Below are 285,846 nucleotides of genomic sequence, written 5' to 3'. Positions count from 1 at the left end.
CGAGACGGGCGGATCACGAGGTCAGGAGATCGAGACCATCCTGGCTAATACGGTGAAACCCTGTCTCTACTTAAAAATACAAAAATACAAAAAACTAGCCGGGCGACGAGGCGGGCGCCTGTAGTCCCAGCTACTCGGGAGGCTGAGGCAGGAGAATGGCGTAAACCCGGGAGGCGGAGCTTGCAGTGAGCTGAGATCCGGCCACTGCACTCCAGCCTGGGTGGCAGAGCAAGACTCCGTCTCAAAAAAAAAAAACAAAACAAAACAAAACAAAACAAAATCGTATGCTGTATCAGTAAACGTTCATTCAGGTTCCAGAAATACATTTTTTTTTTGTTTTGATACTTGAGGTCAGGAGTTCGAGACCAGCTTGGCCAACATGGTGAAACCCCGTCTCTACCACAAATACAAAAATTAGCTGGGCGTGGTGGTGGGTGCCTATAATCCCAGCCACTTGGGAGGCTGAGGCAGGAGAATCATTTGAACCCAGGAAGCAGAAGTTGCAGTCAGCCAAGATCTCGCCATTACACTTCAGCCTGGGCAACAGGGTGAGACTCTGTCTCAAAAAAAAAAAAAAAAAACATACACACACACACACACGTATATATACACACACACATATATATACACACATATAACTATATATGTATATAGTTAACTACTAAAGGGTAAAAAGAGGACTCTAAAGTGTCATGGGGTAGCAACTAGCAGCTACCTTGAAAAAATCAAAGGGCAAATCTTACAAACCTACAGAAAGCGACCTCTGGAGCTGCAACTGAAACTTCTGAGGAAGGAGCCGGCTGGTGCTGGTGAGGGGGTTAGGGACAACTGGGCTGGTTTTTTAAGTGTTGGAAAAACTGAGTCAGCTGTAGCTACCTAATGAACTGCTCCTGCCAGAGTGAAGTCCTGAATAAGTGATGCTCAGAGAAACAGAAAGCAGACCGGAGGGCGCCTTCAATCTTGCCATCTCCCTCTAGTTCCCCCTATTGGCAAAGCCTAGCAGGGAAGCAAAGGCAAAGCAGAAGTGTGTTTTGCAGAGTCCCAGGCATCACAGCTGAGTATAGAAGGGTGGGTGCATCCTGACTGATTTCATTTAGAATTGCGCAGGTTTGGGCCAGGCGCAGTGGCTCACGCCTGTAATCCCAGCACTTTGGTAGGCTGAGGTGGGCAGACCACGAGGTCAGGAGATCGAGACCATCCTGGCTAACACGGTGAAACCCCGTCTCTACTAAAAATACAAAAAAAAAATTAGCCGGGTGTGGTGGCGGGCACCTGTGTAGTCCCAGCTACTCAGCCTCTCCAGAGGCTGAGGCAGGAGAATGGCATGAACACGGGAGGCGGAGCTTGCAGTGAGCCGAGATCGGGCCACTGCACTCCAGCCTAGGCGACAGAACGAGACTCCATCTCAAAAAAAAAAAAAAAAAACCTGGGCAGGTTCTGGCTCATGTGAGTAGCTGCCTTGCCACTGCAATCTGCCCTAAATCTTTCCAGGTATTTTTACAAAATAATAGTAATAATAATAATACAGTGATGTGCCACATAGGGCATTTATTTGTGGCCCCATAAGATTACAATGAAATTGAAAAATTCCTATTGCCTAGTGACATCATAACCATCCTAGCCATTGTAACTTCTTAGTGACAAGCATTACCCACATTTCTGGCGATGCTTGTGTAAACAAACCTACTGGCTGCCAGTTGTATAAAAGTATAGCATTTGCAATTATGTACAATATATAATTGCTAATGATAATTTTAAAATGTTACTGGTACTTTTTTTTTTTTTTTTTGAGACAGTCTTGTTCTGTGGCCCAGGATAGAGTGCAGTAGTGTGCTCTCAGCTCACTGCAACCTCAGCCTCCCAGGTTCAAGTGATTCTCCTGCCTCAGCCTCCTGAGTAGCTGGGATTACAGATGCATGCCACCACATCCAGCTAATTTTTGTATTTTCAGTAGAGAAGGGGTTTCACCTTGTTGACCAGCTGGTCTCGAACTCCTGGTCTCAGGTGATCTGCCAGCCTCGGCCTCCCAAAGTGCTGGGATGACAGGCTTAAGCCACCGCACCCGGCCATTACTGGTAGTTTTTATCAATATTTTATTTATTTATTTTTATGTTTTTTTTTTTTTTTTTTTTTTGAGACGGAGTCTCTCACTCTGTCGCCCAGGCTGGGGCGCAGTGGCCGGATCTCAGCTCACTGCAAGCTCTGCCTCCTGGATTCACGCCATTCTCCTGCCTCAGCCTCCCAAGTAGCTGGGACTACAGGTGTCTGCCACCTTGCCCGGCTGGTTTTTTGTATTTTTTAGTAGAGACGGGGTTTCACCAGGTTAGACAGGATGGTCTCGATATCCTGACCTCATGATCCACCCGCCTCGGCCTCCCAAAGTGCTGAGATTACAGGCTTGAGCCACCGCACCCGGCTGTTTTATTTCTTTAGACGGAGTCTCGCTCTGTCGCCCAGGCTGGAGTGCAGTGACTCGACTCGGCTCACTGCAACCTCCACCCGAGGTTCAAGCGATTCTCCTGTCTCAGCCTCCCAAGTAGCTGGGACTACAGGCATCTGTCACCACGCCTGGCTAATTTTTGTATTTTTAGTAGAGGCAGGGTTTCACCATGTTGGCCAGGCTGGTCTCAAGCTCCTGACCTCAAGTGATCCAACCACCTTGGCCTCCCAAATGCTGGGATTACAGGCGTGAGCCACCGCGCCTGGCCCTTTATCATTATTTTAGAGTGTACTCCTTCTACTCATAAAAAAAGAACTGTAAAACAGTCTCAGGCAGGTCCTTCAGGAGGTATCCACAAGAAGGCATTGTTATCACAGGACATGACAGCACCATATGTGTTAATGCCCTTGAAGACATTCCAGTATGACAAGATGTGGAGGTAGAAGACAGTGATATTGATGATCCTCACCCTATATAGACCAAGGCTAATATATGTGTTTGTTTCTTCGTTTTTAACATACAAGTTTTTAAAAGTGAAAAAACAATTTTTTAAAATTAAAAATAGACCAGGTGCCATGGCTCATGGGTCTGTAATCCCAGCACTCTGGGAGTCCGAGGGAGGAAAGATCACTTAAGTCCAGGAGATGGAGACCAGCCTGGGCAACATGGAGAAACCCCATCTCTACAAAAGACACAAAAATTTGCCAGGACTGATGATATGTGCCCATAGTCTCAGCTACTCAGGAGGCTGAGGTGAGAGAATCACTTGAGCCCAGGAGGCGAAGGTTGCAGTGAGCTGAGATTGCGCCATTGCACAAAAGCCTGGGTAGCAGAGTAAAATCCCTTCTCAATAAAATAAATAGCAAAAAGCTTACAGAATATGGATATGAAGAAATAAAACATTTTTGTGCAGTCATACAAGGTATGTGTTTTAAGCTAAGTGTTTTACAAAAACTCAAAAAAAAATTTTAATGTAAAGGTTTATAAAGTTAAAAAGTTACAGTAAGCTAAGGTTAACTTATTATTGAAGAAAAAATATTTTTATAAATTTAGTGGGGCCTATGTACAGTGTTCATAGTCTCCAGTAGTATACAGTATAAAGTCCTAGGCCTTCACAGTCATTCACCACCCACTCACTGAATCATTCAAAGCAACTTCCAGTCCTGCAAGCTCCATTTATGGTAACTGCCCTATACAGGTGTACTATTTTGTATCTTTTTGGGGGTTTCTGTTTGTTTTCTGAGACAGAGTTTCGCTCTTGTTGCCCAGGCTGAAGTGCAATGGCACGATCTTGGCTCACTGCAACCTCTGCCTCCTGGTTTCAAGAGATTCTCCTGCCTCAGCCTCCCCAGTAGCTGGGATCACAGGCACGTGCCACCACGCCCAGCTAATTTTTGTATTTTTAGTAGAGACGGGGTTTCACCATATTGGCCAGGCTAATCTCGAACTCCTGACCTCAGGTGATCCACCTGCCTCAGCTTCCCAGTGTTGGGATTACAGGCATGAGCCACCGCGCTCAGTCTTGTATCTTATATACTGTATTTTTACTGTTCCTTTTCTATGTTTAGGTATACAAATACCATTATGTTACACTAGTATTCAGCACTAGTAACATTCTGTATAGATTTGTAGCCTAGGAGCAATAGGCTATGCCATATAGCTAGGTGTCTAGTAGGCTATATATACCATCTAGGTTTGTGTAAGTACACTCTATAATGTGAGCATGATGATGAAATTTCCTAATGACACATTTCTCAGGACATATCCCCATCAGTAAGCAATGCATGACTGTACTTTAAAAAGGAAAATTTGGCTATCCTTTATAAGAGTAGCCAAAAGAAAATTTCTGTCTCTTACAGTCTTTATATTTTGAAGAGCACTGCAGCATTAAAATGGAATTTAAAAGTGAACACAGGAATAAAAGCTCCTGCAAATCTATGTATAGTAATCTTTAAGGCTGAATTCTCTAAATGCTAACACACTTCACTGTATCAGCAACACTGGGTACCTCTGCACAGGTGAAACTGATGGCTAAGGGCAAGGATGGGAGGAGTTTTGTGTGTGTGTGTATGCATCTTGCTCTCACTCAGGCTGGAATGCAGTGGCACAATCACAGCTCACTGCATCCTTACACTCCTGGGCTCAAGTGATCCTTCTCCCTCAGCCTCCTGAGTAGCTGGGACTACATGTGCACGCCACCATGCCTGGCTTATTTTTTTTATTTTTCATAGAGATGTGGGTCTCCCTATGTCACCCACACTGGTCTTCAACTCCTGGGCTCCAGCGATCCTCCTGCCTTAACCTCCCAAAGTGCTGACATTACGGGGATGAGTCACTGCGCCCAGAGGAGTCTTTTCACTGTATGCCCTTTGTACCTTTTGAAATTTTGTACGCGTGAATATCTTGCCCACTCAAAAATTGACTACATTTTTGCAGAGAAAAGTCATTGTCTTAGTTCAGGTTTCCCAGGAAACAAATGGGATTTGCTTTCAAGAGGCAATAGTATGGAATGCTCTTGGGGACATAACTATGAGAAAATGGAGAAAGCAGGATTAAGCAGAAGTTGAACTTCAATGCAGTTAGATCAAGTCAATACTAATCACACAAGAAACTCTGGAACTGGAATGGCCTTCAGTATTGTCTCAAATTAAGGCAAAAGAGCTAGGCACTACATCCTCCATCCACCGGTCACCGGAGGTAGGCCCCCTGGAAAAGAGTGTAAACTTGGGCAATACAGCTTCCTTTGGCCAAGTCCAATTGCTGGGTAGAGATCCCTGAGTAATGATCAGTCAACACTTCCAGGAGCTAAATGAGTGCTCCAGTTTTTTTGTTTTTTTGCAACAGAGTCTTGCTCTGTTGCCCAGGCTGGAGTGCAGTAGCACCATCTTGGCTCACTGCAATCTCCACCTCCTGGGTTCAAATGATTCTCTTGCCTCAGCCTCCCAGAGTAGCTGAGACTACAAGCATGCGCCACCACACCCAGCTTTTTGTTTTAGTAGAGATGGGGTTTCACCATGTCAGCCAAGCTAGTCTGGAACTCCTGACCTCAGGTGATCTGCCCACCTCAGCCTCCCAAAGTGCTGGGATTACAGGGATGAGCTACCGCACCTGGCCAAGTGCTCCAGTTTTATAAGGAATACGTGGCCTCTGGACTGTACACTGCAGCATATACTGTAACAGTGGTTCTTAAATTTCAGTATGCACCAGAATTCCCTGGAGTGCTTGTAGGTCCCACCCTCAGTGTCAGATTCAGCAGGTCTGAGGTGGGGGTAAGAATGCATTTCTAACAATTTCCAAGCGACGCTGATGCTGGTGGTCTAAGGATAACACTTTGAGAACAATTATACTATATATTACTGGGTTAAATCCAGCAACATTGAATAATTTTTTTTTTTTTTTTGAGACGGAGTCTCGCTCTGTTGCCCAGGCTGGAGTGCAGTGGCCGGATTTCAGCTCACTGTAAGCTCCGCCTCCGGGTTTACGCCATTCTCCTGTAGCTGGGACTACAGGCGCCCGCCACCTCGCCCAGCTAGTTTTTTGTATTTTTTAGTAGAGACAGGGTTTCACCGTGTTAGCCAGGATGGTCTCGATCTCCTGACCTTGTGATCTGCCCGTCTCAGCCTCCCAAAGTGCTGGGATTACAGGCTTGAGCCACCGCGCCCGGCCGAATAATTTTTTTTTTAAGAGATACTGTCTGGTTCTGTTGCCTGGCTGGTGAGCAGTGACAGGATCATATATAGCTCACTGCAGCCTTGAACTCGTGAGCTCAAGTTCTCTGCCCACCTCAGCCTCTCAAGTAGCTGAGATCACAGGTATGCACTACACACTCAGCTAATTTTTTTCTTTTTTCTTTTTTGAGACGGAGTCTTGCTCAGTCACCCAGGCTGGAGTGTGGTGGCAAAAAAATTTTTTTGTATTTTTTTTTTTTTTTTTTTTGAGACGGAGTCTCGCTCTGTCGCCCAGGCGGGAGTGCAGTGGCCAGATCTCAGCTCACTGCAAGCTCCGCCTCCCAGGTTTACGCCATTCTCCTGCCTCAGCCTCCCAAGTAGCTGGGACTACAGGCGCCCGCCACCTCGCCCGGCTAGTTTTTTGTATTTTTTTAGTAGAGACGGGGTTTCACCGTGTTAGCCAGGAGGATGGTCTCGATCTCCTGACCTAGTGATCCGCCCGTCTCGGCCTCCCAAAGTGCTGGGATTACAGGCTTGAGCCACCGCGCCCGGCCATTTTTTTGTATTTTTAGTAGAGATAGGGTTTCACCGTGTTAGCCAGGATGGTCTCGATCTCCTGACCTCGTGATCCGCCCATCTCGGCCTCCCAAAGTGCTGGGATTACAGGTGTGAGCCACCGCATCCGACGCAGCTAATTTTTTTCTTTTAATTTTTGTAGAAGTGGAGTCTTGTCATGTTGCCCAGGCTGGTCTCAAACTCCTGCCCTGGTGGCTCATGCCTTGGCCTCCCAAAGCTTTAGAATTACAGGCATGAGCCACCATTCCCAGCCCAAAGTTGAATAATTTGTCCATGTTTGTAGTTTATCATTTATAGATGCTATTACATAAAATTTTCTGGTTAGACTGGTGTTCTTCTTTGAGCTCATCTTTGCCTGTTTTATAACCCTAGTTCACTAGAAACTAGATTTTACTAACACACTTGGTTTATAAAACTGTTAGTAGGCAGACTTTTTTCTGGCATCTGTGTTTACAGTGATGATATATAATTCACAGTGATGATATATAAATCAGTAAAAGGATTACTATTGTCTACAATGAGAACCAGTTTTTTTCAACCTAACTCCACTTTCATCAAAATCTGAATCAGCCGGGCACGGTGGCTCATGCCTGTAATCTCAGCACTTTGGGAGGCCGAGGAGAGCAGATCACGAGGTCAGGAGATTGAGACCATCCTGGCTAACACAGTGAAACCCCGTCTCTACTAAAAAATACAAAAAACTAGTCGGGCGAGGTGGCGGGCGCCTGTAGTCCCAGCTACTCGGGAGGCTGAGGCAGGAGAACGGCGTGAACCTGGGAGGCAGAGCCTGCAGTGAGCTGAGATCGCACCACTGCACTCCAGCCTGGGCGAAACAGCATGACTCCATCTCAAAAAAAAAAATCTGAATCAATGACATGAAGGTTGAGGGGTAGAGAGTGGCAAAAAAAAAAAAAATCTGAATCAATGACATGAAGGTTGAGGGGTAGAGAGTGGCGAGAAAATTATTTTCCTGTTAAGGAAGGAAGTTAACATTTATTGGCTATCATGTGCTAGGTACAGTGCTAGGTGCTTTCTCATCCATTATTGAACACTTCTTTCAATCCCTTCACAAGGGCAAGTTGTTTTTTTTTGTTTTTTTTTTGTAAGATGGAGTGGAGTCTTGCTCTGTTGTCCAGGCTGAAGTACAATGGCGTGATCTTAGCCCACTGCAACCTCCGCTTCCTGGGCTCAGGTGATTTTCCTGGGTCAGCCTCCCGAGTAGCTGGGAATTACAGGCATGCGCCACCATGTCTGGCTAATTTTTGCATTTTTAGTAGAGACAGGGTTTTGCCACGTTGGCCAAGTTGGTGTCGAACTCCTGACCTCAGATGATCCACCCACCTTGGCCTCCCAAATTGCTGGGATTGCAGGCGTGAGCCATCACGCCCAGCCTGCATGCTCTTTCTTTGTGGAACAACACCCACGCCAACTAAACTACATTCCCTGTTGCTCTCTTAAAGCACCTTGTTCTTTTCCTTCAGCACACTTGAACTTATAATTCACATACGGTATTTATTTCTTTAACATCTGACTCCCACTGCAGAGGACCATGAGGGCAAGGACAATGTCTATTTTGCTAATCACCAAATCCTCAGCACCTAGCACAGTGCCTGCAAACAGTAGGCACTGAGTGATTTGTTAAAGGAATAACTCGTAGGCTTATGCCTTAGTAGATTGGTAATGCCATCCACTGAGGCCAGAAACACAGAGGAACAACAATTAACAATGGCTATTGCTACTGAAGTAACTCCACTCTTCTACATAGTTCTGAGACTTCTATTCATCTGGGCACATTGCTCCATTCCTTCCTATTTCACTGGACACCCTTCCTCACAGTTGTCTACAACTTCATCCTTATTTTTCCAAATTCTTACTTAGAAGTTCACCCTCTTCTTCTTCTTGAATTTAAGTTACCTTTTTTTAAAGACTCACTTCCCCAAAGTTGCTTCTCCTGATTCAAACTTTTTTTTTTTTTTTTTTTTTTTTTTTGAGGCGGAGTCTCGCTCTGTCACCGGGACTGGAGTGCAGTGGCCGGATCTCAGCTCACTGCAAGCTCCGCCTCCCGGGTTCACACCATTCTCCTGCCTCAGCCTCCCGAGTAGCTGGGACTACAGGCGCCCGCCACCTCGCCCGGCTAGATTTTGTATTTTTAGTAGAGACGGGGTTTCACCGTGTTAGCCAGGATGGTCTCGATCTCCTGACCTCGTGATCCGCGCGTCTCGGCCTCCCAAAGTGCTGGGATTACAGGCTTGAGCCACCGCGCCCGGCCTGATTCAAACTTTGGAACAGCTATGACCGGCCTGGATACAAATTTCTAAAGTGGCAGCCTGGGAAAATCCTGTGAGAACAGAATCTCCACTAAGGCAGGAACTTGTTTCACTATTAACTCACCAACACCAAGAGCACATTCTAGCACAGTCAATGTATTGTACTGTGAAAAGAATTAAAGAATTTAAAGCTGGAATGAGTTGGAACAAATGTGAGCTGGTATCTTGGTTATCTGCAGGCTATGCGGTCTGAGGCAAATGACTAAGTTCACCTAAGTCCATTTCTTCAGTTAGGAAATGAAGCTGGTTCTCCCAGAAAGCTCATATTGCCCAGACTGTAATAGAGATGATCATGAGAGGGTGATGGGCCTTTTTAAATTGTGGAAACAGGCTCACGCCTGTAATCCCAGCACTTTAGGAGGCTGAGGCGAGAGGATCACCTGCGGTCAGGAGTTCAAGACCAGCCTGGTCAACATGGTGAAACCCCATTTCTACTAAAAATACAAAAATGAGCGGGGAATGGTGGCGGGAGCCTGTAGTCCCAGCTACTCAGGAGGGTGAGGTAGGAGAATCACTTGAACTCAGGAGGCGAAGGTTGTAGTGAGCTGAGATCACACCACTGCACTCCATCCAGCCTGAGCAACAGAGCGAGATTTCATCTCAAAAAGTAAATAAATACATAAATAAATAGTGGAAACACTGTGGAAGAAAAACGATCGCTGGAGAGCCTGTGCACTCACATACATCCTTTAATTTTTACAACAGCTTCCGGGGGAAGGCGATTCCACTTTAGAGTTTTTCTTCCCTTCTAGCTGGGAGTTACCCTCCAAATTTTAACCTAATGATGTAAGCAAAATAAGCACACTGAAGAGGCTGAGAAGAAAAACAGCTTACGACAGTCTGAGCTCTGTGAGGTCTGCAAAATGTATAAGGCCTAGAGGGACATGAGTATGGGACTTCGGTTATGCCCACCCCCTGCCCCCACATACACAATCCCATGCATACCCAATTGTCTAAAGTCATTTTATTCCTGACTATCGGCCTCATCCATTACCTTTTTTTTTTTTTTTAAGACAGGGTATACTCTGTCTCCCAAGCTGGAGTGCAGTGGTGCGATCATGACTCACTGCAGCCTCGACCTCCTGGGCTCAAGAGATCCTCCTGTCTCAGTCTTGACAGTAGCAGAGGCTACAGGTCCGCGCCACCAAGCCGGCCCCATTATCTTCCTATTCTTAGAATTTGTAATACACTGCGGGCGCGGTGGCTCACGCCTGTAATGCCAGCACTTTAGGAGGCTGAGGCGGGCGGATCACCTGAGGTCAGGAGTTCGAGACCAGCCTGACCAACACAGGGAAACCCCATCTCTATTAAACATACAGTACTTAGCTGGGCATTGGGGCGCGCGCCTGTAGTCCCAGGACTCCGTCTCTTAAAAAGGAAAAAGAATTTATCATACAAATAACAATAGGTAGCCAATTGATAGCTTTTTTTTTTTTTTTTTGAGACGATGTGTCGCCCAGCTGGGGTGCAGTGGCGCGATCTCGGCTCACTGCAACCTCCGCCTCCCCGGTTCAAGCGATTCTCCCGCCTCAGTCTGCCGCGGACCTTGCCAGGGTCCGCGCTGAGAGGACGTCAGGGGAGCCAGTTCCCCAGAATAACGGCTGAGCATGAGGGCTGCCTAACCTTGAAACCCAGCGCCCTCCTGATCCACACGTCCTAAGACGAACAAATCCTCACAGTCTTTGTGAAAACCCACCAGGAGAAGCACGTCCAAAAGTCTTTACCTCCCCAAACAAGTCTCAGAAGCGGGAAAACCAACGCCGCGAATGGGCGGGAAAGCCACAGCGCCTGCAATCGCTTCACCTCATTAGCTAATTTTGCTGTCCTTCTCAGTGGCCCGCCTCCCTTGCTCGCGGGCGATATTTTCATTGGCTTTCGTCTGCTAGGCGTCCAATCTCATTGGTTTGCTTTTCTGTTCGTCAGGCTTGGGTGCCTGGTGAAAGGCGGAGAGGGCGTCACTATTGGGGCTGGAAGCCCCGCCTCCGCGTGCCGTGTGCAAAAACAAACAGCCGTTAGGTAGGCGGTGCCGGGGGGCGGGGTCTAGCTAGAAGGAGGCGCGCGATTGAACAGCAGCTGGGGTTCGAACCAGCAAGACAAGCGGGCATTGGCCGCAGCAGCGCGAGGCGGGTACGGGGTATTGTCCGGCTCCGGCGGCGGCGGTCGGTGCTGCGAGAGCGGCGGCTGCGGCGCGGGTCGTCAGCGGGAGGGCTCGCGGCCGAGCGGAGGCAGAGTCGGCGCCGAGAACATGGTAAGGGCGGCCGAGTGGGTCGGGGGCACGGGGCCTAGGACAGGGCCGGGGGAGCAGAGCGCTGAGGCCCCGGCGTCGGCGCCGCTACCTGTGGAGTCGGGAGTTTGCGGGTGTCGGGGCTTCGTCCGGCTGAGCCCCTCGCCACCCGCCGGGGGGCGCCATATCCCGGCTGCGGAGCCCGACACGGGTACCCGGGTGAGAGCTGGGCCTGGCCGGGTAGAGCGCGAAGTCTGTTCCGAGCCGGACAGGTCTGTCCCGACGCTAGTGACGCTGCACCGCCCGTCTTAGAAGGAGCAGGACGCCAGAATCCGGCTTGCAAATGTAGAAACAAGTGCCGGATCTTAATGTGATCGCTCCTCTGTATGAATGAGGTCAAACAGGCTGCCGCTATACAAGTTAGATAAGTCTTTGGCGATGTTTGGTTACGTAATCTCTCTGGCAGTCAATTTGAGGGTTTCTGCGAAAGGGTGCTTGTATTTGTGGTCTTTTGAGCGACAAAGAATGGTTTTATAGACCAGAACCGCACGATTTGTTCTAGGTGATTGCACAGGTTTGAAATGAACGCCGGTTATCTTCTGACCCCCATGCAGTTTGCGGTTTTCATTATAAAACGGTACTTTCCTTTGCTCTTGCTATGAATTTTCAGTCTTAAAGCATTCATCTTTTCATTCTGAAATTCAGATCTAGATAAGAAAAGTGTGGCTTTAAAAAAATTAAAGTGAATAGAACTTCAGCCCCATTTTAAAGTTGAGGGAAAGGAGAAAGTGCTAAAGGATACGCTCTGAGTTGCATCAAAGATTGTGTAAAAATAGTAAGACTGTTATTATGGAATCTTATTTTTGCCGGTATTCGTGCTTTAAGCATTCTGTTGAAAGGTTACTTCAACGGGAGCTACCTGCTTAAAAGTTAACACCAGGCTGTCATTTCTCATACTGCAGATAATATTAGATGATTTGTGCTTGATGTGTCAGATATGGTATTTAATAGACTTAACACCTAACTATAAACAGATTGGCCAGTCGAGAGGACAAAATGTTTGGTTATTGTAAAATACCCAAATCTTATAGCTGGAATAGACTTTAGGGATAATTGCTTCCAACGTCTAAAGTATAGTTTATTGTTATTGTAAAGTACTATACTTTAACAAACTGAGGTACAGCCTATATCTAATCTGTAAAAGAATTTGCTCAAACAGATGATTTTCATGATTCTAGTTTTTTGTTTGTTTGTTTTGAGACGGAGTCTCACTCTGTCGCCAGGCTGGAGTGCAGTGGCGCGATCTTGGCTCACTGCAACCTCCATCTCCCGTGTTCAAGCGATTCTCCTGCCTCAACCTCCCGAGTAGCTGGGACTACAGGTGTGCACCACCACGCCCAGCTAATTTTTTGTATTTTTAGTAGAGATTGGGTTTCACCATGTTGGCCAGGATGGTCTCGATTTCTTGACCTCGTGAACCGCCCGCCTCGGCCTCACAAAGTGCTGGGATTACAGGCGTGAACCACCGCGCCCGGCCGATTCTAGTTTCTTAGATATTTTTCAGTCTCTAGTGATACGCTATATGTTTTATATCCACTTACCATTAGCTAAAAATACATAAGTATTAACACAAGCTAAAAATGCAGGAGACATTGAGTCGTCGTTCTTGATAGATTTTAAACCTGAAAGGAAGTAAGCAGATGTCTGTTAAAACTGACATGAAAGTGTCTTAGTATCCAGTTTGCAAGTTTATCCAAGTGAAATGAACTCCCTCTTCCTCCTGTGTGTGTGTCTGTGTGTGTGTGTGTGTGTGTGTGTAATTTTTAAAAATCAGCAACCTTAACTCGGGTTAATATGATGTCAATTCTTGGAATAAAAAAATTATATTTGGTTTCCCAAGCACCAATTAAAATGAATGTTCAAAGTAGGGAGGCTATATATACAGTTTGAGGGGATATCGGAAAGAAAGTAATTATCCATTTATTATATAATTTTATATTCAGATAAGTTTGATACCATGAAAGTTTTCTTTTGTTAAGTATGAGAATTGTATCGAGAGTCTCTAAATGTTGGAACTAGTCATTTAATGTATTGAGGCTTTTAAAATCTGACTATATATCTACTTCTTTAAAAAGCAAATAGAACAGCAAATAATGACGTATCTGAAACAGTGAGGATAAAATTGCCTAAGCAGAGTAGTTATTACGTGACCTGGGGAACCTGGGGAGTTTTGTAGTTGTTGGCTTTTCATTAGTGACTAGTTCTTATTTTTTCCAATCCAGTCATAGGAAGACAATGATTATAATTTTAGATGCCAGTTGAGAGGTTTTTAAGTGTTATATAACAACATAGTCAAAATTATTGAAATATATGAGGCATTCTGGTAGAAATCAAGAGCATCTCAGTTCTTACTGATAAACTTAAATCAGTCTCTTGCTGAATTACCTAATGTAAGAGAGTGAATATGAATTAGTTCTTAGATTTTTATTTTTCCTGTTTCTAATACCTGCCAAGGTTTTACTGTTTTTCTTCCATATTATCTTGGGTGACGCGCTTAATTCACTTAGACATGCAATTAGAGGAAGTATACAGGGGTAATTTTTAGCTTTAAAAAATCTTTAAGGAAAGGGTTAGCTACAAAGGGGATATGCCATTTCGAAACTTACCATCTATTTTGAAAGTATAGCCCCTCAAACAGCCAATCCTGTAAACTGATTTAACAGTAAAGAAATAATCTATTTAAATGGTAAAAACAAAATATATGAGAGAAAATTAGTTTTCTTCTTAAGTCAGACCCTTAGTATTTCCTCCCTAGAGGCAAATAGCATTTCTAATTTATAGTGTAACCTTCTAGAAATATGTGTGTACACACATACTTTATAATACCCCATATTTACTTAATAGCTCATTACATTTGCACATACTTTACCTTTTTCATGCAGAAATAGGTTTTTTTTTAAGCGTACAGTTCAGTGGCATTAAGTACATTTATAGTGTGCAACCATCACTGCCATCTGTCTCGAACTTTTTCATCTTCCCAAGTGGAAATTCTACCCATTCAACAGTAACTCGGCCAGGTGCGGTGGCTTACGCCTGTAATCCCAGTACTTTGGGAGGGCAAGGCAGGCGGATCGCTTGAGGTCAGGAGTTCAAGACCAGCCTGGCCAACATGCGGAAGCCTTGTTGGTACTAAAAATACAAAAATTAGCAGGGTGTGGTGGCGCACACCTGTACTACCAGCTACTTAGGAGGCTGAGGCAGGAGAATCACTTGAACCCAGGAAGCACCTACCCCTGGCAACCACAAATCTGCTGACTATGAACTTTACTATTTTAGGAATCTCATAAGTAGAATCATACGGTATTTGTCTTTTTTGTAACTGTCTTATTTTCCTTAGCATAATGTCCTCAAGGCCCATTTATGTTGTAGCTTGTGTCAGAATTTCCTTTTCAAAGCTGAATACTATCCCATTATATATATATCATTTTGTTCATCCATCATTGGACACTCAAGATTGTTTCCACCTTTTGGCTATTCTGAATAAAGCTTTTGTGAGCATGTGTGTACAAGTATTTGTTTGAATCCTTGCTTTCAATTTTTGGGTGTATACCTAGAAGTGGAATTGCTAGACTATATGACAATTCTGTGTTTTATTTTTGAAGGTTTTTTTTCTTGGAATATACTTTATTTTTCTGAGAGGTCTAAATAAACATTGACATTGATAAAAATTGTGAAATATTTCATGTATGCGTAAAAGTTATATTGACTTGCAAGATTCTTCAATCTGGAAATTGATAGATATGTTAGTTTTTAGAAATCTCATATTTTTCAGCCTGGCACTGTGGCTCATGCCTGTAATCCCAGCACTTTGGGAGGCCAAGGTGGGTGGATCACTTGAGGTCAGGAGTTCAAGACCAGCCTAGCCAACATGGTGAAACCCCATCTGTACTAAAAATACAAAAATTAGCTGTGTGTGGTGGTGCGCACCTGTAATCTCAGCTACTCAGGAGCCTGAGGCCGGAGAATCACTTGAGCCTGGGAGGCGGAGTTTGCAGTGAGCCAAGATTGCCCCACTGCACTCCAACCTGGGCAACAGAGCTAGACTCCATCTCAAAAAAAAAGAGAAAAGAAAAATCTCATATTTTCAATAAGCGTTTAAGGTTTGACTTCTTTGATAGAAATTATAAAAGGTGATAGAATCCCATGTATATGAGGAAGGGGATCACCTACATATTTTTAACTACCTAAAGTAAAAGTAGAAGAAATTCTGTTTCCAGAATATTTTTGAAGTAGTATTTTCAACTCTTCATCCAAAAATTTTTTTTTGCATTTAGGCTGGAGGCAAAGCTGGAAAGGACAGTGGGAAGGCCAAGGCTAAGGCAGTATCTCGCTCACAGAGAGCTGGGCTACAGGTAATGAATCCATGCTGTCGTTACATTACTATTTTCTTTACTGTTGTAATTTATGACCTATGTTTCATCGATTACAGAAGTCTACTTGTATTACTACAAACTTTTTTTTTTTTTTCGAGACAGAGTCTCGCTCTGTCACCAGGTTGGAGTGCAGTGGCGCAATCTCGGCTCACTGCAACCTCTGCCTCCTGGATTCAAGCGATTCTCCTGCCTCAGCCTCCTGCGTGGCTGGGACTACAGGTGCGCACCACCATGCCCAGCTAGTTTTTGTATTTTTAGTAGAGACGGGGTTTCACCATGTTGGCCAGGATGGTCTCAATCTCTTGACCTCGCGATCCACCCGCCTCAGCCTCCCAGAGTGCTGGGATTACAGGCGTGAGCCACTGTGCCTGGCCGAGAAATACTTTTAATCAGGAAACTTGGAAGGCCAAACTGTAAATTGTTATCCTTTTGGCAGTAGTTAGCCATTGAGAGTTTAAGCAAGAGGACAACATGATCCAGATGATACCAAAAGAAGGGGGATGGGAATTTATATTGATGTGCACATTCTGTATTTTAGGTTTCCATGTATATTCCTAAATTAGAATTTATTTTAAGGCATACTTAATTTGAAGTAGAAAATAGAAGGCCAATGGAGATTATTGCAGTGATTTAGGAATAAAGTAACATACTTGAATGGGAAGCAGTAGAAATCACGTGTGTGCAGAAAATAGGTGAAGCAGTATAAGGTTGAGAGGAAGTCAGAAGTTTCTCTAAGGCTTAGAACCTAAGGAACAGAGGAGTTTGTAATAGGATCAGGTTATGAGTAAATTTAAATGGAATCATTTTGAAGTTTACTAAAACATCCATGTGAAAATGTCCAGAAGTTGGAAACGTGAGTTCAGCTTTCTAAGAGAGGTGATAGAATTAGGAATTTGAGATCATTTATGTAAAATTGATAGTTTATGTTATGGATGAGTTTCCTAACCTAAGAGAATGAGAAAGGAGCACAAGGACATTGGAGGACCCCTCAAAAACTTTTAAGAAAAGGCTGAGGAGTAGTCAGGGTTGGTATGAGAACTCTGAAGTCTAAGAAGAAATGTTTTTGAGGGCCTACTGTATGCCAGACAACATAGTGGTTACTAAGGATACAAAGGAAAAGAAGACATAAATCTTGCTCTTAAGAAGCTTTTGGTCACTTAGAGACGAAGTATAAATGCAAAAAGAAAAAGATTGCTTGTGTTTATTAAGGAAGTAAAATGTCACTGCTGGCCTTCAAAAGTACTGTTTAACAGAAACCAAGTTAGGGTTAGGAAAAAATGGGTGACAAGAAAGTAAGGGTTTCAGGATTTGTTTTTTAAATTCAGTCTTTGGAAAGAGACTTTCTAGACTGTAACTGGAAGCAGTTTTCATGGATTGTGAAGTTTTCAGTAAAGTCTGTAGAAGGAAAGGAACCAGCGGAAAGGAAGTAATTGTAGCTGTTGAAATAATGGAACAGTGAAGGGATGAGGTAGGCCTGTAAGAAAGGGCACAGACAGGCCGGGCGCAGTGGCTCATGCCTGTAATCCCAGGACTTTGGGAGGCCAAGGTGGGCAGATCACGCAAAACCCCATCTCTACTAAAAATACAAAACAGCCAGGCGTCCTGGCGTGCCTATAATCCCACCTACTCAGGAGGCTGAGGCAGGAGAATCGCTTGAAACCCGGGAGGCGGAGGTTGCAGTGAGCCAAGATGGCGCCACTACACTCCAGCCTGGGCGACAGAGTGAGACTCTGTCTCAATAAAAAAAATAATAAAGGGCGCAGACAAGTGGGATTAGGATACTCTGAAATGAGAAAAGTACCCTCTTTTTCAGAAAGTAGAATCACAATGAGATAATAGTATTGATTTTTCTTAACTATCAGATCACCTCTTGAAACTGAAGAAAGAACATTTAATAAGATCTGAGGAAGGTATTGGAGATTCAAAGTTGCATGTGCCTTTTATGTGAAGAGGTTAACTAGACAGGAATTTGATCCATGGGTCATGTTGAATGTATAGTTGATGACAGCCCTGCATGGTTTTTCTTCATTTTAGAGTGATATTCTCCATATTACGCAGAGGTTAAAGATTTTGGACTGATTACCAGAACATAGACACAGGCCCTGGGAACTGTTAATTGCCTAATAGGTTTGACTTCTGATATGTGTGATCAAGTTTTTTATTATTTCATGGTTACTCACATTGTTCAGCCTTTGATTACAGTCAGTGCAATGTTAAGACTCTGCAGTGCTTCCCACTAAGACATTTCTCTTTTAGTTTCCTGTGGGCCGCATCCACAGACACTTGAAGACTCGCACCACAAGCCATGGAAGGGTGGGTGCCACTGCTGCCGTGTACAGTGCTGCGATTCTGGAGTACCTCACTGCAGAGGTTTGTACAGGAATGTCTTGTATATGGCAGTCCAGAAGGTGCACTAGTCTAAGTGACATAAACCCATGGAATATATTTGAAAAAAGACATATTATGCTCATTGTGGCTTTTTTGTTTTTTTGGAGCTAGAGTTTCACTCGTTTCCCAGGCTGGAGTGCAATGGCCAGTCTCGGCTCACTGCAACTTCTGCCTCCCGGATTCAAGCAATTCTGCCACCTCAGCCTCCCAGGTAGCTAGGACTACAGGTGTGCACCACCATGCCCAGCTCATTTTTGTATTCTTAGTTGAGACAGGGTTTCACCATATTGGCCACACTGGTCTCAAACTCCTGACCTCAGGTGATCCACCTGCCTCGGCCTCCCAAAGTGCTGGAATTACAGGCTTGAGCGACCACATCCGGCCTCATTGGTTTCTTTAACAGCACAGTTTGAGATGCATCTTGTCAGCTATTACCCAACACTAATGTAAAAGAACCTTGGTGTACTTGTTTTTAAAGCTAAGCAAGGGACTGGGCGCGGTGATTCACGCCTGTAATGCCAACACTTTGGGAGGCTGAAGCGGGTAGATTGTACACTTGAGTCCTGGAGTTCCAGACTAGGCTGTGTGACAGAGCAAGACCCTATCTCAAAGTAAAAAAATTTTTTTAAGTTAAGCAAAGGCCAGCAATCTCTTATCTTTTATTTTCATTTATTCATATTGAGACTGGGTCTCACTGTGTCACCTAGGCTGGAGTACAGTGGCATGATCATAGCTCATTCCAACCTCAAACCTCCTGGGTTCAAGGGATCCTCCTGCCTCAGCCTCCCTAGTAACTGTAACTTCAGGTTTGTGCCACCACACCTGGCTAATTTTTTTTTTTTTTTTTTTTTGAGACAGGGTCTTGCTCTGTACCCCAGGTGGAGTGCAGTGGCGCAATCTTGACTCACTGCAACCTCCACCTCTTGGGTTCAAGCAATTCTCCTGCCTCAGCCTCCCCAGTAACTGGGATTACAGGTACCCGCCACCACACCCGGCTAATCTTTGTATTGTTAGTGGAGACAGGGTTTCACCATGTTGGCCAGGTCAGTCTTGAATTCCTGACCTCAGGTGATCCACCCACCTCAGCCTCCCAAAGTGCTGAGATTACAGGTGTGAGCCACCACACTAATTTTTTATTTTTATTTTTTGTGGAGTTGGGGGCTCCCTGTGTTGCCCAGACTGGTTTCCAACTCCTAGCCTCAAGTGGTCCTCCCAAGGTGCTGGGATTACAGACATAAGCCATCATACGCTAGTGAACTTTGAAGTATGTATATAATCAGTAGAAGTATTTGTGAAGTTACAGCATAATGTTTTAGTTTATGAAGATTTGCGATGATGTAAAGTTTTTCCAGTGTGATGATACATAAAAATCACAAATATATTAGAAGTAAAAGACTCAATCTGTTCTTCTGGTTCTCTGCAGGATTATACATACAAAATTGCTGTATCTTACTTAGTTTGAAATTTCAGGAAGACAAGTTAATTGGGCAAGAGTTCTTAATTCTTGGGTCGTAGACCACCACTTTCCCCATCCCTATTCCTCCTAAAAAAAAAAAATCCATTGGGAAGTCATGAAACTTCACCTACATTCCAGGCTGGGGAAGTAGTTTGAGTAATAAGTAGGCCAAGTGGTAGACACATTCATTCTGGTAGAAACAGAAGGGTCTTAACTTGGGGAAGATGTGATTGGGAGCTAGGCTGAGGAATTTAGCTTTTAATCTGTATGTCAGTTATCATTGCTGTCATTTTTTCATTAATCTCACCAAGTCATCTGTGTCCCACTGGGGATTTAACATTGAATTATGGATATTATGGATAGTTTCAACTTAGCTATGTCATGATTAAGAGGTGTTTTGTTTTTTGGGGTTTTCTTGTTTGTTTGTTTGTTTGTTTGGAGACAGGGTCTCTCTCTGTCTCCCAGGCTGAAATGCAGTGGCATGATATCTGTGCATTGCAACCTCTGCCTCCTGGGTTCCAGCAATTCTCCCACCTCAGTCTCCGGAGTAGCTAGGGCTAGCGGTATGCATCACCACGCCCGGCTAATTTTTGTTATTTTCTTGTAGAGACAAGGTTTTGCCATGTTAGCCAGGCTGATCTCAAACTCCTGACCTCAAGCGATCTGCCCGCATCAGCCTCCCAAAGTGCTGGGATTACAGACATGAGCCCCTTCTATTAAAAGAGACCACCTGGCCTCTTGTATTTTTTAAAATGTTTAAATTTTAATTTTAATTAAAATACATTTTTAAACTTTTCTAAAAGCGTTAAGAAATTTCATAGCTGGGCACTGTGGCCCACGCCTGTAATCCCAACACTTTGGGAGGCTGAGGTGGGCGGATCATGAGGTCAAGAGATCGAGACCATTCTGGCCAACATGGTGAAACCCCATCTCTACTAAAAATACAAAAACTAGCTGGGCATGGTGGCGGGCACCTGTATATAGTCCCAGCTACTCAGGAGGCTGAGGCAGGAGAATCGCCTGAATCCAGAAGGCAGAGGTTGCAGTGAGCCGAGATCACGCCACTGCACTCCAGCCTGGCGACAGAGCGAGACTCCATCTCAAAAAAAATAAAAATAGGCCGGGCGCGGTGGCTCAAGCCTGTAATCCCAGCACTTTGGGAGGCCGAGACGGGTGGATCACGAGGTCAGGAGATCGAGACCATCCTGGCTAACACGGTAAAACCCCGTCTCTACTAAAAAATACAAAAAATTAGCCGGGCGAGATGGCGGGCGCCTGTAGTCCCAGCTACTCGGGAGGCTGAGGCAGGAGAATGGCGTAAACCCGGGAGGCGGAGCTCGCAGTGAGCCGAGATCGCGCCACTGCACTCCAGCCTGGGAGACAGAGCGAGACTCCGTCTCAAAAAAATAAATAAATAAATAAAATAAAATAAAAATAAAAAAGAAAGAAATTTCAGCTGTTAAGGGTTGTGTAGAAATAGACCACGTGGATATATTAAAATATATGACTTTGGCTGGGTGTGGTGGCTTATATTCAGCATTCTGGTTCACAAGGTTCAAGCCCCTTCTAAGCACCCCGTTTTTTAATCTTTGGGAACTTTGGTGAAAATGTTTAAAGTTAACAGTGGGTCATGCCTGTAATCTCAGCACTTTGGGAGATCAAGGCAGGCAGACCATTTGAGTCCAGGACTTCCAGACCAGCCTGGACAACATGGCAAAACCCTGTCTCTACAAAAAAATACAAAAACTTAACCAGATATGATAGTATGCACCTATAGTCCCAGCTACTGGAGAGGCTGAGGTGGGAGGATTACCTGAGCCCAGGAGGTTGAGGCTGCAGTGAGCCATGTATTGCACCACTGCACTCCAGTCTGCCTGACAGTGAGACCATGTCTTAAAAAAAAAAAAACAGGCTGGGCGCGGTGGCTCACGCCTGTAATGCCAGCACTTTGGGAGGCCAAGGCTGGCGGATCATGAGGTCAGGAGATTGAGACCATCCTGGCTAACGTGGTGAAACCCCATCTCTACTAAAAATACAAAAAAAATTAGCCGGGAGTGGTAGCAGGCGCCTGTAATCCCAGCTTCTCGGGAGGCTGAGGCAGGAGAATGGCATGAACCCGGGAGGCGGAGTTTGCAGTGAGCTGAGATCGCGCCACTGCCCTCCAGCCTGGGTGACAAAGCAAGACTCCGTCTCAAAACAGACAAACAAAAAAAAAAACAATTTAGGTCAAGATTGGACAATGACTGTGTGGGTGCAGTCAACTTTTTTTTTTTATTTTTAAATGGAGTCTTGCTCTGTCGCCCAGGCTGGAGTTCAATGGCACGATCTCAGCTCCTGCAACCTCCACCTCCCGGGTTTAACAACTCTCCTGCCTCAGCCTCCCCAGTAGCTGGGATTATAGGGGTGTGCCACCACACCCGGCTGATTTTTGTATTTTTAAAGTTCAGTTGATTCTCATGTCTACCGAACACTGCTCTATTTAAAACAAAGAGGTGGCCTGGCGCAATGGCTCACGTCTGTAATCCCAACACTTTGGGAGGCCGAGGCAGGCAGATCACAAGGTCAGGAGTTTGAGACCAGCCTAGCTAATATGGTGAAATCCTGTGTCTGGTGTGTTTTTTTTTGAGAAGGAGTCTTTGCTCTGTCGTCCAGGCTGGAGTGCAGTGGCGCCATCTCGGCTCACTGCAAGCTCTGCCTCCTGGGTTCACGCCGTTCTCCTGCTTCAGCCTCCTGAGTAGCTGGGACTACAGGTACCTGCTACCACGCCTGGCTGATTTTTTTGTATTTTTAGTAGAGATGGGGTTTCACTGTGTTAGCCAGGATGGTCTCGATTTCCTGACCTCATGATCTGCCCATCTCAGCCTCCCAAAGTGCGGAGATTACAGGCGTGAGCCACTGCACCCAGCAAAAACCCCATCTCTACTAAAAATACAAAAAATTAGCTGGGCGTGGTGGCGGGCACCTGTGGTCCCAGCTACTCAGGAGGCTAAGGCAGGAGAATGGCATGAACCCGGGAGGCGGAGTTTGCAGTGAGCTGAGATCACGCCATTGCACTCCAGCCTGGGCAACACAGCAAGACTTCATCTCAAAAAAAAGAAATTATTTTAAATTATATTTTAGGCTGAGTGCGATGGCCCACACCTGTATTCCCAGCACTTTGAGAGGCTGAAAAGGAGGATCACTTGAGGCCAAGGGTTTGACACCAGCCCTGGCAACATAGTGAGGTCCCATCTCTTTTATTTTTTAAGAATTTAAAAAATACATTTGAAAACTTCTGAAAGCATTAGGAAATGCTATTAAAGGTTGTACAAAAATGGACTACAAGTATCTATTAAAATATGTGACTTTGGCTGGGTGTGGCAGCTTACAGTTGTAATCCCAGCACATTGGGAGGCTGAGGCGGGTGGATCACGAGGAGTTCAGGAGATCAAGACCATCCTGGCTAACATGGTGAAACCTGCCTCTACTAAAAATACAAAAAATTAGCTGGGCGTGGTGGCGGGCACCTGTGGTCCCAGCTACTCAGGAGGCTAAGGCAGGAGAATGGCGCGAACTCGGGAGGCAGAGCTTGCAGTGAGCCGAGATTGTGCCCCTGGCCCTCCAGCCTGGGTAATAGAGTGAGATTACAGTCTCAAAAAAAAAAAAAGAAAAGAAAAATGTGTTATCAGTTTATGTATTGTTTGTGCGTTTTGTATGTACAAATGCTAAGTGATCCTTCATTTGGAATCCAACGTCCTTCATTTGATATGCTAATCATGGATGCTTTGTAGGTGCTGGAGCTGGCAGGTAATGCTTCTAAGGATCTCAAAGTAAAGCGTATCACTCCGCGTCACTTGCAGCTTGCAATCCGTGGTGATGAAGAGTTGGATTCTCTTATCAAGGCTACCATAGCTGGGGGTGGTATGTATTGCTACTTAAGCCTTGATTCTTACTGGTCTTTCTGACTGATATATCGTTCAGATCAATGATACAGTATATTTGATTGGTTAACTAGAAAGCGTATAAACTTTAATTTCATAAATACTAAATCTATAACAATTCTAAGCTTTTCATAATGATCTGAATATTTCTTCTTATACCCATATGTAATGCTATTTTTATTTTAGCCAGTTCTTTATCTAAATTTCATATGATACTTAAAGCCTGATGTTTAACATATTTCCCATACCTTTTTAACTGTGTTTGAAAAATGAGTTGGAGAAGTCGCATAACATACACTGGGAAGGGTTGAAATAAATACACTTGAAAAGTGGGTCAGGATCAGTGAAAGTGAGAGGTAAGTTGGTGGTTCTTAATCTTATTTGGATAACCCTCAGAGAACATCATGAAAGCGATGGTTACAGCTGGGCGCGGTGGCTCACACCTGTATCTCAGCACTTTGGGAGGCTGATAGGCAGGCGGATCACCCGAGGTCAGGAGTTCAAGACCAGCCTGGCCAATGTGGTGAAACCCTGTCTCTATTAAAAATACAAAAATTAGCTGGGCATGGTGGTGCATGCCTGTAATCCCAGCTACTCAGGAGGCGGAGGCGCAAGAATCACTTGAACCCAGGTCGCAGTGAGCTGAGATTATACCACTGCACCCCAGCGTTGGCGACAAAGCGAGACTATCTCAAAAAAAAAAAAAAAACCGTGGTTACTCTTCTCGAAAAATGCACGGAAAGTCACACAATTTTACCTACAGTTTTAAAGGGTTCACAGACCCGTGGGAGGTAGCTGTCGGTTTAGATAGTTTAACAGTATCAGAATATGAAAAGGGACTTAATTTCATTTTTTGTATAATTAACTTCTTACTTGAGGCAAAAACTTTAAAAGTTTTTAATAACTTTTTTTAATTTCATTCTAGGTGTGATCCCTCACATCCACAAATCTCTGATTGGAAAGAAGGGACAGCAGAAAACTGCTTAGAGGGATGCTTTAACCAACCCTCTTCCTCCCTGTCGTTGTACTGTAACTGGGACAGAGGAAATAATGGGGATATGTGGAATTTTTAACAACAGTTAAATGGAAAAGCATAGACAATTACTGTAGACATGATAAAAGAAACATTTGTACGTTCTTAGACTCGAAGTTTGATAAAAGTACCTTTTCATGTGGTGACAGTTGTGTGTTGATTGGCTAGGTTTCTCCCGCGTGTTTTATACAAAAATGGAATTGATAAACCATTTTTTACAAAATTAATTTGTCTCAAAACTGTTCTGTTCATGATGTATTAGAAATATTTTGCTCAGACTTTAAATATTTTAAATCTCAGATTGGTTATTCAGAGTAACCTTGGAACAGAAATTGGGAATATAGCTTTACAATGATTGATACCGTGGTATATTGACTCTTACATGCTATTGATCTGTAGCACCATTTTTTACAAACCACTAGGAAAAAAACCTGCCAATTAAATCATGATACACCATCAATTATGAGACATCCCAATTTGAGAGATGTTAGATTATGGAAAAGGGTGCATTTATGACTGAAATGGTAATGGAATTATTTGAATTCTATACTGAGCACTTACCATGTGCCAGGCCCTTTGCTGAGTGCTCTACTGACTAAGAAATTTTATTCCCCCCACATTATAGATGTGGAGTCTAAGGGTCACAGAAATTGTGTGCTATGCCAAAAAACATTCAACTAGTAGATAGAAAATGACAGAGCTATGATTCAAACCTAGATCTGACTGACTTCAGAGCCTGATGTTCAGTTTATCAAAGGTTTTTCCTTTTGGTTTAAAATCCCAGTTTTTGGCCAGGCATGGTGGCTCACGCCTGTAATCCCAGCACTTCGGGAGGCTGAGGCTGGTGGATCACTTGAGGTCAGGAGTTCGAGACCAGCCTGACCAACTTGATAAAACGCTATCTGGGCCAGGCACAGTGGCTCATGCCTGTAATCCCAGCGTTTTGGGAGGCCGAGGTGAGCGGATCACAAGATCAGGAGATCGAGACCATCCTGGCTAACACAGTGAAACCCCGTCTCTACTAAAAAAATAAAATAAAATTAGCTGGGTGTGGTGGCACGTGCTTGTAGTCCCAGCTACTTGGGAGGCTGAGGCAGGAGAATGACATGAAGCAGGGAGGTGGAGCTTGCAGTAACCTGAGACGGCACTACTGCACTCCATCCTGGCGACTGAGCAATACTAGGTCTCAAAAAAAAAGTCTCTACTAAAAATACAGAAATTAGCCAGGCATGGTGGTACATGCCTGTAGTCCCAACTACTTGGGACAGTGAGGCACAAAAATCACTTGAACCCAGGAGGCAGAGGTTGCATTGAGCCAAGATCACACCACTGCATTCCAGCCTGGGTGACAGAGTGAGACTCTGTCTCAAAAAAAAAATAAAATCCCAACTTTTAGTAGTCTCTTAGTGATGCAATAACAGTAATTTGTACAATCTTTTAAAAATTATTTTTATCAGTTTCCAAGAAACTTTTTTTTGTTTTGAGACAGGGTGTTGCTCTATTGCCCAGGTTGGAGTGTAGTAGCATGATCCTGGCTCACTGCAGCCTCCACCTCTCAAGCCCAAGCAGTACTCTTACCTCAGCCCTGCAAATAGCTGGGACCGTAGGGACATGCCACCATACCCGGCTAATTTTTTTTATTTATGTAGAGACAGAGGTCTCCCTATGTTGCCCAGGTTGATATTGAACTCCTGGCTCAAGCCATCCTCCCCACTTGGCCTCCGAAGTACTGGGATTACAGGCATAAGCCACCATGCCTTGCCCTAAATAACTGTTAAACTTGAGTTAATGTACTAGTAGACCCTTAGAAAATTATATTTTTCTGCTTGCAAGTCTTCACTAAAGAAGGAAATTTTAAAATGTTTTATAGTATAATGCTCTCCAAACTCATTTTTTTAAACATTTTATTATGGAAATTTTCGCAAATACACAAAAAGAATAGCAGAATGAAGCCCCGTGTACCCATCCTCTAACTTCAACAGCTGTCCTGTGGTCAGTCTTGTTTACCTGCATCCCCACCTGTCCCCTGTCCCAACCCACAGGGATCAGTTTGAGTCCCGTTACAGGCATAGTATTTTCGTGTCTGTATGATCAGAGACAAAATTCAAATATAACTCTAAAGAATAGGGTACTTTTTAGAACATAACCACAATACCATTGTGTAAGACTGCTAAAATATTTTTTGATGGCAAGTACCAGTCAATATTCAGACTTCCTGATTGTCTCATAAGTTTTTTTTTTAACAGTTGGTTTGTTTGAATCAAGATCCAGACACAGATCTAGATCTTGCATTTTGTTAATCTAATCTATAGATTTAACTTTCCTGTTTTTAATTTTTGAAGAAACTAAGTTGTTCATCCTGTAGAATTGTCCCTCAGTGGACTTTACTGAATGTATCCTAATGGGATCATTTACACCTTTTCTGTCCCCTATATGTTCTATAAACTGACAGATCTAGAGGGCTTTTTTTGTTCTGTTTTGCTTTTTCACAAAAACAATTCATAGGTGATATATGCTCCCTGTTGTAGCACATCACGGCACATAATGGCTCTCATCTTGTAACATTAAGATGGATAGTAGGTTTGGATGCTGCCAGCCCACTCCATTCATTATAAAAGTTCTCTATCAGCTTTTCCCCTGATGGATTTAGCCATCATTAATGTTATTTGCCCAGATCTGGGATTCTGTTAGAGGTTGCCAACTGGTGATATCTTGTCATTCCTTCTGCATCTATTAGCTGGAATCCTGTAAAGAACTTTTGCTCATTAATTCACAAGGCAGGATAAAATAGAAATTTCAAATTCTGATTGAATTATCTAGGCACCCATTTTGAAGTTTCTGTATTGAGAGTCAGGCCTACAGTAAAAGTAGCAATAGAAAGCTGATTGTTTAAAAAAAGAAAAACAGGGGGTGCAGTATAATCAACAGACCTTCCTTTGGCTGAATCACTTGATTCAGGGCAATTTTTACTACAGTTTTATAGATAATTGCTTCAAATGTCTAATTCATTTTGGTTGGATAGTTACTTGACTACATAATTTCTTCCCAGGGTTGTACTTGTTTTCTAATAAGAAACTCAGAAATAGAACAACTAGGCCAGGTACTCTGGGTCTAACTCTCACAGTTATCATCAGTCTTGTTTCATTTGTACCCAACCCCATGAGTTATTTTAAAGCATATTCCAGCTATCATATCACTTCATGTATAATATCTTAATACATATCTAAAAGATAGCTTTTATTTTAAAAAAAATTTTTTTTTCAGACAGAATCTTGCTCTGTTGCTCAGGCTGGTGTGCAGTGGCACGATCTCAGCTCACTGCAACCTCCACCTCCCAGGTTCAAGTGATTCTTCTGCCTCAGCCTCCTGAGTAGCTGGGATTACAGGCGCCTGCCACCATGCCTGGCTCATGTTTGTTTGTTCTTTTGTTTTTGCTTCTGAGACAGGATCTCACTCTGTTGCCTAGGCTGGAGTCCAATAGCCTAATCTCAGCTCACTGCAACCTCCGCCTCTCCTGCCTCAGCCTCCCAGGCAACTGGGACTACAGACATGTGCCACCATGCCCAGCTAATTTTTGTGTGTTTTTTGTTTGTTTGTTTGTTTGTTTGTTTAGTAGAGATGGGGTTTCACCATGTTGGCCAGGCTGGTCTCAAACTCCTGACCTCAAGTGATCCACCCACCTCAGCCTCCCAAAGTGCTGGGATTACAGGCATGAGCCACTGTGCCCAGCCTAAAAAGTATTTCTTATCATTAAAAACAACACCCAGTCTAACTAGTGTAACACCTAAGAAATCATCAGATCTGTATTTTAGATAGTACAACACAGTGAAGTGCAGTGGCACTTAAGCAGAGAGAAGAAGGACTTCTTTTTCTTTTTTCAAATAGAAGGTGTGAGAACCTGAACTGGGCCTGGTTTGCATTTGGGAAGAGTGCAGTAGGGAAACAACACAAATAAGGTCTCGAGAATGAAGAATGGCGTTTATATGGGAAGTTGTAACAAATGGCCTGGAGAGTATCTGACTCTTTATGAAACATTTAATGAGACATGTGACTTGCTTTGGTGCCTATGGTTGAATTTATTGCGATGCTTCTGACATTTTATTATGAAAATTTTCAAACATGCAAAAAAGTTACAGTAGTTATCCAGTGAATTTTTATACTCACCACCTATATCTATAATTAACATTTTACTTGTATTTTATCCAGTTATCAGCTCATCTATGAGATGGCCCTTATTTATTTGCCTGCTGTTTTTATTCTCTATTTGTCCTGTTATTTCTTATTAGAGAAGAGAAGGTGTTCTTAGATCAGAAGATGTCATTGTATTAGGTGACTGCAAGGTTTTGGTGATCTAGTGAAACAAGATTCTACTGGGATGTGTGCTGAGCTGAACCAAGGAACCACCCAAATGTGCTGAACAAGGACATTTGCTTCTCAGATACGTGAATTCAATTTTAAGCAAGACTCTTGATCTGCTTCAGAGCAGCTTTGATTTAAAGTAATTTCAGAGCACTTTTTCTTGCATATGAGTAATTTTCTGAATGTATAAAATGTTCTGTTTATGTTTGACCTTTCGGATAAACTGTGTTGCTGCAGTGTTGGTCCACACTACCATCCTGAGTGAAGACTTAGTAAGTCTGGGGATCTCCAGGCACTGGAAAGGGTGAGAACCTGGGAGTGAAAGGGTTATAGTTAGTGTCCGTTTTTCAGGTTTTGTTTCATAGGGAGTCCTGAGTGGGGTAACCTGAAATGTGTAACAGTTGAAGACCATCCCATTCCTATCCTCAGTAAAAATAGGCTTTTCCACAGTCTTCTACCAGTTAACTTAGCTTTTTTTTTTTTCTTCAATAGAGGCTCGCTCTTGTCACCCAGAATGGAGTGCAATGGCGCGATCTTGGCTCACTGCAAGTTCAGCCTCCCGTGTTCCAGCAATTCTCCTGCCTCAGCCTCCCGAGTAGCTGGGATTACAGGCGCATGCCACCATGCCCAGCTAATTTTTGTATTTTTGGTAGAGACGGGGTTTCACCATGTTGGCCAGGCTGGTCTCAAACCCTGACCTCAGGTGATTCGCCCGTCTAAGCGTTCCAAAGTGTTGAGATTACTGGAATGAGCCACCAGGCCCAGCCAACTAGCATTTCTTAAGGTAAAAATACATGGTGTTAATTTATATTTTGAGTGAGGCCCAGTCCAGCTGCTGTAACTGCTTGGACACTTGGCTGAGGACAGAGTACTGCAAAACTTTTGAAGGGAGAGGGCATTTTGCCTTGAGTGCTGTAGATGTACAAGAGAGGTTCCAGGAGGGGGTAATAAGCAGAATTTTGGTCCCCATCACCTTCCATGCCCAGTGTTATGTCTGTGAATGTGTTACATTATGTGGTAAAGGGGACTTTGCAGATGTAACTAAAATTTCTAAAATAGAGATATTATCCTGGATTAGCTGGGGGAACCCAGTATAATTACATGAATCCCTAAAAATGGAAGAGGATGCAGGAGTCAGATTCAAAGGAAGGCCCAGGGTGCTATTGCTGACTTGTAGATAGAGGGGCCATGTGGAAATCAAGAGAAGGAAGTGAATCCTGCCAGTGAGCTTGGAAGAGCACCTTGAGGCACAGATGAGAATCTTGGCCTTACCTGATGCCTTGATTTTAGCCTGGTGAGACCCAGAGCATATAAATTTGTTGTGCTGTGCCACACTTCTCACCTACAGAAACTTGGTTTAAAGCCACTAAGTTTGTGGTAATTTGTTAAAGCAGCAGTAGAAAACAAACAGAGGAATACATACAGGATTTGTGGGCTTTAGGCCCCTGAGGGTAGAGATTTGTGACTTGTTACAAGTAGAGAGCAGTGGAGAGTTGGGCTTTGTAATTCTTTCAAGGGTGATTATAGTTCTGGAGTCATACCCACCTGGGTTCAGATCTTTGTTTACCAGTCCCTGGCTGTGTGACTTCACTGCTTTAAGCCTCTGTCTTCATCCCTAAAGTAGAAATGATAGTACCTACCTCACTCTGATCTCTGAATGAGAACACACATAAGACACTTAGCACAGTTCCTGGTGCTCAAAGACCTCCAACACCTGAAAGCACCATGACCCCGTTTTTCAGTCAAGATTTCTAAGAGCCGTTATTACCAGAGGTTCAGTGAGAACATGGGCAGGGTAATCTCAAAATGGAGAACATAAAAACTGGGACTCCCAGGCCAGTCACTTAGAAGACTGCTGCAGGGAGTACCAAGGTCGTTAAGAATCAGTAATAATAAGTAATGTGTGAATCCATTAGAATGTTGAGAAGTAGACCTGTGACATTTCAAAAAAATGTATATCTCAGACACAGCCATATGTATCGGTATCCCCAAGTTGGAAGAGCATCACAGGGCATAGTTTCATGAAAGCTTCAAAAAATGTACTAATTGCTGGTAATATGTGAACAGAAAAGAATAGCCATGTTAAAATAGGAGTGCCTGACAATTACCTCTGTTCATCTTGTCTCCTAGCTGTAAGCACCCTAGATTCAAATTATGCACCTAGAAAACTAAATTACTGTATATGTTATAGACCTTTGAAATGGATACATGAAAGTTAGTGAAATCGGAATGAATGTTTCGCCTGCCAAAGATGCGTATTTTTGTAAGTGATACAAGGGCCCCATGAGCTCCGTGGCCACATCTGTACAAAACAGGCCCTCCTTTCAGGAACTGGTCTCGGGAGAGCAAAGGGGTCAGCTCCCTAAATGGCAGCTGAGACAGTCCTCCCTGGTGGCATGGCCCTGTTTCCTGTTGATGTGGTGATAGTTGGAGAGTCAAATTTTTTTTTCCAGAATTTTTGAATATCATCTCTGATTAATGATTACACGAAAGCTTTTAAAATTTTTTAAAATTATTTCTTTCTAATTCTATAAATAAACTGTAGTTGTACAGCCACTGTACAGCTAACATTTCAACACTGGAAATGAGGCTGGTTTATTCCAGTTTGGCTCAGATTCTTCAGGGAAGCCCAGTTAAGACAAATAGCTCTCTATACTCAATCCTTACTTCGCTGAGAAGATAGAGGCCTGCCCACTCATTCCCACCTACTCTTCATGAGAAGTCCTTTATTCCTGCGTGTTTCCTGTTCTTTGGGACCTTTAGGAGCTACCCTCTACAGATACTGATAGTCTGTAGAGTCAGGAATACCATGTAACATGTTAAAGTAGACTCTAAAGATTAGTTCTTTGGCAATAGCCCAGTCTGGACTTGGTATGTACTTTTGAAAATAAAACTGCTTATTTTTAAACTCTGTAATTAGGACCTTTTGCTGTTTGAGTTATATTCCTTTCTAACTTCAAATGTCTGCATTCATGTATAATAGCCATTTTATGCACAGATGAGGTGGTTCCCACACTTTTTCACAGATGTTTCATTACCTAGATGAGTGTATTACATAATAAATTTGAATAATGGTAGTCTTCCAAATGACAAAAAGCAAGCTAGTTGATTTGTCAATTTTGAGTTTAAATGTTTTGACTGCTTATCAGCAAAAAATTCAAAGAGTAGCATACTACTATTAATGGAAATGCAGAGTATATTTAATTGGCATGATTTTTCCATGGATATGTGTGCTTCATTTGATCTTCTATTGTATGTAGCTCGTGATCACATTTTCTGTTGGTTAACGTTGTTCCTAGCTTATATGATGGAATTAAATATATTCTGTGTAAAAAGAGGTATGGACTAAATATTTCTGGACAGTGACTTTCAGCTTTAGAAACTCTTGAGAAAGGACCTGGCGTGGTGCCTCACGCCTGTAATCCCAGCACTTTGGGAGGCTGAGGCGGGAGGATCACGAGGTCAGGAGATGAAGACCATCCTGACTAACACGGTGAAACCCCGTCTCTACTAAAAATACAAAAAATTAGCCGGGCGTGGTGGCAGGTGTCTGTAGTCCCAGCTACTCGGGAAGTTGAGGCAGGAGAATGGTGTGAACCCGGGAGGCGGAGCTTGCAGTGAGCCGAGATTGCACCACTGCACTCCAGCCTGGGCGGCAGAGTGAGACTCTTATCTCAAAAAAAAAAAAAAAAAAAAAAAAAAACTCTGAGAAAGGGCTGGGTGTGATGGTGCACACCTGTAGTCCCAGCTACTTGGGAGACTGAGTAGGATTGCTTGAGCTTGGGAGGTCGAGGCTGCAATGAGCTGTGACCATGCAACTGCACTCCAGCCTGAGCAACAGAGTGAAATCCTGTCTTTAAAAAAAAAAGCCGGGCGCGGTGGCTCAAGCCTGTAATCCCAGCACTTTGGGAGGCCGAGACAGGCGGATCACGAGGTCAGGAGATCGAGACCATCCTGGCTAACACGGTGAAACCCCGTCTCTACTAAAAATACAAAAAACTAGCCGGGCGAGGTGGCGGGCGCCTGTGGTCCCAGCTACTCGGGAGGCTGAGGCAGGAGAATGGCGTGAACCCGGGAGGCAGAGCTTGCAGTGAGCTGAGATCCGGCCACTGCACTCCAGACCGGGCGACAGAGCAAGACTCCGTCTCAAAAAAAAAAAAAAAAAAGGAAGAAACTGAAAAAGTGAGTCCTCCCCTCTCTGAAGGTGTTAGAGAGGGTGGACGTAACCAGCCCTGGCCACTCTCAGGCCACACTCTGCTGGAGTGCCTCAGGCTCTTCTCAGTTTTCCATCTCTACAGCAAGAAGTCAATAATACTTCATTTTACAGATGAGGAAATTCAGGCAGAGGAAGATGATTCAACATCCCAGGGTCACATAATCTGAAGTGGAAAAGTGCTGAGAATCTGGTCTGTTTAGCTCCAAAACAAGTTTTTTCCTATGGAAGGGGACGGTCACTAAACATTTCTATGAAAACTTACCAGCCTGTCTTATGTGGATTTATCTCATTTAACCTCCTGAATTAATCTGGGAAATAAATACCAGCCTCATTTTACAAGCAAAGAAATTCAGATTCAGAGATGTTAGATAGAGCCTAGCGCAGTGGCTCACACCTGTAATCCCAGCACTTTCGGAGGCAAGTGGAGCACTTGAGGTCAGGAGTTTGAGACCAGCCTGGCCAACAAGGTGAAACCCTGTCAAAATACAAACCCAAAAAATACAAAAATTAGCCAGGCATGGAGGCACGTACCTGCAGTCTCAGCTGCTCGGGAGGCTGAGGTGGGAGAATTGCTTAAACCCAGGAGGTGGAGGTTGTGGTAAGCCAAGATTGTACCGCTGCACTCCAGCCTGGGTGACGGAGTGAGACTCTCTCTCAAAAAAAAAAAAAAAACCAGAGATGTTAGCCCAAGCCCAGGGTCACATGGCTCCAGTTGGTGACACAGGAATCTGAACCCAGGTCAGTGCAAAAAGTCTCAAGTCTGCTCAAGGGGGTCTGCAGCTGACCTGTGGACATGCGATGGCACTTACATTCTTCTGGTTTGCTTGAGGCCACATATAGAAAAGTATCTATAAAGCCCTGACGTTAATGTCTCACATGTAGAGCCAGGTGGCCTTTTGAGCTTAGGTAGCTTTGTGCCTGTTTATCGTCTGGGCTTTCTTTTTTTTGAGACGGAGTCTCGCACTGTCGCCCAGGCTTGAGTGCAGTGGCCAGATCTCAGCTCACTGCAAGCTCCGCCTCCCGGGTTTACACCATTCTCCTGCCTCAGTCTCCCAGGTAGCTGGGACTACAGGCACCAGCCACCTCGCCCGGCTAGCTTTTTGTATTTTTTAGTAGAGACGGGGTTTCACTGCGTTCGCCAGGATGGTCTCGAACTCCTGACCTCGTGATCCGCCCGTCTCGGCCTCCCAAAGTGCTGGGATTACAGGTTTGAGCCACCGCGCCCGGCCATCGTCTGGGCTTTCAAAAAGAGTTTGTGGAATAGGTATATATGAGATGTACATGTATTTCCTGGATGGACAGAAGCCGTGACTCCCTATTTAGTATGGAACCAGGCAAGCCTGGCACTCAGTATTCAGTTTAGCACTTCCTGCACACAAGCAGGCTCATCTAGTCTCCAGCCCAGCCCTACAAGCCCCTCACATGCCCAGAATGCCCGTGGGGAACTAACACTCTGGGAATTAACGGTAGACTCCATAGCCTTCTGCCACAGCTGAGTGTGAGTGAGGATCTCAGCAGCTGAGGAACTCTGCTCCAAGACTTTGCTTGGTGGAGTTCAGCAGCAAAACCCTATGTGACAGCCTGTCCTGTCAAAAACTTGCTCCTGCTCCCACACATGCCCCAACACAAGCTGCTTTTTTTTTCTCACTTCTTATCAGGGGCATCAATTCCTCAATCCCCGTTCCACTTTGACTACCTCTGCCCACTTCCTGCTATCTTCTTCCCCAACTCTGAGTATAGCCACATACTTCTGGAAACTGTCATGAGAATCTGTTTCAGATATTCTTCCTGGAGCACATTCGTACTGTATTCACATGTTGCAGAGCACACATTCTGACCTTCAGTTCTGACTGTTTCTTCAGATTTACACACATCCTGTCATTTTCCACTCCCTATGCTCTTGTAGTCACCTCCTAATCACCCAGTTTTGCTTGTTTTTTTTAGAGACAAAGTCTCATTGTGTTATCCGGGCTGGTCTCGAACTCCTGGGCTCAAGCAATCCTCCTGCCTCAGCCTCCCAAAGTACTGGGATTACAGGCGTGCACCACCATACCCAGCCTAGTTTTCCAGTTTTAACCCATTCTACATACCACTGGCAGACTGCCCATATACCACATTTTAGACTCTCCCTAAAATGTGGCCCTCTGAGTCTGGCAAACCCTGCTGTAGTCAGTGTCTGTCTCATCCAGAAAGGCAAGGCCTTGTGTCTGCATCTGAGGACACATACTCAAGCTGCTTCCTCTACTGGTCCTCTATCATCAAGTTTGGTTTTCTGCCACCAGTGGGTGTGATTTCCTTTCCAGTTTATCCTCTGGTCCTGATGTATTTAAAGTCTGCCATATGCCACTGCAGGGACTTTGCACACAAACTGCTACTGTCCGGCTGCCACCCTCAAGAAGCTTAAAACCTAAATGAAGGAAGGAGACCTGGGCATATAGACGGATTCCAGGCACAAGGCTGCATATTGTATGACAGGGCGCCAGATGTGCGGTACTGGCCCTTTCCCATTGTCCAGAGATTTTTTTTTTTTTTTTTTTTGAGACCGTGTTTTTGCTCTTGTTGCCCAAGCTGGAGAGCAGTGGCACGACCCAGCTCACTGCAACCTCCGATTCCCAGGTTTGGGAGATTCTCCTGCCTCAGCCTCTTGAGCAGATGGTATTACAGGCACGTGTCACCATACACAGCTAATTTTGTTTGTATTTTTAGTAGAGACGGAGTTTTGCCATGTTGGCCAGGCTGGTCTCATACTCCTGACCTCAGGTGATCCGCCCGTCTTGGCATCCCAAAGTATTGGGATTACAGGCATGAGCCACTGTGCCTGGCCACAGATTGTTTTTTCAAGTAAAAACTATTAAGATTTTTTTTTTTTTTTTTTTTTTTTGTTGAGACGGAGTCTCGCTCTGTCGCCCAGGCTGGAGTGCAGTGGCCGAATCTCAGCTCACTGCAAGCTCCGCCTCCCGGGTTTACGCCATTCTCTCGCCTCAGCCTCCCGAGTAGCTGGGACTACAGGCGCCCGCCATCTCGCCCGGCTAATTTTTTGTATTTTTTTTAGTAGAGACGGGGTTTCACCATGTTAGCCAGGATGGTCTCGATCTCCTGACCTCGTGATCCGCCCGTCTCGGCCTCCCAAAGTGCTGGGATTACAGGCTTGAGCCACCGCGCCCGGCCAAGATTTTTTTTAAAGCTGGATGTAGTGGCTCCTGCCTATAGTCCTAGCTACTTAGGAAGCTGAAAGCAGGAGGAATCCTTGAGCCCAGGAGATCAACACCAGCCTGGGCAGCATAGCGAGACCCCCATCTCCGCACCAAAAAGAATGTTTTTAATTTTAAGGTTCTTTTATAAGGTGTTCTAAGGGAAAAAAAAAAAGGTTTTTAAGTGTTCCAAAGTACCCACATACAAACACCTCAGAGTTCAAAGGCGGAGATTTCCACTCAGTGGCTAGGAGTGTCCTGGGAGTGTGAAAGTGAGAGCCTTGGAGATGGGGACACCAAGCTAAGGGAGGGGAGGGAAGGAGAGAAAAAGGGAGGGAGAGGGAGGAGAGAAGGCGGAAAGAAGAAGGAGGGGAAGGAGGAGACAGAGGGGAAGAAAAAAGAAGTGGAGGGAAGGAGAGATTGAGAGGGAGGCAGCGCAGATAGGTAGGCATTCCACAAGAGAATGAGAGCTGTGGCATGTCAAGTTGCTGAGGGGCAAATTCCCTCCTGGGATCAGTAGATAGTAGAGACTGACTGAAAGGGAATGCCACCCTAGAAGGGGTTAGGTTTTGTAGGGTGATGCTTACTCTCTGCCTCACGCTGTTCACATGTCCACACCACTGGTTGATGAATCTCCTCACACTGCTTTGAGAGTACAAAGACAAGTCCAGTAGCAGGGTGGAGGATGAGTTTGGGGAGGAAGAGAGCTTGGGGTAGACAATCAGAAAATGAAGATCACTGGATCTTAATGAGATGGAGTTGAGTCTGGATTGGCATATTTTATTCTACTCCAAAGACATGTGACAGTCCTGCACCAACACAGCTGAGGAGAAAGAAAAAAAACCTCTTGAAAGCAACAGCATTCGAACCATTTTTCCACACCAGGGAGAGTTACAACCCCAGAGCGCATCAAGGCTTTGAGAGGACCCTGAGCCCTGAGGCTTTGGCCCAAGAGCAAGTCCTCAGAATTATGGCATAGTCTAAATTGCCACTTGCCAGAGAAGAATGGGAGCCCTTTAAAATTCACAAGTAAGTTGTTCTTGGGATAAATCCCAGTTTGTTCCTGTCTGCCGATGCCTTCATCCTTCCTTGGTCAGGAAGAAAAGAAAATAAAACTTCCTGTTTCTCCAGTACAGTCCAGAGATGAGCAATCACATTTACCTACTTTTTTTTTTTTTTTTTTTTTTGAGACAGAGTCTCACTCTGTCACCCAGGCTGGAGTGTAGTGGTGCAATCTCGGCTCACTGCAATCTCTGCCACTTAGGTTCAAGCGATTCTCCTGCCTCAGCCTTCTGAGTAGCTGGGATTACAGGCACCTGCCACCACGCCCGGCTCATTTTTGTATTTTTAGTAGAGACCGGGTTTCACCATATGGTCAGCCTGGTCTCGAACTCCTGACCTCGTGATCCACCTGCCTTGGCCTCCCAAAGTGCTGGGATACAGGCGTGAGCCACCACACCCGGCCTTTTTTTTCTTTTTCTTTTCTTTTTTTTTTTTTTTTTTTTTTTTTTTTTTTTGAGACAGAGTCGAGTTCTTCTGCCCAGGCTGGAGTGCAGTAGCGTGATCTAGGCTCCCAGGTTCAAGTGATTCTCATGTCTCAGCCTCTCGAGTAGCTGGGACTACAAGCACCATGCCTGGCTAATTTGTGTATTTTTAGTAGAGATGGGGTTTCACCACATTGGCCAGGCTGGTCTCGAACTCCTGGGCTCAAGTGATCCATCCACCTCGGCCTCCCAAAGTGCTGGGATTATAAGCGTGAGCCACTGCCCCCAGCCTATCTACTTTTCTACAAGGTCACTGCTGCATCATTATGAGGTCATTGTTCCACTCTTTCTACATTGCAGCTGGCTACTCCGGAACACCTGGTGGTCAGTCTTCTTACCCATCCATGCTGGATTTGGTGCTACTGTAGGATGGTTTCTTTGTTACTCCATGCATAGAGACACACTGGAAAAAAAGATCACAAAATTATTGCCAGAGTAAGAAAGGAAAAAGCTTCAGGGGTGAATGGTACTCAGGAACCACAACCAGAGGGTGCAGAGTGGGGACTGAGAAGGACTCAAGGCCCATTGAGGAAAGGCGGCTGGCTGGGCTCGACTCCCTGACTATGGGACTAGAAAAGACTTTGTAATCCCAACACGTCGGGAGGCCAAGGTGGAAGGATCACTTGTGTCCAGGAGTTTAAGACCAGTCTAGGCCGGGCGCGGTGGCTCACGCCTGTAATCCCAGCACTTTGGGAGGCCGAGGCGGGCGGATCACAAGGTCAGCAGATCGAGACCACGGTGAAACCCCGTCTCTACTAAAAATACAAAAAAAAAAGTGAGCCGGGAGCCGTGGCGGGCGCCTGTAGTCCCAGCTACTCGGGAGGCTGAGGCAGGAGAATGGCCGGAACCCGGGTGGCGGAGCTTGCAGTGAGCCGAGATAGCGCCACCGCACTCCAGCCTGGTGGACAGAGCGAGACTCCGTCTCAAAAAAAAAAAAAAAAAAAAGACCAGTCTAGGCAACATAGTGAGGTCCTGTCTCTACAAAAAAATCAAATATTAGTCAAGCGTGGTGGCATGTGCCTGTAGTCCCAGCTACTTAGGAGGCTGAGGTGGGAGGTACACTTGAGCCTGGGTGGTCGAGGCTTCAGTGAGCTGTAATTGTACCACTGCACTCCAGCCTGGACAACACAGTGAGACTCTGTCTCAAAAAAATAAAAGACTTTGTGTCCTTGAAATTGACCTAGATAAATGACACAAACACTCTCACAGGAAATTGAGGGAGTTGCCATCAGCCCAGAATCACAGGTGCAAAATAGAGCCCCCATTCTGAGAACCATGTCACTGCCCCACAGACCAGTGAATACAAAAACTGGGCTGCAAGCAGCAGTCCTGCAGAAAGTGAACTAGGCCGACTCAGAACCATGCTGTAAAGATGTTTATGTGGGGTCGGGCGCGGTGGCTCACGCCTGTAATCCCAGCACTTTAGGAGGCTGAGGCCTCCTGGATCACGAGGTCAGGATATTGAGACCATCCCAGCTAACACGGTGAAACCCCGTCTCTACTAAAAATACAAAAAAATTAGCTGGGCGTGGTGGCGGGCACCTGTAGTCCCAGCTACTCAGGAGGCTGAGGCAGGAGAATGGCGTGAACCCGGGAGGCAGAGGTTGCAGTGAGCTGAGATTGCACCACTACACTCTAGCCTGGGTGACAGAGTGAGATTCTGTCTAAAAAATAAAAAAAAATAAAAAATAATAATAATAAAAAAAAAGATGTTTATGTGTCCCAGGACACATGGGACTTTCATGGAAAACACCTTTTAAAAAAAGTACAAACTTTGAGAGGCCTAGGTGGGAGGATCACTTGAACTCGGGAATTCAACAACAGCATGGGCAACGCAGGGAGACCCTGACTCTACAAAAAATAAAATAAAAAATTAGCCAAGCTACTTAAGAGGCTGAGATGGAAAGACTGCTTGAACCAGGGAGGTCAAGGCACAGTGAGTCATGATCACACCACTGCACTCCAGTCTGGGCAAAAGAATGAGACCCTGTCTCAAAACAAACAAACAAAAGAAAACAAAAACCATATAAGAAGGCAAACCACCAATAAAAAAAGAGCAGCTAGATTTTAAAAAGAATTAGCAATTGCATAAATGAAAGATACAGGCCAGGCAAGGTGACTCACGCCTGTAATCCCAGCACTTTGGAAGGCTAAGGCAGGAGGATCATTTGAGGTCAGGAGTTCGAGACCAGCTTGGCCCACATACCAAAACCCCATCTCTCCTAAAAATACAAAAATTAGCCAGGCGTGGTGGTGCATGCCTGTAGTTCCAGCTACTCGGGAGGCTGAGGCAGGAGAATCGCTTGAACCCAGGAGGTGGAAGTTGCAGGGAGCCAAGATCGCACCACTGCACTCCAACCTGGGCAACAGAGCAAGACTCCATCTCAAAAAAAAAAAAAAAAATTACAGGTTGAGTATCCCTTCTCTGAAATTCTTGGTACCATCTTATTGAATTTGTGAATTTTTTCAGATTTTGAAATATTTGCATATACATTATGAGCTATCTTAGGGGATGTGACCCCAGTCTAAACACAAAATTCACTTATGTTTCATATACACCTAATACATGTATCCTGAGGATAATTTTATACAATATTTTTTTAAATGTGCATGAAACAAAATTTTGATTGCATTTTGACTACAACCACCACATGAGGTCAGGTATGGAATTCTCCACTTGTGGCATCTTGCCAGCACTCTAAAAGTTTTAGATTTTGGAGCATTTTGAATTTTGGATTTTTAATTAGGGATACTCACAATTTGTACCAAAATTAGGCACTACTAGAGGAAGTAAGTACTGTAATTATACCCTTTTTACAGATAAGGAAACAGACTTAGCATAAATCACTGCCCCAAGGCTCCCCAGTTGGTAATTATAAAAGTGAACTCAAAGCCAGTCTGACCAGAGCTCATCTCAGAGTGGAGAACAGGCTGGAGGCAGCACTACAACCCAGACGGTGTCGAAATTTCCAGGGAGGCCACTGACTGTGCACCTAAAACTAGGCCCCTGGAGCCCAAGTTGGGCCCAAGGCACTCACCATCTCCCACCTCTGGATGCCTCCTCCCACTGCAGCTTCAGCTAGTGCTGGGGGTTGACTTGTAGTTAGGGTTAGAAATTTTGTAAAAGCTTAAATGTCCACAACTTTTAGGGATATATGTTAGTTACTGTTCGCCTAAAGTATTCCCCCAAAATACTGAAATTCAGGAAATTAAGCATTTGGCTGAAAAATAGTCTTTTTTTTGTTCAGGCAGGGTGGGTGGGTTTGTTTGTTTGTTTTTAAGACGGAGTTTTGCTCTTGTCGCCCAGGCTGGAATGCAATGGCGTGGTCTCAGCTCACTGCAATCTCTGTCTCCCAGGATTACAGGCCCAGCGGCTCACGTCTGTAATCCCAGCACTTCGGGAGGTCGAGGCGGACAGATGACCAGAGGTCAGGAACTCGAGACCAGCCTAGCCAACATGGTTAAACCCAATCTCTACTAAAATACAAAAATAAACTGGGCATGGTGGCCAGGATTACGGGAGTACCTGTAATCCCAGGTACTCAGGAGGCTGAGGCAGAAGAATTGCTTGAACACGGGAGGCGGAGGTTGCAGTGAGCCAAGATCACACTGCTGCACTCCAGCCTGGGCGACAGAGACTCCATCTCAAAACAAACGAACGAACGAACAAACAAACTTGTGCTTACTTCCACACCCTTGTATGTTCACCAAGAATCCATTCTACGACCGGGCACGGTGGCTCATGCCTGTAATCCCAGCATTTTGGGAGGCCGAGGTGGGCAGCTCACAAGGTCAGAAGATCGAGACCATCCTGGCTAACACAGTGAAACACTGTCTCTACTAAAAAGATACAAAAAATCAGCCGGGCATGGTGGGGGGTGCCTGTAGTCCCAGCTACTGGGGAGGCTGAGGCAGGAGAATGGCGTGAACCCAGGAGGCAGAGCTTGCAGTGAGCCAAGATTGCACCACTGCACTCCAGCTTGGGCGACAGAGCAAGGCTCTGTCTCAAAAAAAAAAAAAAAAAAAAAGAATCTATTCTATTTCTTCCCAGATCTGCATATGTGAAAAATATCTATTTTAAATATGCAATTCAGTTAGCAATTATGTAAATCTATTATGAAATAAATATGAAAAAAGTTTTTTCTATGAAAAGCAGATTTAAAAAGAGTGGATTAACACAAATTGCTTTTTTTTTTTTTTTTTTTGGCAGAATCTCACTCTGTTGCCCAGGTTGGAGGGCAGTGGAACAATCTTGGCTCACTGCAACCTCCACCTTCTGGGTCAGCCTACTGAATAGCTGGGACTACAGGCATGCGCCACCACACCTAGCTAATTTTTTTGTTTGTTTGTTTGTTTTTGAGACAGAGTCTCTTGTTGCCCAGGCTGGAGTGCAATGGCTTGATCTCGGCTCACCGCAACCTCTGCCTCCTGGGATCAAGGGATTCTCCTGCCTCAGCCTCCCGAGTAGCTGGGATTATAGGCATGTGCCACTATGCCTGGCTAATTTTGTATTTTTAGTAGAGATGGGGTTTCTCCATGTTGGTCAGGCTGGTCTCAAACTCCCTACCTCAGGTGATCCTCCCACCTCAGCCTCCCAAAGTGCTGGGATTACAGGGGGTGAGCCACCTCGCCTGATCTTTTTTTTTTTGAGACGGAGTCTCGCTTTGTTGCCCAGGCTGGAGTGCAGTGGTGCCATCTCGGCTCACTGCAAGCTCCGCCTCCTGGGTTCAGGCCATTCTCCTGTCTCAGCCTCCCAAGTAGCTGGGACTACAGGTGCCCGCCACCACGGCTGGCTAATTTTTTGTATTTTTTTTTAGTAGAGATGGGGTTTCACCATGTTAGCCAGGATGGTCTCGATCTCCTGACCTCGTGATCCACCCACCAGAGCCTCCCAAAGTGCTGGGATTATAGGCATGAGCCATCACGCCTGGCCTCTTTTTTTTTTTTTTTTTTTTTTTTTTTTTTTTGAGATGGAGTCTTACTCTGTCGCCCGAGCTGAAAGGCAATCACGCGATCTCGGCTCACGGCAACCTCTGCCTCCCAGGTTCAAGTGATTCTCCTGCCTCAGCCTCCTGAGTAGTTGGGATTACAGGTGCCCGCCACTACACCCGGCTAATTTTGTATTTTTAGTGGATATGGGGTTTCACCATGTTGGCCAGGCTGCTCTTCAACTCCTGACCTCAAGTGATCCTCCTGCCTTGGAGGAGGATCTCACTAAATGCTGTGGTTACAGGCATGAGCCACTGTGCCTGGTTTGATTTCCAGCTTTTGTTTTGGAAAATTGCCTAATAAGTAATAAAAGTAATAATGAATGGGCTGGATGTGGAGGCTCACACCTGTAATCCTGGCACTTTGGGAAGCGAAGGTGGGAGGATCACTTGAGGCCAGGAGTTCAAGACCAGCCTGGCCAACATAGTAAACCCCACATCTCTACTAAAAATACAAAAATTATGGCCTGGCGTGGTGGCTCATGCCTGTCTGTAATCTCAGCACTTTGGGAGGCCAAGGCAGGTGGATCACCTGAGGTCAGGAGTTTAAGACCAGCCTGGGCCAACGTGGTGAAACCCCGTCTTTGCTAAAAATACAAAACAAATTAGCTGGGTGTGGTGGCGGGCGCCTGTAATCCCAGCTACTCAGGAGGCTGAGGCAGGAGAATCACTTGAACCCAGGAGGTGCAGATTGCAGTGATCCAAGATTGCGCCATTGCACTCCAGTCTGAGCAACAGAGCACGACTCTGTATCAAAAGTAAATAAATAGCCGGGCGACGTGGTTCACGCCTGTAATCCCAGCTGCTCAGGAGACTGAGGCAGGATAATCGCTTGAACCTGAGAGGCAAAGGTTGCAGCAAGCTGAGATTGCACCACTGCACTCCAGCCTGGGTGACAGGGCGAAACTCCATCTCAAAAAAATAAAAATAAAAATAATAAATAAATAAATAAATAAATAAATAAAAATACAAAAATTAGCCAGGTGTGGTAATGCGCACCTGTAGTCCCAGCTACTCAAGGGGCTGAGGCAGGAGAATCACTTGAACCTGGGAGGCAAAGGCTGCAGTGAGCCAAGATTATGCCACTGCACTCCAGCCTGGATGACAGAGGGAGACTGTCACAAAAAAAAAAAAAAAGAAAAACAAAACAATAAAGGCCAAGCGCAGTGGCTCATGCCTGTAATCCCAGCATTTTGGGAGGCCAAGGCAGGCAGATCACCTGAGGTCAGGAGTTCGAGAGTAGCTTGGCCAACGTGGTGAAATGCCGTCTCTACTAAAAATACAAAAATTAGCTGGGAGTGGTGGCGGGCACCTAGAATCTCAGCTATTCAGGAGGCTGAAGCAGGAGAATTGCTTTAACACAGGAGGCAGAAGTTGTAGTGAGCTGAGATAGTGCCATTGTACTCCAGCCTGTGTGACAAGAGCAAAACTCCGTCTCAGAAAAAAAAAAAAAAAGTCTAATTTTTGAACAATATTTTTGTTTAAGTACTTGGAGTGAGCCACATACTACTGATTTATTTTAAAATGTATGTTTTTGAAATTTTTCATATGTAATGCAGGTAAAAATAAGTCCTCTGGCCACAGTCCTTGAGCCTCTACTTGGAGACACCCACTGTGAAACATTTCTTCCCTGTCCTCCCAAGGATATTATAGGCACATGCAAGCAAAAAGATACATTTAATTTTACTTTTTACAAAAACTGTGGCATATGTTATATTGCATTCTGCTGTTCTTTGTTTTTTTAAATCTAACTTTACAAAATCTATGTCTGTCTGAGGCTATTTTGAGGATGTACTACATTAGCCTTTATCTTCTTTCTTTCTTTCCTTTTTAATCTGTCTTTTTTTTTTTTTTTTTTTTTTTGAGATGGGGTCTCACTCTGTCGCCTGGGCTGGAGTGCAGTTGGCCCGATCTTGGCTCACTGCAACCTTCACCTCCTGGGTTCAAGCGATTCTCCTGCCTCCAGCCTCCCAAGTAGCTGGGACTACAGGTGCCCACCACCATACCTGGCTAATTTTTGTATTTTTGGTAGAGATGCTTACATTTGCCTATAATATCCTTGGGAGGACAGCGAAGAAATGTTTCACTGTGGGTGTCTCCAAGTAGAGGCTCAAGGACTGTGGCCAGAGAGGACTTATTTTTACCTGCATTACATATGGAAAGTTTCTGCTGACCTTGGCCTCCCAAAGTGCTGGAATTACACGTGTGAGCCACCACGCCCGGCACATTGGTCTTTTTAAAATTTAATTTAATTTAATTTAATTTTTTATTTATTTATTTATTTATTTATTTGAGACTGGCCTCCCAAAGTGCTGGGATTACAGGCGTGAGCCACCGTGCCCAGACCTTTTTTAAAAAAATAGAGACTTTGGGAGGCCGAGGCAGGCGGATCACGAGGTCAGGAGATCGAGACCATCCTGGCTAACATGGTGAAACCCAGTCTCTACTAAAAAATACAAAACACTAGCCGGACGAGGTGGCGGGCACCTGTAGTCCCCAGCTACTCAGGAGGCTGAGGCAGGAGAATGGCATAAACCCGGGAGGCGCAGCTTGCGGTGAGCTGAGATCCGGCCACTGCACTCCAGCCTGGGCGACAGAGTGAGACTCCGTCTCAAAAAAGAAAAAAGAAAAAAAAAAATAGAGACAAGGTCCATGCTGTAATTCCAGAACTTTGGGGGCAGATCACGAGGTCAATAGATTGAGACCATCCTGGCCAACATGGTAAAACCCATCTCTACTAAAAATACAACATTAGCTGGGCGTGGTGGCGGGCCCCTGTAGGCCCAGCTTCTCAGGAAGTTTAGGCAGGAGAATTGCTCAAACCTGGGAGGCGGAGGTTGCAGTGAGTCGAGAATGCACCATTGCACTCTAGCCTGGCCACAGAGCAAGACTTCCTCTCAAAAAAAAAATAGAGACAAGGTCTCACTTTGTGTCCCAGTCTGGTCTCGAACTCCTAGGCTCAAGCGATCCTCCCACCTCGGCCTCCCAAACTGCTGAGATTACAGGCATGAGCCACAGCACCCAGCCTACACCGGTGTTTTAACAATTACTTCTACCTCATCGTGTTGGTGGTTTCAGCAGGACAGCAATGCCTCCAGGAGGCACTTTGAAGATTTGTGGGCCTCCGACAGTGGATGGGGAGATGTTGCACATCTTGTCGTGCATGGGACTGCCCACATGACTGAAATATCCAGCCAGATGTTCATGTACATGAATAGCTCATTTATCATTGCCTAAATCTAGAACTCTGTTTTGCATATAAACACAAAGGGGTTTGGTTGTAGTTTTGCTTGTTAAAAGTTTTAACATCCCTAACATTCTCCAGGCCTGCAAACTGCAGTGTAATCAGACAGAAGCATGAACTTTATTTTACTTGTTTATTTTTATAAATTTTTTTATTTGGAGATGGGGGTCTCCCTATGTTGACCAGGCTGGTCTTGAACTCCTGGCCTCAAGTGATCTTCCCATCTTGGCCTCCCAGAGTGTGGGATTACAGGCATGAGCCACTGTGCCTGGCCAAAGCATGAACTTCATTGTTTGGAATTTTGTTGAATTGTTCATTTCTGAGAGTCAGCTGATGTCACCTGAGATACTGAACGACATCTAAATTGCACTCCTTGCTACAAGCAGTTACAGCAGGATGTACTCGACCTCTCACTGTACCCTCTCCAGTGATCTTAGAGACCCAAGCATTTACAGAGTGAAACACATATTATTTCATCATCAGGGATTTCCCTTTCCTTTGTCCTTTATTGTCTAGTTAGACATTACTAATCTTTAAAAATGATGTTAGAAAGTCACACCCATAATTTGAGTTCAGGGCAGTAAAAGGGAGCACTGGATCTGTAAGGCTATTATAAATTAATAGGCCGGGCACAGTGGCTCACGCCTGTAATCCCAGCACTGTGGGAGGCTGAGGCGAGCAGATCACCTGACGTCACGAGTTCGAGACCAGACTGGCCAACATAGTGAAACCCCGTCTCTACTAAAATTACAAAAATTAGCTGGGCATGATGGTGGGCATCTGTAATCCCAGCTACTCAGGAGGCTGAGGTAGGAGAATTGCTTAAACTAGGGAGGTAGAGGTTGCAGTAAGCTGAGATCACACCACTGCACTCCAGCCTGGGAGACAGAGTGAGACTCCATCTCAAAAAATAAAATAAAATAATATAAAATAATAAATTAATAGAGAACTATAATTTGTTTAGCCAGTCCCCTAAGATGAATATTTATACTGTTTCCTAAAATTGCATTCATACACAACCACTGATTCAAACAAAGCAAGAACATTTTAAACATGAAGTAGAAAAAATAGTATGCCAGAGTTCAAGGTTCTAAAGATGACCAATCTCATTTCCTCTTGCATTTATTTATATTTTATATTAATATATTTTATATTATATATATATTTTTAGATGGAGTTTCGCTCTTGTTGCCTAGGCTGGAGTGCAATGGTGTGATCTTGGCTCACCACAACCTCCACCTCCTGGGTTTAAGTGATTCTCCTGCCTCAGCCTCCTGAGTAGCTGGGATTACAGGCATGTGCCACCATATCCGGCTAATTTTGTATTTTTAGTAGAGATGGGGTTTCTCCATGTTGGTCAGGCTGGTCTTGAACTCCCAACCTCAGGTGATCCACCTGCCACAGCCTCCCAAAGTGCTGGGATTACAGGCATGAGCCACCACACCCTGCAATATTTTTTTTGAGACCGTCTTGCTCTGTTGTCCAGGCTGGAGTGCAGTGGTGCAGTCATGGCTCACTGCAGTCATGACCTTCTGGGCTCAACCGATCCTCCTGCCTCACCTTCCTGAGTAGCTAGGACTACAGGCATGAGCTATCATATCCAGCCTCCTCTTTCACTTAAAGTAATCCTGTCATTAAAGCAAATTTACTTTTCACCACTGGCATTACTATCCTGGCCCAAGCCCCTTTCCTCACTCCTGGATGATGCAGTAGTCTCCAGATTTCACTCTGCCACATAGTCTGTCCTCAATAGACTTCAGTCAAAGTGACCTTTTTAAGAATGGTGGCTTAGGCCGGGCGCGGTGGCTGATGCCTGTAATCCCAGCACTTTGGGAGGCTGAGGTGGGCAGATCACCTGAGGTCAGGGGTTCAAGACCAGCCTGGCCAACATGGCGAAACCCCATCTCTACTAAAAAATACAAAAAATTAGCCAGGCGTGGTGGTGGTGGGCACCTGTAATCCCAGCTAGTTGGGAGACTGAGGCAGTGAGAAATGCTTCAACCTGGGAGGTGAAAGTTGCAGTGAGCCGAGAGCACGCCACTGTACTCCAGCGTGGGCGACACAGCAAGACTCCGTCTTGAAAAAAAAAAAAAAGGTGGCTCTGTTGGGCATAGTGGCTCATACCTGCAATTCCAGCACTTTGGGAGGCCGAGTCGGGCGAATCACCTGAGGTCAGGAGTTCAAGACCAGCTTGGACAACATGCCGAAACCCTGTCTCCAGTAAATATACAAAAATTAGCTGGGTGTGGTGGCACTCACCTGTAATCCCAGCTACTCGGGGGGCTAAGGTAGGAGAATCACTTGAACCCGGGAGGTGGAGGCTGCAGTGAGCCGAGATTGCACCACTACACTTTAGCCTGGGTGACAGAATGAGACTCTGTCTCAAAAAAAAAAAAAAAAAAAAAAAAAAAAAAAGAATGGTGGTTCATGCCTGTAGGCCAAGGCAGGTGGATTGCTTCAGCCCAGGAGTCTGAGACCAGCCTGGGCAACATGGTGAAAGCTTGTCTCTACAAAAAATTTTAAAAGAATTTTTTGGCCGGGAGTGGTGGCTCATGCCTGTAATCCTAGCACTTTGGGAGGCCAAGGCAGGCGGATCACTTGCAGTCAGGACCAGCCTGGCCCACATGGTGAAACCCTGTCTCTACTGAAAATACAAAAACTAGTCGGGCGTGGTGGCACACTCCTGTAGTCCCAGCTACTCAGGAGGCTGATCCACAACAATTGCTTGAACGGAGGTTGCAGTGAGCCAAGATGTAACACCAGTGCACTCCAGCCTGGGCAACCGAGCAAGACTCTGTCTCAAAAAAAAAAATTTTCCTTTCATATTAGCCAGGTGTGGTGGGTGGCACATGCCTATAGTTCCAGCTACCAGGAGGCTGAGATAGGAGAATCACCTGAGGCCAGGAGGTCAAGGCTGCAGTGAGCTGAGATCAGTTCACTTCACTCCAGCCTTGGCAACAGAGCAAGACCCTATCTAAAAAAATAAAAAATAAAAAATGTAAGGCAAATGCTGTCACTTCTCTGCTCAAACTTCTATAGATATATGGATCCTATTTGGATCTAAATTCAAATAAGACAACTGGGAAAACAATTATTTAACATATTGAATAAAAATATGTAAGTCCATAGTGACAGGAGGAGGGAGGGATCAGAAGGGTACTTTACAACTGCAAAAGGGAAAAATTGATTCAGACAAATATAATTAATGCCAAAACACAACAATCAGGGGAAAAGGCTCTCTTCTTGGAAAGAGGGTCTTTATGCAGAGGCAAAATATCACCCCTCAAGATTACCTAATTTTCAGAAAAGGGAAAAGATACCTTTCCAGTGGAGCAGTCTGACAGGCATTACCTTAACTGCAATTTCAAATTTAGTCTCACTGATGAGTCAGCCTGAGACTTTGTGCCACCTGATGTGAGGCAAGATTAAGTACACAAAGCATCACCTATGAAATCTTCCTGATAAATATGTTGAATCTGAATCCAATTAAGCTTCTAGGCCTAGTGTAATTTCCAGTTTACAGAAAATACAGGAGCTAAGAGAGAAAAACAGGAAACAGCTCCAGAATAACAGACATTCCACAAAGTCAATGTCCTGAACTCTTTGTTTTATTTGTTTCTTTTTGTTGTTGTTTTTTTTTTTTTGAGATGTAGTTTTGCTCTTGTCGCCCAGGTTGGAGTGCAATGGTAGGATCTTGGCTCACTGCAACCTCTGCCTCCCTGCAACCTCCATCTCCCAAATTCAAGCAATTCTCCTGTCTCAGCCTCCCGAGTAGCTGGGATTACAGGCATGCGCCACCATGCCCGGCTAATTTTTGCATTTTTTAGTAGAGACGGGGTTTCACCATGTTGGCCAGGCTGGTCCTCAGGTAATCCACCCACTTCGGCCTCCCAAAGTGCTGGGATTACAGGCATGAGCCACCGCACCCGCTGTTTTATTTCTTTTGGAGACAAGGTCTGGCTCTATCACCCAGGCTGGAGTGCAGTGGCACAATCACAGCTCACTGCAAACTCCGCCTCTCAGGTTCAAGGGATTCTCCCACCTCAGCCTCCTGAGTAGTTGGGACCACAGGCTCGCATCCTGTGTGACCGCAGGCTCGCACCCAGTTAATTTTTGTATTTTTTGTAAAGATGGGGTTTCACTATGTTGCCCAGGCTGGTCTCCAACTCGTGAGCTCAAGCAATCTGCCTGCCTCCGCCTCCCAAAGTGCCGGGATTACAGGCATGAGCCACCGTGCCCGGCTGTCCTGAACTTTTAAGAGTCAATATTGGCTGGGCGTGGTGGCTCATGCCTGTAATCCCAGCACTTTGGGAGGCCGAGTTTGGAGGATCACTTGAGCGCAAGAGTTCGAGACCAACCTGGACAACATGGTGAAACCCCCTCTCTACTAAAAATACAAAAATTAGCTGGGCGTGGTGGCACGAAAGCACGAGCCTCTAATCCCAGCTACTTGGGAGGCTGTGGAAGGAGAATCACTTGAACCTGGGAGGCGGAGGTTGCAGTGAGTGAAGATCACCCACTGCACCCCAGCCTGGGTGACAGAGCGAGACTCTGTCTAAAAAAAAAAAAAAAAGAAGGCCGGGCGCAGTGGCTACCGCCTGTAATCCCAGCACTTTGAGAGGCCGAGGCAGGCGGATCACAAGGTCAGGAGATCGAGACCATCATGGCTAACATGGTGAAACCCTGTCTCTACTAAAAATACAAAAAAATTAGCCGGGCATGGTGGCGGGCACCTGTAGTCCCAGCTACATGGGAAGCTGAGGCAGAAGAATGGCATGAACCTGGGAGGCTTAGCTTGCAAGTGAGCCGAGATTGCACCACTGCACTCCAGCCTGGGTGACAGAGTGAGACTCTGTCTCAGAAACAAAAAAAAAAGTCAATATCACTTAAGGAAAACAATGTTGCCATGCTCCTGTAATCCCACCTACTCAAGAGGCTAAGACTTAGCCAGTCCCCTAAGATGAATATTTATATTTCCTAAAATTGCATTCACACAGAACCATTGATTCAAATAAAACAAGAAAAACATGGAGTAAAAAAAATAAAGTCCAGGAGTCCAGTTCTGCACTGAGTCCAGGAGTTTGAGGCTGCAGTGAGTTATGATTGTACCACTGCACTCCAGGCTGAGTGACAGAGCAAGACTCCAGGTTGAGTGACAGAGCAAGACTCCATCTCTAAACAAACAAACAAAAAGTGGGAAGTTGCAAAGACCACATAGTGTATGATTCTCTGTAAAAGTCCAGCCAGGCCCAGTGGCTCACACCTGTAATCTCAGCACTTTGAGAGGCAGACGTGAGAGGACTCCTTGAGCCCAGTGATCAAGACAGGTCTGGGCAACGTGACGAGACCTCTCCTTTACAAAAAACTTAAAAATTACCCAGACGTGGTGGCACATACCTGTGGTCCTAGCTACTTGGGAGGCTGAGGCAGGAGGATCACTTGAGTCCAGGAGATCGAGTCCAGGAGATCAAGGTGTTAGTGAGCGATGTTCATGCCATTGCACTTTAACCTGGGTAACAGAGCAAGACCCTGTCTCAAAAAAAAAAAGGGGGCCGGGCGCGGTGGCTCAAGCCTGTAATCCCAGCACTTTGGGAGGCCGAGACGGGCGGATCACGAGGTCAGAAGATCGAGACCATCCTGGCTAACACTGTGAAACCCCGTCTCTACTAAAAAATACAAAAAACTAGCCGGGCGAGGTGGCGGGCGCCTGTAGTCCCAGCTACTCGGGAGGCTGAGGCAGGAGAATGGCGGGAACCCGGGAGGCGGAGCTTGCAGTGAGCTGAGATCCGGCCACTGCACTCCAGCCCCGGCAACAGAGTGAGACTCCGTCTCAAAAAAAAAAAAAAAAAAAAAAAAAAGGGAAAAGTCCAGAAACAACAAATCTATAGAGACAGAAGGCATTTTTGCAGTTGCTAGGTGGTGAGGGGACTGCAGTTAAAGCAATATTGACCACATATGGGCACAAGGCCTTGTACTGGGGTGATGGAATGCTCTAAAAACTAACTGAAAATTACTGAATTGTGCTCTTAAAAAGGGTAATTTTGGCCAGGCACAGTGGCTCACTCCTGTCATCTCAGCACTTTGGGAGGCCGAGATGGGTGGATCACCTGAGGTCATGAATTAGTTGAGTTCGAGGCCAGCTTGACCAACATAGTGAAACCCCATCTCTACTAAAAATGCAAAAATTAGCCGGGCATCTGTAATCCCAGCTATTCGGGAGGCTGAGGTGGTAGAATCACTTGAATCCAGGAGTGGGTGGTTGCAGTGAACCAAGATCACAGCCACTGCACTCCAGCCTGAGTGACAAAGACAGACTCTGTCTCACAAAAAAAAAAAAAAAAAGGTAATGTTATGGTATATGAATTATAATCTCAATACATTTTTAAAAGCTAATGAGTAGAAATTACAGGGTTTTGGTTTGTTTTTTAAGGTGGAAAGACTGCTCTGGAGTAAAAAAAAACCAAAGACACCTAACAGTCAAATGTAATGTGTAAAACTAAATTAGATCCTAGGAGTGGTGGAAAGAGGAGGAACAGTTATAAAAGACATTCTAATTGTATGTAAATTATATCTTAATAAGGATGATTTTTAAAATACATTCTTACAGAAAGAGCAGGATTGAAATACAATTTTTTTTCTTTTTTTTTTTTTTTTTTTTGAGATGGAGTCTCGCTCTGTCGCCCGGGCTGGAGTGCAGTGGCGGATCTCAGCTCACTGCAAGCTCCGCCTCCCAGGTTCACGCCATTCTCCTGCCTCAGCCTCCCGAGTAGCTGGGACTACAGGCGCCCGCCACCTCGCCCGGCTATTTTTTTGTATTTTTTTAGTAGAGACGGGGTTCACAGCGTTAGCCAGGATGGTCTCGATCTCCTGACCTCGTGATCCGCCCGTCTCGGCCTCCCAAAGTGCTGGGATTACAGGTTGAGCCACCGCGCCCGCCTTCTTTATTTCTTTTTTTTTTTTTTTTTTTTGAGACGGAGTCGCTCTGCCGCCCAGGCTGGAGTGCTGTGGCCAGATCTCAGCTCACGCAAGCTCCGTCCGGGTTCACGCCATTCTCTGCCTCAGCCTCCCGAGTAGCTGGGACTACAGGCGTCCCCACTCGCCCGGCTAATTTTTTTGTATTTTTTAGTAGAGACGGGGTTTCAACCGTGTTAGCCAGGATGGTCTCGATCTCCTGACCTCGTGATCCGCCCGTCTCGGCCTCCCAAAGTGCTGGGATTACAGGCTTGAGCCACCGCGCCGGCCTCTCTTTATTTCTTAAAAAAAAAAAACAAAAAACAAAAAAACAGGCCAGGCACAGTGGCTCACATCTGTAATCCCAGCACTTTGGGAGGCCGAGGTGGGCGGATCATCTGAGGTCAGGAGTTCGAGACCAGCCTGACCAACAGAGTGAAACCCTGTCTCTACTAAAAACACAAAAATTAGCTGGGCATGGTGGCGCCTCCCAGCTACTTGGGAGGCTGTGGCGGGAGAATCAGTTGAACCTAGGAGACAGAGGTTGCAATGAGCTGAGATCATGCCATCACACTCCAGCCTGGGTAAAAGAGCGAAACCATCTCAAAAAAAAAAAAAAAAAACCAGGATACATGTATAGAACATGCAGGTTTGTTACATAGGTATATGTGTGCCATGGTGGTTTGCTGCACCTATTGACCCTGAAATAGAATTTTTATTTATTTATTTATTTATTTATTTATTTGAGACAGAGTCTCGCTCTCTCACCCAGGCTGGGGTGTAATGGCACGATCTTGGCTCGCTGCAGCCTTCACCTCCCAGGTTCAAGCGATTCTCCTGCCTCAGCCTCCTGAGTAGCTGAGATTATAGACATGCACTACCGTGCCTGGCTAATGTTTGTATTTTGAGTAGAGATGGAATTTCACCATGTTGGCCAGGCTGGTCTCGAACTCCTGAACTCAAGTGATCGGCCTGCCTTGGCCTCCCAAAGTGCTGAGATTACAGGCATGAGCCACCGTACCTGGACTGAAAAAGAATTTTAAAAAGCAATAAACATAAAAACACATTATAAGCACAAGGAAGGACATCTGAATGTGAACCAGATATTATAGATTTTACAGCTTTTACAGATTTTCTGAGATGGAGAAAGGCATTGGCTGACTTTCCCAGAAATGGTTCTTATGTTCTCAAAGACGCTGAGGCCACACTCTAACCCAGCCTGCTCAACTTGCTTCTCCTGGGGGCCTGCCTCATAATAGTGGCAATTCCAACTTTTCTTTGCACAGTTAGGTTTGTGCTTGCTTCTATGTTTTTAGGGACACAGGTGCTAGAGATTGATGAACACAAAAATTGAAATCATGGGCCGGGCGCAGTGGCTCACGCCTGTAATCCCAGCACTTTCGGAGACCGAGGCAGGAGGATCACCTGAGGTAGGGAGTTTGAGACCAGCCTGACCAACATGAAGAAACCCCGTCTCTACTAAAAATACAAAATTAGCCCGACGTGGTGGCACATGCCTGTAATCCCAGCTACTCGGGAGGCTAAGGTAGGAGAATCGCTTGAACCCGGGAAGCAGAGGATTGTGTCGAGCCGAGATTGCGTCATTGCACTCCAGCCTGGGCAACAAGAGCAAAACTTCGTCTCAAAAAAAAAAAAAAAAAAAAAAAAAATTGGAATCATGGTTCCCGCTGAAGAGGAAAGAGCATGCAACTGAAGAGGACTCACAAAGGGTATTTCTGGGATACCAGTAGATATGCTGGAGTTCTTTTTATTTCTGGTCTTTAAATTGTACATATTTTATAGACTTGTGGTAGGCAACTCTTAAAGATGGTCCCTTATCTCCACCCCCAGAAATGGGGTTTCATCATGTTGGCAAGGCTGGTCTCGAACTCCTGACCTCGTAATTCACCCGCCTTGGGCTCCCAAAGTGCTGGGATTACAGGTGTGAGCCACCATACCCGGCTGCCTGGGTAATTTTTCTATTTTTAACATAGACAAGAGTTTCACCATGTTGCACAGGCTGGTCTCGAACACCTGGGTTCAAGCGATCTGCCTACATTGGCCTCCCGGGTGTTGGGATTAGAGGTGTGAGCCACCATGCCCAGTCTAGAATATTTTTAAAGGGCTCAGAAGGGGATCTATCACACAGTTACTGTGATATTTCTTCTGAGCCTTCTCTGAACCAAGCTCTGGCCTACATACTGGGATACACTGGTGAAAAGCTAGATAAATCCCTGCTGGGTGTTTACACGCTAACAGAACTGTTCATGCATGTACCATGTGCTAACCACTCTTCTAAGTACTTCATATTTAATCCCCACAACCCTGTGAAGCAGAGTATATATTTTTTTCTTTTTTTTTGAGCTGGAGTCTTGCTCTGTCACCCAGTCTGGAGTGCAGTGGCACAATCTCGGCTCACTGCAACCTCCGCCTCCCGAGTTCAAGTGATTCGTATGCCTCAGTCTTCCAAGTAGTTGGGATTACAGGTGCATGACACTATGCCCAGCTAATTTTTGTATTTTTAGTAGAGACGGGGTTTCACCATGTTGTCCAGGGTGGTCTCAAACTCCTGACCTCAGGTGATGATCCACCTGCCTCAGCTTTCCGAAGTGTTAGAATTACAGGAGTGAGCCACCGTGCTGGGCTGAGTATCTTTTTTTTTTTTTTTTTTTGAGACGGAGTCTCACTCTGTTGCCCAGGCTGGAGTGCAATGGGGCCAATTTCGACTCACTGCAACTTCTGCCTCCCAGGTTCAAGCGATTCTCCTGCCTCAAGACTCCTAAGTAGCTGGGATTACAGGCACGTGCCACCATGCCTGGCTAATTTTTGTATTGCTAGTAGAGACGATGTTTCACCATGTTGGTTAGGCTGGTCTCGAATTCCTGGACTCAGGTGATCCACCTACCTCGGCCTCCGAAAGTGCTGGGATTACAGGTGTGAGCCACTGTGCCCAGCCCTGAGTATCTTCTTATTCACTGTGTAAGGCATGGATATATACAGCAAATTCAGTTCTCAGCGTGGTCTAGGCAAACTCCCGCCTCTCAGCTTGTAAGTTTCCTAAGGGTTTCCATGACAACCTCCAACCACCAGAAAAATGATGGGTTTTCCTGATTACTTTTATTCCAAGAACCACTTCTTTCTCAGGGTAGCCATTTGAGACCTTCTGACCAGGTCAAATCTTACTACACATGCTGATGACAGGTTACCAACTTGGCATCTGACTCATCTTCCCTTTTTTTTAGACGGAGTTTTGCTCTTTTGCCCAGGCTGGAGTGCAATGGTGCGATCTCGGCTCACTGCAATGTCCACCTCCCGAGTAGCTGGGATTACAGGCTAATTTTTTGTGTTATTAGTAGAGATGGAGTTTCACCATGTTGGTCAGGCTGGTCACAAACTCCTGACCTCAGCTGATCCACCTGCCTTGGCCTCCCAAAGTGCTGGGATTACAGGTGTGAGCCATGGTGCCTGGCCTGGTCTTCCTTTCAAAAGGTCTGTTGAGGGAGACAATTGTCTACTTTGGCACATAATTATCTTCCCAGCGGTTGGGCATGGTGGGTCACACCTGTAACCCCAGCACATTGGGAAATGGAGGTGGGAGGATTGCTTGAGGCCAGTTTTTTTCTTTTTGAGACAGAGTCTCGCTGTCGCCCAGGCTGGAGTGCAGTGGCATGATCTCGGCTCACTGCAAGCTCCGCATCCCAGGTTCACACCATTCTTCCATCTCAGCCTCCTGAGTAGCTGGGACTACAAGTGCCCACCACCACGCCCGGCTAATTTTTTGTATTTTTAGTCAAGATAGGGTTTCACTGTGTTAGCCAGGATGGTCTCGATCTCCTGATCTCGTGATCCGCCTGCCTCAGCCTCCCAAAGTGCTGGGATTACAGGGGTGAGCCACCACGCCTGGTGTCCCAGCTTATTTTATTTGTAGAGTCAGGGCCCCCCCATATTGCCCAGGCTGGTCTCAAACTCCTTGGCTCAAAGTCCTCAGGCCTTTGCCTCCCAAAATGCTAGGATTACAGCTATGAGCCACCACAGCAGGACCCATTTTTTTTTTTTTTTGAGACAGAGTCTCTCATTCTGTCTCCCAGGCTGGAGTGCAGTGGCACGATCTTGGCTCACTGTGCTTCCTGGGTTCAAGCAATTCTCCTGCCTCAGCCTCCCAAGTAGCTGGGATTATAGAAATGCGTCACCATGACCATATAATTTTTGTATTTTTAGTACAGACGGGGTTTATGTTGGCCAGGCTGGTCTCAAATCACTGGCCTCAGGTAATCTGCCTGCCTTGGCCTCCCAAAGTGCTAAGATTACCTACGCCCAAAGTATTGAACTCTTAATACCAGATGTCAGGAACCATGCTGGGCACCAGAGAAATTTTTTGTTTTTTTAAAGAGATGGGGCTGGGCGTAGTGGCTCACGCCTGAAATCCTAGCACTTTGGGAGGCCGAGGTGGGCGGATTGCCTGAGGTCTGTTTGAAACCAGCCTGGCCAACATGGCAAACCCCTACTCCACTAAAAAAACATTAGCTGGGTGTGGTGGTGCACACCTGTAATCCCAGCTACTTGGGAGGCTGAGACAGAATTGTTTGAACTCGGAAGGCAGAGGATGCAGTGAGCAGAGGTAGTGCTATTGCCCTCCAGCCTGGGCAACAAGAGCCAAACCCTGTCTCAAAAAAGTTGTTCAATACTTGGATGAATAAAAGCAGTTAATGACTTGATGTGGTGAGACAACTATCCTGTTAACTAATGGAATAAGGAAATAGGGATAATGAAAGGATGTTTGATGTTTATTTCCACCTTGTGCTCAGGCCTGAGCCACAAGTACATTAAGACATTGAATGTTATCACCCAGGGAACACGTAACCAAACATACAGGACTGAGATGTGCAAGTGGTGGTGGTGTGGTAATTCACACAGAAGGAAACAGACAGTAAAATAAAAATTGCAGAACACTGGCCGGGCGCGGTGGCTCAAGCCTGTAATCCCAGCACTTTGGGAGGCCGAGACGGGCGGATCACGAGGTCAGGAGATCGAGACCATCCTGGCTAATACGGTGAAACCCTGTCTCTACTTAAAAATACAAAAAACTAGCCGGGCAATGAGGCGGGCACCTGTAGTCCCAGCTACTCGGGAGGCTGAGGCAGGAGAATGGCGTAAACCCGGGAGGCGGAGCTTGCAGTGAGCTGAGATCTGGCCACTGCACTCCAGCCTGGGTGGCAGAGCAAGACTCCGTCTCAAAAAAAAAAAAAAAAAAAATTGCAGCACACACCAAATGATCAAATCTGACACCTTTAGGATAGGCAAACTTGATTGCTGGGTTAAGAACCCTAGAGGTTAAGGTGGGCAGTGAAGGGGTTTTCTCAGCTTAGATTGTTCTGACATGTACTGTTAAACCTACAGATCTAATTGCCAGCACTGTACATGTAACTTCATGAGAAACCAAGTCCTTAATGGGAAGGGTATCCCTTTGACCAGATCTTATGGCTTAAATTGGTCAGGTTTGGAAAACCTCAAAGTCTCCATAACCAAAGCTAGGAGAGGCTCTATATGCTAAAAGCAGAACCTCATCACTGCAGTTAGCCTGGGCCTTAACCCTCTGCAGGGAGACTGACTGCAGCACCAAGTACCTAGCTTTTCAGACTCTACATGGAAACTCCACCGTAATTAAAAGATGTATAAACTTGACCTACAGACTAAAGCCCAATATGCTTCCCTCAACACCACCAAGTGTTCAAGCTTAGCTTTGTTATAGAAACTGAGGTCGGGTGCGGTGGCTCACACCTATAATCTAGGCAGTTTGGGAGGCCAAGGCAGGCCCATCAGCTGACGTCAAGAGTTTGAGAACAGCCTGGTCAAAATGATGAAACCCCGTATGTACTAAAAACACAAAAATTAGCTGGGTATGGTAGCACACACCTGTAATCCCAGCTACTCAGGAAGCTGAGGCACAAAAATCACTTGAACCCAGGAGGTGGAGGCTGCAGTAAGCTGAGATGGCGCCACTGCAGTCCAGGGGGAAAAAAAAAATGCATGAACTCAGTACATACTGGTCCAACCTCTTATTTCTGGCTCCTTGCTTCACCTGCCTCTTGCCTACCTTTAAGAGACAGGGTCTCACTGTGACACCCAGGCTGGAGTACAGTGGTATGATCATAGCTCACCACAGCTATGATCATAGCTCAAGGGCTCAAGCAATCCTCCCATGTCAGCCTCCAGATCAGCTAGGACTAGGCATGCACCACCAGGCCTGGCTAGTTCTTTTTTTGTAGAGCCAGCATCTCGCTATGTTGCTCAGGCTGATCTTGACTCCTGCCCTAAGGTGGTCTTCTGCCTCAGGTAATACATTACAGTGAGCCACCATGCCCAGCTGCTGCCTACATTTTCAATATTCTACTCAACAAACATTGAGACTTCCTGGGTCTGGAAAGTAAGAAAAAAATGTAAGTATTATGTAGAATTAAGCAAACAAGTGATGTTTCAAAAGTAACCCATTACTGCTTAAAATAAAGCCTACATCAACACTCTAACTCAAACAAGGACAGACAATTGTTATTTAATTTTTATTTCATAATCATAAACTTAACTCTGCAATCCAGCTAGGCATGGGAGAGAACAAGGAAAACATGGAACCCAAAGGGAACTGCAGCGAGAGCACAAAGATTCTAGGATACTGCGAGCAAATGGGGTGGAGGGGTGCTCTCCTGAGCTACAGAAGGAATGGTCTGGTGGTTAAGATAAAACACAAGTCAAACTTATTCGAGTTGTCCACAGTCAGCAATGGTGATCTTCTTGCTGGTCTTGCCATTCCTGGACCCAAAGCGCTCCATGGCCTCCACAATATTCATGCCTTCTTTCACTTTGCCAAAGACCACATGCTTGCCATCCAACCTTGAAAGGGAAGAACAAGCACTATGATTGGCGACCACAAACAAGCAGTGTCCGTGTGTCATGAACCAAGACAAGAAAGGTAGTTTTTTTTAACTAAAACCTTTTGTAGTAAATGTCATTAAACATACGATTCTCCAATTACCATTGAAGAGTTACACATATAGAATGAAGTGCTCCCCCCTACAAAAAATAAACACAACAAAACAAAAAAACCCCAATCAATCACGTTATTAATAGTAACATAAAAGTAGCACTTAATTGGCCTGGCACAGTGGCTCACGCCTGTAATCCCAGCACTTTGGGATGTCAAGCCCGGCAAATCACTCGAGCCCAGGAATTCGAGACCAGCCTGGCCAACATGGTAAACCCCCACTTTACTAATAATACAATTAGCTGGGAGTGGTGGTGCATGCCTGTAGTCCCAGCTACTCGGGAGGCTGAGGCAGAAGAATCACTTGAACCTGGGAGGAGGTTGCAGTGAGCTGAGAGGGCACCCCACTGCACTCCAACCTGAGAGACAGTCTCCAGAAAAAAAAAAAAAAAAAAAGTCGCACTTAACTGAACCGCCCAGCTAAGCACTCAGTTTCTATTATAGTATCTGGCATTCTGTATCACATTGACTATATTTGTAGCTATGTACGCTCTTCTAGTATCTTAGGGATGAAAATGTCTATGGAAGGAAAAGTTGAAGAAAACAACTAGTGTTTGTTCTGTTCCCTTCCAGGGCAAATTTTCATTTAGTCAGGTGGTTAGTGTGCCATGTTGTACCCTTACCACTCAGTCTTGGCAGTGCAGATGAAAAACTGGGAACCATTTGTGTTGGGTCCAGCATTTGCCATGGACAAGATGCCAGGACCTGTATGCTTTAGGATGAAGTTCTCATCTTCAAATTTCTCCCCATAGATGGACTTGCCACCAGTGCCATTATGGCGTGTGAAGTCACCACCCTGTCAACATATAGGAAAACTGTCACTTCTGACAACCATAAAGTGTGCCAATCTGCAAGGTTCAAACTTTAAAACCAAGTTCAAACTGAATAGAAGGGTTAAATAGAACCAAAATGTTAAGAGTAACAGCTCAGGTATGTGTATTCTGAAATATTCTGGCTCAATACCAAATGAAGGGAGCAACCCAAATAAAATAAAATTCAGTAAATTTCATACCTGACACATAAACCCTGGAATAATTCTGTGAAAGCAGGAACCCTTATAACCAAATCCTTTCTCTCCAGTGCTCAGAGCACGAAAATTTTCTGTTTTAAAAAAAAATTAAAACATATATATACACACATACATAATATATACATATATTTACACACACAAATTGTCACAATTGGAACATCTTTGTTAAACTTAGAAAATGGACCAACCTGCTGTCTTTGGAACCTTGTCTGCAAACAGCTGTAAGAGAAAATTACAGTTAATTAACATCTGCTTATTTTGCTGCTTAGTACCCATGCCTTTAGGGGCTTCTGAGTCAAAAATTCATTTTCTCACTAGAATACTTCTTCAGTAATTACTTTAATCCTGAGAACTGCTCCTGACAGCCATAAGGCCCTGCAGGCAGTTGGGTTAAGAAACATGAAACCCGAAGACATGCCAAAAATCCAGAACTAGTCATGACTTAAATAGTGAGACTTCTAGAAAGTGTCTCAAACTTTTAGTACATCACACCTACTTCTGAAAAGATATATGGCTTCTTAAATGTCTATCACCACCCCCCAACTTGAGCTAGAACCTAAAGGCAAAATTCTAAGAAAGAGCAAGCACTGCTGCATGATCAGGGGTAAATAGCTGTTGTTTTAGCCACTCGTAATGAAAATGCTACTACCTCCAATCTGTTAACATAGCTTTATGGATTAGATGAGCAGTCACTTCTTGGTTTCCAGGCCCCTTACCTAGTAGTGGGGTAAAAAATAAAGGTTGGTTTCTAGTATATCTGGTTTTGAACCTTTCTTGAATGTATGATACATTATGGTTAGAGAGGTAGCTTAAATACCACAAACATTTACAAGCCCTTTCATAAAAACAGCTTGTTTAAAAGTAGCATTTTATAAGCTATTCCAGAGATGTGACTAAATTAACTATTAGTATCCGTGTACATTTCTCTTACAGCAATGTACTTTTTTTTTTTTTTTTTTTGAGACAGAGTCTCGCTCTGTCCCCAGGCTGGAGTGCAGTGGTTCACTCCAACCTCCACCTCCCGGGTTCAAGCGATTCTCCTTGCCTCAGCCTCTGGGGTAGCTGGGATTACAGGCAAGTGCCACCACGACCAGCTAATTTTTGTATTTTTAATAGAGTTGGGGTTTCACCATGTTGGCCGGGATGGTCACGATCTCCTGACCTCCTTATCCGCCCGCCTCGGACTCCCAAAGTGCTGGGATTACAGGTGTGGGCCACCGCGCCTGGCCAACGTACTTATTTTTTTAGTTTTTAGGTATTTGTACCTAGAACGTATGGTCTTTTTTAAAACATCAGCTTTTCTCAGAGCTTTGTAGTCGGTACATTTAAGTTACTATGGCTTCCCTTTCAGACTTTCGCTAAACCCAAAGCCCTTATTGGCAGTTACCCCTCCATTCTCACCAAGACCTGCAAGTCCTTTCTCACTTCCCCTAAGCTCTCTGGGTAACCTGATGCTCAGTATTAGGTCAGGCCAAGTTTCCACGAAAGCCGTTGTCACTTACCAGCTTTGACTACAAGTCATAGGTGGGGTGGGGTGTGGATTAACATGCAGTGTTTCAGTGCCTACTAAGTGCCAGGCACTACGGACAGGGTAGGCAACAAGGAAACCGCCCTGTCCTCACGAAGACTGCATGAGGATCGATCTGGTAGCCTTTTGAGATGTGGTTTAAAGAAATAAAATCAGCCGGCCGGGCGCGGTGGCTCAAGCCTGTAATCCCAGCACTTTGGGAGGCCAAGACGGGCGGATCACGAGGTCAGGAGATCGAGACCATCCTGGCTAACATGGTGAAACCCCGTCTCTACTAAAAAATACAAAAAAACTAGCCGGGCGAAGTGGCGGGCGCCTGTAGTCCTAGCTACTCGGGAGGCTGAGGCAGGAGAATGGCGGGAACCCGGGAGGCGGAGCTTGCAGTGAGCTGAGATCCGGCCACTGCACTCCAGCCTGGGCGACAGAGCGAGACTCCGTCTCAAAAAAAAAAAAAAATTAAATTAAATCACTAATATCCTATTTCGCTACTCTCTAAGGTCTATCCATGTTAACTGGAATGGAATCGCACTCAATATTTAACTTTTAAGACATGCGCCAAGTTTAGATATTACGCTGTAATTACAACTGATCTTTAAGAACTCATTTAACGCTCTCAAAACTAATTAGGTAATCACTGGTAATCCACCTTGGTCGGAAGACGCCTGCCTTGTGGCCAGTCGCTACTTGCCTGGTAGGCAAAGGGACAATCGGGAGGGGCTCAAGAGCGCCTCCCCCGCCAATGCCGTCACTGCAGTGGAAGGCGGTCCTTGGGCACCAGCAAAGGCAGGGCCCATTTTCACATTTCCGCTTGGGGGTGGGGGACACGGGCGGACGTTTGGGCTCATGTATAAATATTCCTACTTTATCCAAATGGAAGATACTTTAAGCGGCAATCTATCACATCCCAGCATCATCTCCTTTTATAGCATGGCCTCCCGGCATCTACAGAAGGACTGAGCATAGACGGGCTCACACCGCGCCTCGATCCTTCAGAAAAACCCTCAAGCAAGCAGCTTCCCAGCTCAGGATGTAAAGCACCCGTGCCTGCCGAGGGACAGCTTCCCAGAAAAGCGGTCGTGAGCGCGCTTCTGGCTCCGGACTGCGACGCCCAGGCCGAGCTAGGGCGGAGCCCAACGGCTCTCAAGGCGCGGACCTGAGCGCGGCCGCCAAGCACGTGCGTCGGGCAGGACAGGGCGCGGCCACATGGGGGAGGCAGGCGGACGCGGGCCCCCTCCCCCAACAGCCGCGCAGCCGCCCCGCCTGCCTTTGTCCGCCACCGCCCCGGCCTCCTCCCCGCGCCTCGCGGACCTCCCAAAATGGCCCCTAGTCAGGAAATGGCGCCGCTGCCCGCCCGCGCTAGCCCCTCCAGAAGGGTCGCCCCGCGCCCGGGCCTTCGGGGCGCCACCACCCACCCCGACCTCGGCCCGCTTTCTGGGCCCCATTCCCGCACGCCGCCGCACGCCCGACCTCGAAGGAGACGCGGCCCAAAGGCTCGCCGTCGACGGCAATGTCGAAGAACACGGTAGGGTTGACCATGGCTAGTAGTACAAGAATTTCCTCGGCGGCAGCGTCTGCAAAGCGGCACGAGCCTGGCCTCCCGCCCCTTTTATACCAGGTTCGGCCCCGCCCGCAGCCCGGTCTCGCGCCTCCGTCCTGGCCAATCGCATCTGCGACTTCGTCAGAGTGACAGTGCAGCTGGCCTATGGACGGAATCGGCGCTGGTGGGGACGACACAGGAGGTGCGCGTGCGCGCTAACGCGCGGAGGCAGGTTCCCGCCCGCGGGCTCCGTCGCGGTGGCTGCGGCATGGGACTCGGGGCGGGGCGGCAGTGCGGGGCGCGGGGCATGGGGGAGGGTCAGTGCGGAACGGGGGTGGGCAGCTTGGCGCGCGCGCACGCGGGAGACGGAAGCGTGGCAGCTCTTCGGCCGTTGTCAAGCGATGAGGCGCGTCTCCCCATTGCACAGAGGGGGTAACTGAGGCGAATGCAGGTCTCAAGGTCGCGCCGCCAGTCAAGGTCGACTGGGGTCCCGCGCCCGGACCCTGCGCCTCCGCGAGCGGAAATGGGGATGACGCGTCCCCGAGACCGAGGTGCAGCCTTGCGTCCGCATTCCGTGCCGGCGACCACCGCGTCGCGTCCGACCAGGCAGTGTCAGGAAGGAGGTTGCCTTTGAGCATCGCTGTTTTCTCTAACGAGGTGGGACAGGAGCAGTCTCCGGTTTTGAAAGATTATGAAATACCTTCAAAATGCCCTACTTTCCTGAAATATCTTACACTCTGCTTGAGTCTTCTCCAGGAGGAAGCCATTAAAACAGGAGCCTGGCAAGGATCTTACCTGTGAAGATGCATTGTGCACGTTTTGCCCTCTTTCTTACTCTTTTTGAATCTCTGCTTCTGGTCCTTCCCCGCCCTAGCCCCGCCCAGCTCCCACCGTCCCCGCCTCAGGACTGAATTGTGCTTTGATTTCTGGGTGAAAGATAAGTCACAATTTAAAAGCGAATTTCTTCAGGTAAAGACATTAATAATACTTTTATTAAAATACACTTGTAGGCCAGGCGCGGTGGCTCATGCCTGGTGCTTTAGGAGGCCAGGAGGCCAAGGCCGGGGAGGATCTCTTCAGCTTAGGAGTTTGACACCAGCCACCAGCCTGGGCATCTTAGACACCCTGTCTACAAAAAATAAAAAAATAAAAATTAGCTGGGCGTGGTGGCGCTCGCTACTCAGGAGGCTGGTCGGGGAGGATTGCTTGAGCCCGGAGGTCGAGGCTGTAGCGGGCAGTGATCGCATCACTGCATTCCAGCCAGAACGACAGAGTGTGACCCAGTCTCAAAAAATAAAATAGGCCGTGCGTGGTGGATCACGCCTGTAATCTCAGCACTTGGGAGGCCGAGGTGGGAGGATCACCTGAGGTCAGGAATTCGAGACCAGCCTGCACAACATGGTGAAACCCCATATCTACTAAAAATACAAAATTAGCCGGGCATGGTGGCGCGCACTTGTAGTCCCAGCTACCGCCTCGGGAAGCTGAGGCAGGAGAGTCGCTGGAACCCAGGAGAGGGAGGTTGCAGTGAGCAAAGATTGCGCCACTGCACTCCAGCCTGGGAGACAGAGACTCCATCTCAAATAAACAAAAATATAAAATAAAATGCACTTATGTGACTGGCGTTTTGTTCAGAAAACTTACAAGGAAATTGATATATCCTGGGCTGTCACTTAAGTTGCAATATTTTTTTTTTTTTTTTTTTTTTTTTTTTTTTTGAGAGGGAGTCTCGCTCTGTGGCCCGGGCTGGAGTGCAGTGGCTGGATCTCAGCTCACTGCAAGCTCCGCCTCCCGGGTTCACGCCATTCTCCTGCCTCAGCCTCCCGAGCAGCTGGGACCACAGGCGCCCGCCACCTCGCCCGGCTAGTTTTTTGTATTTTTTAGTAGAGACGGGGTTTCACCATGTTAGCCAGGATGGTCTCGATCTGACCTCGTGATCCGCCCGCCTCGGCCTCCCAAAGCGCTGGGATTACAGGCTTGAGCCACCGCGCCCAGCCTTTAAGTTGCAATATTAAGGATATTATTTAACGTTTCTTTTTCTTTTTTGAGACAAGGTCTCACTCTCACCTAGACTGGAAGTGCAGTGGTGTGTTATTGGCTCACTGCAACCTCCCCTTCCCTTGCTTAAGCGAGCGTCCCACCTTAGCCTCCTGAGTAGCTGGGACTACAGGCATGTATCCACACCCAGCTCATTTTGTTTGTGGGTGTATTGTAAAGATGGGGTTTCGCCACATTGCTCAGGCTGGTCTCAAACTCCTGGACTCAAGCGATCCGCTTGCCTCACCCTCCCAGAAGTACTGGGATTATAGGCGTGAGCTGCTGCACCTGGATGTTATTTAATGTTTCTAAAACTCAGTTTCTTCATCTGCACAACCAGGATAGGGCTGTGGTGAGACAAAAATGAGAATTCATCTGATAGATGAAGTACAGTTTCTGGCCTCTTGCCACTGTTGTTAATAACCGTGAGCCAACGTGTTAGCAATCTATTTATTCGAGATAGGTTCTCACTCTGTTGTTAGTCTGGAGTGCAGTGGTGCAATCCTAGCTCACTGTAACCTCGAACCCTGGGACTCAAGCAATCCTCCCTCCTCAGCCTCCCAAATGTCTGGTACTGAAGGCACAAGCCACTGTGCCAGCTAATTTAAAATTTTTTGCAGAAACTGGTTCTGGCTGTGTTGTCAGGGCTGGTCTCAAACTCCAGGGCTTAAAGGATTCTCCCACCTTGGCCTCCAAAAATTACGGCATTACAGCTGTGAACCGCCATGCCCAGCCTGTGTTAGAAATTTAGAGTATGTTGTTTTGTTCTCACAACCATCCCATTATCCCCATTTTACAGATGTGTAAAGTAAGGCTCTGGCTTCTTGTTCAGAGTAATCGCTTATGAGTGTTAGCAAACCCAAACTGGAAGCTGCTTTTTTCCCCCCACTCCACATCATTTAATGCTTTGTGATCTTAAGGAAGCCACCTGTCCTCATCTGACACTGAAACAGATTGCCCAAGGCCTTCAGGCATAAATTCTTTCAATTTCTCTCTCCTCCATCCTAAAACCTACAGCAGTTAGGAACTCCTCCTAAGAAGTAAATGAGTGAGGCTGGGCGAGGTGTCTCATGCCTGTAATCCCAGCACTTTGGGAGGCAGAGGTGGGTGGGTCATTTGAGGTCAGGAGTTCAAGACCAGCTTGGACAACATAGTGAAACCCCATCTCTACTAAAAATACAAAAATTAGCTGGGTGGGGCTGGGTATGGTGGCTCACGCTGTAATTGCAGCACTTTGGGAGGCTGAGGTAAGTGGGTCACTTGAGGCCAGGAGTTTGAGACTAGCCTGGCCAACACAGGGAAAACCCATCTCTACTAAAAAGTACAAAAATTAGGGCCAGGCATGGTGGCTCACGCCTGTAATCCCAGCACTTTGGGAGACTGAGGCTGGCAGATCACGAGGTCAGGAGTTCAAGACCAGCCTGACCCACATGGTGAAACCCTGTCTCTACTAAAAATACAAAAATTAGCTGGGCATGGTGGTGTGCATCTGTAATCCCAGCTACTTGGGAGGCTGAGGAAGGAGAATCGCTTAAGCTTGGGAGGCGGAGGTTGCAGTGAGCCGAGATCGCACCACTGCATTCCAGCCTGGGGGATGGGGTGAGATTCCATCTCAAAAAAAAAAAAAGTAAATGAATGCATGAATGAATAATAAATAGGCTGGGTGCAGTTGCTCACGCCTGTAATGCTAGTGCTTTGGGAGGCCAAGGCAGGAGGATCAGTTGAGTCCAGGAGTTCGACGCCAGCCTGGGCAACAGAGGGAAACCCTGCTTCTACAAAAAAATATATATTTTCTTTTATTTTTTATTTTTATTTCTTTGAGACAGTTTCGCTCTTGTTGCCCAGGCTGGAGTGCAATGGCTTGATCTCGGCTCACTGCAACCTCTGCCTGCTGGGTTCAAGCAATTCTCCTGCCTCAGCCTCACAAGTAGCTGGGGCTATAGGCATGCGCCATCACTCCCAGCTAATTTTGTATTTTTTTTTTTTTTGAGACGGAGTCTCGCTCTGTCGCCCAGGCTGGAGTGCAGTGGCTGGATCTCAGCTCACTGCAAGCTCCACCTCCTAGGTTTACGCCATTCTCCTGCCTCAGCCTCCCAAGTAGCTGGGACTACAGGCGCCCGCCACCTCGCCCAGCTAGTTTTTTTGTATTTTTTAGTAGAGACGGGGTTTCATCGTGTTAGCCAGGATGGTCTCTATCTCCTGACCTCATGATCCACCCGTCTCAGCCTCCCAAAGTGCTGGGATTACAGGCTTGAGCTACCGCGCCCGGCCAATTTTGTATTTTTAGTAGAGATGGGTTTCTCCATGTTGGTCAGGCTGGTCTCAAATTCCCAACTTCAGGTGATCTGCCCACCTCGACCTCCCAAAGTGCGGGGATTACAGGCGTGAGCCACCGTGCCTGGCCTATTTTTATTTATTTATTTATTTATTTATTTATTGAGACAGAGTGAGTTTTACTCTTGTAGCCCAGGCTGGAGTTCAATGAATGGCGCGATCTTGGCTCACTGCAACCTCTACCTCCTGAGTTAAAGCAATTCTCCTGCCTCAGCCTCCCAAGTAGCTGGGATTACAGGCATGCACCACCATGCCCAGCTTATTTTGTGTTTTTAGTAGAGATGGGATTCATCATTTTGGTCAGGCTGGTCTTGAACTCCCGACCTCAGGTGATCCGCCTGCCTCAGCCTCCCAAAGTGCTGGGATTACAGGCATGAGCCACTGTGCCTGGTCAAAACATTTTTAAAAATAAAAATTAGCCAAGCACAGTGGGGTGGTGCACACCTGTAGTCCCAGCTACTCAGGAGGCTGAGACGGGAGGATCACTTGAGCCCAGGAGGTTGAGGCTGCAGTGGGCCATGATGGTGCCACTACACACCAGCCCAGGTAGCAGAGCCAGACCCTGTCTCAAAAATAAAAATAAGTACATCTGGCTGGGTGCAGTGGCCCATACCTGTAATCCCAGAACTTTGGGAGGCCGAGGCGGGTGGATCACTTGAGGTCAGAAATTCGAGACCAGCCTGGCCAACATGGCGAAACCCTGTCTCTACTAAAAATACAAATATTAGCCCAGTGTGATGGTAGTCCCAGCTGCTGTAGTCCCAGCTGCTCGGGAGGCTAAGGCAGGGGAATCGCTTGAACCTGGGAAATGGAGGTTGTAGTGAGCCAAAATCGCGCCACTGCACTCCAGCCTGGGTGACAGACTGAGACTTAGTCTCAAAATAAATAAATGAATACATCCTTGTGACTTGTCCTCCCTCTTGCTACTATTTGAAGTCCTGCCTTTTTGTCACTGTCAACATTGTCACAGTAAAGTTCTAGTTCTTTTCGTTTCATCTACACAGGCATAGGGTATGTACACTCAAGAATACAAATGTTCATGCTTTGTTTGTAAGTGGGGAGCTGATACTGTAGGGGTTCTTTTTCTGACATTATCTGTTGAGCTGGACTGTCTAATTGTGGAAAATATCAGCAGACACAGAACCTCAGGAATGTGGGGCTGTCCATGCCTTATTTGGATGAATCAGACCAAAAGCAAATCCAGCTGAACTCAACAGTGCCCTGATCTGGCTAGCTGGAGGTGTTCTATGCCAGTAAGCAGAACTCTGAAAATCAACTGTAGCTCCTGATCATATAGCATCTTATAAACAAATGCTTATCTCAAAAATATGCCTGATCAAGAGAGAAGGTAACCAGACAAAAAATTAGGGCATTCAAAATTATGAAAACAGAAGACTTTGGGTAGTAACTTGTCTTCTCTGTGCCCCTTGCCCAAGGCCTAGCTTAGTGCCTGTGCTCTCTAGGCTGAATGGAAACCGCTTCTGCTGAGACCACCAGTGACCTCTCAGCCCCCAAACCCAGGTGCTTTTTGCAGGTCTGACACTGCCTGCATCAGGCAGGTTTTATCACCTTGATTGGAAAGCTTCCTTTCCTTGATGACTTTGACTTTTCTTTCATGTTTCCTTTACCATTTCCGCTTTAATTCTTTCACAAATTTCTGCTCTGTCAGAGTTAAGCATTTGATCTTGTTTTGTTTCCTTACACAGCCTCCAAGATCAACCTCATCCTTTCCCATGGCTTAAATTCCCAGATGATTCTAAACCAAGTTCTCAGCCAGGCACAGTGGCTCACACCTGTAATCCCAGCACTTTGGGAGGCTGAGGCAGGCGGATCACCTGAGGTCACGAGTTCAAGACCAGCCTGGCCAACATGGTGAAACTCCATCTCTACTAAGAATACAAAAATTAGCTGGATGTGGTGGTGTGCACCTATAATCCCAGCTACTCGGGAGGTTGAGGCACGAGAATATCTTAAACCTGGAAGGTTGAGGTTGCAGTGAGCCAAGATCAAGCCACTGCACTCCAACCTGGGCAACATGGTGAAACTGTCTCAAAACAAACAAGCTGGGCGCGGTGGCTCAAGCCTGTAATCCCAGCACTTTGGGAGGCCGAGACGGGCGGATCACGAGGTCAGGAGATCGAGACCATCCTGGCTAACACGGTGAAACCATGTCTCTACTAAAAAAAATACAAAAAACTAGCCGGGCGAGGTGGTGGGCGTCTGTAGTCCCAGCTACTCAGGAGGCTGAGGCAGGAGAATGGCGTGAACCCAGGAGGCGGAGCTTGCAGTGAGCTGAGATCCGGCCACTGCAGTCCAGCCCGGGCGACAGAGCGAGACTCCGTCTCAAAAAAAAAAAAAAAAAATCAAAACAAACAAAAACCAAGTTTTTCTAGCAAGCAATAGAAAACTTCATCAATACTGGCTTAGACAGGAGTTAATTTGTCTCATACAATAAAAAATCCAGAGGTGCAACTCAAAGGTGCTCTTAGTAGAATGAACCTACTAAGTGGTGATCAGAAGTCAGAAAAGCAATGTGGAATAACAGAAATTCAAATAGGTATCACCTTATTAGCCCTAAGAGTTGGGTGGGCCCTGAAGTATATGAAAGATTCCGAAATGCCTGTCAAGCACAGAAATGGTCAGAGACATTAATCTTTTTTTTTTTTTTTTTTCTTTTTGAAACAGGGTCTTACTCTATTGCTCAGGTTGGAGTGCAGTTTTTCAATCAGGGCTCACTGTAGCCTCCACTGCCCAGGTTCAAATGATCTTCCCACCTCAGCCTCCTGAGTAGCCAGGACCACCACGCCTGGCTAATTTTGTATTTTTTAGTAGAGATTAGGCTTCTCCATGTTGGTGAGGCTGGTCTCAAACTCCCAACCTTCCGTGATCTGCCCACCTCAACCTCCCAAGGTGCTGGGATTACAGGTGTGAGCCACCGTGCCTGGCTTGCATTTTAATATTTAAGATAACTTTAAGTTCAACATATTTAAAAGTTTATTAGAGTTATTTAATACTCAGGGAGGTTTTCTTTGTTAATTTGGACAATTAAGTACTTTAATAGGAAACCAAATTTATTACATTGACAAATGTAGTTCAAAATGTAGAACATGCCTGGGTGCAGTGGCTCACGCCTGTAATCCTAGCACTTTGGGAGGCCAAGGAAGGTGGATCACCTGAGGTCAGGAGTTCAAGACCTGCTTGGCCAACATGGAGAAACCCCATCTCTACTAAAAATACAAAAATTAGCCAGCCGTGGTGACGGACGCCTGTAATCCCAGCTACTGAGGAGGCTGAGGCAGGAGAATCGTTTGAACCTGGGAGATGGAGGTTGGAGTGAGCTAAGATTGTGCTACTGCACTCCAGTCTGAGTGAGGAGACAGAGAGAGACTCTGTTTCAAAAAAAAAAAAAAAGTTTGCAAATATATTCGAAGAGTTCAAATTTGCTATACTTATAAAGAGACTAATATTATTTCTAAGGTAAACTTGAAGCCCAGGAAAGAAGTAGATTTTAAAATTGTAGTTTATTTTTTACCAATCTGATGTTTTAAAAATAAAATAATAAAAAATAAAATTGTAGTTTAGGCTGGGCACAGTGGCTCACACCCATAACCTCAACACTTTGGGAAGCCAAGGTGGGAGGATTGCTTGAGCCCAGGAGTTTGAGACCAGTCTGGGCAACATAGTGAGACCCCTCCCATCTCTACAAAAAAAATTCCTTTAATTAAAATTGTAGCTTTTTTTTTTTTTTTTTTTTTTTTGAGACGGAGTCTCGCTGTGTCGCCCAGGCTGGACTGCAGTGGCTGGATCTCAGCTCACGGCAAGCTCCGCCTCCCGGGTTTATGCCATTCTCCTGCCTCAGCCTCCCGAGTAGCTGGGACTACAGGCGCCCGCCACCTCGCCCGGCTAGTTTTTTGTATTTTTTAGTAGAGACGGGGTTTCACCGTGTTAGCCAGGATGGTCTCAATCTCCTGACCTCGTGATCCACCCGTCTCGGCCTCCCAAAGTGCTGGGATTACAGGCTTGAGCCACCGCGCCCGGCCTAAAATTGTAGCTCTTTAATGAATTAAATATCAGTTGTTAACATATAATAACCCCTGAATAGTCTTTCTACATAGGAAAGCCACATGGCACAAAACTGCCACAACAGGTGCCCCAGGATTGGACAGGAAAACCAGGAAAGAAGGAAGAAGGGCAAAAGTTGAGGGAGGGGCCGGGCGCGGTGGCTCAAGCCTGTAATCCCAGCACTTTGGGAGGCCGAGACGGGCGGATCACGAGGTCAGGAGATCGAGACCATCCTGGCTAACACGGTGAAACCCCGTCTCTACTAAAAATACAAAAAACTAGCTGGGCGAGGTGGCGGGCGCCTGTAGTCCCAGCTGCTCGGGAGGCCGAGGCAGGAGAATGGCGTGAACCCGGGAGGGGGAGCTTGCAGTGAGCTGAGATCCGGCCACTGCACTCCAGTCCGGGCGACAGAGCGAGACACCGCCTTAAAAAAAAAAAAAAAAAAAAAAAAAGTTGAGGGAGGAGCCACCACCATCTGTCCTGTTTCAAAAGTTTTCCAGGAGCTCCACTCGGCAGCTTCTACACTTGGCTATAAACAACCAGGAAGATAACTATAGTTGACCCTGAACAATGTGGTGTTTCGCCATGTTGGCCAGGCTAATCTCAAACTCTTGACCTCAGGTGATCCGCCCTCAGCCTCCCGAAGTGTTGGGATTACAGGTGTGAGCCACCACACCCAGCCTAAATAGGCTTTTTGAGGAGTCAAAGGTTGTATGTGGATTTTTGACTGAAAAGAGTATCAGCATCCCTAACCCCCATGTTGTTCAAAGGTCAACTATATTTTTCTTTTTAGAGATGGGGTCTTGCTATGTTGCCTAGGCTGGAGTACAGTGGCTATTCACAGGCACAATCATAGTACATTATAGCCTTGAACTGCTGGGCTCAAGCAGTCCTTCTGCCTCAGCCTCCTGAGTAGCTGAGACTACAGGTGCAGCCACCATGCCTGGCTAAGGGTCAACTATATTTTGATTGGGCCTGTGGCTGCCCACACCACTCAAGGTCCTGATAGCAAGGAAGAAGGCAAGAGAGAAGCCTGTTGTGTAGACAATGGGTGCATGTCTGATGCACCTACGACCTGACTCGGGAGAGAAGGGAGTGACTGGAGAGTCCTTGGGCACCTGGGAAGCTGGCACAGAGCCCAGCATGGGCCTGGGGAGGATCCTACCAACTCTCCAGTGGACTCAGCCCTGAAGCACCCCTCTGGGGCGATGCTAAAGTTGAGGTTGGGAGTGGGGAGGATACACCTGCTGGGTTGAGCCCTTAATCTCTGCCTGTGCCTTCAGGCCTCAGTATCTAAGGTCTTCAGACTTTGACTCCCACTTGAGCTCAGAAGGTGGGGAATTTCCCTAACAGGAAGGGGCACAATAACAAAAAAATAAACCCGGAAACAAGGCTTCATTTAGTAAACAGAATCCTAGAAAGTGTTAGTTGCCATTATTAATGGTCATTGGTTTTTCTGTTTAGTTTAGTTTTGTTTTATGAGACCACGTCTCCCTCTTGATGCCCAGGCTGGAGTGCAATGGCACGATCTCTGCTCACTGCAACCTCTGCCTCCCAGGTTCAAGTGATTCTCCTGCCTCAGCCTTCCAAGTAGCTGGAATTACAGGTGCCCACCACCATGCCCAGCTAATTTTTTGTATTTCTAGTAGAGACAGGGTTTTGCCACGTTTGCCAGGCTGGTCTCAAACTCCTGACCTCAGATGATCCACCCACTTCAGCCTCCCAAAGTGCTGGGATTACAGGTGTGAGCCACTGCGCCTGGCCCTTATGGTCATTGTTAAATTCTCACAGCAGTCCTTTGAATATTTATTTATTTTTATTTTTTGAGACAGAGTTTCACTCTTGTTGTCCAGGCTGGAATGCAATGGCACGATCTTGGCTCACTGCAACCTCTGCTTCCCGGGTTCAAGCGATTCTCCTTCCTCAGCCTCCTGAGTAGCTGGGATTATGGGCATACGCCACTATGCCCAGCTAATTTTGTATTTTTAGTAGAGACGGGGTTTCTCCACGTTGGCCAGCCTGTTCTCGAACTCCCAACTTCAGGTGATCCGCCTGCCTCGGCCTCCCAAAGTGCTAGGATTACAGGTGAGAGCCACCGCACCCAACCTTGTTTATTTATTTATTTTTGAGACAGAGTCTGGCTCTGTTGCCCAGTCTGGAGTGCAGTGGTGTGATCTTGACTCACTGCAACCTCCGCCTCCTGGGTTTAAGTGATTCTCCTGCCTCAGCCTCCCAAGTAGCTGGGATTACAGGCACGTGCCACCATGCCCAGCTAATTTTTGTATTTTTAGTAAAGATGGGGTTTTACCATGTTGAAAACCATTGGCCAGGCTGGTCTTGAACTCCTGACCTCAGGTGATCCACCCACTTCGGCCTCCCAAAGTGCTGGGATTACAGGCATGAGCCACCGTGCCCAGCCTAAATATTTATTTTTACTATTGTTATTCTTTTTTTTTTTTTTGAGACAGAGTCTTGCTCTATCGTCTAGGTTGGAGTGCAGTGGTGCAATCTCAGCTCACTGCAGCCTCCACCTCCCAGGCTCAAGCGATCCTCCCGCCTCAGCCTCCCAAGTAGCTGGGACTACAGGTGTGTGCCACTACGCCCAGCTAATTTTTGTATTTTTAGTAGATACAGGGTTTCACCATGTTGCCCAGGCTTGTCTCAAACTCCTGGGCTCAAGTAATCCACCTGCCTTAGCCTCCCAAAGTTCTGGGATTACAGGCATGAGCCACCACACTCGGCCTGTCCTGATTTTTTTTGAGTGCACAGTTTGTGTTCATTTGGCCATGTCCTATAGTCAACTGCATAATAACTCAAATTTAGCTCTGGTATGGGTTTGGGTCTTACCACCAAATGTAAGGTCAACATTTCCCACAAGACCCAGTTCTCCAGGCTCCTGGGGTGATTTTGGTCCCCGAGGTGACCATCTTGGCCTCTGATGCCGAAGGCAGAACTGCAGCAGGTGAGGATGAAGCAGGAGGGAAAATGGTGGCAACTGAAGATGAACCCTCTGCCCAGGCCCAGAGCAAAATGAAATGTGGGGCTTCTCATTAAAAAATTATCAAGAATTGAATTTCAAGACCATAACAGCAAAGCATTAAACCAAACACGAAGCCCTTCTGAGCATGGGGCCTGTGCAACCGCACGCTCACACCCAGGACGTTGGCCCTGCCACTGCAGTCAACCTCTAGGTGCACCACACACAAGAGAGTTGGTACCCACTCACCCACTCTTTCCCAGGAGCCATCGCCCAGTGCTCAAGGGGGAGAGTGGAGGCCAGTCCAGAGACCAAAGAAGCCTACGTGAGGTACAGATGCTGGAGTCTGAAGGTGGAGAAGGAGTGCTGAGAGGAGCCCTCCTAACACAAGGGGCCTTGCAGTGAGAGCCTGAGAGTGTCCCTGGGGAGGGGCAGGAGTGAGACCTGGGGGCAGAGCATGAGTTTTGGTGGGAACTTGGTGGACATGTCCTACACTGACCACCATGGGGGCTGTGACAAGAGAACTGAGGCCTCTCAGGGTGAGTACATTCTGCAAGCAAGGAGCAGTGTGAGAAACACCCCGCATGTTCCCAGGGGTTGCACTGATTGCCAGGCAGCAGCCATCTCTCACTGGAGAGGGAAGGGAGAGCAGCAGTAGGCCACCCTGCTAGGGTGTAGGTGCACAGGGCTGACTGCAACAAACCCTGCAAACACGGAGATGCCAAACCAATCAAGGAGGGTGTCTGCCCTCAAATAATGTGAAGCCTGTGGTGAACTGAATTCCACAGCAAAATCCAGACCCAGCTCCCTGAAGACTAGGTGGGCTTGACCCCAACACTAACAGCCTGCCAGAGGAAGGTGTATGCAATTCTCCAAGCAGAACTGCTATTTACTTCAGTCTCTGCTATTCTTTTTTTTTTTTTTGAGATGGAGTCTCACTGTATTGCCCAAGCTAGAGTGCAGTGGTGTGATCTCAGCTCACTGCAACCTTGGCCTCCCAGAATCAAGCAATTCTTCTGCCTCAGTCTCTCGAGTAGCTGGGACTACAAGTGTTTGCTACCACACCCGGCTAATTTTTGTATTTTTAGTAGAGACAAGGTTTCACCATGTTGGCCAGGCTGGTCTCGCACTCCTGACCTCACATGATCTGCCTGCCTCCGCCTCCCAAAGTGCTGGGATTACAGGTGTGAGCCACCACGCCTGTCCTCTGATATTCTTTTACACACAATGCCTAGCATTTAATGACAAATTCCTCCAGTCTGGCTGCCTTCAAACTGGGTCATCAACTTTTTCCTGCCTTCAGATTGAAACTGAAACATTTGTCCTCCCCATGTCTTGAGCTTGCTGGCCTTTGGACTGGAACTCATGCCTTCTGCTCTCCTGGGTCTCCAGTTTGCTAGCTCACCCTGTAGATCCCTATATATTCTCTTTCTCTGGAGAACCCTAATCCAGACACCCCAAAAAACAAGATAATGTGATCCATCATCCAGAGAGGCAACAGTCAATAGAAGCAGATCCAGAAATGGCCTACATTCTCAGACAGAGAGACATTGGCAATGAGAAGTGTTTAACATGCATGAAAAGAGGGGAGCCTGTTTGCCATGTGTGGATGCAGTAAGAAGGCACTGCCTCTATGAGGGTACTCACTGATCTGCAATGGGAATGATCCTTAGAAAAGCAGAGCTGATATGGCTGGGCACGGTGGCTCACACCTGTGATTACAGCACTTTGGGAAACCGAGACACAAGGTCAGGTGACCTGATCACAAGATCAGGAGATCAAGACCATCCTGGCTAACATGGTGAAACCCTGTCTCCACTAAAAAAAAAAAAAAAAAAAAAAAAAAAAAAATTAGCTGGACGTGGTGGCACGCTCCTGTAGTCCCAGTTACTCAGGAGGCTGAGGCGGGAGAATCACTTGAACCCGGGAGGCAGAGGTTGCAGTGAGAAGAGATCATACCACTGTGCTCCAGCCTGGGTGACAGAGCGAGACTGTCTCAAAAAAAAAAAGAAAGAAAAAAACAGCCGGGCGCGGTGGCTCAAGCCTGTAATCCCAGCACTTTGGGAGGCCGAGATGGGCGGATCACGAGGTCAGGAGATCGAGACCATCCTGGCTAACACGGTGAAACCCCGTCTCTACTAAAAATACAAAAACTAGCCGGGCGAGGTGGCGGGCGCCTGTAGTCCCAGCTACCCGGGAGGCTGAGGCAGGAGAATGGCATAAACCTGGGAGACGGAGCTTGCAGTGAGCTGAGATCCGGCCACTGCACTCCAGTCCGGGCGACAGAGCGAGACTCCGCCTCAAAAAAAAAAAAAAGAAAAAAAGAAAAAAACAAAGCAGAGCTGATATCCCCCTGGAGCCACAAATGCTCACCACGGGTAATGAGTGTGTTTCTGGGTGGTTGGGACACATTAGGCCAGCATATCATCTGGTGAGACCTGATTCAGAACCAAGAACCCTGTCTAAGCCTTCCTTGGAATTCCAGAGAGGCACCCTAGCTCTCAGGGGTGTCCTTCAGGCCTGGCTATTCCCAAAAGGCCGGGGCTGCAAAGTGGTAGCAGTTGCCTCCTGGCCTGTAGCAGTTGCTCTCCCTGCTTGGAGCCCTCTGCCATCTGCCCTCACTGCTTCATTTGATTCATTTATTGGTGTTTGACAGGCGAAGTTCTGTGTTACCTGCTGTTTCACTGGGGCTTAAGACAAGTTCCTGAGACAAAACTCAAACTCAACAAATATCTCCCTTTCCTTTCCTCACCTTGGGCTGGGCACATTGTGTTGGCCTCCCAACTACCACACAGCCCTGTCCAGCAAGGCCCTCAGCTGAATCATGATTGATTCTTGGCTGGGAGAACACACTGGGCAATGGCTCACACCTCTCCCAGAGGTGTTGATTGTAACTCTTCTCTGCCTTGGGGTAAAGTGAAACCTGAGGTTCCTCGTTCCCTAAGATGTCTCTCTTCTGATTTCAGTGGAAATCTCCATGGGTCCCTTCCCTCCTTAGTCCTATCCAACTGCCAGTGAAGACTCACAGCAGGGATGCCATAGATGAATCCCCCAAGCCCTATCCCACAACAAAACAGTGATTAGGAGAAATAACCCCACTCCAGCCAATTAACCAGAAAGCATCCCTCCGAGACAGTCAGTGTGAGTGGCCTGGTCAGGCTAGGAGGGAAGGGGTGTCCTGCTGCACAATTTGTTTCCACATTTCCAAGCCTCTGTTCATTCAGTGGATATCTATGAGCCTGAGTACGCCTTCCTGCTTCCTCCAAAGCCCGGTGCTGGCAGGCTGAGAGAGAGGGGTGCCCCTCTCCTAAGTGCCAAGGCTGCTCTGCGACTCAGGGTAGGGGTGTGTAAAAACACAGGGTGCCAGGTGCAATGGCTCACACCTCCCAGCACTTTGGGAGGCCAAGGCAGGTGGATCACGAGGTCAGGAGATTGAGACCATCCTGGCTAACATAGAGAAACCCTGCCTGTCCAAAAAATACAAAAAATTAGCCGAGTGTGGTGACATGCACCTGTAGTCTCAGCTATTCGGGAGGCTGAAGCAGGAGAATCACTTGAACCTGGGAGGCAGAGGTTGCAGTGAGCTGAGATCGCGCCACTGCACTCCAGGTTGCAGTGAGGTGAGATTGAACCACTGTACTCCAGGCTGAGTGACAAGAGTGAGGCTTCGTCTCAAAAAACAAAACAAAACAAAACAACAACAACAACAAAACAAGGCATCTAAACACAGAAAATCACAATGAAGAGTCAGTGATCACGTGGATGGGATGCCTATGCCTTCTGCCAGATCGGCAGCACTGCTCTCTGTTTTTGCTAACAATACCTTAATTCCTTAATTCCCTTTAGGGAACCCCCTGCCCAGTATAGGTGCTGTGGGTGGAGCTGACCTCATTTCCAGCTCCAGAATTGAGCAGTCACTTGACTTTGGCCTGTAAAAACTTTGGTGTTGGGTTCAGGATGGGCACAAACCCCAAATCCTGACAGGATGAACCTTCTCAGGACTTGGGCTGAAAATATTGGGAAAGAGACCCCGTTTCTCCTGAGATTGCTGGATGTGGTCCTCACTCCAAAGTGTTCGAAGGCCTTTTCCCTGGCTGGGTTGGTGTGCCAACCTCTCCTGGTGCTGTGCCACCTCTCTCTGGGGCTGTGCCACCTCTCCTTGGGCTGTGCCACCTCACCCTGGTGCAATGGCACTTCTCCCCAGGGCTGTGGCACCTCTCCCAAGACCTCACTTGTTCAAGTGTTATGAAGAATTTCACAACAGTAATGGCAGAGCTTTACCTGAGCCCAGCCCTTCTGAGAAAGAGTCCTATGTGACTGCAAGAATCACCTGTCCGAAGTTGGGCCTGTGTCCCACACACGTGCAACCTGAGGTGCCCTGAAGACCCAGGAGGAACAACCACTCAGGGCTGGTGGTCCTTCTCTGCAGCCCTCTTGTCTCTGGGACCCTGTCCCCCAAGTCCCAACTGTCTGGGAGCCCTGGCCACAGCCTTTCCTTGGCCCCATGAGGTCCCCACTGTCTGGGTTCCACCTCTCAGCACTGTGCTTGGCGTGGGGCCTGCCCCAAGCTCTTGCGTCTCCCAGAGACCACAGCTCCGGCTGAACAGTGGCTGAAAGCTGTTATTTCCAAAGTCCAGTGTTGACAGGAGGGCAAGTTTGCAATCAGTCACTCTGTCATGACCAGAATTGGAATCCATGTATCCTTTGAAAGATGTAGGGGCTGGGCACAGTGGCTCATGCCTGTAATCCCAGCACTTTAGGAGGGCAGATCATCTGAGGTCAGGAGTTCGAGACCAGGCTAGCCAGCATGGTGAAACCCCGTCTCTACTAAAAATGCAAAAATTAGCTGGGTGCGGTGGCACATGCCTGTAGTCCCAGCTACTCGAGAGGCTGAGGCAGGAGAATGGTTTGAACCTGGGAGGCAGAGGTTGCAGTGAGCCGAGATGGTGCCACTGCACTTCAGCCTGAGTGATAGAGTGAGAATCCATCTCAAAAGAAAAAAGAAAAAAGATGTAGGGTTCTGAACCAGTAAAAAATTTTGGTGTAATCAACAGAAATCAACAATAGCTAAATTAGACCAAAAAGGAATTTGTTGGAAGGCTCTCTTTCGTAACTCACAAATACAGTGGTAAGCCAGGAGACTCAGGCTTAAAAAATGAGTGAGAACTAAGGGAACATACACACAAGGAATTGGTGGCATTATCCTGGTGATCAGCAAGGGATGGATGAGGTCCCCTGCTCCGGACATTCTACAGCCCCATTCACCACCCGACTGGCCTGCACCTGCAGCATCCCCGCCTCACTACACATTAGACCAGGCTGCGTGCCTGCCATAGCTGCTGTCATGGGAAGGCCAAGCCCCAGTCCTCTCACACTGGAGGTGCCCATGTGGACAGAAGTCCGGGCGGAAGAAGACTTACATATGGCAAATATCTTTCTAGACTTACATGTGCGCTTTTTGGTTTGTTTGTTTGTTTGAGACAGAGTCTCGCTCTGTTGCCCAGGCTGGAGTGCAGTGGCACGATCTCGGCTCACTGCAAGCTCTGCCTCCTGGGTTCACGCCATTCTCCTGCCTCAGCCTCCTGGGTAGCTGGGACTACAGGAGCCCGCCACCATGCCTGGCAAATTTTTTTTTTTTTTTTTAGTAGAGACAAGGTTTCACCGTGTTAGCCAGGATGGTCTCGATCTCCTGACCTCGAGATCTGCCCGCTTCGGCCTCCCAAAGTGCTGGGATTACAGGCGTCAGCCACCGCACCTAGCCTGTTTGTTTTTGAGTGAGTCTCGTTCTGTCACTCAGGTTGAAGTGCAGTGGCACAATCTCGGCTCACTGCAAACTCTGCCTCCCAGGTTCAAGTAATTCTACTGCCTTGGCCTCCTGAGTAGCTGGGATTATGGTGTGAGCGACCACATCTGACAAGTTTTTGTATTTTTAGTAGAGATGGGGTTTCTCCATGTTGGCCAGGCTGGTCTCAAACTCCTGACCTCAGGTGATCCACTCATCTCGGCCTCCCAAAGTACTGGGATTACAGGTGTGAGCCACCGTGCCCAGGCTTGTTTTTTTTTTTTTAATCAGTAAAAATAATTATGGATGTTATTTGGTATTTACAAATAGTAAGTAAGATGCTGTGATGGTTAATGTTGAGTGCCAACTTGATTGGATAGAAGTATGCAAAGTATTATTCCTGGGTGTGTCTGTGAGGATGTTGCCAAAGGAGATTAATATTTGAGTCAGTGGACTGGGAGAGGCAGACCCATCCTCAATCTGGGTGGGTACCATCTAATCAGCTGCCAGTGTGGTTAGAATAAAGCAGGCAGAAGAAGATGGGAAGAGCAGACTTGCTGAGTCTTCCCTCCTTCACATTTCTCCCATGCTGGATGCTTCCTGCCGCCAAACATCTTCGGCTTTTGGACTCTTGGACTTACACCAGTGGTTTGTCAGGGGCTCTCACAGACTGTCAGCCACAGACTGAAGGCTGCATTGTCAGGTTACATACTTTTGAGGTTTTGGGACTCGGACTGTCTTCTTTGTTCCTCAGCTTGCAGACGGCCTATTGTGGGACTTCACCTTGTGATCACGTGAGTCAATACTCCTTAATAAACTGCCCTTCATATATATATGTATCCCATTAGTTCTGTCCCTCTAGAGAACCCTGACTAATACAGATGCTAATTTTAAAAACTGTCTTTATTTTTTAGAGCAGTTTTGAATCTTGTATGTATAATTTTATCATTATAATATCATACAGAGTGGCTTCACTGCCCTAAATATCCTCTGTGCTCCACCTATCCCTCCCTCCCCACTAACCCCTGGCAACTGCTGATCTTTTTACTGTCTCCAAAGTTTTGCCTTTTCCAGTATGCATAGAGTTGGAATCACACAGTATGTAGCCTGTTCAGATAGGCTTCTTCCACTTAGTAAAATGCATTTAACATTCCTCCTCCATGTCTTTTCACAGCTTGGTAGCTCATTTCTTTATGGCGCTGAATAATATTCCATCATCTGGAGGTACCACAGTTTATCCATTCAACTACTGAAGGGCATCTTGGTTGTTCCAAGTTTTGGCAATTATGAATAAATCTGCTATAAACAATGGCATACAGGTTTTTGTGTGAACATAAGTTTTAAACTCATTTGGGTAAATATAAGGAGAGTGATTGCTGGATTTTATGCTTAGTTTTATAAGAAACTGCCAGCCAGGCGTGGTGGCTCACTCCTGTAACCCCAGCACTTTGGGAGGCCGAGGTGGGCAGATCACCTGAGGTCAGGAGTTCGAGACCAGTCTGACCAACATGGGGAAACCCTGTTGCTACTAAAAATACAAAATTAGCTAGGTGTGGTGATGCATGCCTATAATCCCAGCTACTCAGGAGGCTGAGGCAGGAGAATCATTTGAAACTGGGAGGTAGAGGTTGCAGTGAGCCAAGATTGCACCATCGCACTCCAGCCTGGGCAACAAGAACAAAACAAGAGTTTTTGCTCATGTTGCCCAGGCTCTCAAAAAGAAAAGAAAAAGAAAAAAAACTGCCAAACCGTCTTCCAAAGTGGCTGTACCATTTTGCGTTCCCACCAGCAATGATTTCCTGTTGCTCTGCTGTTTTATCTATCTATCTATTTATTTATTTATTTAATTTTTGTGTGTGAGAGAGACAGAGTCTTGCTTTGTTGCCTAGGCCAGAGTGTAGTGGTGCAAACACGGCTCACTGCAGCCTCGACCTCTTGTGCTCAAAGGATTCTTCTGCCTCAGCCTCCTGAGCTGGGACTACAGGTATGTGCCCACCATGCCTGGCTATTTTTTTTTTTTGAGACGGAGTTTCTCTCTGTTGCCAGGCTGGAGTGCAGTGGCATGGTCTCGGCTCACTGCAACCTCTGCCTCCTGGATTCAAGTGATTCTCCTGCCTCAGCCTCCCGAGTAGCTGGGACTACAGGCGTGCGCCACCATGCCCAGCTAATTTTTGTGTTTTTAGTGGAGACAGTTTCACCATGTTGGTCAGGATGGTCTCGATCTCTTGACCTCATGATCTGCCTGCCTCAGCCTCCCAAAGTACTTGGATTACAGATGTGAGCCACTGCACACAGCTAGCTAAGTTTTAATTTAATTTAATTTTTTTGTTTTGAGACAGAGTCTTGCTCTGTTGGCCAGGCTAGAGTGCAGTGGCATAATCTTGGCTCACAGCAATCTCCATCTCCCGAGCTCAAGCAATTCTTCTGCCTCAGTCTCCTGAGTAGCTGGGATTACAGGCGTGTGCCACCAAGACCTGCTAATTTTTGTATTTTTAGTAGAGACGGGATTTCACTGTTGGCCAGGCTGGTCTCAAAATCCTGACCTCAGGTAATCTGCCTGCCTCGGCCTCCCAAAGTGCTGGGATTACAGGTGTGAGTCACCATGCCCGGCCCGTTTGTTTTGTTGTTGTTGTTATGGAGATGAGATCTCACTGTGTTGTCACTCCCTGGGTTCAAGCAATCCTCCTGCCTCAGCCTCCTAAGTGCCAGGATTAAAGGCATGAGCCACATTGCCTGGCCTATTTTACATTTTTGTTTTTTTGTTTGTTTTTACCATGAGCGTGTATTTACTATATGGAAGCAGCATTTCCCTCCAGGTTGCAAGCAACTGAAGGTTGAATGTGACACTTCATTGTGAGGCAATGGCCTGGGCATCCTGGCTAACTCCACTGCTGATGAGGGTGGTCTTTCTGTTCTTACTTTGGGCTCGTGTGGGGACAGCTGGGAAAAATGCCAAGGGAAAACACAAAAGAGCAGACCGTGATCCAGATCTCTCTGCAAAGAGAAACTGGAAGAGCAGGTTGACTTAGGGACCAGGAGCCAGGAGCCCTAAGGACCCTTCTGTTTCACCTCCAAGGCTCTGTGGTCCTGTGCGGCTTCCATCAGGATAAGGTTTGACTTTGAGACAGAAAACACCAACAACACAGGCTCACATGGTGCGGACACCTATTTCTCTTCCTCCAGTCTCAGCCCAGGCCAGCGTTACGGCTACACAAGCACTGGAACCCGGGGCCCTTGTCTTTTCCCTCCACCACTCTCAACGTTTGGTGTCTACTTGGAGGTCAGTGCTGAGCGGCACATCCACATCCCAGAAGCAGGAAGGAAAAACAGCGCAGAGGGGCACATCCCACCCTCTAAGGAGACATCCTTCGATATCCGACTGCCTGGTCACAGACAGTGGCCGCACAGAGCTGCAGAAGCATCTGGAAAGGGAGTCTGTTCTCCTGGTCAGCAAAGTGTCCAGCTAAAATGAGGGTTCCTGCCACCAAGGCAGAGGGAGCAGGCAGGTGTCTGGGTGGTGCCTGGCATTCCTTGCTATGCTGTGATTGAGGGTTCTTTTAACAGTAGATCCCTGGCCCCGAGCTGTGACTCTTGGGCCACCCATCAGTCCCACTCAATTACCAATCCTATCACAGTAGACTAGCAGGCACTTCCTTAACCAAACCAGCACATGTTCACTGGATACTTCCATGTCCCACTTCACCCTGCAGAGTACACTTCCTTAGCCAGGACATTCACAGGCTGAGTGGACATGATAACACCCAGACAAGACAAGCAGGAGGTGTGTTTGCTCCCTTTGTTCCAGGGTTAATTTCTTTGACAAATATTGCTAGCACTGGAGCATGTTAGGATGACACTGCCCTCATGGAGCTTACAGTCTAGCCAGGAAAACAGGTGAAAAATGAGGGTCTCCTCAGGTAAAAAATGTTTAATCAGGCTCCAGCCTTATCTTTCAAGTGACAGGAAATATGATAATAAAGGAAAGAGTAAATGATACCAGGAGGGAATGCTTAGGGGACATTCTATAAGACGACTCTCCTGAACTGTGCGAAAAGATCAATGTAATTAAAAAAAAAGACTGTTTTAGATTAAAAGAGACTAAAGAGACACAACAACCGGCACAAAATGTGTTGATTGGATTCTGTTGAAAAAAGAAGTTATAACTGGAACATACGAATATAATAAATGATGCTATGGAATTACTCTCAGTATCCACCGATTCTGCATCCACAGATTCAACCAACTTCAGATCAAAAATATTTTGGGGGAAAATAAAAATAATACAACCATAAAGATAATACAAATAAAAACAATATAGTATAACAACTATTTACATTGTCTTAGGTATTATAAGTAATCTAGAAATTATTTTAATGTTTTTTACAATTTTACTTTTTTTTTGAGACAAGGTCTCACTCCGTCACCCAGGCTGGCGTGTGCAGCGGGGCAATCTCAGCTCACTACAACTTCCGCCTCTGGGGCTCAAGTGATCCTCCTACCTCAGCCTCTTGGGTAGCTGGGACTACAGGTACACACTACCACACCCGGCTAATTTTTGTATTTTTTGTAGAGACGAGGTTTCACCATGTTGCCCAGGCTGGTCTTGAGCTCCTGAACTCAAGCAATCTGCCTGCCTTGGCCTCCCAAAGTCCTGGGATTACAGGCGTGAGCTGCTGCACCTGGCCTAGAGATGATTTAAAGCATATAGCATGGATAGAAAGGGTAGGAGGAAGTGGGTAGACAGAGATTTGTTAAAGAATATAAAATTACAGCTAGATAGGTGGGCTAAGTTCTAGTGGCCTACAGCATTTTAGGATGACTGTGTTTCATCATTTCAAATAGCTAGAAAGAGAATATTGAATGTTCCCAACAAAAATAAATGATAAATGTTCCAGATAAATACCCTGATCTCATCACTATACATTACATGTATCAAAACATCACTATGCACCCTATAAATGTGTAGTTGTTTATATCAATTAAGAAAATAAAAGAAAAAATGTAAATAAGGCATAGAGAAAGATATGGAAATTCTATGGCACTTTATATACAGGACTTGAGCATTTGTGTATTTTGGTATCCACAGGAGGTCCTGAAACTAATCCCCCATGGATACCAAGGGATGATAGTATTGTTAATTTTCTGAGCTGTGACAATGGTAATGTGGTTACATATGAAAATGTGCTGGCTGGATGTGGTGGTTCAAGTCTGTGATCCCAGCACTTTGGGAGGCTGAGGTGAGCAGATTGCTTGAACCCGGAAGTTCGAGACCATCCTGGGCAGTAGCATGAAACTCTGTCTTTACACACACACACACACACACACACACACACACACACACACAAAATAGCCAGGTGTGGGGGCATGTGCCTGGAGTCCCAGCTACTTGGTAGGCTGAGGTAGGAGGATTGAGGTGGAGGCTTCAGTGAGCTGTGAGTGCACCACTGCACCCCTGCCTGGGTGACAGAGCAAGAATTTGTCTCAGAAAAAAAAAAAAAAGGGAAAAATAAAAGTTAAATTTTTTTCCAACATGCATACAGAAGTATTTAGAGATGAAGTATTTATTTTGTCTGCAACTTACTTTCCAAAGTTGGCAACAACAACAAAAAAAACTGTGTGCATATAAAAATAGACATATGGAGAGAGAGAGAGCATGTAAGCAAATGTGGCAAGATGTTAACAATTGGTGAATCTCATATGTGGGTGCTCACTGCACTAGTCTTTTAATTTTATTTTTTATTTTGGTTTTTTAGAAACAGATTGGTGAATCTCAAGGTTATGTGGGTGCTCACTGCACTATTCTTTTAAATTTATTTTTATTTTTGTTGTTTTTTTGAGTCTTGCTCTGTCACCCAGACTATAGTGTAGTGGCACCAAGATAGCTCCCTGCAGCCTCAAACTCCTGGGCTCAAGTGATCATCCCTTCTCAGCCTCCCAAGTGGCTGGGACTACACAGGTGTGCTCCACCACACCTGGCTAATTAAAAAATTTTTTTTATAGAGACAGGGTCTCACTTTGTTGTCCAAGCTGGTCTTGAACTTCTGGATTTAGGCGATCCTCCTGCCTTTACTTCACAAAGTGTTGGGATTACAGGTGTGAGCCACTGCACAGGTGTGAGCCACTGCACTTACCATTGCATTACTTTTTAACTTTATTAAAGAGTGTGGGGCCGGGGCCGGGTGCAGTGGCTCACTCCTGTAATCCTAGCACTTTGGGAGGCGTAGGCGGGGGGATCACTTGAGGTCAGGAGTTCATAACCAGCCTGGCCAACATGGTGAAACCCCATCTCTACTAAAAATACAAAAATTAGTCGGGCTTGGTGGCAAACGCCTGTAATCCCAGCTACTCGGGAGGCTGAGGCAGGAGAATCGCTTGAATCCAGGAGATGGAGGTTGCAGTGAGCCGAGATCGAGTGAGACTCGGCTCAAAAAAAAAAATTAGCCGGGCGTGGTGGTGTAAGCCTGTGGCCCTAGCTACTCGGGAGGCTGAGATGAGAGGAGTGCTTATGCCCAGGAGGTCAAGCCGGCAGTGAGCTGTGATTGCACCATTGCACTCCACCTGGTGACGGAGTGACACCCCCCGCCATCTCTAAAAAATAAATAAATTTTTAAAAAAGTGGGAAGAACAATCACAGCACTGTTTAACTGATCAGCTATGATGGGAACCATGAAAGGCAGTCCACAAAGTGAATCAAGGCTTCAGGAGGAGGCCCTGACTTGTCCTGGAAGCAGAGGGTTCCCCCGGGAATGACATCTCAGCCGAAGCCTGACCCAGAAGGTAGATGGGCAGGAACTGGGTAATATGGAGACTACTGGGAGCAGGCAAGGGCTGCATCCCAAGGCAATGGGAGGCCTTCTGTACTCCCTCTTGTGATAACTACTTCCCTTCTTTCGGGCAGTTCTCCTGACCCCACTCTGTGTGGGTGGGTCCCTACCTGGTTGAGTCAACCAGAGCCCATCCCTGGGATTTTAAACTTGGAACCAGAAGGATAGTGATCATCACCTCTTTTCTGGGGTGAATTAATGAGAAGTGAGGCTCCGGAGCTTGGATCTCAAGTTCACAGAAGCAGCTGGTTGAGGGTGAAACTCACACACAGAGGCCAAGAGGTCATCCTGAAAGGATGCCTATTCATGTCCAGCTGCCTCTGGGGCCCTTTCAGGACTGCTATTTTGAGGCCCTTCCTTTCTTAGATGGTTTGAATTGGTCACCGTCACTTGCAACCTATCGAGTCCTGGCTAATGTACCATGAAAGAGTTCGAGACTTGGTCAGAGAAGAGCTGGGGTATAGGACGCTGGGGAAGGGTACCCCTTAATCCTCCCTTCTAGGTGGTAACTGAGAGAATGAACAAGAACAATATACAGTTAAATGAAAATAAAAAGGCCAGGCATGGTGGCTCACGCCTGTAATCCCAGCACTTTGGGAGACCGAGGCAGGTGGATCATGAGGTCAGGAGTTCGAGACCAGCCTGACCAACATGGTGAAACCCCCATCTCTACTAAAATTACAATTAGCCAGGTGTAATGGCGCAAGGCTGTAATCCCAGCCACTCAGGAGGCTGAGGCAGGAGAATCACTTGAACCCGGGAGGCAGAGGTTGCAGTGAGCCGAGATCATGCCACTGCACTCCAGCCTGGGTGACAGAGCAAGACTCCATCTTCAAAAAAAGAAAATAAACATAGAAACTTTAAGGACCAGTTAACAGTAGGGCACACTCTAATATTCACTGACATAAAGTTTCCGAAAGGGCAAAATTAATCTCTGGTGACAGGGGCCAGAACAGTGATGACCTGGGGTGGGGTGCGGGCTGGTCTCTCCTGTCAGGTTTCGAAGGGCAGGTACACAAGCATGTGCACTTACCAAAACCTACTGCACTGTGCATCCGACTGCACTGATGTCCCTGGCTTCTCTTTGAAGCAACTTGGGTGACAGACCATCCAGAGCCAGTCATGTCTTGCCCTCCCATCCAGGGCAGGCAGGATGGGCTGTCTCAATGGCTACCAAAGCCTGGAAGGTTGGAAGGGTGGCAAGGAGGAGACCCACAGTGGGTAGAGTTACATGGGGCAGAGGTGGGGGCCACTGCCTGCTGGGGAGGGCCACTGGAGGGAGCTGGGGCAGAGTGGGAGGGACTGAAGGGAGCGAAGCTGACCCCTCACATGAGTTGGGGGAGTTAGGAAGTGTTTTTTCCTCTGCAATGTTTGGGATAATTTGGGGATTTATGTCCATTCTTTAGTGTTTGGTAGAATTCACCATCTGGTCCTGGGCTTTTCTTTGTTGGGAAGCTTTTGATGACTGGTTCTACCTATGTGTTTTAGGCTGGTTCAGATATTTTCATTTTCTTTTTTTGAGGTAAGGTCTCTGTCTCTGCCTCAATCCTGGCTGGAGTGCAGTGATGTCGTCATAGGTCATTGCAGCTTTGAACTTCTGGGCTCTAGCTATCCTCCTGCTTCAGCCTCCCAAGTAGCTGGGGCTTCAGGCACATGCCATCATACCCAATTTATTTTTAAAGTTTTTGTAGAGGCAGGGTCTCTGTTGCCCAGGCTGGTCTCGAACTCCTGGCCTCAGGCCATCCTCCTACCTCACTAGTTCTCCCCAAGTGCTGGGATCACAGGTGTGAGCCACTGCGCCTGGCCCTGTTCAGATTTTCTGTTTTTCCTGGGACAGTTTTGGTCATTTGAATCTTTCTAGGAATTTTTTTTTTTTTTTTTTTTTTTGAGACAGAGTCTTACTGTGTTGCCCAGGCTGGATGGAGTGCAATGGCATGATCTCAGTTCACTGCAACTTCCACCTCCTGGGTTCAAGTGATTTTCCTGCCTCAGCCTCATGATTAGCTGGGATTATAGGTGTGAGCCACCACGCCTGGCTAATTTTTGTATTTTTAGTAGAGACAGGTTTTCACCATGTTGGCCAGGCTGGTCTCGAACTCCTGACCTCAGGCAATCTGCCTGACGCAGCCTCCCAAAGTGCTGGGATTACAGATGTGAGCCACCACACCCAGCCAAGATGTCACTTCTTTTTAAATGTTGGTATTTGCAGCTATAAATTTCTCTCAGAGCAGTTTCTGCCTCCTTCCTTAAGTTCTGGTATGTTGTATTTTTATCCATCTCTCTTTTCTAATTTTCCTAGTGACTTCTCCTTTGACCCTTTGGTTGTTAAAAAGTGTGTTCAATTTCTATGTATGTGTGAATTTTCATTTTCCTTCTGGTATAGATTTCCAGTTTTATTCCATCGTGATTGGAGAAGGTAGTTTGCAGGATTCCGATCTCTAATTTACTGGGACTTGCTTTGTACACTAACATGTGGTCTGTCCTGGAGGATGTTCGCTGTGCACTTAGGAACGTGTGCTCTGCTGCTGTTGGGTGGAGCGTTGTTAGGTCTGGTCAGCCTTTTGGTTTTTATGTAATACTTGGCACATGCACAAGAAAATGTGTGACACAGAAAGTACAATAAAGTGAAACCCACGAAGCCACCACTGACCCTGAGGTTCAGAACCTCCAGCATCTCTGCTCTTCCCTGAGCGCGGCCCCGTCCCCTCCCCACGGGTGAGTACTGTGTTGTGCTGACTCCCTGCCCTCCTTGGTGACTTTAGCACCTGGGTATGAATCCCATACGTATTTGGTTTTGAGATTTACAAAAATGGCGTCATACTGTATGAACTGTCTTGCTTTTTCACCCCACATTGTTTCTGAGATGTGCTCGTGACGGAGCACAGGGCCACGGTGCCCACGCATTCTTCTATCATTTCTCCAGCCTTTTGCTGAGGATGGGCTTCTGGGTTGTTGGCAGCCTTTTGCTTGTCCCAGTCTTCCGGTTTCTCCACTCCATCCAGGGGCATCACGTTTGCAACAGGTAGGGCAAGTGGTGCATCAGATGTTCGGGACACAGTTGTTTGACACCCAAGAAAGCAGGGCCCGGGGCCTGAATCAGGCCATGGCTGAGTGGGACAGCACTGGGCTGTCTCCACACCCAGCGCCAGGAGTGTGTGCACTGCTGCTTCTTTTGTTTCCTTCACTTCTGTTCCCTCATCCAGAGAGGGCAGAAGAGCTGGAAACAGAGACTTTGTCAGGAAACAAGGAAGCCCACCTGTGTGGTCCCAAATGTTGCAGGGACAATGCTCACACCAGACACCTCCCTCCTCCTCCTCCCTGCAGCCTCTGGGCTCCCACAGACAGATGCCCTCCTCTAGTGCCTCAAGGGGCAGGCCTTGGCCACCAGCCTGAGGATGCCCAGTACTCCCCTTCTCCCCTAGGTTCCCATGTTCCCCCAGTTCTTGCCTCTCCTGCTGGCTGGCTGGGAAGGCCCTCAAGGATGGGGCCCAGGACAGGAGGAAAGGGTGACCCGGTCCCCCACCAAGCTGGACAGGCAGATGGTAGGCAGGACACACCTCTGCAATCTCTGGTAAGTGACAAGCAGAGGCCTCCCGGGGACAAGAACTGAGAAGGAGCCCCTGGCTGGGCTGAGGCTGCCAAACAGCTGGCTCAGTGCCCCAGGGCAAGCCCAGATAAGGTGACATAGTGGCAAATGTCTCTCCTGGGCAGGCCTGGAACGCTTCACAGAATAGCTCTTCAGCTGAAGCCAACTTGGAAAATTCCAGGGAAAAGGAAATTTACTATGGGGCGGGAATAGCTGAGCCTTGGCTTGGAACATCCAGAGCTCAACCTGGGGTCCCAAAAGCCACTGGAAGGTCGACCCGGCCCCCAGAGCCTGCACAGGCTTTGCAGGCACAGAGGCCCAAGCTTTAGGCAGGTCGCTGGCTTACAGGGGAGAAAATAGTCCCTGGGAGCATGAAGGAGGGACTCGGCCAGGCCCACCAAGAGGGAGTCCTTTAATAGAGATCGGCACAGACAGGAGACACAACAGCCCGGGCGCCCTGCTCGCACAGGCTGGGGCCCTGAGCCAACAGATGCAGTGGCTTCCTCCTCCCCCACCTGGGTGTGGAACCATGGGGTGGAGATGGAGAGGTGGCTTTAAAAAACACAGCTGTACTAATTCTTCACTTTCACAGAGACGGGGAACTTGGGAGCGCAGCCCACTAGAGAATCTTGACACAGAGCTGAATCTGAGAGCCCACCCACCCACCTCGGCCGGGCTGAAGCTCATTGTCCCCCACCCACTGGAGGTTCCTCCCTGATCTGTCTGCACATGGGAAGGAGCAGAGTGCACAGGGAGACCGGGCTGTACAACAGGAACATGCTGGCTGGACAGCTGGCTCCCCTTTCCCAGCTGTTAGTGTTTCTACACTATGTACATTGTTGTGCTTTGTAGCTCCCCCACCCCGAGGATTCTGCCTGAAGCTGGGGTGGGGAGAGGAACCCGACACGACACACGGCTGGGCTGCCAGAGCTCCAGGTCCCCAAGAAGCTGCCATTCAGCGAGGTTCCAAGAGCTGGACTGCCAGGCACAGGGACCACTGGAGCCAAAGACGCAGGGGACAGAGCCAGCCCCGCCAGATGCCCAGCTCTGCCCAGTGGAGTTGTTGAAACAGAAGGATCAATGCTGGACAAGAAGCAGGCTGGGCGGGGGCAGGCAGGGGTGGAAGGACAAGGTGTGAGGCTGTGAGACCAGGGGTGTGAGGTGTGCGTGGACAAGGCTGGAGAGGGCTGGGCAGGGGCACCTCAGCAAAAACCATTCTGCAGCAGCAGGCTTGGTAGAGGGAGGTGGCGAGGGCTGCCGGGCTGGGAGCCCCTCCAATCGAGCACAGGGCTGGCAGCAGAAGGCTCTGGCTCCAGGTGTGTTTTGGGGGAGGTTTGGGAGAGACCACCGGGTGTCCCAGGGGGCTGGGCATGAAGGGCAGGGCTGTGGTGACAACTGTGAGCGTGTCCCCGCCGGGCCTGGGGTAAACACAGGATCAGTTGTTCTCAAACAGAGAGAGCAGGTCGTCATTGTTGTTTGTGGGGAGGTCGGGCGGTCCCAAGTAGGACAGTAGCTCATCAGGGTTGGTCAGTTCTGGGAGCAGCTGAGGACAAAGTGAACTATGTTAGCAGCTTTCGTCACTGACTGGCCACACCTGAGTGACCATCCTGTCACCACATCCCACCCAGGTGCAGTGGGAATGCTGAGCAGCCCCTCCCCACACACAGGCTGGCTGCGGGGCCCCACTATAGGCCTTCATGTGCTCAAGGAGGCACACGCCACCCCCAGGACCTCCCTGCAAGGCTGCTGAGGCCAGAACAGCTCGCAACATGCTGTTCAGTACCACCAGGAGATGGGATGTGAGGGAGCACAGCCACTCCACACATTCTCTGTGCACCGGCCTGCTTGGGGATCCCCACCGTGATTCCCCAAGGTGAATGCTGGTGGTGGAATTCCACGCCCCTAGGATTTTCTGCTTAGAGCTGTTCTTCCTAACTTTTTTCATGTTGAACTTCAATGAGTTTCTATTATGGCCCAGGGACAGTCAGTTCTGTCTTTCATGTACTGAGTGTGCACTCCCATTCTACCTGTGAGTCAAGGCCCAGGGCTACTGAGCAAATGGACAGATGAAATCTGACTCAAAGGACCGCGCTGTCAGCTTCCAGCGCAGTCTCCTCTGAGGACTCTGTGTCCGCCCGTATGACATCCAGGCCCCTCATGAACACAAATGTGGTACATCGCATCCCACCTACAGCTACTCCAGGTATCTAACTCGTGAACAAAAGCTGCATTTAGTTGACCTTATCTGGCCGGCTCTCTGAGGGGTCACTGTCTTCCCTTCCACAACACACTCGGAACCCAGGGACAACAGACACACCACCTCTAGCCCTGGCTCCCACGCACTCCCTGGCATGGGGCCTGGTACTCACGTCCAGAGCTGGTTCCGGGGCCTCCCCAGCTCCAGACATGCTGGGGGGCCCCATCACGCCTGTGGCAGGACTGAAGGCCAGTTCGCCTGTGGGCCCTAAGCTCGCTTGGCCCAAGGACTGCCGGGACGCTGAGGGAGGGTTTGAATGGTGCACCTGGGGACCTGGAGGGGCCCCAAGGTTGGAGGTGTGTAGTCCTGGTGTCCCAGGATTGTGAGTGGGGTCCAGGTGACCTGCTGGTGCCATCTGAAGACACAGAGAAGAACTTGTTAAAACAGCTCAGGGGCTTCCCTGGGGAGACAGGCCCCCTTGGCCTCTCGGCATGGCACTGACCTGGCCTGGTAGGCAGGCGGTAGACTTCTCTGGAGTCAGGAGGCTGCTGGGAATGTCAGACTGGTAGGAGATGGGGGGCGGCCCCGGGGTGAACTCAGCAAGGGTTGGGGTGCTGGGCATGGTGGGCGGGAAGGACTCAGGGAAAGTTCCAGGCCCCAGGAAGCTGGAACCTGCAAGAGGAGAGTTGGGGCCTGGGTGAGGGCTGGAGAAGGCTACCGCTGGCAGAGGGGCCAGGAGGGAGGCTTGCTGTGGCATGGGTGGGACTTGCAGTGCTCACCCACAAACAACAGCGGGTTTTGCAGAAGTCGCTATTTGGAAAAGGGCATTTCTTCTCATTGCTGCCAAGGGAATTGGCCTTGGGACATTCCTAGGAGTGAAGGTCTCGGAGGTTATAGGAATGGGAGCAGCCACAAACGCACGCACCACGCGTGTGAGGTGGGTCCCAGAGGGGGGCCCCAGATGGGGCCAGTCTGTGGAGGAGTTCCAGCCAAGAGCCCCTTACTCCAAACAGGGGGAAGGAAGGGTGGAAGCCCCACTGTCTGTTTCCTAGGACCATAGCCGAGACTATGCCTTCCCCGCCACGTCCCTGAGATGGGAGGGGCGGGAGGTGTCCCACGGCATGTTTTGTGTGGAAACACTGATAACCTAGGTGTGCAACCTGCATAGCCACATTCTTGCAGGTGAGGAGACTGATCTGGGGAGGGGGGCCATATGCCCAGGGTCATCTGAGGTTCAAGGCTAGCCTGCTATACTTACCCTGGCCAGGGTAGTCGCTGGGGGCAGGGACTGAGGGGGGCTGCAGGGGGGCAAAGGGGGCAGCGCCGGGGCCCAGGGCGGCGATCATCTCCATCACGCTGGGCATGAGCACGTGGGCGGGGCTCACGGTGCGGCAGCGCTTCAGTGCCGGCCCGTCCGGCTCCTCCTTGATGTGCATGTCAGGCTTCACGGGCACTGGCTTCCAGCTGCATGTGGGGTCGATGGTGATCTCTTCATAGTCAGAGCTGGGCAGGGACATGTGGGGAATGGTTACCTCCTGGCCTGCTGCTGACCCGGCACCCACTGCCCCTCCCAGCCCTGGGCTAAGTTTTCAGGCAGTTTCCCCCCATCAAATGCTTGCTGCCACCCAGCACCTTCCACGCCCAGCAGGACGCTGGGCCCAGCACCAACACTCAGGTAGGACACACACGCTGTCTCTGGCCTGGAATGCAGCCTGCTCCATGCTGGAAAGAGGCTGGAAGGCTGCACTTGGCAAGGGACATTCCCCTATACGTCCTGGGGCTGCCCTCCAGTGGCCACAGATGCAGGGATCACAGGAAGAGGATGCTTACTTCTGAATATAAATCAGGATGCCCAGCATGTACTGGTCCACCTCCAGGCCCTCCAGCAAAGCTGTCTTGCTGTGGGGAAAAAAAGGGACACAGCTCAGAGACCTTACACAACCTTGTCCTGGGCACAGGCCCTGTCATTTCTCAGCCCTGTCAGCTGTGACCCAGGATGAGGCAATCCTGTGTGAGGCAACTGAACAAGGTAACTCTGTGTGAGTTGACCCTGTGTGAGGTGACAGTACAAGGTGACCCTGTACGACTGACCCTCGTGTGAGGTGATAAGAAGAGGTGATCCTGTGCATGTGGTGACCCTGTATGAAGTGACTCTGCACAAGATGACTGCATGAGATGACCCTGCGTAAGGCCACCCTATACGAGCTCTCTGCACTGAGCTGCACAATCCCAGTCCATGCGGCGACGTCTCCCACCAGGCTTGTGTCTTTGATGATGCCATTGGAGATTTCACCCATGAAAGCCTCTAAAAGCACCAGCCCCTCCCCCATCACACGCTGCATCTGAGACTCACTTGCACACAGGACACCTCCAAGTCCCCCGCTCACAGTTGAGCTGCAGGTACGACTCCAGGTCAAAGCACTACAGAGAGATGGGGAGAAAGTCAGTTTCTCATTGTGGGCAGGACAGGGAAGACCTGGTCACTCTGCAATCCATTTTCAGGAATGTGTGACTTATTTACATGCATATCTGAGATACTTCATTTACCAGGTTTTCCCTGCACCATCACTCTAATGGATCAAGGTTGGGAACAGCCCAAACAGCTCTCACTGGGACTGGAATGCCATGTGGCCAAAGCAAGAATTGGGCAGCTGTGCTGACTAGGACCCACTTCCAGAACATGGTGTTTTTGTTTGTTTTGCTTTGTTTTGAAACAGAGTCTCGCTCTGTCGCCCAGGCTGGAGTGCAGTGGCTCGATCTCAGCTCACTGCAACCTCTGCCTCCCGGGTTCAAGCTATTCTCCTACCTCAGCCTCCTGAGTAGCTGGGATTACAGGCACACACCACCATGCCCCAACTAATTTTTATATTTTTAGTAGAGACAGGGTTTCACCATGCTGGCCAGGCTGGTCTCGAACTCCTTACCTTGTGATCCACCCGCCTTGGCCTCCCAAAGTGCTGAGATTACAGGCGTGAGTCACCGCACCCGGCCTCAGAACATGGTGTTACACGAAGAAAAATGACAGCACAGAGCAGTGTGTGCAATAGGGACCACTATGTAACCACAGAGACAGTGGGCTGTGCGTCTATTTGTCCATACTCACAGTATTTCTGCAAAGACAGACACGCTAACGATGGTCACCCTTGCAGGTAGGGCAGGAAGACTGGACCCTGCAACCTTATGCCTTTCAAAACGTGAACTCTTGGCTGGATGCAGTGGCTCCCGCCTGTAATCCCAGCACTTTGGGAGGCTGAGGTGGGCAGATCATGAGGTCAGGAGATCGAGACCATCCTGGCTAAGACGGTGAAACCCCGTCTCTACCAAAAAAAATACGAAAAATTAACCAGGCATGGTGGCCCCCATCTCTACTAAAAAAAAAATACAAAAAAATTAGCCAGGCGTGGCGGCAGGGGCCTGTAGTCCCAGCTACTCGGGAGGCTGAGGCAGGAGAATGGCGTGAACCTGGGAGGTGGAGCTTGCAGTGAGCCGGGATTGCGCCACCGCACTCCAGCCTGGGCGACAGAGCGGGAGTATGTCTCAAAAATAAATAAATAAATAAATAAATAAATAAATAAAAATTAAAAAAAAAACTTAAACCCATAGTGAAGCAGGCAGTAAAAAAGTTAGTAAAATGATAATTATATGTGCAAGTAAAAATAGCCTAGTCTTGGGGGAGCCAGGCCCACCTGCCTCCTTGATGGGGGAGGCCTGTCCTGTCAGCCTGACAGCCAAGGCGCTAGGAGTTCATGTCTGTCCAGAGAATGACACTGATGTATTGACTCAGGATATTTTAGCAGCAGCAAATTCCGCCAAGGTTCTGCAGTAACCACCTACCTGTATGTGGCGACAGTCATGACCTCGGGCGGGGAGCTGGATCCTGCGGAAGGTGATGGGGCACTTCAGGGACACCTTGATAGCTGTCTGCTCCACCCCGTCCTCTCCGTTGGGCCCAGGGGTGCCAGGGATGGTGCCACTGCTGAAGTTCCGCTTTACTGACATCAACAAGGTAATGGACTTGAGTACAGGGTCCTCAAGATGGGGAGGTGTGAATGGGGATACCAACCAGGCAGGGACCCACTCACTGACCCACTGACAACTCTGAAGGGCCACCTGGAGCTAACCACTGCCCCTAACGCAGAGCCACCTGTCCAAGGAGATGACCTGGTGTGGCATGAGGAGGTGCCCACAAGGAGGATTGTTTGGCTTGGGCATGGGCCACATAGAGTGTGGATGGCTGCCTGGCAGCTGAGGGGCAGGGGCCACTCACTCTTGGTGATGCAGTGCTCGGCAGGCAGGAGGCGCTTTTTGAGGAGGCCCTGCAGCACTGAGCGGACGGACGGGCGGTGCACTAGCTGCAGCACGAAGAGGTGGGACTGCAAAACAATGGGAGGATGTCGCTGGTGTCGTTGAGGGGAATTGGGCCAGGGGCCACCCTGGCCAGGTAAAGGGTGTGCTGGGGAGTGTGTGTCAGGGGCTGCCAGGTGGGGGAGGGACAAGGCTGAGGGCAGGGTGGGCTGGGCATGGAGGGTCAGCCAGTGACACTCCTCAGTGGCTTGGCCCCATCCAGCTGCCTTTCCTGGCCTCAGCGCCCTGCCCACACTTGTACCCATCTCTGCAGCTGTGCTGGGCCTCCTGCCTGTCTAATCATCACCCAGTCACCACCTCTCCATTGAGAGAATCACCTCAAGTCCCCTTGAACGTCCCCCCTGCTCGCACATCAACAGTCACAGATGCTGGGTCTGTGTTGACATCTGCCATATCCCATAGAATGTGGTGTGTGGCCACCCCGTCCCCAAGGCCCTCACGCCCAGGCTGACTAGTGCACTCATAAGCCGTCCCTTTCTCCTCTAGCCCAAGGGTGACCCTGATGCTTGCTAGAACCGGTAATGCTTGATCAGCTGGGGACTCCGAGCTCCATGAGCTTTCTGCACAGCCTGGTTTCTCTTACATAATTAATGTGACCATCAAATCTAGTCAATTTATTCTAACTGGAAAACAGCTAGGGTGTATTACTGAATCGCTTTCCTAAAGGGCAAGGATGACAGATTAAAATGGAAATACAAGGCAGTAACAAGGAGAAGCAACGCATTTTTCTGAAATAATAATGCCCCCATGGCCTGCTCTCCATCCCCCAAGGGGGCACACACGCTACAGCAGGCAGCAGGCAGCAAAACAGCAGGAGGCGACGGCCCGCCCATGTCCTGGCTCCGCTCCCACTGCGCCGCTGGGCCAGGCCCCGCCCACACCCCGCCCCACCCCATGGCACCGCCCCCACGGCGCCACAGGACACGCACGCAGCAGCAGGCGGTGACGGTGATCTGGATGGTGTTGCGGCCTGGCTGACACACGTGCTTCAGGTAGAGTGGCTTGTGTGAGGTCTTGTTATCGCCGCGCTCGATGGTGAGCGGCGTGGCATTGACGCTGACCTGCACCGAGGCTGGCCAGTTGGTGTTCATCTGCCGGTCCTCGTGGTGGTAGCACTTGAACTGCAACTCCAGGTCAGGCCTGCTTAGGAAGATGGGTGGACACCCAGAAAACGGGCCCTGAGAGTGTGGGAGGAGGAACAGAGCCACGTGGGGGTCAGGTGGGGGCCAGGCGGAGCTCACCTCAGCATCAGGGTCTTGTAGACTGAGTCTCGCAGCTGGAAGACGTGGTTGCTCACAGCCAGGTTGTGCTGCAGGCGGAAGGGCTCCAGGACCACCCCATCACGCACAGGGAAGGTCAGCCGCAACTCGTCACAAGGCCCACTTCCTGGAAGCAGAGGCCACTGGCTGTGAGCTGGGCTGCCCCAGCCGAAGCATCTTGTGCCACTCAAGGAGGGCAGTGGCTTCCCAGTCACCTTCCCCGCAGGGACCTTGGCGAAGGGAGCCCCTCCTGTCAGGCACTGCTTGGCAGGCCTGAGTGGTGCCCTGGGGCTGGGGCCATGGGCAGCATCTCTCCTGAGGCCTGGGCATTTGGTCGTGATGTTCTCTTTTGTCTCCTGCCTCAGCAGCCCAGCCCAAAGTCCCCTAAACCATAATAGGGGAACATGTCCCCAATTCAGACAGAAGCTGTTTCCAGTGCTTTCAGAGAGACTAGGAGGCCAAGGTGTGTGAAGGCCACCTGCAATTGCCCTACAGCTCCGTTTAGAGTTCTAAGACCCCAACTTCTGCTGCTGTGGTCTCCCTGGAATGGGCTTCGGGGGGATTCATAAATCCCCTGAAATTATATACAACATTCTGTGCACAGGGGTATTTTTCTAGAGAGAAATTTCACAGCCTCCTTTGCAAAGAAACCCACAAACAGAACAAAAAGGTGAAGGCTTGGCACTAAGCGACTTGTCTCTAAGATGGAATCCTTGTTTTTTTTTTTTTTTTTTTTTTTAAAGACAGGGTCTTGCTTTGTCACCCAGGTTGAAGTGCAGTGGGAAGATCATATTCACTGTAACCCTGAACTCTTGTGCTCAGCCTCCCACGGTGCTGGGATTACAAGTGTGAGCCACCGCACCCAACCCTTTTCTTAGGGATATGGCAGCCACCCCCGTCCCCCAAAATCCTACAGGACTCTCTGGAGTCCTGTGATTCCCCCATGTCCACCCTGGCCTTGTCATCCCATTGTCCCAAGAGTGGACAGACTTACCAGAGGGCGATGAGTGCAAGGAGTTGAGGCTGGGCTTGAGATCAGGCAGGAAGGGAGACTTGACCTCTTGGCTTGGTGACATGTAAGGGACGCTGCTGCTTGGGGTCATGGGTGGCGTGGGGTTCCCTGGCAGTGGGGAACTGGGATAGCCCGGGATGGAACGGGTAGGCTGTAGGGTTGAGCACAAACAGTCAAGGCAGAATGCCAGGTGGATGGGAGTGGAGTCTGTTCACGGAGCACCCACTGGAAACCATGATAACAGAGGTGGACAGGAGGCAGCCCCAGGGGTGCCTGCCCGGTCGCCCTCTCTCCATATGCCCACCCTGTGAGCCTCCCAGCCCATCCGCCCAGCCAGGCCCCCTACCCCACTCAGGCCAGGCTGGCTGTAGCTGACGCTGCCCCCGTTGAAGCTGGCGCCCTGCCCGTTGAACTGCTCTGTGGGCTGCGGGAGAGAAAACTGCATGCACCTGGGGCTCTAGCCGGGCCCCCCCTGGACCTGACCCTAGAAGCCCACCACACATGGTCTTCTTTACACTCTCTTATATTTTTCCAAATAATCTACAAGTAATACTACTTAAAGCAATCATAGCCACAGAGGAAAACGATCAAACAGGTCGGAGGGGCTGAAAAGATAAAGGCACACTAAGCCCTCCTCCTCTCCTCCCCGCAGCTGCACCACCCGGCGCACCCAGGCTCCCACGGAGGTGCACTCTGCCCATGCACCCAGAAAGGGTGCGTGGCCAGCAGCGAGGGCCCATCCTCTCACTGGATTTCTCTGCAGCAAGCAGAAGGAATGAGGACACTTTTCCATAAAGGACATTCAAATGTCTTGGGTGCCTGCCTGCTGCACTGGATACCCCTGAGACATATTAATCTTGTAAAGGGTCCTTTCAGAAGTGGATCCCAAACCCCGGGAGCTGCTCTTACACTGGTCAGGACCCCCCCACCCCCCATCTCCCCTCTCCTGTAGAGCTGTGGTCCATGAGCACACATGGACCTACACACCCTGCTGGCCCCTTTAGCCACTCTGTCGCTCTTGAGGACAGGACTGCCCCAAGGTCCCCTGTCCCACAGCACTCAGCATGGAGCCCGGCACAGGGCCTAGAGGAGCCTGCCCTACCTTGTAGTGCAGTCCCGTGGGGCCGGGCACAGACAGGGATGGGCTCATGCCCTGCTGCAGGGGCAGCCTGTGCCCAGGGTAGGAAGGGGAGGGGGCAGGGGGCTGCCCAGGGCTGGGCGCAAACTGGGCGGTGCTGGGTGCGTACTGGCCTCCTTGCAGATACTGCTGCCCTGGATACACCTGAACAAGAGGCAAAATGCCCGAGGGGAGAAAAGAGGCATCAGGGGAGCTGGTTCCAGAAGGAAAGCGGAGTCTCATGTGTGGCAGGGTTGGGGGAATGGAGATTTCCCGGTCCCTTGAAGATCCTGCCGTGACACTGTCAGGCACAGGCAGTTCTCACATGCAGAAGTCTGTTTTTTTTTTTTTTTTTTTTATTTGAGACAGTCTCACTCTGTCGCCCAGGCTGAAGTGCAGTGGTACAATCTTGGCTCACTGCAGCCTCCACCTCCCAGGTTTGAGCAATTCTCCTGCCTCAGCCTCCCAAGTAACTGGGATTACAGGTGCACGCCACCATGCCCAGCTAATTTTTTGTATTATTAGTAGAGATGGGGGGTTTTACCACATTGGCCAGGCTGGTCTTGAACTCCTGACCTCAAGTGATTCACCTGCCTCAGCCTCCCAAAGTGCTGGGATTACAGGCGTGAGCCACAAGGCCTGGCTTTTGCTCTTTTTTTTTTTTTTAAAAACAAGGTCTCACTCCTGTTGCCCAGCCTAAAGTGCAGGGGAGCGATCACAGCTCACTGCACCCTCAACTTCCTGGGTTCAGGCAATCCTCCCACCTCTGCCTCCCAAGGAGCTCTGACTACAGGTACATGCCACCACACTAGGCTAATTTTTGTAGAGGCAGGGTTTTGCCATGTTGCCCAGGCTGGTCTCAAACTCCTGAGCTCAAGGGATTCACCCTCCTTGGTCTCCCAAAGTGCAGGGACTACAGGCCTGAGCCACCACGCCCAGCCAGAAGCCTGCTCTTTACCACAGCTCTAAAGAGTGCCTGGGTGAGGGAGTTGGTACCCAAGGTCCCAAACTAGGTGACCTGGACACTCACCTCAGAGTAGGTTCTCTTGACCCCCTGTCGGGGCAGTGGCTGGGCCTGGGGAGGCCCAGGATACCCATGTTGGGGCAGGCGCTGCCCTGCATACAAGGGCGTCATTCCTGCTGCCCGGGTGGGGTTCATAGCCATGGGGGAGAGGCCAGAGGGGCCCATCACCCCTCCCATGCCAGTAGGGTTCATGCCAGTGGGGACACCAGGCCCCCGGGGACCTCCATGCTGCAGAAACTGGCTGTTAAAAGACTGTCCGGCCCCCATCTAGGAAGAGAAAAAAAGAATGGTCCAGGTGCCACACACAAAGGGCTCCAAAAGATAGGCATACCACCCACCCACCCATGTGGGCACCATACCCTTTCACAGGACACCCCAGAAACCTCTCCCCTCAGACCCTCACTCCTTTCCTCACATCTCTCTTTTACTGGCCTCGTGAGCCCTGGCATATTCCATGCTTGTCCCTGGAGCCCACTGTCTGGCTGAGTACCTCCTCCCAGGCCCTCAGGCTGGCTGCCACGTGGGAGGAGCTGCTGAGGGGGGCTCACCGCTCCATACTGGCTCAGCTCCTGGCTCTGCTTCTCTTGGAGAGCAGCCACAGTGGCTGTGGCTGTGGCGGTGGCAGTGGCTGCCGCAGCAGCCACAGCCGCAGCAGCTGCCGCTTGTGTGAAGTCAGTGGAGGGTCTTGCAGCATGTGAGGGGAGGCCCAGGCCCCCGGGGCCGCCTGCATACCTGTAGGAGACACAGGATTGCCACACTCTGTGCATGGGCTCATGAGGGCCAGGACCGTGCTTAGCCCAGAGGCATGCAGCACTCAGGGGGAGCCCATTCTTTCTAGACCCTCCACTACAGCTGTCGGAGCTGGGAGGAAGCAGAGAGGGAACGTCCAGCTGATCAGCGCCACAGTTCTGAGGTGCCTGCCAGGTTGATGGCTCCTAGCATACCTGCCAGGTGAGGGGACCTGCTTACCCAGTGGTGAAGCCGGGGGCCCCAGGGTAGCCCCCGCGGCTGTACACGCCTTGCTGCACGTAGCCCTTGTTGGCGCCGCCTTCAGCAAACGCCTGCTGTCCCAGGCACTGTGGGGAGGTCAAGGCGGAGCTGCCCCCTGCCACACCAGGCATCATGGAGCCGCCAGAGGGACTCCCTGCAGGGCCCATAGGGTTCCCCAAAACCTATGAGGAAGCAGGAATCACCAAAGGGAACCAGCCAAACAATGTGCTTCATGCAGCAGCTCCAAAGTGCTAGAAACCAAGAGGCCTGGCAAGCAGATTGGGGGAGCGGTGGGGGGGGACGGGGTATAGCACGGGAAGCAGGGAAAGCAGCTGTCCACAGGTAGGTTGGGGCATTTTGTGAAAGCTAGGTGAAGACAGGAGAAGAAAATCCCACACCAGGCGTGGAAAGAGAACCAGTGTCCAAAGACTTAGGAGACTCAGGAGGCCCCATTCTCATGTCATGCCTCAGCCTCTCTGTCCTCACCTCTCAGCCTCTTCGTCTCTCAGAGCTCTGAGGAGGCACTAAGCACTGCCAAGCGCTGGGAGGCTCTGTCTGCTCGGGGATGGGGCCCCAGTGGGTGCTTACCTGGCTCTGTGTCGCGTTGCCAACTCCCCACACAGTAGTGACCACGGACAGCGATCCAGCCGGCTGAGTGGCGCTTTGTTGCCAAGGCACAGACTCATATGCGAATGAACCATCACTGCAGGGAGAGAGGCTGCTGAGGCCTGGGTCCAGAAATGACACCCCCAACCCCAGGGCCTGAGGGGTGGGCAGAGGAGCCCACACTCACCCGTGTGGCGCGGGGGGCAGGGCAGGTTTCATGGGGTTCATGGAGTTCATTGGCAATGGAGCAGCCTATAGGCCGGGTCTGACAGTGTTTATCTGGAACTCAGTTGCTCTGGCTGCCCGACAGGAAGGAAGGGATATTAGCTGAGATGCAGCCAGGAGACCCTTTCGGCAGGGTGGAGGGACCCCGGTGCCAGCAGGCCCCACCTCTTTCTCAATAAGGGACCCCTGGGCTCTGATGACAGGCAAGGCAGTGGAGGAGCCTAGTACTGGCCCACCCCACCCACTCTGGTGAGGCTCTGCCCCCACAAACCCAGCCTGGAGGCCAGCATGAACCATTTCTGACTCAGGCCCTGCCACCCGAAGTCCCTCGATCAACCCTAGAGATGGACTTCCTGATTCCAAATACTTTCCCCACTCTCCCATCCACACCGAGGCCTGGCTATCCATATAAAGCCAGGGACAATCCTAGCTACCCTGTAGAAACTGGGGTTTAGAGAGGAGCCAGTAGCCAGGAACCCTCAGAAGGCCCTGGCGTGAAGGACAGAGGGCCAGTCAGGGTGAGGTCCTGCTCAAGGGCTTGCCACCCTGAGTAGCCAGGGTAGGGGCATAGGCAGTTCTGGAGGCCAGGGGCTGAGAAAGCCAAGGAAGAGAGTGCAGTGGTCAACCAACAACCCTCCATCCTGGCCTTGGGGAGGGACATGCAGGATACCTCCTGAAATGGGGTATGGGACCAGTAACCCGGGCCCTGGCTAGCAGCCCCTCTCAACAAGAGGGCCCTCCTTAGGGTAGCAGAAGGGCTCCAGGCCACGGGACCTCAGAACTGACCCAGATCCCACCAAGTGGGGGCGGCCTGAGGCCGATATGGTCATAGGGGCCAGGCGCGCAGACCCACTGGCGCATCCATGACACCCCCAGGAGAGGGCAGGGACACACAGCACAATAGATGGAGGGTGGGTACCCACAGACCTGGCAGGGACTGCGACTTGGCCAGTGTTTCTAAGCAAGGGGCTAGGGGGACACTGAAGTGACTCTGCAAGATGGGGCTGAGTGGATACCAGGGACCTGGTGCTCAGGCAGGGCAGCAGAGAGGGTGTGTCAGGGAAGATGCAGCAGGACGCTTGCAGGACCACAGTGCTGGCACCATGGGACTTCTACGTGCCATGCAGTTTGCTCTCCCCATTTAGTAAACAAGCCACGGAAGTGACCACACCTTCAGTCTGCTTCCGAGTGCCACGCCTTCCCACACTGCCACAAGCAAGCCCCTTACCAAAGCAGGCCCAGACATCCCCTGGGGCCCTGCCCCAGACTGTCCCTGAAGGGCCCTCACTGACACTACCCTGCGTCCGGACACTCCCAGGACCACCTGCCACATCCACCTCTGCCTGCCTGGGCTATCCACAGAGGAACACTGGCTGCAGCACAGGCCAAGCAGTGGGTGTGTGAGAAGCCGTTTCAGCTGTTTCTCAGGAGTCCCCAGGCATGCTCGCCTTGGATATCACTCCCTTTTAGGGCCTGCAAGGCTGCCACACACAAAGACATGCGACCTGAGGTGTGCTGACTACTGGTGCCATCCTGCCATCGCAGCACTCACATGACCTCTCCGTGCCCCAGCAGAGGGCGGCCCCGCATTCATCTAGGCTGCCATTTCTTGTGCTGACCGAGGGCCTCACCAATGGAGGTAGGAACAGCCTCATCCCTCAAAATATAGACCTGGAGATTCTGAGGGCGAGCTGTGTGCCCAGGGCCCCAGAGCAGGTGAGACGTAGAGCTAAGCTCTGCCTGGGGAGTCTAAGCATGTGGCCTTTCACTGGATCTTCCCACCACTGAGCACTGGGACTAGGGGGTAGCAATTAGGGAAGAGGGAGAGGGCGGTGGTCTGGACTTCCTCACACCCTCAGGACAGGCAAGACTTGATTCCCGGCCCATATGCTCCTCCCCTTGCTCCCTCAGTCCAAGTCCTGCCCAGGAAGCAGGGGTGAGGAAAACCAGGGGCCGATGGCTCCAGAAGGCTCTAGGCACCTGGACTCTGGGCAAGAACAGGCCTGGAAGCTGAGATGGCCCAGCCAGGCAAGGTAGGGGTGGCAATCCCAGTCCCACAGCCTGACTCAGGAATACTGATGCTGGGGGACAGAGAACCTGCCAACAGCCAGAAACTCCTCCCCAGAGCTGCTGGGTGGGGCCTTGAGCAGCCATACACAGACTTTAGGGCTTAGAATATAGATATGGTCATCAAAACTGTGTGGTACCAACAGGGGAACAGAACCATGGGCCAACAGGTGAGATCAGAGAGTCTGAAACTGATCTGCACAAATAGGCCCAAACGATGTCTGACAAAGGTGCAAGAGCAATTCAAAGGATGAAGGACAGCCTTTCCAGCCAATGGTGCTGGGACAGCGGAGCAACTGGGCATCAAAACAACAAACAAAACACCTCAACTTCACACCTTACACAAAAAGTAACTCAAAATGGTTTCTAGATTTAACTGTAAAACATCAATCTATAAAATGTTCAGGAAAATACATAGGAGAAAATCTTTGCAATTTAGGCCAAAGAGTTCTTAGACCTGATACCAAAGGCATGATCCATAGAAGAAAAAAACTGATAAACTGGACTTCATCAAAATTAAAATTTTTCCTTCGTGAAAGGCCCTGCTAAGAGGATGAAAAGGTAAGATACAGGCCAGGATAAATATTTGCAAGCTGCATATCCAACAAAGGACTAGTATCTAGAACATATAAAGAATTCTTGGCCAGGCCGGTGACTCACACTTTATAATCCGAGCACTTTGGGAGGCTGAGGCAGGAGGACTGCTTGAGCCCAGGAGTTCAAGACCAGCCTAGGCAACATAGTGAGACCCCTGTCTCCTCAAGAAATTTAAAAATCAGCTGGGTGTGGTGGCATGCACCTGTAGTGCCAGCTTCTCAGGAGGCTGCAGTGGGGGATCACTTGACCCCAGAAGGTGCAGGCTGGAGTGAGACATGGTCATGCCACTGTACTCCAGCCTGGAAGACAGAGTGAACCATGATTGGAAAAAAAAAAAAAAAAGAAGAATTCTCAAAACTAAAAAAAAAAATTAAAATAAAAAACTCCAATTAGAAAATAAGCAAAAAACATAAAAAGACACTTTGCCAGAGAATATACAGATGGCAAATAAGCATATGAAAAGATGCTCAGCATCACCAGTCAGTGGGGAAATGCAAATTAAAACCACAGTGAGATATCACTATACATCCATCAGAATGGCTAAAATAAAAAATAGTGACATCACTAAATGCTGGCAAGGAGAAACTGGATCTCTCACACATTACTAGTGGGAATGTAAAATGTACAGCCACTCTGGAAAACAGTCTGGCCGTATCATATGGAACTAAGCAAGCAGCTACCCTACTATGACCCAGCAACTGCACTTGTACGCATTTATCTCAGAGAAATGAAAACTTATGTTCACATAAAAACCTGTACACAAATGTTTATAACTGCTTTATTTGTAATAGCCATAAAATGGAAACAGCCCAGATGTCCTTCAGTGGATGAATAGTTACATCAACGGTGGTACATCCATAGCCCGGATGCAATATAAAGGTATGAACTACTGATATACGCAACAACCTGGATGAATCTCCAGAGAATTGATGCTGAGTGGAAAAGCCAATCCCAAGAGGCTACATGACACACCAAAATTAGGGAAATGGAGAACAGATGGTGACTGCCAGGGGTTAAATGTGGGGGTAAAGAAGAAAAGCACTAAAGGTATTCATATCTTCTCCATTCTACAATTTTGGCAGGAGGAAGGTGGGCGTGAATATAAGAAAGCAACAGGCTGGGCGTGGTGGCTCACACCTGTAATCCCAGCACTTTGGGAGGCTGAGGCAGGTGGATCATTTGAGGTCAGGAGTTCGAGACCAGCCTGGCCAACATGGTGAAACCCCATCTCTACCAAAAATTAAGAATTAGCCGGGCGTGGTGGCAGGTGCTGGGACGTTGAGGCAGGAGAATTCGTTCGAAGCCAGGAGGCAGAGGTTGTAGTGAGCTGAGATCATGCCATTGCACTCCAGTCTGGGCGACAGAGCAAGACTCTGGCTCAAAAAACAACAAAAAAGGCTGGGTGTGGTAGCTCACGCCTGTAATTCCAGCACTTTGGGAGGGTGAGGCGGGTGGATCACCTAAGGTCAGGAGTTTGAGACCAGCCTGACCAACATGGTGAAACCCTGTCTCTACTAAAAATACAAAAACTAACTGGGCGTGGTGGCAGATGCCTGTAATCCCAGCTACTCAGGAGGCTGAAGCAGGAGGATCACTTGGACCCGGGAGGCGGAGGTTGCAGTGAGCCAATCGCAGTGAGCCAATTGCACTGAGGCCTGGGTCCAGAAATGACACCCCCAACCCCAGGGCCTGAGGGGTGGGCAGAGGAGCCCACACTCACCCGTGTGGCGCGGGGGGCAGAGCAGGTTTCATGGGGTTTGTGTTCACTGGCAATGGAGCCAGGTCCACTGTTGCCTAGGCAACAAGAGTGAAACTCCGTCTCCAAAAAAAAAAAAAAAAAAAGGCAACAGGTGTAACCTCTTTACTGTATCAATGTAGTGTCCTGGTGCAATGTTGCACTAAAGTTTTCCAAGATGTTACCATTGGGGGAAACTGGGTAAAGGATAGAATGAATCTCTCTGTGTCATTTCTTATAATGCACATGAATCTTTCATTTCTTTTTTTTGAGATGGAATCTTGCTCGGTCACCCAGGCTGCTCACTGCAACCTCCGCCTCCCAGGTTCAAGCGATTCTCCTGCCTCAGCCTCCCTACGAGTAACTGGACCACAGGTGTGCACCACCATGCCTAACTAATTTTTGTATTTTTAGTGGAGATGAGGTTTCCCCACGTTGGCCAGGCTGGTCTTGAACTCTTGACCTCAAGTGATCCGCCCACCTCTGCCTCCCAAAGTGCTGGGATTGAGAGGTGTGCACCACCGTGTCCAGCCAATAATTTCAAAATAAAAAGTTTAATTACAATGCAACTGCTACCACCAGCCTTCTGTATCCGCAGAATTGCTGTGACAATCCTTCCCTACTGGAAAGCTGGTTGGGTTGGCCTGGCCACTTTGCTGTCCCAAGAAGCACAGGGAGGGAATCTGGCAGGCAAGCAGAGGTGCCTCCTCCCCCCACCCCTGGTCAAAGGCCTCAAAGTGCAGGCAGCACTCCGTGCAGAACTGCCTCATTTTAGGTTACCTAGGGCAGCAGCTCCTCAACTACAGCACATCAAAACCAGCTTGCAGCTGGTGATGACAGGCTGCCCAGCTCCACCTGAAGTCAGTAGGCTGGGCTGGGGCCTAAGCCTGTAATTTCTAACAAGTTTGCAGCTACTGCTGCTGCTAGTCCAGGAACTATAGTTTGAGAGCCTCAGATCTAGGAAATGCAGTGAGCTGGGGAGAAGGGGCACAGGGCAGGTAGAGGGAGGGGAGGAGCCCACAGCAGGCTCCTATGTCACATGGGCCTGGGGAATTCCACCCCTGATGCTTCTCTGCTGTGGACAGAGACCACAATTTCCAGTTCCCTCTGAGCTTACTCTTCACTGCACAGGGGGATTTCCTGCCGACCCGAACTCATGCCTCTGGTCTCCTCTCTGAGGACAGTCTCTTTAGAAAGACTTCCAGTCTCCAGGTCTGGTATCCTTGACCCTCTGCCCCTGATCATAGGGAAGTGTTTCTACGTTGTGTGTGTGCAGATCCTCCTCCCATCTCCTGGCTCTGAGTCTGGGCTGGGAACAAGCCTGGAGCCTGGAATCTGGATTCCAGATCAGGCAAGGCCCGTGCCCACCAAGAGTCTTAGTGCCTGGCGCTTTCCTCGTAAACTAACTCCAGCTGGAAGCTAGGACTCCTTGAAAGATGGACAAGGTCAGTCTAGAGGGCCACAGGCTTTCTGGGGGTCAGATCACATCTTCCTCTAGACACAGAGCTACACAACTCACTACCCAGACCTCTCTTCCCCAAGTGTCCCAGAGTAGCTGTACCCCCAAGTCTCCTGGTTGACCTCCTGAGCCTTGTTCCCTGCCACCTCTCTGCCTGCCTAGTCAGTTAGGAGCAGGACCAGCACGTGGGCCCTGTGGCAGGCAACCCTTCTCAATAGGTCACAAATCAGGACTCACTGTCTCCAAGACTGCAGGGTCAGGATCCAACCTAGGTGACAATGGGGTCAAAGGGTCTTGAAGAAATGATGGCTCTGGAATGGGGCAGGAGCGGGGTCCCTGGTAGCAAAAAGTGGGGCGCTCCTATGTACAGGTAGCCCAAAGTCCTGCCCCCTCTACCTGTAAGGCCACAGTACTAAACTGCCTAAGCGTGGGGCTAAGTCAGGATGCGGGGTTCATCAAAAAGTCCAGGAATAAGCAATGGCCCAGGCATGAGACGTTTCAGTGAACAGCTGAAGGGACAACCTTAACCTGGCATCAGTTTGCAATGTGTAAGATGGGTATCTGGTGGCATCCTAGGACTGAGGACACATGACCACTTTCATCTCATCAGCCCTTGGGAGCTCAATCCCAATAATCAAGATGCTCCCCAAACATCTTAGGCCTGTCCTTCAGAAATCGACACCAGCAACTGTCATCTGCTTGTTCTCTTCATTCACACTTCCAGCTTGTAACTACCCCCTGGGCATGACAAGGGCTAGAGGTCAGTACCCCTGAAAGTTAAGATTCCTTCACTTCTCCTGTTTCACTAAGCATCAAGGGATGCTCTCTGGTTCTAGCCTGCCAGAACTTGGTGGTGAGTCTGTGTCCATCCTATCTATAATCACCACGGTCTCAGACCAAGTCACATGTTCTATGTGTGTCCCTGTGAAATCTGCGATGACACAAATTAAAGACACCACCATGGATGTTCTGTAATACTGGAAAGAGGGTACCCTAGGGAGAAGGAGAGGCGGAACACTGCAGGGCAGAGGGTCCAGGGAATGGGAGGAGAGACAGGGTAGGTGGAGGGGTAAACAAGGCACCGGGTGGGGGTGCCGCGGTGAAGGACACCTGGCACTAGGGAAGACAAGGCACCGCAGGGGAGCAGGGCATCCTCACGCCTGAGCTTCAGTATGTCCAGTTTGGAAAGGGGTGTCCTCATCAAAACTGCCAGCTGGGGGCTGGCAGCTCAGCGTCTTTCAGCCCAGGAGCGGAACAGCTCCTCCGCGAGCAGGTGACGGCCTCAGCGGGCCCCCACATCGCCCTGTTGGTGGGCACGTAAGTGGGAGCGGAGGGGCGTACCATGTAGGTGAGACTGCCTGGCCCCAGAGCCAGGAACGATTAGGTTGGAGCGAAGGCCCGGCCAGCCTTCATCGCTCAGGAGAACCCCGAGCGCCGCTTACACCCCTCGGCCAGCCTCCAACAAAGACTCAGGGGAGGGCTGGACGACCCTGACACCCACGGGGCCGAGCCTGCCCAAGACCACGACGCACGCGTGGCAGGTGCCGGCAGGTGGGCGGCAGAGCCTTCAGCCCCAGCCCGGCTGCGAACCCTACCGCGGCGCCGCAACCGAACTGGGGCGCCCTGGGCGACTGGCTACACCTGCCCGCCCGCACCTGCCGGCCCGCACCTGCCGCACCTGCCCGCCCCCGTCGGCCCGCACCTGCCCGCAGGCGGCGTTGCCAGGGGCCACCCCCAGGGCCCCGCTCACCTCCGCCCGGCCTGGCCCGGCCCCTCGCCGTGGCGGCCCCCGGCCCGCGCCGCTCCATGCGCTCAGCCCGCCCTCCGCGCCGCCCGCCGCCCCGGGGCCGCCGCCACCCGCGCCATCGCGCCGCCGCCCGCTCCGAGGGCACAATGGAGCCGCCGCCGCGCCGTTCATGCATATGCATGACGCCGCGCAGCCGGCCCCGCCTCCCAGGCCAGAGCAGCGGAGCCCCGAACCGGCGCTCGGGGCGGGGGCGGCCGCGAACCTGAGCGGCCCAAAGCGGCGGGGTGGGGCCAGGGCCGCAGGTGGCTGGGCGGGCAGGAGACGCAGCCTGATCGCGACCTGCGCCCCCAGCCCCCTCCACACCTTTCCAAACGCGGCGTCGGCAGAGCCACCGCGCGCTTCCTGCTCGCAGTCCGCCGGGAGCGGGGCGGGGCCGGGCGGCGGAGGCGGGGCCAGGACGCCGGGGCGGAGCCGAGTGGGAGGTGGGGCCAAGGTGCCGGGGCGGGGTCGGGAGGAGGAGGCGGAGCCAGGGGGCCGGGGCGGGGCCAGGGTTCGGGGCGGGCCCCGGCGGAGGAGGAAAGGAAGAGTGAGTCCTCGCCCTTCCCCCACCCGCCTCGCCCGCGCCTCCCCTGCCTCCTGGGAGTCCATTGCTCTGGCCCGGCGGGCGGGGACATGACTGGGAGACGCAGAGATCCGGGGTGCCTCTATTGGGAGGGGATCTTATTAAGGGACTCAGGAAGCCCCTCGTTAAAGCAGAAAATCAAACTTAACAAGTTCTCTTTCCTCACTGCTCAGTTTTCTCTTCCCAGCGGTTCTACTCCTGGAAAAAGTCACTATTGAGCTAGTCTAGCCTAATGGAATAGCCTCTCTGATCAGTTTCGACCTCTGAAATGCTATTATCAGCCTTTAAGTTATTCTTGACTTTTCCTACCGTAAGTTGAGGAAGACCACATTCTCTCAACTACCCATAATTAAATTTTCTTAATTGTAGTAAAATACACATAACGTAAAAGTTACCATCTTAACTGTTTCCAAGTGTAGTTCTGTGGCACCAAGTACGTTCACATTCTTGTGCAACCACCATCCGTCTCCAGGACTTTTTCATCTTCTCAAATGGAAACTCAATACCCAGTAAACACTAGCTCCCCATTCTTTCCTCCTCCCAGCCTTTGGCATTCACTATTCTACTTTGTCTCTAAATTAGACTACTATAAGGACCGCGTATAAGTGGAATCATACATTATATGTCTTTTTGTGACTATCTTACTTCAGTTAGCACAATGTCCTCACTTTCGTCCATGTTGTGGCATGTGTCAGAATTTCCTTCTTTCTTCTTTTTTTTTTTTTGAGACGGAGTCCTGCTCTCTCGCCAGTCTGGAGTGTAGTGGTGCAATCTTGGCTCACTGCAACTTCCACCTCCCAGGTTTAAGCGATTCCCCTGCCTCAGCCTCCTGAGTAGCTGGGACTACAGGGGGGCGCCACCACGCCCGGCTTTTTTTTTTTTTTTTTGTATTTTAGTACAGACAGGGTTTCATCATGTTGGCCAGGATGGAATCGATCTCCTGACCTCGTGATCTGCCCGCCTGGGCCTCCCAAAGTGCTGGGATTACAGGTGTGAGCCACTGAGCCCGGCCCCTTCTTTCTTGTGGCTGAATAATATTCCATTGTATGCATATTCCACATTTAAGTTATCCATTCATCCATAAATGGATACTTCACAATTAATTTTTGACATTGTTGAAATTTCTTCCCTGAAGCCTGCCTCTGAACTCTGTGCTCTATTTCTTTTGGGAATCATTCCTTCATTGAACAAATGTGGCAGGCCTGCTGTCCAACAGTCACTGGTCTGGGGTCTGTGAACACTGGTCTGTCCCCAGGGACCAGGAGAATAAGGCCCCTCCATCCTTACAGCAAGCATGTTAGAGGGGACAAACAGTAGGAAATGAGTTAACAGGTAACAATGTGTCCATCAAAAACAGTGTTAGGAAGAAAACTAAAGCAGGGCCAGAGAATGGGGAGGGAGTGATGAGGTATGAGGGATGGATTCTCTGGGGAGCTGCCCCTGAAGAAGAAACCCGAATGAAGGAGGAGGCAGGCACCAGGGGACCCTGACAATTCCTCTGTCTTGGAAGAGGCTGCATATATGGGGGAGTTGCAGACAGGTTCATGGAGGTTGCTGGAAGTGGCCACAGCACGCATCCCAGGTGCCCCCAGGGCAGGCATCTCTCTTACTTCCTCACTGCTTCATCAATTCCTGCCCTGCGCCCCTGAGAGAGGCTCCTTTCTAGGGAATATTTTCATTTTCTACTATATGATGAATTGTTAAGAAAGTCTTCCTTGAGGCCGGGCACAGTGGCTCACGCCTATAATCCTAGCACTTTGGGAGGCCAAGATGGGTGGATCACCTGAGGTCATGAGTTCAAGACCAGCCTGGCCAACATGGTGAAATCCCTCTACTAAACCTCTACTAAAAAATACAAAAATTAGCCAGGCATGGTGGCATGCACTTGTATTCCCAGCTATTCAGGAGGCTGAGGCAGGAGAATCGCTTGAACCTGAGAGGCAGAGGTTGCAGTGAGCTGAGATCGCACCACTGCACTCCACCCTGGGTGACAGAGTGAGACTCTGTCCTCCCCCCACCAAAAAAAAAAAAAACTTGCTGGGCGCGATGGCTCACGCCTGTAATCCCAGCACTTTGGGAGGCCAAGGTGGACGGATCATTTGAGGTCAGGAGCTGGAGACCAGCCTGACCAATATGGTGAAACCCCTGTCTCTACTAAAAGTACAAAAATTAGCCGGGCATGGTGGTGTGTACCTGTAGTCTCAACTACTCGGGAGGCTGAGGCAGGAGAACAGCTTGAACCCAGGAAGTGGAGGTTGCAGTGAGCCGAGATCGCACCACTGCACTTCGGCCTGGACGACAAAGTGAGTCTCTGCCTCAAAAAAAAAAAAAAAGTCTTCCTCATTTACTAGAATAAAAATGCTGCCTTCTTAAAGCTTTTCCTCTAAAAGTGCATAAAATAAGAATCATCACTTCGTTATTTGACAGTTCTTCAAATATTAAAAGAAACTTTTCAATCCCCCAGTCTTCTTTTGGAGGAAAAATGCTCCCAGTTCGTAAGTGTTAATGGTAACACAATTTTCAGATCCTGTATCAGCTGGCCACTGTCCTTTAGACAGGCACCAGTTAGACAATATCACTTTTAAAATGTGACACCAGAAAGGGAACCTGATATCCTAAATGTAATCAGCCTAGCCCAGCATCCAGGGGCTCCTGCAAGTCCACAGTCTCCTACAGTTGGTGTGGCCTAAATCTGAATTTGGTTTTTAACCAGTTTGGGTACCCCCAGTAACTATGACTCTTGACTTGCAAAACTAACTTTAAAAAGAAAAAGGTGCTGCTGCTCCTTTGCATACAAGCGATATATTCTCATTGTGGAAAATACAGAGAAATGTTCAAAATACATTAAAACTGTTGAGAGATAATTCCTGTCAATTGTTTGCTCTGTTTTTTCCCAGATGGTTCTCTTTGCATATCTTGATGTTGTGGAGAATATGGCATATGTATGATTTTGCATTCTTATTTTTTCACATTATCAACATAAACATTTCCCTTACAAGCATTATCTGTGTTTCTCACAAAGTAAATATTTCAAAGATTTATTTACAAGGATGTTTGCTGTGACATTAGGATGTTGAAAAATTACACACAAACTGTATTCATTCATTCATCAAATTTTTGTTGAGCTTCTACTGTATGCCAGATACCACTCCCAGTGCTGGAAACATGGCAGAAAGTAAAACTGATGAAAATCTGCACTGTCGTGGAGCTTATGTTAGCAAGCAAATAGTTACATCCTAGTAGGCAGTAATTAAGTAGAACGCACCCACAGGTTGGAAATCATGTTTTTGAAGAATATTTGATGGTATGAGAAGACAGTCACAATTTGCTAACTGAAAACATCATACAAAGTTGCACAATGCCAACATTTTCATTTCTTGAAAAGCCTTTATGGAGCACACAGTCTTCCCACAGGCCTCTAATTCATTACACGGGGAGAAAGGAACCTTTATAATAACGTTGGTCAGACACCACCTTAGCAAAATGACCAAGGTCAACCACACCAACAGTGGGACCATTTGACATCCTGGGTACCTGATGTGATGCTCAGAGAAAAGATACAGACTTCTTCAAGTAGAATTTCCTGCCAGAAACGTTCAACCTGAATCTGATCATGAAAAAATAAGACAGATCAGGCCGGGCGCGGTGGCTCAAGCCTGTAATCCCAGCACTTTGGGAGGCCGAGACGGGCGGATCACAAGGTCAGAAGATCGAGACCATCCTGGCTAACATGGTGAAACCCCGTCTCTACTAAAAAATACAAAAAAAAACTAGCCGGGCGAGGTGGCAGCACCTGTAGTCCCAGCTACTCGGGAGGCTAAGGCAGGAGAATGGCGGGAACCCGGGAGGTGGAGCTTGCAGTGAGCTGAGATCCGGCCACTGCACTCCAGCCAGGGCGACAGAGAGAGACTCCGTCTCAAAAAAAAAAAAAAGAAAAATAAGACAGATCTACATAGTTTCCAGCACTGGCTGTGACTCTCAGAGAACATTAGGCCTGGGGAAATGGTCTCATTTCTTGGTAAGCAGGTCTGTGCAAGCCTGCCCCTAAAGTCTGAGGAAGCTGAGAGGTCAAAGAAAGAGGCTGACAAATTCAGTTTCTCCAAAAGAAACATTTAATAGGAACTCATGAGCTGAACCATGTCTGTGTATCAGGCGTCAGGGATACCAGGGCTTACATGTGATAGGGAAAGGTGGCCCTGAAGGGATATACAGGATAATTGAAGTATGATAACATCAAGACTATTTTGACCTAAGGGCAGAAATTACAATAAAGCCTCTTACACAGGGAACAATAGATAAACTGGAAATCTTAGAGGCCTTCCCAGAACAGGGGTTAATCAGAAGTCATCATGGCAGACTGGCATCAAAGATGGACTTGCTTTAGCCTCCACAGGTCTGGATTAGGGGAGACTAGAGACAGGAGAAGAACATGCCATGCTCCTTAACTAGACTGGAGCAGGGACACTATTGGGACAGTGGGGGAAATTTGATTATAGCCTAGAGGGTAAGTAATTGCATTGAATGGGCTGGGCATGGTGGCTCAGGCCTGTAATCCCAGCACTTTGGGAGGCCAAGGCGGGCAGACCACTTGAGGTCAGGAGTTCTAGACCAGCCTGCCAACATGGTGAAACCCCGTCTCTACTAAAATTACAAAATTAGCTGGGAGTGGTGGCAGGGTTCTGTAATCCCAGCTACTCAGGAGGCTGAGGCAGGAGAATCGTTTGAACCCAGGAGGTGGAGGTTGCAGTGAGCCGAGATTGTACCACTGCACTCCAGCCTGGGTGACAGAGTGAGATTCTGTCCTAAAAATAATAATAATAAATAAATAAATTGCATTGAATGAATGTTAAATAGCCCACTGAGAGTCATAGGTCAGCAATTAAGGCTCACAAGGTTAAAACAAAACAACAAAGTGTGTGTGTGTGTGTGTGTGTGTCCGTGTGTGTAGACAGAAATAAAGAAACATGGCACAGTGTTTGTAGGTGCGCTAAAATCTTAAAAAGTATTTAGAAAGCCATTAAAAAAAAAAAGAAGGAAGGGGCCAGGTGCGGTGGCTTATGCCTGTAATTCCAGCACTTTGGGAGTCTGAGGTGGGCGGATCACCTGAGCTCAGGAGTTCAAGACCATCCTAGGCAACATGGTGAAACCTTGTCTCTACTAAAATACAAAAAATTAGGCGGGTGTGGTGGCATGCACCTGTAGTCCTAGCTACTCAGGAGGCTGAGGCACAAGAATTGCTTGAGCCCAGGAGGCAGAGGTTGCAGTGAGCTAAGATTGCACCATTGCACTCCAGCTTAAGCTACCAAGTGAAATTCTGTCTCAAAAAAAAAAAAAAAAAGGAAGGAAATGTGCCAAACCATGAATAAGAATGCATTTTTTGTAGAATCAGGGACTGGCACTGTGGCTTACACCTGTAATCTAGCACTTTGGGAGGCTGAGGCTGGAGTATCAGTCAAGCCTAGGAGTTCAAGACCAGCCTGGGCAACGTAGTGAGACTCCATCTCTACAAAAAGTTTTTCAAAAATAGCCAGGCATGGTGGCTTGCACCTGTAGTCCCAGCTACTTGGGAGGCTGAGATAGGAATATCACCTGAGTCTGAGAGGTTAAGGCTGCAGTGAGCTTTGATTGCACTACTGCACTCCAGCCTGGGTGACAGAGTCTTAAATAAAACAAAACAAAACAAGAATACATTATTTGTAGAATCAGAAAAAAAAAGCTATTTAAAAATCTTACAACTTTTTTTTCTCTGTCACTCAGGCTGCAATGCAGCGGCATGATCATGGCTCGGTGCAACCTCAAACTCCTGCGCTCAAGGGATCCTCCCACCTCAGCCTCTAGAGCATCTGGGACTATAGGCACATACCACCACGTCTGGCTAATTTTTATTTTTATGTATTTATTTATTTTTGAGATGGAGTCTTGCTTTGTCGCCCAGGCTGGAGTGCAGTGGTGCAATCTCAGTTCACTGCAACCTCTGCCTCCGGGTTCAAGTGATTCTCCTGCCTCAGCCTCCCGAGTAGCTGGGACTACAGGCACGTGCCACCATGCCTGGGTAATTTTTGTATTTTTAGTAGAGACGGGGTTTCACCATGTTGGTCAGGCTGGTCTCAAACTCCTGACCTCATGATCCGCCCACCTCAGCCTCCCAAAGTGCTGGGGTTACAGGTGTGAGCCACCGCGCCGGCTATTTTTATTTTTAGTACAGACAGGATTTTGTTGTGTTGCCCAGGCTGGCCCCAAACTCCTGGCCTCAAGCGATCCTCCAGCCTTGGTCTCCCAAAGCTCTGGGATTACAGGTGTGAGCCGTCAAACCCAGCCTAAAATAGTCTTCATGACTCCCTGTTTTATAGATGTATCATGATTTACACTGTAGGCAATAGGGAACCAAAAAAAAAAAACAGAAAATCAAGCAGGATGGAATAGCCTTATCACAATTTAGGGAGATGAATCCTAGAGGTGAGTATGGGACCCATTGGACTGAGGGGGACCAAAGTCAGGAGCTATTGTTAGAGGTATAAAGCGAGCAGGCTGCTGAGTGGGGTGGAGTTCAGTGAAATGTATAGAGATCATTGTTTTGGAGTAAGCTCCTGCACTAGACCCCAGTGGACCACAGCAAACCAGAATGGAATCACTCATGCTAGGTACCACATCGCCCAACTGAACTTTGAAAAGGGCCAGTTTTCCAAAAAACAGGAAATTCACAGCAACCAATCAGAACGGTCCCTGTTTTCCTGAGCCAGCTTGATAAGAAAGTCTCCTTTGTTTTAACTCTATAAGGAAAGTAATTTAAAATGACCTACCCTCTTTTTGTTCTGTTTTTCTTTTTTCAGCCCTTTTCATCACAATCAACCTCCTCTGCTCCTCTCATTGGAGTGCCTTTTCTAAATCCTTAGATGATAGGCTGGCCAACTCATGAACCACTAATAAAAACCAATTTGAGGATGGCACAGTGGCTCATGCCTGTAATCCCAACACTTTGGGAGGCTGAGGTGGGTGGGTGGATCACCTGAGGTCAGAGACCAGTCTGACCAACATGGTGAAACCCCGTCTCTACTAAAAATACAAAATTAGCTGGGCGCAGTGGCTCATGCCTGTAACCCCAGCACTTTGGGAGGTCAAGGTGGGTGGATCACTTGAGGCCAAGAGTTTGAGACCAGCCTGGGCAACATAGTGAAACCCCGTCTCTACTAAAAATAAAAAAATTAACTGGGCATGGTGGTGCGTGCCTGTAATCCCAGCTCCTTGGGAGGCTGAGGCAGGAAAATCACTTGAACCCAGGAGGCAGAGGTTGCAGTCAGACCAAATTGCACCACTGCACTCCAACCTAGGCAACAGAGCGAGACTCTGTCTCTATAAAACATTCTTTGACATTTATTTTTATTTATTTATTTATTATTTATTTTTGAGACGGAGTTTCACTCTTGTTGCCCAGGCTGGAGTGCAATGGCGCAATCTCAGCTCACTGCAACCTCTGCCTCCCAGGTTCAAGCTATTCTCTTACTTCAGCCTCCCAAGTAGCTGAGACTACAGGCGTTTGCCACCATGCCCGGCTAATTTTGTATTTTTAGTAGAGACAGGGTTTCACCATGTTGGCCAGGCTGGTCTGAACTCCTGACCTCAAGTGATCCACCCGTCTCTGTCTCCCAAAGTGTTGGGATTACAGGTGTGAGCCAGTGTGCCCGGCCGAATTTGATTTTTAAACTAAACTAAATGTGTTGAAATTTGTTTAACAGTGGGTAGAGAGGCCGCAGATGTCTAAAATCACATTGTTGAGATGGTGACTTGAGAGGATGTGGCAGGGGAGAGAGCTGGAAACAGGCTGGGTGGCTACGGCTATTCTCCCTGCCATCTTACTGGGCAACTGAGCAGAGGTGGGGGTGGGACAGTCGCCAACAGCTCTCTTCACAAGAGTCTACTTGGCCATGGGTGAGGTCTGGAGAGAAAGGTGCGGGGCTGGTCTTGAGAGGTGAAGCCAGCTGGACTTTCTGGGTCGAGTGGGGACTTGGAGAACTTTTCTGTCTAGCTAGAGGATTGTAAATACACCAATCAGCACTCTGTGTCTAGCTAAAGGATTGTAAATGCACCAATCCACACTCTGTGAAAGTGCACCAATCAGCACTCTGTGTCTAGCTAAAGGATTGTAAATGCACCAATCAGCACTCTGTAAAATGGACTAATCAGCAGTCTGTAAAATGGACCAATCAGCAGAATGTGGGCGGGGCCAAATAAGGGAATAAAAGCTGGCCACCCCAGCCAGCAGCAACAACCTGCTCCGGTCCCCTTCCACACTGTGGAAACTTTATTCTTTCGCTCTTCACAATAAATCTTGTTGCTGCTCACTCTTTGGGTCCACACTATCTTTATGAGCTGTAACACTCACTGCAAGGGTCTGCGGCTTCATTCCTGAAGTCAGCAAGACCACGAGCCTACCAGGAGGAACAAACAACTCCGTATGTGCCACCTTTAAGAGCTGTAACACTCACTGCGAAGGTCTGCGATTTCATTCCTGAAGTCAGTGAGACCACGAACCCACCGGACACATATGAATATCTGAAGGAACAAACTCTGGACACACCTTCTTTAAGAGTTGTAACACTCACTGTGAGGGTCTGCAGCTTCATTCTTGAAGTCAGCGAGACCAGGAACCCACCAGAAGGAATAAATTCTGGACACAGTCTGACAATGCTGGTGCCTTCCCAGCAGGGTGACTTGCCCTGGAGCAGGCAGAAGAGCAGGGTGGGAGTGGATGGTCACTTCACACCAGGGTCCCCTGCCATGGTTTTGTCTTCTTTGCTGCAAGGATCATGGAGATCTTCGCAGAGCTGTGTATGAAAAAGACGTCCTCTCTGCTTCTTCGTATCTGCTCAGATAGTTCCACCTTCTGAGAGCTTGTGCTGTCCTGGAGCTTTGGCTCTAGGTGGCCCACCCGGTCCCGCTGGTCAAGTTCATGCCCCTGTCCAATTTTCTCACCTTTGCTCTCCCACTAACTGGCTCAACCTTTTCATACTTCTTAAAGTTCTAGGAGAATCTGCCGGGTGCAGTGGCTCATGCCTGTAATCCCAGCACTTTGGGAGGCCAAGGCGAATGGATCATGAGGTCAAGAGATGAGACCATTCTGGGTAACATGGTGAAACCCCGTTTCTACTAAAAATACAAAAATTAGTTGGGCATGGTAGCAGGGGCCTGTAGTCCCAGCTACTTGGGAGGCTGAGGCAGGAGAATAGCTTGAACCTGGGAGGCAGAGGTTGCAGTGAGCCGAGATCTCGCCACTGCATTCCGGCCTGGAGGCAGAGCGAGACTCTGTCTCAAAAAAAAAAAAAAAAAAAAAAAAAATTCTAGAAGAATCAGTGGCTGGTCAACTCATTGGTTTCAACCAGGCCACCCTGGGAGTTGAGATCTCAACACAGAGTAGTGAAGAGAGGAGGGTCAAAGAGCGGGCACTGGACATGGGGAGCAGGGGTTAATGTGCATGCCCACAGTGCAGGGTTAGAGGTCAGGAGGGGTGAAGTGAAGGTGGCACCAGACAGCTCTGTCCTGTCACCCGGGCCTACGACCAGCGTGGTGGCTGCAGCTGATCTCCTGCTGCCTCTTCCTGTCCACCTTCACTTCCCAGCACAGATGCCGAAAGCTTGGCCGCCCTGCCGCTCCTCACTCAGAGTACAGCAGAGGCCAGGGCTCACTGAGCCAGTCATAACCTCACAGGGTCCACCTCAGGCTCCTCCGAAGCTCCGCCCCAGGCCACACGCTAGGTCCTACCCAGGCCTCGACGAGGCTCTACCACAGGCTCCAATCCAAGTCCCACCTCAGGCCCCACCCATGCCCCACTCCAGGACTTGTCCAGCCTTCACCCAGGCTCCACCGCAAGCCGGGCCCCAGACTTTGGCACAAAAGCAATATCTATTTATTGTAAAACATAAAAATAAGTAAGACCAGCTCAGCGCGGTGGCTCATGTCTGTAATCCCAACACTTTGTGAGGCCAAGGCAGGTGGATCACCTGAGGTGAGGAGTTCGAGACCAGCCTGGCTAAGATGGTAAAACCCCGTCTCTACTAAGAACACAAAAACTAGCCAGGCGTGGTGGCACACACCTGTAATTCCAGCTACTTGGGAGGCTGAGGCAGGAGAATCGCCTGAACCCTGGAGGTGGAGGTTGCAGTGAGCGGAGATTACACCACTGCCCTACAGCCTGGGCAACAGGACAAGACACCATCTCAAAAAAAAAAAAAAAAAAATTCACCTATATAAAGTATACAATTCAACAGTGTTATGCATATGAACATAATCAATTTTAGAGCATTTTATCACCATCAGAAGAGATCCTATATCCATTAGAAATCATTCCACATTATCTCCTCCCCAGCCCCTGGCAACCAATAATCTATTTTTTGTTCCTATGGTTTGCCTATTCTGGACATTTCATATATATGGAATCATAAAATAGGTGATCTTTCGTATCTGGCTTCTTTCACTGAGCATAATGCTCTCATGGTTTATTCATGTTGTAGCATGTATCAGTGCTTCATTCCTTTTCATTGTTGAATAATATTCCATTATATGGATACACCACATTCTGTTTATCTGTTCATGAGTTGGTGGGCATTTTGGTTATTTCAGCTTTTTGGCTGCTATCAATAATGCTGCTATGAACATTCATGTACTAGTCTCTGTGTGGACATGCTTTCACTTCTCTGGGTACATACTTGTAAGTGGAATTAATGGGTTTAATGGTAACTCTATGTTTAAACTTGGAGAAACTACCAGATGACCTTCCTGTTCTCCAAAGCAGCTGTACTATTTGACATTCCCACCAGCAGTGTACAAGGGTTCCAGCTTCTCTACATCCTGTGTTTTTTTATTAGTCATTCTAGTAGGTGTGACGTGGCATCTCATTGTGGTTTTCGTTGGCATTTCCCTAATGATTCATGATGTTGAGAATCTTTTCACGTAGTTACTGCCATTTGTTTATCTTCCTTGGAGAAATGACTATTCAGATCCTTTATCTATTTTTAAATTGGATTTCTTTTCAGGAAGATGAGGGTCTCCTTATGTTGCCCAGGCTGGTGTCTAACACCTGGGCTCAAGTAGTCCTCCTGCCTCAGCCTCCTGAGTAGCTAGCACTAGAGGCACTGCTTCGAACTTGGAATTCTTTGTATATTCTAGACACAAGTCCCTTATCAGATATATAATTTGTAAACATTTTCTCCTATTCTGTGGATTGTCCTTTCACTTTCTTTTTCTTTTCTCTTCTTTTCTCTTCTTCTTCTTCTTTTTTTTTTTTTTTTTTTTTGAGATGGAGTCTTGCTCTGTCGCCCAGGCTGGAGTGCAGTGGCATGAACTCCTGACCTCGTGATCGGCCCGTCTCAGCCTCCCAAAGTGCTAGGATTAACAGGCATGAGCCACTGCGCCCAGCCTATGTCTGGACTTTCAATTCTATTCCATTGATTTTGTACCTCACTGATCTGATTACTGTAGCTTTGTAGTAAGTTAAATTGGGGCCCAGGTTCCATGGCTCATACATATAATCCCAATGCTGTAGGAGACTGAGAACTGAGGATCCCTTGAGGCCAAGAGTTCAAGACCAGCCTGGGCAACTCATCGAGATCCTGTCTATACAAAAAAAAAGTTTTTTTTTTTTTTTTTTTTTGAGATTGAGTTTTGCTCTTGTTGCCCAGGCTGGATTGCAATGGCACGATCTCGGCTCACTGCAACCATTGCCTCCTGGGTTCAAGTGATTCTCCTGCCTCAGTCTCCTGAGTAGCTGGAATTATAAGCTCCCACCACCATGCCTGGCTAATTTTTGTATTTTTAGTAGAGACACGCTTTCGCCATGTTGGCCAGGCTGGCCTCGAACTCCTGAACTCAGGTGATCTGCCTGCCTCGGCCTCCCAAAATGCTGGGATTACAGGTGTGAGCCACTACACCTAGGCAAAAAATATTTGTTATTAATTAGCTGGGCTTGGTGGCATGCACCTGTAGTCCTAGCTATTCAGGAGGCTGAGATGGGAGGATTGCTTTAGCTCAGGAGTTCGAGGTTGCAGCAAGCTATAATTGCACCACTGCACTCCAGCTTGGGAAAGAGATCCTGTCTGTAAAAACAAGACAAACAAGGAAAGGAGAAAGGAAAGGGGAAAGGAAGGGGAGGGGAGGGAAAAGGAAAGGAGGGGAAGGGAGGGGAGGGGGAAGGGAAGGGAAGAGAGAGGAAAGGATGGGAAGGAGGGGAGAGGAAAGGATGGGAAGGGAGGGGAGAGGAAAGGATGGGAAGGGAGGGGAGAGAAAGGGAGGGGAAGGGAGGAGAGAGGAGGTGGGGAGGTGAAGGAAAGGGAGGGAAGGGAAGGGAATTGGGAAGTGTGAGTTTTCCAACTTTGCTCTCTTTTTTTCAAGGTTGTTTTGGCTATTCTGGGTTGCTTGAATTTTTTTTATAACTTTATGTCTAATTGACAAAAAATAATTGTATATCTTTATGGGGTAAAAGGTATTGTTATATGTATACACTGTGGAATGATTAAATCAAGTTAACTAGGCCAGGAGCAGTGGCTCATGCCCGTAATCCCAGAACCTTGGGAGGCCAAAGCGGGTGAATCACTTGAGGCCAGGAGTTTGAGACCAGCCTGGCTAATGTGGCAAAACTCCGTCACTTCTAAAAATACAAAAATTAGCCAGGCACTATGGCTCACACCTGAAATCCCAGCACTTTGGGAGACCGAGGCAGGCAGATCACGAGGTCAGGAGTTCGAGACCAACCTGACCAATATGGTGAAACCCTGTCTCTACTAAAACTGCAAAAATTAACTGGGCATGGTGGTGGGCGCCATGGTGGTGGGTAGTCCCAACTACTCCGGAGACTGAGACAGGAGAATTGCTTGAACCTGGGAGGTGGAGGTTGCAGCATGCTGAGATCGTGCCACTGCACTCCAGCCTAGGCAACAGGGCGAGATTCCTTTTCAAAAAAAAGAAAAAAAAAATTAGCTGGACATGGTGGCACATGGCTGTAATCTTAGCTACTCAGGAGGTTGAGGCAGGAGAATCATTTGAACCTGGGAGGCAGAGGTTGCAGTGAGGTGAGATAGCACCACTGCACTCCAGCCTGGGTGACAGAGCGAGACTGTCTCAAAAGAAAAAAAAAACCGGCCGGGCGTGGTGGTTCACGCCTGTCATCCCAGCACTTTGGGAGGCCGAGGCGGGCGGATCACGAGGTCAGGAGATCGAGACCATCCTGACTAACACAGTGAAACCCTGTTTCTACTAAAAATACAAAAAAATTAGCCGGGCGTGGTGGCAGGCGCCTGTAGTCCCAGCTACTTGGGAGACTGAGGCAGGAGAATGGCGTGAACCCGGGAGGCGGAGCTTGCAGTGAGCTGAGATCGCGCCACTGCACTGCAGCCTAGGCGACAAAGCGAGACTTCGTCTCAAAAAAAAAAAAAAAAATCACAAAAACTAGTCAGATGTGGTAGTGCATGCCTTAATCCCAGCTACTCAGGTGGCTGAGACATAAGAATCGCTTGAAACTGGGAGGTGGAGGCTGCAGTGAGCTCTGTATGATTGTACCCCTGAACTCCAGCCTGGGTGACAGAGCTAGTGTCTGTCTCAAAAAAAAAAAAAAGAAAAGAAAAGAAAAAAAAGTTATCTATGTATCTATCTGTCACTTCATATACTTATTTCTTTGTGGAAAGAACATCTAAAATGGACTCTTTAAGCAATTTTGGAATATACAATCCATTATTAACTATAGTCACCATGCTGTGCAGTAGATCACTGGAACTTATTTCTCCTAACTGAAACTTTGCATGTACCCTTAGACCAACCCTTTCCCCACCCACCACCTCCTGCCTTCTCCTGCATCTGGTAACTACCATTCTACTCTCTACTTCTATAATTCTGTTTTTTGAGATGGAGTCTCACTCTGTTGCCCAGGCTGGAGTACAGTGGCATAATCTCGACTCACTGCAACCTCCAACTCCTGGGTTCAAGCGATTCTCCTGCCTCAGCCTCCCCAGTAGCTGGGATTACAGGAGTGTGCCACCATGCCCGGCTAATTTTTGTATTTTTAGTAGAGATGGGGTTTCACCATATTGGCCAGGCTGGTCTCAAACTCCTGACCTCAGGTGATCTGCCTGCCTCAGCCTCCCAAAGTGCTGGGATTACAGGCGTGAACCACCGTGCCAAAACCTTGACTTTTCATATGAATTTTAGGGTCAGCTTGTCAATTTCTACAAAAAATAAATATCTGAGATTTTGATAGGGATTGTATTGACTGTAGATCAATTTGGGGAGAATGTCATCTTATTTATATTAAGTCTTCCAATCCATGGACATGGGATATCTTGCCATTTATTTAGATTTTTTTATTTTCTTCAACAATAGTTTACAGTTTTCAGAGAGTAAGTTTTGCACTTTTTGGATAAACTTATTCCTAAGCATTTTTTTCATTTTGATGCTATTAAAAATGGAATGTCAGCCGGGTGTGGTGGCTTACACCTGTAATCCTCGCAGTTTGGGAGTCTGATGTGGGCAGATCACAAGGTCAAGAGATAGAGACCATCCTGGCCAACATGGTAAAACTCTGTCTCTACTAAAAATACAAAAATTAGCTGAGTGTGGTGGCACGCACCTGTAGTCCCAGCTAGTCGGGAGGCTGAGGCAGGAGAACTGCTTGAACCCGGGAGGAGGAGATTGCAGTGAACTGAGATTGTGCCACTGCACTCCAGCCTGGGTGACAGAGCGAGACTCTGTTTCAAAAAAAAAAAAAAAAAAAAGGAATGTTTTCATTTCTTTTTCTTTTATTCTTTTTTTTTTTTTGAGACAGTGTCTCCCTTTGTCACCCAGTGTGGAGTACAGTGGTGTGATCTCAGCCCCCTGTAGCCTCAACCTCCCAGATTCAAGTGATCCTCCCACCTCCGCCTCCCAAGTAGCTGGGACTACAGGCACGGACCACTACACCTGGCACTTTTTTTGTATTTTTGGTAGAGATGGGGTCTCACCATGCTGCCCAGACTGGTCCTGAACTCCTGACCTCAGGTGATCCACCGACCTCAGCCTCTCAAAGTGCTGGTGACGCAGGATTTTTTGGTGCTATTTCACCAGCGGGAGACCTCTGTGGCTGGCAACCCCCTTCACTGGGCTTTGCCTGGCTCCGGGCCTGCCTGCATAGGTACCCCACCCACACGGCCCAGAGGCTGCCCTTGGCTTGCATTCAGCCCACAGGTGGGCCGGGGGTGCTGTGACCTGCTTCTGCCTTGGGCACCAGTACCTGGACAAGGGGAACGCAGTGGCACCTGAGAAAATCAAGACGCCAGTGACCCCGAAGTCCCCCACAGGAGGTGTTACAGTGTGCTACAGCTTTGGCTCTGGGAACCCCGAAGTCTAGGCCCCCAGAAGGGTTGTAGCTCTTCTCTTCTTCGCTCACAGCATTTCGAACAGGGGGTTGGGGGGGCGAGTTGAAGCCAGTTTGTGTTACAGCTCACTGAGTCCCGCTGCCCTACTCTGGCCCGTGGCTTTAGGGCTGGCCTGGCCTCACTGTGGCTTCCTGTCACGTGAGGCATCTGCCTGGAGCCAGTGGAGGGCAGAGGGCAATAGTGTTAGAGCAGCTCCTTTGGCAACTGCCATTCAGTAGGTCCTGAGTTCTTGTCCTGCATCCAAGAAGAATGAGGTTACGTGGACAACCAGAGGGTGAGAAGGGCAGAGAAGAGTTTTATTGAGCGATAGAACAGCTCTCAGCTGAGTCTGGGACTTTTTTATGGGCTCATCATGGGGGATTGCATGCTCATTGGTTTGTGAGTATGCAAAAAAAGGCTAAAAACAAGGCACCACTTAAAGATGGACATGACTGTAAAAAAAAAAAAAAATTAGGAAAGGGTAGGTATATGTAAAATAGGTGAAGGGTGGGGATGAATCAGGACGGTGCACCAAATGGGAACAGAGGTTCTCAATCTGGTCCATGGATTTATCCAAGACTCATAGCATGGTATTCAGGCTTTAAACTACCTTTGCCTTTAAGGTCAGGTTTCACCAGGGACCTGACCCTGTCTGCCTAGTGATTTGTCTGCCTCCTGCTGCTATCACTGGGATTACAGGCGTGTGCCACCTCGCCCAGCCAAAATGAAGTATTTAAAAAAATTTTTTTATATCTGGGTGTGGTGGCTCACACCTGTAATCCCAGCACTTTGGGAGGCCGAGGCGGGCAGATCACTTGAGGTCAGGAGTTCAAGACCAGCCTGATCAACATTGTGAACCCCATCGCTACTAAAAATACAAAAGTAGCTGGGCATGGTGGTGCGTGCCTGTAATCCCAGCTACTCAGGAGGCTGAGGCAGGAGAATCGCTTGAACCTGGGAGGCAGAGGTTGCAGTGAGCCGAGATCGTGCCATTGTACTCCAGCCTGGGTGACAGAGCAAGACTCTGTCTCAAAAAAATAAATAAATAATTTTTTTTAGAGTAGAAATGGTGTTTTACTATGTCAACTAGGCTAGAGTCAAACTGCTGGGCCCAAGTAATGCTCCAGCCTCAGCCTCCCAAGTGTTGGGATTATAGGCTTGAGCCACCATTCCCTGCCAAAAATGGAATCTTTTTTTTTTTTTTTTTTTGAGATGGAGTCTCACCTTGTCGCTCAGGCTGGAGTGCAGTGGTGCGATGTCGGCTCGCTGCAACCTCTGCCTCCTGGGTTCAAGTGATTCTCCTGCCTCAGACTCCCAAGTAACTGGGATTACAGGCATGTGTCACCACGCCCAGCTAATTGTATATATTTAGTAAAGGCAGTGTTTCACCATGTTAGCCAGGCTGATCTCGAACTCCCAACCTCAGGTGATCTGCCTGCCTTGGTCTCCTAAACTGCTAGGATTACAGGCATGAGCCACTGTGCCCAGCCCAAATGGAATCTTTTTAAAATTTTATTTTCAGTTTGTTCATTGCTACTGTGTAGAAATACAAATGATTTTTGTACATTTATTTTGTTTCCTGTAATCTAGCTGATCTCATTTACTAATTCTAATAGTTTTTTTTAGTAGGTTATTTAGTATTCTTTTTTATTTTTCTTTTTTGAGACAGAGTCTTGCTCTGTCACCCAGGAGTACAGTGGCACAATCTTGGCTCACTGCAACCTCCGCCTCCTGGGTTCAAGTGATTCTCCTGCCTCAGTCTCCAGAGAAGCTGGGATTACAGGTGCCCACCACCACACCTGGCTAATTTTTGGATTTTTAGTAGAGATGAGGTTTCACCATGTTGACCACACTGGTCTTGAACTCCTGACCTCAGATGATCAACTTGCCTCTGCTTCCCAAAGTTCTGGGATTGCAGGCGTGAGCCATTGCGGCCAACCAGTATTCTCTATATAAAATGTAAAGTAATCTGCAAGTAGAGATAATTTCATTTTTTCTTTTCCAATCTGAATGCCTTTTATTTCATCTTCTTTTTCTTTTCTGTTTGTTTGTTTGTTTTGTTGTTTTTTGAGACAGGATCTTGCTCTGTCATCCTACAGACTGCACTCTATAGGCTGGAGTGCAGTGGCCAGATCAAGACTTACTGCACCCTCAACCTCCTGGGCTCAAGCAATCCTCCTGAGTAGCTGGGACTACAGGTGCACACCACCATGCCTGGCTAATTTTTGTATATTTTGTAGAGATGAGGTTTTGCCATGTTGCCCAGGCTGGTCTCAAATTCCAGCCTGGTCTCAAATTCCTGGCTGGTCTCGGATTCCTGAGCTCAAGTGACTCACCCACCGCACCCTTCCAAAGTGCTGAGATTACAGGCGTGAGCCACTGTGCTTGGCCGTATTTCATTTTCTTGCCTAATTGCTTTGGGTAGAATCTCCAATGCAATGTTGAACAGAAGTGATGAAAAGTGATTGGTCTCCCTGCCTCTGCCCTTACCTCAAAGAAAGCAGCCAAAGGGGGCCCTGTAAAGCATAAGCCAGCACATGACACTCCTCTCAGAACCCTGTAGTGGTTTCCCATTGCACTCATGCTCAAATAAGACCCAGTCCCTTTAAGGTTTGACACACTCTAGCCCAGCTGTCTTCCTGCCTTCATCTATTACTTCCTCTCCTTGCTCACTATGCTCCAGCCTCACTGGCTGACTTTCTGACTCCCAGATTTCTTTCTCCAAGTTCCTTATCTTTCCATTTCCTATACCCTTTCCTGTGCTGCTCCTTTGCCAGACTTCCATACGGCTCATTGTCTCATTTGTACCCATGTAATTTTACTTTACGGAGGTGACTAAGTGACAATGTGAGGAGACCAATGCCATTGAAAGGGAAGTTTAATGTAACTCACAGTTTTTCTAGAAACAAGAGGCATGCCATACCATGTCACATGGAGAAGCACCAAGTTTGGTCAGGAGGCAGAAGCAGGATCTGGGGAAAGCCAATGCCAGATTCCTTTTTTTTTTTTTTTTTGTAGACAGAGTCTCGTTCTGTCACCCATTCTGGAGTGCAATGGCACGATCTCAGCTCACTGCAACCTCCGGGTCCCAGGTTCAAGCAATTCTCCTGCTTCGGCCTCTGGAGTAGCTGGAATTACAGGCGCCTGCCACTATGCCTGGCTAATTTTTGTATTTTCAGTAGAGACGGGGTTTCACCATGTTGGTCAGGCTGGTCTCTGAGCTCAGGTGATCCACCCACCCACCTCAGCCTCCCAAAGTGCTGGGATTAACGGGTGTGAGCCACCACGCCTGGCCTCAGATTCTTTACTGGGGTTTCTGTGGGACAGGTGTGAAAGAAAAATAAATCTTGGGACCCCAAAATCATTAAGCCAAGTGAAAAGTCAAGCTGGCAACTATGTCAGGCAAACCTGCCTCCCAGTTTAGTCCTAGATAAGACAGCTACAAAAATAAGAAACTACATACCTCCCTCACAATTTGCCCACAAGGAAATTTCTGTCTGACAAAGGCCAGACAGAACTCAAAGTCACCTCTCTGAGGCTCACCTAAGACAAATGCGTATCTGATTGCTTCCTCTGCCCTACTGTTTATATAAAAAAGCAGATTCACTGAGCCAGACTAAATTGTGTATTCAGTGGAAGGCTGATCAAGGACTCAAAAGAATGCAACCTTTTGTTTCTTATCCACTTAGGACCTGGAAGCCCCCACCTCCAGTTGTCCCGCCTTACCGGATCCAACCAATGTACAGATGACACATATTGATTGATGTCTCATGTCTCCCTGAAATGTATAAAAGCAAGCTGTACCGAGACCACCTCGGGCACGTGTCCTCAGGACCTCCTGAGGCTGCATCTTGGGCGTGTCCTTAACCATGGCAAAATAAACTTTCTAAATTGACTGAGAGCTATCTCAGATATTTTGGGTTCATACAGGCAAGGCAGAGCAAGGTGAACAGTTTAGGATTTGCTCACTTGAATAATTTTGGTGGGCTTTGGGATACTGGGGCTGTCCCAAGTTGTCTGGAACTTGGCCCTGTGTTGATTTCGGGTAGGGGAAATATTCACTTGGTATGTAAGTGTTTGATAAAGGAGATGGTTGAGTGTATAGGCTCTAGACTGATTAGTTTGCATATAAAGGGTGTATTCTCAGGGAGCACTTTTATAAGAATTGACTAGCCCTAAGAAGGGTAATCTTTCTCCAGCCAGCAAAGTCACAAATGCTAGAGCATTAAGAATACAGAAAATAACCTGTAATCCCAGCACGTTGGGAGGCCGAGGTGGGCAGATCACCAGGTCAGGAGTTCGAGACCAGCCTGCCCAACATGGTGAAACCCCGTCTCTACTAAAAACACAAAAATTAGCCAGGCATGGTGGCAGATGTCTGTAATCCCAGCTATTCGGGAGACTGTGGCAGGAGAATCGCTTGAATCCGGGAGGCAGAGGTTGTAGTGAGCTGAGATTGTACCACTGCACTCCAGCTTGGGCAACAGAGCAAGACTCCACCTCAAAAAAAAAAAAAAAAAAAGGATTCAGAAAATAAAGCTGGGCATGGTGGCTGGCTCGTGCCTGTAATCCCAGCACTTTCAGAGGCTCAGGTGGGCTTGGGCTTGAACCCAGGAGTTTGAGAGCAGCCTGGGCAACATGGGGGCAAAACCCTTTCTCTACAAAAAAAAAAAAGAAAGAAAGAAAGAAAAACTAACCAGACGTGGTAGCAAGTGACTGTAGTTCCAGCTTCTCAGGAGGGGAGGTGGAGGTTGCAGTGATCACACCACTGCACTTCATCCTGGGTGACAGAGCAAAACCCTGTCTCAAAAAAAGGAAAAAAAAAGAAAATATGGTTAATACAATTGGCCCTGTGATGCCAAATACACAAATTCACAATCTGAGAAAACAAGGTTAGAAAACTTCCTTCCTTCCTTCCTTTCTTTCTTTTTCTTCTTCTTCTTCTTTTTTTTTTTTTTTTTTGAGACAGAGTCTTACTCTGTCACCCAGGCTGGAGTGCAGTGGTGCAATCTTGGCTCACTGCAACCCTTGCCTCCCGGGTTCAAGTGATTTGCCTGCCTCAGCCTCCCAAGTAGCTGGGGTTACAGGCATGCACCACAACACCTGGCTAATTTTTGTATTTTTTATAAAGATAGGGTTTCACCATGTTGGCCAGGCTGGTCTCGAATTCTGGACCTCAAGTGATCCACCCCCGTCAGCCTCCCAAAGTGCTGGGATTACAGGCAGAAGAAACTGCGCCTGGCTAGAACACTTATTTTCTTATTTCATATAGGCCAATGGTTCTCATATTTTTTGATATCAGGACAACTTTGCACTCTCAAATGATTTTTTTTTTTTTTTGAAATATTGTCTCACTCTGTCGCCCAGGCTGGAGTACAGACAGGGTCACGATCTCAGCTCACTGCAACCTCTGTCTCCCAGGTTCAAGTGATTCTTCTGCCGCAGCCTCTGGAGTAGCTGGGATTACCGGCGTGTGCCACCATGCCCAGCTAATTTTTATATTTTTAGTAGAGATGGGGTTTCACCATGTTGGCCAGGCTGGTCTCAAACTCCTGGCCTCTGGTGATCCACCCTCCTTGGCCTCCCAAAGTGCTGGGATTACAGGCGTGAGCCACCATGCCTAGCCTCAAAAATTTTCGAGGGAGACAGGCAGGGTGGCTCATTCCTGTAATCTCACACTAAGGAGAACAAAATCACCTGGTGACAATTGAACAGGCCCCAGAGGCAAAATCTCCTTATCTAAGGAACTTAGAGGACAGCAAAGACCACCTGGTGACCATCTAACAGGCCATCCAGAGGCAAAACTCCTTCTCTGCGGAAATTAGTAGTAATTAGCCTTCCCTTTTTAAATTTTTTTTAGAGGTGGAGTCTCACTCTGTCGCCCAGGTTGGAGTGCAGTCACTGGGTCTCTGCTCACTGCAACATCCACCTCCCAGGTTCAAGAAATTCTCCTGCCTCAGCCTCCAGAGTAGCTGGGACTACAGGCACCCGTCACACGCCTGGCTAATGTTTTCGAGTTTTTAGTAGAGATGGCGTTTCACTATATTGGCCAGGCTAGTCTCCTGACCTCAGGTGATCCGCCTGCCTTGGCCTCCCAAAAGGCTTGAGCCACCACACCTGGTCAGTAATTAGAATTTCTATACATCTCTGGAATGTCATGCCAAAACTCGAGCAATCCTTGCTGACACTGAGGCACCAAAGTGTCTACAAACACAATTCTCAGAGACGTTTGAACCAGAGCAACTCCATCTTGAATAGGGGGCTGGTTAAATGAGGCTGAGACCTACTGGGCTGCATTCCCAGACATTTAAGGCATTCTTGGTCACAGGATGAGATAGGAGATCAGCACTGTGAACTAACCAGTGATCTCTGACTGCTGCTCAGAAAAAACAGGAGGGATGGGTAACGTAAAAATCTGAATCAATATTCTAATTCTGGGCACTGGAATCAGCTAGCAACCTCACATCAGCTTGGTTCCAACAGTTGCCCAGCTCATGGAAAACCTTCATATTTAGATTACTTGGGATAATTTTACTTATTTTGCTTTATTGTTGTAAAATATATTGTTGTTGTACTTTTTGTGTAGGATTGAGAGTAAGCTTACTTAACATTTTCATAAATTAAACACTTATTAATCTTCCAGATACCACCTTTTGTCGGAACTCAGAGTTATGAATGACCCTTACCATAACAACGCTTTCTGACTGGGCTCCTCTCTACCCTAAATGCAAGAGACCAAATAGTTAGAAGGGAATGTCATTGCCCCTATTCAGGCTGAAGAAGTTACAGAAGATGGATCTTCATCTGTCTGCAACCCTTAGGATTAAGGGTTCTCTTATAGAGCGAGTGCAGTGTCCCATGCCTGTAACCTCAGCAATTTGGGAAGCCGAGGTGGGTGGATTACTTGAGGCCAGGAGTTCAGGACCAGCCTAGCCAACACAGTGAAACCCCATCTCTACCAAAAGATACAAAAATTAACCAGGTGTGGTGGCACGCATCTGTAGTCCCAGCTACTTGGGAGGCTGAGGCAGGATAATTACCTGAGTCTGGGAGGTGGAGGTTGCAGTGAGGCAAGATTGTGCCACTGCACACCAGCCTGGGTGACAAGAGTGAGACGCTGTCTAACAAAAATTTACAAAATTTAAAAAAGAGTTATCTCGGCCGGGTGTGGTGGCTCACACCTGTAATCCCAGCACTTTGGGAGGCCCAGGTGGGTGGATCACGAGGTCAGGAGATCAAGACCATCCTGGCTTAACATGGTGAAACCCCGTCTCTACTAATAAAATACAAAAAAAATTAGGCAGGCATGGTGGTGGGCGCCTGTAGTCCCAGCTACTCAGGAGGGTGAGACAGGAGAATGGTGTGAACTCGGGAGGCAGAGCTTGCAATGAACTGAGATTGCACCACTGCACTCCAGCCTGGGCGACAGAGCAAGACTATGTCTCAAAAATAAATAAATAAATAAATAAATAAGAATTATCTTATAAAAGGGAGGGGGGACATGTCAGAGGCGTTTGAACCAGAGCAACTCCATCTTTTTTTTTTTTTTTTGAGACGGAGTCTTGCTCTGTTGCCCGGGCTGGATGGAGTGCAGTGGCCGGATCTCAGCTCACTGCAAGCTCCGCCTCCTGGGTTTATGCCATTCTCCTGCCTCAGCCTCCGCAGTAGCTGGGACTACAGGCGCCCGCCACCTTGCCTGGCTAGTTTTTTGTGTTTTTAGTAGAGACGGGGTTTCACCGTGTTAGCCAGGATGGTCTCCATCTCCTGACCTCGTGATCCGCCTGTCTCGGCCTCCCAAAGTGCTGGGATTACAGGCTTGAGCCACCGCGCCCGGCTGCAACTCCATCTTGAATAGGGGCTGGGTCAAATGAGGCTGAGACCTACTGGGCTGCATTCTCAGACAGTTAGGCATTCTAGGTCACAGAATGGGATAGGAGGTCGCCACAAGATACAGGTCATAACGACCTTGTTGACGAAATGGGTTGCAGTAAACATGCCGGCTAAAACCCACCAAAACCAAGATGGTGACGAGAGTGACCTCTGGTCATCCTCACTGTTACATTCCCACCAGTGCCGTGACAGTTTACAAATGCCATGGCAACATCAGGATGTTACCCTATATGGTCTAAAAAGGTGAGGCATGACTTATCCACCGCTTGTTTAGCATATAATCAATAAATAACCATAAAAATGAGCAACCAGGAACCTTCGGGGCTGCTCTCCCTATGGAGAAGTACTTTCCCGATCCTGGGATTGGGACCCCTTTCTCGTAACAGACCAGACTCTAAGAGAAGGTTCTTGGATCTCACACAAGAAAGAATTCAGAGTGATTCCGTAAAGTGAAAGCAAGTTTATTACATTGTTAAAAGTAAAGGAGAGTTGAAAAACTGTGGTTGGGGGTAGGTGGTCTTGGGCTGTCTCCTGTGGTGGGGAATGCAGGAATGGAGGAGCCGAAAGGAGGGAAGAGAACTTCAGGTAGGTACTGAGTGAAAGCAGGAGTTAATGATCAGGGAAACTCCAGGGGAATAAGAGAGTGGGAGGAGTGTTTCTTCAGAGTCTTTAGAAGACCCCTAGTGGAATCCCACCTTCCAAATTGCTGGGATTACAGGCGTGAGCCACCACGCCCAGCCAGGTTCAAATGCTTCTGACAGATCCAGACCCCTTTTGGGTAACATCTTTCTGGCTACCACGGAAAGGACAATACTAGGGAAACCCCTGACCCAAAGGCTAACTTTGCCAGAAAGGTGTTAACCGTACCCCATAAGGGTTGATACTAAAGAGACCCCTGACCCAAAGGAAATATAATGTTTCACTGATTGGCAGACTTTGGGTAAGTGGGGTACATATTCCCAGGTAAAGAATGGGATTGGGTTAGAGGCCCAAGTTAGGGGAGTTACAGTTTCTTCTAAGACAGAGAGGGTTAAAGTCTCCTCTCAATAAAAGGCAAGGCATTTGACTGAACTTGGGTTCAAGGCCCAATCTAGGAAGGTTAGAGTCTTTCCTATGGTTTAGGAGCTTAGAGGCCCCTCTCAGCAAAGTCCCTCTCAGCTAAGAATGCATTTGGCACTATGGCATGTTAACTGCTACTCTCTTGGAATAATCTGCCTTACACTCTTTGCCGATGGCTATGGGTTAGAGAATTAGGAATATACAGGATCGTGGGACATGAGGAGCTTTTTCCTCCTCAAAAGGGGAAACTTGAGAGCTGATTGGACTTCTGGACTAGTCAGTCAAGTCCCTTCTTGACTGACAAGTGGTGGCCTGAACTTTCGATTCAGTGTTGGCTGCAATGGGCAGGTCTTTCTCTGGCCTCCCTGAGCACCTCAACCTTCCCCACACTGCCGCAAGCAATGCTTTTCTCCCTGCCCTTTCCTTTCTTTCTCTGTGTAAACCAGTTGAATGAACGCCAAAGATCACCTGTTTATCTCCTCTGTAAAGTTTTCATTAAAAAGGACTTGTGGCCGGGTGCAGTGGCTCACACCTGTAATCCTAGCACTTTGGGAGGCCAAGGCAGGCGGATTACCTGAGGTCAGGAGTTCGAGACCAGCCTGGCCAACATGGTGAAACCCTGTCTCTACTTAAAAAAAAAAAAAACACAAAAATTAGCCGGGCATGGTGGCACATGCCTGTAATCCCAGCTACTCAGGAGACTGAGGCAGGAGAATGGTATGAACCCGGGAGGTGGAGCTTGCAGTGAGCTGAGATCACGCTACTGCACTCCAGCCTGGGCAACAGAGCAAGACTCCGTCTCAAAAAAAAAAAAAAAGGACTTGTGAGGTTAGTCTTAAGCTGTAGTGAATGTGGTGTGCTTTGTGTATCTTTCTGTGTTCTGTAATGGAGAGGAGTATTTTAAGATAAGATGCAGGCCTTAGGACACCTGTAAGCCCACTTTTCAAGATGGCCCAGCAAACTGGTCAGTTATTTACAAACTTTGCTGCAGGTTCCTGAAAAACAAAAACAAAAACAAAAACAAAAAAACTGGATGAGGGTTCCCCCTTCTCTTGTACGTCCTTGGGAGCTTTACCTTGTAACCATGTGGTTATGCTTTCTCTTTTTACAATGGTGGCCTGGGTTCAGGGTTCAATTCCTAGCTTAGGGAATAAGTCCTCTATCTTCAGTCTGTCTATGTATTTATATGTATTATGTGTTTAATATTTATATATGAAAGAACTTTAATTGGTTTAAAAATAAGAGCTTAAATCAAATATTTTAAAATAAAAATAACATTGTAATGCCTTTTAGTTCACATGACTTTAGTAATCTTTGGGAAATAAAAACCACTTTAAAGATTATTGGTAAAATAAAAATATCTTCAAAAATGTATACATTTGGTCAAATTATGCAGGTCAGATACTAGGTTTGCGAAGTGCTTTAAGGTTATAAACTGCTTCTTTGACTTCTAAAAATTGTTCAATTTATTTTGGACCATTAGATTCTAGATAAGGCCTGGGAACTTAGATTCTAGATAAGGCCTGGGCACATGTGAGATTAGCCATGCCCACTATCTATGCAAAGAAGTTTATAAAGAAAAGAGATTTTGGCTGGGTGTGGTGGCTCACCCCTGTAATCCCAGCACTTTGGGAGGTCAAGGCAGGTGGATTACCTGAGGTTGGGAGTTGGAGACCAGCTTGACCAACGTGGAGAAACCCCATCTCTACTAAAAATACAAAATTAGCCAGGTGTGGTGGTGTATGCCTGTAATCTCAGCTACTTGGGAGGCTGAGGCAGGAGAATCAATTGAACCTGGGAGGCAGAGGTTGCAGTGAGCCAAGATTGTGCCACTGCATTCCAGCCTGGGCAACAAGAGCAAAACTCAGTCTCAAAAAAAAAAAAAAAAAAAAGGAAAGAGGTTTTATATAAGAAAGCATCTTGTATTGTGTGATAAATTATTGTCCTAAACTAAAATATCTGGTTGTTTAAAAAGAGGAATGTCTAGGATAAGTCAAAAAAAGTCTAAGGATGTCATAGATGGTCTGTGTAAGTCATGACAGAATTTATGAAAGGAAATTTATGCAAGAAATGTTTACTTTTTTTTTTTTTTGGAGACAGAGTCTCGCTCTGTCACACAGGCTGGAGTGGAATGGTGCAACCTCAGCTCACTGCCACCTCCACCTCCTGGGTTCAAGCAATTCTCGTGCCTCAGCCTCCTGAATAGCTGAGGTTACAGGCACCTGCCATTATGCCCAGCTAATTTTTGTAGATATGAGGTTTCACCACATTGGCCAGGCTGGTCTTGAACTCCTGACCTCAGGTGATCTGCCCACCTTGGCCTCCCAAAGTGCTGGGATTACAGATGTGAGCCACCGTGCCTGGTCCAAAATGTTTACAGTTTAAAAGTGATGGCCAGGCGTGGTGGCTCACACCTGTAATCCCAGCACTTTGTGAGGCCAATGTGGGGTGGATCATGAGGTCAAGAGATTGAGACCCTCCTGGCCAACATGGTGAAACCCCTTCTCTATTAAAAATACAAAAATTAGCTGGGTGTGGTGACACTCACCTATAGTCCCAGCTCCTCGGAAGGCTGAGGCAGAAGAATTGCTTGAACCTGGGAGGCAGAGGTTGCAGTGAGCCAAGACTGTGCCACTGCACTCCAGACTGGCAACAGAGTGAGACTCCATCTCAAAAAGAAAAAAAAAAGTTATTAAGCCTCTGAAATGCTTCATAAAAAGCCACTAAGACTCTTAACTGTACAACTTGCCTACTTCACAACTAGGTAAGGCCTGGGACACATGGAGTTAGATGCTGGAAAGAGTCAGACCTTATCTGCACTTCTGTCTGAGTCCTAGGCTCCACACCTACTACATCATTAAAATTCCGAAGTTACCAAGGTTGGGAGTAAAATCTCTAAGAGTTAACATTGTAACATGTAATTGAGACTACTGAAGAAACAGTTTTATATGCAAAGTGTGTAAGAAAAGTGAAATGTGTTTTTGGTAAAAGATGATAAGAAGTCGTGGGAAAGTAAATTTTTTTGACCAGATTAATGGGTTAAATGATTATATTAAGTTAGATGGAATAAAGCTGAAGGTTCAAGCAAACTGTGGAAGGTTTGTAAAAAATTAATCTTGCAGACTGGGTGTGTTGGCTCACTCCCATAATCCCACCACTTTGGGAGGCAAAGGCAGGTGGATCACTTGAGGTCGGGAATTCGAGACCAGCCTGGACAACATGGTGAAATCCCATCTCTACTAAAAATACAAAAAAAATTAGCTGGACATGGTGGCACATGCCTGTAGTCTCAGCTACACAGGAGGCTGAGGCAGGAGAATTGCTTGAACCTGGGAAGTGGAGGTTGCAGTGAGCCAAGATTGTGCCACTGCACTCCAGCCTGGGCAACAGAGCGGGACTCCATCTTGAAAAGAAAAAAGGAAAAAAAAACAGAAAAAAAATTGTAAAAATAATTCAGTGTATGGACCATACATGGCAGCTCATGCCTGTAATCCCAGCATTTTGGGAGACTGAGTTGGGTGGATCGCTTGAGATCAGGAGTTCAAGACCAGCCTGGCCAACATGGCAAAACCCAGTCTCTACTTAAAAAAAAAAAAAAAAAAATAGCTGGGCATGGTGGTATGAGTCTGTAATTCCAGCTATTCAGGGGGCTGAGACATGAGAATCACTTGAACCTAGCAGGTGGAGGGTGCAATAAGCTGAGATTGTGCTACTACACTTCAGCCTTGATGACAGAGTGAGACTCTGTCTGAAAAAAAAAAAAATCTCTGTGTGAATATATTGGCTAAAGTTAAGGGGATATTGGCCGGGCGCGGTGGCTCAAGCCTGTAATCCCAGCACTTTGGGAGGCCGAGACGGGCGGATCACGAGGTCAGGAGATCGAGACCATCCTGGCTAACACGGTGAAACCCCGTCTCTACTAAAATATACAAAAAACTAGCCGGGCTAGGTGGCGGGCGCCTGTAGCCCCAGCTGCTTGGGAGGCTGAGGCAGGAGAATGGCATGAACCCGGGAGGCGGAGCGTGCAGTGAGCTGAGATCTGGCCACTGCACTCCAGCCTGGGCGACAGAGCGAGACTCCGTCTCAAAAAAAAAAAAAAAAAAAGTTAAGGGGATATTATTCAGGTTTTCTGTAAATTAAACATTGGAATAAAAGCAAAATATGTTTTCTTAAAGCAAAAACCTGCTTATAATATGCTCTTTAACAAAAATTTGTAAAGGGTTATAAAAGGTTTATGAGAATCTTACCTTACGGTTAAACATTGACATTGAGTAAATATGTCTATAAGGTTTTATTGAGAATTGGGTTTAACATTAATAATACACTAATGTGAAGGTGAAGTTTGTCTTATTTGGTACAAAAATCATACAGGAAGCACTGTCAAATTGAAATGGTATTTGGCTTTCTTGAGGCTGTATTTTTATAAATACGTTCTTGGTATGTGTTCCAAAATAATGGGAAACTCATAATTCTGATATAACTTAGTATATGTTACTAATAATTACAATTGTTACATAAAGTCATTGTATGCCACAGAGGTAACCAAATTTCTTTGTCAATTATGTTGTTGACTGTAGCTGTCCTAAGACGTTTTGTCATCCATAAATAATTGTTGTCTTGTTTTGGTCCTCTTTAGAAGGTGGTTTATAATCAACTATAGAACTCTAACAGATGTTCTTAAATGCAGGCTTCTGATAACTTTTGAGATAGTGACATTAGAGTAGGGGAAAAAACTTTCAGGACTCTCATGAAGAGCTGAAATGTTCATGAATATCAAACAGATCAGGAGTTAACTGCATGTACTAAACTAATAGAAGCCTGAAGTAATCTTTTTTAACATTTGCTTAAAATATTGCTAATGCTTTGCTTTGTTTTTCAGAGTTAAGAAAAATTTTCTTTTTAGCTGTTCACAGCTTTTAACAATTGAGTAAAGTGAACAAAATTTGGAGCATATTTGTTTCTCTCTACCTGATTTCTCCAGAATTTGGAAACTAGTTGTGAGTATTCTTAACTTAAGGCAATGTAGTTATTGGCATAAGTGCAATAAGAATCTGTTTTCAGCCAGGTGCAGTGCCTCACGCCTGTAATCCTGGCACTTTGGGAAGCCGAGGTGGGTGGATCACCTGGAGTCAGGAGTTCAAGACCACCCTGGCCAACATGGTGAAACCTCGTCTCTACTAAAAATACAAAAATTAGTCAGGCATGGTGCCTGGCACCTGTATGTTGCCCCAGCTACTCAGGAGGCTGAGGCAGCAGAATCACTTGAACCTGGGAGGCAGAGGTTGCAGTACGCTGAGATCATACCATTGCACTCCACCCTGGCGACAAGAGCAAAACTTTGTCCCTGCCCCCCCCCCAAAAAAGAAGAAGAATCCGTTTGTTTTTGCAATAGGACACAATTGGAGAAATTGGTTATTTTAGTCCAGGCGCAGTGGCTCACACCTGTAATCCCAGCACTTTGGGAGGCTGAGGTGGATGGATCACAAGGTCAGGAGTTCAAGACCAGCCTGGCCAAGACGGTGAAACCCCATCTCTATTAAAAATAGAAAAAAATGGCCAGGCGTGGTGGCTCACGCCTGTAATCCCAGCACTTTGGGAGTCCAAGGTGGGTGGATCACGAGGTCAGGAGTTCAAGACCCGCCTGGACAACATGATGAAATCCCATCTCTACTAAAAATACAAAAATTAGCTCAGCACAGTGGCACATACCTATAATCCCGGCTACTCAGGAGGCTGAGTCAGGAGAATCACTTGAAGCCAGGAAATGGAGGTTGCAGTGAGCCAAAATCACACCACTGCACTCCATCCTGGGTGACAGAGTGAGACTCCATCTCAAAAAACAAAACAAAACAAAACAAAACAAAACAAAACAAAAAAACCCAAAAACTGAAAAACAAAAAAATTAGCTGGGCATGGTGGTGGGTGCCTGTAATCCCAGCTACTTGGGAGGTAGAGGCAGAGAATTGCTTGAACCTGGGAAGTGGAGGTTGCAGATCACACCACTGCACTCCAGTCTGAGCAACAGAGTGACACTCCATCTCAAAAAAAAGGAATTGGTTATTTATTATTTATTTTTATTTATTTATTTTTGAGACAGAGTTTCACTCTTGCAGCCCCGGCTGGAGTGCAATAGTGCAAGTGCAATCTCAGCTCACTGCAACCTCTGCCTCCCAGGTTCAAGCAATTCTCCTACCTTAGCCTCCTGAGTAGCTGGGATTATAGGCATGAGCCACCACGTTCAGCCAGAATGCCACTTCTGACAATCCCAGGAGGCTCAAGTTATCTTGGAACATAAAGAGGAGAGGAATTTACCCAACTCATAGGTATTTGATGGTATAAACCCATGGCTGGCTCGGCTTTAAAAAAAGTCTTTTTTTTTTTTTGCCAGAGACAGAGTCACCCAGGCTGCAGTGCAATGGTGCGATCTCAGATCATTGCAACCTCTGTCACCCGGGTTCAAGCAATTCTCCTGCCTCAGCATCCTGAGTAGCTGGGAGTACAGGCATGTATTACCATGCCTGACTAGTTTTTGTATTTTCAGTAGAGACGGGGTTTTGCCATATTGGCCAGGCTGAATGTTTTATATGAGATTCCTTTTATGGAACAGAGTCCCATCAAAGCTAACTTAAAAAGCCTATATGGCAAATAATTATTCTTGCTGGACTTTATACAAATAATCAGGCCAAGCATAATAAAGCAAATCAGTCTTACTATGATTTGTCTTTCGTGAAAATGGGGGAAACTGGAGAGAGAAAAATTAAATTTCAAGAGTTATGTATGGTACACTTGTTATTATATTCTAGTCTCATCAGTTGCTTTTACGTTTTTTTCCCTGCAATTTAAACTAACTGCTTGTTCCTGTGAACCAACCAGTAATCTCTCGCTGCAGCTCAAAAGAAACAGAAGGGATGGGTAATGTAAAAATCTGGATCAGTATTCTAATTCTGGACGCACTGGAATCAGCTAGCAACTTCACATCAGCTTGGTTCCAATAGTAGCTCAGTTCATTGAAAGCCTTCTTATTTAGATTACTTGGGATAATTTCACTTATTTTGCTTTATTGTTTTGGAATATATTATTGTTGTACTCTTTGTATAGGAACGAGGATAAGCTTACTTATTTTTTTTTTTTTTTTCAGATGGAGTCTCATTTTGTCACCCATGCCGGAGTGCAGTGGCGTAATTTTAGTTCACTGCAACCTCCGTCTCCCAGGTTCAAACAATTCTCCTGCTTCAGCCTCCGGAGCAGCTGGGATTATAGGTGTGCACCACCATTCCCGGCTAATTTTTGCATTTTTAGTAGAGACAGGGTTTCACCATGTTGGCCAGGCTGGTCTTGAACTCCTGACCTCAAGCGATCTGCCCGCCTCGCTCTCCCAAAGTGCTGGGATTACCGGTCTGAGCCACTGTTCCTGGCCCCAGATAATCACCTTTTGTTGGAACTCAAAAGTTATGAATGACCCTCACCATACCAACATTTTCTGACTGGGTTCCTCTCTACCCTAAATGCAAGAGACCCAGTAGTTAGGCAGGAATGTCATTGCCCCTATTCTGGCTGAAGAAGTTACAGAAGACGGATCTTCATCCCTCTGCAACCTTTAGGATGAAGGGTTCGCCTATAAAAGAGGGGGAGGGAAATGTCAGAGGCATTTGAACTGGAGCAACTGCATCTTGAATAGGGGCTGGGTAAAATGAGAATGAGATTGAGATCTACTGGGCTGCATTCCCAAATGGTTAGGTATTCTAAGTCACAGGATGAGATAGGAAGTTGGTGCAAGATACAGGTCATGAAGACCTTGCTGATAAAACAGTAAAGAAGCTGGCCAAAACCCACCCAAACCAAAATAGTGATGAGAGTGACCTCTGGTCATCCTCACAGCTACACTCCCACCTGTGCCATGACAGTTTACAAATGCCAGGCAATGTCAGGAAGTTACCCTACATGGTCTAAAAAGGTGGCTCATGAATAATCTACCCCTTGTTTAGCATATAATCAAGAAATAACCATAAAAATGGGCAACCAGCAGCCCTCAGGGCTGCTCTTTCTATGGAGTAGCCATTCTTTTATTCCTTTACTTTTTTTTTTGAGACAGAGTCTCATTCTGCTGCCCAGGCTGGAGTGCAGTGGTGCAATCTTGGCTCATTGCAACCTTTGCCTACCAGGTTCAAGCAATTCTGCTGCCTTAGCCTCCCGAGTAGCTAGGATTACAGGTGCCTGCCACTACACTGGCTATTTTTTGTATTTGTAGTAGAGACAGAGTTTCACCATGTTGGCCAGGCTGTCTTGAACTCCTGACCTGGTGATCCACCCACCCTGGCCTCCCAAACTACTGGGATTACAGGCATGAGCCACTGTGCCTGGTGGAAGCGTTCTTTCTTTCTAATAAACTTTCCTTTTTCAAACCTACACTGTTGTCAGCAAATTCTTCCTACTAACCTGTGAGTCGGCAACTTCCTGGTACTGGTCTCTGATACCTTGCCTGGCAAGCACTTTGGGAGGCTGAGGCAGGAGGATCGCTTGAGGCTAGGAGTTCAACACTAGTCTGCATAACATAAAAGACCCCATCTCTACAAAAGAACAAACAAAAAAATATAGCCAGTAATGATGGCACATGCCTGTGGTTCTAGCTACTTGGGGGGCTGAAACCTGAGAATCACTTGAACCCGAGAGGGACAGGGTGCTGTGAGCTGAGACTGCATCACTGCACTCCAGCCTGGGTGACAGTAACATCCTGTTTCAAAATTAATTTTAAAAAAACCTGGGGCCAGGCATGGTGGCTCAAGCCTGTAATCCCAGCACTTTGGGAGGCCGAGACGGGCAGATCACGAGGTCAGGAGATCGAGACCATCCTGGCTAACACGGTGAAATCCCGTCTCTACTAAAAAAATACAAAAAACTAGCCGGGCGAGGTGGCGGGCGCCTGTAGTCCCAGCTACTCGGGAGGCTGAGGCAGGAGAATAGCGTGAACCCGGCAGGCGGAGCTTGCAGTGAGCTGAGATCCAGCCACTGCACTCCAGCCTGGGCGACAGAGCGAGACTCCATCTCAAAAAAAAAAAAAAAAAACCCAACATGTATGTAGCCTGGGCAACAGGGTAAAAATGCATTTCTACAGAAAATACAAAAAATAGCTGGGCATGGTGGCATGTACCTGTAGTCCCAGCTACTCAGGAGACTGAGGTGGGAGGATTGCTTGGGCCTGGGAGGTCAAGGCTGCAATGAGCCATGATCATACCACTGCACTCCATCCTGGGCGATAGAGCCAGATACTGTCTTAAAAAACAACCAACTGGCCGGGCACTGTGGCTCATGCCTGTAATCCCAGCACATTGGGAGGCTGAGGTCGGTGGATCACCTGAGGTTGGGAGTTCGAGACCAACCTGATCAACATGGAGAAACCCCATCTCTACTAAAAATATAAAAATTAGCTGGGCTTGGTGGTACATGCCTGTAATCCCAGCTACTTGGGAGGCTGAGGCAGGAGAATTGCTTGAACCTGGGAGGCAGAGGTTGCAGTGAGCTGAGATCGCAACACTGCACTCCAGCCTATACAACAAGAGTGAAACTCCATCTCAAAAAAAAAAAAAACCAAAACAAACAAACAAACAAAACCAACCAACCAACCAAATAAAAACAAAAAACAAAAAAACATGTAGACGGTTGGGTGCAGTGGCTCATGGCTGCAATCCCAGCACTTTGGGAAGCCAGGCAGGTGGATCACTTGAGGTCAAGAGTTTGAGACCAGCCTGACCAATACGGTAAAACCCTGTCTCTACCAAGAATACAAAAATTAGCCAGGTATGGTGGTGCACACTTGTAATCCCAGGTACTCAGGAGGCTGAGGCAGGAAAATCACTTGAACCCAGGAAGCGGAGGTTGCAGTGAGCTAAGATTGCGCCATTGCATTCCAGCCTGGTTGACAGAGCGAGACTGTCTCAAAAAAAAAAAAAAAAAAAATTGATTACATAACTAAAAAGACAGCGTGGTATTGGTGAAGAATAAAGACAAAGATCAATGCATAGAGTAGCAAGACCCAAACAAAGAATACCCAACTAGTGACAGGTATGCATCACCATGCCCAGCTAATTTTTTTGTAATTTTAGTAGAGATGCAGTTTGGTCACCATGTTGGCCGGGTTGTTCTCAAACTCCTGAGTGTGATGGCTCATGCCTGTGATCCCAGAACTTGGGAGGCTGAGACAGGCAGATCACTTGAGGTCAGGTGTTTGAGACCAGCCTGGCCAACATCGTGAAACTGCCGTCTCTACTAAAAATACAAAGAAATTTGCCAAGCGTGGTGGCACGTGCCTGTAGTCCCAGGCTGAGGCATGGGGATCCCTTGAACCCTGGAGGCACAGGTTGCAGTGAACCGAGATCACACCACTCACTGCACTCCAGCTTCGGCAACAGAGCAACACTCTGTCTCAAAAAAAAAAAAGGAAAAAGAAAAAAACACTGTCGATTGTTTTCCTTGTAGTGGCAGCCTCGCCTTTATTTTAGGTTAAATGTTGGCCAAATGTCAGGTGTGAACAGCCATAATATGTATGTTGGTTTCAAGTAGAAGTGGTGTGGCATGAGGAGAGAGGAGCCCAAAGTGCTTTCCTGGAGGTGACATTCAGGTGTCACTACCTGGCATTTCCTCTTCCCCTTTTGTCACATGGACTATTAAAAGGACATGTACTTAAGGGTAGAGATTTAATAAAATTAGTAATTGCATTGCTTCACCAAGGACATTCTTAAATTTCACATGATTTCACTAACCTTGATGTGGTTAATTGATGTAATATTAACAGCTGGTGAATTTGGTTTGCTGATGTAAAGAATGCTCTGTGGGCCAGGTGTGGTGGCTCACGCCTGTAATCCCAGCACTTTGGGATGCCGAGGCAGGTGGATCACTTGAGGTCAGGAGTTTGAGACCAGCCTAGCCAACATGGTGAAACCCCATCTCTGTTGAAAACACAAAGATTAGCCGGGCGTGGTGTCAGGTGCCTGTAGTCCCAGCTACTTGGGAGGCTGAGGCAGAAGAATCACTTGAACCCGGGAGGCGGAGGTTGCAGTGAGTGGAGATGCCACCACTGCACTCCAGCCTGGTGATAGAGTGAGACTCTATCTCAAAAAAAAAAGAATGCTTCTGTGAGAGCATGGGGACAGGGAAGAGGAGAAGAGTATGGTGACAGCTCTTTCAGTTTGGTGCTCTGTGCCAGCAGATTTGGCAGGCACCGTTGTCTGTTCAGTATCAGGGCAAATGTCCATATAGACAAAAAGGCCAATTGTTTTGAAAATAGTTTTGGTCTCACCAACCGCTGACAGGGCCTAAGGGGCCTCCCAGGGGCTGTAGCCCACCCTTTGGGAACAATGACCTACTCTAAATCTTTGCTTCACTGTTGCCATATTGGAGGGCTGTGGGGACAGGCGTAGGCTGGTGGCAATGCTCTGGCCACCCCAAAAAAGTGTGTTGATGGGCAGTGTAGACAGGTCACGTGGCTGTCTTCAGGGCTACTGTCCAGCCCAGGATGGCCTTGGTCTTTGGATCAGCTTCCCCATCTCCCCCAGACCCTGTTGGCCCACTCTCTGCCCCTCAATGCCTGCCAATTAAGTGACTCCATTCCTCCATGCAAGCCGGTTTCAGCAGGGCCTGTGCAATGCCTAGTGGGGTCTGCAGCCCTGGGCCTCCATTCATCTTGGCCCAGTGAAGAGTGCCTGGCATGGCTATGACCAGTGTGGAGCCCTCACTCCTCCCAAGGCAGCACCAGCCATTGCTTCCAAGTCTAAGTTCCCTGGAGGCCATCCTGGCTGCCCCTCCTGCCCTCCTGCCCAGTCTGACCCATCACAGGCTGCCTCTAAACCTTGTTCTTTCTTCTCCATTTCCCTAGCTGTGCACAATCACTGCCAACGGTTACTTGTTCAGATGCAAGCTCCTTCCCACATGTTCTAGGACTTTTCTCAACCTGCACCCCTTTGTCTAACTGCCTTCATGTCTAGTGACGTGCGGCTTGTGCTCTCCCAGCGGGCCAAGAGTTTGCTAACAGCCATGGCATGGCCTCCTGCCTGCAGTACCCACAACAAAACTTACCTGCCTCATGGAAAAATCTACCAAAAACTCTCCTCCCTGGGAATCTTCTCAGGTTACCCTGATGCCCTGGCCTAGTCTGCTCACCACTTCCTTGTCCTAACCGGCCTGAATGTGCTGCAGCCATGCGGGCTTTAGTGGTGAACCATGCTCCATGCCAGTCCAGCATGTGCAGTGTATCTGCAGTGTACCGTGTGTGTGTGTGCTGTATACGTGTGGCCTTGTTTGGCCTCTCTGTGATGTTTCCAAAGGCAAGGATGTTACCTTCTCTTTACATAGTACCATTCCCCCATTGCCTAACATTTGCCAGCACTCTCAGAAAGTCAATAAACTAAGGCTCATTCCATAATATTTTCCTTTTTTTGTGTGTGACAGAGTTTCGCTCTATCTCCCAGGCTGGAGAGCAGTGGCGCGATCTTGGCTCACCGCAACCTCTACCTCCTGGGTTCAAATGATTCTCCTGCTTCAGCCTCCTGAGTAGCTGGGATTACAGGCACGTACCACCACACCTGGCTAATTACTGTATTGTTAGTAGAGACAAGGTTTCACCATGTTGGCCAGGCTGGTGTTGAACACTTGACCTTAGGTGATCCGCCCGCCTTGGCCTCCCAAAGTGCTGGGATTACAGGCACAAGCCACCGTGCCCCGCCTCATTCCATAATTGAAGCACATCTCAGTTCTAATCTTAGCTGGCAATCTTAAGGGTATCTACAGACAAAGCAACGAGCAGTGCAGAGTGAGAATTGAGTGGGTCGGGTATGGTGGTTCATGCCTGTAATCCCAGCACTTTGGGAGGCTGAGGACGATGGGGTGCTTGAGCCCAGGAGTTCGAGACCAGCCTGGGCAACATGGCAAAACCCCATCTCTACAAAAAAATTACAAAAATTCGTTGGGCCTGGAGCGATGGCTCACACCTGTAATCCCAGCACTTTGGGAGGCTGAGGGTGGATCGCTTGAGCCCAGGAGTTTGAGACCAACCTGGGCAACATGGCAAAAACCCATGTATTTTAAAAGAAAAAAATTGCCCGGCATGGTGGCTCACGCCTATAATCCCAGCACTTCAGGGGGCCGAGGCAGGTGGATAACCTGAGGTCAGAAGTTTGAGACTAGCCTGACCAACAAGGTGAAACCCCATCTTTACTAAAAATACAAAAATTAGCCGGGTGTGGTGGTGGGCACCTGTAATCCCAGCTACTAGGGAGGCTGAGGCAGGAGAATCGCTTGAACCCAGGAGGCAGAGGTTGCAGTGAGCATCCGAGGGGCTGCAGCCCACCCTGGCTAGGCTGGTCTGAACTCCTGATCTCAGATGATCCACCTACCTTGGCCTCCCAAAGTGCTGGGATTACAGACGTGAGCCACTGCTCCCGGCCTGAAGTTTTGTTATTACTCAAGTCAGTCTCCCCGCGCATTCGAGCATTTGGGGATCAGAGTTTTTAAGGGTAGTTTGGTGGGTGGGGGGAGGCAGCCAGTGAGTCAGGAGTGCTGATTGGTTGGGTTGGAGGTGAACTCATAGGGAGCTGAAGCTGTCCTCTTGTGCTGGGTCAGTTCCCGGGTGGGGGCCACAAGATCACATGAGCCAGTTTATCCATCTGGGTGGTGCCAGCTGATCCATCCAGTGCAGGGTCTGATCTCAGGTCTTACAATAGTGATGTTATCGCCAGAAGCGACTTGGGGAGCATCAGAATCTTGTAGCCTCCAGGGACATGACTCCTTAAACCAAAATTTCTAACCTATTGACTAATTTATTCGTCCTATAAAGGCAGTCTCATCCCAGGCAAGAAGGGGGTTCGTTTTGGGAAAGGGCTGTTATATTTGTCTCAAACTATAAACTATAAACTAAGTTCCTCCCAAAGTTAGTTCAGCCTATGCCCGGGAATAGACAAAGACAGCTTGGAGGTCAGAAACAGGATGGAGCTGGCCAGGTCAGACCTCTGTCACTGTCTCAGTTACAATTCTGCAATGACAGTTTCAGGAGGCCCCTTTGGGGAAGTAGAAATGACCAGCATGGGGCGGGAGTTAGAAGGTTCTTACAACACAGAATGAACACAACGTTTGTGGTGCCTTGAACCCCAAAGAGCAAGTGCTGGCCACTCAGTCAGTAAACCCTGGGTGAAGGGTGGGGAGGGGGTTGAGGGAGTCCCATCCCAACTTTGGAAATCTAGGCAGGACCTGGCCCACCATGGTATAAGGGGCTCTGGTATTGAGTCTTGGAAGGAAAGAGCTATGATAGCTTCCTGACATGATGGCCAAAGTCCTGTTCCATTTTCCTATTACCAGTCTTTCTGCTCAGTCTTTAGTTACCACCTCTCCAATGGAGGGAAAATGTAATAGACGAGCAAGTATCCCTTCATCCTGGAAGCCCAAGGGAATCCCTGCCATGCGCCAGGCACTGCAGCCAACGTGGGGGATAGCAGTGGCAGGATGGTGACACACACACAGCTCCTGAATGACGGGGCTGGCTGGGAGGGGATGGGCTCTGCAGACAAGGCAGGGAAAGGGATTCCAGGGAGAGGGAGCAAGGAGATGAGAAGGGGGCACCTAGTTCATCTCCAGATCCTCTTTGGGCAGCCTGGAGCAGCGGTGGGGAGGGAGGACAGCCCCCTAAGCAATCAGACTGCTGGGGAAGGTGAGCTATTGGTTTCCTACAGGGGACAGATAGGATCCAATCTGAGTTTGAAGATCTTTTGCAGTAACAAGGCAGTCCATAAAGACCTGAAGAGACGAGTAGGTGGATCTTGGCACAGCCCCAGCAGGGGGAGGGAATAAGGGGTACAGGATGCCCAGTGGCACTGCCAGGTTATTGGCATGGCTGATTTAAAAAACCTAGGGAGGGACAAGATCTGGGGCTGAGTGGAGAAAAAGAATACTTCCCTTGGACATCGAGACTCAACCTCTGCTCTGCAGAGGCACATGGTTAGCTGTTGGGGCCTGCTTCCCCACCGCCTTTCTTCCCACTGTCTTATCCAGTGCCCCAGGGGCCAGGACCCCCACCCACAGATGACTAATAGGACCCGGTGTGTCTCCCTGCTCTGATCCGTAAAGCCAATGGCCTCCCTGACATTTCCATCTGGAAGTCACGAAGCTTTCAAATTCGGCCTCCCCTACCCCCCACACACCCCTCTGACCTACTCTCTCCCAGTTCCACATTGCTGTTGGCCAGGCAAGCCTTGCTGAAATCTGTCTGCATTCTGCCCAAGTTTTTGTCTCACCTGGATCTCTAAGCTCCGCCCATTTTCCTCCAACACCTCTGAGTGCAGGTAACATCTGCTCCCACAGACCACTAGGGCCTCTGGACATACCAACCTGGTCACCAATCTGTTTACCTTCCTTTCCTGGTCTCTGGCTGTGACAAATGAAGCAATGTAGCTTCGCTAACTCCAGAACTAAGCAAAACTGTTCCTTGATCCACAGCCCAGACCCTTCACTGAACTTAGGTGCTAAACTCTGTTAAGCCTGACCTTTAGGACCAGAGTGAGCAGAGGAAACGAGAGAGAAGACCTGGCACAAAGGGAACAGCCCCTATCCTCGGGGCTTGTTCAGTAGTGACTTTCCCCACTAGGGCTGGTTCCTTACACAGCGTAGAGGTCTGGGCAGGGAAGGGACTCAGGGTGCCCAGGTCAAGAGTTCCAGAGGCAGACCAGAACCCAGTTCTGCACTGGGGAGAGCTGGGGACAGGTAGGTCTCAAGACTGACAACCCACACCCGACACACCAATGGATAGAACGCTGGAGGGGGAGACCCTCTGGCCAGGGGCCTGGGTGGACTTGGGCACTTGGGAGTTAACAGAAGTTCCCATGGCAATCTGGGGCCCTGAGCCCATGAGCCAGATTGGGGGCCAGTGAGGCCCTAGGGAGTAGAGGTCTGGGAAGATGGGTGAGGCTGGGTGGGGGAATGAGGCCTTAGGAAGTGGGTAACGTGGCCCCTTTGGGTATCCTGGAGAAAACCCCCTGCTCTGGCCCTCATTCAGGGAAGTCTTTGGTCTATTTTGGGGACTGAGAGAGCAGGGGTCCCTTAGCAGAGACCTGCTGGTCAGAAGATCCTGGAACCCTACATAGGGACATTTCTTTTTTTTTTTTTTTTTTTTTTTTTTTGAGACGGAGTCTTGCTCTGCCACCCAGGCTGGAGTGCAGTGGCGGATCTCAGCTCACTGCAAGCTCCGCCTCCCGGGTTACGCCATTCTCCTGCCTCAGCCTCCCGAGTAGCTGGGACTACAGGCGCCCGCCTCGTCGCCCGGCTAGTTTTTTGTATTTTTAAGTAGAGACGGGGTTTCACCGTATTAGCCAGGATGGTATCGATCTCCTGACCTCGTGATCCGCCCGTCTCGGCCTCCCAAAGTGCTGGGATTACAGGCTTGAGCCACCGCGCCCGGCCCATAGGGACATTTCTACCATCTCTGTACAGTGAAATCCCAATTGAATACTATCCCGACAGGGAGCTCACTACCCCACCAAAGTTAGGCCGGAAGTATCACCGGACATTGATTCCAATTTTGTTTCTCCTGGAGGAAAGGGAGGGAATCCGGGTGTAGCGTTCCTACTTACTCCAGTGGGGCCGGCAGCCTCTTCTCCCTTCTCAGGTGTGGCACCTTTGCACAAACATGGGGATGGAGTGAATTCTCACCCTATCATTCCCCCATCCCCCACCCCCTCCAGAAAGCACTAGCTCTCAGACCACACTGAGTTCATGGGGCTGGTGATCCCCTTTCACCCTCATCCACCCCACCCATCACCAGCAGTGGCACTTGGGTGAGGGGGGCTGGCTCTGAAATTCCCTCCCCAGTGGAGCAAGCTGATACTCTCACATCTAGCTTAGGTATTTCGGATGCAGAAGTATCTTTTTTATATCCAGAACAGCACAAGGACGCTGACAGTGATGTTGGGTAGGTTATGTCCCTGCCTGCTCTGCCCTACTGGTGACAATTCAGGAGCTTCAGGGGTGAGTCAGGGCCAAGCTGACACAGAACAAGGCCTCTTTGTCCTAAAAACGGTTTGCATTTCCCTTCAGCTCATGCACACCACACCATGCCTGCTACATCTGTGACACTAACCCAAGGCTGTCACCTGATGTCACTGCTGTTTGGTAAACACACACACACACACCCAGTCCTGGCCCACGAAGTCTCATCTAAACACACAAGATGCTGCCTTGACTGCGTGGACCTTCTTCCTTCTAACAATTCTTTTCTAATTTTGGAAAATGGGACAATAAAAAACGGAAACAGAACAAAACCAGGGAACCATCTGCAAGACACCATGTGTGAGCACCTGGTCCAGCATGTTCTGACTGTTCCTGATCTTTCCAGAGCCCTTACAAAGCCCTGTTCTCCTTGCAGGGTGCTGAGGGCCACAGACCTGCAGTGAGAACTTACGAAGACCCGCTACATACTTTGAGCTTCCAGAGGGGCTTTGCCTGTTCCTGTGGTCAGAATTACTGCCAGGATGACCTAGGGGTCACTGTGTTGAGCCGCTTCAGGAACCAACTCAAGCCCCACTCTCTGGGAAGTGTTCCCAGACCCTCAGAATCACGTTGGGCTCTGCTCATCTGGATGTTCCGCTTTCCTCATAGACGAGTCTCAGCTTCCCCTGCTGCAGCACACTGAGGCCATTTATCCAAAATCTTTTTATGTTGTTGTTGAGACAGGGTCTTGCTTTGTCACCCAGCTGGGAGTGCAACCACAGCTCCCCGCAGCCCTGACCTCCCAGGCTTGAGTGATCCTCCCACCTCAGCCTCCTGAGGCTGGAACTACAGGTATACGCCATCACACCCTGCTGATGTTTAAACTTTTTTGTAGAGATAGGGTCTATGTTGCCCAGGCTGATCTTGAACTCCTGGCCTGAAGCTATCCTCCTGCCTTGGTCTCCCATAGTACTGATTACAGGTGTGAGCCACCCAGCCCGGCCAGGATTTTGGGTAAGTGGCGAGGCACAGGGAGGTGGCACTGGCCACCAGCAGACGCATGTAGGAGCACCTGTCTACAGCTCTGGGGGTGGTGGCAGCAGCTCTTCATGTCCACCCCAGGACCCACTCCACTTGGCACCGGCTGGTGGTCATGCTTCCATCAGAAGAACCTTGGGCCATGCTTCAAAGGGACAACAGGATAAATCAAGGGACCCAGGCAGGTGCTCCCTAGAGAACAGGGTGGTGGGTCAGAGGCTTGACCCCACTTAAGCTCTTCCTCAGGGGTGAGATTGGTTGAGTGCTCAGGAAGCCAATACCTGGCTTGTTATGGGATGAAGCTCTCGGCCAGAGGGGACCCAAGTGTGAGCTGGTGAGAGGCCCCATCTCCAGGTTGGAAGCGTTGCTTGGGCGCCGGGGAGCACCAGTGACCAAACGTGTGGTTAGGGTGAGCCCGCAGGCACGCTGGCTCAAAGGGAGAGGCACAGAGTGCAGAGTACTTTTTCAAGGTGGAGCCAGGGGAAGGACCCAGAGCAGGCAAAGCTCCGAAACAGGACTGCACCCAAACAGCCTAGCGGCCCAGGCCACCTCTGCCGCGTTCACAATGATGGCTTTGCCTGCGAGGGCCTGCAAGTAAGTGGTGGTCATCACGCCCCCTGTCCAACGAGGAGGGGGCTGCTTCCCAGGCGCGTTAGGAGGGGCCTGGCCCAGCCCCTTCCCCTCAGGGGAGAAGGCAGAACAGACGAGACAGACACAGCAGACGTGCCCACGGATATAACTTAGTTTATGGGTCAAGCCAATGCAATGCAAAGTTGTTTCTGTTCCTTTTTTTTTTTTTTTAACCAAAATAAATAAATCAGATCTGTCCCTGTGAAGGTCAGAGTGATGAATGAGGGCAGCTGACCCCTTGGCCATGGTCTGCTCCTCATCCCCAGCCCTCCTCTCCCTCTTCTGACCTGCTTTGGCACAGCAAAGAAAATGATGCATCAGAAAGTCTCCATTGGGTTAAAGGAGAAAGAAAGAATGGTTGGGGTGGGGAAAGAGGCCAAGGGAGGAGGTGGGTGGAGGTGGAGGGTTAACAGGACCAAGACAGACCAGCCAGTGCCCCAGTGGTGGCGACCTGAGCTGGACTTCCTAGCTATGCACAGACTCTGTGGGGTCCAGGTGCTGCCAGGGCCCAGGCGGGGTGGGTGGGACATGCTTGGGCCCCACAGACAGCCTGGAACCCTCGAAGGAACAGCAGAGAATGGACACTACAGAGACTGAAGCTGCCCTTTCTGTGCCAGGTCAGGCCAAGGCTCTCTCCTGCCAGCTGCCCCGGGTCGTCCTCAGTTCACGCCACAGCTGGGGCCCACCCTAGAAACCTCTGCCAGCCATGGCTAGATCCGACTCCAGGATCCTCTATAGAGTCTAAGGCTCAGGCTCACGATGAAGCTATCCTAGTCTCAAACACAGGAGCCTGTGCCCTGCTGGGTGACGGGGTTGTCAGCACACTAGGAAGCCACACAAGGCCCAGTCCCTACCCTAGTGGGTGACACTGGTGGGGAGGGTTATGGCCAGAGCTGACCCCTCCCCAAGGACATCCCTTGGGGGCTACCTTTCCTCTTCCTGCTCCCCCTGGCCTCCTGGAAGTCAGCAGAGCCTGGGCAGCGTGTGGCCTGTGGGGCAGCCAAGCACTGGAGGGGGACGACAGCCTAACTCCTATGAGAGCAGAGGGAGGGGTGGCGGCACAGCGAGGAAGGCGGTGGTGTGGGCAGCGCTGAGGCACTATTCTTTAGTTGAGAAGCAAGGGGCAGTCATGGGTGTGGAGAGGGCAGTGGCCCAAGCAACCCTAGGCAGCATCTATGAGAAGTTCTTAAAGACGTCCAGGTCGAAGGCCGTGTCCAGGAGGCGCTGCAGCTCCGTCAGGTGGGTCTTCTTATTGCCAGTGGCTGGAGCAGCTGCTGGGTCCCGGCCGGCATACCTGAGAGACGGAGGGATTGGGCAGTGAGGGCAGGGGCCACTGAGTGTGCCCAGCCCATCCCTCTGCTGCATGTGCCTGGCTAACTGCCTACTGGCCTGAGGGGAGGGTCCCACAGCCTTCCTGGCGGGGACGGAGCCTTACCAGACGGGCTTGGCGCGGCTGATGGTGGTCCGAAGTCTTGGCTTCACGTAGTCATAGTAGCCTTGGTTCTTGTGCTCCTCCTGGCACCAGGCCAGCTCAGCATTGGGGTACTTCTGCACCTCCTTCAGCAGGAGGTCAAAGGGGAATGGCGACAGCTAGGAGACAGCAGGGGTCAGATCAAAGAGGGGAAACTCAGAGGGCAGGCAGGATCCAGCAAAGGGAAACTGGTGTTCCAAGCAGGGAAGGTCAAGAACCTGAGGGCCACACCGCAGGCGAGGCTGTTCTATGAAGGCACCAGAGCCCTGACCCCTACATGGGGGACACCCTGGTGGCACGACCCACCCTCACCTGCTCGATCCTTGTGATGGCCACCTGGCCCACCATGTCGCGTGCTTTGCGCTCTCGGGTGAGGTCATAGTACACTTTGCCGGTGCAGAAAAGAAGCCTTCTGACATTCTCTGGGTTCTGAGCTGCAGGGCCATCTTCTGGGATCACCCGCTGGAAGTGGGTTCCTGCAAGACAGTTCCCACGGCCGGGCTGGTTCTCTCAGGGCTGTGGCTGAGAGCTCTCCTGGGCCTGGTCTCACTTCTGCTGTGTGAGCAGAGGGCTCCCGGAGCCAGGGCTCCATGGACTGCTGCCAGGACACACAGCTTTCAAGGGTTAGAGATGCTTCCCCTTCACCAGCCTCTGATGCCCAGTATTTGCTCAGACCAGGCGCACTTTGAAAAGCACGTGATGTGTAACAAATACACAGCAGACATGGCCAGCTCTGGCTATCAAGTAACACCAGGCTAGCCTTCAAAACAGCTTGGCTCAGACTTCAGAGACAAGAGTGTGTATTAAAACATCCCGGCCGGGTGCAGTGGCTCATGCCTACAATCCTAGCACTTTGGGAAGCTGAGGCGGGCAGATTGCCTGAGTTGAGAAGTTCGAGACCAGCCTGGGCAACATGGTGAAACCCCGCCTCTACTAAAAAAATACAAAAAATTAGTCTGGCGTGGCAGCGTGTGCCTGTGGTCCCAGCTATGCGGGAAGCTGAGGTGGAAGAATTGGTTGGGTCCAGGAGGCAGAGGTTGCAGTAAGCCAAGATTATGCACTACAGCTTGGGCAACAGAGCAAGACTCCATCTCCAAAAAACAAAAAGAAAAAAAAAAATCCCATGTTTATTCTATTTCTGCTGCTCAGGATTTTACAAATATAAAAACTTTCAACACAATCAGAGAAAATATTCAGATAGAGAACAGCGGCCGGGCGCGGTGGCTCAAACCTGTAATCCCAGCACTTTGGGAGGCCGAGACGGGTGGATCATGAGGTCAGGAGATTGAGACCATCCTGGCTAACATGGTGAAACCCCGTCTCTACTAAAAAAATTAGCCGGGCAAGGTGGCGGGCGCCTGTAGTCCCAGCTACTCGGGAGGCTGAGGCAGGAGAATGGCGTGAACCTGGGAGGCAGAGCTTGCAGTGAGCTGAGATCTGGCCACTGCACTCCAGCCTGGGCAACAGAGCGAGACTCCGTCTCAAACAAACAAACAAACAAAAAAAAAAAAAAAAAAAAAAAAAGAAAAAGAGAACAGCGTGTTGGCCAGGTGTGGTGGCTCAGGCCACCACAGCACTTTGGGAGGCTGAGGCAGGAGGATCCCTTGAGCTCAGGAGTTTGGGACCAGCCTGGACAACATGGTGATATTCTGTTCCTACAAAAGTACAAAAATTAGCCAGGCATGGTGGTGCACACCTTGTGTTCCCAGCTACTTGGGAGGCTTTGGTGGGGGAGTCACTCTAGTCTGGGAGGCAGAGGTTACAGTGAGCCATGATCACGCCTCTGCACTCCAACCTGGGTGACAGGGTGAGAATCCACCGCAAAAAAAAAAAAAAAAAAAAAGTGGGTTGAATGGTACAAACACACAGTTAGAAGGAATAAATTCAACGTCTGATAAAGGAGTAAGGTTAACAAACATGTATTGTACTCGAGTGATGGACACCCTAATACCCTGACCTAAGCGCTGCACATCATATACACGTAACCAAAACCAGTTGTGTTTCTATACACAAACAATGAACAATAAGAAAAGGAAATTAGGTCAACAATTCCATTTATGATACAAAAAAATCAAAGGCTGGGCACAGTGGCTCAAACATGTAATCCCAGGACTCTGGGAGGCTGAAGTAGGAGGATCACTTGAGCCCAGGAATTGAGGCTGCAGTGAGCTATGAATGTATCACAGCACTCCGGCCTGGGTGACAGAGTGAGACTCTGTCAAAACACAAAAAATAAAAATCAAAACAAAAAAATTAGCTCAAAGTGGATCAAAGATCTAAACACAAGAGCAAAAACTATAAAACTCAGAAGAAAACATAGGGCAAAAGTTTCGCAACACTGAATTGGTAATGATTTCTTAGATATGACACCAAAGTCACAGGCAACTGAAGAAAAAATAGACAAATCTGACTTCATGAAAATTAAAAACTTTTGTACATCAGAAGATACTAACAACAGGCCAGGTGTGGTGGCTCATGCCTGTAATCCCAGCACTTTGGGAGGCCGAGGTGGGCAGATCACCTGAGGTCAGGAGTTTAAGACCAGCCTGGCCAACATGGTGGAATCCTGTCTATACTAAAAATACAAAAATTAGCTAGGCATGGTGGTGTGCGCCTGTAATCCCAGCTACTCAGGAGGCTGAGGCAGGAGAATCACTTGAACCCGGGAGGCAGAGGTTGCAGTGAGCTGAGATTGCGCCAATGCACTCCAGCCTGGGTAACAGAGTAAGACTCCACCTCGATGAAAAAAAACAAACCCAAACCCAAACCCAAAGATACTAACAACATAATAAAAGAGCAACCCATAGAATGGGAGAAAATATTTGCAAATTATATTTCTGATAAGGAATTAATATCTAGAATATACAGAGAACGCTTAAGAGTCAAAAACAAGCAACCAGATTCAAAAATGGGCAAATGATTTGAATAGGCTGGGTGCCGTGGCTCATGCCTGTAATCTCAATACTTTGAGGCCAATGTAGGAGGATTCCTTGAGCCCAGGAGTTCAAGACTAGCTTGGACAACATAGTGAGACCCTGTCTCTTAAAAAAAAAAAAAAAAAAAAGGATTTTAATAGACAGTTCTCCAAGGAAGACATACAAATGGCCAATAAGCATATGAAAAGATGCTCAATATCACTTAATCATTAGAGAAATGTAAATCAAAACCCAATGACGAAATATCATCTCACACCCATTAAGATGGCTACTATGAAAAAAACCAGAAAATAGTAGGTGCTGATGAGGATGTAGAGATGGTGGGATCCTCATATACTGTTGGTGGGATGTAAAATGCAGCCACTGTGGAAAGTTTGGCAGTTCCTCAAAAAGCTAAAAATAGAATTACCATATGGTCCAGCAATTCCACTTCTGAGTACATATTCAAAATAACTGAAAGCAGGGACTCAAAGAAATATTTGTACACCGATGTTCATAGCAGCTCCTCTAATCACAATACCTGAAACATGGAAGCAACCCAAGCATCCATCGACAGATGAACGGATGAGTGAAATGTGGAAATGTGGCATACACAGATAACGGAATATTTTCAGTTTTTTTTCTTTTTTTTTTGAGATGGAGTTTCGTTCTTGTTGCCCAGGCTGGAGTGCAATGGCGCGATTTCGGCTCACCACAACCTCTGCCTCCCGTGTTCAAGTGATTCTCCTGCCTCAGCCTCCCAAGCAGCTGGGATTCCAGGCATGCACCACCACTCCCAGCTAGTTTTTTTTTTTTTTTTTTAAGACGGAGTCTCTCTCTGTTGCCCAGGCTGGAATGCAGTGGTGCGATCTTGTCTCACTGCAACCTCTGCCTCCCAGGTTCAAACAATTCTCCGTCTCAGTCTCCTGAGTAGCTGGGATTACAGGTGTGTGCCACCATGCCCGGCTAATTTTTGTATTTTTAGTAAAGACAGGGTTTCATCATATTGGTCAGGCTGGTCTCAAATTCCTGACCTCAAGTGATCCACCCACCTCAACCTCCCAAAGTGCTAAGATTACAGATGTGATCCACTAGGCCCAGCCTATTCAGTCTTCTGTTTTGTTTTTTTTTTTGAGACAGAGTCTTCCTCTGTTGCCCAGGCTGGAGTGCAGTGGTGCAATCTCGGCTCACTGCAACCTCCACCTCCCGGGTTCAAGCAATTCTTCTGCCTCAGCCTCCCGAGTAGCTGGGCGCGCACCACCACACCCTGCTAATTTTTGTATTTTTAATAGAGACGGGGTTTCACCCTGTTGGCGAGGCTGGTCTCAAACTTGTGAACTCAAGTGATCCACCTGCCTCCACCTCCCAAAGTGCTGGGATTATAGGCATGAGCCACCACACCTAACTATTCAGTCTTAAAAAAAAAAGAAATTCTGACACATGCTACACAACATGGATGGACCTTGCAGACATGCTAAATGAAACAAGCCAGTCGCAAGGGACAAAGACTCTGTGATTTCACTTATGAGCTCCATAGAGTAGTCAAATGTACAGAGGCAGTAACACACTGAACTGGACACTTAAAAATGGTCAAAATGGTAAATTTTATGTTGTGTATTTTACCATAATAAAAAAAGATTGGGGACTGGGTGTGGTGGCTCATGCCTGTAATCCCAACACTTTGGGAGGCCAGGACGGGTGGATCACGAGGTCAGGAGATTGAGACCATCCTGGCTAATATGGTGAAACCCCGTCTCTACTAAAAATACAAAAACAAAATTAGCCGGGTGTGGTGGCGGCGCCTGTAGTCCCAGCTACTCGGGAGGCTGAGGCGGGAGAATGGCGTGAACCCGGGAGGTGGAGCTTGCAGTGAGTCGAGATCGAGCCACCGCACTCCAGCCTGAGCGACACAGCGAGACTCCGTCTCAAAAATAAATAAATAAATCAATAAAAATAAAAAATAAAAAAAGATTGGGAACCTCCCCCCAACAAAAAAGAAGGGGCTTGCCTTGATTGAAGACTAAAGCGGGGTTGGTGACTGGTGGGATGTAGGCTTCCTGGCCTGGTGACCCCTGGTGGGTGGTAAAGGCTGTGTCAGCCACCTGCACTGCACTGTGCTATAGAAATCTCAGTGTTATGGGTTTCCCTTCACACAAGTGCAGCTGGCATGTGACTTGGCAGGGCCTGCCATCCAGTGTTTTTTTCCTCTGTTCTGAAGGGCTTGCTTTGGGGATGGGCCTCCGTCAGAGCCAGAGGTGAGCTGCCACTCACCCGCTGAAGGAGGCTGCAGGCAGCGGCACTAACCCTCAATCTTGGACATACTTAATTGCCTCTAGTGGAGTCCTTGGTGGCATTTGCAGGTGAGAGGAAACAGCTCCTGGGCTGCATGTTAAGACATGTCATTTGACCAACTTGAATGTAAGCTGTGACCTTCCTCATCTGGTATCACGGGTCTTTTTTTGAATGTGTGTGCCAGAGTTTTGCTTTTATTGCCCAGGCTGGAGGGCAACGGCACGATCTCAGCTCACTGCAACCTCTATCTCCTGGGTTCAAGCGATTCTCCTGCCTCAGCCTCCCGAGTAGCTGGGATTACAGACATGTGGCACCACGCCCATCTAATTTTGTATTTTTAGTTAGAGATGGGGTTTCTCCATGTTGGTCAGGCTGGTCTCGAACTCCCGACCTCAGGTGATCTGCCCGCCTCAGCCTCCCAAAGTGCTGGGATTACAGGTGTGAGCCACTGTGCCCAGCCATGTATCATGGGTCTTTAAAACCAAAAAGCTGGGAAGAGCCAGTGAGAATCACAAACGTCAGCCCCAGGAGCTGCAAAAGAGCAGCAGCAAAGAAGCCCCAAACATAGCTTCCCCCAGGAAATGCCCGTCTCCCTCACACCCACCTGGAAGCATCTCATCAAAGCTGGATCTGGCCTCGGGGTGGCGCAACAGGGATTTGGGGGTGAAGATAATTAACTGAAATACAGAACAATAGGCTTGTGAAGGATCAGATTCTGAAGATTCCAGAAGGAAGGTCAAAAGCAAGGCCACCCAAGCCTTGACCTTCAGGCCATGAAACACACCTGCCCTCCCACTCAACAGGAGCCTCAGGTCGGAAGAGGCAGAGAAGGAGGGAAAAGGAAAAATGACCAATTTCCCTGCTGTTCACCTCCCCTAGCTGAGTATCCACTCCTGGCAGGGCCCATCCCAGCCTGCTCAGATTCCCAATACTCCCCTCCCTGCTTCTCTGTACCGAGGAAAGAGCTCTGACCCTCTCCTTGGCAGTCGCAGAGCAAATGCATCCAAAGCCCATGTAAGGCTGTGACGTGGCCCAGCACCAAGAAGCACCAGGGCTGTCCTGCCCTGTGGGCCCTTGGGCTGCTGGGGACACTCCAAGCTGCAAGCCTCCGCCCCATACCCCCACCCCTGAGGTATCCCAGGGCAGCAGGGCACTCTCCCTCGCTGTGCCCCACATTCCTTCTTCTTTTTTTTTTTTTTTGAGACGGAGTCTCGCTCTGTCGCCCAGGCTGGAGTGCAGTGGCGCGATCTCGGCTCACTGCAAGCTCCGCCTTCCAGGTTCACGCCATTCTCCTGCCTCAGCCTCCTGAGTAGGTGGGACTACAGGCGCCCACCGTCACGCCCAGATAATTTTTTGTATTTTTTTAGTAGAGACAGGGTTTCGCCGTGTTAGCCAGGATGGTCTCGATCTCCTGACCTCGTGATATGCCTGCCTCAGCCTCCCAAAGTGCTGGGATTACAGGCGTGAGCCACCGCGCCGGCCCCCTTCCTTCTTATGAATCACTTCTCCCACGTATCCCTCCACTCAACTTCTACTCACTCTTCAACACCCAGCTCAGGAGCCGCTCCCCAGGAACCCTGCACTCCCTTGGCCTTTGCCAGGGCTCACCTCTCTTCCAGAGCTCAGCACACCCTCTGTGATCACCTGTTCAAACATCCGTCCTCCCCACCGGGCTGGGGCTGGCAGCCTATGTGGCTGCTCTGCATGTGGTGCTCAGCAGTACCCAGGGGCCCAGTCGGGGAAGAGGACACATGAAACATGCAGTTCCCTCATGGCAGCAGTGAGGAGGGGCCAGGCTGTCCATGCTATGTCCTGACGCCATGTCTTGTCGACGCTACCCTGCAGGTGCCCACCTAGCCAACCCCAAGCAAGAGGCTCTCTGAGGAGCCCTTCCCTGCACCAACAGGGCAGGGCCAGGCCTCGTTTGAACAAGGGAGGAACTGCCACTGACCGGCTTCCGGAAGGGCAGCAGGATCTGGCGTCGTAGCACGTGGAAGAAGTTGCCAGGGGTGGAGCAGTTGACAACAACCCAATTGCAGTCATACAGCTGATTGATGTCGAAGTTGGCTTCTTTAAGGTCCTGCAGCAAGGAAGGAAATGGCCAGAGGCCAGGACGCAGCACTGAGTTTTCTGGGGTATCTGGGGGCCCTTGGGTGATCTAGTTTGGATATTTTTTTTTTTTTTTTTTTTTTTGAGACGGAGTCTCGCTCTGTCGCCCAGGCTGGAGTGCAGTGGCCGGATCTCAGCTCACTGCAAGCTCCGCCTCCCGGGTTTATGCCATTCTCTCGCCTCAGCCTCCCGAGTAGCTGGGACTACAGGTGCCCGCCATCTCACCCGGCTAATTTTTTGTATATTTTTTTTTAGTAGAGACGGGGTTTCACCGTGTTAGCCAGGATGGTCTCGATCTACTGACCTCGTGATCCGCCCGTCTCGGCCTCCCAAAGTGCTGGGATTACAGGCTTGAGCCACCGCGCCCGGCCTAGTTTGGATATTTGTCTCTGCCCATATCTCATGTTGAATTGTAATCCCCCACTGCTGGAGGTGGGGCCTGGTGGGAGGTGTTTGGATGAGAGCTTGGGCCATCCCCTTGGTGATGAGTGAGCTCTCACTCTGACTTCACACGAGATCTGGTTGTTCAAAGTGTGTGGCACCTCTCCCTGACTCTCTCTTGCTCCTGCTCTGGTCATGTGACATGCCTACTCCCTGACTTCATCTCTGCCATGATTGTAAGCTTCCTGAGGCCTCCCCAGAAGCTGAGCAGATGACAGCATCATGCTTCCTGTACAGCCTATGGAACTGTGAGCCAATTAAACATTTTTTCTTTATAAATTACCCAGTCTCAGGTTTTTCTGTATAGCAACACAAGAACGGCCTAACCCACTGACTCACCAGGAGACATAAGCCGGCACTAACAAGTGAGTCCAGGAAGTTCCTTCAGTCAGGCTCATACCCTGGAGGAGAGCCTCAGTCCCATTCAATCCATCCTATTTATCTGAAAGCTACTGCCCAGCATGAAACAGATACTACTTTAAGAGACACAAGTTCTACCTAAAACCAATTTTCCTTAGACACTGACTCGTAATCATTTTCTTTGAGGTTTTTTTTTTTTTTGAGATGGAGTCTCCCTCTGTTGCCTAGGCTGGAGTGCAGTGGCACAATCTTGGCTCACTGCAACCTCTGCCTCCTGGGTTCAAGCGACTGTCTGCCTCAGTCTCCTGAGTAGTTGGGACCTCAGGTGCCCACCACTATGCCTGAATAATTTTTGTCTTTTTAGTAGAGATGAGGTTTCACCCCATATTGGCCAGGCTGGTCTCGAACTCCTGGCCTCGTGATCCACCTGCCTTGGCCTCCCAGAGTGCTGGGCTTACAGGTGTGAGCCACCGCACCTGGCCAGTTCTTTTTTTTTTTTTTTTTTGAGGTGGAGTCGCCCAGGCTGGAGTGCAGTGGCACGATCTTGGCTCACTGCAACCTCCTCAACCTCCGCCTCCCAGGGTTGAGCAATTCTCCTGCCTCAGCCTCAGAGTAGCTGGGATTACAGGGGGGCGCCACCATGCCCGGCTAATTTTCGTATTTTTAGTAAAGAGGGGGTTTCACCATGTTGGACAGGCTGGTCTCAAACTCCTGACCTCATGATCTCCCTGCCTCGGCCTCCCAAAGTGCTGGGATTTCAGGCGTGAACCACCATGCCTGGCACCATTCTTTTTTTTTTTTTTTTTTAAGACAGGGTATTGCTTTGTCACCCAGGCTGGAGTGCAGTGGCACGATCTTGGCTCATTGCAGCCTTTACCTCCCAAGTTCAAGCAATCCTCCCATCTCAGCCTCCCAAGTAGCTGGGACTGCAGGCGTGCACCATCATGCCCAGCTAATGTTTAAATTTTTTGTAGAGATGGGGTCTCACCATGTTGCCCAGGCTGGTTCTTTTGAGCTCTTAAAGTTTCACTGGAATCACCCCAAAGTTCTCTCAAGTGTGTACCTGAATCGGTCTGGGAGCATCCCGCAGGAGCCCATGCTGAGGGGCTCACACGGCATTTCTGTGCTTGCAACAACAGCAGGAAGCCAATGGAGGCAGTCCCTGCACCTTCCTCTGTCCTCCAAGGAAGTCTCTCATCCCAGAGCGCCCAGAGGCAGGGGGCCACACCTGCCCACCCACGCGAGCTCCCCAGGATGGAGAAAGGAACAGAGGCACAGTCTGCCACTTCAGGATGTCCAGGTAGAATGTTCTTCCCCAGGTTTCCCACCAGACACCCCGAGAATGGCTGGGCTGACAGGGCCTGTATTACTCACTGGCAGGACGTCTGGGTCATCGTTGCACATCTGCAGGAACCGCTCTGGGCGGGCGGAGGAATGTTCTGGACCCTGGAACCAGACATGCAAGTTACAGTTTAGGAGCTCTTGTGTACTGACATTTGCCGCATTTGCTGTTCCTCCTCCTTAACCAACTAGCTCATTTCTGGTTATCTTTTTCTTGATGGCAGGGTTCAGTTCCTTCCCCCTTCCACCGGCAAAGCACTTGGCTCCTCATCATTTCCACACTTGGACGCCTGCACATCTAGGGAGTCTGCACCAGCAGGGACAGGGCATGCTAGCCACATCCAGATGGGCTACTCTGGCTTTCCGAGGTGACATCCCATCTGAGATAGACGGGAAGCACCAGCAGAGCCCTTAGGAGGCTGGTGTGAGCCGCTGGCTCTCGTGCCAGTCTTTGGGGTCAGGGTCCTACACAGGCCCTTCCCAAGTCCTAGGTCTGGCAGGGAAGGGCCAGAGGCTCACCATGCCCTCCATGCCATGTGGCAGCAGCAACACGATGCCATTCTGCCGCACCCACTTGGCTTGTCCTGGGCAGATGAACTGGTCGATGATGCACTGGGCCGTGTTGTGGAAGTCACCAAACTGGGCTTCCCAGAGGACCAGGGCATTAGGACTGGCCATGGCGAAGCCCAGCTCAAAGCCTACAAGAGACATAGGAAGGAGAAAACCATGTCCAGGACACCAGCCAGTAGGCCCAGAGGGGGTGGGTGGGTGAGAGGCCGTGGTGGTGTGGCTCCAGGCACTCACCCAGCACGCCGTACTCAGACAGTGAGCTGTTGCACACGGTGTACGGGGCCTGATTGGGCCAGAGGTGGTTCATGGGGATGCAGGTTCTCTTGTCCACGTTCTGGTCATGGAGCACATGGTGGCGGTGGCTGAGACAGGACAACAGAAGTAATAATCAGGAGCTCTGACTTGAGAAGCAAATACGCTGGGACCCACATGAAGCACCAGCAGATGCCATGCTCTGTGACCTGGACTTCCGGCCAGGCAGCTACAGAGTCAGCCCCACCCAGGTCTTAACAGAAGCACCCACAGCAAATGAGGGACAGAGGTTTTCAGCCTGATAGCAATGGGACTCAGTAACTGTCTTCTGAAAAAGAAACACCAGAACCCCTCCCTTGGCATTTCCTACTCTTTGGAGGGCAAAAAAAAACTGCCCAGAACGTTACCTGAATGTGCCCCGCTCCACGTCCTGGCCGCTCAGTCGGATGTGGATACCCTCCTTCAGGAGCGAGCCAAACGCCATATACTCTGCCAGAGCCCAGTCCACAGTCCGGTTCTTCACCATTTCCCCACGAGTCTTCAAGATCCGGCTCAGCCCTGCAGAGACACAGCTCTCACCAGCTGCTGCAGGCCCTGCCTGCACGTCTGCCTTGCTTCTCAGTGTGCCCATGGCAAGAGTGGAGCCTTCTTCACTCGCAGTTTCTGGGTTCCTGACTTGCTGGAAAAGCTGTGACCTCAGTCTCTTTTACCACTGAGGAAGTGTAGGATCGTGCTAAGGGCAGGGAGTGAGAGAGGTGGCTCCATCCAACCACCCCAGAGGCTTCGAGCAGGGCAGGAAGGGAGTCTCTGTAGGACACATGATGGGGGTCAAGGTCACAGTCCTAGACTGTCTGGGCCCAACATTTCCACAGGTCAGCACAGAGCTTGTTACCTCCATGAATAGTAAAGTTTTCCACAGGCACAGAGCTAGCCACATTCCCAATGTGTGTCAGAATATCCTCCGTCAGACCCGTGGAGGGGCAGGACATGCTCCTGGGCTGCCCGTCCAGGGTGAAGAAGCCTAGGAGAGGAAGAACAACTGAGGCATGACATCTGCTCTACTTTTCCAGGGACCACATCATGGCAGACACATGATGTAGGGGAGAAGCAGGGTGAGAGACAATGTAGCTCACACTGTGTTCCCCAGAAAACATGAGTGCAGGGGTCTGGGTCCAGGGTCTGCAGGGGTTTTGCTGAAATGGTGCACACAACTGTGCACTGTGGGTACAAAGTGGAAAGCATGAATTTTTTCCGTGAGGAGGATGCCTTGTTACATCAGATCCTCAAAGGAGCTTATTTGTGGCACTGGTTCTTCACTCACCAGGCCAAGGAGAGTCCAGCCAGTGCTTAATGTGCAAGATCTTCTCATCTTTAGATCTGGCAAAAGCTTCCTCACAGATCTTATCATACTTGGAAATTTCCTCCTGAAGGGTTGGACACAACACAGCAGTGACTGGCACAGGGCATGACTACTGCACATGCCCACCCGTACCCCACACTTTCTGACGGCCACCACGCAAGCCCAACCATACCCTGGCACAACTCCCATGCGTGCCCACCCATACCCCCACACTTCGTGGGTGCAAAACATCTCAGCCTCTGGGCCTGCTCCTTCTCAACAGGCATAACACCTGTCTAAGATTTTATTCTTTTCATCCCAGAAGTTTCTTCCTCACATTTGCTGGGTAGAGATTCTGCTCAGAGTTTGAACCCCTAACCCTTCACATTTTTTTTTTCTTTTTTTTTTGGTGACGGAGTCTTGCTTGTCATCAGGCTGGAGCGCAGTGGCATGATCTTGCTTCACTGCAACCTCCGCCTCCCGGGTTCAAGTGATTTTCCTGCCTCAGCCTCCCAAGTAGCTAGGACTACAAGCGCATGCCACCATGCCCAGCTCATTTTTGTATTTTTAGTAAAGATGGGGTTTCACCATGTTGGCTAAGATGGTCTTGATCTCTTGACCTCGTGATCCACCTGGCTCAGCCTCCCAAAGTGCTGCAATTACAGGCGTGAGCCACCACGCCCAGCCCACCACATTTTTTCTTAAGAACTGGTCCAGGCCAGGCACAGTGGCTCATACCTATAATCCCAGCACTTTGGGAGGCCAAGACAGGTGGATCACTTGAGGTCAGGAGTTCGAGACCAGCCTGGCCAACGTGGGGAAACCCTGTTTCTACTAAAAATACACAAACTAGCTGGGCGAAGTGGCTTGCACCTGTAATCCCAGCTACTTGGGATGCTGAGGCATGAAAATTGCTTGAACCAAGGAGGTGGAGGTTGTAGTGAGCTGAGATCACACCACTGCACTCCAACATGGGTGACAAGGCTAGATTCTGTCTCAAAAAAAAAAAAAAAAAAAGAACTGGTTCAGCTCTCATGGTTCCCAGCACAGTCCCAAGGAGGTCTGGGCCACAAAGCTCTGTCTCCAGTTTAGGCTACAGGTTATCAGGTTGTTCTGACCTGGGATCTGTCCTGCTCCCATGCTCAGACATAGCTCCTCACACCCACCCTCTCCCTCTCTAGGGCAGCTGCTTGGCCTTCCCACTCACAACCAACCAGCACTTACTATCCAGATTACAAGAGGCCCCTTACTAAGCTGGATCCACCACCTACCTCCCAACCCTGCACAATCTGTGAAATCTGAGAAAACCTACTGGGCCGCTACTACTTCAACCTGAAAACATCCCCTTCTCTTCCCAAAAACACTGTTTAAGGCCCACTTCCTTTACAAAGCATCTCAGTGGCCCAGATTCTCCAAAAAGTTACGCATTGAAATACTATAGTTGTAAATATTTCACATCCTCTCACGTGTATCCTCATAACTTGCAACAGTGAGAACTGGCCCTGTGGCCCACCTTTTCTAGTCATCCCCGGCTCTGGAAAGGCGCACTGGGACAGAACCACAGGGACGTACCTCATACTCGGGCTGGTTGACCACACCCTGCGACACCAGCAGCTCGGCGTACTTCTGTAACACGGGCTTCTGCTTGCGGATCTGCTTGTACATGAGCGGCTGAGTGAACATGGGCTCATCCATCTCGTTGTGGCCGTTGCGCCGGTAACACACCTGCTCAGAGCAGTGAGAGGATGTCAGAGACAACGGCTGGCCCCTTGGGAAGAAGTGCGGTTGGGGAACCTGCCCCATCTCTCCTAGGTGATGGTCATGTTCTTCATGCCTCATGCCTGCCCTGGAATTTACCTTCTCTAGAATTAGGATTCTGTGTATCTCTCCTTTACACAGTACAGCTGCTCTATCAATGAGGAGTGGCCCTCCTCACCGCCACAGCTCCTGCCTGGGATGCAAGCATTCCTTGGTGCTCACAGGCCTGAACAATTTGGAGCTCAAAGGAACCTGCATGAGGCCTGGCAGTAGAGAGCCCTGAGGTGACTCATCTAAACAAGCTCCTCTCCTTGGGACACAAGGGTGCCGAGGGCAACAGGGGTGGGTCAGATGCTCTGCCCAGGACGTGCTGTCCCCTGGAGTCACTCACCAAATCGACGACCACGTCCTTGTGGAAGGTGCTCCTCCACTCGGCCGCCACTTTGCACACGTACATGACAGCCTCGGGGTCATCTGAGTTCACGTGGAAAATGGGAGCATTCACCACTCGGGCCACATCGGTGGGGTAGGGGGAGGAGCGGGCCATCCGAGGGTCGGTGGTGAAGCCGATCTGCAAGGAACATGTAGCCTAGCAAGAGGGCACCTGGCACAGCCGGCACAGGGACCAGAGGGTGGGGCCGAGGCCCGGCATGGCATGCACTTGCCGCCTGGCTACTCTTGAGTACGTGCTCCAAAATGGTTGTTTACACTTCTTTTCCTTTATTTTTTCTTATTCTGATAACAAAATCCATATATATTTAACATAGAGAATTTAGAAGACATAGTTTAAAAAATTAAATAGCAACCTATAATTCCACAGGCTATGGGGTCAATATTCTGATGTTTTCCTTTCCAGATTATTTTCTTTGTATGCATATATATGTAAATAAATATTTAAATTTGGGATCTTATTATTTTTATTATTTTGATTAATTCTTTTTATTTTTTGTAGAGATAGGGTCTCACCATGTTGCCCAGACTGGCCTCAAACTCCTGGGCCTAAGTAATCCTCCTGTCTCGGCTTCCCAAAGTGTTGTTATAGGAGTAAGCCACTGTGCCTAGCCTAAGAAATTTTTTTTTTTTTTTTCTTTTTTTTTTGAGACGAAGTCTCACTCTGTTGTGCCCAAGCTGGAGTGCAATGGCGTGATCTCAGCTCACTGCAACTTCCACCTCCCGGGTTCAAGCGATTCTCCTGCCTCAGCCTCCCGAGTAGCTGGGAATACAGGCGTGCGCCATCATGCCTGGCTAATTTGTGTATTTTCAGTAGAGACAGGGTTTCAATATGTTGGCCAGGCTGGTCTTGAACTCCTGACCTTGTGATCCGCCTACCTCAGACTCCCAAAGTGCTGGGATTACAGGCGTGAGCCACCATGCCCAGCAAGAATTTTTTTTTTTTTTTTTTTTTAAAGAGACAGAGTCATGCTCTGTCACCCAGACTGGAGTGCAGTGGTGCAATCGTGGCTCACCTCTTATTCCAGCCTTCTGTGTAGCTGGTGTTACAGGTGTGTACCACCACGTTCAGCTAATTTTTAAATTTTTTTGTAGAGACGGGGTCTTGCCATGTTGCCTGGGCTGGTCTCGAACTTTGGGGCTCTAGTGATCCTTCTGCCTCAGCCTCCCAAAATGCTGGGATTACAGGTGTGAGCCACAGTACCCAGCCAGAAAAGAAAATTTAAAGACTTCATAACATTCCCTACCAGTTAGATGTACCAAAATTTAATGATATATTCATAATTTTATGATCGGCATTTAAATTTTTATTTTATGATATATTTCAAACATAAAGCATGATAATACTATACTGCTCATCTGTGAGTCCATCACCTAACATGAACAAATCTCAACAGTTTTGTCATATTTGTTAGTGGACCAGAATGTTTCTGTCACAGAGGCTCAAGCCCACAGGCCTCTCTACCCTTAAATCAGAGGAGGTCACTGCCACAAGTTATTTGTATTTCACATGTCCGTAAACAGCATATAGTATCTATCTTCTGAGGCTTGTTGGTAACTTTTATTGATTGATTGATTGATTGATTGAGACGGAGTCTCGCTTTGTCACCCAGGCTGGAGTGCAATGGTGCAATCTCAGTCTCTGCCTCCCGCCTCAGTTCAAGCCATTCTCCTGCCTCAGCCTCCCAAGTAGCTGGGATTACAGGCATGTGCCACCATGCCCTGCTAATGTTGAAAAATATTTTTGGTAGAGATGGGGCTTCACCATGTTGACCAGGCTGGTGTTGAACTCCTGACCTCAAGTCTGACTGCCTTGGCCTCCCAAAGTGTTGGGATTACAAGCGTGAGCCACCGTGCCTGGCTGACTTGTAAACTTTGATGTAATTTCAAATTCATGAGAAAGCTGAAAGAGTACTACAAAGAACTCCCATACACTCTTTACTTAAAGTCACCAAATGTTCACATTTTGCCCCCTCTGCTTTAATTATTCATGCCCTCCCATTACACACATACACCTTTTCCCTGAACCATTTAGCAGACAGTTGTGGACCATCCCTGTTTCTGAGGGAAAAGTCTAGACATTCCCCTACCTCGCCAAAGTACAGCACTCAGCCTCATGCAATTTACACTATGTCTTTGTCTAATCCACAGTCCACAGACATCATGCAACAGCACTGTATAATCCACTCCACACTCACTCCATCGGTTGTCCTAACAATGTTTATGGAATCTTCTTTTTCCTTAGCCCAGTATCCAGGCCAGGACACGCACTGGACTTACTTGTCCTGTGTCTCTACTCCCTGCTATTTTGGAAGGCTTTCCTTGGTTTCTCATGGCATTGAGATTTCTGAGAGTATTTCCATGTTTTCAAACTATACTGATATATACTCTATGTACCTTATATATGGCATCATACTCTAAATACTGTACAATTCCTTTGCAGTGTGCCTTTTAACATTTGTTTTTATGATACACCCAGGTTGAAACATGTAACTGTACTTCCTTTAGTCTCTACTTTCCAGTGAAACTTAACTAGACACAGTGTACCCCACAGAGTATTTATCCATTCTCTTGTTGGTGGACATTTGGTTTGTTTCCAATTTGTGGTAAACACAATGTTGCTGTACACATGCTTATACAAATTGTCTCCCGCAAACGCTGAGTTTATTTGCAATCTAATCCTAGGAAGGGAAAACTGAGCCATAAGCATGAGCATTTCAAAATTTTCTAAATGCTATCAGACTGCTCTCCCGAGTAGCTGTTCTACTTACACTCCTACTAGCAGCATATTAATGTCCTGCAATTTCCATTTACCACACTGTAACCATTTCCCCAGGATATTAAACTTTTTAATGGTTGTTTAATATCCCTTCCTATGGCTTTGCCAAATTTTATGCAAAGACGCTTTTGCTGCTGGACATAAGCTTGTTTCCTAACTTCGTGGTAGCACAAATATGGTTTTGACAAAAATATTTTTTTTTTTTTGAGACAAGGTCTCACTCTGTTGCCCAGGCTGGAATGTAGTGGTGTGATCATGGCTCACTGCAGCCTTGACCTCCTGGGCTCAACCAATCCTCCTGCCTCAGCCTCCTCAGTAGCTAGGACTACGGATGTGTACCACCACGCCTGGCTAGTTTTTGTTTTGTTTTGTGTAGAGACAGGGTCTCACTTTGTTGCCCAGGCTGGTCTTGAACTCCTGAGCTCAAGCAATCCTCTTGCCTTGGCCTCCCAAAGTATTGGGAACAGGTTTGAGCCATTGCATCCGGCAGAAAAAGAGTCTTATGAAAAAATATTTACCATTGGATGGCTTCCTTAGGTGAAATTTCTGGAAGGGGAATTTCTAAGTATGTTCTAAAAGAAATAAGAGACTCAGCTACAAAGTTATTTCCTCTCCTTCTACAGATCTTCCTGACGCCACACTACCTCATGAGCAATGAGTCAAAGCAGTAAAGAGATAAAGAAAATATTAGCAAAATTTAATTCTGTATTTATGTTTAATGGCTTTTAAATAATCTCCCTTCTCACACTGACTAAAGAAATGATCAGAAATAGTCAGACACTGACGAGAACATTAAAAAAAAAATTATGGGCCGGGCACAGTGGCTCACGCCTGTAATCCCAGCACTTTGGGAGGCCGAGGCAGGTGGATCACAAGGTCAGGAGATTGAGACCATCCTGGCTAACACAGTGAAACCCCGTCTCTATCGAAAATACAACAAATTAGCTGGGCGTGGTGGTGGGTGCCTGTAGTCCCAGTTACTCAGGAGGCTGAGGCAGGAGAATGGTGTAAATCCAGGAGGCGGAGCTTGCAGTGAGCTGAGATTGCGCCACTGCACGACAGAGCGAGACTTCATCTCAAAAAAAAAAAAAAAAAAAAAGATGTACCAGAGCCTGACACATAAGAGAGCCCTGAACAATCTCAGCTGGTATTGAAGCCAGCATCACCCATCTGGGGCTTCAGCATGTAAAGAAGGTCCTGCAGCAGGAAGTCAGTGATCATAACATGTCTTACTGCTAGAACTTCACAGAAAGAAACCCATTTTGCAAGGCTGAGGTCTCGGCTGCCCTCTCCATAATGTTCACCACTGTTATGAGCTTCTGTGCCTTCATGAACATATGGGTGGGAGCACACATGATGGAGGTGCACTCTACCAGGAGGATCTGTGGGGGTGGATATGCACACACGTGTAATAGAGGTGCAATCTACCGGCAGGGTTATCTATACTAGTGGGTGTGCACACACATATGTGACAGAGGTATACTCCAAATATACTCTGTACTTTTTTCCATTATGGGTGTATTAATAATACCTCCTAGTATATTATTGGAGGCAGCTATACTCACCACTATACCACCAATGCACTCTCTTAGTATACTTTTGGGAGTTAGTGTGTGAGTAGGAAAATCTTGGTAAGAGGAAAAGCTGATTTATGATGCTATGAACATGTAAAAAAAGAAATAAAATTAGAACTAATAAGCAGTTACTCAAAAAGTTAAAAATAGAGCTATCATATGATGTAGCAATTCCACTCCACTTCTGGATATATACTTCAAAGAACTAAAAGCAGGATTTCAGTCAGGCACAGTGGCTCATGCCTGTAATCCCGGCACTTTGAGAGGTCCAAGAGGGAGGATTGCTTGAGCCCAGGAGTTCAAGAGCAGCCTGGGCAACAAAGAGAGACACTATCTCTACAAGAAAAATCTAAGAAAAAATTAGCTGGGCATGGTGGTGCGCACCTGTAATTCCAGCTATTTGGGAGGCTGAGGTGGGGGGACTGCATGAGCCCAGGAATTGGAGGCTGCAGTAAGCTATGATCATGCCACTGCACTTCATCCTGGGCGACAGAGCAAGACCCTGTCTCAAAAGAAAAAAAAAAAAAAAAAGCAGAGTGTTAAAGAGATATATGGACATACATGTTCATAGCATCAAAGTTGGTCTGGGAGCCAAAGGAACTCTAGGGCCAAATGGTTTCTCCTCTCACCCCTGGCCCTTCTCACCCCTCCCATCTACTTCAACCCTGACAACTCGTTCACTACCTGTGCCAATACTTCCAAGGAGGAGGAATCCAAAACTTCTGGTGGAGCCAGTTCCCCTGTTGGAACAGGTCTCACTGTTGAGAGTTCTTCCTTTCATTCAACTAAAATCTGCTTCTTGGTAACTGGAGCCACCCACTGGAGCTAGCTCTATCCATTAGATGCTTTGCTATAGAATCATTTATATTTGAAAACAGTATCCAAGTGGGACTCCTTCTTTGCACCATGCACAAAAATTAACTCAAAACAGATCATAGATGTAAGCGTTAAAACTCTAAGACTCAGAAGAAAGCATAGGAGGTAAAACTTTGTGACCTTGGGTTAGGCAAAGCCTTCTTAGATATGACACCAAAAATCACAAGGAACAAAAGAAAAAACAGATAAATTATGCTTGATAAAAAATAAAACTTTTGTGCTTCCAAGGACACCAAAATTGTCCCATATTTGCAAATCATCAGACACATGGCTCATATCCAGAATATATAAAGAACTCTTAAAACTCAACAATAAAAAGACAATCCAGTCAAAAAATAGGCAAAGGATCTGAATAGAAATTTCCCCAAAGATGTACAAATAGCCAGTAAGCAAATGAAAAGACACACACATCATTAGTCATTAGGGAAATGCAAATTAAAACCACAATGAGATATCACTTCACACCTTCTAGGATGACTAGAATAAAACAGACAATAACAAGAGTTGATGAGGACATGAAAAAACTGGAATCCTAGCTGGGAGTGCGGTGGCTCATGCGTGTAATCCCAGCATTCTAGGAGGCTGAAGCGGGTGGATAACTTGAGGTCAGGAGTTCAAGATGGAGTAAGACTCTTTTTTTTTTGAGATGGAGTTTTGCTCTTGTCATCCAGGCTGGAATGCAATGGCACGATCTTGGCTCCCTGCAACCTCCACCTCCCAGGTTCAAGCAATTCTCTTGCCTCAGCCTCCCAAGTAGCTGGGATCACAGGCATGTGCCACCACACATGGCTAATTTTGTACTTTTAGCAGAGACAGGGTTTCACCATGTTGGCCAGGCTCGAACTCCTGACCTCAGGTGATCCACCTGCCTCAGCCTCCCAAAGTGCTGGGATTACAGGCCTGAGCCACCGCGACCAGTCACCCAGTGCTAATTTTTCAATTTTTTGTAGAGAAAGGGGGTCTCACTATACTGCTCAGGCTGGTCTCAGACTCGTGGGCTGAAGCAATCCTTCTGCCTTGGCTTCCCAAAGTGCTAGGATTACTTGGTCTTTAATAACAGATGTATTTTTATAATCAGAAAACAGTGAACATCCTAAATAACTCAGAGCTGTCATTCTAAGTAAGACTGATGTGAGCAGCAAAGCCTCAGGCTGGTGTGAGGTACCTGGTTGTTGACGACCACGTGCACGGTGCCGTGAGTTGTGTAGGATGGCAGGTCGCTGAGGTGGAAGGTCTCGTACACAATGCCCTGGCCAGCAAATGCAGCATCCCCATGCAACAGGATGGACATGACCTGTAGACACCAAACGAGACCCAAAATCCAAAATGTTCTGATTGCCAAGTCCACAAGGCAAACAGAGGAAATGCATCATTTGTTTTTCAAAAAATAACGTTTTGAGATAATTTCAAACATAGAAAGTAGCAGGAAAGTCCACAGGGCCCCAAGTCCCCAACATTCTAGCACCTTGGTATGTCTGTTCAACACCAACACACCCTGCCATCATCTGGGAGGGCAGCACTAGCTTAGCCATCCGCCCAGACCTCACATGGGAGGGCAGCATCGCTTGCCAGGTCTCTTCAGCTCCTCCAACCTGGAGCAGCTCCTCAGCCTTCCTGTCTCTGCACCCTTGACAGATCTTGGGTCCCCACTTGGGAAGGACACGCTGCATCAGATCAGGTTAACTCTGCTCACCTGGGAGGCCGCTGTCTGCTACCCTCCCATTCACTCACCATTGTTTTCCTTGGCAGTGAGTATAGTGGTAGTATTCTGTGAGAAGAAACTTTATATCCTGTTCCTCCTCAAACCTCCACCCCAGGCTCAGCAGTATGGACAACTGCATCTGAACCAGCCCTTTGGGTTGATGGCAAACACCAGTTCCTGTTACTCCTACATTTATTAGTTGGCATTCTCTGCAAGGAAGAGCTTTCCCTTCTCCCTTATTTACTCGTGTTAATATGTACTCATGGTTCCTATTTTATTTGACAGGTTGCATTAATATTGTTAGTTATTTTAATGCTCACACTGTTCCAGGTTGATATGGAGAGCAGCTCCTTCCAGCTGCCTCCCTTTCCTGTGAACAGGGACAGGTCTCTTTCATTCATGAGCACTTCCTTGCTTCTTGACCAACAGAACATTGTAGCTTCATGTTGTACTGTCCCTGTCCAGCCCTATACAATATCAGCTGTTTCTCTAAGAAGCCAGCTTCCTGCAGTAGAGGATAGGATTTAAGACCAGTATTTGTATGCTCATCACTGCCAGGATATCATCATTTCTAGGCCCATTCAGCATAGATCTAAAAAATATATGTGTGCATATGCATGCGCATATATACACGGCTATTTCTCTGTGTATGTGTATATAATAAAACTGTGAGTTTGTACTGGTACCTCCAAATTTTAATCCAATACTTTCCAGGCCACCTCCTTCCATACCTATAAATATCTCCTACAACTGCAAGACACTCCATCCCCACTGCCTTAGATATGTTTACTGATTTACTCAGTGTCCCCAGTGCCACAATCATGTAAGCCCATCACCTCTACTCCTTGGATACACAGCCTATACCTCTTCAAAACCCTTGTACTAGTAAGGGCTCTCCAGAGAGACGGAACTGACAGGGTGAAGAGGAAGAGGGGGAGAGAGAGAATGATTTTTTTTCCTTTTTTTTTTTTGAGGCAGGGTCTCACTCTCACCCAGGCTGGAGTGCAGTGGCACGATCTCAGCTCACTGCAACCTCTGCCTCGCACAAGCTCAAGTGATTTTCCCACCTCAGTCCCCCAAGTAGCAGGGAATACAAGTACATGCCACCACGTCTGGCTAATTTTGGCATTTTTTTGTAGAGATGGGGTTTCACCATGTTGCTCATGCTGGTCTCGAACTCCTGGGTTCAAGCAATCTTCTTGCTTCAGCCTCCCAAAGTGCTGGGATGACAGGCATGAGTCACCATGCCTGGCCGAGAAAGATGGATTTTTAAGGAATCAGGCTGGCAAGTGCAAAGTCTACAGGGCGGGCTGGCAGGCTGGAGACTCACAGCAGAGCTGATGTTGCAGCTCAAATGTGAAGGCCGTCTGGAGGCAGAATTCCTTCTTTTCTGGGAACCTCAGTCTTTTCTCAAAGGCCTTAAATTGACTGGATGAAGCCCACTCACGTTGTGCAAGGTCATCTGCTTTACTCAAAATCTATTGGTTTAAATGTTAATCTTATCTTTACAAAATGCCATCTAGATGGGTGTGTAGCAAAAAAAACTAGATGCTGTGGCTAGCCAAGGTGTTATATAACAGACCTTCTCCTGCTGTGGCCTCAGCCTACGGGCCTACTGACCTGCACCTCCATGACTTCCTGTGACTACCCTGGTCCTCAACACTGTGCTGAGTCATCCTTGGTAGGACGGTAAGACCCATGATTTGTGTGTCAGGGACAAAACCTAGAATTTTTAAAAATAGAACTGCAGCTGTCCTGCCTTTGGGTAGAAGTGGCAGGTGCTCACTAGGATAGCAGCATGTGGATGTAAGGATCGGGCTTGCTTACAGGTCCCCTTGGAGGTGTGCAGCTTTGCCACCATGCCCAGGCTGCCTGAGTGTAAAAGCCATTGGTTTTGAGTCACTGACATTTCATGCTTTCCTGATCCCTATAGTGTGTTGTTTTTTCCTGCAGATACTTTTCTGTCCAGTCTGTCTTCTGCTGGCACCTGTAGTCAGTCTTCCTCTTGTCATGGTATTTGTGCTTTGATCATCTTGGTGATGTTGTACTGCGATCGCCATGCCATACTGCATTGTGGTAACCGGCTGCTGAAATCACAGCCAGGACACATGGGGAATCTCCTTGTGTCTGGCAGCCTGGGCCGTACCTCTGGCAGGAGTGGGTGCTCCCTTTGTGGCAGGTTGCATTGCTGCACTGAGGAAATGCTTTCATGAGCAAAGATCCCAAAGGCTATATTAGCACTGAGCCAAATCAGGTCTGTTTCACAATCATGCATGAGATTATGGGATGACCTCAGCTGCACTTATACAAAGTATGTAATTCTGCACGAGTGCTGAGAGTTACATAACACACACTTCAGCTCCCTGAGTTCTGGATTTAACAGAAATCAAATCACGTCCTATGGGTGTCAAGAGGAGTAAGAACAGGCAGATGACTGAGCCTGCAATGACCCCACAGTGACCCTGCTGGGGACATGGGAGGGCTTGAGGCAAGGTGACGAGAAGGCTCAGAAAGAGGGCTTGGCAGCTATCCATATTGGGGCAAGGGCAAACTTGTGACAACATGGTTTGTGCAGACCGGAAACAAAGGGACTGACAGTTTGGACTCAGCTACATGCAGGCTTATGAGCAAATCAGGGACTAAGCAGCCTCTCCTGTCCTGGCTTCTCATGAAGGGACCAATCAGTGTGACCATTTGTAGCGGTTTAAAACATACTCTATCACTTTTATTCCAATGATTTCATTCCTTTTTGGGAAATTTCCAACATTCTGAGGAGTACTGCTAGAGTGGATTTTTGTCTACAATCTATGAATGTAGGAGTTACCCAAAGTTTTCGGTAATCTCATTCCACTACTCAGCCCAAATGCCTGGGCAAGTGCCCAGGAGGGTGGAAATACCAGAGGCACTGGTCATCACAATGCTGGTCTCCCCATGCCGATCTCGCCTCAGATCAGCCCATCCCAGACACCCAGTGTTGTTACTGCCTGCGGGGGCTGAAGTTTCCCCAAACAGAGTTGAGGCCTCTTTGCCTCTAGCTGAAGTTTCTGTGACACTGTCCTGGCCCATGAGCTTGAAGCCATGGAATGACCTTTGCGTCCCTGTGGGTCATACTCGTTCTTTATAGCAAGTATTGACAGATGCGAGAATCACTTCTCCAGCCCAGGCTCCATTACCTATGATGGCAGTTTCCCTTCCCCTAACCCTGTAAGCATGATAGTAGTAGATTTACAGTATTTAAAATTACAGAACCTGGTAAACTAATAATTGGTTCTACTTCTTTTTTTTTTTTTCTTTGAGAAGGAGTCTCCCTCTGTCGCCCAGGTTGGAGTGCAGTGGCGCGATCTTAGCTCACTGCAACCTCCGCCTCCCGGGTTCAAACGTTCTCCAACCTCAGCCTTCTGAGTAGCTGAGACTACAGGCGTGTGCCACCACGCCCAGCTAATTTTTTTTGTATTTTTAGTAGAGATGAGGTTTCACTGTGTGAGCCAGGATGGTCTCGAACTCCTGACCTCAGCTGATCCACCCACCTCGGCCTCCCAAAGTGCTGGGATTACAGGCGTGAGCCACTGTGCTGGGCCAATTGGTTCCACTTCTAACACAGACCTGACCTCTTTCCAGGGCACAACTAGGAGGCTGGCCCATCCCTGCTCTGTGTCCCCAATTCACCTTACATCTTTGCTCTTACATCTCCAGAAAACATTCTTCCCTTCCCACCTCCCTAAATCCTGCCACTTCTCGAATAAAACGACAACTACCTGCTCTGCTGATAAGGGGTCTCCCTTCTATCCTTGGTCCAACTCTAGCCCACACCCCTGCACACCTCTTCCAAAGCTCTTTGCAGCTAACTTCACAGTTTCCTATCACGCTGTATGTGTTCTATTTGCTTCTTTACACACGACCTTTTTTCTAAAAAGAACAGGAGGCTCTGGAGAGAAAAGTGGTGATGCCTGCTTTGTATGTTTCCTAGAACCCACACATAAGATATTATAAATATTTGATTTTTTTCTGATTATTTGATTTTTAGGTCATCATTAATAGGAAATATAAAATTTGTCAGACAAGATTCTATCTTTAAGTTAAATAAGGGGAAACTGTTAACAATCTGTTAAGACTATTTCTACACAAGCAGGCTGGCGAGCCAACCCCCAACACTCAGTCACATGACCAGAAATGGTGAAGCAGGACCCCACCTGCCTGCAGCCTGAGCCCTCCTCGGTCTCTGACCAGCCCATGAGCTCCTGCCTCTGATCACAGCAGGCACGACTCTCCTGACAAGTCTCAGTTGTACAATTTCTCCTTCAGGCTCACCTACACTTTTTCCTTACAGAGACTCTCAGACTTTCCTCCTTTTCAGTGAAAACATCTCTGTCCATTTAGAATAACTGCAAACCTGGCTCCTTCACAGATTTGGTGAGGACAAAAGCAAACTTCCCACATAGTTCTGACAATTACAACTTCAGGAGAAGGAACACTATAAGCAGGACTGTTTTACTATTGCTATTCTTTAAAAGTTGATTTTAAATATATATATATACACACATATATATATATTTTTTTGAGACAGAGTTTCGCTCTTGTTGCCAGGCTGGAGTGCAAGGGCGTGATCTCAGCTCACCACAACCTCCGCCTCCCAGGTTCAAGCTATTCTCCTGCCTCAGCCTCCCAAGTGCCTGGGATTACAGGGATGTACCACCATGCCCGGCTAATTTTGTATTTTTAGTAGAGATGGGGTTTCACCATGTTGGTCAGGCTGGTCTCCAACTGCCGACCTCAGGTGATCTGCCTGCCTCAGCCTCCCAAAGTGCTGGGATTACAGGCGTGAGCCACTGCGACTGGCTGACTTTAAATTTTTTTTTTTTTGTGATGGAGTCTTGCTCTGTCGCCCAGGCTGGAGTGCAGTGGCCGGATCTCAGCTCACTGCAAGCTCCCCCTCTCGGGTTTACGCCATTCTCCTGCCTCAGACTCCGGAGTAGCTGGGACTACAGGCTCCCGGCTAGTTTTTTGTATTTTTAGTAGAGACGGGGTTTCACCATGTTAGCCAGGATGGTCTCGATCTCTTGACCTCGTGATCCGCCCGTCTTGGCCTCCCAAAGTGCTGGGATTACAGGCTTGAGCCACCACGCCCAGCCTAAATATTTTTTTAAAGTCCATATGCACCCAGGACTCTGGGTTATGTTGGTGAGCAGAATTCCATGCTGGAACATGGGGCCTTGACGATCTGCCTTGCACGCCTCTCTCTGGGCCTTACCTTTTTCCCTTCAGTGTCGCCACAGTAAAACTGCTCAGCTTTGGTCTTGCCCATCACCACAGGGTCAGCAGCCTCAAGGTGGGAAGGGTTGGCCACCAGGGACAGGGTAATGTTCCTGTCAGTAACACGATTGATCCTGCGGTGATACATGCCCAGGTGGTACTTCACATCTCCAGAGCCCTGATGGGGTAAACAGTGAATTTGCACCCTGGCCAAGGAGATGCTCAGTCTCCAAAAGAGCCCTTTTTTTTGAGATGGAGTCTGGCTCTGTGGCCCAGATTGGAGTGCAGTGGCGTGATCTTGGCTCACTGCAAGCTCCGCCTCCCGGGTTCACGCCATTCTCCTGCCTCAGCCTCCCGAGCAGCTGGGACTACAGGCACCCGCCACCGCACCCAGCTAATTTTTTGTATTTTTTAGTAGAGACGGAGTTTCACTGTGTTAGCCAGGATGGTCTACATCTCCTGACCTCGTGATCCGCCTACCTCGGCCTCCCAAAGTGCTGGGATTACAGGCGTGAGCCACCGCACCTGGCCTAAAAGAGCCCTTTTAAACGGGAATTTTTTTTTTTTTTTTTGAGACGGAGTCTTGCTCTGTCACCCAGGCTGGGGTGCAGTGGCACGATCTCGGCTCACTGCAAGCTCCGCCTCCTGGGTTCACGCCATTCTCCTGCCTCAGCCTCCCGAGTAGCTGGGACTACAGGTGCCGCCACCACGCCTGGCTAATTTTTTTTTGTATTTTTAGTGGAGACGGGGTTTCACTGTGTTAGCCAGGATGGTCTCAATCTCCCGACCTTGTGATCCGCCTGCCTCGGCCTCCCAAAGTGCTGGGATTACAGGCGTGAGCCACCGCGCCCAGCCTTTTTTTTTTTTTGAGATGGAGTTTCGCTCTTGTTGCCCAGGCTGGAGTGCAACGGCGCGATCTCAGCTCGCTGCAACCTCCACTTTCCGGGTTCAAGCGATTCTCCTGCCTCAGCCTCCCGAGTAGCTGGGATTACAGGCATGTGCCACCATGCCTGGCTAGTTTTATATTTTTAGTAGAGATGGGGTTACTCCATGTTGGTCAGGCTGGTCTCGAACTCTCGACCTCAGGTGATCCACCTGCCTCAGCCTCCCAAATTGTTGAGGTTAAGGGGCATGAGCCACCACGCCCAGCCTTATATGGGATTTCTACTCCCAGGAACCCAACGTAGAAGGACATGGAGGCCTTTTCCCAGGATCATTCTCATCCAGGGCATAGGGAGAATGTCCCTCAGCCAGAGGGGACACACCTCTGCACTCAGAGTGGGGCTGCTGGACCTCTGACCAGGAGGTGGGCCACAGGCCACCTTTGTTCCACCACTAAAATTCTTCCAACAAGGAAGACAAATCACAAATGGTACAGAAGAACCAACCCCCATAAGTCATTCTAAGAAAGAAGTAGAGCCAGGGGTCTTGTGTAAGTTGGGGCTATGCTGGATGTGTCTCTATGCAGGTGCATCACCTCATCAGCTGCCTCCAGCTTTGAATCGAATTGACAGAAGATCTGTTCCAGCTCCTTCCTGATGACATTTGCAAGCACGTTCAGCCGCCCTCTGGAACATACCGGAGAGTAGGGTGAGCAGAGCCTGAGGTCACGGCTTCCAGATGGCAGACGAAGGTGTTACAATCCCCTCTCCCTCCCCCAGGGCACGGCACCTCCTCGGTTTACAGTCCAAGGAGAGCTGTGAACTGGAGCTAATGTGGGAACCGAGCGTGCTGGGCAATCAAGGCCATGGTAGGCAGCAGAAAGGTAGAAGGTGCTGCAACGCCATGGGCCTGAGGCTTCCTTACCCTCCTCCCTCCCTACACCTTCCCTATTTTCACAGTCTTAGCCTCCTCTCCAATGTCAGGAAGCAGCCTTCCCTCCAGGTTAGACCCCAACCAGGGAACCTGGGTTTAACTTTCATAAAAATGCAATGTAAGGCCAAATGCCAGTCTGAAACTACATGTGGCTTTGGCTGTGACCGTGACTTTGCAGTCTTCCAGAGGGAGGGAATATGAGAATCCCCTGCAAAACAATACACCCTCAGGAACCAGATGAGCCCAGACTCACAACTGGCACTCAAGGAGGAAACAGCTGCTCTCTCAGTGCCTTTACCTGGTGACTCCTACACAGCCCACAGGGATGGTGAGAAACCAGGTGGGGTGCGCCCTTGGCCATACCTGTGTGGCATGCCCATAATCACGTAGTCCACGCCGTTCTCACTGGACTTGTCGATGATGGTCTTGAGGGCAGGGATCAGTACCTCACAGCCTTCTAGACCAAAGCGCTTCTCAGAGGACCACTTCCGCTGTAGGAACTCCTCAAACCTGGACAGGGAACCAAGCCACCTTGAAGGGCAATGTCACTCTTCCTGACCAAAAAGAGGGGGTTCTGGGCCAGGCACAGTGGCTCATGCTTGTAATCCCAGGACTTTGAGAGGCTGAGGTGGGCGGATCACCTGAGGTCAGGAGTTCGAGACTAGTCTGGCCAACATGGTGAAACCTCACCTCTTCTAAAAATGTAAAAATTAGCCGGCTGTGGTGGTATATGCCTGTAATCCCTGCTACTCAGGAGGCTGAGGCAAGAGAATCGCTTTAATTCAGGAGGCAGAGGTTGCTCTGAAGGCTGACTCTACTTGCCTGGTGTCTCTTCACACATTTGCAGCTGGAGCTTTGCCTGCACCACCCCAAACCCCCTCTCACCTCGGCCAACAGGCTGCACACAGGCCCGAACAATAGAGGGTTGCTGCTTCCCTAGGAATGTCTGCCCCATGGCCCAGGGCCAGACCCATACCTGGTGGACCGTACAAGCCTGGCCAGCAGGGTCCGCTTCTCCTCATTTGTGAACTGCATGATTCCAGGGGTCTCAAACTTCTGCCGGATCCACTGGCACTGCTCCAGGTCATTGATGAACATGAACTCCACCCCAATATGCTGGCAGTAGGCCATCTATTCCATACAGAAACACACAGTCAAGGGGTTTTCTAACCAGGTCTGGCTGAATGAAGAGTGCTGACTGCCCATTCAGGCAGAAGGAGGGGATGAGCAGGAGGCTTGTTCTGAAATGTACCTCAGTCAAGTGTGACTGAGGATGGCATGGAGTGGCTGCCAGGCAGAAGCCCTCTTCATAGGGTCATGAAATACTTCCTTCAGGGACCTGGGTCACTTGTATACAGAGAACCTCCTAGCCTTCCAAGGGCCAGGCCAAGGAACAACCCCAGTTCTACTCTGTTACCTTTGTGGCAAGAAGCACAGACTGCAACAGTTGTAGAACTGGGTCCTTCCCCAGGGAAGACAGGCTGTCATCAAGGTCAGACCTGTACCAGCACCCATGACAGGAAATACCCAGAGGGTGTCACAGGCTCAATGGCTATTTAAGATTTGCAGGTTTTTAAAAAATTTTACTTATTTATTTTTTGAGGCAGGGTCTCTCTGTCATCGAGGCAGGAGTGCAGTAGTGCTATCAGGGCCCATTGCAGCCTCAACCTCGGGCTCATGTGATCTTCCTGCCTCATGTTTTGAATTTTTTGGAGAGATGAGGTCTCACTATGTTGCCCAAGCTGGTCTTAAACTCCTGGGCTCAAATGATCCTTCTACCTCAGGAGCAAGATTGCCTGTAAGACAAAAGTCAGGATCCTGAGCAGGTCAAGACGTCCTGCACCACATTCACACGCCACAGCTAGGTGAGGAAGCAGCACCCAGATCTGCAGAGCTCAGCAGGGAGGAAGTCAGGAAGAGGAGAGGTGCCAGGAGCGAGAGGAGGCACCAGGCTCTTAGAAATTCATCTCAGGCCCAGGCGCGGTGGCTCACGCCTGTAATCCCAGCACTTCAGGTGGCTGAGGCAGGCGGATCACGAGGTCAGGAGTTTGAGACCAGACTAAAAATACAAAAATTAGCCAGGTGTGGTGGCGCGTGCCTGTAATCCCAGCTACTCAGGAGGCTGAGGCAGGAGAATCTCTTGAACCTGGGAGGCGGAGGTTGCAGTGAGCTGAGATTGTGCCACTGCACTCCAGCCTGGGCGACAGAGTGAGATTCCTTCTCAAAAAAAAAAAAAAAGAAAAAGAAATCCCTCTGGGGCTGCCCTCATCCTGGTACTCCTGCAGAGGCCCAAAGCTCGATCTGCACAGCTGCCCTGGAGGACCAGAATGAGAGTCTGGGAGCAAACTGCAAGTCAGCATGGAATAAAAAGAAGACAGGCCCTGATGTGGGCCAAGAGATACTTTACAGACCCCCAAAGCCTCCTCTAACTGCCTTCACAGCAGCCACTGCTGCCAGAGTACTTTGTGTTTGGTCCTGCTCAGCAGCTCTCATCCATGACCCCACTTGGTTTTCACAACAGACAATGAGACCAGCTGGCATGAGCAGTTAAAGGATGTGCTGAATCTGAGACCAGTCCTGTTCTTTGCAGAGGAGGGTGAGCTATCCCTGCACACATGCTTCATGACCATGAAACAAAGCAAACTTTGCCTGAACTCAAAATTACGGCCAACCACAATACTCTAGCTATTATTCAAGTCAAAAGAAGCAAAATCTTGCCTAGAAACTAAAAGAGAAAGTCCTGCTGGGAAAGACCCTAGTATTTAAGTTTTGTTTTTTTTAAAAAATTAATTAATTAATTAATTAATTTTTGAGACGGAGTCTCACTCTGTCACCCAGGCTGGAGTGCAGTGGCGCAATCTCGGCTCACTGCAAGCTCTGCCTCCCAGGTTCACACCATTCTCCTGCCTCAGCCTCCTGAGTAGCTGGGACTACAGGCACCCACCACCATGCCCAGCTAATTTTTTGTATTTTTAGTAGAGACGGGGTTTCCCTGTCTTAGCCAGGACAGTCTTGATCTCCTGCCCTTGTGATCCGCCCACCTTGGCCTCCCAAAGTGCTGGGATTAAAAGCATGAGCCACTGCAGCCAGCCTTTTTTTTTTTTTTTTTTTTTTTTTTGAGACGGAGTCTCCCTCTGTCGCCCAGACTGGAGTGCAATGGTGCGATCCTGGCTCACTGCAACCTCCACCTCTCGGGTTCAAGCGATTCTCCTGCTCAGCCTCCTGAATAGCTGGGTATACAGGCGCATGCCACCACGCCTGGCTAATTTCTTTTTGTATTTTTTAGTAGAGACAGGTTTCAACGTGTTAGCCAGGATGGTCTCGATCCCCTGACCTTGTGATCGGCCCGCCTTGGTCTCCCAAAGTGCTGGGATTACAGGCGTGAGCCACCGTGCCTGGCTATTTAAGGTATTTTCATTAACCCGTTTGTTCCCCCACAAACCTCATGCTGAAATTTGATCCCCAATGTTGGAAGTGGGGCCACATGGGAGATGTTTTGGTTGTGAGGACAGATCCCTCAGGAGTAGATTAATGCCCTCACTCAGAGGTGAGTGGGTTCTTCCTCTATCAGTTCTTGAGAGAGCTGGTTGCTAAAAAGAGTCTGGCACCTCTTCGCTCTCTCTCTTGCTTCCCCTCCCACCATGTGATCTCTGCACAAGCAGGCTCCCCTCTGCCTTCCAGCCAGGAGTGGAAGCAGCCTGAGGCTCTCACCAAATGCAGATGCCCAATTAGATTGTGAGCCAAATAAACCCTTTTTCTTTATAAATTATCCAACCCCAGGTATTCCTTTATAGCAATACAAAAAGGACTGAGACAACCCCAAACCATATTTTCTTTCTTGTTTTTTTGGGAGACTGAGTCTTGCTCTGTCCCCCAGGCTGGAGTACAGCGGCTTGATCTCAGCTCACTGCAAACTCCGCCTCCTGGGTTCACGCCATTCTCCTGCCTCAGCCTCCTCAGTAGCTGGGACTACAGGCGCCCGCTATCACGCCCGGCTAATTTTTTGTATTTTTAGTAGAGATGGGGTTTCACCGAGTTAGCCAGGATGGTCTCGATCTCCTGACCTTGTGAGCCGCCCGCCTTGGCCTCCCAAAGTGCTGGGATTACAGGCTTGGGCCACCGCGCCCAGCCAATCTCCTCTAATTTTTGAAAAAAGTACAAATTGACCACCACATCACATGATCAATAGCTTAAGATCTGTCTGATTATACCACCAATCTAACATACACACACATTAAATGTAAGTAAAACATCACCATCAGGCAGGGTGCTGAGAAGTTTATGCAAATGTCTGTAAACTGTTGTGAAAATGGAGTCTTCTAAGTTGAGGCCACCCTGGGGCCAGGAGGGCGTACAGCCTTAGACTCCCGGGTACAGGTCCAACTGTCTCAGACAACAAGAGCCAACTCCAGGGCTCTGGCATCAACTGGACTGAAAGGGAGGCAGCCCTTCAACATGCTTCAGCTCCCTATACTCCCTTCGTATGATGAAATTGGAACTACTTGGGATGCAAGATTCAGAGAGGAAGTTAGCCATAGGGACATCAATGCCTCTGCCCCTCATTTTGCTGTCTGGGAAGGAAGGTGCTGAAGAGGCCCCCGAGAGGTGACACCGTGATGTGCTATGGAGATGGTGACTCCACGGGAGCTTTCCAATGTGACAGCATGTTAAGGATGAGCTGCTGGGGCCAGGCGCAGTGGCTCATGCCTGTAATTCCAGCATTTTGGGAGACCAAGGCAAGAGGATCACTTGAGTCCAGGAATTCAAGATCAGCCTGGACAACATGGTGAGATCTCATCTCTATAAAAAATACTAAAATTAGCCAGGCATGGTGGTGTGCTCCTATAGTCCCAGCTACTCGGGAGGCTGAGGTAGGGGGATTGCTTAATCCCAGAGGCTGAGGCTGCAGTGGGCCATGATTGTGCTACTGCCCTCCAGCCTGGGCGACAGAGTGAGACCGTGTCTCAAAAAAAAAAAAAAAAAAAAAAGAAAAAAAAGATGAGCTGCCAGGCTCCCCACAGGGGACTCCTCTGAGGTAAAAGGTATTAGTGCTGAGTCTACTCTCAGATGGCTGCTGTAACAGAAAATACACTGAGGGAACTGGCTGGAACACATGAGCAGTGAGATAATTTGGGGGTAGGGTCACTTGGAGAAGCTATGTGGGGTGCCATTTGTGGGGGGTCCAGGCAACACAAGAACTTCTATAGATCAGCAACATTCAACAGAAACATTACGTGAGCCACATATGTAATTTGTTAGTAGACCCACATGAAATTTTCCTATTTTATTTGACCCAATATATCAAACATTATCTTTTCAACATTTAAAAAGTCATTCAAATATTTTGTACATTTCAAGTGCTCAATAGTAACATGTGGCTAGTAGGCAGAACTAGAAACTATGGTCAGTGTGGTCATGCGGGTGCAGATTAAAGGCGACAAGAAGGACCCAAAGGTTCATTCTTCTTGGATTAACCCTTATCACTCCCTCCTGGTGCCCAATACATCCCATTAGCCACAAGCTTCTGATGCTGGCACATAGTTCTGGTTTCCACCCCTTTCTCCCTGATGAGTGAGGAAGGCAGGCGGTGAAGCAGCTCCAAGATGAGATGCTGACAATACTTCAGGATGCTCATCACAAACTACAGAAAATGCCAGCATTGGACACTCAGGTTTTTTTAGAGATGGAGTCTTGCTCTGTTGCTTAGGCTGGAGTGCAGTGGTGTGATCTTCGCTCACTGCAACCTCCCCCTCCCAGGTTCTAGCAATTCTCTGCCTCAGCCTCCCATGTCGCTGGGATTACAGGAACCCGCCATCACACCTGGCTACCTTTTGTATTTTTAATAGAGACGGCATTTCATGATCTTGGCCAGGCTGGTCTTGAACTCCCAACCTTGTGATCCACCTGTCTCGGCCTCCCAAAGTGCTGGGACTACAGGTGTGAGACACCGTGCCTGGCCTGGACACTCAGATCTTTTTAAGCCACGTGCAGCCAACTGTGGAAACACTGACAAGAGAATTTTAAATTAAAATTCACTTGCTGCAGCAAGGGTTAATCCCTAGGGTGCTAGGGGGATTCTAATTTAGGAGACCTCGGCTGTGGCCTGGGTATCAGTTCTGTAAGCTCTCCAGGTGGTTCTAATGTGTCCAGCCATGAGAGGAACAGCCTCAGAGAGCCCTGATGGCCAGTGTGGTTCAACCTGGGTTAGTTAGGGACCTCAGGATTCAGACTGTGCATGACAGGCAGACCCCAGGTGATCTATATGCTCAATTTTGAGGGTTCCATTCCAGAGTATTTTCTCAGTTTATTTTAACCTGGATCCTTTAGCTCGGAATACCAGGAACAGCATTAAGTAACAGTAATAGCCAACTATTGGCATGGACCTCTCATCAAATCCATTCTCCCCTCTGCAATGCGCATGGAAGTCACTCTTATACTGAGGGAGGCTATGACTTGCCCAGGATGGAAGAACTAGACACAGGTGGCCTAACAGCACAGCCACAACTCTTAGCCACTGTCTATAATGTGTGTGCATGAAAGAAATCCCTGGCGGGCTTAGTACTAACAGAGCCCAGAGAGAAGGAAAAAAATGAAACAAAACAGAAGGATGAGAGGAACAGAGGGAGAGAGGGAAGAAGAAGAGTGGCCACCACTCAGCAGCCCTGGCACTGAGCTGTGCAGGAAGCCACCCTTGACTTGAGGCCTGTCCCTCAGGGTTGAGGTGACTCTCCTACCATCTGTAATAAACTCCTAGTGGGATCTGAAAGCAGAGTTTACTTCCCCTATCTGGCTGATCGCAAAACCATTGGTTTCTATCTATAAAATGGCAACAACAACAACAACAAAAGTCCTCCTTCCTTACAATTGTGAAAAAGACAGGACTGGTTCATGCCTGTAATCCCAGCACTTCGAGAGGCTGAGGTAGGAGGATGACTTGAGCCCAGGCATTTGAGACCAGCCTGAGGAACACAGCAAGACCTCATCTCTACAATAAAAAATGAAAAAATAAATTAGCTGGGCATGGTGGTGTGTACCAGCAGTCCCAGCTATGAGAGGCTGGGGTGGGAGGATGGTTTGAGACTGGGAGGTCGAGGCTGCAGTGAGCCCAACTGTGTCACTGCATTCTAGCCTGGGTGACAGTAACTCTGTTTCAGAGAAAAAATAAAATAAAAAGGACAAAGAAAAAAAATAAAACTAGCCTCAAAGCCATCCTGCTAATACAAGTTCTTAAAAAGTCCACTAGATTTTTCCAGAAACTGTACTTACCTCCAGCCGACGGATGATCTCCCGCAGAGGAAGTGCTGATTCCTGTCCCCCGATGAAAGTGGTGGTGGGCAAGTGGAAAACCTTGTCGAGGTCAGACTCGTCCAGGCCATAGAATCCTGCAGGGCGATGTGGGCAGGACAAGCCCGATGAGGAGGGACGGGGCACGGCCACGCAGGGACCACAGTTTATAGAAAGGGGAAGGAACTCCCCAAGGGAGCAAAAAGAGAAGAAAAAAATCATATAAAAAGCCCCTGATATATGTGAAATAAGTAATATTTTACAGCCAGAAACATAAACTTTAGCAATAAATAGAAGCTGAAGATGTTAGAGTATGACAGGTAAGTCACAATAAAATTCGTATTATGCATATGTTAGTTACGTACACCAATTACTCATAATTTAGAGACAAATTTATTTCAAGGTCCCAAAGATAACCAATTTTGGGGGTGGGAAGAGAGGTCCATGAAAAGGCACTGGGTAAGTCAATTAAAAATCAATACAATAGTTAAGGAGGAATTAAAGTAGAAAATGAAGAACTGATATAGAAGAACAGATCATATGACAATAATATATGTATGTGGTGAATGTCAAAGAGCTGGCAGAGGGGGACTAAGAAGTGAGGGAGAAACCATCACCAGAAGTCAACTGGTCTGTTGGAGCTCCAGGCAGGGGTGCACCACTGGGCACTACAGCAGCGTGCAAACAGCCCCCGGCCTTGGATTAAGGACGTCCTCTTCTGAAATTCCTGAACTGTGCGTTCTGAGCCCATTCTGCAGGCAATACTCAGCAGTCATAGGTGTAACCCTCCCCTCTCCCGACTCCAATCACTCAGCAGGAACCAACTGAGTAAGCACTAATATTCGCTGCAGCACTGTGGGGGAAGACACCACCTCACCTGAAAGTGCATCTCAGTTTGAGAAAGAATAATGCTGGAAGAGTTCTTTCCCTGGCATTATACACTTGTTTCATCTTGCTGTATCAAAGAGGAAGACTATCAAACGATACCATACATTCTTTTATCCAGTTTGGCACCTCTCCTGACATAATATATCAGCTACAGTACAGCAAAAAGCACAGTTCAAGCACTTGAATACCTTACATCAGCATTTTCTCAGGCTCCAGGAATGCACAATGAACCGGTATTCTGCAAAGTCTCCAACATCTGACTGAACCTGATGAAATGTTCTCATTGTTTCCTGGCCAAATTAAGACTAAAAGGAGCCACTGTGAGACGTAAGGGTCCAGCATGGGATTAATGGTGGTAGTTTGCAAACACAATTTTGTATTTTGATCTCCTTGGAGATTTATAAAAAGGCTTGTTTCAAGGCTCCAATTCTGGTACTGACTCAGTGAGTCTCAGGGTGGGCCCACGATTCTCCCAAGGAGATTCTGATTCAAGCATGGTTTGGGAACTACAGCCTTTATTTATCTAATGCTTTAGGAAAGGTTTTTTTTTTTTTTTTGAGCCGGAGTCTCACTCTGTCGCCCAGGCTGGAGTGCAGTGGTGCGATCTCGGCTCACTGCAAGCTCTGCCTCCCAGGTTCATGCCATTCTCCTGCCTCAGCCTCCCGAGTAGCTGGGACTACAGGCACCCACCACCACGCCTGGCTAATTTTTTGTATTTTTAGTAGAGACGGGGTTTCACGGTGTTAGCCAGGATGGTCTTGATCTCCTGACCTCGTGCCCGCCTGCCTCGGCCTCCCAAAGCACTGGGATTATAGGCTTGAGCCACCGCGCCCGCCCTTGTTTTGTTTTTTAAGTCTTACAAGCAAACTCTATATTTTCCAAGCCCTGTTTTTTATTAAAACAAAGCAAATCTGGCTTTTTTTTTTTAACCTAGAGGGTGGTGATGGTAGTAGTGGCTTAGTTAAGCCTGCCTACACATTCCCTGCTGTTAGTCTGTCAACACTGAGGGCACAGCAACCACTTGGGCCTAGGTGAAGTACATGGCTCTTGCCATTTATGGCCTGGCTTTCAGGCAAATGCCCTATAGTATTTATGGAGGAAAAACAGAATCATCTTTGAGAAATTTTTCCTGACTAAAAAACTCAGGCCAGGTGCAGCTGATTGGGGACCAGAATAACAATGCACATTGTGTTGGGAAATATTTTGATTGTGAAACTAATCAGTCCAGTGTATGCCCCCAGATAAGGACTGTCTATTGGCTGCAATCTTTCAGCATGAAGACCCTGTGAAGTAGGGGCCTACTGATATCCCCTGACCTCACCATGTGATGGTTTTTCACTTCTATCATCCTGAGTTCATAGTTCTAGAGCCTCAGAACTGCTGGTACACTTTTAGTTCTTTAGCTATCTGAAAAACTAAATCTATAGATGAGGGCTTTGTGAAAGTGGAGTAGACATATTCTTCCCTATTCCCCCAATAAGTACAACTAAAAATTCTAGACATTATATGCAAAACGATCATAAGACAACTCTGAAAGGTGGAGAGAATAAGGCACACCGGCTAGGGAGGTCTCAAGGCAAAATACACCAAGTAGTTCCCTGGAGTTTCTTTATTGCTTCAAATATCGCAGACTTGGAACAGAAGAACCAGCAACCCCAAAACTTTAAGAGGTATATTTGATAACAAAAGCCCGACAAAAGCTGCTCTCTATCAAAAGACCAGGAAAGAGGTAGCCTATCAAGACAAACAACTTTTAGACAAAAACTGCTCTACTACAGCCAAATACCAGAGAAAACACTGTGACCCCGCCCTCAGCAGGCTGTAATGGGCCCTAGCACCCAACCCCATCCCAGAGGTTTCAGCGAAGGCCCAAGAAGGAATCCAAAATGTCCTCCTCTCTGGGAGGTAATGCATCAGCCCCTTCCCCTAACCCCAGTAACAGTGGATACTTGAGTGGGAGAAGGACTTCCACCTCTGCCAGCAATAACAAGGTGGGGCCCTCCCCTTCCCCCACCACAGTGGGGAACAGTGTCTACAAAAGGTCTGCTATAACAGAAGATTTAAATAAGATCCTGACTCTCATGATCCCCAAAATGTCCTGGTTTCAATAAACTATAATTCATAACAAGACCCAAAAATATCTCATAGTGAATGAGAAAAGACAATCTACAGACATCAATACCATGATGACCAAGATGTTAGAATCACCTAAGATGTGAACGGAGTCATCATCAAACAATTTAATTTTTTTTTTGAGACAGGGTCTCACTCTGTCGCATAGCCTGGAGTGCAGTGGTTTGATCACTGCTCACTGCAGCCTTAACCTCCAGGGCTCAGGTGATCCTCCAACCTCAGCCTCCTGAGTAGCTGGGACTACAGGCACACACCACCACGCCAAGCTAGTTTTTATAATTTTTTTGAGACAGCGTCTCGCTCTGTTGCCCAGGCTGGAGTGCAGCGGCATGATCTCAGTTCACTGCAATCTCCACCTCCTGGGTTTAAGCAATTCTCCTGCCTCAGCCTCCTGAGTAGAGTAGCTGGGACTGCAGGCGTGTGCCACCACACCTGCAGTTCAAGCCCAGCCTGACCAACATGGTGAAACCCTGTCTCTACTAAAAATACAAAAATTAGCCAGGCGTGGTGGTGCGCACCTGTAATCCCAGCTACTCAGGAGGCTGAGGCAGGAGAATCGCTGGAACCCAGGAGGCGGAGGTTGCAGTGAGCAGAGATCGCACCACTGCACTCCAGCCTGGGTGACAGAGTGAGACTCCGTCAGAAAGAAAGAAAGAAAAATAAGAAAGAGAGAGAGAGAGAAAGAGAGAAAGGAAGAAAAGGCACAACACCCTTCAAGAGCTAAAAGAAAAGGATTATGTCCAACTAGAATCTTATATCCACCAAAAATATCCTGTAGGAATGAAGGGGAAAGAAATAGAGATTCCCAGGTAAAGGAAAATTAAGTTTGTCACCAGAAGACCTGCTCTAAAAAACTGGCCAAAGGAAGCATTTTAAACAGAAAGGAAATAAAGAAGGAATCTTAGAACACCAAGAAGGAAGAAAGAACACAAAAAGCAAAAATCTGGGTAAATACATCAGACTGTCCACCTCTTGGGTCTTCTAAATTATATTTGATGGTTGAAACAAACTTATAACTCTGTCTGATGAAGTTCTAAATGTATGTAGAGAAAATATCTAAGATAATTATATTATAAATGCAGGACGGTAAAGAGATATAAAAGGAGGTAAAGTTTCCACACTTAATATGTACTGAAAAGTTATGACACTGTAGACTATAAGTTATGCCTATATAAAGTAGTAATACCTAAAACAACTACTAAAAATGCTATATAAAAGGATACATTCAAAAACATGCCAGGCGCAGTGGCTCACACCTGTAATCCCAGCACTTTGGGAGGCCAAGGTGGGTAGACTATAAGGTCAGTTCGAGACCAGCCTGGCCAACATGGTGAAACCCCTCTTCTACTAAAAATACAAAAAAATTATTTGGGCGTGGTGGCGGGTGCCTGTAATCCCAGCTATTCGGGAGGCTGAGGCAGGGGAATCGCTTGAAACAGGAAGGCAGAGGTTGCAGTGAGCCGAGATCGTGCCACTGCACTCCAGCCTGGGTAAAAGAGCAAAACTCTGTCTCAAAAAAACAAACAAACAAAAAACTATACATAATTAAAAACATTTTCTTAATGTGTGTTTAAAACTCCACAGCACAGGAAAATGAAAGCAAAGCAATGAAAAGCAGAACAAAAAATAAATAATAAAATGGCAGGCTTGAGCCCTAACATATCAATAATTACATTAAACATAAATGACCTAAATATAATAGAAGACAGAGATTATGAAGAGTGGATAAATATAAAACAAAACCCACCTATATGCTTATCCACAAGAAATTCACTTCATATGTGACACAGACAGGTTGAAGTAAAAGGAAGAAAAAATGTATCATGTAAACATTAATCAAATGTAAGTAGGAGTGGCTTATATTAATATGAAATGACTTCGCAGCAAAGAAAATTAACAGAGACAAAGAGGGACATTCCATCATGGTAAGAGGGTCAATTTACTGAGAAGATACAGCAATCTGAAATGTGTAAACACCAAAGAACAGAGCTGCAAAATATGTGACCCCAAATCTGACAGGACTAAAAGGAGAAAGAGACAAACCCACATTTATAGCTGAAGACTTTCATACTCTTCTCTCAATAACTGACTAAAAAACTAGACAGAAATTCAGCAAAAATATAGAAGAACTCAACAGTCATTAACTAACAGGATCTAACAGACGTGTGTGTGTGTGTATGTGTGTGTGCGCACATGCATATGTGTGTAGTTTAGAGATAGGGTCACCCAGGCCAGAGTACAGTGGTGAAATCATAGATTACTGCAGGCTTAAAATTCTGGGCTCAAATGATCCTACCACCTTAGCCTCCTGAGTAGCTAGGACTACAGGCATGCACCATCATGCTTGGCTAATTTGTTGTTGTTGGTGGTGGAGATAGGGGTCTCGCTATGTTGCCAGGCAACAAACTCCTGGCTTCAAGTGATCCTCCCATCTCAGTCTCTCAAAAGTCCTGGATTTATAGGCATGAACCACCATGCCTGGCTCTAGCAGACATTTAGAGAATACTCCACCCAACAATAGCATTTCAACAGTAGCATTCTTTTCAAGCAGCCATGAAACATATGCCAAGACAGACAATATGGTGGGCCATTTATTAAAAACTCAACAAATTTAGCACAATTGAAATCATATAGGGTGCATTCTCCAACCACAATAAAATCAAACTAGAAAGCAATAATAAGAAAAGTAACAAGAAAATCTCCAAACACTTGGAAATTAAATAACACCCTTCTAAATAATCCAAAGGCCAAAGACAAAATATCAAGGGGCATACGAAGAATACAGTAACAACCAGCCTGGGCAATACAGTGAGATTTCATCTCTATAAAAAATTTAAAAAATAGCCAGGCATGGTGGCCTACACCTGTAGTCTTGGCTACTTGGGAGGCTGAGGTGGGAGGATAACTTAAACCCAGGAATTAGAGGCTGCAGTGAGCTGTGATCATACCACTGCACTATAGCCTGGATGACAGAGCAAGACCTTGTCTCAAAAACAACTGAAAGAAAATGAAAATATAACATATCAAACTTTGTAGGACAGCTAAACCAGTACTGAGAGAAACATTTATAGTAGTAAATACATCAGAAAAGAGGGATAGTCTCTAATCAATAATCTAAGTTTCCATTCCTAGAAAAGAGGTAACAACAACAAACAAGCCAAAAGTCAATAAATAGAAGTAAGGAAATAATAAAGAGCAGAAATCAATGAAATTGAAAACAGCAAAACAACAGAGAAAAACCAATGAAACAAATAACTGGTTCTTTGAAAAGATTAGTAACACTGACACATGTCTTATAAGACTGACAAATAAAAAGAGGACACAAATTACCAATATCAGGAATGAAACAGGATATCAATACAGACCCTTCAAATATCAAGAAGATTCTGTTCCTTTTCTTTTAGTTGAAAAAGAAATAAAAAAAAGAATGACTATCAAAAAGATAATAAGGGAATACTATAAATAACACTACATACATTTGACAACTTAGATGAAATAAACCACTTCTAGAACACAAACTACCATTACTCACCCAGTATGAAACAGATAATTAGAAAAGCCCTATGGCTAATAAGGAAATCTAATTAATAAATAAAAACCTTGTGAAAAATTAACCTCTAAGCCCAAATGAAGAAGAGTTAACACCAATTCTATTCAATGTCTTTCAGAAAATAGGAGAAACACTTCTCCATTCATTTTATGAAGCCAGAATTACTCTGATACCAAAAACAAAGATAGTACAAAAAAAGAAAATGACCAATATCCCTCATCAATATGGATGCAAAATATATATAGAGACAAAGACATATAAAAAAAATTATATACCATGATCAAATGGTGTTTATTCCACTAATCCTAAGCTGGTTGAATAATCAAAAATCAATCAATACAATCTACTACATTAGCATTAAATTGCCTACATTAAAGAATAAAAATTGGCCGGGTGTGGTGGCTCATGCCTGTAATCCCAGAACTTTGGGAGGGTGAGGTGGGCAAATCACTTGAGGTCAGGAGTTCTAGACCAGTCTGGCCAACATGGTGAAAGCCCACCTCTATTAAAAGCACAAAAATTAGCCAGGCGTGGTGGTGCACACTGGTAGCCCCCACTACTTGGGAGGCTGAGGTGGGAGAGTTGCTTGAACCTGGAAGGCAGAGGTTGCAGTGAGCTGAGATCGCACCACTGCACTCCAGACTGGGCGACAGAGCAAGAATCAGTCTCAGAAAATAATTATAACAATAATAAATCACAAGATCATATCAATGCAGGAAAAACCTAGGACAAAATTCAATATACATTCATAATTAAAACTATCAGAAAAAAATATGAAAAGAGAGAAACTTCCTCAGCTTGATAAAGAGCATTTACAAAAAGTCTACAGTTAACATTATACTCAATGATGAAAGGCTAAATGCTTTCACCCTAAGATCAGGAACAGGGCATATAAGGCTATCCACTCTTACCTCTCTTATTCAGTACAGTGCTAAAAGTTGTAGCTACTGTAATGAGGCAAGAAAAGAAAAGGCACACAGATTGGAAAGGATGAAACAACTTCCTATTTTCAGATGACATGACTGTCCATATAGAAAATCCTAAGGAATCGACAAAAAAAAAAAAAAAAGAAAAAAAAAGGCCCTAGAATAGTTCATCAAGATCTCAGAATGCAACATAAACACTGAAATCAATTATATTTCTATATACTACCAATGAATATGTGGACATCAATGTTAAAAAGAAAATAATAAGTATAAATACAACAAAACATATACACAATGTATATGCTGAAAACTACAAAAAGCTGATTAAAAAAATCAGTGATCCAAATAAATGAGGAGATACACTATGTTCATGGATTGGAAGACAACATAGTAAAAATGTAATTTATCCCTAAATGGATCTATACATTTAAGCCAATTCCTATCAAAATGGCAGTGAGGTATATGTAGACATAGATACGCTTATCCTCAAATTTACATGGAGAAGGAAAAGGTCCTTGAATAGTCAAAACAATTTTGTAAATGAAAAATAAAGTTTAGTAGCTACAGTAATCAAGACACTGTGGTATTGATGCAGAAAAACAAACACACAAAGGAAAATAACTGAAAATCCAGATATAGACCCACACCAGTAAGTCCAACTGATTTTTGGCAAAAGTACAAAAGCAATTCAATGAAGGAAGGACATAGTTTTCAGCTAATGGCGCCAGAACAACTGGACATCTACACACAAAAATATAAAATGAACAATAAAAGAATCTTGATCTAAATACCTTATACAGAAATTTACTCAAAATGGATCATAGATTTAAATGTAAAACACAAAACTATGAAACCTTTAGGAAAATACATAGGAGAACATTTTGGGGATCGATGGCTAAGGAAAAAGTTCTTAGACTTCATACCAAAAGCACAATCCATAAAAGGAAAATTAACAAACTGGATGTCATCAAGCTTAAAAACTTTGGGCATAGAAGCTGAGCTAGGAAACGAAGGGGAAAAAAGATTAAAAACTTCTGCTCTGCAAAAGATCCTATTAGCCATAGAATGGAAACAATCCATTCTAATGAAGAGGTCCTTCAACAGGTAAATGGTTAAAAACAATCATCCACACCATGGAACACTACTCAGCAATAAAAAGGAACAAACTATTGATTTACACCAACAACCTGCGTGAATCTCTAAAAAAATTATTCTGATTGAAAAATGCCAATCCCCAAAGGTTACATACTGTGATCCCACATGTATACCATTCCCGAAATGACAAAATTACAGAAATGGAGAACACAATAGTGGTTGCCAGGGAATACAAGTAGTGGCTGGGATGGGAGGGAAATAGATATGGTCATAAAAGGGCAACAGGAGGAATTCTTGAGGTGATGGATGTCTAGAGTCTTACTTTATCAATTTAGTGTAGTGGTGTGATGTTGTACTATAGCTTTTCAAGATGTTACCACTGGGGAAGCTGGCCAAAGGGCACAGAACTGTTATTTCTCACAAGTGCATATGAATCTACAATGATCTCAAAATAAAAAGTGTAATTAAAACATAGAGTCTCACAGATATTAGAAGGAGAAAAAATATAACTGCTTAGAGAAGCCAGAGGGTAAAGAAGAGACTGGTCACCAGGGAGGATGACAACAGGCAGATGATCCCCCAGCATTTCAACTCTGGATTCCTCAAATGTGTTTTGCCCAACCGAGGTCACTAAGAGTTCTTGGTAAGTTTTTATTAATACTTCAGTTGGCCTTCAAACATAAAACATTTAGGAAATCTTGCCCAAAATGCCCAGGAAGCAGAATGTGGAAGAATCCAGAGTCCAGTCAAAGCCTCAGCACAGAATGTGGAGGACAGGACAAGCCACCATGCAGAGCTGAACATGGCTTCATGTGCCCAGCTGGCTACGGCAGCAGCTAAAGGAGAACGATGCTGAAGATGGAAGCTCACAGTGAAGTGATGAAGCACACGTGAAGATGAAAAACGCTCTTTGAAACACAAAATGAACAGAAACAAAACAATACCATATAAGTAGCTCTACTTATTGGTTAATAACTAAATGAAGGGAAAAACATATTTCAGAACAATTAGCAAACTTAAAAACACGCGACAGAAGTTGTGTCAACTTTCCCCATAGTGCATGCTAGGAAAAGTTGCACATCCTATTCAAATGAAGTCCTCAACTCTGAAAAGGTGAAAGGCTCATTATTTTCATACCTCCTACTGTTAGCATTCGAAGTCGTTCCTTGAAAACTGCAAGATCTGAGAGGCAGAGTGGGGTATCATGGGTGAGCGCAGAAGGAAAAAGACAGGTGAGAGTTAGTTTTAAAAAGACCCAAACACCAAAACCCTACACCATTACCGCAGTAACAGGTAGCACAGACACCATCATAGGGACACACACACATCAAGGGAGAAATGGGTGGGTTACATGATCAGGGGATCAATGTTGTCAAACATGGAAATGATTCATAGAACAGCTGGAATAAGGTGAATCAGAAGGAGGGGAGGTTAGCACCCTGACAATGGAAAGCCATCAGGCAGTGTCGTTTGAGAGCTCCTCATCTCCTTAGCTTCAAGAAGTGGCAGATAACAGCACTTTCCTGGGAAGTCACTACTTTGAGATGAAAATCAAGGAAAAGAAAATGAAAAAGCCTAACTTTTAGAGTAGCCATTTCTCAGCACTAGATCAGGGGGCAGACTACTCTAAACTGTAAGACTTTGAAGAATTCTAAAGAATGGAAGGAGTCCTTGATCTCCCATCTCAAGAAGGCAACTAGAAAAGAAGAGCTGAAAACAACCCAAGAGCAACAGCTGCATCTGCACAGCTGTACATTTCCTTCTACCTGTACACTTTTCATCAGATTTCTACTCTACATAAACAGCCTTCTGAGCCACTGGTGAAATCAAGACATTTATTTGGATACACAAAACATGCTCCTGACCCTTGCTGTCTGGGCGTGTGGGCCTGGTAGGTAGGCAGTAACACACGCACACAGAGAGGCTGATGGTTGAGCACTCAGAGCACTGTCACTGGGGATGCTCTCCATGCTGGGAGTGCAGAGGAAGGCCAGAGAGCGCTTCCTTTGAAGTCAGACTCAGATCCCCAAGAAACAGGCCTGCTTCCTAGGGCTGTGGCAGGGGCTGCAGATCTCCAGTCCTGCGCAAGTCACATCGTCTCCTTACCCCAAGGAACAACAACCTCTGAAGAACTCAGAGCCAAGTGGCTCTTAAGACAACAGAATATCTAAGTGTTGATATTTTGCTTAAGGCAAGGATGAAGAATCTTAAATTTTTCCTTCAATCTTCAAAACCAAGACATGAGACCATGTCAAGATGCCGTGAGTGTTCCTGTGGAGCTCTGAGGTGTATGTTAGTCACCCTGCAGACTCCAGGTAAGCATCCACACAGGGGAGGGCCTCAAAAGAAATCTTGAATACTCATTCCCATTTTTAAAAATCTAAAGGTAATGTGGTAAAATGTTTCCATTCTCAGTACTGAGTATGTGAATGCTCTTACTTTTATCTGTACTTTTTTGTATTTTTAAAATAAAAGGCAAACAAAAGACACAAATCAAAGAAGAGGAGAGTGAAGAGAACAATAGATGATGTTCTGGTTGTCACAATTTACAGAAAGCACACAGATTCTCCAACACCTGAGTGCTTTGAAGCACTGTAAATTAGCACTGTAAATTACTTCTTGAAGAGTGCAGGTGCTGTGAGGGAGGGGAGAGGGAGTGGATGGAGAGTTGGCCACAGTACTTCCAAGTGAAGCACAGAAGCAGGAATGTGACGCCAGGAGCTAGGGGACTTGGTTTACCAGTTTCTGGGTATCTCCAGTCAAAGAATCTTCTCAAATGTCAGATGTCTGCTTGGCCACGCTTCATTCTCCTTGAGGGTGACCATATCGCCCATGGCTTCAACCACCCTGGGTATGTTCCTAGCTTGGCCCCGCCCTTCCGAGTCACTTAGGAAATCTCATCTCCAGCTCCTCAGTTATCTGTGGCACAGCACGCTGCACACGGCAATCAATGTTTACTAAATGAACTGCTCTGTATCACTCTGAAATTTATAAAAGCTAATTAAACATCAACTCTATTTTTAGCTTATTTCTCTCAGCCATCAAAGGAACAAACCGGAGAGCCCTGGAAGGTCAGCAGGATGTGTGGAAACTTTGTCATCACTCGCTGTGCTGTTAATGACAGCAGGTTGTCAGGGAAAGGCAAGAGCTAAGTGGTTGACATTTTGCCACATTTTTGAACTTTTAAATTGACTTTTTTTTTTTTTTTTTTTTGAGACGGAGTCTCGCTCTGTCGCCCAGGCTGGAGTACAGTGGCCGGATCTCAGCTCACTGCAAGCTCCACCTCCCGGGTTCACGCCATTCTCCTGCCTCAGCCTCCCGAGTAGCTGGGACTACAGGCGCCCGGCACCTCGCCCGGCTAGTTTTTTTGTATTTTTTAGTAGAGACCGGGTTTCACAGTGTTAGCCAGGATGGTCTCGATCTCCTGACCTCGTGATCCGCCCGTCTCGGCCTCCCAAAGTGCTGGGATTACAGGCGTGAGCCACCGCGCCCGGCCAAATTGACTTTTTAACTATTTAACTCAAGCTCATTCCCTAAAATGGTATTAGCAATTTGTAAACATCAATGGTAAATGGGAGAGAAGTTTCACACTTTCTTTCCATTTATTTATACAATTGGTTTTTAATTCTCCTTTAATTATGTTTAAATCTCACATTAAAGTACATCTCATTGAGTGCAGTGGCTCATGCCTATAACCCCAGCATTTTGGGAGACGAAGGCAGGTGGATCACTTGAGCTCGGGAGTTTGAGACCAGGCTGGACAACATGGTGAAACCCCGTCTCTACTAAAAATACAAAAAATAGCCGGGCATAGTGGCACATGCTTGTAATCCCAGCTATGTGGGAGGCTGAAGCGGGAGGATCACTTGAACCTGGGAGGCAGAGGTTGCAGTGACCTGAGATCCTGCCACTGCACTCCAGCCTGGGCAACAAAGCGAGACTCCGTCTCAAAAAAAAAAAAAAAAAAAATTTATTAGGCCAGGCACAGTGGCTCACGCCTGTAATCCCAGCACTTTGTGAGGCCGAGGCAGGTGGATTACATGAGGTCAGGAGTTTGAGATCAGCCTGGCCAACATGGTGAAACCCTGTCTCTACTAAAAATACAAAAATTAGCCTGGTGTGGTGGCGCACGCCTGTAGTCCCAGCTACTCAGGAGGCTGAGGCAGGAGAATTGGTTGAATCCAGGAGGAGAGGTTGTAGTAAGTAAAGATCGTGCCACTGCATTCCAGCCTGGGCGACAGAACGAGTCTTTATCTCAAAAAACAAAACAACAACAACAACAACAAAAAACCCAGTAAAGTACACCTCAATCATTTTTGTCACTGTGAAAAGTTATACTAGAGAAGTTATACCGAAACCACAGACAGTGGCATTTTTAAGTGGGAAACTAATTCAAATGCTACACTGGAAAGATACAATTGGGCCAGGCGCGGTGGCTCACCTCTATAATCCCAACGCTTTGGGAGGCTGAGGCAGGGGATTCAAAACGATTTCAAGGCCGGCCTGATCAACACAGTGAAACCCTTTCTCTACTAAAAATATAAAAATTAGCCGGGCATGGTGGTGCACATCCGTCATCCCGGCTACTTGATAGAGGCTGAGGCACGAGAATCACTTGAGCGTGGGAGGGGGAGGTTGCAGTGAGCTGAGATTGCACCACTGCACTCCACTCTGGGCGACAGAGTAAGACTCTGTCTCAAAAAACAAAAATAGTAATTAAAAAAACCAAACAACAGCATGAAAAAACTGAAGGCAAGAGTTTCTAATTAAGCAAGAGTCTCTAATTGTTTCTAATCAGGCAAATGAGTGGGCCTCACTGTTGGGACTCACGGTCTAGACCTTTCCATTGATAATACCCTGGTTCTAGTGTTTTGCAATATACCCCCATATCTACTGTGGCACCTCAACTGATGGCCGTTCTTCAAGAGCCAGTGGAGAAAGCCTCCCTATGAGCCCGCCTACCACAAGATGTTGGGTTGCCACTACCTCCCGCCCTGACTGGATTCATTCAGGGATATTATAACATGAGATTGGTGCCTCATTCTCCAGGTCTGCAAATTTGCTGTCAAGGAACCTCACTATGGAATGTGAGTGAAGAGAAATGTGTATTCAATACGTCTCAACTGGGTGCAGAGGCTCACTGTTGTAATTCTAGCACTCTGAAAGGCCAAGGCAGGAGGGTTGCTTGAGCCCAGGAGTCCGAGATGAGCCTGGGCAACATAATAAGACCCTGTTTCTATTTTTAAAATAAAATAAAATAAAAAATAAAGCATCTCATGTTGGAACTCTCAACCTTCTTTCCCAAGGGAAATGAGATCTATAGTACAGCCTGGCACAAATTAAGATGGGCATCTGGGGATTTACCTGGAAAGTGGCCCCTAACTTTAACACTTCATTAAAAAGGTATCTCTGGCCGGGCGTGGTGGCTCACACCTGTAATTCCAGCACTTTGGAAGTCCAAGGCGGGTGGACCACCTAGGTCAGGAGTTCAAGACCAGCCTGGCCAATATGGTGAAACCCGTCGCTACTAAAAATACAAAAAATTAGCTGGGCATGGTGGTGGGCGCCTGTAATCCCAGCTACTCAGGAGGCTGAGGCAGGAGAATTACCTGAACCTGGGAGGTAGAGGTTGCAGTGAACTGAGGTCATGCCATTGCTTTCCAGCCTGGGCAATAAGAGCGAAATTCCGTCTCAAAAAAAAAGTTATCTCCATTCAAGCCATCACCTGCACAATTATGGAACATAATCCACACATAATTGAGAAACTGTTCTAAAATTAATTTTAAAAATTGTTAATGAAAATAATCACTAGCCTGGGCACGGTGACTCACTCCTGTAATCCCAGCACTTTGGGAAGTGGAGGCAGGCGGATTGCTTGAGCTCAGAGGAGTTTGAGAACAGCCTGGGCAACGTGGTGAAACTGTCTCTATTTAAATTTTAAAAATTTAATTAGGCTGGGCATGGTGGCTCATGCCTGTAATCCCAGCACTTTGGGAAGCCAAGGCAGGTGGATCACCTGAGGTCAGGAGTTCGAGACCAGCCTGGCCAACATGGTGAAACATGGTCCCTACTAAAAATACAAAAATTAGCTGGACATGGTGATGGGTGCCTGTAATCCCAGCTACTCGGGAGGCTGGGGCAGAAGAATCACTTGAACCCAGGAGGCGGAGGTTGCAGTGAGCCGAGATGGTGCCACTGCACTCCAGACTGGGCAAAAGAGCGAAATTCCATCTCAAAAAATTAAATAAATAAAATTAATAATAATAATAATAATAATAAAACACTAGCCCTACCATCTCAACAATATTTTTTACTGTATTCATAACAAGTTCTGTCGTGCTACACTTGAAAGATAAAACTGAGGGCAAGAGTGTGTCCATAACATCTGATGGTAAATCCTGACACTCTGGCGCTGTTGAGGAGTTCTGTGTCTGCAGAGTTTCTCCTAACTGGCAAGAGTCTACTTGTTAATTATCTTTCCGTATTACTTCAGGGACCAGGAGAATTTCTGAGAAGTGAAGACAGGTGTCCTAAGCCAGAATTTCCCAAACTTTTCAAAAATGGTCATAAAAGGTCAACTCAGTGGAAACTATAGCATATATTCTACTTTATTAAAAAACTCAGAGTGGCCGGGCGCGGTGGCTCAAGCCTGTAATCCCAGCACTTTGGGAGGCCGAGACGGGCGGATCACGAGGTCAGGAGATCGAGACCATCCTGGCTAACATGATGAAACCCCGTCTCTATTAAAAAATACAAAAAACTAGCCGGGCGACGTGGCGGGCGCCTGTAGTCCCAGCTGCTTGGGAGGCTGAGGCAGGAGAATGGCGTAAACCCAGGAGGCGGAGCTTGCAGTGAGCTGAGACCCGGCCACTGCACTCCAGCCTGGGCGGCAGAGCGAGACTGCGTCTCAAAAAAAAAAAAAAAAAGGCCGGGCGCGGTGGCTCAAGCCTGTAATCCCAGCACTTTGGGAGGCCGAGACGGGCGGATCACGAGGTCAGGAGATCGAGACCATCCTGACTAACACAGTGAAACCCCGTCTCTACTAAAAAATACAAAAAAAAACTAGCCGGGCGAGGTGGCGGGCGCCTGTAGTCCCAGCTACTCGGGAGGCTGAGGCAGGAGAATGGCGTGAACCCGGGAGGCGGAGCTTGCAGTGAGCTGAGATCGGCCACTGCACTCCAGCCTGGGCGACAGAGCGAGACTCCGTCTCAAAAAAAAAAAAAAAAAAAAACTCAGAGTGGACAGAATTCCCTGCTTGCACTGCAGACCAAATTGGCCAACCACCCAGGTGCTCAGTTGGCAGAGTGTTTTCAGGGCAGCAGCATCAGTGCCCTCTGAGAATGAATGGATTTGCCAACGGCTCCTGCCCTCCATCACTGCCCCCTACGTGGAGCTTTTCTAACAAAAGACAGAACAAGCTCTGACGGAAGCACCAAAGGCTATGTTCAAACATGGATATGGTCACTGCTCTGAGCCTGTTTCCCCAAGGAGAGGCAGAAACTGTGCCTGCATCCACGGGGCGGGGGAACGGCGGCTAAGTGGAGACATGGGAAGAATCTTAGCTCTGGGGAAATAGTCATGTGACACTGGACACTACCGCACAATGGTCCCTGACCCGCAGTCTACACACTGGTCAGGTCACCAGGTGGCCACTCAGCCTATCCCCTTCTACTGCCCCATTCCTAAGCTGGCAAACAGTTCTTCTGGGTCCCAAACATCCCCCACGTAGAGTCCTCACTTCTTAGTTTGCAAATTCCTGCACTAGATGCTACGCTGCTTCCTTATCATTTGGCTACAGGGCAGTCTTCACCACTAACTCCTGTGTGTTCCTGGTCTTCTTGCTTGACCTCTCAGTTTCTGAATTTATCTTATTACCAGAGAGTTTGGCAGCTACTCATCTCAAAAGATTGCTAGTAAGCCCACTTGGAGCATAGTAAGGTCCAGGCACTACTTTAAGGAGTTTATTCAATTTTGAAACCACCTGAGGAGGTTGATACCATCACCCTTGCCTTACAGATGAGGTGACTGAGGCACAGAGAGGTTAAGCAATTAGTCCAAGGTCACACAGCTGGTAATAGTGGGCTGGGATTCCAATCCAGGGAGTGTGGCTCCAGAGTCCAGGCTCCCTGAGGTTCGAATGAGATGACGAGTCTTGAAGTGTTCTACAAACTGTTTAGCGGTCACATTTGACCTGCTGTTTTCTTGAAGACCTGCATACATCAAGGGTGAGAGTTCGAGACCAATTTTTCTACAGATCCAAATGTACACGGTTTCCATTTTTTGTACCTGAAGACTTTATTGTGATTTTAAGTCACACTATTTCAAATCCACAGGATTAAAATGCACCTTCCTCTTGAAACGTGGAGACTACTCCCTGACTCACTCTCTCAGTGGTTCCAAAGGGTTCCTGGCCAGAGAGGTCAGAAGTTTTCCTTCCTCAAAGGATTTCAGGAAGCTTTAGGGCCACTTCTGTATGTTTTAGTTTCTTGGTTTATAAAGTCCTCTTGTTCTCTCACCTCACCATGATGTTGTTGCTGAATCTGGACCACAAACCTCACAGAAATACCTGAGGACACTATTCCAGAGTGAAATATATGGTGAGACCTTGTGATGGCCTGGGAAGAGATTCCTACATTCTGGCCCTGCCTTGGCCACTAACGAGATGGGAAATTAGTGCATATGTTGACAGTGCTTAGGGTTTCTCACCCTTAAAAGACTACGCTGGATTGGGCTCACCTAGGTGTGGCCCTCTTGATATTAGTCTGAAGGGGGAGAGGAGAGCTTTAGAGCTCCCCTGGTTATACTAACGGGCAGAGTTGGGACACGAGCTGGGACAATGCAGGTTCTGACAGGAGAGGGAGAGTCGGTCACTTCATGTGCTCCTCTCCTGTTCGAATGTTTTGCTGCTTGTAAAAATAAGCATTCCAGCTGGGCGCGGTAGCTCAGGCCTATAATCTCAGCACTTTGGGAGGCTGAGGTGGGCGGATGGTGAGGTTAGGAGTTCAAGACTAGCCTGGCCAACATGGTGAAACTCCATTTCTACTAAAAATGCAAAAATCAGCTGGGCATGGTGGTGCACATCTGTAGTCCCAGCTACTCATGAGGCTGAGGCAGGAGAATTGCTTGAACCCGGGAGGCGGAGGTTGCAGTGAGCTGAGATTGTTCCACTGTACTCCAGCCTGGGTGGGTGACAGAGCAAGACTCTGTCTCAAAAAAAAAAAAAGAGGGCCGGGCGCGGTGGCTCAAGCCTGTAATCCCAGCACTTTGGGAGGCCGAGACGGGCGGATCACGAGGTCAGGAGATCGAGACCATCCTGGCTAACACGGTGAAACCCCGTCTCTACTAAAAAAAAATACAAAAAAAACTAGCCGGGCGATGTGGCGGGCGCCTGTAGTCCCAGTTACTCGGGAGGCTGAGGCAGGAGAATGGCGTAAACCTGGGAGGCGGAGCTTGCAGTGAGCCGAGATCACGCCACTGCACTCCAGCCTGGGCGACAGAGCGAGACTCCGTCTCAAAAAAAAAAAAAAAAAAAGAAAAGAAAAGAAAAAGAAAAAAGACAATGTGCGTTCCACAGCTCCCCTACCCTGCCTAAATGCAGAGGGATGTTTTCCTCTGAAGAGGTGGCTTCCAGGTGCAAGTGCCTGTGCTCTTCATCAGGGAGTAGCAGGTCTACCAGCTGGGGAGTTTGGCCTGCTCTGAGCACCTGAAGGGGACCCGAGAGGTCTAGAAGTCTCCGGGGCCAGTGAGCACAGGGGGCTGGAGAGGCTCAGGGCAGACAGGATGTGATGGGACTAGGGGTGCCAGCGGGGAGAATCTCTATACTAAGGGGTGAGCAGTAGGGAAGAGGCTCCAAGACCTCCTGGGACACTGCAAAGAGAGGACCTCTTCTTGGGAGCACAAAGTTGTCACCACGGAATGAAAAAACAGGGTTCAACTCATGCCCAGTCTATAATCTGAACTGACCTTAATAAAATTCAAGAGGATTTCTCTAAACTCCCTTCCTACATCTGCTAAAGGGCTGGTATAAAAAAAAAAAAACAATTACAAACCATCAATGCCAATTCCAAAGTCAATGATGTTTGATGACTAATGCCTTATCCCCTAGACATAACTTGGTAATGCCTATAAAGACATCCAGGCACTGCAGAACCTTAGAGACTGTCTGTACCATTCCCCGAAAGTGCCTGTGAGGAGGCTAATTTCGTACCCATCCCAAGAGCAGTATTAGGCAGGTAAGTGATCATCAATTTCATCAGCATGCACAGTGTCTATTGTGAACAACCTGGCCATTTAAAAATTAGTCACATCATAATTTCTTTAGTACAGGTTAGCAGCACAGTGACGTAAAGCAGACTAACTCTGCAAAGCAACTGCAGGTGAGAGCCCAGCCACAACACCTCACTTTATGAGGAGGAGGGGATGTAGGTGGGACTATCTTCTGGCAACTGTGACAAAACCCCAATGTGCTCCATACATGCACCTCCCAAAGGCCCTGACCTCCTGACGCTGTGGGAATGCCTTCCAAAGTTTCCTCAGTGTGATCACCAGCAATTACAAATCAGGAGACCCAAACTGCACAAGTTGCTCTGGAATTCGTCCCCTAAGGGACACAGCCTCTGGTCAAGGGCAGGCCACCCCCGGCTTCAGAAAAGGATGGCTGTGTCAGCAGTTCCTGAGCAAGGACTCATGGATATGCCTCACTGAAGGCAGTGCTGCACTGACATTTGAAAACCTGAAGCCAAAACAGCTATACTCTGAAGTGCTTCTGATCCACCTGCCCCAGGTGGATAAGCTTTTTCCCTGTGCCACAAACCTTTCTGTCCAAAATTTTATTTTCAAATTTTGAGACTTAGACAATCTGGCTGAAAAAGATAAAAATAACTTGCCCAAAACACACTAAGGCTGCAATACCGATAAATTTTAAGTGATCAGAACGAAAGGAAACTTAAGAGCCTTTCCCTTCTGCCTGGACATCCTGGCTACCACAGGTCGTGGCACAGTGAGAGGAGCTCAAGCAACGCAGCTGACTGCTCTCAGACCCTCACCAAGTTTGTCTGTGGATGAGATAATGTCAGCGGGCACGGAGGAGTCCAGATCAGCATCCAAAATCCCCAGGGGGTCCAGCTGTGCTACATGGTGCCCTCGTATCTATGAGTGGGCAACGATGAGAGGGAAGGACACACACAAAAGGACAGAAGAAAAAAAAGAGGGAAGGGGTAAAAAAAAAAAAAAGTAAAATTACATTAAAATTAGCATTTACAGCTTAATTCTCACCCACGTTTGAAGAAATAGTTACTGGAGCATCATCAAAATTTACACAACTAATTCCGAGAGGATCAAGTTTTGCAATGTGGTGACCCCTGACCTGGAAGCAATAACACAAGTAAGTCATTAAGCAGATCCAGCAAGCTGTGGGGAGGGTTAAAAGAGTCATACGTTATGCAAACCTTTTCCAAAGAGGAACACAGCACCAATAAACCCATACGACAAAATTAGTTTTTAAAAGTCTTGGAATAACTTATTTTAAAAGCACTACTGTGCACAAATGTACTTTTATAAAAAAGAGATAAACTCAGGTTACGACAAACTTAGGAGTCTGAAACGATCCATTTCTTGGGATCATTATACAGTTTCCATGGATAAACAGAAATGAGATGTGCTGAGCAATTCTTACTCCAACGTGAAGCCTGCCTCAGCTCAGAATATAAACATTTCCCTAAGGTGCTGGGTACAGCGGCACATGCCTGTAGTTCCAGCTACTTGGGAGGCTGAGGTAGGAGGATCTCTTGAGCCTAGGAGTTTGAGGCCAAACTGGGCAACGCAGTGAGACCCCATTTCAATTTAAAATAAATAAATCAAATTTAAAGAAAAATTTTCCTAAGGAGGAAAATGAAGGCTTAAGTGTTGGCCTTTATTGGGAAGGAGTGCCGTTAAGAGGTCATCTTACTAAGAGAAGGTTTGCCTTTACTATATATCCCCGTGAGGAGTGAGGGTTTCGGTCCTGCTGCTGCTGAGTAGGTCAGCACACCGTAGTCAGAACAAAAAAACCCTGCTACACCACAGACTTAAAGCATCTGATTTGAACTATTTAAAAACCAAAAGGAGAAAGAAAATCCCTTCCAATTTAAGACTCTTTCACTATTTCTTGCTAGCAATTTGAGAAGGGAACAGCTGCTGGTAAGTCACTGCAAGATTAGGCTGAAGTTGTTACTGAGGCCAACTGTGTGCAGGCAGTGATAAAGAAACACCACTGGGCCTCCTCCTTATGCAAATATCCATGTGGATAGCACTTTAAAGCATTATGGCATTTACAAAACTCCATGCATCTCCATTCTAAGGCAGAATACACTTGCCCCAGGGAAGACAGCCTTACTTGCCAGGCCATGGCATGAAGGGCCAGAGACCCAGGACCTCCCCCATGTTGCCCTATTACAACACCTGCACTGCTGCCCTGCTGGCACAGGAAATGGCCCATGCCACCGGAAACCAAAGCATGAGAGAGAAAAGACAGCCCAGGCACATGAGTCCCCTTGTTGCCACCAAAGCAGTTACATGAGAACAGGTGGCAGGGTCCTGGACGCCCATGGGAGCTTCCAGAAGGGAAGCACCAGGCTCACTTGTCTCCACCTGTCCTTCTTAGAACTATCACAGATGAAGTCTTAAGATCTAACTCTGGGCTCTCCCCACGTATCAGGTGGACATCCTAGAAAAACTTTGGTTATTGTGCTCTGGGAAAAGACAGGGAGGAAAAGCCTTGTCCTGCTCAACACTTGCCTAATGAGATGGCCACTAACTGCAATGCTTTTGGAGAGTTCCCCTGCCCCTCATCACTCTCTGTAGGCTCAGCTGTACCCTCAACTGCCTCTCCCTGCTTCCATATCCCCAAACTCTATAGATTTTCTTCTCATAGTATTCAGTTGCTAGCAACGGAGAAGGGGGCATCAACCACCCAACAGCATCACCCCTCCCAGCCACTGCTCACTGGCGGATGGGCAGCACTTCTCCTTGATGCCAGGGTACTGACTTGGTTTCCCTGCCCACAAATATTTCTTGCCAAGTAAGGAAAAGAAATAAGAAGCCCTTTATGGGGCAGGCATTAGTGGTGCCAGAAGATTTGCTCAAATAGGGCTAGCCTGGTTCCTTTTCTCTGGTGTATTTGTTTTTTAGCCTCCCAAAGCAGGGAGAAAGCACCTGGTATTTGAGGAGGTAAAAGTAAAACGACAACATACACTCAGAAAGGGCAATAGGGCCCACGAGGCACGACCTAAGGAACACTGCACCCTTTCCCATGTAAGTGCCCACCTTACCTGATAGGCCCTGATGAGCGACTGCACCGCCAGGTGGTCCTCCACGAGCTTGTCCACGTTGGGCTGTGCTTCCACCAGGGACTGTGCATGGGCCACAGCAGCCAGGGAACCTTGGCTCAGGGGAAGGGGACTCTGGTAGGCAGTGCCCGGTGGGGCTCCGGCATTCGTGTTGCGAAAAAAAATGTCCCATGACTAAAGACAAAGAAGGTACAGGGTTACCTCACTGCTCCCCTAAGTCCACGATGCATCTGTGGCCACAGACAACTGCTCTCTGCAGGCAAGGCAAGTCTACCATAGGCTGGCTGAGCCCGCTTCCTCCTGTTCTGGACAGTGGGGTCTCTGTTTGTTCCCAAACGGTGGGTTTCTCTCAGCGTTCAGGCCCCCTGCTTTCCACTCCTTTGGTCTTCGGGATGCACTTTCTGACCCCCACAGCTATAACACAGATGCCCTGTGGCCACCTTCCATCAACACACATACCCCAAAGGCCCAATGCCAAACAGCTCTCCTCAGCTCCCATACACTGGGCCTGGGGACAGACTCAGGAAGTAGGTCAACAGAGACACTCACTGTCTCAGCCTTCTCCCCAGGCCCCAGCCCTTGGGAGGTGATCTCTTGACCTTCTGTCTATAGGTTTGCAAACCCTACTGGTTCTTCTGTGGGGTGCCAGATGCTCACACCCCATCAAGTGCCTCCCTCAAGACCCTAGGGGCTCAGCACAGCCTGTGAAGAGCCCAGGGTCACCTTGCTAATGTCCTTTCACTTCCCTGGACACAAAGCACAACCTGATCCTTTGTAAGAGGCAGCATTAACCGCACAGAGAAATAATCTCATTACTACTTCAGGGGGCACTCAGGAGCTAAGAGCTCAAGGTGTGGTGTCAGAGATGGAAATTCAAATCTCATCTCTGTGTCGACAATAAAAATTCAAATTCAAGAGGTAAGTTCTTAGTGAGTTACCTTTCTGTGTTGTTTTCTCATCTATGAGGAGAGAAAGATATACATTCTTCATAGGTATGCTGTAAAGACTACCCTAGTTAAAGGCATTAGCACACAGTCTAATACTTCACAAGTACTTCACAAAAGTCAGGTGTTAGTATCAGTTCGAATTTCCTTAGAAAAACTAGAATTCACTTACATTCCTACTATTTTTGGCTAGTTCATGTCTGAATTATTTGATTTACAATCTGCAGAGATACTGTGAACTGTAATAGTTTATTCATCTCATACAAAGATGCAAGTTTTTAAAATATTTAAGAGATCAGACATACTAAGACTTCACAAAAGTTCATTGCAAAAAGAAAAGCACAATTAAACACCAACTTATTTATTTTATTTCATTTATTTATTTATTTTGAGATGAAGTCTCGCTCTGTTGCCCAGGCTGGAGTGTGGTGGCATGATCTCAGCTCACTGCAACCTCCACCTCCTGGGTTCAAGTGAGTCTCCTGCCTCAGCCTCCTGAGTAGCTGGGATAACAGGTGCATGCCACCAGGCTTGGCTAATTTTTGTATTTTTAGTAGAGATGGGGTTTTGTTGACCAGGCTGGTCTCAAACTCTCGACCTCAAGCGATCCACTTGCCCTGGCCTCCCAAAGTGTTGGGATTACAGGCGTGAGCCACCGCGCCTGGCAAAACACCAGTTAAAAAAAAAACAAAAACATTGTTTTTCTTTTCTGCAATACATTTTCTAGCCTCTAAAATTCTCCCATCAATAAACTCTGAAAAGACTGTCTTGAAAAACTTGCAGAGGCAAAGGCAAAACTTTATGAGATCTTTGCATTCTCCTTCTAACAAGATGCCACCCAGATGTGTTCCTTGTCTGGGATATGGGTGGCTATCAAATGGGTCTGTCTGGGTCTAGAGACGAGAAGGTAGAGATGGCTACAGAATCCAGTATGCTGGTCCTTAAGGTCTTCTGGCTTTTTCAGACAGGTTCTTTTACAATGCTTGCTAGGGCATAGATGTACATCACTCAGATGGTCCTACTACCAAGAGCACTGCTATATACTGCTGCTAGACACAAACTAGAAAACACACAATGATAACGCACAGGCCTGGACCATCTGCCTCATGAAGGGGAGTCTGGTCTCTCAGTGAAATCTGTTTTTGAGGGGAGTTTTGTGAAATATTTTTTTTTTCCTTTCCTTTTTCTTTCTTGTAGAATCTTTAAAACATTCTATAATAAGCACGTATTTTTTTGGCATTCAGAAAAAATAATTTAAAGAAAACCACCACCAGAGATGTAACTGCACAGTATTGTGAATATACTAAAAACCACTGTAGCTGGGTGCAGTGGCATGCGCTGTAGTCCCAGGCACTGGGAAGCAGAATCAGGAGGATCACTTAAGCCTAGGAATTCAAGGCTGGCCTGGGCAATACAGCAAGATCCCATCTGTTAAAAACAAAACAATACTCCACTGAATGGTACACGTAAAAATGACTTTTTTTTTCTTCTTTTTTTTTTTTTTTAAAAGAAACAGGTTCTTGCTGCTGTTGCCGAGGCTGGTCTCAAACTCTCAGCCTCAAGTAATCCTCCTGACTCAGTCTCCCAAAGTGATGGGAATCCAGTTGTGAGTCACCAGGATCAGGCCAAATAATGACATTTATGTTACATAAATTATATTTAATTTTTTTTTTTTTTTTGAGACAGAGTCTAGCTCTGTTGCCCAGGCTGGAGTGCAGTGGTGTAATCTCGGCTCACTGAAACCTCTGCCTCCCAGGTTCAAGCGATTCTTCTGCCTCAGCCTCCCGAGTAGTTGGGATTACAGGTGTCTGCCACTACGCCCACCGAATTTTTGTATTTTAGTAGAGACGGGGTTTCACTGTGTTGGCCAGGCTGGTCTCGAACTCCTGACCTCGTGATCCACCCGGGTGCGGTGGCTCAAGCCTGTAATCCCAGCACTTTGGGAGGCCGAGACGGGTGGATCACGAGGTCAGGAGATCAAGACCATCCTGGTCTACACGGTGAAACCCCGTCTCTATTAAAAAAAAAAAAATACAAAAAAAAAATGTTTTTACAAATCAAACTATTTGAGGTTTTACTGTTTTTACCTTTCTGGTGAATTTCTGTTGTATTGGCTGATGTAGAAGAGAGATGTGGGGTTCTCTTCTGGCACCTCCCACAAAACCTATTATAGAAGCATGTTATACAAATGTAACCCAACAATCAGGAACATGAAAAAAGGCTGCAGACTTTCCTTTTCTTTCCTTCTTTTTTATTTTTGAGACAGGGTCTGGCTCTGCTGCTCAGGCTGGAGTGGCATGATCTGGGCTCACTGTAACCCCCACCTCCAGGACTCAAGTGATTCTCCTGCTTCGCCTCCTGAGTAGCTGGGACAATGGGCATGCACCACCACGCACGGTTAATTTTTTTATTAAATTTTTTTTGTGGAGATGAGGTTTCACCATGTTGCCCAGGCTGTTCTTGAACTCCTGAGCTCAAGTGATCTGCCCGTCTCAGCCTCCCAAAGTGCTAGGTTTATAGGCATGAGCCACCACGCTGGGCCTAAACTTTCTTTTTCAACAGATGCTATCAAAATGTTTGCTAAAGTAACCCAGAGTTTGGAATCTCCAAAGAGATTCTCTCAATCTTCCTCCATTAAATTGGTTCTCACGAAAACTTAGTGTTCTCCAACATAAGAAAAGGCAGTATTTCCACCAGAGAAAAAAACTGACTTAGTCTTACAAGAGAAAACAGAGGATGTCTCAGCATCAACTCCCTAGGCAAAGTAAAGGCTGCCTCCCACTTAGTCCATTACTGGTTCTGTCAAGGACACAGGGATCTAAAAGGTGGCTATGCACAAACACACTGGACACCCTCAGGTACTTCTGACTTTATGGAGCTTTTCCAGCAGGGCAGAGAGCTCCCTACATTCTAGAACTGGGAACCACACACATTGGATATCTATCCTCATTGTGAAAACAGGGATGACCAATGACTGCACTTCTTGGCCTCTACCCAGGCCTCCAATAACTGAGGACTTGACCTAAACGGAGAAGCCCCTCGAATACAGCAGGTAACTGGGCAGGAGTTCAGTCTGGCTGTATCCCACTCCTGCACAGCAAGAACCAACAGCAAGCTGTCACTGTCATGTAAAACCTAATCAGGCCGGGCGCAGGGTAATCCTGTAATTCCAGCACTTTGGGAGGCCAAGGTGGGCGGATCACCTGAGGTCAGGAGTTAGAGACCAGCCTGGCCAACATGGTGGAACTCCATCTCTATTAAAAATACAAAAATTAGCTGGGTGTGGTGGCACAGGCCAGCAGTCCCAGCTACTTGGGAGGCTGGGGCATGAGAATCGCCTGAACCCGGGAGGCAGAGGTTGCAGTGAGCTGAGATTGCACCATTGTATTCCAGCCTGGGCAACAGAGCGAGATCCTGTTTCCAAAAAAAAGAAAAAAGAAAAAAAAAGAAAAAGGCCGGGTGCGGTGGCTCACGCTTGTAATCCCAGCACTTTGGGAGGCCGAGACGGATGGATCACGAGGTTAGGAGATCGAGATCATCCTGGCCAACATGATGAAACCCTGTCTCTACTAAAAATACAAAAATTAGCTGGGCATGGTGATGCATGCCTGTAATCCCAGCTACTCGGGAGGCTGAGGCAGGACAATCACTTGAACCAGGGAGTCGGATGTTGCAGTGAGCTGAGATCACACCACTGCACTCCAGCTTGGTGACAAAGTGAGACTCCATCCATCCAAAAAAAAAAAAACCTACAAAAAACATAATCCAAAGTTTTCTTTACCCCAAACTTGCTCCAGTGTTAGAATGTCTATCCTCACACCATGTGACCCGCACCCAAGTCTAGCTGTGGACACTTACTTAGTTCCCTGGGGCTACAACAAGGTTCACGGATAGGGCATGATCCTCAATCCCAGTGAGTATGAGAGAGCAGCACAACCCAAACTTTATTAAACCCTTAAAACATACTGTCTTTCTTCTACTTCGTAAAACCCATTAAGTGTCCAGAAACACAGGGCGAAGTCACCCAAGTCGCCCAAGAGCAAGACCTTGGATCAAGAGTCTCTCCAGCTGTACAAACAGCCTCCTTTATCCTAGGGGACAATATCCACTTTTGAATTCAGAGCTAAAAGTCATAGCAAAATCACAAGTTTACTTCTTTTAGCTTTGAATAACAATTAAAACAGTAAAAAATTAAAAAAAAAACAATAATAGCAACAGTGATAAGCATAGCTAACTTTTACTGAGGCTCTCTGTGGGCTTTTCTAACTTACTTGGAACAACTGGAATGTCAATCATATTCCCACTGGCAGAATTTATACACAGCAGTCACCACGCAGGGTATTAATAAGGTTAACTGAGCAATAGCAGAGACACACTTATATAAAGAACTCTGGTCACTCTAGTAATAGTGCCTCTTATCCTAGCTTAACCTTGCCAAAGAGAGCTGGGAGCTTCTGGGCTCAACAATAAAATGAAAGGAATTTCCACAAGGTCAGCTCTCTGGTCCTGAAAGCACAAAGGCTGCAGGACTCATTCCAGCCTAGGCCCTGGAAAGAGGGCGATCATGATCATCGGGCCTCCTCTCTCTGACCTTCTTTTGTGCTTGGAATAAAACTCCAGGTGATTTTCAATTGGCTGAGGACAACTGCACAGACGGAATTCAGCGCATGCTGGAGGCGGTCAGAAAAAAACTGGTTCATACCGGTACTGCTGAGCTGCTGGGAATCCCCGGGAAGGAAAATGCTGGGAATACAACTTCTGCAGCCTTTCCCTTATTCATCTTACACCATGCATCCCATTCACTCTCCGGTCGGCTCAGTTCCCACACCACTGGGGGAGCACCCTGCCCCACCTTCAAACAAAGAGCCCATTCTGTCTCCAGGACTGGGTGAGCCTGCACACCCAACAACAGCAAGCCCTCTTTGCACCAAGACCTAGAGGTATACTGAAAGGTTTTTGAATTTGAGTGATAGAATGTTTTGTATCGAGTGTAGTGACTGCATATATTTGGCAAAACCTACTGCACTAAACACTTAAAACAAGTGAATTTTAATGTATGTAAGTTAAACCTCAAAAAAGTTTATTTATTCAAAAAGGCTTTGAAAATGAAGGTCATTTTTTGGCCTACAGGCTTCACCTCCCAACAGATGTGGCAGCAGGAAGCCAGACCTGCCCAAGTACCAGAGCTCCCAGCCACCCAATGGCCCCACCCCTCCCTGTATGAGTCACCAGTGGGGCCACTTCCTTCCTGGCGGGGGGCCAGATGCCACAGTCCATCCCCCACTCTCTTCCCACTTCCCTGTTGTCCTGCAACCCTGCATCTCTCCAATATCTTCCACTCCCCAAGGAGATACCTCTTCTCCAGCTCCTTAAACTACCCACCTCTGCCTCATCCCCTGAACACCTGAATCTCGATCTGCCTTCCATGACCCCTGGCTTTAGGTTCCAGGGGACATGCAGAGCCCTCCCTGTCCACCTGCTCCCATGCCCCGGCACCATGCTCCTTCCTTCCCCCAGGCCTGGCAGCTACCCTTCTTTCCATGGGATGTTTGTCCTCTCCCTTCACATGGTCGCTTAGCTTTGTCACTATCTAGGAGAGGGTTTCCCCTTCTGATACTTCCAGCCCTTACTGTATACTCATCTCAACCTGAGATCTCTCCCCTGCTGTCTGTCCCCATCCTGGGGGATAAATCGAGACTAGGCTGAGTCACTGACCAGCCAGTGCAAAGGGAAGCCCCTTCGAAACGAAGAGAAAGCTTCTGGAAGTGAGAGCCAAAGCATGTCCCATCTAATTCCCATGGAGCATGAAGAGACACCTGGAAGGGATAGAAGCCCACTCACTGGAAGGCGGCACCTGGTGGCTGATGGCTCACTGAGAACCTGAGCTGAGTCAGGCAACCTCAGCTCTCCTGAGTGAGAAAAATAAGCCTGTTGGTTTAAGTTGCCTAAGCTGCATTTTCCCTTTCTTCCAGCCAAATTTATTCCTAATTATTCCTTGCTGTTGCCTGGATGTCCCGGAACTGCAGTCTGATGTGGGCAGGGGCAGTGACTTCTACTTCTAGAAACATTCCAAGTGACAAAGCAAAAGTGAAAAGGAGAAAGCACAGTAATGGGGAAAATCAGACTTAAGAATACACAATCTAATAGCCTGCTACCATCGAAAACACTGAAGACAAAAGTTTCCTATAACAGAAATAGTTTTTCACTCATGAGAAATGGAGGCAGTCAGACTTTGGCTTCTTTATGAAGTAAGTGTGGTATTTGGGTCTTACTTTAGTACTTGGCTCAGGGTGGTGACATGGACTTCTGAGTCACAGTGACGTACGCGGGTGTGCCCAGCTCCACACCCAAGTTGCAACCCATCACTAGTGTTATTCACCTCTCCAATCTCTTAATTGGCTTCTGTTGCACAACTAATAACGTAAGGAAAATATCTGTCCCCTTGCCTTGCCTCAAATATACAGTCACAGACAGTTAATTCTCTGGCCATTCAATGACAATGTCACTGATAAGGGAAAAAAGGTTAAAATGTTAAGGTAAGTGGGCAAGGCTGTAAATGACATTCAAGGGGCAGGAAGCTGCCAGAAAAGGTGAGCCAGAAGGAGTGAGGGGTCCTGGGCCAGGGGAGCGGTGAAGGAAACTACTCATTTCCAGAAGGCCAACTTCTGAGCCCTACAAGGGACTATGGGATTCTGATGAAGTTCTTACCACACATAAACATTTTTCTAAGAGTGTCAGATGTGTGAAGGATGTACCATGTCAAAAAATGAATACCTTTTTTTTTTTTGAGACAGAGTCTGGCTCTATCGACCAGGCTGGAGTGCAGTGGTGTGATCTTGGCTCACTGCAACCACCCCCCAACCCCCATTCCAGTTTCAAGTGATTCTCCTGCCTCAGCCTCCCCAGTACCTGGGATTACAGGCACTGCCATCATGTCTGGCTAATTTTTGTATTTTTAGTAGAGACGGGGATTCACCATGGTGGACAGGCTGGTCTCGAACTCCTGACCTCAGGTGATCCACCCGCCTCAGCCTCCCAAAAGGGCTGGGATTACAGGCGTGAGGCACCATGCTGGGCCAATGAATGCCATTATTTCTAAAAATCCAAGAATTCTCATTCAATTCAACAAATATCTATTAACTATACGTGGCATACTAAAAGATTTGTGAACAGGAAGATAACTAAAATGAGCTTCTTACTCTCAATAAGAATAAGAAAAACCAGTAAACGTGTAAATTCAAAGAATGGATCCAAGTGCTGAGAAACGAAGAGTAAGACAAGTGGGGTGGGAGAGGAAAGCAAGGCTGCTCTGGGAGGGGTCCATGGTCTGAGCCCTAAAGGCAGGGTAAGGCCTGAGGAGGAGAGAGAAGACATTTGGCCAAAGAGAACAGACAGCGGGAGCACCTAGCCAGTGCCCGTCCACCACGTGCTGACTCATGGTACTGCCACATGCAGGGTGTACAGATGGTTAAGAAACCAGGCTGGGCAGGTGAGCTGGAACCAGGCTGCAGGTGAGTGACAAAGAACACGGGAGATTAAGGAGAAAACCACTAACCACCCCCAAGAGGAGCAAACACCTGACCAGGGTAGTGGCTGACCTTTGCCACCAAATGGCATCAGAGGGAGGGGTGGTTCGCAGGCAGGGAGCTTGTGTACCCCCCACCCCACCCACCACCAACTTCCCATGAGTGGGTCTGATCATCAACTTGTTGCTGAGATGACTTAAACATGATAGATTTCAGCAGTAAATAATTTTTACATTCTGGATGAAATGAAACCAGATCTCCTATTTAATTTTGGGTAACTAAAGGCACTTAGCTGTAATAAATGAAGCTCTGTTTTCCAAGTCAAAAGACACTGCTACCCAAGCTCCCACAAACTCAGAATTCTATTCAACCACAATGCACTTTCCTCACAGTGGCCAGTGCTCTTTCTTCGAAGGAAGCTCTTGAAAGGCTGGAAACACCTCAATGCTCTCTGCATGTGGCAGCTGCCTACCCAACCTTTACCAAATTAAATTCCGATGGTATTCAGCCTCCTTTTTGGGGGAACAGCCTGACAAGTACAGGGTTCCACCCTGGGAGAGTCTGAGTCCAGGGGTGCCCCTCACTGCAGCAGAGGTGCTGACCTCAGCAGGTGCCACTCTGCTAACCAAGGAGCACTTGTCTGTTCCCACACATCAGCAGCTACACGCAGCAGACTCTGCCTTCCTGAGTCAGCAGTTGGGAGTCTCGAGGGCCAAGCTCCCGGCAAATCCTTGGTTGTGAGGTTTCCAATAGGTAGGGCTTCCTATTTCTGAGGGTGGCTAAGATACCATCTGACATCCCTTCCCCCAGCAGTAGTCGACACCCATCGTCAAGCAGGATGGTGCTCTACAGCCCCCGGTGCCCACTCATAGACCAGCAGGACTGACTGTGGCCACCTCCTGGGTCCCCAGGCCCCAGGTCTGCCTCCTATGGGCTGCATGAGGATTCGGGAAGTTGCTTCAGTTCTCTGGCCTGTTTTCTTGTCCACAAGTCTCAAACACAGGCTATTTAAGATGATGGCCCTGCATTTGCACAGCTTTGTAAATTTTAAAATTTAAAAAGTCCGGCCGGGTGTGGTGGCTCATGCCTGTAATCCCAGCACTCTGGGAGGCCGAGGCGGGAGGATCACGAAGTCAGGAGATTGAGACCATCCTGGCCAACATGGTGAAACCCCGTCTCTACTAAAAATACAAAAATTAGCTGGACGTGGTGGCACGTGCCTGTAATCCCAGTTACTCGGGAGGCTAAGGCAGAAGAATAGCTTGAATCAGGGAGTCCAGGCTGGTGACAGTGAGACTCCGTCTCAAAAAAAAAATTTTTTTATAAAGTTCTTGCACATATACTTGCATTTGTTCAAGAAGCTGATGGGGAATGGGGAACATGAGGAGAGTGTTACAACTTAGCCCAAGCTCTATGACTATGGGTGGCTCTGGACTGATGAGACCACTTCCTCTCATCTATCCATAGCCCCTACAGACACCATTCCTACAGCTGCCCTCCCTACTCCACCTCAGCCACAGAACAAGTCCTGCCCACACACACAGCTAACCTTGGTCACCACGTTACTGCCACCTTGTCTAAATAATGCAGGGCACGGGTGGGGCAGGCTCTGGGCTCCTTGCTGCATGGAACCACACCCAGGCTGAAAGGCAATCACTTAGGTGATAAGTTGATGAGGCCCAGCACTATCCACACAACCTCACTTATTAAGTTCTGACACTATGCTTTTTAATTGCTATAAATATGAACTACAGGGCACCACGTAACCAAGGAACACGGGCGTATGGCTCTCCTTTCAGCTCCTTCTAATCTAGCCAAGCTGATAAAAAGTCAGCTGCTGGGCATCATGTGACCAGCCTGCCTGGAGTTCACCCAGTGCTGCTGTAAGGGGTGGGCCTCCCATCCCGGCCTCAGTGTATAGACCAACAACTCATTCCTTTCCTGCAACAACACAGGGCAGGCCTGCATGACCTCTGCCACTCCTTCCAATGCTGCCCAGGAAATGGCCCTAAATGTGTGGGCCAGAGCCTTTCCTGAATAAGATTTAAAACCCATATGTGTCACTGCCCTGAACATCCAAACAGGGTACTCCCTATTGGGGAGACCTGCGGATGGAATGCCCACCTCCGAGCCTTCAGCAAATGATTTCTGCTGTTGGGCTAAGCACAAGTCTCCAAAGAAAATGTGCAGATGGTAGAGCTGGACTCTGCACCTTCCATCAATGCAGGCCTTGCTCAGACCTTGACTAGGCCAGAGTACCACCTACCACCATTCTGCCTGTGAAGCAAAAACGAGGTAGGGCACTGCGATCCAGGCCTGCTGACCTGAAGCCAGTTAAGAATGGGCTTCTATTTAGCTATTCTTCAATTAAGGAAACCACATGCTCCATTATAGCAACGCTTAGTCATTCAAGGTGACAGAATATTTCTGAACAATCTCTCTTATCTTCTCTCTGTACAGGTGTAAATAAAACATCGACAAACTTCCAAGATTAGCAAAGAACAGCTCCTTCAGCTCTGCCTTATGGAATCGACTGATATCAGAATATTTGCTGGGACTCTGCACTAGACTAAAGGTGGCTGCTCTATCAGGGTCATTATGAAAAGGGCTGTGGAGGGCTGTCCAGTGGCCACACCTTCTCCTCTCCCCAGATGGATGTCCCTAAGGGCTGTCTGTGACTTGCTCTAACCTAGGTAATGGGGTAGGCAGTAGCAGTGTATGGTCTGGACCTAGGCCTCAAAGGCCCCACAGCCTTTCCTTTCCCTGTCTGGAGCTACTCTAGGACTTTTCGTGCAGGAATTGCTCTGGTCTACTGGAGGATGACAGGGCCCAGTGAACAGCCAGCACAAACTGCCAGACACATCAGAGGCCTTCATAACTTCTAGCCTGGTATGAGCCTCAGCTCCAAGGGAGCTGGCAGTGGGAGGAGTGGGGAAACCTAGCCAACCCACAGAGTCATGAGACATGCTACACTGGTGCCAAGTTTTGGGGTGGTTTGTTATACAAACATTCATGGAAACCAGACTTTTCACTGCATGAAAAGATGACATCCAAGATACTATGATCACTTTCTCACAGTCTTTCTGACATCCCTCAGGAAATGAGAACACTTAAAACTACCCAGATCTGCACACAATGGCACATGTTATCAGCTCTCACAATTGCAACGCTCAAGGGAGGTGGGGAAGACCCACAATCTGGGGTCACCTGTGGTCCTCTGGTTGAGGCCTGCCTCATCTGTCCTCAATAATTATGCAACCCTATTTGGGGGAACCCCCGTTCAGCTATGCAAAGCACCTGCTACAGGGTTTCAGACCGAATACCACGTGACTGACCACTCAAAGAGAGAGTTCTAAAAGCTATCTCCTCACCTCACGATCCATTCATGGATGTGAAGAGATATGAGAATCTCAAAGCCCTCAAACCTCCCTCCAAGGGAGTCTTGGATGGGGAGGGGAGCCAGAGAACAGTAACCTAGAGACTAAACAGACTATTTTTTAATAACATGACTTCATCTGAAAAACTGGCACTAACCTTTTAGTAATTTCTCACTGCCACCCAGCTTCAGACTGTGCGGGGAAGCTGAGCTGCCTCTGACTTACAAAGTATGGCTCTTTCATTTCCTCAAAGGCAAGCACCTGTGGACACCTGTGCTACAGAATGGAACTCACTGGAACAATTTGCTCCTTTTCACTCTTGGAGTCTACTTTCCCATTAAGGTTTTTTTTTGTTTTTTTTTTTGTTTTTTTTTGACACAGAGTCTCGCTCTGTCACCCACACTGGAGTGCTCAATCTTCGCTCACTACAAGCTATGCCTCCCGGGTTCACGCCATTCTCCTGCCTCAGCCTCCCAAGTAGCTGGGACTACAGGCATGTGTTACCACGCCCAGCTATTTTTTGTATTTTTAGTAGAGACGGAGTTTCACTGTCTTAGCCAGAATGGTCTCGATCTCCTGACCTCGTGATCTGCCTGCCTTGGCCTCCCAAAGTGCTGGGATTACAGGTGTGAGTCACTGTGCTTGGCCCCATTAGGGTATTTTTGATCTCTCTCCCCTTTCCTTTAATTTCTGACATTAAACAAAAAAAATTTTTTTTTTTTTTGCTTTCAGTACAGTACAAAAGGATAATCATTAAAAACATCCACCAGGCAGATCATGAGGTCAGGAGATTGAGACCATCCTGGCTAACATGGCAAAATCCCATCTCTACTAAAAATACAAAACATTAGCCGGGTGCAGTGGCACACTCCTGTGGTCCCAGCTACTCGGGAGGCTGAGGCAGGATAATCACTTGAACCTGGGAGGTGGAGGTTGCAGTGAGCCGAGATCGTGCCATTGTACTCTAGCCTGGGCGACAAAGTGAGAGTCTGTCTCAAAAAAAACAAAAAAACATCCACCAGGCACAGTGGCTCACGCTTTTAATCCTGGCACTTTGGGAGGCCAAGGCAGGAGGACAGCTTGAAGCCAGGAGTTTGAGATCAGCCTGGGCAAAAAAACAAGACCCTGTCTCTACAAAAAAGTTAAAATATTAGTCAGGCATGGTGGTGTGCACCTGTAGTCCCAGCTATTCAGGAAGCTGAGGCATGGAGGAGTGGTGGGGGAGTGGATCACTTGAGCCCAGAAGTTTGAGGCTGCTATCATGGTGCCACTGCACTCCAGTATGGGTAATGGAGACCCTATCTCAAAAAGAAAAGCTCCAAAAGATGCAGTGATCCTCATTTGGAGTAGCCTCTCTCCTCCCACCAGCCTCAGTGACCTCGTATGCCTGCTGTCCTGGCCTCAGTCCCTCCTGCTCTTGGGGATCCCAACTCCTCCTGCACCACATCCTCAAACTTGCTCTCCTTCTACCTGCTGAGGGGTCCACGCTCCCACAGCACACAACAAACACCTCTTGGTTTGATCTTGGAACCTCTCCACTTACTTCACAACCCAAACTTTTGCTCTTTTCTTGCTGCATCTGGCTCCTGGCCCTGAAGTCTGCATCCATGCCCCTGCTGAGTGACTGTGAGCCCCTGCTGGGCTCCTTCACAGCACAGCATAATGTACTTCCCTTCAGAAGCTCAGTAGGTTCTATTAGAATTTTAACTGTTTTTAATTTTTTTTATTTTTTTCATTTTTAAGGGCCGGTGGGGAGAGAAAGGAGAGACAAAGGAAAGAGAGAAGGGGGTGGCGGCGGGGGGACAGAGAGAGAAGAGAGAGGTAGAATTTACCGTTGTTCAAACTTATTTAACCATCCTGCTAGGATGACAGGGCAAGACTGCTTTTCCTCTTGCAGCCGCCACTCAGCACAGTCTTCGAATACAGCTGTCATGAGCTGCAAACTACCACACAAGAGAGGGTGCTGCTTCATGCTTCCTGTTGTTTCAAAGAGGTTATAATTTTATCACCCTAAATAAACCATAAATGCAAACTGCTTAAGAGTGAAATACTGTGCTAAAGTTGGAGAAGGCGCACTCAGTCAGTTTAGCTGATTTAACATAAAAAGCCACAAGTGCTGAGATTGCTCTTAACACGTGAAGTTAAAGATTAGCAAGTGGCGGGGGGAGGGTGGGAGAAGAATGAGGGTTGAAAAATTACCTATTGGGTACAATGTTCATTATCTGGGTGACGGGTATACTAGAAGCCCATTCCCACCATTACTTAACCTACCCATGTTACAAACGCACACATGTACCTCCTGAATCTTCAAAAACAAAAAATCATCAAGGGGTAACTTCAAAGCTCGTCGCCGAAACCCCATTTACGTAGACCATGCAGTTTATGTATACAGTCAGCCCTCCGTATCTGTGGGTTCTGCATCCATGGATTCAACCAAACGTGGATTGAAAACAGTTGGAAAAAAACTGTCTGTACTGAACATGTACACTTTTTTTTCCCTGTTATTATTCTCTAAACCAGGGATCCCCAATCCCCGGGCCATGGACCAGTACTAGTCATTGGCCTGTTTGGAACCAGGCTGCACAGCAGGAAGTGAGCAGCAAAGGAGCATTACCACCTGAGCTCCGCCTCCTGTCACATCAGCGGGGGTACTAGATTCTCACAGGACAGCCAACAGGATTGTGAGCTGCGCATGCAAGGGATCTAGGTTCACTCCTTATGAGAATCTAACTAATGCCTGATGATGTGAGGTGGAACAGTTTCACTGCAAAACCATCCTCCCCTGATCCCTCAGCCCATGGAAAAACTGTCTTCCATGAAACTGGTCCCTAGTGCCAAGAGTTGGGGACTGCTGCCACAACAATGAAGTATAACAACTATTTGCATAGCATTTACCTTGTATTAGGTATTACAAGTAATCTAGAGATGATTTAAAGTATACAGGAGAACGTGCATAGTTTATATTTCATTTTACAGAAGGGACATGAGCATCCTTGGATTTTAGAATCCTCAGTGTACCCTGGAACCAATCCCCTACAGACACCGAAGAATGACTACATGTATTTCTGATAAGTCATTCATAAATCAATTACATAAAACATTAAAATACTCAAAATGTATTCCAACCACCCAACTGGCATTGCCTAAAATGCCTTGTGAATTACTCCCAGAAATAAACAACTTGAGTGGCACCAAAGTGTTCTGCAGATTTTTCAACACAGCTGTTCCTTGTCACATGAACACATCAGATCTCCTTATGAGCACGTCATACTTCCCCATACCCACTGTGGGAAGCCCCTTCGCTGCACATGCAGCAGCTAGGAGGGTAACTTGGAGCAGGGCTCCTGCCAAGGGAGGAGCCCCAAGCCAGGACAGAACCGTGGGTACCACAGTCCTATTTTTCAAAGTGAGGCCAAGGCAGTTTCAACACTGCAGAGTTGAAAAGGCCGATATCACCCCATAATGGGACAGTGTGTGTATCTGTGCTTTTCCTCCACTTAGTTTCACTCATAGAAAATACCAGTACTAGCCGGGTGCGGTGGCTCACGCCTGTAATCCCAGCACTTTGGGAGGCTGAGGCGGGCGGATCACAAGGTCAGGAGATCGAGACCATCCTGGCTAACACGGTGAAACCCCGTCTCTACTAAACACACAAAAAAATTAGCCGGGCGCGGTGGCGGGCGCCTGTGGTCCCAGCTACTCCGGAGGCTGAGGCAGGAGAATGGCGTGGGCCCGGGAGGCGGAGCTTGCAGTGAGCTGAGATCCAGCCACTGCACTCCAGCCTGGGTGACAGAGCAAGACTCCGCCTCAAAAAAAAAAAAAAAAAAAAAAAAATACCAGTACTATGTTTCATAAGCATGGAAGGAGGAAGCAGAACGGTGTCGACAGATGAGCATCGAGGCCAGACTTAGCAGTGGGCCAATACCCTGCACCTGTAATCTGAACACATAGAGCCCCTCCCTCCTGCAGCGACCACATGTACACACTTTGGGAGCTGACGTGAAAAGTACAAAAAGAAAAAACCATCAAAAAATGGGCATCAGGCATGGTGGCTCACGCCTATAATCCCAGCACCTTGGGAGGCCTGGGTGGGCGGATCACCTGAGGTCGGGAGTTTAAGACCAGCCTGGCCAACATGGTAAAACCTCGTCTTTACTAAAAACACAAAAATTAGCCAGGCGTGAGGGCGCACGTCTGTAATTCCAGCTAGCTGGGAGACTAAGGTACGAGAATTGCTTGAACCCAGGAAGCGGAGGTTGCAGTGAGCTGAGATCGTGCCACTGCACTCCAGACTGGGCGAGACTCGTCTCAAAAAGAAAAAAAAAAAAGAAAAAAGAAATGGGCATCAGTTAACAAGAACAGGGAGGCAGGCTTTAGGGAGCTGGGCAGGGCAGAGGAAGGCACAGAGCAGAGGAAGAGCCCGGAGGTACAAAGCAAGCTGTGGGAAAGCCAAATGGCTAAGATGGCCTAGAAGAAAAGCAGGGCCAATGATGGCACCCTCAAGGCAGCCACTGAAGGCACTGTTGGGAGAAGAACAGGCCCCAGCTCCTTCCACTCCCTCAGGACTTAATCCTGGCTCTTCCTCAGCAGGGCCAGAACCTGGCAGATGCATTACAAGGAACTTGACATCATGCTACAGCTGTAAGTGGGCACCTGTCCCTACAAAACAAAATGAGACCAACACCCAGACTCATGGGGGCTTAGCAGTTCTCAATTACCTGTTTGTCTTAAACATTATTAACAAGGATAACTTAGCTCTGTGTCTTAAAGACATAAATAAAGGTAAGATGTCACCATTTGATGTGACCTCAAACGTGCTGAGACCCTAATGAGGAAGGCTTCATATGCTGACAGCCCAGGCCACTGCTGAAGGTTCTTAAGAGTGGTCAGTGAGGAACACAAATGCCAGACTATAACAGAGACAAAAGTCTAGGATAGGACCAAAGGTAGGAACAAAAGGGAGATGACAGATGGTCCTACCACAGAGACAGACCTAGGTCAGCTAGTTAACCAGATACTGCTCTGGGGAGCGGGTTTAGGGTAAAAAAGTACTTGTAGCTCTGATTTGCTAAAATATTTTACCACAAATATAATTTTCATAACAGTTAAACATTTTAAGAGTAAAAGTTTTTTTAAGAGGCTGGGTGTGGTGGCTCACGTCTGTAATCCCACAACTTTGGGAGGCCAAGGTGGGAGGACTGCTTGAGCCCAGGAGTTCAAGACCAGTCTGGTTAACACAGAGAGACTCCGTCTCTATTTACATTTTTTTATTTTTTTAAACATTTTCTATTTTATTTTTATTAATAGAGACAAGGTCTCGCCATGTTGCCTAGGCTGGTCTCAAATTCCTGGGCTCAAGTAATCCTCCTGCCTCAGCCTCCCAAAGTGTAAGGATTACAGGCATGACTCCTACTTACATTAAAAAGTTTTTAATTAAAAAATAAATTAAATTAAAAATAAAGAATACAACAACCAATTATAAAGTATAAAACCAAATGTAAAAAAAAAGTAAAATAAAAATTAAAAAACAAAACAAAACAAATGTAAAAGGACAGCTTTAAGAGAAGAGTAAATATTTAAACATGGACTGAGAAAAAATTCTATTAGAGAATTAGCCTGTTAAAGTTTGTTGGGAGTGGTTATGAAAACATTTACTTATCAGTTAGTTACACTGATGCATTTATGCCAGAAATGACACAGGTCTGGAATTTGCCTTAAAATACTCGTGTCTATTCCTCAAACCCCAAACAAACCAACAAATAAAAAAGTCACCGGGATAGGGAACAGATTTTTAAAAGATCTGCAAAAGGTAGACAGCTGTTGAAGCTGCATGACCAGTCTCCTCACAAGGTTTATCATCTACTCTTCTCTCTACTGCTATGTATGCTTAGAAACACTATAACACAGATTTAAAAGTAACAATGGGGCTGGGTGCAGTGGCTCATACCTGTAATCCCAGCAGTTTGGGAGGCAGAGGTGGGCAGACTGATTGAGGTCAGGAGTTTGAGACCAGCCTGGCCAGCATGGCGAAACCCCGTCTCTACTAAAATACAAAAATTAGCCGGGGTGTGGTGGCATGTACCTGTAATCTCGGCTACTCGGGAGACTGAGGCACGAGAATCACTTGAAACAGGAGGTGGAGGTTGCAGTGAGCAGAGATCACCTCACTACACTCCAGCCTGGGCGTGAGTGCAGGCTGGGTGTGAGACTCTGTCTCAAAAAAACAAATAAATAAAATAAATAAAAATAAAAATAACAACGGGAAAGTGTGCCAAAGGACAGGAGGGGAAGATGTTGAGTTTGTTCCTTTTCTGCTGTATATGAGTTTAGTCCTTGCAGGCCCCATTAAGCTCTCTGAAAATAAGTACGGAATCCGACCTCAGGACATTTCTGATGTTCAAGCAGAAGATGAGATAGATGATCTATCTAAATCCTACAGCACTTCTAATTGTATTATCTCTATTTAAACTATGTGTTCTAAAATAAGAGCACAAATAAAGTAAAATAGCCCTAAGGCTATGGATCCTAACCTTTCATGGGTGACACATGCTTTGAAAATTGGACAGAAGCTATGGATTATCTCCCTTGAAGAACATGCACACAGCCAGGCGCTGTGGTTCACGCCTGCACTTTGGGAGGCCAAGGCAGGTGGATCACGAGGTCAGCAGTTCAAGACCAGCCTGACTAACATGGTGAAACCCCGTCTCTATTAAAAATACAAAAATTAGCCGGGTGTGGTGGCACAGGCCTGTAATCCCAGCTACTCAGGAGGCTAACGGCAGGAGAATCGCTTGAGCCTGGGAGGCAGAGGTTGCAGTGAGCTAAGATCACACCACTGCCCTCCAGCCTGAGCGACAGAGTGAGACTCTGTATCAAAAAAAAAAAAAAAAAAAAAAGAAAAAGAAAGAAAAACATGCACACACCACATACTGGGCCTAATTCAACTTAAAGAGGACCCACCTTGTCATCTGGGATGGCAGAGGAGTGATGAAGTCCCTGCCAGATGACAACCGGGATTGCTGGAGGGCACGCCCACTGACTTAACCATCCTGTCCCTCCCCTCTACAAGCAGGGAGGAGTAGGGCATGCATGTGAGTACCACACTGTGCCCCCTGGAGATTCCTGGCAACAGAAACAGGCAAAAAGACACAAAGCCAGCATGCCCTGACAAAAACCATCTTCAAAAGCTTCCAGCAGGAGCAGCTATGATGGCAGCGGGCCCAGTGTCCACAGCACTGTGGCCACACCGCTCACAGAGTGCACCTCTTACCCACGAATCACTGAGGACCAAACCTTCACAAGGACATGCAGTCTCAGCCAGGTGCTCTTCACCTTTCAGACACTAGGCACTGTCATTTAGGAGCTACTGACTCCAAATCCTAACATCACTGAAAACAACTTGGTTGGTTCCAAGAAAAGGTTATGTTTGAGAAAAGGAAGGTAAAAGAATAGGCCTGTGCACATAACAGTCCTTGATTCTGAAACCTCAGGGCTCAGTTTTATTCTAGATATAATCTACAGCTGTAGTCGTGTGTGTGTGTGTGTGTGTGTGTGTGAGAAATCTGCCACAATCTGCAACCACAGTCTTCAGTAACATCCATGACATTAAAAGCAGGGGCCAGTTTCACAGAGCACTTCTTTTGGGTAATTAATTGTTTACAGACTAGGGAAATAAACTACAGATTTCTTACAGAAAACCAGGTTTCACCTTGCCCAGGAAGCAATGCTGCTCCTAGGTTGCCATGGAAACAGGGAAGGATTGGGTTAGAGTCCCACCATTGCTGGGCAATAAGGCTGAGACAAAGGGGCATTCCTGAAAAAATGGGACCTGGTGGCCCAGCAGTCACGGGAATATACGACCCCCTGCATGTTTTTTTTTTTTTTTTAATTTTAGAGACAGGGTCTCCCTCTGTTGCCCAGGATGGAGTGCAGTGGCACCATCATAGTGCACCATAACCTGGAATTCCTGGGCTTCAGCAATCCTCCCGCCTCGGCCTGTGGAGTAGCTGGAATTGCAGGTATGTGCCACCACACCTAGCTAAATTAAAAAAAAACAATTCCTACACTAATACTCAAAGGGAAAGCTTGTTAATAGGAGCCCAGTGGAAGCAGACTACCTTTTGGCGATAAGCCCCCAAGATTCAAGAGTAGGAAAAAAAGCCAAATTCACAGTGAAGATAAGCAATGTTGGCTAGGCACGGCCTCCGAGCTGAGTGCCTTGCTCATGCTACCTCCTTTCATTCTCCCAACCTCTTACAGATGAGGCACAGGAGCTTAGAAATGCTGGGACCCACCCTCTTATTACTATACTACGCTGCTTTCCCAATTCCTTCAGGAGGCTGGCTGCTTTCCCTGAAAATCAAGGAGTGGTTAGCGAAACCTATAAATATTCACTGGCTCAAAACAGAATAAAGGAATTCTGTCACAAGGCATGACTTGGCCAGGCGTGGTGGATCATGCCTGTAATCCCAGTACTTTGGGAGGCCAAGATGGGTGGATCACTTAAGGCCAGGGGTTCGAGACCAGCCTGGCCAAGAGAGTAAAATCCCATCTCTACTAAAAATACAAAAACTAGTCAGGCGTGGTGACGTGTGCCTGTAGTCCCAGCTACTTGGGAGGCTGAGGCACAGGAATCTCTTGAACCCAGGAGGCGGAGGTTGCAGCAAGCTGAGATTCCGCCACTGCACTCCAGCCTGGACAACAGCGGGACTCTGTCTCAAACAAAACAAAACAAACAAAAACAAAAACAAAAAAAACAAGACATGACTTACATCAGCAATCATGTGGTGAAAAGTTTAGAAAATGCCCTTATATGTAATACAGAAAAGTTAGAAACAAACAGGAAAAAAATAGGAACATAATGATCTAAAAGGCCATTCATACAGAAATTACATGAGGGGACTAAGGCATGTTACATATGAAAGTATCCTCTCCAGACAGAATGGAGGAGCTTCCTAAGGTCCTGCTCTTTTCCACACACGTTCTTTCTTTCTTTCTTTCTTTCTTCTTTCTTCAGAGGCTTCATCCTGAGGCAGCCCTTGCGGAGATTCTGGAGGGTCACACACATGCTTCTTCACATCCTCGTAGAGTTAAGTGCAGTGTCTACCGCTGGATGCCAATCCAGGGACCATGGCTTCTGCTGGGGCCATGCTGGGTCCGATACAGATGCGGTGGTTGGTACGGCGTTTCAGTTGCCTGCCTGCCCGCTGACTCCTCAGGACGCACACACTTACCTGGTGACCAGTCAGGAACAGGCCAACGCACCAACACGAGGTAGACCCACGGCCCTGCGAGCCTTACCTTATGTACACTTTTGGGGTTTTCCAGCCAAGCACAGTACATCTCCTCCACATAGTTCGAACTAGTCCCACTGAGAAAGGGCTCAGCAGCAACGGGTGCAGAATAGCACCGAATCTGTTGAAATGTCCTAGCTGCTGCTGGTCTGTTTTGTGAAAATGTCTTAACAGTCTGGGAAGCCGTCAACGGCCTCAACTTAGCAGCACAAGTCCTTAAATGAAACATTTTTGTCCTGAAGTTTTTCACAACTGCCTGTATAAAAAATAAAAATAAAAAAAAAAAAGGAAAGAAAGAAAGATTTTAAAAATGAGCATTTAAGAGACAAGGCTACTAGATCCTGATGTTCTAGAGAAAGGATAATTTTTTTTAAAAAGCTACTAGAAAAAAACAAAAAACAAAGAAACAAAACTTGTTCAACTCTTAACTGTTGAGGAGAAAGACCCTGGCCTATAAATACATTCACAAGAATACTACCTGCTCAGTGCCACCAGTTCACACGCACAACAGAGCCGTGACTGTGTGAAACTCACACACACTCTTGCACCTACTAACACAGGATGCCTGTGCTAGCCCAAGAAAGGTTAGTGCACAGTTGCAGATATTACCATCTTCACTTAAGAGCCAGACTCAGTGGCTCACGCCTGTAATCCCAGCACTTTGGGAGGCCGAGGTGGGCGGATCACAAGGTCAGGAGATCGAGACCATCCTGGCCAACATGGTGAAACCACATCTCTACTAAAAATACAAAAATTAGCTGGGTGTGGTGGTGTGTGCCTGTAGACCCAGCTACTTGGGAGGCTGAGGCAGGAAAATTGCTTGAACCTGGTAGGCAGAGGCTGCAGTGAGCCGAGACTGCACCACTGTACTCCAGCCTGGCAACAGAGTGAGACTCTGTCTCAAAATAAATAAATAAATAAATAAATAAATAAAATTAAATCTAGTTTAAGGGCTGAGATGACAAACATACCATGTTCTTTAAATTTACATATTTTATATATATATATATAAAACAATTAGAAAAAAGGCAACAAGGATTAATTAATTTAGAATTAGGATTAGGATTAATTGCAGAATAAGAAAAACATTTTCTTATCTGTCCAGAAACTACTGAGGACCTGCTGTACTTACGATATTACGGAACATACAAAGAAATTAGAAAAATACTTTCCTTACTCTCAATTCACCCTTGAGCAGAGGGAAAACAACACAGAAAAGATTGCAGAGGAAACACTGAGTACTTTAGAGGTGCAGAATATGCCAGCAGACCTGTGAGAGGACGGGCTCCTTCCAGGTGGGTGTGTCTCAGGGCAAAAGGACATGGATGGGAAGGAGGGAAGAGGAGGCACTGCATGTGGAAGGACCCATAGGCAGAAACAGAGATGGGAAGAGCCAGAATCTCATGGTACTAGGAAGGGTAAGGAAAAGCCACAGAGGGATGTCCGGTGTCCCGCCCGCCACCTCCTGCACTCAGCCCCCTTTCATAAGCCATGGGGAGCCAGGTCTGAGCAAGGGAGACGTGGGTGGGCCCTGCAAAGATTGAAAAGAGCACACAGAGCAGTTCAATAATGGCTGCCTGCCCTGGGTCCTCCATGGTGAGTAACTCCACACATCTGATTCCTGCATAAACCCAGAGGTTCCCTGTAAGGCAGGCACCAGCTCTTTCACTTTACAGATAGCTTCAGTTTCCATTCCCTTAATTTCATCCAAGGTCACAGGCTACTAGCAGCAGAGTCAGGATCCAAGAGGAAAGTTCACAAGGATGCTGCCTGTGGGAAAAAAAGGTGCTTGCTGGCCTACATGGTTGCTCATGAATTTGTCTCAAAGCAGGCGCCCGGGTCGTAAAGTTGGAACTATACCCCATGTCCACACCCACCCGAAAGAAATCCAAGCTCTGAAACATAGTATGAATTGTTACATAAAATATCCTCTATATTATGTATCGGAACATTCCTCTTGGCCCATATATGCTCAGGATACACATCAGGGACACCGAGAGAGGGCTCAGAGTGTCCTGCTCCACTAAGAAGAGATAGGTCAGCAAGAGGAGAAACAGCAGAACATATTCTTTAAAAACAAACAACACAAACAAAAACTTGCTCCTTACAAATTAACGGTAAACAAGCAATATATTCTGGATATAATTAGGGAATGCAATCTTTACCCCTGGGTTTTTACTTTAGAAATCAAAAGTTTTAAGTTAATTCAGTAGTTCTTCCTACCTCCAACTACACTCCAAATTTTTCCACTGACATATTTAAGGGAGACAAAAAGCCCTAACATTGACAGCAAAATACTACTGTTGCTTCGTTTTATGCTATTTTTTTTTTTTATTTCTCAGGCTCAAAGGAAAACATTCATTTTTTTCCCTTTAATGTCATTATCTGGGCAACATTAAACACCCAATTGCCTCTGAGTTGGGTTTTCTACCAGAAAACAATAGCATCACCTCATTAACTATCAGTATTCAGTTGCTGCAATAGCCCAATTAACAGGTACCGAACTGACAACTGTAAAACACCCATTTCATCTGTTCTTCCCAAAGTGCCCCCTTCAACATGATCCTGTTGAAGTAAATCATGACATTTTGCTATCCACAGTCACTGAATCTGACAAATAGTTAAGTGCTGCCCAGCAGAGCTGCCAGGACAGCTAGCCTTTTTTTTTTTTTTTTGATATGGAGTCTCGCTCTGTAGTCCAGTGGCATGATCTCAGCTCACTGCAACCTCCCCATCCCGGGTTCAAGCAATTCCCCTGCCTCAGCCTCCCGAGTAGCTAGGAAAACAGGTGCGTGCTACCACACCTGGCTAATTTTTGTATTTTTAGTAGAGACAGGGTTTCACTACGTTGGCCAGGCTGGTCTCAAACTCCTGACCTCGTGATCTGCCTGTCTCGGCCTCCCAAAGTGCTGATATTATAGGCGTGAGCCACATGCCCAGCTGAGATTTTTAAACTTCCTTTAAGATGACTCATGGGAGGAAATGCCCTCCAGCAGATGGCTCAACATCCCCAACTCCACCCAGGAACAGCCAGGACAGCTGTTTGCTGTCCACACTCTGACAGACCCACAGAGCCAACACTAACGCAGATTTCCAATTCTGTTAAATACCCGTTCTTCACCTTTCTCTCTTACATAAAATGGCATAAGAAGATATTAAAAACCAAGCACAGTGGCTCATGCCTATAATCCTAGCACTTTGGGATGCCAAGACTTAAGGACTGCTTGAGGCCAGGAGTTTGAGACCAGCCTGGGCAACACAGTGAAACCACGTCTCCACAAAAAATTTAAAAGCTATCAGGGTATGGTGGCACATGTCTGTAGTCCCAGCTACCCAGGAGGATGAGGTGGAAGGATTGCCTGAGCCCACGAGGTCAAGGCTTCAGCGAGCTATGATCGTGCCACTCCACTCCAGCCTGGGTGACAGAGTGAGACCCTATCTCTAAAAAAATAAAAAACAAACAAAATATATTAAATACAAGAAGAAGGAAAACTGCAGACCAGTCAACATTAGGTCTTGAAATTCAACTTAGAATTCTGTAACTGATACTAAGTCAACTTTAAGAATAGTATGTTATTTGGTAGAGACATTCAATTGTTTAAAACGCTTTTTCTGAAAGTGCCTCTGAGCTGTCCAAAATATTCAAGTGTTTTGATTTTTGGTTTAAAACAGGGATGTCCAATATTTTGGCTTCCCTGGGCAACACTAGAAGAATTGTCTCGGGCCACACATAAAATACACTAACACTAACAACAACTGATGAGCTTAAAAAAAAAAAAAATTGCAAAAACATCCATAATGTTTTAACAAAGTTTGCGAACTTGTGTTGGGCCACATTCAAAACTGTCCTGGGCCACATGTGGCCCACAGGCTTGAGGTTGGACAAACTTGGTTTAAAAGAATGTTTCTATTTAAATAGGTGCCAACTCCATTCAGTGGGGAAAACAACAGTCTTTTCTTTTTTTTTTTTTTTTTTTTGAGACGGAGTCTTGCTCTTTCGCCGGGCTGGAGTGCAGTGGCCGGATCTCAGCTCACTGCAAGCTCCGCCTCCCGGGTTTTACGCCATTCTCCTGCCTCAGCCTCTGGAGTAGCTGGGACTACAGGCGCCCGCCACCTCGCCCGGCTAGTTTTTTGTATTTTTAGTAGAGACGGGGTTTCACCGTGTTAGCCAGGATGGTCTCGATCTCCTGACCTCGTGATCCGCCCGTCTCGGCCTCCCAAAGTGCTGGGATTACAGGCTTGAGCCACCGCGCCCGGCCAACAACAGTCTTTTCAACTGAAGGTGCTGGGACAACTAGAGCTCCATGTGTAAAGAAGAATGAAGTCGCACAGTCATATACAAAATCCAAAATTGATCGAAGTCCTGTGTAAGAGATAAAACTGTAAGATACTTAGAAGTTTTATAACTTTCATGAAGTAAATCTTTGTGACCTTGGTTCAGGCAATGGATTCTTAGTTATGACACCACCAGTATAAACAACAAAATAAAAACCACAAATTGGATTTCATCAAAATAAAAAACTTGGCCAGGAGCGGTAGCCCACGCCTGTAATCTCAGCACTTTGGGAGGCTGAGGCAGGTAGATCACTTGAGGTCAGGAATTCGAGACCAGCCTAGCCAACATGGCAAAACCCCATTTCTACTAAAAATACAAAAATTAGCTGGGCGTGGTCATACACGCCTGTAGTCCCAGCTGCTTGGGAGGCCGAGGCAGGAGAGAATCCCTTGAACCCAGGAGGCAGAGGTTGCAGTGAGCTGAGATTGCACCACCGCACTCCAGCCTGGTTGACAGAGTGAGACTCTGTGTCAAAACAAGCAAAAAAATAAAAAATAAAAAACTTTTGTGCTTCAAATAACTTATTAAGAAAGAAATGATATAGATGGGAGAAAATATTTGCATTTATCTGATAAGGAACTTACATACACAATATATAAAGAACTCTTATAATGCAACAGTAAAAAAAAAACTCAATCAAAAAGTAGGCAAAGGATTTGAATAGACATTTCTCCAAAGAAGATATACTAATAGCCAATAAACACATAAAGTTACCATATAACTCAGCAATTCCACTCCTAGATATATAATCAAGATAAATGAAAATGTACGTCCACAAAAAACTTGTACACAAATGCCCACAGCAGCATTATTGGTAAAAGTCAAATAGAAGAAACAACTCAAATGTCCACCACTGATGAATGGATAAGCAAAACACGTTATATCTATAGAATATAATAGCATTCTGCAATGAAAACTAAGGAAGTGCTGGTGCATGCTCCACCTGGAGGAACCCTGAAAACATTATGCTCAGTAAAAAGAAGCAGATGCAAAAGACATTATGAGTCTATTCCTCTGCTCTCACACAACAATCAACACAGAAGATTTCTGTGACTAAATGTGTGAGGAATTCTCCCTACCAATAATGCAATTCAAGTCTGCCGCTACCTACCTGGAGACGGCATCAGATACCACAGGTCAAGAGCTCAATCCCACAAGGCTGCCCCCTATTTCCGATGTAATAGCAAGTCCCCAGTTATCTTACTTGTACTTCTGGCCAACCAGCTAGAAACTGCAGAACCCAAGAACCCCTCCTTTGGTTCAAAAAATTTCTAAGAACTCAGGGAAACACTTACTTACATCTACTGTTTTTTTCAAAGAATATAACATAGGATGTGGATTAAGAGTTGCACAGGTCAAGGTGTTGGATGGGGTACGGAGCTTCCATACCCTCCCCAGGCATGCCACCCTCCAGGAGTCTCCACATGTTCAGCTATCCAGAAGCTCTCTGTACCCCATCATCTTGGGCCTTTTATGGAGACTTCTTTGGATACGCATGACTGAAGCATAGATAACCACGTAGATATGTGATCAGACAAAAAGGGTATGATCTAACACCAACAGACTGAGTGGGGAAACCCAGCCAGGCCTGTTTGTTCAGATTCTTCCTGGTCTCACTGTGTAGGATCCTTCCTGTGCGTGTGAGGCAGGACTCCTGAAGTGGGTGTCTTGTGACCTACAATCAGACAAGGTAGGTCAGAGAATTTCTTTACGGCCGGCTCCAAGACAGAACAATGGAGGAATATTAGAGTATATTTTTAGTTTCTATGGCCTCCCTTGGGGAGAAAAAGCAGCAGGTGAAAGGAGTGCCACAGGCCTGCTTCTGGGGCCTAAAGCACCCCAAAATCATAACGAAAGACTGTCTTTCACTTTTATCACTCTGAAGCTGTTTGGAAGCTACTTCAGGAACCAAGGATAAATACTTTAACAAAATACAAGCTTATTTTAGTCACTTAGGAAATAACAAGAGCTATGGGAGTTAAAATCAGGAATCATGGACAAAAACCTATATACGTATAATAATATCACATTCCAGAATAAGCAAATCTATACAGAGAGAAAGTAGATTAGTGGTTGCCCGGGGCTGGGGCAGAGGAATGAGGGGAGGATGAGGAGTGACTCAATGGATACAGGGCTTTCTTTTTGGGAGGAGAGGATGAAAATGCTCTAAAACTAGATTGTATTGATGGTGTCACAATCCTCTAATATACTGAAAAACATTCGCCTTACAATTTAAATGGTGAATTGTATAGTATGTGAATTATATCTCAATAAAGTTATTTTTTTAATGTGTCAGAAAAAATGTAACTGAACTTATCACTGCACATGAAAATGATACAAGTTGTAATTCATTATTTTCAAGATACAAGAATAAACACATACATTTGGGAAAAATAAGTTGTAAAAAGAGAAAAAGTAAAAACCAAAGGAAAATTAGTTTTCAGGTGTTAAATGCCCTGCCCTTAGGAAATGATATACTTAAATAGGGTTCTGTCTGAAACATGAAGCTTCTGAGGTCTATGCCTTGAATTTCCCCAGTTGGGCAGGAGGCACCCTATCCCAGGACACAAAGAATGAGGGAAATAAACCGACTACTGACGCCTATCAATATGACGTTGGCTAGGAAGAGGGGTAATTAAAAAGGCAAGACCTAGCAAAAACAGTCTGCTGCTTCTCAGCAAATGAATCTTTGAGAGAAAAAAAACGACACATCATTACATGATCCTTATACCCTATGAGTGTTAGCTGGCAACCATTTTAAAGGACAACTCATCCACTTTCTTTTTTTCAGTTTCGGACTCAGTCTTTCTGATGAATCATGAACACAACATTTGCTACAAACCTATGGCTGTTATCTCATGCCTGCAATTATTTTTGTAGTAATACAAAGAACTCATATACAGAGTACAGCCATCAATTCTCCCTTATTGGCTGAGAATCTCAAAGAATTTAGTATCTTTCACTAGTGACACCTCATTACACAAAAGCTGAGGGACAGGGAAGTAGTGAGGATTACTTTTAAACTGTAAAGTTTTTTTCGGTTGCTAGTGGAAACAATTATTGAGCCTACAGGCACAGAGGCCTCGTGACACCAAGTCACCCTGTGTGCTTTCCTGGGCCATAAAGTGGAGACAGTAATTACTCCTAACCTCCTCATAATGTCTTTTTGTAATTGTAACACAAATATGAAAGCACTTTGAAAACTTGAAGGTGTATCTATGACTAAAGAAATGGCTGGGTATGGTGGCTCATGCCTGTAATCCCAGTACTTTCGGAGGTCAAGGTGGGTGGATCACCTGAGATCAGGAGTTTGAGACTAGCCTGGCCAACATGGTGAAACTCCGCCTCTACTAAAACTACAAAAAAATTAGTTGCATCGCATGGTGGCGGGCGCCTGTAGTCCCAGCTACCTGGGAGGCTGAGGTAGCAGAATCGCTTGAACCTGTGAGGTGCAGGCTGCAGTGAGCCGAGATCGCGCTACTGCACTCCAGTCTGGACGACAGAGCGAGACTCCGTCTCAAAAAAAACCACACACACACACACACATATATATGTGTGTGTGTGTGTGTGTATACATATAGAGAGAGAGAGAGAGAGAGACGAAGTGTGTGCAGAAAAGAAAAGGCAAACTAGTGATATAAAAAGTTCAAGTTTCTGGCCGGGCACGGTGGCTCACGCCTGTAATCCCAGCACTTTGGAAGGCCGAGACGGGTGAATCACGAGGTCAGGAGATCAAGACCATCCTGGCTAACACGATGAAACCCCATCTCTACTAAAAATACAAAAAATTAGCTGGGTGTGGTGGCAGGCACCTGTAGTCCCAGCTACTCGGGAGGCTGAGGCAGGAGAATGGTGTGAACCCGGGAGGTGGAGCTTGCAGTGAGCTGAGATTGTGCCACTGCACTCCAGCCTGGGCGACAGACCAAGACTCTGCCTCAAAAAAAAAAAAAAAAAAAAAAAAAAAGTTCAAGTTTCCAAGATATTTAAACCTAAACATTAGCTAATTCAGAGTGGTGGTCAACTGGTAACTTCCAAAACATTAGTAGTCTGTCTCCATCATTTAGCACAGAAGCTTTTTTAGTTCACCAATCATGGGCCGTCACCACTGGTAGGGACTGACACCTCTCTGATCAGATCCCTGAGTATGCTTCAGTATATGTCTGAAGACTGTTCTGCCCCTTCCCCGAGACGTGGTCCCACAGCATCAGAGATGACCATGACTGAAGTGGTATAAATAGGTTGACTGGGGAGGGTGTAGATAAATAGGCACTTTTAAAAGGTACTGATATTAAATCTTTATGGAAAGCAGGACAATTTTTCAACATCTCATTAAAGCATATATAAAACGTCTATTTCCTGCTAAATATAGCTAAAAACATGAGGCATTACATTTAAGACAAAACAAGACTCTGAAGGGTGCAGAAGGAAGCAGACCGGCTAGGAACCAGAGGACCCAAGGAAAGAGGATTGAGTTTTTTGTTGTTGTTGTTATCAGGGTCTTGCTCTGTTGCCCAGGTTGGAGGGCAGTGGCATGATCTTGGCTCACTGCAGCCTGGACCTCCCGGGCTCAAATAATTCTCCTACCTCAGTCCCCCAAGTAGCTGAGACTACCACACGCATGGTGGCTAATTTTTGTATTTTTTATAGAGACAGTTTTGCCATGTTGGCCAAGGTGGCCTCAAACTCCTGACCTCAAGTGATCCGCCCATCTCAGACTCCCAAAATGCTAGGATTACAGGTATGAGCCACCACACCCGGCCGAGCACTGAGTCCTTGATTTTCTTTTTGCTTCATATGTCTCAGACCTAGGTACTGGAGAAGCCTACAATCCAGAAATGCCAATAGGTGTAGACAAAGAAAACTACAAACAGAAACCTGTTCTCTCTAGCCAAAGGACCAGGAAAAGAGCAGCAAGATGGAACACTTTTAAAGTTTTAAAGAACAATTGCTCTACTGCAGCCAAACTCCACAGGAAACTTCCTCACTCCACTTAGCTGATGTCAGAATAGAGATCAGGGACTTTCATCCCCACCTGGTGAATAATGAGTCCTCCCCAACTCACTCCCTGATAAGTCAGTGGAGACCAGGCAGGGAGTCTGGATTTCAATCCCATCCAGCAGTAATGAAGCAGCACCCCTCCCTTCCCAGGCAGAGTGATATCACCAAGGCCTAATGGGGAACTCTTACAGCCATACAGCAATAACAAGGAATCCCTTCCCCCAGACATCCCACCCAGCAACAATGAGGAAGCAGCCCCTCCCTGCCCCAGCAGAGGAAGACTGCATTACTTAGAGATTTAAACAAGATCAAGAGTCCATAACATAACACCCAGAATGTCCAGGTTGTAAGTCAAAGATCACTCTTTATATCAAGGGCCAGGATAATCTTGGCTGGGGGTGGTGGCTCACACCTGTAATCCCAGCACTTTGGGAGGCTGAGGTGGGTGTTATTACTTGAGGTCAGGAATTCAAGACCAGCCTGGCCAACATGGTGAAGCCCCATCTTTACAAAAACACAAAAATTAGCCTGGCATGGTGGCATACGCCTGTAATCCTAGCTACTCGGAAGGCTGAGGCAGGAGAATCTCTTGAACCCGGGAGTTTGCAGTGAGTTGAGATTGCGCCACTGCACTCCTCCAGCCTGGGCAACGGAGCGAGACTTCGTCTCAAAAAAAAAACAAAAACAAAAAGAGACAATCTACAGACACCAATACCAAGATGACATAGACTTAGAATTATCTGACAAAGATTCTAAAAGAGGCATCCTCAAAATGCTTCCACCAGCAACTATGAACATGCTTGAAACAAATGAGAAAGTTTCAGCAAAGAGAAGATGTAGAGAATAAAATAGACATTTCAGAACTGAAAAATGCACTAAGCAAAAGAAAAAAACTTAAGCATGGGTTAAATGGCAGAATAAAGAAGACAGAGGAAATTAGTGAACTTGAGGACAGAATAAGGCCTCAGGGAAATAACAAAAGATCTAATATTGATGTCATCAGAGTCCCAGACGAAGGCAGAAGGAGGGGCTGGAAAACCATTCAAAGAAATAATGGCTACAAATCTCCCAAATTTGGCAAAAAGTCATAAAGAACCCCATGCAGAATAAACCCAAATAAATGTACGCCAAGACACATCATAAACAAATTCAGAAAACTCAATACAAATCCCTCCCCCCCAAAAAAACAACAACAAAAAACCTTGAAGGAAGCCAGAGAGAAATAGTGCATTATATACAAGAAAAAAAAAAATGCCTGTAATCCCAGCACTTTGGGAGGCTGAGGCGGGCAGTTCACCCCAGGTTGGGAGTTTGAGACCAGCCTGACCAACATGGAGAAACCCTGTCTCAACTAAAAATACAAAATTAGCGGGGCATGGCAGTGCATGCCTGTAATCCCAGCTACTTGGGAGGCTGAGGCAGGAGAATCACTTGAACCCGGGAGGTGGAGGTTGCAGTGAGCTCAGATCATGCCATGGCACTCCAGCCTGCACAACAGCAGCAAAATTCCATCTCCAAAAAAAAAAAAAAAAAAAAAAAAAGGCCAGGTGGCTGGGCCTGGTGGCTCACACCTGTTATCCCAGCATTTTGGGAGGCAGATGCAGGAAGATGACTTGAGGTCAGGAGTTTGAGACCAGCCTGGCTAACATGGTGAAACCCCATCTCAACTAAAAAAATAAAAATTCGCCAGGTGTGGTGGCAGGCACCTATAGTCCCAGTTACTCAGGAGGCTGAGTTGCAAGAATAACATGAATCTGGGAGGTGGAGGTTGCAGTGAACTGAGATCACAACACTTCATTCCAGCCTGGGCGACAAAGTGAGACTGTCTCAAAAAACAAAAACAAAAACAAGCCAGGCGCAATGGCTCATGCCTGTAATCCCAGCACTTTGGGAGGCCGAGGTGAGTGGATCACAAGGTCAGGAGATCGAGACCATCCTGGCTAACATGGTGAAACCCTGTTTCTACTAAAAATACAAAAAAATTAGCTGGGCGTGGTGGCACGCACCTACAGTCCCAGCTACTCAGGAGGCTGAGGCAGGAGAATCGCTTGAATCTGGGAGGCGGAGGTTGCAGTGAGCTGAGAACGCGCCACTGCACTCCAGCCTGGGCGACAGAGTGAGACTCCCTCTCAAAAAAACAAAACAAAATTAAAAAAACAGCCAGGCATGGTGGCACGTGCCTATAGTCCCAGCTACTCAGGAGGCTGAGATGGGAGGATTGCTTGAGCCTGGAAGGTAGAAGCTGCAGTAAGCTGTGATTATGCCACTCTACTCTAGCCTGGGTGACAGAGTGAGACCTTGTCTCAAAAATAATAAATAAATATAATAATGAAAGGTGGCTGGGCGTGGTGGTTCACACCTGTAATCCCAGCACTTTGGGAGGCTAAGGGGGTGTCAATCACGAGGTCAGGAGACCCAGATCATCCTGGCTAACACAGTAAAAGCCCATCTCTACTAAAAATACAAATAAAATTAGCTGGGGATGGTGGCACGTGGCTGTAGTCCCAGCTACTTGGGAGGCTGAAAAAGAAGAATCGCTTGAACCCAGGAGGCGGAGGTTGCAGTGAGCCAAGATCACACCATTGCACTCCAGCCTGGGCAACAGAGTGAGACTCCGTCTCAAACGAAGATGAAAAAAATATCTGCAAACTACATATCCAACAAAGCACTGGTATCTAGGATACATTAGAAATTCTCAAAACTCAACAGTTAACAAAAACTGAACAATCTAATTACGAAATGGACAAAAGATATGAACAGACATTTCACCCAAGAGTATACAGGGGCCAGGCATGGTGGCTCATGCCTGAAATCCTAGCACTTTGGGAGGCCAAGACAGGAGGATCAGTTTATCCCAGGAGTTCAAGACCAGCCTGGGCAACATAGCAAGATCCTATCTTTTCCAAGAAAAGAGAGAATAGACAGATGGCAAATAAGCATATGCAAAGATTTTCAACATCATTAGCCATCAGAAAAATGCACATTACAACCACAAAGAGACATTACTACACATCTATTGGAATGGCTATAATAAAAAAAGTAACATCACCAAACACTGGCAAGTATGTGGAGAAACAAGATCATACAGTGCCGGCCGGGCGCGGTGGCTCAAGCCTGTAATCCCAGCACTTTGGGAGGCCGAGACGGGCGGATCACGAGGTCAGGAGATCGAGACCATCCTGGCTAACACGGTGAAACCCCGTCTCTACTAAAAATACAAAAAAACTAGCCGGGCGAGATGGCGGGCGCCTGTAGTCCCAGCTACTGGGGAGGCTGAGGCAGGAGAATGGCGTAAACCCGGGAGGCGGAGCTTGCAGTGAGCTGAGATCCGGCCACTGCACTCCAGCCTGGGCGACAGAGTGAGACTCCGCCTCAAAAAAAAAAAAAAAAAAAAGATCATACAGTGCCAGTGTGAATGTAAAATAGTACAATCTCTCTAGAAAACAGTTCGGCTGTTTGTTCAATAACTAAGCATGCACTACGACTTATGACTTAGTGATTGTATTCCTGGGCATTTATCTTGGAGAAATGTTAATTCATGTTCACATAAAAACCTGTACATGAAGGTTTGTAGCAGCTTTATTTGTAATAGCCAAAGAATGGAAACAGTAAAGATGTCTTTTAATGGAAGAATAAACCAACTGTGGTACATCTATAGCCCGGCTTCAATAAAAAGGAATGAAGTACTTTTTTTTTTTTTGAGACAGGGTCTCACTCTGTCACTCACGCTGGAGTGCAGTGACCCGATCTTGGCTTACTGCAGCCACTACAGCCCAGGCTCAAGTGATCCTCCCACCTCAGCTTCCTGAGTAGCTGGGATTACAAGAACGCACACTGCATCTAGCTAATTTTTTTTTTTTTTGTAGAGATGAGGTCTCACTATGTTCCTCAGACTGGTCTTGAACTCCTGGGCTCAAGCGATCTGCCTGCCTCAGCCCCCCAAAGTTGCTGGGATTACAGGCGTGAGCCACTGTGCCTGGCCAAGGAATGAACTACTGGTACACGCAACAACCTGGATGATTCTCCAGGGAATTAATCTGAGTGGGAAAAACCAATCCCAAAAGGCTCTATGAATCCCTTTATTTGGCATTCTTGACATGCCAAAATTAGGGAAATGGAGAACAGATTAATGGTTGTCAGGAGTTGAAAGACTGGGAATGGGAGGGATGTGGGTATAGCTATAAAAAAGCAATGGAAGGGATCCTTGCGATGATGGGAATATTCTGTATCTTGAATTTTACTAATGTCAACATCTGGTTGTGATATTTACTACAGTTTTGCACAATGTTAGAGAAGTGGGAAAGGAACACAGGATCTCTCTGTACTATTTATTATGACTGCATAGAATAAATTTTTATGTACAATTTCTTAACATTTTACTGTTCTTAAAATAAATTTATCAATAATTTGTACAATGACCTCAAAATAAAAATTACCTAAAAATCTAAAAAGTAGATGATACTGTAGTTTTCTCTTTCCTTTTTTTTTTTTTTGAGCTGGAGTCTCCCTTTGTCGCCCAGGCTGTAGTGCAGTGGCGTGATCTCGGTTCACTGCAACCTCTGCCTTCTGTGTTCAAGCGATTCTCCTGCCTCAGCCTCCTGCTGAGACTACCGGCCCACGCCACCACGCCCTGCTAACTTTTGTATTTTTAGTAGAGACAGGGTTTCACCACGTTGGCCAGGCTGATCTCAAACTCCTGACCTCAGGGGATCCACCTGCCTTGGCCTCCCAAAGTGCTAGGATTATAGGTGTGAGCCACTGCACCCGGTTTTTTTTTTAAGACAGGATCTCACTGTGTCACCCAGGCTGGAGTGTAGTGGTGCAATAATGGCTCACTGAAGCTTGGACCTCCCCCAGCTCATGCCATCCTCCAACCTCAGCCTCCTGAGTAGTTGGGACTACAGGTATATGCGGTATATGCCACCATACCCTGAGAATTTTATTTTTTGTAGACGCAGGGTATCACTTTGGTTGCTAAGGCTGGTCTCCTTGAACTCTTGAGCTCAATCGATATTCCTTTCACAGTCTCCCAAAGTGCTGGGATTACAAACATGACCCACTACGACTGGCCGAAATTGTGCACGTCAAATGGGTGAACTGCATGGTATGTGAATTTTATCTCAATAAAGATGTTATTTAAACGGAAAAAGTAACTGAAATGTGAAAAGTGTGCTTAAAAAAAATAATGAGGGGCCGGGTGCAGTGGCTCACGCCTGTAATCCCAGCACTTTGGGAGGCCAAGGCAGGTGGATCACCTGAGGTCAGGAGTTCGAGAACAACCTAGCCAAGGTGGTGAAAACCCATCTCTACTAAAAATACAAAAATTTGCCAGGCACGTGCCTGTAATACCAGCTACTCGGCAGGCTGAGGCAGGAGAATCACTTGAATCCAGGAAGGCAGAGGTTGCAGTGAGCCGAGATCGCGCTACAGCACTCCAGCCTGGGCGACAGAGACTCCATCTCAAACAAAACAACAACAAAAAATGAGCATACAGTGACCTTTATTCAACTTTCCAAGATCCAGTCCTCAGCTAATTTACAAAAACTACAATAGTGTTATATACTCTCCTCCTAGGTCTACACGGCAAAGCACAGTTTGTTGCAACTAATGCTGCCTTATAAAAAAAAAAGGCTTTATCCTATGCTACCCATCCTAAACCCAGCTGTTCAGAGCAGTGTACCTGGAAATCAGACTCAGGGTACGGACTGCAAGACAAGGCACAAGGAAACCCTAACACGAAGTCCTATATTCTGGGCAAAGGGATGGGGATGGCAGGTGGGACGCACCCGGGTCAGGGCGAGGGCACGGCAAGTTTTCTATTAAATCTCAATAGGTTAAAACTCATATCCAATGTCTGATACATTTTCGAGGGAAAATGGTGCTTGAAAGATGTTTCTACGGAAAATAAGCTTCATCTCAGTCAATCTGTTCGTCCCAACTTTGGGCAGCAGGTGTGGGGGCGGGACCAAGGTCTGCGCCGTAATCCAAACAGGCAGTCCCACCCAGGGCCACCCCAAGGCTAGATGTTCCGACGCGACTCGAGCAGGCCCAGGCCACACTGTCTTTCGGACAAAGCGACGCGGTCCTCATAGGCGGGAAGGAGAGTGCGTCCCGGTCGGGAAGGACGCCGCCAGAGAGCTGCCTGCCACGTGACGCCCGCGGCGACCTTGGGGGTCACCCTTGCGGACGCACCGCCCTCTCCCTCACATCCGCCGCCGCGCCCGCCCCTCACTCTACGACCGCCAATGGCGCGTCGCTCCGCGCCCCGCGCGACCTCGGAGCGCGCTCGTACCCGCCAATCTCCGCCTGCCGGGCGGGCCCCGCGGCGCCATTGGCTACCACGGCCATCCATCAGGTCCCGTCCCTCCTACCACCCTCCGTCAGCCCCACTCCATCCAGCTCCACTCCCCTGTCACCGCGGCACCCGCAGCACCAAGGGCGCGGCGGCCTCGCCCTTTCTCGCTATCTCCAACCCCGGGCCGCCAAGCGCCGCGCTACCCGGCACTGGGACGGGCGCAGCGACAGCGCAAGGTTACCTGTCTCCGGCTCAGCTCCACCCGAATGAGGCGCCGACACCCCACTCCGGGGCTCTAAACTCTCGGCCCCGCCCTGGCGTATGGCGTCAACACGTAGCCCTCCCCTGGAGAAGAAGGCCCTCCCCTCTGACAGTGAACCTATTCGTGACGTCACAGAGCCGCGCCGGACGTCACAGCGCCGACTACGCAGTTGCGGAAGCTTGGGCCGGCGGGAGCCCAGCTGTTTGCTCCGCTAGAGCGATGAGCTTGAGTCTGTGGACTTCCAGCGGGTTCTAGATCATAAGTAATTTCTTTTTTTTTTTTTGTAAATAAATGTTTATATTAGCATTATTTGTAGGTGGAATGCCAAATACCTACTGACTGATGAATGGACAGACAGGTAGTATATCCATACAATGGAACATTATTTGGCCATAAAAAGAATGAAACATGCATTCTGTAACAGCACTCGTAAACATTAAGCTAGGCAAAATAAACCAATCGCAGAAGACCACATATTATATGATTCCATTTATATAAAATGTCTAAAATAGGCAGATCTATAGAGACAAAAGTAGACTGGTGGTTACTTAGGGCTGCAGAGGGCAGGGGGGACAGGAGAGTGGTAACTAAAGGGTACAGGTTTCTTTGAGGTGATGAAAATTAACTGTGGTGATGTTTACATATACAGTCATCCCCTGGGGAGTTGGTTCCAGGATTCTCTTGAATACCAAAATCCATAAATGCCCAAGTCCTTGATAAAAATGGCATAACATTTGCATATAACCTATGCACATCCTCTTGTATACTTTAAATCACCGTATTAATTATGCTACCTAATATAATGTAAATAGTTGTTATACTGTATTGTTCAGAGCAGTAGAGGTGAAAAGTACTGGCCCTGAAACCAAACCGCCCAGCTTTGTGTCTTGGCTTTGCCGCTTACTCTACAACCTTAGCTAATGACCTAAGTTCTCTCGGTTTCCTCATCTCTAAAATAAGGATATCTGTCTACTTCTGAAGTTATGTGAGAATTAAATGACTAATATATATGAACAATTTGGAAGTGTTTGGCAGTTCAGTATACAGTAACTTCTCATCAAATGTTGTGGCCCACGCCACACAGCTATCACACAAAAATAGATCAATAGTGAACCGCTCTGATTAAAGTTGGGGTGCGGTGGGCTGGGAGCTGAGCCTTGTCCACAAGTCCACCTCTACCACCTTGTCTGAGGTCTTAACCTATCCAGTCCTAAATTCCTGAGACTTCAGCGACTCTCTCTGCCAAATGATGTGGGTCTCAGAGTGGCCTTTTAGAAGTCTGTCTATGGCGCACTGTGCTAAAGAATGGGGTGACAGCAACTGACCGTTTTAGGTAGAGTTCTAGCACAAAAGGCTACTCTCAATGTTATTAAGCATAAATTATGACTACAGCCACGAAATGATTTATCAAATGATTAATCAAAAAAAAAGCAAAACACTCTTCTACTTGATAAGTGCATAAACGGTGTCTTTTTTTTTCCTTTTTATTTACTTTTACTTATTTAAATTTTTAGAGACGGGGTCTTGCTGTGTTGCCCAGACTACACTCAAACTCCTGGGCTCAAGTGATCCTCTAGCCTCAGCCTCCCTAGTAGCTGGGACTACAGGAAGAAGCTACTGCACCCGACTCTTTTTTTTTTGAGATGGAGTCTCATTCTGTGACCTAGGCTGGAGTGCAGTGGCGCAATCTCAGCTTACAGCAACCTCCACCTCCCAGGTTCAAACTATTCTCGTGCCTCAGCCTCCCCAGTAGCTGGGATTACAGGTACATGCCACTACGCTGAGTTTATTATTATTATTATTATTTTAAGCAAAATGGAGTTTTGCTATGTTGCCCGGGCTGGACTCAAACTCCTGGCCTCAAGCGATCCACCCACCTCAGCCTCCCAAAGTGCTGGGATTATAGGCATGAGCCACTGTGCCAGGCCTCAATTTTTTAATAACAATGATGGGGTGGGGGGCAGTCCACAAAATGGATAGAACAGCCTTGAAGGAAATATAGAACTCAGAAGGATATGGTTAACAAAAATGCCTTTGAAGGAAGCACATGTCACTCCTGAGAAGTTTATGGTTGGCTTCACCACTTGCCTGCTTTATTCATTCTGGTGCCTTCTCTTTGCCCTTCCTAAGCCATGGCTCTGGCCCGGTTTCAAGCACAGACTTAGTCAACACTGGGTTCTAACATTCTGAAGACTTGCTTGGGAACAAGAAAGCCTTGCATCAACCACAGCCTCCATCAAAGGAATGGCCCCCCTGATATCTCATAGCCTATGGCTAGTCAGGGTCACTGGGAGGTGAGGACAAAGTCTAGAAACCAACAACCCAGCCAGATGTTCTGGAATTAGGTCATAATGAGGGATACGTGGTCTACTTATGTGCCAAACACCTTGTTCTAGACCATTCCCCACATTCCTGACTAGGTGCAACCTCCTGGTGATTCTAGTTTTATAGCTATGGGACTACGTGATCACAAGAGCAAAGAAGCCCTCATGTATCTGAAGACTGGGGCCGCCTATAAACCTGAAACTAGCCCAAGGCAAATTAGAGCTTTCACCAGCCCAAAGAAAGCATCCAAAGGTTCAAATAGCTGGGAAAATTTGGGCAGAGGTGGCCCTCTCCAGAAAAGGTGGATTGCTGGACAGCACAACCACAGAGACAGAAGGAGAAAACAGACAGGAGCTTTACTCAAAATCACAAAGACACTGTTTTTCATTGAGAATCGGATGAGAGTAGGAAAAGTGGCAAATGGCCAGTTGCCCCCAGCAGCCCTGAAGAAATCAGGTAAATTCTGCTCCAGAGACGGCAGAGCTGGTGGTGCCATTCTTCAGGGCAGCACAGCCTCTTTCTGCCATACTTCACTAGGCCAGGGCAAAGTTTGTAGACTGCAGCCGCTCTTGTCTCCTGGCAGATGTTCTCCACTGTGTCACATTCAGCTAAGAATGCCTGAACCTTTTTTACCAAGCCTTTCCTTTTCAATCTACTGTCTTTGAAATTTTCTGGCAGGATCAGTGTGTCAATCTCCTCCAAGATCTTCATAAACTGCTCTATTGTGGCTTTTACTCTCCTATCAAGTTTGCAGAGAGCTTCAGCTTGCAAATCCTTGGGCAGAAAACCCTGCTGGATTCCAGTAAGCTCTTTATTCAACTCTTCCAGCTGGTCAGCTATCTTCTCCACAGACTTCTCCAAATGTTTCAACTTCTTTAGTTCAACCTCTTCCTCTGGACTGTTCTTTTTCCCAATTAACATGACCCGGCAACCATCTTGTATTCCAAGTGCTGACAATGGTGTTTCCATTTCCTTCAGGGATTTTCCCTCAAATATGAGTTTCTGAAAAGACTGTGGAACCCCTATGGCCTCTTCAACAACCTGGGCCAGGTCTTGGACAACTGGTTCACTGCTGCCCTGCTGCGGGGTAACATGAAGGTGGTGCTTCTCATTGCTGTGGGTGACAGTCACGGTGAGCCCAGCTGCCGCCATTTCCTCCCTGGTCACCTCCTCGCTCGGGGTCGCCTCCTCGTCCCGGGTCACCTCCTGGCTCCGATTCATCTCTTCGCCCGGAGTCGCCTCCTCACTCTGGGCCGCCTCTTCGCTCCCGGTTGCCTCCTCACTCACGGTCAACTCCTCGCTCCGGGTCAATTCCTCTCTCCGGGTCCAGCGGCGCCGGGTCTTCTTCTTCATCCGCGGCCTGAGCGCCAGCGGCGGCGCCCCTGGTGGTGGTCCAGCACCCTGGACAGGTGGACGCCGAGAGGGAGGCGGGCCACGCTGGGCCGGGGGCTCCGACTGGCGCGGCTCCCGGCCTGGCCGAAGGGCGTGCAGCCGAGAGCCCAGCCGCTCCCGGTCGCCTTGTGGTCTCCGCGCCCCGCCGCGTTGAGCCAGGCCCGCGCTTGTTGACCGCCCAGCGATGGTAGCTGAGCGCGGCGTCCTACGACCCCGCCCGACTGCTTCCCAGCCCGATCATAAGTAATTTCTAAAACATATCTCTAGTGCCTAGTAGGAACCTATCAAGAGACAGTTGGGTTGATGTGAAACTTAGCGCACAAAAATAAACAATTTAAATAACAGAATCTCCGTTTTTGAGATTGTCCTGGGTCAGGCTTTGTGACAAGCGCTTCACCGGCGCTATTGTGTAACAGCCTGTGAGATAGGTATTCCTGTCTCCGGTCTACAAATGACAATAGGTAGTGCTGGAATCTTGCCCGGGATCGTGCCCGAGTTGTCTTGACTTTAGAGCTACCTATCAAAGATAAAACGCGGCCAATTAACCTGTCACAACCTGTTGATTGTAAGATGTTCCCTATTTTAAAGTATTAAAATTTGGGGAAAGGCCGGGCGCGGTGGCTTAAGCCTGTAATCCCAGCACTTTGGGAGGCCGAAGCGGGCGGATCACTTGAGGTCAGGAGTTCGAGACCAGCCTGGCCAACAGGGCGAAACCCAGTCTCTACCAAAAATTTTGAAAGGCCAGGCGTGGTGGCGGGCGCCTGTAACCCTAGCAACTCGGGAGGCTGAGGCAGGAGAATAGCTTGAACCCGGGAGAGAAAAGTTACAGTGAGCCGAGATCGCGTCACTGTATTCCAGCCTGGGCGACAGAGTGCGAATCAGTCTCAAAATAATAATAATAATAATAATAGTAAAATTTGGGGAAAAGTATCTCAGAATTGATTAAATAATATGGCAAATTATATTCACTCACATATTGAGAAAGTCCCTTGCACTTGTTCAGTCTTACAGTCAGGAGAAAACCTCATTTCATATTCATATCTTTAACCTCACTTTTTCTTCTTCCCCTTTTAGACAGAGATCAGACTTTAGGCTCAAAACTTTCAGTGGGCAATAATATTATATAAAGCTAGACCTTAAACTGCTTTGTATTCATGATTTTGGACAGTTTATCTTTGTTATTTGTGGCAAGTAATACTGGTTTTCTTATTTACATTAAAAATTTTTTCTAGGCCGGGCGCGGTGGCTCAAGCCTGTAATCCCAGCACTTTGGGAGGCCGAGACGGGCGGATCACGAGGTCAGTAGATCGAGACCATCCTGGCTAACAAGGTGAAACCCCGTCTCTACTAAAAAAAAATATACAAAAAATTAGCCGGGCGAGATGGCGGGCGCCTGTAGTCCCAGCTACTCGGGAGGCTGAGGCGAGAGAATGGCATAAACCCGGGAGGCAGAGCTTGCAGTGAGCTGAGATCCGGCCACTGCACTCCAGCCTGGGCGACAGAGCGAGACTCCGTCTCAAAAAAAAAAAAAAAAAAAAAAATTTTTTTCTAATAAATGGTTCTATTTAAAGAAGATGTTAACCATTGTAGATACTAGTATAGGAAGGCAGCATCCAAATGACTGACATTAGGGAAACGCTGTTCCAGACTGTCTTGAATGTTCTCCTGAATATATTTTCCCAAGAAGATAACTACTTAAAGACAAGGATTTTGTCATGTGGCACACAGCAGCAGATATTGGGGTGACGAGCAACAGCGATCCATCAAGCACGACAGTCCCATAGAGAACACAGATATCTCTTTTTTTTTTTTTTTTTTTTGAGACGGAGTCTTGCTCTGCCACCCAGGCTGGAGTGCAGTGGCCGGATCTCAGCTCACTGCAAGCTCCGTTTCCCGGGTTTATGCCATTCTCCTGCCTCAGCCTCCGGAGTAGCTGGGACTACAGGCGCCCGCCTCGTCGCCCTGCTAGTTTTTTGTATTTTTAAGTAGAGACAGGGTTTCACCGTATTAGCCAGGATGGTCTCGATCTCCTGACCTCGTGATCCACCCGTCTCGGCCTCCCAAAGTGCTGGGATTACAGGCTTGAGCCACCGCGCCCGGCCACAGATATCTCAATTGGGCCAGTATTCAGACCAAGGCTATGCCACCCACAGGTGGGTATGATATAGACTTAAAGTGACTTATAAAAGGGAAAAGTCAAAGAAGTGTTTTTTTGTGTTTTAAACGGGGAGTATAGGCCGGGCGTGGTGGCTCATACCTGTAATCCCAGCACTTTGGGAGGCGGAGACGGGCGGCTCACCTAAGGTCGGGAGTTCGAGATCAGCCTGACCAACATGGTGAAACCCCATCTCTACTAAAAATACAAAAATTAGCTGGGCGTGATGGCGCAGTAGCTGGTAATCCCAGCTACTCAGGAGGCTGAGGCAGGAGAGTCGCTAGAACCTGGGAGGTGGAGATTGCAGTGAGCCGAGATCATGCCATTGTACTCCAACCTGGGCAACAAGAGCGAGAAACTCCGTCTCAAAAAACAAACACACCCAAAAAGGGGGCGTATAAGTGCTTATGATAGAACAAAGTTAGGCTAATGTATGTGACAAGGATCTAGAGACTGGAAGAAGGTGAAGAGACCAGGGTAAAAACTTCAGTATTCTTTTTTCCTTTTTTTTTTTAATACGGTAAAAATGTATGTACTAAAAATTTGCAGCTGGGTGCAATGGCTCACACTTGTAATCCCAGCACTTTGGGAGGTGGAGGCAGGATGATCACTTGAGCTCAGGAGTTCCAGATCAGCCTGGGGAACAGAGCAAGATCTCATTTCTACTAAAAAAAAAAATCAAGAAAATTAGCCAGGTGTAGTGGCACTCACCTGTAGTCTCAGCTAATTGTGGGAGGCTGAGGCAGGAGGAGGCTGTCTTCAGCCTGAGAGATTGAGGCTGCAGTGAGCTATGATTGTACCATTGCACTCCAGCCTGGACCATTGCACTCCAGCCTGGACCAGAGAGCAAGATACTGTATCTTTTTTAATGGCATTTTAACCATTTTTAGGTGTATAATTCAGTGGCATTAATTACATTCACAATATTGTGCAACCATCATCACTCTATTTCCAAAACTTTTTCATCACCTGAAACAGAAACTCTGTAACCATTAAGCAATAACTTCCTATTTCCCCCTCTCCTCCTGTCCTTCTCTCCTTTGGTAACCTCTATTATATGGTCTCTATGCATTTGATTACTCAGTTACCTTATGTCAGTGGAATCATACCGTATATGTCTTTTTGTGTCCACCTTATTTCATTGAGCATGGGGTTGTCAAGGTTTATCCAAGTTGTAGCATTGGTCAGAACTTCATTTCTTTTTATTTTATTTTATGTTATTTTATTTTATTTTATATTTTTTATTTTTGAGACAGGATCTCCCTCGGTTTCAGGCTGGAGGACAGTGGCGCCATCTCAGCTCACTGCAGCCTCCGCCACCCAGGTTAAAGTAATTCTGATGCCTCGGCCTCCCAAGTAGCTGGGACTACAGGCACGCTCCACCATGCCTGGCTAATATTTTTTTCTTTTTCTTTATTTTATTTATTTATTTATTTTGAGATGCTGTTTTGTTCTTGTTGCCCAGGCTGGAGTGCAGTGTGCCATCTCAGCTCACTGCAGTCTCTGCCTCCTAGGTTCAAGCAATTCTCCTGCCTCAGCCTCCCAAGTAACTGGGATTATAGGTGCCTGCCACCACACCCAGCTAATTTTTTGTATTTTTAGTAGCAATTGGGTTTCACCATGTTGGCCAGGCTGGTCTTGAACTCCTGACCTCAAGTGATCCACCCACCTCGACTTCCCAAAGTGCTGGGATTAGAGGCGGGAGCCACCACACCTGGCCAGAACTTCATTTCTCTTTATGGCTGAATAATATTCCATTGTATGTATATACCACATTTTGTTTATTCATTCATCTGTTTATGAACACTTGGGTTATTTCTGCTTTGTTGCTATTTTGAATAATGTTGCAATGAACATTGGCTTATAAATATTTGACCCAATTGTGTTACCAAGCAATGGGCTCACTGCTAGACACACCTAGAAGCCAATACTATGTCATCCGCTTTTGAGAAAAGGCTTTTTTGTAAGGTCGACCAGCAGGGAAACCAGAAGCAACACTCAAATTTGTCTCCCCGAGATGGAATCTGGGGGCAGGTTTTATAGGCAGAGAGCAACTATGAGGGAGATGGGAAAATACAACAAGGCGTGATCTGTTTGGGTCATGCAAAGAGGCAATGCTGGATCTTTGAGTTCATATTGCAGCAAAACAGGGCGCCCCATGCTTCCTTATTTGGTGTCCATTTCTCCATTTGAGTGCTTAAGTCCTGCCTATGGTTGACTTTTGTGTTCCCACTGACACCAGGGTCAGTTATCAGGCACGCTGGGTTCATATGGGCATGCTCAGGTTACATGACTTGCAGCCTGGGGATCTACTATAACTGAAAAACAACTCATCATTTTGTTACTGATAAAAGTTGAACCAGGCTGGGCGCGGTGGCTCACACTTGTAATCCCAGCACTTTGGGAGACTGAGGTGGGTGGATCATCCGAGGTCAGGAGTTCAAGACAAGCCTGGCCAACAGGGTGACACCCCATCTCCACTAAAAACAAAAAAATTAGCCAGGCATGGTGGTGGGTGCCTGTAATCCCAGCTACTTGGGAGGCTGAGGCAGGAAAATCGCTTGAACTCGGGAGCTGGAGGTTGCAGTGAGCCAAAACGGCGCCTTTGCACTCCAACCTGGGCAAGAACAAAACTCCATCTCGGGAAAAAAAAAAAAAAAGCTGAACCAGATTGAACTGGTTCTGTGGTTACACCTGTTTATAATTCTTTTGCCTGTATACCTGGGAGTGTAATTGCTGGATTATATGGGAATTCCGTCTAGCTTTTTCAGGAAGTGATAAATTCCCACAGTGACCACACCTTTTTTGTTTGTTTGTTTGTTTTTGAGACAAGCTGTCAGTTTGTAGTGCTGTGGTGCAATCACAGCTCACTGCAGCCTCAACCTCCAGGGCTTAAAGCAATCCTCTCAGCTCATGCTCCTGAGTAGCTGGGACAACCGGCACGCACCACCATGCTAGGCTAATTTTTTCTATGTTTTGTAGAGACAGGGTCTTGCTGTGTTGCCCAAGCTGGTCTCGAAGTCCTGGCCTCAAGTGATCCTGCTGCCTCAGCCTCCCATAGTGTTGAGATTACAGGTGTGTCTCTATTTTTTTTTACTGTCTCTATTTTTTTAAAAATTATCATCGGTCAGTCATGGTGTCTCACTCCTGTAATCCCAGCACTTTAAGAGGCCGAATTAGGAGGATTATCAGCCTCAGCAACACAACGAGACTTTGTCTCTACAGAAAAAAAAAAAAAAAATTAGGAGTGGTGACACATGCCTGTGGTCCTGCCTATTTGGAATGCTAGGACAGTAGGATTGCTTGAGCCCAGGAGCTTGAGGTTGCAGTGAGCTATGATCATGCCACAGAACTCTAGCCTGGGCACAGAGCAAGACCCTGTTCTCCCACTTCCCCACTCCCCAAAGAAAACATCTGGTGAGGTGTAATGGCTCGTGCCTATAATCCCACCACTTTGGGAGGCTAAGTCAGGAGGATTGCTTGAGGCCAGGAGTTTCAGCTCAGCTGGGCAACATAGCAAGTCCCCATCTCTAAAAAAAAATTTATTACAGCCAACTATAATAAATAGGTATGAGTTGGTATCTCATTGTGGTTTAGAAATTATTATTTTTTAGAGGTAGAGTCCCACTCTGCCACCCAGTCTGGAGTGCATGAGCACAATCAGAGGTCACTGCAGCCTTGAACTCCTGGGCTGGGACTGCAAGTGTGGGCCACCATCCATGGCTCATTGTGGTTTTGATTTGCATTTCCCTAATGGCTAATGATGTTGAGCGTATTTTCATGTGCTTCTTGTCTATTTGTATATTTTCTTTGGAGAGCTGTCCATCTGAGTCATTTGCCCATTTTTAAATTGGGTTTTCTTGTTATTGAGTTATAGAAGTACTTTATATATTCTGGATATTAAATCTAATCAGATATATGATTTGCAGATATTTTCTCCCATTTTGTAGGTTTTCATTTCTTTTTTGTTTGTTTGTTTGCTTGTTTTGAGACAGGGTCTTACTCTGTTACCTAGGCTGGAGTGCAGTGGTGTGTGATCATGGCTCACTGCAGCCTTGATCTCCTAGGCTCAAGTGATCCTCTCGCCTCAGCCTCCTGAGTAGCTGGGACCATACTACAGGTGCACACCACCACGTCCAGCTAATATTGTGATTTTATTTATTTATTTATTTTGAGACAGAGTCTCGTTCTGTCACCAGGCTGGAGTGCAGTGGTGTGATCTTGGCTTACTGCAACCTCCGCCTCCTGGGTTCAAGCGATTCTCCTGCCTCAGCTTCCTGAGTAGCTGGGACTGCAGGCATGCACCACCACACCCAGCTACGTTTTGTGTTTTTAGTAGAGACGGTGTTTCACCATGTTGGCCAGGTTGGTCTCGATCTCTTGACCTCCCACCCGCCTCAGCCTCCCAAAGTACTGGGATTATAGGCATGAGCCACTGCACCTGGCCAATATTGTTATTTTTTGTAGAGACAGGGTTTTGCTTTGTTGCCCTGGCTGGTCTTGTACTCCTGGCCTCAAGAGATCCTCCCACGTCAGCCTCTCAAATGTGCCGGGCCTCTCTTTATCTCTTGACGATGTCCTTTGATGAACAAAAGTTTTGAATTTTTTTGGTTGTTGTTCCTAAGGGGTTTATCTGGACTGTCTTGGGGGTGGAGAGGACTCTGCACCTAGAGAAGGTATTGGGTCTCTTGTTAGCAAAGTGTGGCTCATGCTGGCATGGCAGGACTAGTGGGGCAGAAGGAACTTGAGGGTGAAGTGGTGGAATTGATCGCTGACTGATGGCACTTTCTGATGCAGTCTCCTTCATCTTCCTCATCTGAATGGAATGCGCCCGGTACTCTGTCACCAGGTGGTGGTGTCCACCAGGTCAGGACCCATGTTCCCAGTGCAGGTTTTGGATGCCACTTGGAGGATAGTGCAGCCAGATGCCCAAACTCTTCACCTGAAGAGGGAGGGTTCTCCATCACCTACCCACTGGACACAGTTTCCACTAAGACTTCTTCAGCTAAGATACAGAGTGCCAGAGGCTCAAAGATTCGCATGGGGTAGAGGGTTGGTGTGCAGCCTTTGGGGGTGGTCAGGCAACACCCCACCACCTTGTGTTCTTGACATGTGCCCCAGGCCTTCCTGGCTTCTCTTAGTGCTAGCCACCACTCACAAAAGGTTGAAAGTTTTTATTATTATTATTTTTTTTGAGACAGAGTCTGGCTCTGTTGCCCAGGCTGGAGTGCAGTGGCGCGATCTAGGCTCACTGCAAGCTCCGCCTCCTGGGTTCACACCATTCTCCTGCCTCAGCCTTCTGAGTAGCTGGGACTACAGGCGCCTGCCACCACGCCCGGCTAATTTTTTGTATTTTTAGTAGAGACAGGGTTTCACCGTGTTAGCCAGAATGGTCTCGATCTCCTGACCTCATGATCCGCCCGCCTCGGCCTTTCAGAGTGCTGGGATTACAGGCGTGAGCCACCACGCCTGGCTGAAAGTTTTTAATTTTGATGTTGCTTATGTCATATCTAAGAATCCATTGCCAAATCTAAGGTTGTGAAGATTTACCCTTATGTTTCTTCTATGAGGTTATGGTTTTAGCTCATATTTAGATTGTTTACCTATTTTGAGTTAATTTTTCTATGTGACTGTGCAGTAGGGATCCAACTTCATTTTTTTTTTTTTTTTTTCTGAGACAGGGTCTCTCCCTGTCATCCAGGCTGGAGTACAGTGGCATAATCATAACCACTACAGCCTTGAACTGGGCTCAGGTGATCCTCCTACCTCAGCCTCCTAAGTAGCTAGTAATACAGATGCATGCCACCACATGTGGCTATTTTATTTTATTCTATATTTTATTATTTTATTTTATTTTATTTGAGACAAGGGTCTCATTATGTTGCCCAGTCTGGTCTCAAACTTCTGGGTTCAAGCAGTCCTCCTGCCTTAGCCTCCCAAAGCACTGGGATTACAGGTGTGAACCACCACACCCAGACCAACTTCATTCTTTTACACGTAGGACTCCAATTGTTTCAGCACCATTTGTTTAAAAGACTATTCTTGGCCGGGCGCGGTGGCTCAAGCCTGTAATCCCAGCACTTTGGGAGGCCGAGACGGGCGGATCACGAGGTCAGGAGATCGAGACCATCCTGGCTAACACAGTGAAACCCCGTCTCTACTAAAAAATACAAAAAACTAGCCAGGCGTGGTGGCGGGCGCCTGTAGTCCCAGCTACTCGGGAGGCTGAGGCGAGAGAATGGTGTAAACCCGGGAGGCGGAGCTTGCAGTGAGCTGAGATCCGGCCACTGCACTCCAGCCTGGGCGACAGAGCGAGACTCCGTCTCAAAAAAAAAAAAAAAAAAAAAAGACTATTCTTTTTCCATTGAATGGAGTTGGCACACTTTTTGAAAATCAGTTGACCATAGATGTTGGGTTTATTTCTGTATCGTTCCACTTTTAGTATATGTGCTGCTGAAGCAAGCCCTGGGTTTGTTTCTGAACTCTCACTTTGATTCCATTGGTCTGTATGTCTATCCTTATGCCAGTACCACGCTGTTTGTTTTTAGGAAAATCTGTTTATTCTAAGTACCACACTGTTTTGATTACTGTACCTTTGTAGTAAGTTTTGGAATCAGGAAATGTCAGTTCTCCAGCTTTGTTCTTTTCCAAGATCGTTTTCTCTACTCAAGACCCCTTACAATTTCATATGATTTTAAGAATTTGCTTTTCCATTTCTGCAAAAAAGGCTGTTGGGTTTTTTGTTTGTTTTTAGAGAGCAGGTTTCTCTCTGTTACCCAGGCTGGAGTACGATAGCATGATCATAGGATCATAGCTCGTTGCAGCCTTGAACTCCTGGGCTCAAGGGATTCTTTTGCCTCAGCCTCTTGAGTAGCTGGGACTACAGGTGTGTGCCACTGCACCCAGGTACTTTTAAAATTTTCTGTAGAGACAAGGTTTCAGTATGTTGCTTAGGCTGATTTCAACTTCCTGTTAAGCAATCCTGTTGCTTCAGCCTTCTAGTGATGGGATTACAGGCATGAGCTGCCATGCCTGGCCAGCTGTTGAGACCTTGATAGGTTGGGATTGTATTGAATCTGTAGATCACTGGGTACTACTGACATCTTAACAATACTAAATCTTCCAGTCCATGAATACAGGATGTCTTTCCATTTATTTAGATTGTCTTTAATTTCTTTCAGCAATGTTTTATAGTTTTCATTGTATATGTCTTTCACCTCCTTGGTTAAATTTATTCCTAGATATTTTATATTTTCCAATACATGTGTAAGTGGAATTGTTCTCTTAATTTCCTTTTCTTTTTTTTCTTTTTTCTTTTTTCTTTCTTTCTTTTCTTTTTTTTTTTTTTTTTGAGACAGTGTCTTGTTCTGTGGCCCAGGCTGGAGTGTGCAGTGGCCTGATGCAATCTCAGCTCACTGCAACCTCTGCATCCCAGGATCAGGTGATCCTCTCACCTCAACCTCCTGAGTAGCTGGGACTATAGGTGCATACCACCATGGCCAGCTATATTTTCTATTTTTAGTGGAGATGGGGTTTCTCCATGTTGCCCAGACTATTCTTGAAATTCTGGGTTCAACCAATCCATCTGCCTTGGCCTCCCAAGTGCTGGGATTACAGGTGTGAGCCACCGTACCTGGCCTTAATTTCCTTTTCTGGTTGTTCATTACTGGCGTATAGATTTTTGAGTGTTGATATTGTGTCCTGTGACTTTCTGATATTGTTAATTAGCTCTTGTAGCCTTCTTGTGGATTCTTTGAGATTTTTTATATGTAGGATTTAGTCATCTGTCAATAGAAATAGTTTTCCTTCCTCCTTTCCTGTTAGGATGCCTTTGGTTTCTGTTTCTCATCTAAATGCCCTGGCCAGAGCAGCCAGTACAATTTGAATAGCAGTGGTGAAAGTGGGAGTCCTTGTCTTGTTCCTAATTGGTGGAACAATCAGGGGAAAGCTTTCAGCCTTTCACTGTTGAGTGTGATGTTTGCTCTGGGATTTTCGTAGATGCCCTTTAACATGTTAAGGAAGTTTCCTCCTATTCCTAGTTTTCTGAATGTTTTCTTTTTGTCATGAAAGGGCATTGGATTTTGTCAAATGCTTTTTCTTCATTACTTGAGATAATCGTGTTTTTTCTCCCTTCTATTCCTGTGATATATCACATTAATTGATTTTCTTTTTTTAAAAAAAAAATTTAAACATTTTATTTTTCTTTTTTTGAGATGAAGTCTTGCTCTGTCACCCAGGCTGGAGTGCAGTGGCACAATCTCAGCTCACTGCAATCTTCACTTCCCAGGTTCAAGTGATTCTCCTACTTCAGCTTCCTGAGTAGCTGGGATTGTGGGCACCTGCCACCATGCCTGGTTAATTTTTTTTGTACTTTTAGTAGAGATGGGGTTTCACCATGTTGGCCAGGCTGGTCTGGAACTCCTGACCTCAAGATGATCCACCCGTCTTGGCTTCCCAAAGTGCTGAGATTACAGGCGTGAGTCACCGCGCCCGGCCTTAATTTATTTTAAGTTCTGGGATACATGTGCAGGACATGCAGATTTGTTACATAGTTAGACGTGTGCCATGGTAGTTTCCTGCACCTATCAACCCATCACCTAGGTATTAAGCCCCACATGCATTAGCTGTTTATCCTAATGCTGTGCCCTTCCCGGATTTTTTTTTTTTTTTGAGACGGAGTTTTGTTCTTGTCACCCAGGCTAGAGTGCAGTGGCACAGTCACGGCTCACTGCAATCTTCGCCTCCTGGGTTCAAGGGATTCTTCTGCCTCAGCCTCTTGAATTGCTGAGTGTTGCCCAGGCGCCCAAATACCACACCTGGCTAACTTTTGCATTTTTAGTAGAGGGGTTTCACCATGTTGGCCAGACTGGTCTTGGACTCCTGACCTCTGGTGATCCACCTGCCTCGGCCTCCCAAAGTGCTGGGACTACAGGCGTGAGCCACTGGGCCTGGCCTCTTTTTTTTAATTTAAAAAAAAAAAAAATTTAGGCTGGGTACAGTGGTGGATGCCTATAATTCTGACACTCTGGAAGACTGAGGTAGATAGATCTCTTGAGCTCAGGGGTTTGAGACCAGCTTAGGCAATATGGTGAAACCCCATCTTTATAAAAAATTACAAAAATTAGTCAGGCCTGGTAGCACACACCTGTAGTACCGGCTGTTTGGGATGCTGAAATGGGAGGATCACCAGAGGCTGGGGGTCGAGGCTGCAATGAGCCATGATCATGCCACTACACTCAATCCTGGGTGACACAGTGAGACACTGTCTCAAATTTTTTTTTTTTTTTTGAGACAGAGTCTAGCTCTGTCGCCCAGGCTGGAGTGCAGTGGCATGATCTTGGCTCACTGCAACCACTGCCTCCCGGGTTCAAGCAATTCTCTGCCTCAGCCTCCTGAGTAGCTGGGATCACAGGCACCCGCCACCACGCCCAGCCGATTTTTGTATTTTTAGTAGAGACAGGGTTTTACCGTCTTGGCCAGGCTGGTCTTGAACTCCTGACCTCAGGTAATCTGCCTGTCTCGGCCTCCCAAAGTGCTGGGATTACAGGCGTGAGCCACTGCGCCTGGCTTTTTTTTTTTCTTTTTTTTTTTTTTAGTAGACACAGTATCTTGCTACGTTGCCCAGGCTGGTTTTGAACTCCTGACTTCAAGTGATCCCCCCACTCCCTGCCTTGGCCTCCCAAAGTGCTGGAATCACTGGCGTGCACCACCGCACCTGGCCAGCATGAATTGATTTTTTTTTTTTTTCTTTCTGAGACGGAGTCTTGCTCTGTTGCCCAGGCTGGAGTGCAATGGCATGATGTTGGCTCACTGCAACCTCTGCCTCCTAGGTTCAAGCGTTTCTTCTGCCTCAACCTCCGTAGCTGGGATTACAGGCGTGTGCCACCACGCCCAGCTAATTTTTGTATTTTTATTAGAGACAGGGTTCACCATGTTGGTCAGGCTGGCCTCGAACTCCTGACTTCAGGTGATCCACCTGCCTCCCCCTCCCCACTTCCTTTCCCCTCCCCCTTCCCCTCCCCCTCCCCTCTCCCCTTCCCTTCCCACTCCCCTCCTCTCCCCTCCCTTTTCCCCTCCCCTCTGCTCCCCTTCCCCCCTTCCCCGCTTCCCCTCCCTTTCCCTCCCTCCCTCCCCTCTTTTCTTTCTCTTTGTCTTTTTCTCACCTACCTCCTTCCTTCCCTTCCTTCCCTCCCTCCCTCTCCCTCTTTCTTTCTTTTTGGACAGGGTCTCACTGTGTCCTCCAGGCTGGAGTGCAGTGGCATGATCATGGCTCACTGGAGCCTCCCCCTCCCAGGCTCAGGTGATTCTCCCATCTCAGCCTCCTGAGTAGCTGAGACTACAGGCACACCCCACCACACCTGGCTGATTTTTAAAATATTTTTTGTAGAGACAGGGTCTCACCATGTTGCCCAGGCTGGTCTCAAACTCCTGAGCTCAAGTGATCTGCCTGCCTTGGCCTCCCAAAGTTACAGTTACAGGCATGAGCCATCATGCCTGGCCATGAAATGATTTTCTTCCATTGAACCTGCAGGACAGGTCTCTGGGTGGGCTTGAACCGATCCAGTTCTCCCCACTTTCTCACTTACAGTTTTCAAGAGTAACTATAGAATGGGCTGCTACTGCAACATCCTGAGATGGGGGGAATTGGCTGGAACAGCCTGGGCTGTATTCCAGTTTCCCCTTGAAACAGGATGTCCTTTAGTGCTTTAGCCCAGTGTGTCATGTGGTCCCTGGGATATAAAACCCTTGGCCGACTACTTTCTGGGGTCTCTCAACTGTGGTGCAAGTGGCGCAGGTACAGATGAGACTTAACTGCCTCAAGCAGCCTTCCTGAACCTTGGGGTACTGGCTCAACCTGAATCTAGGCTGCCGTTGTCCCTTGCTGTCTATCTATAAACAGTAAACCTGTTTCATGTGACTGATTGTGTATGTGAGGCAGAGTGTTCTGCCTCACTGGATTCAGGAAAGTAGTAAAAGTGCAGCTCAAGAGGCAGTAGGCTGAAGTAACCAGTGCACAGCGGACCTGCTTCACAGAGCTCACTGGGAGGTTGGCTCACTGTAACCTCTACTTCCTGGGTTCTATCTTGCATTCATGGCTAAAATCCACTGGGTCATGGTGTATAATCCTCTTGCTTTTTTTTTTTTTTTTTTTTTTTTTTCTTGAGACAGGGCCTTGCTCTGTCACCCAGGCTGGAGTGCAGTGTCACAATCCTGGCTGACTGCAACCTGTGCTTTCCAGCTCAAGCAATCCTCCAGTCTCAGCTTCCCAAGCAGCTGAGACCACAGGCACAAGCTAGCATGCCTGGCTCATTTTTGTGTTTTCTGTAGAGATGCGGTTTTGCCATGTTGCCCAGGCCGGTTTTGAACTCCTGATCTCAAAGTGATCTGCCTATTTTGGCATCCCAAAGTTCTAGGAATGCAGGCATGAGCCACCATGCCCCCAGCTACATATAATCCTCTTACTATGCTGTTGGATTTGGTTTGCTGCTATTTTGTTAAGGACTTTTACATCTAGAATTATAAGAGATATTGGTTTGTTTTCTTGTGATGTCTTTAAATGGCTTTAGTATTAGGTTAATACTGGCTTCATAGAATGAGTTAGGAAATGTTCCCGCTCCTCAGTTTGCTGGAGGAGTTTAAGAAGGATTGGTGTTGGCCGGGCAAAGTGGTCCAGTAATCCCAGCACTTTGGGAGGCTGAGGAGGGTGGATCACCTGAGGTCAGGAGTTCGAGACCAGCCTGAAAATATGGTGAAACCCCATCTCTACTAAAAATACAAAAATAGCCAGGTGTGGTGGCAGGCGTCTATAATCCCAGCTACTTGGGAGGCCGAGACAGGAGAATTGCTTGAACCCAGGAGGCAGAGGTTGCAGTGAGCTGAGATCGTGCCACTGTATTCCAGCCTGGGTAACAGAGCAAGACACCGTCTCAAAAAAAAAAAAAAAAAAAAAGAGGGATTGGTGTTAATTATTCTTTAAGTGTTTGGTAGAATTTACTAGGGAAACTATTCCTGGACTTTGTCACTTTAGGTAATTTGTATGTTTCTAGGAATTTGTCCAGTTCTTCTAAATTAATCGAACTTGTTGGTATGTAATTTTTGTTTTTTTTTTTGAGATGGAGTCTTTCTCTGTTACCCAGGCTGCAGTGCAGTGGCATGATCTTGGCTCACTGCAACCTCCGCCTCCCAGGTTCAAGGGATTCTTCTGGCTCAGCCTCCCGAGTAGCTGGGATTGCGGGTGCCTGCCACCACACCCAGCTAATTTTTTAATTTTTATTTATTTATTTATTTTGAGATGGAGTCTCACTCTGCTGCCCAGGCTAGAGTGCAATGGCGTGATCTTGGCTCACTGCAACCTCTACTTCCTGGGTTCAAGCTCTCTTCCTGCCTCACCCTCCCGAGTAGCTAGGATTACAGTACGCACCACCACACTTAGCTGATTTTTGTATTTTTATTTATTTATTTATTTTTATTTTTATTTTGGAGACAGAGTCTCGCATGATCTCGTCTCACTGCCACCTCCGCCTCCCAAGTTCAAGTGATTCTTTTGCCTCAGCCTCCCAAGTACCTGAGATTACAGGCGCCTGCTACCACGCCTGGCTAGTTTTTGTATTTTTAGTAGAGATGTGGTTTCACCACATTGGCCAGGCTGGTCTCCAACTCCTGACCTCTGGTGATCTGCCCGCCTTGGCCTCCCAAAGTGCTGGGATTATAGGCGTGAGCCATCACACCCCCCGGTATGTAATTTTGTATAATATTCTCTTATTTTTTTTATTTCTGTAAGGTCAATAATGCCCCCACTTTCATTTCTGATTTTAGTTATTTGTGTCTTCTTTTTTCTGTGTTAGTGTAGGGAGAGGTTTGTTCATTTTGTTGATCTTTTCAAAGAACCAACTTTTGCTTTCATTGACTCTATTGTTTTTCTATCCTCTATTTTATTTATCCCTACTTTAATCTTTATTATGTCCTTCTTTTTGCTAGTTTGGGGTTTAGTTGGCTCTTTTTCAAGTTCTTCAAGGTATAAATTTAGGTTATTGATTTGATATCTTTCTTCATTTCCACTATCACAAATTTTACACATGATCTGTAAATGTAGACATTTACAACTGTAAATTTCCCTTTGAACACTGCCTTTACTACATCCCATAACTTTTGCTCAGTATGATTTTTCATTAAAGTATACATTCCATATTTATTCAACAAATATGTTTGTTTCTTCATTTGCTTTTAGAGACAGAGTTTCACTCCATTGCTCAGGCTGGAGTGAAGTGGCACAATCTTGGCTCACTGCAACCTCTGCCTCCTAGGTTCAAGCAATTCTTGCACCTCAGCCTCCCAAGTAGCTGGGATTACAGGAGCCCACCACCATGCCCAGCTAATTTTTTGTATTTTTAGTAGAGATGGGGTTTCGCCATGTTGCCCAGGCTGGTCTCAAACTCCTGAGCTCAGGCAATTCGCCGCTTCAGCCTCCCAAAGTGCTAGGATTACAGGCATGAGCCACCACGCCCAGCCTCATTCAACAAATATTTATACTGGTTTGGTTCTAGGTGCTAGGGATACAGAGGTGAACACAACAGACAGGCAGGATCTATGTTATTACGGAGCTGACATTTTCAGGATGTATAAACAAGGTAGTAATTGATGGTTTGAAATCCATAAGTAAAATCGTACTGTGATAGAGTGATAGAGAGTGGCAATAGCACTTCTTTCCTCCTTCCTTCCTTCCTCTCTTTCTCTTTCTGTCTCTTTCTTCTCTTTTTCATTCCTTTTTTTTTTGTTTTTTGACTAAGTTGCACTCAGAGCGGCAATAGCACTTCTTTCCTTCTTTCTTTCTCTCTTTCTTCTCTCTCTCTTTCTTTTTTCTGTTTTTTGACTGCATTTCACTCTTGTTGCCCAGGCTGGAGTGCAGTGGCATGATCTCTGCTCACTGCAACCTCCACCTCCTGGGTTCAAGCAATTCTTCTGCCTCAATCTCCCAAGTTGCTGGGATTATAGGCGCCTGCCACCACGCCTGGCTAATTTTTTGCATTTTTAGTAGAGACGAGGTTTTGCCATGTTGGGCAGGCTGGTCTTGAACTCCTGACCTCAGGCGATCCACCCACCTCGGCCTCCCAAAGTACTGGGATTACAGGTGTGAGACTGTGCCCAGCCTTTCTTTCTTTTTGAGACAGAGTCTCATTCTGTCATCCAGTCTGGAGTACAGCAGTGTGATCTTGGCTAACTGCAACCTCGGCCTCCCAGGCTCAAACCACCCTCCCATTTCAGCCTCCCGAGTAGCTGATACCACAGGCATATGCTACCATACACGGGTAAGTTTTGTATTTTTGGTAGAGACAGGGTTTCACCATGTTGCCCAGGCTGGTCTCAAACTTGTGAGCTCAGGCAATCCACCTCAGCCTCCCAAAGTGCTGGGATTACAGGCATGAGGCACTGCACCTGGTCTCTAGTACTTAATTTTTGATTTTTATTTTATTAAATAAGCAACACATTATTTTCTCTTTTTTACTCTCAAATTCATTTTGACTTTGATTTTCAATTTTTTATCTAAATTATTTGTATTTTTTTAGAGACAGGGTCTCACTTGGTTATCCAAGTTGGAGTGCAGTGGCACGATCATAGTTCATTACAGCCTCAAACTCCTGACTTCAAGCAGTCCTTCTGCCTCAGCCTCCCAAAGTGCTGGGGTTATAGGCATGGGTCACCACACTTCGCCTCAAATTCCTTTTTACCAAGTGACATGTTCATATGGCTCAGAAATAAAAAGTGTATTTAAAAGTTTTGTTTGTAAAGTCTCCTACCCCATGACCATCCATATTATTCTTTGTTGGCTTGCCAGACCCCTTCCCTGCTGGGGTTAACTCTTGTTAGATTATGGGGCAATCATTTATCCCAGGGTGAGAGCAGAGGTGGAGGGAATTCAGGGGTTTCGTAGTGGCCATTTATTGACCAGGACAAGAATATTTCTGTATTTTAACCAGTATAACTCTACTGGTATAGATGAGCTAAATCTTAGGTTTCCTATAACCACTTAAATTAGTTTCTTAAATATTCCTCCAGTGTTTTCTCATGAAGGTAGAAATACCAAAGAGAGTTTACTATGTATTCTCTTCAGCATCTGCTTTTCAAATTGATGGCCAGGTACAGTGGCTCACACTTGTAATCCCAGCACTTTGGGAGGCCGAGGTGGGTGGATCACCAGAGGTTGGGAGTTCAAGACCAGCCTGGCCAACATGGTGAAACCTCCGTCTACTAAAAATACAAAAATTAGCCAGGTGCGGTGGTGTACACCTGTAATCCCAGCTACTTGGGAGGTTGAGGCATGAGAATCACTTGAACCCAGAAGGCAGAAGTTGCAGTGAGCCGAGATGGCGCCACAGCACTCGGGCCTGGGCTACAGAGCAAGACTCAGTCTCAAAAAAAAGAAAAAAGAAAGAAAAACAAATTGAACAGTATATCCTGGAAATCTTTCTATTCGTATAAAGCTTTTCAGTTCATAGAGAGCTTCCTGACTTTTTCCAGTTGCATAACTGCATTGTGTGGTTTCAGTAGGGATAGCTCATCAGCGTTCCATTTGGTATTGGCTGGAGCAGCTCCACTGGGACTGCAGGATCCAAGATGGCTTCATTCCAATGACTGGTCCAATTGGGTGGGCTGGACCTCCTGTCAGCTGGATTCCAAGGGAATGAAAATGGAAGCTGCAAGGTCTCTTGTGTCCTAAGCCCCAGAAGTCATATAGCTTCTCTTCCGCTGCACTGAATTGGTCGGAACAAACCACAGGGCCAGTCCAAATTCAAGTTGAGGGAAAATAGACTCCACCCCTCAATGGGAGGAGCAGTATGTGTTTATAGGGATTGGAGGAATTGTCAGCAGTGGTCTTCGCAGACAGTCTAACACATCGAAGCCCAATCAAGGTTCACATCTTTTTAGGTATTATGCATCTTTTTATTTATTTATTTATTTATTTTGAGATAGGGTCTCACTCTTTCACCCTGGTTGGGTGCAATGGCACAATTTTGGCTTACTGCAACCTCTACCTCTTGGACTCAAGCAGTCCTCCCACCTCAGCCTCTTGAGTAGCTGGGACTATAGTCACACAACACCACTCCTGGCTTAACTTTTGTATTTTTTGTAGAGATGGGGTTTAGCCATGTTGCCCAGGTTGGTCTTGAACTTCTGGGCTCAAGCGATCCACCCGCCTGGGCCTCCCAAAGTGCTGGGATTACAGGTGTGAGCCACTGCGCCCAGCCTTGGTCTCTTAAACTAGTACATTTCCTCCACTTTCTTTATCTTCTCTCTCTTCTTGACTTTAGTTTTTGAAGGGCTGAGGCAAACTTTCCCATACTCTGGATTTGCTTTATTGTTTCCTCTAACTTTGCCCTCTGTCTCCTAAATTTCCTGTAAACTGCAAATTGGGATAAAAGACCTGTTTAGATCAGGTTAAATGTTATTAAGGACAGGTGCTTGCGCCTGTAATCCCAGCATTTTGGGAGACCAAGGTGGGCGGATCACTTGAGCCCAGGAGTTGAGACCACTCTGGGCAACATAGCAAAATTACATCTTTACAAAAAAATACAAGAATTAGCTGGGCATGGTGGCACGCGCCTGTAGCTCCAGCTACTCTGGAGGTTAAGGTGGGAGGATCGCTTGAGAGGCCGAGTCTGCAGTGAGTGGAGATCACTACTGCATTGCAGCCTGGGCAACTGAGCGAGACTCCGCCTCAAAAAAAAAAAAAAAAAACCCAAATCGGGTGGGTGCAGTGGCTCACGCCTGTAATCCCAGCAGTTTGGGAAGCCAAGGCGGACAGATCACTTGAGGTCAGGAGTTTGAGACCAACCTGGCCAACATCTGGCCAACATGTTGAAACACCGTCACTACTAAAAATACAAAATTTAATGGGGCATGGTGGTGCACGCCGATTCTGGAGGCTGAAGCAGGAGAATTGCTTGAACCTCGGAGGCAGAGGTTTCAGTGAACTGAGATTGTGCCACTGCACTTCAGCCTGGGCAACACAGTTTTTGAGACTCTGTCTCAAAAAACAAAACAAAACAAAACTAACCAAACAAAAAGATTAAATGCTATTTGCAAAAATTATCTGTACCTGCTTATGATCCTTATGTTAGGATGATCCATCTCTTGCCTGGACAGGATAATTCTGAAATCTACTTCAGATTGTCATTCTTCACTCAAAACCCCCCTAAAGAGTTCTCGCTCAGGGTAAAAGCCAAAGTCCTTCAAATGTTCTAAAAGGCCAGCCCATCTGTGACTGTTTTCCTCTGACGTTCTCCCATGCTGTCCCCCTGCCCTGCTGGCTTCCTTGCCCTCCTGACTCACCAGACATACATTAGCCTCCAGCCTTTACTCTCCCCAGGCATACACACAACTGTGCCTCCTGAGGGGCTTTTCATCTGGCACCTTCTCCAGGAGCCTTACTACCACTCCATCTAAAATTGTACCACCCCCACCTCCAACTAAACACTCCTTACATTTTAGTTTCCTGTGACTGCCATAGCAAATTTCCAGAAACATGATAGATTAAAACAACAAGGCCAGGTGCAGTGGCTCACGCCAGTAATCCCAGCCCTCTGGGAGGCTGAGGTGGGCAGATCACAAGGTTAGGAGTTCGAGACCAGCCTGGCTGATATGGTCAAACGCCGTCTCTACTAAAAATACAAAATTAGCTGGGCGATGTGGCAGGCGCCTGTAATCCTAGCTACTTGGGAGGCTGAGGCAGGAGAACCATTTAAACCCGGGAGGCAGAGGTTACAGTGAGCCGAGATCGTGCCATTGTACTCCAGCCTGGGCAACAAGAGTGAAACTCCCATCTCAAAAACAAACAAACAAACAAACAAACAAAACACACATGTATTCTCTCTCAGTCACGGAGGGCAGAAGTCTGAAGTCAGGAGTGGGCAGGGCTGTACTTCCTAGGCTCTGGGGGAGATTTTTTTCCTGTCTCTTCCAGTTTCTAGTGGCTCCAGGCATGCCTTGGCTTATAGCAGCATTATTATTCCAATGTCTGCCTCTGTGATCACAGTGCCTCCTTCTTTTCTGTCTTTTTTTCTTTTACATTTTTTTTTCTTTTTTTTGAGATTCTGTTGCCCAGGCTGGAGTGCAGTGTTACGATCACAGCTTACTGCAGCCTCAACCTCCTGGGCTCATGACATCCTCCCATCTCAGTCTCCCAAGTAACTGGGGACCACTGGCACGTGCCACCACACTTGGCTAATTTTAAAATTTTTTGTAGAGACAGGGTTTCTCTGTGTTGCCTAGGCTGGTCTCAAACTCCTCAGCTCAAGCAATCCTCCTGCCTTGGCCTCCCAAAGTGCTGGGATTATAGGTGTGAGCCACCACGCCTGGCCATGTTAACCATTTTTAGGTGTGCAGTTCAGTATGTTAAATATATTCACGTTGTTATGAAACAGATCTCCAGAACTTTTTCATTTTGCTAATCTGAAACTCTGTACCCATTAGACAACAGCTCCCCCCCGCAGGTAACCATTCTGCTTTTTGCTTCTATGATTTTGACTACTTTAGACACTTCATCTAAATGGAATCGTATGGCAGTTGTCTTTCTGTGATTGACTTATACTACTTAGCATAATGTTGTTTCATCCATGTTGTAACATGGATCAGAATTTCATCCCTTTTTATGGCTTGATAATACTCCATTGTATGTATATACCACATTTTGTGGTAGATCCAATGTATATTTACATTGCTTCCACCTCTTGGCTATTTTGAATAATGCTGCTATGAAAATAGGAGTGTAGGTATCTTTTCCAGATCCTGACTTTACTTCCTTTAGATAAGTACTTACAGGTGGGACTGCTGGATTATATGATTGTTCTACTTTTAATTATTTAACACTCTTTTACAATTTATTTTCTGCTTTTGTTGTTCTAATAATAGCCATTATTAGGTGAGGTATTTCTGTGTCTCTTATAAGGACACCTGTCATTGGATTTAGGGCCCACCTGGTTAATCCAGGATTATCAAGTCTCAAAATCCTGAATTACATCTGCAGAGACTCTTTTTCCACGTAAAGTCACATTCAGAGGTTCCAGTGATTCAAACATGAACATATCTTCTGGTCCACCATTAAGTCCACTATACTTTTTTTTTTGTGATGGAGTCTCGCTGTGTCACCCAGGCTGGAGCGGCTCACTGCAAGCTCCACCTCCCGGGTTCACACCATTCTCCTGCCTCGGCCTCCCGAGTAGCTGGGACTACAGGCACCTGCCACCACACCCAGCTAATTTTTTTTGTATTTTTTTAGTAGAGACGGGGTTTCACAGTGTTAGCCAGGATGGTCTCCATCTCCTGACCTCGTGATCTGCCCGCCTCGGCCTCCCAAAGTGCTGGGATTACAGGTGTGAGCCACCGCGCCTGGCCTAAGTCCACTATACTTTCTTCTTCCCTACCTTATTTTTCTTCTTGATACTTACCTCCATCTGACATGCTCTATATTTCTTTGTTTATCTTGTTTGGCAGATGACAATCAAGATAAAGCCATGAAAACAAAGATTTTTGTTGTTGTTGTTGTTGTTTTGAGACAGGGCCTCACTCTGTCACCCAGGCCTAGAGTGCAGTGGCACAATCTCATTCACTGCAACCTCTGCCTCCTCAGCTCAAGTGATCCTCCCACCTCAGCCTCCAGAGAAGTCAAGTGATCCTCCCACCTCAGCCTCCAGAGAAGCTGGAACTACAGGTGATTGCCAGCACACCTGGCTAATTTTTTGTATTTTTTGTAGAGATGGGGTTTCACCATATTGTCCAGGCTGGTCTCAAACTTCTGAGTTCAGATGATCCACCCAAAGTGCTGGGATTACAGACATGAGCCACTGAGCCTGGCCTAGACAAGGATTTTTGCTTTGGTCACCTTTGTTTTCCCATTAGAACAGTGGCTGGCACAAATGGTTGCACAGCACATACTGGTTGAACAAATGAAGGAAGGGGTGGCTGGTCTAGACAAAACATTGCCTCATGGCTTCTGAGCAGAAAAACCTCTCATCTGGGGAATTAGACTCCCTAAGTTAAATTTTCTTTCTTTTTTGGAGATGGGGTCTCACTCTGTTGCCCAGGCTGGAGTGCAGTAGCACCATCACAGCTCACTGCAGCCCCAACCTCCTGGGGGGTCAAGCAATCCTCCCACCTCAGCCTCCCCAGTAGTTGGGACTACAGACCCATGCCACCACGCCCGGCTAATTTTTTTTTTTTTTGGTAGAGACGAGGTGTCACCATGTAGCCCAGACTGATCTTGAACTTCTGGACTCAAGCGATCTTCTTGCCTCGGCCTCCCAAATGCTGGGATTACTGGCATGAGCCACTGTGCCTGACTGCCTAAGTTAAATTTTCTACAGTGGAGAATACAATCTCTTTAGTATTATCTCTCAGTTGAGACAAATTTCAGCATCCTCCTTAAAAAAAAAAAAAGAAAGAAAATAAGTTTGCCAATACAAATACCATTTCTCACTAATGTGAATTAGGGTTCCTTGGAAAAATAGTTGATTTTGTTTCTAGGGCAGTAAATGTATAAAACAGAAAGCAAGGAAGTCCAGGGTGTCCAATCTTTTGGCTTTCCTGGGCCACACTGAAAGAATTGTCTTGGGCCACACATAAAATACACTAACGATAGACGATGAGCTAAAAAAAAAAAAAAAAATCACACACAAAAAGTCTCATAATTTTTAGAAAGTTTATGAATCTGTTTTGGGCTGCATGGGCCACGGGTTGGACAAACTTGACCTAAAGACTACTAGGATTGTGGACTACTAGGATTGTGCCATAAAGACACAGGAGCAACTAAATATTTGATGAGACAATCCGAACATTTAAAAAAGGACAATGACTGTCATGGATTAATGCACATCAAATATCTAAACATCCATCAATTCATGATGGCACTGCCCCTTCTCCCCAAAGAACCTAAATTGGTCCCAGTTAGAGGTTGCTGGGGCATCCATCCATCATTATTATTATTTGAGCAAGGTCACCCATGCTAGAGTGCTGTGGCCCCATCACGGCTCACTATATTCTCAACTTCCTGGGCTCCAGCCATTTCCCTGCCTCAGCCTCTTAAGTAGCTGGAATTACAGGCATGCACCACCATGCCCGTCTAATTTTTAAATATTTTGTAAAGATGGGGATCTTGCCATTTCCTGGGCTCAAGCAGTCCTCCCGTCTTGGCCTCCTAAAGTGCTGGGATTATAGGCAGAGACACTGCGTCCCGGAAAGAATCAAGCATACATCCTGGCTATCCTGAATGGATTGTATTTCAAAGTAACCAGAGAGATGAGGAAATGCTCACTTTTGTAGAAGAATCTAATCTTACAAATGCAGGAGGAATGAGAGCATTTGAAATCACCACTTTGCACCCCTAAGGAACATAAATCTACACTAGGGTTTCTCAGCCTGGGTACTACGGACATTTTAAGCTGGATAATTCTTTGCTATGGGGTGGGGGAGGTGTGCTCTGTGAATTATACAATGTTTACCAACCCAGTTGCAACAATCCAAAATATATCCAGAAATTGCCAAATTTTCCTTTAGTAGGACAGGGCAAAATCAACCCTCGTTGAGAACCAGTGGTCTAATGATCATTGATGTCTGCTAGACTATTAGAAGAAAGGCTAATAGTAAACTTCATGGATAATCAGGATGACAACCCCCAAGTTGAGAGATGAATTACAATATTACTAAGAGAAAACCACGCCTTGTGCCTCAATAGAAGTACACAGTGCCAGCCATGAAGTGTTATTGCGAACAAAACAAAACCCCAAAAAACCCAAACCTCAACATTACACCTAAACCTAACTAAGCCTCTAGCCAGGGGTAAATCCAAGCTTTGTGGGGCCTTAAACTATACAAATTTCACGGTCCTCTTTAAGAAGAAGACACAAAATTATGTGAAATCAGGTACAGGGGTCTATGCAAGGGAGGGCCTGAATATTAAGCTTCATTAGTTTCACTGTAAACCTCCCCTGACTGTACAATTAACAGTGATTACAGGACACACCAGGGACAAAAAACATTAAATGACACCTGAAGATACAATCAGCAAAACCCAGAAAGTGGAAAATTCTGTTGGTCAAATGATCCAGTTTCTTCAATAAGAAGAAACTTATATATATATATATTTTTGGACATGGAGTCTTGCTCTCACCCAGGCTGGAATGCCACTCCACGATCTCAGCTCACTGCAACCTCCGCCTCCTGAGTTCAAGTGATTCTTCTGCCTCATCCTCCCAAGTAGCTGGGACTACAGGTGAGCACCACCACACCCGGCTAATTTTTGTATTTTTAGTAGACATAGGGTTTCACCATATTGGCCAGGCTGGTCTTGAACTCCTGACCTCATGATCTGCCCAACTTGGTCTCCCAAAGTGCTGAGATTACAGGTGTGAGACACTGCGCCCAGCCCTGTTTTTGTTTTTTTGTTTTTGAGATAGAATCTCACTCTGTTGCCCAGGCTGGAGTACAGTGGCAACACCATCTCAGCTCACTGCAATCTCCGCCTCCCTGATTCTAGCAATTCTCCTGCCTCAGCCTCCCAAGTAGCTGGGATTACAAATGTTCACCACCACACCTGGCTAATTTTTGTATTTTTAGTAGAGACAGGGTTTCACCATGTTGGCCAGGCTGGTCTCGAACTCCTGACCTCAAGTGATCCTTCCACCTCAGCCTCCCAAAGTGTTGGGATTACAGGCATGAGCCACTGTGCCCAGCTGGAATTGTTATATATTAAGAGACATATATTTCTATGAAATGCAGTAAGTAAACCTTGTTTGGACCCTAATTAAACAATCTAATGTACAAAGTTTTTTTAAGGCAATGGGGAAATTAAACACATACTAGGTATTAAGTGATGTTAAATAATTTTTAAAATTTTGGTGGGTGTGATAATAGTATAAAGTCCTTATCTGTTAGAGACACACATTTATAGGTGAAATGACATGATGTACAGGATTTGCTTTAATATACAGCACTTCAAAAAAAAATGCAGAAAGGGATAGATGAAATGAGAAAGACAGCAAACTGACTGTTGTTGAAGTTGGATGATGAGTACAGTCCTCCCTTATGATCCGAGGGGGATAATTCCTGGACTCCCACGGATACCAAAATCCAGGTATGCCCAAGTCTTTTATGACAGTTCATTGTAACTATTCTACTTTTATATGTTTGGAAATTCTGTTGATAAAATATATTTTTAGTAGAGACGGAGGTTTCACCTTGTTGGCCCAACTGGTCTCGAACTCCTAACCTAAGGTGATCCACCAGCCTTGGCCGCCCAAAGTGCTAGCATTACAGGCTTAAGCCATCGTGCCCTCCCGGCCTTGATAAAAATGAGCCAAGATCCGGTCACTGCACTCCAGCCTGGGCGACAGAGCAAGACTCCGCCTCAAAAAAAATAAAATAAAATAAAATAAAAATAAAGTTTTAATCTTCCTTTGCTCTGATTCCATGCCTACTAAGTAACATTCTAGTTTGTTTTTCACTTTCAAAAGGGTGTGCTGTAACTAGGGGATATAAACAAGCTCCATGACCCTACTTATTCCAAGTTTTCGTTCCACCCTCCACCTTTTTTTTTAAGACAGGGTATCACGCTCGGTCGCCCAGGCTGGAGCGCGATCACTGCTTAATGCGTACTCGACCTCCTGGGTTCAAGCGATCCTCCTGCCTCAGCCTCCCAAGTAGCTGGGACTGCAGGCGCACACTACCATACCGGTTAATTTTTTTTTTTTTTTTTGGTAGAGATGGGGGTTTCACCATGTTGCCCAGGCTGGTCTCGAACTCGTGGGTTCAAGGGATCCGCCCGCCTCAGCCTCCCAGAGTGCTGAGATTACAGGTGTCAGCCACGAAGCCCGGCCCCAGCTTCTTAAAAGAATGATCCGAGGCCGGGCGCGGTGGCTCAAGCCTGTAATCCCAGCACTTTGGGAGGCCGAGACGGGCGGATCACGAGGTCAGGAGATCGAGACCATCCTGGCTAACACGGTGAAACCCCCGTCTCTACTAAAAATACAAAAAAACTAGCCGGGCGAGGTGGCGGGCGCCTGTAGTCCCAGCTACTCCGGAGGCTGAGGCAGGAGAATGGCGTAAACCTGGGAGGCGGAGCTTGCAGTGAGCTGAAATCCGGCCACTGCACTCTAGCCCGGGCGACAGAGCAAGACTCCGTCTCAAAAAAAAAAAAAAAAAGAATGATCCGAAACTATGGCAGCACTGGGCTTTTAGTCCCCACCCAAGAAATGCCCGCTCGCAGAGGCTCGCCGAGGCAGGCTCTCCCGACGTGACAGGGTGTGGGTCTGAATTCAGCCTTGGTTCTTACGAGTCAGATAGGTGAACACGCAAAGAAAAACATCACAGGGCTTCCTCATTGTTTTTAGCACAGAAAACACTCGAGAGCCCGCGCTGAGAATCCAAAAGGCACGTTTCAGGCCATCGTAGCCACCAAGCTTGGCCAGATTTTGAGACCCAAATCGCTAACTGGGGCCGAGGGCGGGCGTGACTGCGCAGGCGCGTCTCCCCAGCAAGATGCCGGAGGTAAGCTGTGACGTAAGTGGTGAGAAATTGCGAGCGGACGTCATTGCGCATGCGCCGTCTACCCTCGTTGCGGCTGTGGGTGGGCGCCGGGCTGTGGCGCGGAGCGCGGCAGTGTTCAGTAGGGAAGGGGTCACTGCGCAGGCGTCCTCTTCCCCTAACTCTTAGGGTCGCTAGGGTGGCGCGCAGGCGCAGAGCGGTGCGCAGATGTACGCAGGCGCCTAGGGGTTGAGGCGCGATGGCAGGTGTAGGGCTTGGGCCTCTGCGGGCGATGGGGCGGCAAGCACTGCTGCTTCTCGCGCTGTGCGCCGCAGGCACCCGGGGGCTCTACTTCCACATCGGCGAGACCGAGAAGCGCTGTTTCATCGAGGAAATCCCCGACGAGACCATGGTCATCGGTCAGGCGGGCTGAGGGTGGGGAGGCCCTTGGTACCCCGCTCAGCCCTCGGCGGCTCTCCCTCCTCCCGAGCCCAGCCGGGTCGCTGCCCCCGCCCCAATACCTAGCCTGAGGGGTGCCCCGAGGACGCAAAGCCCCCTGCCTAGAGCCTCGGACCGCACGTCTGAGGGGGCCGGGTCGTGACTGTGTGTGTGCCCCGCAGGCAACTATCGTACCCAGATGTGGGATAAGCAGAAGGAGGTCTTCCTGCCCTCGACCCCTGGCCTGGGCATGCATGTGGAAGTGAAGGACCCCGATGGCAAAGTAAGGCTGGCGCTGGCCCACGCAGCCGTTCTTCAGTGGAGCTCCCGTGGGGTGTAAAGCACTGGCTGGTCGAGCCCTCAAGGGACAGGAGCTTGCACCTGGAGAGGCTGCGGTATAAAGGTGGGGCTTTCATTCACACATGTTGCAGGTGGTGCTGTCCCGGCAGTACGGCTCGGAGGGCCGCTTCACGTTCACCTCCCACACGCCCGGTGACCATCAAATCTGTCTGCACTCAAACTCTACCAGGATGGCTCTCTTCGCTGGTGGCAAACTGGTAAGAGGATTCTCTCTTTGGCTTCAGCTTAGAATCTCTCACTTGTTTCCAAATTTTGATTTATCATCATTTTGACACTTTGTAGCACAGTCAGAATCGGGGAGACAGATGTTGCCCTCTGCTCCACAGCCAGGGACAATAGTGGGTTCCATACCCTGGAACAGACAACTGGAGGCCCCACCACTCATACATTCCATGTTTCCTTGTAGCGTGTGCATCTCGACATCCAGGTTGGGGAGCATGCCAACAACTACCCTGAGATTGCTGCAAAAGATAAGCTGACGGAGCTACAGCTCCGCGCCCGCCAGTTGCTTGATCAAGTGGAACAGATTCAGAAGGAGCAGGATTACCAAAGGGTAAGTGCGTATCTCCTTGTAATTGGAGAGGTCAGTTGACCTTTATACCCACTATACCTACTCAAGTTTCTGCTTGGGAGATCAGCTCTGCAGAGAATGGAATGAAAGGTATTGATTTATATAGATTTTTTGTTTGTTTTTGAGATGGAGTTTCACTCTTGTTGCCCAGACTGGAGTGCAATGGCACAATCTTGGCTCACTGCAACCTCCCCCTCCCCGGGTTCAACCGATTCTCCTGCCTCAGCCTCCTGAGTAGCTGGGATTATAGCCGTGCGCCACCCCGCCTGGTTAATTTTGTACTTTTAGTAGAAACGGGCTTTCTCCATGTTGGTCAGGCTGGTCTCGAACTCCTGACGTCAGGTGATCTGCCCGCCTCAGCCTCCCAAAGTGCTGGGATTACAGGTGTGAGCCACCGTGCCCTGCCTGTTTTGGTTTTTTATCAAAACTTTTTGTTGTGGTAAAATACACATAACACCAAATATGCCATTTTAGTTCAGTGGTATTAAGTGCATTCATAATGTTGAGATACCAACACCATCATCCAGCTCCAGAAGTTTTTCGTCTTCTCAAACTAAAAATCTGTACTTTTTTGTCTTGTTTTTGAGATGGAGTCTCACTCTATTGCCCAGGCTGGAACGCGGTGGCATGATCTCGGCTCACTGCAACCTCCGCCTCCTAGGTTCAAGTGATTCTCCTGCCTCAGCCTCCCAAGTAGCTGGGATTACAGGCGAGTGCCACCATGCCTGGCTCATTTTTGTGTTTTTAGTAGAGACTGGGTTTCACCATGTTGGCCAGGCTGGTCTTGAACTCCTGACCTCAGGCGATCCACTGCCTCAGCCTTCCAAAGTGTTGGGATTACAGGCCTGACCCACTGCACCCAGCAAATCTGTACTTATTATAAACAATAACTTCCCGTTTCCTTTTCTCCTGACACCCACCATTCTATTTTCTGTCTTTATGATCCCAACTATGCTACTTCATATAAGCAGAATCATTCAGTATTTCTCCTTTTGTGATTGGCTTATTTCACTGAGTATAATGTTCTCACAGTTCATCCATGTTATAGCATGTGTCAGAATTTCTTTCTTTAAGGTTAATATTCCATTGTATGCATGTGCCACATTTCGCTTTCAGTAGTCATTTTTAAGCTCTATAAAATAAAGTGAAGAAAGGATAGTTCACAATCTAGTAATAGCCATTGCCTGTTTCTCTTGGAATCTTGTTGGAAATGATAGAATCATGATTTCAGTCCCAACAGAGATGCTTGTGGAACAGCCCATCCCTTTCTTGGGGCAGCCTCAGTGGGGAGACCATAGCACTCCTAATGGAGTCACAGGTAGTATTCCAAAAGGAGTTTGGCCCTGGAGTTGAGTAGTTACATGCAGGGAGGGACCTCACAACAGCCAGGGACTGTTTCTCCTGCTCATTTAACCCTGTGTTGCCCCACACAGTATCGTGAAGAGCGCTTCCGACTGACAAGCGAGAGCACCAACCAGAGGGTCCTATGGTGGTCCATTGCTCAGACTGTCATCCTCATCCTCACTGGCATCTGGCAGATGCGTCACCTCAAGAGCTTCTTTGAGGCCAAGAAGCTGGTGTAGTGCCCTCTTTGTATGACCCTTCCTTTTTACCTCATTTATTTGGTACTTTCCCCACACAGTCCTTTATCCACCTGGATTTTTAGGGAAAAAAATGAAAAATAATAAGTCACATTGGTTCCATGGCCACAAACCATTCAGATCAGCCACTTGCCAACCCTGGTTCTTAAGGACACAGGACATTAGTCCAATCTTTCAAAATCTGTCTTGGGGCTTATGAGGAATCAGAACCCAGGAATCAGTCCTGCTTCTTTTGCCTCAAGTGATTTTCCTCTGTTTTTCACTAAATAAGCAAATGAAAACTCTCTCCATTACCTTCTGCTCTCTCTTTGTCTACTTATGCAGTAGGTGACTGGCATGCACCACAGAGCAGGCCCTGTCTCACTGTCTGCTAGTCAGTTCTGGGTTCACTCAATGGCTTTGTGAATGTAAATAAGGGGCAGGTCTTGGCCCTAGAGGATTGAAATGTTTTTCTATATCTTAGAACTATTTTTGGATAAATTATATATTTTCCTTCCTAGTAGAAGTGTTACTGCCTGTGACTAGCTCCGAACACCCATGCAGTTTCTGCATTCTGGGTTTTTTTAATTTATTTTTTTTGAGTTTTGTTCTTGTTGCCCAGGCTGGAGTGCAATGGCATGATCTCAGCTCACTGGCAACCTCTGCCTCCCAGGTTCAAATGATTCTCCTGCTTCAGTCTCCTGAGTAGCTGGGATTACAGGTGCCCGCCACCACGCCCAGCTAATTTTTGTAGTTTTAGTAGAGACAGGATTTCACCATGTTGGCCAGGCTGGTCTTGGACTCCTGATCTCAGTTGATCCACCTGCCTCAGCCTCTGCATTCAGTTTATTCACACATTTTTGGTAACTCCCATGGCAGCTCCTAGGATTTCAGTGGTCTGTGGGCCAGAAAGGCATTGGGTCTGATCTCAAGGCTGTATCAGAGGGCCAAGCAGAGTTCTTTTGGATACCTGCTTTTCATCCCACAGGGCCTCAGAGTCAGAAGTAAAGTAGCAACAGAGCTAGCATGGGTTAATGCACTCTTACCCTCCTCAACCTTTAAGCTGTGCTAAATGTTTTCTTCGAGGGAACCGGATTTGGTTCTTTGCAGAATTTTCCAGTGAAATAAAACATGTTGTAATAGCTGCGTTTGAGATGAAATAAGAGGTTGTGGGCAGACGGAAGGCACCTAAAGGAAAAGAGGAAAGGTGCCTGGACTGCCTATGCAGATAACCTGGAGTGGACTTCACTATGGACTCGTGGTACTAAGGCTTGGCTTGAACAGGCAGTCTAGGGGGCATGGGAATACACAGGGTGGTTGCTCAAT

The 285,846-nt window shown here is 47.4% G+C and overlaps 6 protein-coding genes across 27 annotated transcripts in view; 2 read left to right on the top strand and 4 right to left on the bottom strand.

Annotated features, from left to right (window-relative positions):
* Positions 1-11,053: 11,053 nt before the first annotated feature.
* Positions 11,054-26,703, top strand: LOC117073316 (histone H2A.V). 4 transcript variants are annotated; one of them, XM_033194081.1, is made up of 5 exons: positions 11,054-11,259; positions 15,570-15,647; positions 17,925-18,038; positions 23,283-23,412; positions 24,358-25,929. In XM_033194081.1, exons 1-5 carry the CDS (start codon positions 11,257-11,259, stop codon positions 24,417-24,419), a joined length of 387 nt encoding a protein of 128 aa, XP_033049972.1. In that variant the 5' UTR covers positions 11,054-11,256; the 3' UTR covers positions 24,420-25,929. The 4 variants fall into 4 exon arrangements, with proteins under 4 accessions (XP_033049972.1, XP_033049973.1, XP_033049974.1 ...); XM_033194082.1 differs by lacking the exon at positions 15,570-15,647 and having other exon boundaries at positions 11,107-11,259; positions 24,358-26,703; XM_033194083.1 differs by lacking the exon at positions 17,925-18,038 and having other exon boundaries at positions 11,107-11,259.
* A 32,793-nt stretch (positions 26,704-59,496) lies between these two features.
* PPIA (peptidylprolyl isomerase A) lies at positions 59,497-64,896 on the bottom strand. 2 transcript variants are annotated; one of them, XM_033194079.1, is made up of 6 exons: positions 64,020-64,143; positions 61,674-61,740; positions 61,213-61,243; positions 61,007-61,095; positions 60,618-60,790; positions 59,497-59,843 (listed from the first exon to the last, which is right to left on the bottom strand). In XM_033194079.1, exons 4-6 carry the CDS (start codon positions 61,013-61,015, stop codon positions 59,708-59,710), a joined length of 318 nt encoding a protein of 105 aa, XP_033049970.1. In that variant the 5' UTR covers positions 61,016-61,095; positions 61,213-61,243; positions 61,674-61,740; positions 64,020-64,143; the 3' UTR covers positions 59,497-59,707. The 2 variants fall into 2 exon arrangements, with proteins under 2 accessions (XP_033049970.1, XP_033049969.1); XM_033194078.1 differs by lacking the exon at positions 61,674-61,740 and having other exon boundaries at positions 64,020-64,896.
* Positions 64,897-90,892: 25,996 nt separating this feature from the next.
* Positions 90,893-112,530, bottom strand: ZMIZ2 (zinc finger MIZ-type containing 2). Of its 12 annotated transcripts, none has more exons than XM_033194066.1 (19): positions 112,095-112,232; positions 104,449-104,560; positions 104,244-104,373; positions 103,635-103,837; positions 103,214-103,397; positions 102,672-102,932; positions 101,627-101,806; positions 100,871-100,948; positions 100,507-100,675; positions 99,495-99,639; positions 99,183-99,393; positions 98,156-98,261; positions 97,723-97,880; positions 96,242-96,309; positions 95,719-95,787; positions 95,147-95,391; positions 94,391-94,560; positions 94,061-94,303; positions 90,893-93,234 (listed from the first exon to the last, which is right to left on the bottom strand). In XM_033194066.1, exons 2-19 carry the CDS (start codon positions 104,496-104,498, stop codon positions 93,127-93,129), a joined length of 2,778 nt encoding a protein of 925 aa, XP_033049957.1. In that variant the 5' UTR covers positions 104,499-104,560; positions 112,095-112,232; the 3' UTR covers positions 90,893-93,126. The 12 variants fall into 12 exon arrangements, with proteins under 12 accessions (XP_033049957.1, XP_033049961.1, XP_033049958.1 ...); XM_033194067.1 differs by having other exon boundaries at positions 92,083-93,234; positions 104,244-104,358; positions 112,095-112,239; XM_033194064.1 differs by lacking the exon at positions 112,095-112,232 and adding an exon at positions 112,455-112,530 and having other exon boundaries at positions 92,090-93,234.
* A 43,227-nt stretch (positions 112,531-155,757) lies between these two features.
* Positions 155,758-251,283, bottom strand: OGDH (oxoglutarate dehydrogenase). Of its 6 annotated transcripts, none has more exons than XM_033194052.1 (24): positions 251,169-251,283; positions 235,306-235,554; positions 214,141-214,332; positions 211,879-211,981; positions 201,971-202,015; positions 192,224-192,339; positions 185,934-186,088; positions 185,321-185,467; positions 184,620-184,710; positions 183,141-183,320; positions 177,356-177,484; positions 170,903-171,082; positions 170,326-170,478; positions 168,736-168,838; positions 168,307-168,435; positions 167,822-167,972; positions 167,397-167,524; positions 167,112-167,290; positions 166,626-166,697; positions 164,293-164,421; positions 162,946-163,018; positions 157,447-157,610; positions 157,099-157,253; positions 155,758-156,957 (listed from the first exon to the last, which is right to left on the bottom strand). In XM_033194052.1, exons 2-24 carry the CDS (start codon positions 235,525-235,527, stop codon positions 156,837-156,839), a joined length of 3,117 nt encoding a protein of 1,038 aa, XP_033049943.1. In that variant the 5' UTR covers positions 235,528-235,554; positions 251,169-251,283; the 3' UTR covers positions 155,758-156,836. The 6 variants fall into 6 exon arrangements, with proteins under 6 accessions (XP_033049943.1, XP_033049947.1, XP_033049949.1 ...); XM_033194056.1 differs by lacking the exons at positions 235,306-235,554; positions 251,169-251,283 and adding exons at positions 225,264-225,266; positions 228,486-228,492; XM_033194053.1 differs by lacking the exon at positions 211,879-211,981 and adding an exon at positions 212,108-212,198 and having other exon boundaries at positions 155,820-156,957.
* Positions 251,284-253,913: 2,630 nt separating this feature from the next.
* LOC117073311 (BAG family molecular chaperone regulator 1-like) lies at positions 253,914-255,132 on the bottom strand. The gene is given in 2 exon segments (XM_033194063.1): positions 253,914-254,083; positions 254,085-255,132. Coding segments are annotated over 2 exon segments (819 nt in total). The 5' UTR covers positions 254,868-255,132; the 3' UTR covers positions 253,914-254,047.
* Positions 255,133-281,571: 26,439 nt separating this feature from the next.
* Positions 281,572-285,846, top strand: part of TMED4 (transmembrane p24 trafficking protein 4) — a 4,500-nt gene continuing 225 nt past the window's right edge. The window contains exons 1-5 of one of the 2 annotated variants that reach the window (XM_033194062.1): positions 281,572-281,595; positions 282,192-282,292; positions 282,441-282,566; positions 282,776-282,922; positions 284,374-285,846. The exon at positions 284,374-285,846 is cut by the window's right edge and continues 225 nt beyond it. In XM_033194062.1, coding sequence (XP_033049953.1) covers positions 282,209-282,292; positions 282,441-282,566; positions 282,776-282,922; positions 284,374-284,523 — 507 coding nt within the window. In that variant the 5' untranslated portion in view covers positions 281,572-281,595; positions 282,192-282,208 and the 3' untranslated portion in view covers positions 284,524-285,846. Of the gene's footprint in view, positions 281,596-281,687; positions 281,991-282,191; positions 282,293-282,440; positions 282,567-282,775; positions 282,923-284,373 lie in introns of those variants that run through there. The other variant, XM_033194061.1, reaches the window with a different exon arrangement.

Source organism: Trachypithecus francoisi, unplaced genomic scaffold, assembly GCF_009764315.1.
Source record: "Trachypithecus francoisi isolate TF-2019V2 unplaced genomic scaffold, Tfra_2.0 Lachesis_group4, whole genome shotgun sequence".
NCBI classification, from domain to species: Eukaryota; Metazoa; Chordata; class Mammalia; order Primates; family Cercopithecidae; genus Trachypithecus; species Trachypithecus francoisi.
This window is presented reverse-complemented; position numbering and strand designations above follow the sequence as displayed.

Bases quoted from the DNA above. Each gene is read 5' to 3' on its own strand.
- LOC117073316 (XM_033194081.1), top strand. The intron at 18,039-23,282 runs GTTTGTACAGGA...GATGCTTTGTAG, and splicing joins TGGAGTACCTCACTGCAGAG to GTGCTGGAGCTGGCAGGTAA. The intron at 23,413-24,357 runs GTATGTATTGCT...ATTTCATTCTAG, and splicing joins GGCTACCATAGCTGGGGGTG to GTGTGATCCCTCACATCCAC.
- PPIA (XM_033194078.1), bottom strand. From the start codon at position 64,088: ATGGTCAACCCTACCGTGTTCTTCGACATTGCCGTCGACGGCGAGCCT. The intron at 60,791-61,006 runs GTATGAAATTTA...ATATGTTGACAG, and splicing joins TTCCAGGGTTTATGTGTCAG to GGTGGTGACTTCACACGCCA. The intron at 59,844-60,617 runs GTAAGGGTACAA...TTCCCTTTCAAG, and splicing joins TGCACTGCCAAGACTGAGTG to GTTGGATGGCAAGCATGTGG.
- ZMIZ2 (XM_033194064.1), bottom strand. From the start codon at position 104,498: ATGAACTCCATGAACCCCATGAAACCTGCCCTGCCCCCCGCGCCACAC. The intron at 95,788-96,241 runs GTGAGTCTCAGA...TTTTCCCCACAG, and splicing joins TGGAGGTGTCCTGTGTGCAA to CAAGACAGCTTTGCTGGAGG. The intron at 95,392-95,718 runs GTAAGCATCCTC...GTCCCTGCCCAG, and splicing joins ATCCTGATTTATATTCAGAA to CTCTGACTATGAAGAGATCA.
- OGDH (XM_033194052.1), bottom strand. From the start codon at position 235,527: ATGTTTCATTTAAGGACTTGTGCTGCTAAGTTGAGGCCGTTGACGGCT. The intron at 184,711-185,320 runs GTATGGCCAAGG...GGTATGTTCCAG, and splicing joins ATTATGGGCATGCCACACAG to AGGGCGGCTGAACGTGCTTG. The intron at 183,321-184,619 runs GTGATGCACCTG...TTACCCCATCAG, and splicing joins AGCTGGAGGCAGCTGATGAG to GGCTCTGGAGATGTGAAGTA.